The following is a 288,358-nucleotide window of genomic DNA, read 5'->3' as shown; positions in this document are numbered from 1 at the left end:
GTGGGTCAGTTCATGGTGCGGGGGGGGGGGGACACATGAGCAGCCACAGGAATGCACTCTGGGAGCTCACACACCCTCCTCTGCCTGGGGAGGAAGAGAAGGGCTCCCTCTCTCAGCTTCCACTCTCACAAGTGAGGAGACTCTCGACAGGATGCAGTTTAAGGTTGTGACTCAAATGAACCCTAAATTCATAAACCCTAATCCAGACACAGAACTCCTGACATTCACAGACTTTCTCAATGTGCACAAATTACCCTATGCAGGCACCTACTCTGTGGGTGCAAAACTCCACCCTGTGTGTAGACATAGGCCCAAGGGGAGCACAGGGACACCCTCAAGAAGGGCAGCAACTCCCTCCCCCTGTGCAGGTGCCTAACCAGCTTTCCAGGGCTCTGTAGCTTCTCTCAGCAGAAAAGCTCCTTCTGTGGTGGATATGAGCAGAGAGGACATGCAGCAAGAAGGTATGGGCCTCAAGTACTTCCCTGTGCAGGCTCAAGGGGGGCTTAGCTTAGAGACCCTGACCTCAGGCCTCTGCTCCCAGTCACGTTGCTTTCAGCTACAGTCATCTTGTAAATGGCACAACCCAGTGCTTGAAGAATCCAGCAAATTCACACAAACCTACACTTTAATGGAAAGGAGGGAAGAAAGTTGTAAAGCATTTTTCTAGTTCAACAAGAAAAGCCACATGTATTTATTACTTTCAGAAAATAATGTTAATTAACTGTTGTTTCCATGGCAAGACACTGTTTTATAAACAATTAATCATACTTAACACTTGCTGTTCAAGTGTAAGCCCTGGAATTCCAGTTGAAAACACTGCATCCCAAAGAAAAGAACAGAACTAACAATATGACTACCCACGCTCAGGGGAGGCAGAAAGGGAAACAAGAATTTTTTACACATTCAATGTAATACTAGAATCTTTTATTTTTTATGAAATTTACCTATTTCTTGCCTCTTTGGAAATATTTTATACTGCTTTTCAAGCACACTGATTACATAAACTTTAACTTTTGAAAACCTGAGGCTCAACTAAGTGAGTAAATCTTTTCAAGGTGACAAACCCAGGGAGGGACAGTGCTGACAGGCCAGAACACCCAAGAAAGTTTGCACAGAGGAACCTCCACTCCAAGACCTTCCCGTAGGATGTCTGTGCCAGGAGAGAGCCTGGGAGGGGCACAGGGAGTTCATACGACAGATTCCAGGTGGCCATTCTCTGCTCTCCTCTGGTGGAAAAGAGCCACAGACAAAATATAAATCTCACAGTCAACTCAGCCAAAACTAAACTCCCAACAGCTCCCCACCAAGCAGGACAGCCCCCAGTCTCCCCAGCTGAGTTTCTTATTTCTTAGCTCAGGCCATAAACTCAGCACTGACTTCAACTCCCCCCTCCCCAGCCCTCACCATTTCCCATCTGTACACAGTACTACTGTCTCGATCTCCAAACACACCCAGAATTCAACCTCCTCTCTCCACCCTGACCTAAGCCTCCAAGGCCTCTTGCCTGGCTTATTGGAACAGCCTCCTAACTGGTCTCCTTGCCTCTGCCCTGGCCCCTCTGTGGTATATTCTCAACAGAACAGCCAGATCAAGTCTGCTAACCTTTTGTCCAGCCATGTTACTCCTTCTCTCAAAACCTTCCAAATGGTCACCATCTCATTCAGAATAAACGCCCAAGTCCTCACTATGACCAACAAGGCCCCATGATTGGGCCCAAGTCACCACTCTGCCTTCAGCTCCTGCTGCCCTCACCGGCTGTGCCCTGGCCACACTGGCCTCCTTACTGCTCCCAGAGCAGGCCACTTGCCCTTCTTCCTACACTGCTTTTGGGCCTTGTTCAAAGCCTACCTCTGCAGTGAGACCTTTCCTGGCCCTCCTGGCTACAACTCCACCTCCCTCCAGCCTGGCACACATCACTCTCCCACAGGAGTCACACCATTGGTGTCACATCTAAAACATCACCCAGGGCATGCTTTTTGTGTTTTGTTCACTTCTCTGGGCCCAGGGTCTAGAACAATGCGTGACACAAACCTTGCACTCAAAAAGAAATGTAGCTTAACGAATGGATGACTGTAAAAACAACAAGGAACTGCTTAACACTTGGGCAAGGAAGGCCAAATCTGTAAGAACACCAGGGGCCAGGGGAGGTTGGTCCATTTATCAGCCCTAAAAGGACGCACAGCATCATGTTAGAAAGAAAACTCCCCACCACATCCTACAAATACCATACATCTTTTTAGCAGCATCAACAGAGCCCTTCAAATGTAAACACCTTTTCTACTTTGAAGCAGCCTTCAGTGTCCCATTACCGCTCATCACATGCCTACCGCTAACTTTAACATGATAACTTTCAGATCTAAGGTAATATGACTGACATTAAACTGTGTTTTCTACCTTACCCAAGTCTCTCTTGGGAATGGTCATAGGTATGCAAGCAGTAATAACCTGAGAACAGATGGAGAAGTAAATAATTCTATTCCTTCCCCCACCCTGTGCCCCCAGCAAACAGTAAAACACTGTCTGATTCTTTGTCTTTTTTAAACAAACTTCACCAGAAATACATCTGCTGAACATGCTCCTTTTGGAAGTCAGGGCTACTGTTTCCTTCAGACACCTAATGCATTTAAGTGTCCAGATGCCACAAACCATTGAAATATTGCTCATGTGTCTACCGTACAGTTCCCAAACTGAGATTTCAGTAAACTTACGTTGCAGCTGCCAGGAAAAGAAAAAGGAAGCAAAAACAATGCCATCCACGATGACAAGTGGAATTAAACCAAATGAAAGTTTTCCTTTACAGATGCAGGGATACTTGAAAGAAAATCACTCCTTACAAGGAGTGAGGGAACTAAAATTGCTGTGGGAAGAAAAATAGAGCCCGTGTACAAATGTTTTCAAGGCAACTTGCAAAATTCCAAATTATCTTGCCAGCAAAGATTAATGAACTGTCTCCTCTGGAGCAGAAACGTGCTGGTGATGGTGGTCAGGGTAGGCCACTCCAGGATGCACCACTCTGGTATGCAGATTATTTTGAGCTGAAGACAATAAAGAGTCAGGAGACTCAGGAAGAACATTTGCTTTTCCCCTCCAAAATTGCCTAAAGAATTTAACATAGAAGACCTGTTTCAGGAAGGAGCCAATATCATATGATGGCTGTAATATAATGTAAAATAGATGTTACAATAGGATTGGCACCAACAAGCCCATTTTATCAAAATTTCTGTCTCTTCCTGGTCACATTCTCTATAGCTTGCCCTCAAAAGAGTTGTCAGACAAACATTTGTATTTCTATTTCCATGTGAATTGTCTTCTTCCCTGTGAAATCCCAGACCACTACCCCTCCAGCACCTTCCACACCTTTAGCTACAGTACAATACTTAAGCAAGCAGCTTAGACAGAATGACGAGCTGCTCATTTCCGAGTTTCTCACATGTATACATGTTATTAAACTTGGTATTATTTTCTCCTGCTAACCTGTCTTTTAATCATTTAGGCAGCCATAAGATCCTTAAGGGAAAGGGCAGAGGAGGATGCTCCCTCCTGCCCAACACTAGTATTGACCAAAGCACCAATACCCCACCCCTGCTCCCCGAACACATTGTATTAGGACCCCGAGAAGTTAAGGCCCAGCGAGATGGATTGTTTCTCTTTCTCATCACAGAAAAAGAAGTTGGAATGACCTATCAGTCAACAAAAACATGCATGTGTTGTGAGCATTGGAATATGTCCCTCCCCTCCAGCCTACATCATAACTACAGAGGAGTTAGAGAGCTTCCACTTCTTAAGTCCTGGCGGGGAAGGAAAAAGCTTCCCAAGAACCATTGCCCCAGACTCACCCAGTGCCCCCCCTCCCCTCCCTGACTCCCTGCTGCCCTTCCCGCCCCAGCAGCCATGGGCTTGTCAGGCCAGCACCAGAGCACCAAGGCTGGATGGAAAGAACGTCCAGACCCACAGGGACCTGGTTGTCAGATGCACGGGTCTCACTATGGGAGCTGTCCCCACCTGCTCTGCCTGAGGAGCCACTCCTCACAACGGCCCCGCCCCAAACTGCGCCAGCCAGTCCCAGCTGCTAAGGGCCCAGGCGAGCACAGTGTTCCATGCCGACCGGTGCAGGTGCACTTACCCGCGTCCCTCTCCCCGCTGCCCAGGAGAATGAGGACAATGTGATGCTCAGCCGCTGAGGCCAATCCAGGTGAGCAACGTGGGTAGGGCCAGAAGTGCGGGTGGAAGTGCATCAGTCGCCATCTTGGCGTCCGGCGGGGCCCCTCTCGGAGGGCCGGCCACATTCTCCCACCCCCTCGGTCTGGGTCATTTGCTATGAATACCGCAGCAGTGACCCATCAGGGCAGCGGAACAGACGCGTTTTGGCAGTGTGACCCCAGGGTGGGTGCATCAGGCAGCAGTTTTCCTAGGCCCACAGACGTGGCCATCTTGCTTTACGGAGGACAGGTGGGCACACGCCGCCATCTTGCCATCCTTTGGGGCCCGGGAGCCAGCTCCCACTTGCTGCACAGTGTCGCTTTGAGCCCTACTCTTGTGGCAGTCCCACTGTGGGACAGAGAGGAGGGGGCCTGAGCCTGGCAGCATGACAGCCTGAGGCCCAGGATGGTGATCACTGCACTGCCGTGAACTGATCCCACCACTGGGCAATGAGGAGAAACAGCCATCTCCTTCCACAGGTAACCAGCTGCTGCCGCCCAGTCAGCCCCCCTGGTGTTCCAGCCCAAGCCAGGCAGCACTCTGTGCTTGGGGCCTTGGGGCCGGTCCAGCGGGTGAGTGAGCACCAGGCGCTATGTGGCCTTGGTCTGTGCCACTGTCTCTGTTCCCGGCACCTCGGGCCACTGCGGCCATCCCATGGCTACTGGCGTCCACCTTATGGCCTCCACCACACTGTCACCCCCACCCCCTGGGCACTCTGCTCTCCACTGATTCAGGCTGGGGCCAACAATGTCAAGAAACGGGGTATTCTGGAAACACGCTTTCTTAGGTCACTATCTTCTTGCATTTGCCGTGACTTTTCTGCTCTTTTGATGGCAGGGAGCCTGCCTTGATCTCTGCGATCAGGAATGTGGCTGAGCAGATGCAGCTTCTACCTCCAAAGGGACACGCCTCTCAGATGCTCTGTTGCTAGAAGGGTCCTGGCAGTGCAGGGAAAGGTGGCTCTGCACTGGAGGTGAGTCCTGGAGAGGCGTCTGACTCTGCAGACTCTGCATGTGACAGCATCCTGGGTGGAGGAGGTTGCGGCCCACTCCTCACTGGGAGGCTTACCCTGGGGACTCAGGGAAGGGGCTCCTCTCTTCACTTCTTCCTTGGGCTCCCACAGAGTGATGAGAGGTTTGCCTTCCCCTTGGCCTGGCTCCCTTCATGAGGGCTTCTGGAATTCAGCCAGTTGAGTGAGTCCTTTCCTGCGGACTCGGCAATGGAGGTCTCAGAACAGTGCACTGAAGATATTTTACTTTGAAAACCTCTTGGCAGATCCTTTTGTTTCATGTTGCAGGTTGTTATTGAATTTTTAAAGACCTGAATGCTACTTGTTGTCTTTAGTCTTATTCAAAGTTAACAGCGGTTTTTTTTAAGTCGGAAGTTGTTACAATCTATCCAAAGAACTAGTAATGTGAGCTTGTTTCAGAGGTCAGACAACATGCTTTCTTGACAGTTTCCTTCAGAGTCTGTGTCCCAAAAGATTTGTTACTGTTTTTGAGAATGAGGCAAAACACTGCAGAGAAGGTTGCTCTTGGCATATGTCATTGTTTAACGTGATCTGAGGGCAAAAGAGGTGGGGGTCCTTTGGTAACTCGTCACAAAACATTGAGAAATGTTAGAAGGTCAGGTTGCTTGGAACTCCCTGAGGACCTAGTATCCACAGCGGCCTCATGGGGGTTAGATGAACTCAAGAGGAGAAGAAAGCCGAGAGAGAGACCCCCTACGTCCCCATGTGCATAGTTTTCGCTAAATAGAGATTTTACCTTAATGAGGAGAAAAGATTATGAAGTGTCTTGGTCAGTACATTTCAGGGGCTGGTTGCTTGGTACAGGAAGCAGCTTTCCTCCTGGTAGTGGAAGGACAAGAGGAACAACGAACCACAGCTCTTGGGGCTGACCTCCTCTTGGCGGCGGTCCCGCATCCTCAGCTGCTTGAGTAGAGCTGGGGCCAGGGGCCCTGCTGAGTGCCTGGGAGGCTCTGCTGGCCGACACCTGGCCTGGCTTTGAAATAGGGGGACCAACCCTCCCCGTTTTAGCACCCAAAGTCCTGCATCCCAGGGACAGCAGGAGGGTTGGACAACCATGAGCTTCTAGGAACTATTTTTGAGGCTTCCTGAAGCCTTTCCTGTTGTCTTGGTGTCATCCTGTGCTCTCTGCCCGAGCATCTGTGGCCCTACAGGGCACTTACCAGAGCCTGGGATGAGGTCTTCACCTTCCTTCCTTCTCTGCCCTACAGATGGTCAGCTCCTTAAGGTAGACAGTGGGTCTTTCATCTTTCTATTCCAGTAATAACTTGCAAGCAGAGGTGTTCCTTACATATTTCCTAAAGGTTTAAATGGGCAAAGTTCCTAAGTGTGGGTGTTCCCAAAAACACTTGTTTTGCTTTTATAGTTGATTATTTTAGGGGGAGACATTTAATTCTTTCTTTTTAATTACTTTTTCATGTATCCTTGCAGGCTCCACATAAAGGGCTCAAAACTTCTGGTCCAGTGTCTAAAAGCTGTTCACAGGGATGACTGGACCCTACTAAGCGTTCTTTCATCTGTAGTGAACATTTCACCAAAAAAAACTCTTGGACAGGCTGGAGGATCAGTACTACGTGCTCAAGCCCACGGCCTTGCCCTCCAACTTCCACCTGACTGAGAAGGAGGAGCTGAAGGCCGTGGCCACCCAGGAGAAATGACACCAAGATAGCCGCCGGGGACCTAAGGAACATGCGAGTCAAGCAGATGGGAAAGGAGCTTCAGGTTCATCCTCATCCTTGAGGGAAAACCTGAGGGCCCAGCCAGGGTCCCGCAAGTTGAAGCGAGCCTCTCTGCAGGGCGAACCCGCACCCAGTGCCACCCAGGAAGCCACCAGTCAGGCGCGGGCACAGAGTCTCTGGAAGGAACTCCAGGAGACAATGTGGCCTCCACAGTGTGTGGCAGCCTGGGAGATGCAAACACATCTGCTGTAGATGCTGGCGATGAGACCCCCTCTGCCCAGCCAGGGCCGGCTGGGTAAGACTGGCGTTTCCGTGGGTGACTTTATCCCTCAGGATCTGTGGCATGCACATTTATTGGCTGGCTTCCTTCTTACAGTTTCTCCTCAGCACACACTCAAGAGAGGCCATCTGTCCCTTGAGAGGCTGTTGACCGAAAGAGGCTGAAGAGAGATGTGGAGCCCAGCTACAGCGGGACCAGCCCTGGGCCTGATGAGAGCTTGGCCCAGAGCCCCCACATTCATCATTCACAATGATGCCTCAGAAACCCTCCAGAGCCCCTTCACCCTCCAACAGATGTCACCCCCGAGCCAGCGGAAGAAGATGTGCAGGGCGAACACAGCGACACCGGCCCCACGTCCCTCAGCGGGGTCATCCTGTCAGCACTGGGGGCCCAAGAACAACTCGACTTGCTGTCTCCTACTACTTCTGCTCCCGGGGGAACCGGAGCACGGGTGCCACCTGCGGGAGCAGGTGGAGAAGGACAGCGAGCTGAAGAGGGGCAGCTGCCAACAGCCAGGTGCACACACTGCAGGAGGAGATGGACGAGCTGAATGAAGGGGGATCCCTAACTGAGGAGCATGCTGCCCCCCACTGAGGTCAGTCCCGGTGCTCGGGGCTCCCCCACTGCCTGCTCCTCATGAGGTGTTTCCTGCTCTGCAGCAGACGACCCCTGAGCACTTCTGTGTGCAGCATGCCTGCTGCTGTCTTGGGAGAAGGCTCTGCTGGTAGCCGCCCCTCGCAGACAGGGAGCCCAGGCTGCAGAGCTCACCCCGCTCGCTCTAGGGTGCTCGAGAGGCAGCATTAGTTGTCAGGGTTTAGCAGGTGCGAAAGGAGGCATTACAGGTCAGCTGAGAAAGCCACGCCTACCCAATGAATTGTACCTGGATCGTTGGTTTAAAACTTGAACAGGAGAAAATCAGCTTCTATTGCATCCCTCACACAAATGTAAATTCCAATGAGTTAGGATCTAAATGTGAAATAAAATCGACATAGTAAACTATTAGAAAATTTATAAGAGACTCTTAAAGTCATGGGGAGGTTCTTTCCATTTGTGTTTTAATGAATATCCTTGAACTGAAGTCATTTTGACCACTTTAATAATTTCTTTAAAATTTGAAACATCTTTTTGAGTAGAATACATTCTCTTTTGTAAAATTTAAAACACCAGAGAAATATATAAGCTAAGAAGTGGTAAAAACTCCTATTTCTCACCTACCTCCCAACTTTTATTCCTTGTTGGTAGTAAAATTTGGTGTGTAATCTCCTCGACTGTTCCCTGTGCTTTACATACATATTTCTTCACCTGTACAAATTGGTTGGATATATTTTTGGTGTGTTTCTTGGCTATGTTTCTGATTTTCCTGCTCTCTTACAGTTTAGTAGTTGTAAACATTGGTTTCTCGATATTCCTTATGTATTGAGGGTACCACCTTTTGCCTGTTATACATCCATGGAAAACATTTTCCTACCACATTGTTTATTTAATCTGGATCAGTTCTTGTCTTCCCAGATGCCAGTAACACTTCAGGAGGGAAACGGGTCTGTGTGACAGGCTATTCAGGATCTCCGGGACCCCCAGGGCAACAACCAGTAGGACAATCCAAAACAAGAAACAAAACCCATCCCTCGTGTTTCCAGATGCATCCTATGGGAAGGACAGCTCCAATTGAGGACCATTGATGTCCTGGTCAGAGTTATCCACTATGTTCTCCTATCACGTTAAAGCTGTTTCTGTAGTTTCTCGTACCTGATGGTACAATTTGGTGCCTTTGTCTGTTCCTCTTGGTGCCTTTGTCTGTTCTTCTTGGTCAGACTGACCAAGGTTTCTCACTGTTACAGGTCTTTCCAGACAACCAGCCCTTGATTCCATTGCTCAGGTCTATGTTGTTGTTCCTGCCTGGTGAATTCTCACTTCATTCTGCTGTCATTGGTTTTATTGTGGTGGTGTTCTTGCTCTTGGAGGGAAGGGCTCAGCTTCTTCGTGTACAGGTGATATTCCCTGATACCTGCCGTGGAGGCTGTGTCCCTTCCTCTGTCCCCTTGTCCCCACGCCATGGATTTGTCTCATGCTGCTCTCATTGCTGTTCATTTCTAAAGAGTTTCTCCTGTCTGTCTGGATTCCCTCTTTAACCTGAGAGATTTAGAAGGGTGTGGACAGATTTTCAAGTGGATAGGTTGGGGGAGGGGAGCCAATATTTTGTGATTACTTTTTACTTTTATTGCTTTAAGATCCAGTAATATGGTCACTTATAGATTTCTGCTTTTTGGACTCTTTAGAGATTTCATTGTGGCTTAGCACACAGTCCATTGTGGTGACTGTTTCATTGTGGTTTGAGGAGAATGTTCGCTCTCCACTAGATGCTTACGTTGTTGTCCCTGGGGCTGAGGCTAGATCTAGCTTTTTTGTGTTCGTCAGCAGATCTGTTTCCTAACTTACTGTATCACTTGACCTGTGGCTTTTTAAGAGAGGTAAGGTAGGTTTCCCTGTGGAAAGGGAAGGCACCTCCCTTGGGGTGCATGTGTCTTCTTGTTTGTCCAGTTTTGCTTTATGCTTCAAGACCATATTGTTAGGTGCATAAGTGTTCCTGACAGTTATCAACACAGAGAACCCCTTTTTGTCCCATTTAAAGTCTTATTTCTTTATCTCCTTATTTTCAACCATATTATATCCCTTTATTTTATAACAATATTTTAACTCAACTCGAGAGCCTTCATGTTTTTCTAGAGCAATTTGATCCATTTACAATTGTGATTATTGATAAATTTGAATGTGAGTCTACCATTTAATTTAATTTTTAATTTGTTAGGTTTTCTCATGATTTTTCTCTTCTTTTAGTGGGTGTCTTTCAGTTTTTAGGAACAACCATTTCTGCCTCTCTTTCTGTAAATGCTTAGAGTTGATCAGTTCCTGTGCTCTACACTCCCAACTCATCACCTTCTGGTCCCCAGCTTGAGAATATCTGATCTTAGTTCTGTGCTCTTATTTTCCCCATCAAGCAACCATGATTGGATGTAAGTATAAGTTTTATTGGTTACTTTGTACACAACAGTTTATTGTATCCAAATTTTTCCTCCTTTTGGAAAGATTTGATGTTATTTTGGAACTCATATGACAGTGAAATCTTGAGATGAATCGAGTCTGAGATACTCCTTAGGTGCTGATGCTGGGGACCTAGCACCTAAACTCTTAAAGTTGCATCAGTGTGTCAGCAGAGTCGGGATGAGGTCAGAGATGTTTAAAACCGTGGAATTGAATGAGGTTTCCTGGAGACACTGTAGCTGTAGAAGGGACCAGGGCCCAGCCTAGGAGCAGGCAGTGTTTGCAGAGGTGCAGCTGAAGAGGGTCCAGGAAAGGGGACTGAAATGGTGGAGCATGAAGTTGCAGGAACCATGAGGGGAAAGGGTATTACAGCAAGGAGGGGTGCTCTGCTGGGTGGGATACAGCTCTGATCAGAATGGAGAAAAGATGGCTGGACTCGGCCACATGGGATCACTGGTGACCTCAGTCCCCTTGAGAGGGTGGGAATGAAGCTGGGTCTAGAGTGAGTGAAGGGGGTCCATGGGAGGGCAGTATGTATAAGGCACTTTATTTAAGAGGTTTAGCCATGAAGGGGAGTTGGGAAAGTGGACAGTAGCCAAAAGGGAGCCTGGGTCCAAGGGAGAGTTTTGTTTGTAAGGTGGAGATGAGCTATCAGGTGTCTGTGCTGCAGGTAGGACCAGATGGAGAGGAAGAGTGTGCTGGGCCCTGAGGAGGTGCCGGGCTGGGCTCCTGTTATGAGCGGTTTGGGGATTCAATTGGAGACGTAAAAGAAACTTTCCACTCCAAACAAATGGGTTGAAGGTATATTGTATTATAGAGAGGATGGTAAAGGTGATAGTCCACAAACAGATCTGAATAGGTCAAATAATAAGAGGGAAAAAACACCAGCTCGACTGGAAAGGGAAAACATCCACATCGGCTGAGATAGCGGCACATTTGAATAGGTCATATAATAAGAGGGAAAAACATCAGTTCTATCGGATAGGGAAACACCAGATCGACTGAAGGGAAATGACACAAATCAACCAGAAAGAGAAACGCCAGGTTAACTGAAAAGGGAACACATCAGATCAATTACTTCACAATAAATCAATTACTCACAACATCCACGCCCCACTGCTGGGAGAGTCCTGTCAGTTGATAAGGCTGGGTGGGAATCACACGTCCTGGGCAAGGTGTCCCTTCCACAGGTGGAACTCTCACCGGGTCTCAGTCTCCAGCAGTTTATATAAGCAGTTACAGAGTTTACAGAGAAAGCATTCAGTGTTCCCATGCACAAATGGTTATCAGTGGCGTACATGCACTGAGCCCCACACTCTGGCTATCGTCCCAGCCCAGTAGTTGTGTACATGCATTGTTTACCCTGCTTATCCTCCAAGCCCAGCTCAGACAGCCAGTCTGCCCCAGGCTGCAGTGCCCGAAGGGCCTTGAATTTTTTACACATTGCAACTATCTCCATGGGAGAAGGGCCGGTTCCCACCATGCGGAAAGCAGCTTTTATATTTCTTTTTGTGCTGGTGGCTGTAGGTCAATGGAGCGGCCAAACATGGCTGTACTCATGTCAAGACAGCTTCGCTGCCTGGCGCCGTGCAGAGAGCAAGAGGACAGATGTGCTCGTGGAAAAGGCGCCCTGTGCCTCTGCTCCTGTATTCCTGGAGCGTGAGGTGGGCAGTGGCTGGGAGTGGAAGGGCGATGCAGAAGGTGTTAGGTTAACGGCAGAGGGAGGAGGGAGAGGGAGAGAGGACACCCTGGCTTGGTCTTCATGGCTCACACGGAGCTCCCCACTGGGATCGCCGATCACCAGCTGTTGACTCTCTTTGATGTTTTCATCAAAATGTCGGCTCTCTTGATGGTTCCCAAGGCTATTATGAATTCGTTCATCAATGAAGGAAACTTTGGGTCATGTTTAAGGGATTCTATGTCAAAGGGGCTCTACATGTGTTTATTCAGTCCATCATCTTTACCCAATCTCTTTGTTTTTGGACAGATTCCATACAACAGAGCAGCCGGGCCAGTGGCCTGCAGGTTCCAGGGTTTGGGAGATTTACCCTCCAGAAAGCCGGTGTTGACTGGCATTCTCACAGGACGTGGTGCTCTGTCCCTGAGCCCGCTCTAATTCTGGGTGTCATGACATTGTAAATCCTGGGCCAGTTCTGTCAGGGCCCATCGTTGGCATTTCTGTGATCAGTGAGGGCAAACATTTTTCTGTGATCATTATCTGTCACTTCCCTGACTGTGTTGTTGCCTGCCTTGCTCACTGAGTTCTGAACCTTACTGGTGGAACCAGGACGTTCACTCTTTATCCAGTGTGATTGCACGTTACCTCAGTGTGCCCCTTGAGTACTTGCTTCAAAAATATCTGTTTTCTTCACATTCTTTGATTCCTTCTACATATAATCTAGATTTAATCTGGAGCTTTAAAAATGTTTTATTGTGGAAAACCTTGAACATACACAAATTAAACAGAGAAGTGCGATAGCCCCCATGTCTCTATTATCCAGCTTCAACATTTATTAATATTCTGATATTCCTGTTTCGTCCATATTTCTACCCACTCCCTACCTTCCATTGATTATTTTTTAATTAATAGATTTTTTTTTAGGAAAGTTTTAGATGAACAGAGAAATTCAGCAGAGAGAGCAGAGCATTTCTCCCTCTTCCCCCACAGTTTCCCTTATGGTTAACATCTTGCGTGACCACCTGTGTTAGTGCAGTTCATTCCTTACAAGTGAGGAGCTGATGCTGCTACAGCGTCCGTAAGCAAGTCCGTAGTTTACATTAAGGTTCATTATCTTGCTGTCATGTACTTGGATTTTGACAAATGCATAATCTCATGTATCCACCACGACAGTATCCTACGGAAGAGTTGGGTTGCCCTAAAATCCCTGTGCTTTACCTCTTCGTCCCTTGCCCCCCAACTCCTGGCAAGACTGATCTTTATATTTAAGTCCACTATGTCTTTTTGTGACTTGATAGCTCATTTCTTTTTTTTTCTTTTTGTATATTGAATCAAAATATACATAACAAAAAAGTGTTTCATCTTAACCATTTTTAAGTGTACACTTCAATGGCGTTAAATACATTTCCACAGTTGTACAGTCATCACCACCATTCATCCCCATAACTCTTATAAATCTGAAACTCTATACCTATTAAACAATAACCCTCCCTTCTCCCCTCTCCCCAGCCCTTGGCAGCCACCATTCTACTTACTGTCTCTATGATTTGACTACTCTCAGTTCATACAGTATTCGTCTTTTTGTGACTGGCTTATTTCAGTTAGCATAATATCTCCAAGGTTAATCCATGTATAGCGTATTGGAGAATTTGCTTCATTTTTAAGGCTGAATAATATTCCATTGTATGGATATACTACATTTTGTGTATCCACTCGTGTCAATGGACACCTGGGTTGCTTCCACGTTTTAGCTGTTGTAAATAATACTGCTATGAACATGGATGTACAAATATCTCTTCAAGGCTCTGTTCTCAGATCTTTTGGGTGTATATGCAGAAGAGGAATTGCTGGATCACATGATAATTCTATGTTCAATTTTTTGGAGGAACATCAATACTGTTTTCCATAGCAGCTGCACCATTTTACATTCCTATCAACAGTGTACAAGGGTTCCCATTTCACTGCATCTTGGCCAACACTTGCTGTTTTCTGTCTTTTCAATAGCACTCATCTTACTGGGTGTGAGGTGGTGTCTCATTGTGGTTTTGATGTGCATTTCCCTAATGATTAGTGGTGTTGAGCATCTTTTCATGTGCTTATATGCCATTTCTAAGTCCTCTTTCGCAAAGGAGTCTTCAAGTCCATGCCCATTTTTGAATTGGCTTGTTTTTAGTTGTTTAATTTAGGACTTCTCTGTATATTCTGGATACCAGCCTCTTGTCAGAAATATGATTTGCGAATATTTTGTCCCACTCTGTGGATGCCTCTTGATGTACCAATTTATAAAATTTTCATGTAGTCCAATTTTTCCATTGTTTTTCTTTTGTTACCTGTGCCTTTGGTGTCATATCCAAGAAATCATTGCAAGTCTGGTGTCATGAAGATTTAATCTTATGTTTCCTCTAAGAGTTTTCTTGTTTGAGGTCTTACATTTATGTCCTTGATCCATTTTGAGTTAATTTTTGTATATAGTGTTGGATGGGGTCCAGCTTCAAGCTTTTGCATAGGGATATCTAGTTTTCCCAGCACCATTTGTTGAAAAGAAACCTTTCTCCATTCCATGGTCTTGGCACCCTTGTCAAAAATCACTTGACCATATATGTGAGGGTTTGTTTCTGGGCTTGCTATTCTACGCCATTGGTCTCTATGTCTGTCTTTATGACAATACCATACTATTGATTACTGTAGCTTTGTAGTAAGTTTTGAAATCAGGAAGTGTGAGTCCTCCAGTTTTTTCTTCTTTTGCAAGATTGTTTTGGCTATTCTGAGTCCCTTGAGATTCCATGTGAATTTTAGGACGGATTTTTCTATTTCTGCAAAAAACACCATTAAGATTTGGCTAGGGAATACATTGAATCTGTAGATTGCTTTGGGTAATACTGACACTTTAACAATAGTAAGCCTTCCAATCCATGAACATGGGATGTGTGTCCATTTATGAATGTCTTCTTTAATTTCTTTCTGAAATGTTTTGTAGTTTTTATGGTGTAAGCCTTTCACCTCCTTGGTTAAGTTAATTCCTAAGCATGTTATTCTTTCTGATACTATTATAAATGAATTGTTTTTGTAATTTCCTTTCCAGAGAGCTCATGGTTCGTGTCTAGAAGTGCTGCCGATTTTTGTGTGTTGACTTTGTATCCTGCTACTTTTCTGAATTCATTTGTTAGATCAAACGGCTTTTTTGTGGAGTCTTTTGGATTTTCTACATACGAGATGATATCATCTTCAAACAGAGACCATTTTACTTATTTCTTTCCAATTTAGATGCCTTTTATTTATTTATTTTTATTGCCTCATGGGTCTGGCTTGAACTTTCAATACTGTGTTGAATAGAAGTGGTGAAAGTGGGCATCCTTGCCTTGTTCCTGATCTTAGAGGAAAAGCTTTCAGTCTTCCATCATTGAGTATTATGTTTGCTGTGTGTTTTTCATATATGGCTTTTGTTATGTTGAGGCACTCTCCTTCTATTCCTAGTTTGTTGAGCTTTTTATCATGAAAGGGCGTTGAATTTTGTCAAATGGTTTTCTGCATCAATTGAGTTGGTCATTTTTTCCCCTTCATTTTCTTGATGTGGCTTATTACATTGATCAATTTTTGTATATTGAACTCCCCTTGTATACCAGGAATAAATTTCACTTGGTGGTAGTGTATAATTCTTTTAACATGCTGTTGAATTCAGTTTGCTAGTATTTTGTTGAGGATTTTTGCACCTATGTTCATCAGGGATAATGGTCTGTAATTTTATTTTCTTTTAGTGTCCTTGTCTAGTGTTGGTATCAGGGTAATGCTGGCCTCGTAAAGTGAGCTTGGAAGTGTTCCCTCTTTTTCAATATTTGACAGAGTGTAAGAAGTCTTGTTTTTAATACTTCTTTATATGTTTGGTAGAATTCACTAGTGCAGTCATCTGGTCCTGCGTTTTACTTTGTTGAGAGATTTTTTTTTTTAGATTTCTTTAAATATTGGTGACATATAACATAGGTAAGTTTTAGGTGTTCAAGATGATGATTTGTGAAAGGATTACCACAATACGGTGAGTTAACACCTCCATTCCCTCACATAATTAACTTGGTTTTTCTAGTGATCACTTTCAAGATCTACTCTCTTAACAACTTTCGAGTCTATAAGAATATAGTATTGTTAATTATGGTCACCATGCTGTACATTAGATCCCCAAAAGTTGTTCATTTTACAGCTAGAAATTTGTGCACTTTGACTCACATCTCCCCATTTCCCCCAACCCCGCGACCCTGGGAAACCCATTTTTGTCTCTATTCCTTTGAGTTGGGCTTTTTTAGATTTCACATATGAGTGAGAATCTATAGTATCTGTCTTTCTCCGTCTGACTTATATCACTTAGCGCAATGCCTCAAGGTCCATCCATGTTGTCGCAAAATGCAGGATTTCATTCTCCTGCATGGCTGAATAATATTCCATTACATATTACATGTATACATATATCTCACATTTTCTTTATCTATTTATCCATTGATGGACACCTGGATTGTGTCCATGTTCTCTGTGAATAATGTTGAAATGAACATGGGGGTGCAGATATCTCTTCAGAATAGTGATTTCAATTCCTTTGGGTATAGAGCCAGAAGTGGAATTGCTCATTTATATATATTTCTATTTTTATTTTTTTGAGAAAATTCCATATTTTTTCCATAGTGACTGTAGCAATTTACATTCATACCATCGGTGCACAGGGTTCTCTTTTCTACACAGCCTCGCCAACACTTGTTGTCTGTTCTCTCTTTGAGAATAACCATTCTAGCAGGTGTGAGGTGATATCTCATTGTAGTTTTGATTTCATTTCCCTGATGATGAGTGGTTACGAGCACCTTCTCATGTACCTGTTGACCATTTTTATGTCTTCTTTGGAAAAGTACTACTCAGGTCCTTTGACCATTTTCATATTGTTTTGTTGGTTTCTTTGCTGTTGAGTTGTAACAATTTCTTATATACTGTGGATATTAGCCCCTTTAGTTGGCAAATTGTTTCACTTGCTATGCAGAAGCTTTTTAGATTGAAGTCATCCCACTTGTTAAGTTTTGCATTTGTTGCTTGCACTTTTGATATTATATCCAAAAAAATCTTTGTCAAGACCAGTTTCATGGGGCTTTTTTCTCTATATTTTCTTCTAGTTGTTTTATATTTGGTGTCTTACATTTAAGTCTTTAATTCAATTTGGGATCATTTATAGAGTGGTGTAGAATAGGGGTCCAATTTCAGTTTTCTGCATGTGGTTATCCAGTTTCCCAGCACCATTTGTTGTAGAAACTATCCATTCCCCATGGAGTCTTCTTAGCTGACTTGTCAACTGTTAGCAAACTGTATGTGTGTGGTTTTATTTATGGATCCTTGATTCTGTTCCATTGGTCTAGGTGTCTCATTTTATACCTGTATCATACTGTTTTTATTACTATAGATTTGTAATAAAGTTTGAAATCAGAAATTGTGATGCTTTCAGCTTTTTCTTTCTCGGGGTTCCTTTGGTTATTGGAGGTCTTTTGTGGATCCACATGAGTATTAGGATTATTTGTCCTATTTCTCTGAAAAATGCCATGGGAATTTTAATAGGAATTGCAATGAATCTTGAGATGGCATTGAGTAGCATGAACATTTTCAAAATATTAATTCTTCTGATCCATGAGCATAAGATATCTTTTCATTTCTTTGTGTCTTTGAGTTCTTTCATCTGTGTCTTATAGTTGTCAGTTTCTAGATCTTTCACCTTCTTGGTTAAATTTATTCATGAGTATTTTACTGTTTTTGATGGTATTGTAACTAGGATTTTTTCTTTATATCATTTTTAGATAGTTCATTGTTAGTGTAGAGAAAGGCAACCGATGTCTATATGTTGATTTTGTCTCCTGCAGCTTGAGTGAATTTGTTTATTAGTCCTAACAGTTTGGGGAGAAGTCTTTAAGTATTCCTCTACATAAAATCATATCTGCAAACAGAGACCACTTTGTTCCTTCATTTCCAATTTAGATGCTTTATATTTCTTTCTCTGGCCAAATGTCTCTGGGTGAGACTTGCAGCAGTATGTTGAAGAGTGGTGTTGAGACTGGGCACCCTTGTCTTGTTCTTTGTCTTAGCAAGAAAGCTTTCAACCTTTCACTGTTCAATATGATGTTAGCCGTGGGTTTGTCATGTAAACCTTTTATTATGTTCAGGTATATTCCTTCTGTAACCCTTTCTTGAGAGTTTTTATCATGAAGGGGCGTTGAATTTTGTCAAACTGCTTTTTCTGCATTGAGAGATTATTCTAGGATTTTTATCTTTCATTCTATCAATGCTGTGTATCACATTCATTGATTTGCATCATGTTGAACTTGATCATGTTGTTTGATCCTTTTTTTGAGTTTAGATAGTTTTGTTATAATGTGTCTTGGAGAAGAAAGTTTTAGTTTGAAATTTTAGGGTGACCAATCGGCATCAGGACCTTGGATGTCTACATCTCTCCCCATATTTGGGAAGCTGTCAGCTGCTACTTTTTTAAGTCAACTTTCTTTTCCTTTCTCCCTGTCTTCTCCTCTGGTACTTTAATAATGCTTATCTATTTCTTTTCAAGGTATCCCATAATTCACACTGCCTTTCCCCAATCCTATCCGTTCCTTTTTTTTCTTTTTGCTCCTTTGACTGGATGATTTCAAGTGACACATCTTCTAGTGCACTAATTATTTCTTGTACATGGTTGAATCTGATTTAGAAGCTCTCTATTGAATTTTTCAGTTCAGTCATTGTGTTCTTCAACTCTAGGATTTCTGTTTGTTTTTCCTTAATGCTTTCTGTTTCTATGTTGAACTTCTCACTTGTTCATGCACTATTTCCTTATTTCATTTAGTAGTCTATCTTTGTTTCCTTAGAGTTTTATGAATTTCTCAAAGAGCATTGTTCTGAAGTCTTTGTCACATAGTTCCTATATCTCCATTTCTTGGTCGGTCATTGGAGTTTTATTCTTTTTCTTTGGTGGTGTCGTGGATCTTTGATTATTCATGATCCTTGTGGCCTTCCGTTGGTGTCTGCAAATTTGAGGAAGTAGGCACTTCTTCCACTCGTTACAGACTGGCTTTAGTAAACCAAAGCCTTCACATTCAGCCCATCTAGGGGTCCTGAGTGGGCCATCTGGTGGTGTCCAGGGGCAGGCTTGCTGCTGGAGTCCTTGAGCAACCTGGTACTGGGGTGAGTGGAAAGCTTGGGTCCACGGTATTGTGTCTGGCCCTGGGCAAAGCTGGGACCCTGAGTTCATGAGTAGCCCCACTGGAGCCTGTTTTGGCAGGTCCTCATTGAGAGCCTGTGACCACAGTAGTCATCCAGGGCCATGAGAGTTGGCCAGTGCTGGGATGATCTGAGAGTCTCAGCTCACGGGAGCCTGCCAGGAGCCTGTGCCATGAAAGACAGTTTGTGCTGGTGTAGGCCGGAAGTCTGTATTCCTGGGAACCTGGGGCCACAGGAGCTACCTGAGATTGCAGGAGTCAGCAGGCACTGGGTCAAGATGGAAGCCTGGGTTCATGGGAACCTGCCGGTGCCTGGTGCCATGGGAGCTGCCTGGGGCCGCCTGAGTCAGCAAGCACCTGGGTGGGCTGGGGGTTTGGTTCTGTAGAAGCCTGTCAGAAGCCTGGTTCCATGAGAGCTGTCTTCGGCTGCTGGAACTGGCAGGTGGTGTGGTGAGCCATGGGCCTGTGTTCCTAGTAGCCCCCGGGGAGCCTGGAGCCATGGAATCTACCTGGGGTTGTTGGAGCCAGTAAATGCTAGAGTGACCTGGGGTCCTGGGTTTGTGAGAGCCCACTGGGTGCCCTGTTATGGAAGCTGCCTGTGGCTGTGGGTGCTGCCTGTGGCTGCCTGGAGTAGGCAGAAACTTGGGGGAGCCAGGGTCTGAATTCATCAGAGTCCACCAGGAGCCTGGTGCCAAGGACACCACTTGTGGTCACAGGAGCCGCCTTGGGCTGCTGAAGATGGCAGCCCCTAGGCTGATATGGGGGCCTGGGTTCCCAGGAGCCTGATGGGAGCCTGGTGTCAAGGATGCTGCTTGGGGCCGCCAGAGCTGGCATGCTCCAAGGTGAGCCAGGGGCCTGGATCTGCAGAAGCCTGCAGGGAGGCACCTAGTTCTACAAGAGTCAGCCTGGTGCTGGGGCAGGCTGGCTCAGGGGTCTGTGGCGAAGTCGGGCATTCACTTACTCTCCTCTCGTTGGGAGGTTTTTGATTACTGATTCAGTCTGCTTGTTTGTTACTGGTCTGTTCAAGATTTCTGTTTCTTCATGATTCAACCTTCATAGGTTGTTTCTAGGAATTTATCTATTTTGTCTAGGTTACCCAATTTGTGAAAGTACAGTAGTTCAGAATAGTCTCTTCTGGTCTTTTTCTTTCTGAAGCATCAGTTGTAATGCCTCCTCTTTCATTTCTGATATACTTTATTTGAGTCATCTCTCTTTTTTTCCCTAGATATTGTATCTAAGGGTTTGTCAATTTTATTTTTTCAAAAAATCAACTCTTACTTTTATTGATATTTCATACTGTCTTTCATTTTTTCCCACTCTCCTCTTGGTGACTTCCATCCTTCTGCTAACTTTGGGTTTCATTTTTTCTTTTTCTAATGCTGTGTGTTGTAAGTCAGGTTGTTTCTTTGACATCCTTCGTCTCTTATAATGTACAAGTTTGTCACTACAAACTTTCCTCTTAGTACTACTTTTGCTGCATCCTATAAGATTTGGTGTTTTTATTTTTTCTTTTTGTATGTCTTGAGCTATTTTCTAATTTCCCTTTTGATTTCTTCTTTGATCTAGTGGCTGTTTAAGAGTTTGTTGTTGAACTTCCATGTATTATGAATATCCCAGTTTTCCATCTGTTAGTGACTTTTGGTTTCATGCCATTGTCTTTGGAAAAGATACTTGGTATGATTTCAGTCTTCTTAATTTAGTTAAGACTTGTTTTGTGACCTAACACGTGATCTGTTCTGGAAAATAATGTGTGCCCTTGAGAAAAGACTGCATTTTGTTGCTGTTCATTAAAATGTTCTGTGTATGTCTGATAAGTCCATTAATGTTTTCATGTCTGCTGTTTCCTAATTTTCTATCTGGATATTCTATCCATTGTTAAAAGTGAGGTACAGAAGACCCCTACTATTTGCAAGTTATATAACTGAGAATGCTCTAATAATGAGGCTATATAAAGATCTCTTAGAACTCAATTATAAAAAACAAAGAAGTTTGAAATGAAACTTCATTCAAAGAAGTTTGAAATGAAACCATTTTCATTGGTTACCCAATGAAAATGGGTAACTAGCTGCAATGGACATGTCTCCAGGAGAAACATAGATGGCCAATAAGCACTAGATAGATGTTCAGTATCATAAATTATTAGGAAAATGCAAATTCAAAGCATAGTGTAATACTATTTCACACTCAAAATGAAGGCTATACTCAACATAATGGAAAGTAACAAGTGTTAGTAAAGATATGGAGAATGAGAAACTCACATACATTACTGGTGGGAAAGTAAAATGATGCAGCCACTGCAGAAAACAGTTTGCCATTTTTTAAAATCTTAAACCTATTTAAGGTTTAATTAAGAATTAATTTAATTAAGAATTACCATGGACCAGGAGAGTCACAAGGTAGGTATGTCCAAAAGACGATTGGAAACATATGTTCAAAGAAAAACTTTTCCATGGATATTCAAAGCAACGTTATTCATAATGGTCCAAAAGTGGAACAAACCCAAATTTCTATCCAGTTATGACTGCATAAACCAAATGTGCCCTATTCATATTATAGAGCCATAAAGAGGAATAAGCTACTGCTACATGCTCGGTCATGGATGAACCTTGAAACATGTGTGCTCACTGAAGTTGCCCACAAAGGCCACAGATAGCATGATGCCATTTGAATGAACTGTCCAGAATAGGCAAACCAATAGGGAGAAAAAACAGATGAGTTGTTTTCATGGGCTTGGGTTAGGAGAAAATAGTGTGAATGAGTATGGGTTTGTTTGGGGGTGTTGAAAATGTTCTGGAATTAGATAGTGGTGATAACCACACGACATAATCATTGTACTAAATGGCACTGAACTGTATACTTTAAATGCTTACAACAGTGTATTCTGTGTTAAGCAGATTCTCCATAAAATTTTTGAATTTTTTAAATTAATCAGGGTATTGATTAATTTTAATTTAGTTAATTTAAAGTTGGTTGGGATAGTTAATAAGGGTAATTAATAGAGTTATTAGGGGTAGGGCACATTGTAGCCAAGAGAGTAAATATCCGATGATGGCTATAGTAACAGATCCTATAATTGTACAAGCAACAGTCTAAAATCCAGTCTGTTTCCATTGTCCCCAACTTGGAGAGACCAGCCATGAAAATGTGTCAGTGATCTCGGGGGCCTTGGGTATCTTTTAAAAGATTTAGGTAACATTCCGCAATATTTTAACCTCTCGGGCCATCTGGTGGAGGTAGGTTTGAACTTGTGAGTTGATGTACATTCAGCAAGTGGTTCTAAGAAAGGCAAAAACCCCTCCTTCCTTGGTTGGTATAGACAATCTAGGGCCAGGCCATTCTCTAAAACCATTTAGGCGAGAGACTCCTGAGACTGTTCCACAAGGGCTAAGATAGGGTCTTATGGAGTTGTTGTCGATGTTGGGTTAAGCTTTTTGATACTTCTTGGTTGCCTCAGTTACCTGATTTTGTGTGGGTAGGGCCACCGCACCTGTGCCCAGTCCAGTCAGTCAGTCCTAGTAGAAATCAACACCCAGTCCTATAGGACTGACAGTGTCTCTATGGGTTGGTGGTAGCCAATCAGGGCAAGAACCTCGGGGGACCTGCAACCTGAGGGAAGCAGACTGAGATAGACACAATGATGCATTGCAGAATATAGCCTGGAGAAATCTGCTCAGAGGGCTGGGGAAGAGAGAACCTCACTGGGTGAGAGCCTTGTGATATCAGCCTACAGTAACACCCAAAAGTGGATGCTCCTGGTGTGAAATATTCATTACGGCCCTTGGAAGTAAAACCAGTAATTTGCACCCATTCACTAGTTACCTATGCTATATGATTTCAGGGGGTATAGTTAAAGTGTTTGTTGGCCAAGAGCTGTTTGGGCCTGGGCACAAAATCACCAAGGTGTCCTCGAAGGCTACCCCAAAATGACCCCTCAAGGAGCAGTTGGGGCAGAAAGTGGGTAGAGCATTTTGAAGGAAGCCTGGGGCAAAGATGTTGTTGTGCGATTGAGTTGGGTACAACTGAGTGTCTCCGCAGGGTAAGCCCTTCAGCTGGGGTACAATAGGTGATTGGAGGCCAAGTGACAGACCCTGCGACTCCTGATTCCCAGTGCACGGACAGGCCTCTCAGCCCATTGGACATAAATGGTGGTGGTGTTTGTGAAGCATCTTGATGACAGTGTGGAAAGTATAGGGGATGTGTGGTGGGAGACGTCATGATAGTGTCGGGAGGAGCTGTGTGTGAGATTACGGTGTTGAAGAGAAAGGACTGGAAGCAGGTGCAGTGGGTGTGTGACCAACAATGGTCAGTGAAGGGACAGCCGGGATGTAACTGGGGAAAGCAGGGACCAGCAGAAGTCATGTGTTTAAAACAAGACACCAGGCCCAAATGGAGCTGCTTAGGCTATGCCTCACATAAACAAGTCGAGACTTAATTAGACTTTTGGCCCTCCCAGGAATAGAATCTTAAACCAGTCAATCAGGAATCACCTGATGCACAGCAGGTAGCTCATCTTCCTGATAGAGCCCTGCCATCCTCTAAAGGAAAGTAACTTTGCAGTAACCAACCCGCTTTTTTATCTAGTGTAACTTCCTTGTTCTTGCTCCCTTCTGCCTATAAAATCCTTCATTTTGTAGAACTCCTTGGAGGTCCTTTCTCTCTGCTAGACTGGATGCTGCCTGATTCATGAACTGTTGAATAAAGCCAATAAGATGTTTAAAATTTACTCAATTTTATTTTGTTTTGTACCAGTTTGGTGGCAGCAGTGGGATCCAAAGGAGACACTTGATAGCTTCGAGGATGAGAAACACAGTCATTGGCACCCTCAAAACCTTTGAGTTCTCCATCTTTTTCGCTGTTTCTGAGGGCTGTGGGTAAGTTCCTCTTGGATATGAGATCCACTCTGTTTGTCTTGAGCTCCTGATCTAACTGGCTTTCCAGTCCAGGGTCAGTGGGTCAGTCTAGACTGACAGGATGCTCTAAGAGAGCATCAGTCTTAGCACTTGGTTAGTCAGCAGTACCAGGCAAAGGCTTAGTGGTTCAGCTTGAGCTGCCAGATGGTTCTGCCAGGAACCTGAGTCCCTGGCCCTTAGTTAGTCCACAGTCCCCATTTGTTGGGGTCTGCTGGTTGAGTCTGCAGTCTCCATGTGTTAGGGTCTATTGCTTCAGTCCGTGGTTCTTGCTAATGGAGAGGAGTGGAAGAAATGTGTGCTCCATGCACACCCAGTCTTTGAAAACTTCCCACGTGCATTTTACATGCATTTTGCCCTCTGTTGACTGTAGATGGGTTCTAAGGAAATGGTGAAGGCAAAGTGAGGAGGAACTGTGGGTTTCTGCACGACTACCTCGAGGAGTGCCACCCCCTCAACCTGAACAGCCACCTGGCACTAGTAGAAATGAAAGACATCCCATCACCGTGGATAGGAAGACTCTTTATTGTGCCGGTGTCAACATTATCCAAAGAGATCAACAAATGCAGTGCAGTCCTTATCAAAATTCCAAGGGTGTTTTGTGCTGAAATAGAAAAAAACCCATCCTAAGATTCTTATGGAGTCTCAAATAAGCCCAGATACCAAAAATAATCTTGAAAGGAGATACTAAATTGGAGGACTGATTCTTCCTGATTGAAAAATTACTATAAATCTACAGTATCAAAACAGCATTGTTATGGCATAAAGACAGACATATTGGCCAATGAAAACAGAATTGAGAGCCCAGAAATTAACCCTCACCCATGTGATCAAATGATGTTTGACAAGGGTGCCAAGATTATTCAATGAGGAAAAGTCTTTTCAACAAGTTGTGCTGGAAAAAGTGGATATCGACATGCAAAAGAATCAACTTGGACATTTACCTAACACTGTATACAAAACTTGATTCCCAGTGAATCAAATACCTAAGTGTAAGAGCTAATGCTATAATACCCTTAGAAGAAAACATAAGGCAAAACTTGACAAGATAGGATTTGGTAACGATTTCATGGTTCTGACACCCAAGGAGCAGCCAATAAAATAGGAAAATACATATGCTGGACTTCATGGATATTAAAAAGTTTTGTGCCTCAAAAGTCATTATCAACAGAGTAAAAGCACAGCCCACAGGATGGGCGACCATATTTGCAAACCATGTATCTGACAAAGGCTTAATATCCAGAATAAATAGAGAACTCCTAAATTCAACAACAAAAAACAAATCAAAATTGAACAAAGTATATGGGTAGACATTTGCTCAAAGAAGAGCTGCAAATAACCAATAAGCATATGAAAAGATGCTCATCATCAGTAATCATTAGGGAAATGCAAATCAGAAACACAGTGAGAGACCATCTCACATTCATTAGGATGGCATCTATCAAAAAAAAAAAAAAAGAAGAAAAAGAAAAAGAATAGAACCACTGTTGGCCAAGATGTGGAGAAGTTGGAACCCTTGTGTACTGTGGTGGGAATATATAGTTGCTGTAGAAATCAGTATAACAATTCCTAAAAAAAATTAAAAATATAATTATATAGGACCCAGCAATTCCTCTTCTGGGTGTATACCCCACCAAGGAGTTGAAAGCATGTTCTCAAAGACATATTTCAACACCCATGTTCATGGCATCATTATTCATAATAGCTAAAACGTGGAAGCCACACAAGTATTGTAATCAAGGAAGTGCTCACAGCCCAATGCACCCCTTAGCCAAAAGGGATACGCACTCTTGTAGAAGGGAAAAAAGCTTTATTATGAGGTTGGCCAGCAAGGAGACAAAGGTTAAATAAATCTTTCTCCTCATTGGGCTGTTGAAAAGGGCTTTTCAAGGGCAAAGGAGCGGGTGCGGTAAGTTTGGGAGCAGTCCTAGGCATTTTGTGCAAGCACAGATTTTCATGTTCTGTCACACATCCCACGTTCAAAAGGTGGTGTCCTTAACATGATTGGCAGGGGAGTTCTTGGTCTCCCAGGTCATCCTCCAGTCACTTATGCAGTTGCAGTTTGAGTCTTGCAAGCCGTCTTGTTGTCTCATTGGCTCAAAGTAGTTGAAACTTGCTTAAGCAAGAGAAATGGAGTTTCTGAAAAGCAACTCACGGCCCAAGATTAGATCCTTAGTAAATATCATATGGGATATGGCTTAAGAAAGTAGTCTCCAGGGTGCTGTTGAGAAAAATCTGGCTGGGGCCCCATTTTATTTTGGGCTTGGTTGTGGGCCTTGCTATGGTATCTGTCCAGGGATGTATGGATGAGCAAAATGTGCTATATACATACAATGGCATATTATTCATCCTTGAAAAATGAAGGAAAGTCTAAGATACGGCACACCATGGATGAACCTTCAAGATATTACTCTAAATGAAATAAGCTAGTCACAAAAATACAACCTTGTGTGATTTCCCTTCTATGAGGTTCCTGAAATCACCAGATTCAGAGAGACAGAAAGTAGAATGGTGTTTGCCAGTGGGTGGGAGGAGGGGGAATGGGGGATTATTCATGAATGGATATAGAGTTTCAGTTTTGCAAGATGAGAAGTGTTCTGAATATGGATCGTGGTGATGATTGCACAGCAATATTAATGTCTTCAATACACATTAAAACATACTTAATGTATCTATGGGGCCTGATGACTTGTCCTGGCCGAGCACATGCTTGTGCTGTTGCACATCTTACCCCGCACTGTACAGTTGGGAAACTGGCCTAGAAAGAAGCAGATACTGTCCCAGACCACAGGAGGTGGTCAGAGTCCTGAAGACTACAGAGAGCTCCACCTTACTTGGCCAAGGCTCCACCCCTTCCCTCAGGTTCCTTTGGCAATGAGAGGCGTTAAGATCCTAGAGGATTGCTGCCCACCCCTTTCCGTATGGGATCATTTTCCTCTCCTCATCATCACATGTGCACAGGCACACTCACTCACACTTGAATTCTCATATGGAGAACTCGGAGGTGCAGTCAAGAAAGAGCCGACACCGGGGAAGTGACAAGAGGCATGAGGGAGAGAGGTTGGAGGCAGCTCTCCCACGGGGCAGTAGCATCCATTCTCCTAGATTCGTGTGCAGGGGCCCAGAGATGGGAAGAGGAATCCCTAAGGTTCCTAGGTGTCTACTTGTTCCAGATCCATCCCTGGCCCAGCCTGGGGAGCACAGGACTGGGGTCCTGCAGTCCACCTCTGTGGGCACCCAGAACTGTGATGATCCCATCCTCCCCTTGTGTAGGCATTGGGAACAGGAGAGAATACCTCAGTGAGGGACCTCCTGTATAAAATGGAGTGCATCCAGCGAGTGACTCCAAGTGTTCCATGCACTCACAACATGTCTGTTGGACTAGGTTCTCTGTTGATGACCTACTGTGCTCTGAAACCCTGAGAAAATGATTTCCAGCCTCTGGAGATCCTTTAGAACTGAGGAGGCTAGGGGGCTTGGGTGGATGAGAACTGAGGATAAAGAAGAAGATGCCAGAGCACTGAACACCAAGTCCAGAGTCCAGGGAGAAGACTAATCCTTGTTGGACCCTTGCGGTCCTCATCTGGAGGTAGGGGGAACCATTGTCATGGCAGCAGTTAGGATGGGTTAGGAGTGAAGAGGACACCTGGTGGGGAACAGCAAGAGGGGGGCACGGTAGGCTCCCGAGACTCCTCCCACTCCCTCGAAGCTGACAGGTCCTGCTGCTTTACCCCTTGGACTCTGGAGAGCCTCTGCCTTGAGGACACCTGAAGAAAGGTTGCTTTCTGTTTGGAGTTCCTGCCTGGGCAGCAGTGCTAGTGCTGGCCACGAGGGGGCGGGCAGCCTCTTGTGTCAGTGGTGGCCAGTGAGTTTTTGTTTTTATTTTTTTTCAGTTGTATTGAGATATACTTGATATACAACACTAAGTTAACATTGCTGTGTGGTATATTTGAAACTTGCTAAGAGAGTAGATCCTAAAACTTCTCATCATCAGGAAACAATCTTTTATTTCTGTTTGGTGATTGATGTTAACTAAACTTATTTTGGTAACCATTACATAATATATATACATCAAGTCATTCTGCTGTAAACCTGGAATTTACTCGGTGTCCACTGAACTTTTCTTGAGTTCCTGGAGCAGCGAAAAGTCAACCAGAGGTCTTTCTGGCTGTCCGCCTGCCTCAGAAACAACTTGTACCTCCTATTACTAGTGTTCATCTCCAAAATGAAAGTTGGTCAAAAGTAGGGGGCGAAGTGCAAGATCTACCCATGTACTCATTCAGCAGCTGTGCCCTGAGCACTCATCCTGTGCCAGGTGCCCTGGTGCGCTGAAGTGAAGGATGAAAATAACCAAGTGGTCCCTGCCTGCCAGGAGCTCACAGTCTAGAGGGGAAATGGACAAAAGCAAAGACATGAGAAAGAAAAGAGCAAGTGCTGTAGAGAAACACATCAGGGGGCTGTGAGGGAGGGCTGGGCATCACTGGGTAGGAGAGTCTGAAAGACCTCACTAGGGTGACAATTTCTGGGACCAGAATGACAAGAGGGAGCCTGCCCTGCACAAGTCTGGGAGCAGTGTGTCAGGGAAATGGCACCACTGCTCCTGAGCCTCACAGGCAGTAGTGAGTTTGGCCAGAGGAGGTTAGAAAGGTGGCCAGTGCAGCTGGAGGGAGGCTGGGAGGAGAGAACAGGAGCTGGGATGGAAGGTAGGACCAGGGCCTGGTAGGCTGTGTTCGTTACTTTTCCCTCTCTGACTTCATTGCCCCTAACCTTGCATTTCAAAACATCAAATGTTGACAATATCACAATTTTTGTGTATCAGCAATCAGGCATGTTTTAGCTGGGTGCCTCTGCCTCAGTGAGATTAACAGATTGGGGCTGTGGCCTCAACTGAGGCTCGACTGGGGGAGGACTGGCCCACAAGGTCACTCTCAGCCTTCAGGATTCATTTTGGATTGACAGCCTGAGTTCCTTTCTGTCTGTTGGCCCAGGCACTCCCTTGCTTCTCTCCTCAATGTGCCTCCACATTGGGCAGCCCCAATACACCGGTATTTGATTCCTCACTTCCAGGGATTTCACAGAGTGAGAGAGAGAGAGATGGCACATGAGAGAGGGAGTAAGAGGAAGTGAGAGACATTTTTAGTTAAAATTTGGACAAGACATCCCATCACTTTGGCTCTTATTATGTTCAGAAGCCAGTTACTAACCACTTTGTGGTTCCACGGGGATGTGTATAACATGGGTGGGGCTTACTGGGTACCACTGTGGAGGCTGCCCACCTCATAGGCCAAGATGAGACACTTGGGTCTCATTCTCCATAAAACAGGAAACAATTGAATGGTTTTATGCCACAGGATGGCAATATCTGAATTTCCATTAGTTGCAACCCCCTCCTGGTGCTGACCTGAAAATGAGGCCAAGTTGGAAGTGACTGTCCCAATATCACATTCTTGGAGCCCAGGCCTGTTTTGAGTGGTGTTCTGTACTACATCCTACCCCTCCTTGTTATTCTTCCATCTCTAAGATTGTGCCTTAGGTATATGTGACACCAGCCCACAGGGGTAATAGATATTATCTCATATACACCGGGTGATGTCCCTAGGAAGTAGATTCTAGCCTGATCCACATGGTGCCGGTTTAGAGACTGGGGAGGACCTGAGAGGCACAGGGACTATCCCAGGATGAAGAACTAGTAAGGAAAAGGAGGTCTGCATTCATCTCTGTCTCCTCAAAGCTAGGTCCCTAGTTAGGTTTCCAGTGAGCTGTGGGTAGGGCTGTGTAGGCTCATTGTGTACAGTTCAGGAGATGACGTGGGGTCATAGACCTCAACAGATCTTAGAACTCAGGTAACCAGGCACCCACAGCCCCCCATCCAGCTCACTTGATTGGAGACAGTCAACAGGCAAAGATGTTTTGTTGTTGTTTCCCAACTTTTGGAGGATCTGGGCTCAAAAAATCCCAGAAAGAGAATCTTTTTGGTAGTTGGCGATGTTGGCTCAGCCCTCATTCTTGACACCTCTGGGCGTCTGGCAGGAGGCAGTGAAAGGTAACACGGGACAGCCCAGGAAAGGCTAGTGCAGGCCAGGGCACAGCTGTGATCCCACCTGATCAGCCCCACACCCCTTGTCCCTCTTTGTGTGTGTGTGTGTGCATGTGTCTGTGAGGAGGGGAGAAGGCAGGACATAAGGGGCGGGTCATTCTTGAGCAGGAGCTGGTTGTTAAGTGTTGGAAACCTGGTGAGTCTGTCATGTTCATACCCCAGGCCATGCCTGGCAGCATGAGAAGGTGAGCTCCTCTAATCATATGTTACCAAGCACTAGAGGATTCATCTCCCTCTCTCCCTGACCACAGTTCTTTGCAGGGATGCCCCACTGTGCATGAACTGAGGAGCAGACTTTCTCTTGGGCATTGGCACCAGTGGCAGTGTGCATGCAACCCATGATTCCTTCTGGCCCAGCTCCCAGGCAGTCTTTTTTTTTTTTTTTTTATAATTTTATTTATTATTCCCCCAAAGCCCAAGTAGATAGTTATATGTCATAGTTGCACATCCTTCTAGTTGCTGTATGTGGGACGCGGCCTCAGCATGGCTGGAGTAGCGGTGCGTCGGTGTGCGCCCGGGGTCCGAACCCAGGCTGCCAGCAGCGGAGCACGCGCACTTAACCGCTAAGCCACGGGGCCGGCCCTCCCAGGCAGTCTTTGCAGAACTCCACTCAGGAGGTTGTCGAGTAGCTGCCCAATGGTTTCAACTCCACCAACTCACTAGACAAGGGGCAGGTACATGAGGCCATCCACACTTTCCAGTACTGCTCTGAGATGAGAGCAGGAGCAGAGGGTCTCCACACTCAGAAGCTTGAGATGACGGGGTTGGACTAGAACTAGGGCGGAACCAGACTGGGGCTGTCCCTTTTTCAAGCTAAAGGGGATGTACATGAATGTCACCTTGCCTGGTTAGGAGATGAGCTGCCGTGACCCTCTTACCCTTGTCCGGTGTGAGCTTCTGGAGGCCACTGAGGCAAAGCCAGAGGGCAAGGGGGACTGCAGGCTGGGTATTCCTGGAAGGGAGGGGGATCTTTCCTGTGTTTAGAAGGACAAATGGAAAGTCAGCTATGTGGGTGAACCTTTCTCTTTATCCCACTCCAGCGCCATCTACGGAGCTCCAGCCAGCGGCAGAAGCAGAGCAGTGGGCAGTGGTGGAGGTAGAGCTGACTTCAGCTCCGTTGACATCACCCCCTCTAGCACTGGAGCCAGTGTCCCCTCCATCAGCAGTGTTGGAGCTGGAGCAAGGGCCAACATGGGCTCCAGCAGGTGTGGGAGCTGCTGAGCTGAAGTCACCTGGACCATCATTTCTAGTGAGAAGTCCATCTCCACCTGTGGCTCTTAAGGAGCGTGAGAAGCTTAATCTCACGGCCTTCCCTCCTAAGCTGGTGGTGGAGCAGTTGACCGTGATGGATGCAGTGAGCAGCTGGGCTTTCAGGGCGGGGTGGGGCAGGCCTTCCCTCTGCCATCGTTGCCCCAGACCTGATCCAGACTCCTATGATCTGGGCCCAAATCCAGGCTCCACCTTTTACCAACCATAAGACCTGGGCAACTTTCTGAACACCCAAGCCTTTGCTGTCCACCTGCAGACCGTGGAGGTGGACATTAAGAGGACCTGTTGCAAGGAGTGGCTGTGCCAACTCCATGAGGTAGAAGAGACGGAAAGCTGGGTGGGCCCTGGCTCATCTGTGCAGGAAGGGGCTCACTGTGTACAGCCCGGTCCCTGGTGGCCCAACCGGCTGCTCAGGAGGCTCAACAGCCTCAGGACTTATTAGACATCTGATGTGTATTTCACTACAAGGGAGACAGACAAGGCCTGTGGGTGTAGCTGCCACGCGGGGATGTGCATCAGAATGTGAAGTGGGACCAGAGCGGGGATCAGGGTATTGGAAGATGCCCCGTTGGGATCAGCAGAGTTGAGCCACCTTCTGGAGCTTGGAGTTAGCCAGGACGGGCTGGGTCAAAAGCCCCTCTCCCTTCCCTGCCAGTATTGGGTCCTGGGTCCTCCTGTGCTGGGTGTCCTCGGGGGACAGAGAAGAAAAGCCAGGGACTGTCACAAGGCTCAGGCCACATCCTGAGCTTTCTGAGCTCCAGCTCTAAACTGTGACTCCTGTGTGGGACTTTGGGGGCTGTGGACACAGACCTGGGGTGTGGCAGGGCTGGGTGACACTCCTCCTGTTCTCCAGGAGCTCTTCCAGAAGGTGGTGCCCTCTCCGTGCCTGGGCTCCACCTGGGGCAAGAGGAGCAAGCCCGAAATGAACACCAGACACCCACCGTCCAGGCCACCATCGACCATGTCAGAAGGGTGGCCAGCTTCGTCATCACCCCCTGCCTCGGGGACCCGAGCATGACAGCCCAGGACAGGGTGAGAGTGGTGGAGCACTGGATCCAGCTGGCCCAGGTGTGCTGTGGGAGGCCCAGTGGAGTCCCTCTCTGAAGCCTTGGGAACTGCCTCTCCACATTTATCAGCTCCCAGGATTGCAGTGTGTGGTCTAAGCCCCTGCATAGTCCCTAGGCCCTTCCTGCTAGGGGCCTGCTGACTTTGACTCCAGGTCCCAGTGAGAGGACGCTCACTTCCTACCTGGCTCCTTCCCTGGGTTGAGCTAAAATCCTGCTCCCTGTGAGTGTTACTCTTTGGGTCCTAAATGTGCCCTTCTGGGGCTCCCTGAGCATCTGTCTCATCCAGGAGGGGAGAATTAAATAGAAGGGGACTGAAGCTAGAGCAAGCGGGGCTACAGTGCCCCACCTCACAGCTCATTCTCTTCCCTTCCCCAGGAGTTCGAGATCCTGAAGAACTTCTCCTCGCCCCGCACTGTCATCTCTGCTCTGCAGAAAACCTCCACAAGCCACCTGAAGAACACACGGGGGAAGTTTCCCGGTAGTTAGGCCTCTCTCCATAGGAGGACCAGGGTGGATGGGGGATCTCCTGTATGTCTGCCATTGGCCCCTCAGTCAGCTGGGAACTCCTGGGAGGCAGCAAATGCCGGGGACAGGGCCTGGGCCTCGGCAGGGGGTCTCTAAGCCTCCCGGGTCCTTAGTGCACCAGTTCTGCTTCAGGACTTGGCTTCCCTGAGTGTCAGGTACTCAGTTGAGCCACATTGGAGATTTTCAAGTGTTTATAGCAACAGAACTCTATGCCCAGTTGAAACTCAAAGCAGTCAAAACAGAGCTGCTCTGTAGAGCTGGGGAGTGGAGACCCCAGTGACCAACAGGAGAGCCCCCTCCCAGTACCATGAGACCTTAGCGCTCAGAGGAGCCCAGCGAGAACACTCCTTCAGGCCGTTTGAATCTCTCGGGTTTACAAAGAAAAGGGATTTGCATTTAGACCCCTCACATTATTCCTAAATTTATCCCTCGTTCTTTCCCCTCCCCTGAGAGACAACCCTGAAAATCTTAAGGAACTCAATAGTCAAGACAAGTCCTTGAGCAGAGACCTGATGATCAACGTAGAGTGGAGGCTGGGGGTCTGGAAAGAGAGGAGGGGTGCGGAGGAGGGACACTGGGCAGGCTGTGGTTTTGATAGTTTCTCCCTTGAACTTTCTCTGAAACATTCCCGTCTATCTCATCCAGATTAACAAGCAGAGGGATCTGTTCTGCCCATGGGAAGGTGGGGTGCCGTTTCTGGGCAGGAGGCCCTGGTCATGAGACACAATGGTGTTGGCTGGGCTGTTCCAGGAGAAGTTGCCGAGCTGGAGCCATCAACAGGTCTCTGGCTTCCATGTATGTCCATCCTGCAGGATGTAGCTTCTTCCATGCTGTTGGGTGGTTGGTGTGGGTTTAGCCCTCAGCCTAAAACTATCCTCAGGAAGCCAGGACCCCGCTGCTCCTTCTATCTTCACCACATCTCCAAGGGGCTGCAGCCTGCCTGCCCCAGGGATGTGCATGGCAGAGGATTCCCATGGCCCAGGTGGACAAACAGGCTGCTCATCCTTAGGTGACAGATGTGTGTGCATTCTGGGACTCCCCACTGGACCCCTAGTGCAGTCACTTGAGTGAACCACAGGAGTCTAACCTGAGTGCCTGGTTTGCAATGACGTATGCCCCCGGTGGCTTATGAGAAGCGTCTAGGCAACTGATGGATTCTTAGTGGACTCTGCTGAAAGGAAGTTAGGAGCCTCATGTAAACAGGGAATCAAAATGTCCTGTCATCCCCTTCCCTGTTGATCAGAGGTGGCACCTTGGGTGTCCAGTTCATGAGTGGATAAAGAAAGAGTTCAGGGGCCTGCCCCGTGGCGCAAGCAGTTAAGTGCGCACACTCCGCTGCGGCGGCTGAGGGTTCACCTGTTCGGGTCCCAGGCGCGCACCGACGCACCGCTTGTCGACCTATGATGTGGCAGCGTCCCATATAAAATGGAGGAAGATGGGCATGGATGTTAGCCCAGGGCCAGTCTTCCTAGCAAAAAAAGAGGAGGATTGGCAGATGTTAGCACAAGGCTGATCTCCTCACAAAAAAAAAAAAAAAAAGGATTCAGTGCAGGGGAGTGTCCTGAGGCGTTCCTTGAGGAGGAGAAGGCTTTGGCATGGCCTCTGGCCCAGCCTTTGGGCCAGACACTCCACATGACTGGGGCAGGCAGGAGCCACTCAACCAGACTCCCAAGACACCCCGTCCTCTCCATCCATGACTTGTCCCAGGACCAAGCTTTGAGAGCTCAGGGGACAGGACTGTTTTCAGTGGTGGGGCTGGGGGTTAGGAGAGGATGTTGGAACAGGGCCTCTGGCTGAGAGGGGCAAGCGGCCTCTCCTCTGTGGGCCCCTGAGCACCTCTCTGCCCATGTTTGGGCCTTTGTCTCCTCATCAGGGAAATGGAGGGATGGTGATTGTGTTGTGCAGGCCTCACAGGGTGGTGCTGAGTTAAGAGGGAGGAAAGGAATGTGGGAGCTTTCTGCCTGCTCCACCTGGAGGGGTGAGGGCCAGAACAAGGATGACAGTCTTGTGACAGTGAGTCCTCATGAGAACCTGTGTGGTAGCTGGAGTTCTCACACTTTCCAGATGAGGAAACAGGCTCAAGGAGGCCAGGCCACGAGCCCAAGCTCACACCCAGAGTGAGAGTTGGAGCTGGGCTTGTTCTGGAATCACAAGACCTTGGAGGATGGAATGACATTGGTATCAGTTGACTCAAGTCAGATGTCCAGTGTCGGAGGCCAGTGGTGCTGGAGAGAAACGGGGTGAGGGGAGTATGGCCTCACTGACACTGTCCTCGACCCTGACAGGAGGGGCCCTTCATGTTTGCCCCCCCAGAATTCAACCCCTAGAGAGTGCAGGAGAAGCAGCAGCAGCAGCAAGTGAATGTGCCTTTGGGAGAGGGGCTCTGCGCTCCCAGCTGGAGGCCTCAAATCAAGAGAGGAGGGCCCTTTCTCTTGGTGCCACAGTGCCCAAATCCCCCAGTAGAAGTGACCAAGAGGAGGGCCTGGAAGAGCTGGTGCAGGATGGGTTGTTTTGGGGAGGGCCAGGGAAGGCACACCATGTGATTTGCCAGAAGCCGGCCCTGGAAGGTGAGGAGGAGGAGTGTGGTGTTCTTGGGGTGTGAAGGGAGGAAGAATTGAGGGGAGGCTGCTGAGGATCCTAGGCTGCTCCTCGTGGGAACCCTGTGGTGGGCCAGGAGGCTGAGGGTGGGGACTTTTCAGGAGAGGATCTACATGGGGTCTACTTGAGAGCAAGGGCTCATCCCACCTGCACCCCGATGTCACAGGGTGTCTTCCCCTATCTTGGCAATCTGCTCAGTGACCTGCTGATGCCGCACCTGGCGATGGGTGACTATCTCGAGGTGGGTGAACCTGAGGACTAGGCAGGAAGGACCAGGATTCTGAGCCTTGGGATGTGGGAGCCCCCAAACTGAGCTCTGAGTTCTCAGCACTTGGCACATCTCCTCTCATGAGAGCCTTGCAGCTGCCCCTGGGAGCGGGGGCATCAGGCGCATCTTAGGGATGAGTGAAAAGAGGCTCTGCCAGAGACACCCATTCCAGTTCCCCAGGCTGGGGAAGCTCAGAGCTGCCTGATGGCACAGCTGCGTGAGGTTTTATCTGAACTGGACTCAGCCTCTAACGCCTATGTTGTCCATGAAGGGAGAGAGAAGTCGGGCCCCCCCAACTCAGGCAGCACACAAGTTGCTGAGCAGTCCCCTCTGCCTGAGGCCTCAGCCTCCAAGTCTGTCATCAGAGAGAGTTGTGCTGCCAGGTCCCTCAGCCTCTCCCCCATGTCCTCCTACTCTGGAGCCCAGAGCCCAGCCTAGGTCCAAGTCCTCTTTTCTCTGCGTGCCCGGCCCCCTCTGGGGACCTGGCAGTAGTGCAACATGAGAAGGGGTGGGCATAGGGGCTAGTCAGGCTAGGGGGCTCTGTCTGATGGACTCTGGCTGTCTACCTTCCAGGGGAATGAGATCAACTTTGAGAAGAGGACTGAGGAGCAGCTGTGGCACTCCCTGTCGGGGGGGGGGAAGAGGTGGAAATCAGAGACCTTCTGGGCAGAACAGTCCCTGGCTTCACCCCCTGTATCTTACATTGAGTGGAAGAGTTTGATAACAGAGGAGTGGGAGACCCATCCAATTGGCAGGTGGGTTGAGGGGAGGATGGCATCAAGGATATCTTCCTGGAGGAGGGGCTGATTATTCCCATTCTGAGAACTGGTAGAGCCTGGATGGAACTGGAGGGAAGGATGGTTTCCAGGACTGGTCCCCTGCCCCACTCCTCACCTCCAACAAGGCCCCTGCAGCATCCCCCACCCAGGCCCTGTCTGCATCCTCTCCTTCCCTCTGGTCCCAGGAATACCGAGTCATGAGGAAGATCCTGCTGCTCCAGGAGGCTGCCAAGAATTACAACCTAGAACACGAGGGAGCGATTTGCGGCCTGGTTCCAAGACATGGAGTTGCTCAACGAGATTGAGAGGTGAGGCTGGGCAGGAGTTGGGTGAGGGCAGGGGTGGACTCTCCCTGTTGGCCAGTCCAGAGAGCCTGTCTCCATGGTCCCCCACTCATCCCCCAGCCTTATTATATGGCGACCTCTGGGACACCCAGACTCCAGCTGCTGGGCAGGCAGTAGGGGGACACCTGAGGTGTGGTTCCTGGTAGGCTCACAGGTGCCTCTCTGTCCTGTAGCTACAACCTGTCCTGCCAGCCAGAGCCCTAGACCTAGTTGGCCTGCAAAATACGCAAGGCCAAGAAGAACCGGCCATCATCAAGGTCTGGGGTGAGGGAGTGTCTGGGCCGGGGTGACTGACTCCTGGGGGTTCAGTAAGGCTTCGGGCTAAGCGTGGGAGTCGGATAGCTGGCATTGGGATCCCAGCTACACTATTGACCAGTCCTGCGATTGGAGTGACTCTCTTCAGCTTCCTGAGACTCCGTTTCCCTCTCTGTGAAATAGGTGATACTAAATGATTGCTCACGTGGCAGGGACGAATGGGGTACTGGTGGCTGACAGCACTTAGCACAGGGTCTGAAGCACCCAGTGCAGTGGGGACAGGGTGGGGGGCCATGATTCAGAGGGAGGCCACAGAAGATAACCCGACTCTTCTACTCAGCCCCCAGGCCCCAACGCCGAACCCCGTACCAGTGGCCGAACACAGCCCCATCCTCAGCAGCGCGGACACAGTTGGGATGCTTGAGATGCACTGGGCCAGCTCCTCCCACTTGATGGGAAGGGGAGCATTGTAAGCTGATTCCTGGGGTCCCCTGAAGCCCAAGAGAGAAGGGACGACCCCATACTAGCTCCCTGACATCTCTACCTCAGCACCTACTCACCCATTGGGGAGGGTCAATGGTTATTTGTTGTAAATAATAAATGACATATTTGAATATTACATTAAAGTCCTGTTCCCTTTACAGCTTGGGAGTTGTGGTATGGTTCTGTCGCTTTCTGTAGGCATGTGAGTGAGACACAGAATCTCACATTTCTCCTTGAATCAAGAACTCTTCTGAGTCATCAACTTATTGTATGTTGGAGAAGGGAGAAAGGCCAGGCCCTTTTTTGGCTAGTGACGTCACTCCCAATTCCCCCTAACTCCGAGGACAAGTTCATTTCAGTATCATTCAGCTGCTCCAGGGGCGGACACGGCCCCCCGCCCGTTCTCTTGGGATTTAAAGGTTGCTGGTTCTTTCACAGGCAAAGCAACAACCACTGAAATGTGGGTGTCTTTAAAACAGCACTACCCAGGACCAGGTCGTGCCATAGGCAGGGGGTGCCTTTCTACATTCTGAAGGAAGAGGGAATGTTTTCTGCTTCTCTTGTTGAGGTTTCTTTTGACCAAATTTTAGGAACTTGTAGTTTTCTAGTTCAATCTCTGGAATTTCATCAGCTCTAATTGGGGAAAACAACGTAAAAAGATCAAAACATGCACATGGAGAGGACAAGGCCCGAAAAGGTGATGTGCAAATGGAGTAAAGGCAGACAGGACTTTCCCTCCTGAGACCTCTCTAGTGCCTCCATGTTCACTACTGACCTAGAATTGAATCTTGCTGCGATCCTTGTCCAGGACTCTGAATTCTGTTTCCTGCTTGTTTTGTATCCAATGGGAAAGATTTGTGATGCAGCTTTAAGGCTACCACTGGGCCTCATTCCATAAACATGACCGCTCTCTGTGAACCAGGATTTCCAGCACACCTGCCTTCCTTATGCCATTCACTTTAGGGCAGAAATTCCCTAGAAGGCTCCTCCCTGGCTTTGCCTGATGGATCCCAGGTGAGCTCTACTTTACCAGGATAAGGGACCATAGTCCTGACCAGTGAGTGACCCCACACTATCCCTTGCTGTCCAAGGTGACTTCTGAGGCCGTGTCATTCTGAGGTCCACGGTCTTGGACAGTCCTCCAGTTTACACACTCAGTGTTGATGTTGCCAACTTGTCCAAATGGGGCAATGGGGCCCGAGCCATTAAAGTGTGTCACCCCTGGGTGGTTGTGTTTTTTTCCCCAGTCTTGTGCTGTGGTTACATTACAACCACCTGATGGGGTGTGAACCCTGTTTGGAGCTTTGAAAGATGAGGCATGACAAGGGTGTGGGGTGGTCCAGCGGGAAATGCCACGGAACTGGTGATCCATGGTCATGTATGAACACAGCCTTACCAATTAAAATACTGAAATGCTTCCCATCTGGTGGTGAATAGACACTGCTCTGAGCTCACACCGAGAACCCACCCCACGACAAGGGCTTTCAAAGGGTTACCAAGTGGCATTTTGAACCTCATCCCTTGGAAACACCCTGTAAGACAAGGGCCAGATGAATCGCTTGGCACTTGTGAGTTATCGCCTCCTGTCTGATGGCTACAAGTGTCACCCAGACACACAGGCTGGACTCTGCCAGGGAAGCCTTCTTAGGACAGCTAGAAGCTGAGGATGACTCCTCGTTCCCGGCATCCCAGGCCCTTCCTGACATGGCACAGCCACCCAGGAAAGTGATTTGGTAATGAAAAGACTGGGAAGGCAATACTTCGCCTCCAAAGAGAAAGAGAAGTGCCAATAGCGAAAGCTTGATCCCTCAAATAGTCAATTAAATCTCAATAAGCAGTGAGTTCTTGTCAGATTACTGATGCCGAAATGGTCTCTTTTGATAAGAGCATGATCCCCCAGCTGCCATGTCCATCTTCATGAATCAAATTTCCAGCACATATGGATCTAAAAAACTGAGGGAAATCTGGTATTTACTTGGGTATTTCCAACTCTTAAGTAGTATGCAAAAAGGAACACAAAAATGGAGACCAAAAGTAAATATCTAATTTGAGAACATAGACATCGAAGTGCTTTTGAAATAATATTTTGGAATCTATTGAAATATTACACAAAAAGAATAATCCACTTTAAGTAGGTTTTACTGTGACTGTATGGAGCAAAACTGAATCATCCCATGACGTTGATAACTCGCTGATGACTTGAAAGTACAAATAAATAACATACATAGTAAAGGAAAATGAGAGAACAGCATGAAAAAGGAAGATCTTTCTCTCCTCACTTGAAACTCAACCTCTCACCTCAGAAAGAAACCACTGTCTATATTTTCTGTCATGCAGCAGAGTTTAATAAAAGAAACATATTGGTATATTTCAAAGTTTCAAGAGCTCAAAGCAAGGAAACATTAGGGACGCTGCCAAGAGACCTCACTGTGGTGCCTGCTCCATTTCGTCTGCTGTCAAGACGGCCTTCTTGGCCCCTCACTTTCTCTGCCTCGCTAGCAAGTCTGTTCGCCATCAGTGCTATCACCAGTCTCTCTCCTGTGCTCTTCACTGCTCTTTCCTCCTTCCTGATACCTTCCTCATTCGCCAGAAATTGTTGGCAGTGGAACTGTGGAATGCCCAGATCAGCTCCTGGAATCATCTCTGCCAAATCTGAAGACCGGCAGGAGTGGGCATGGGACCTGGAGTGCAGACCACCTGCGAGCACACCTGGCAGGGATTCACCTGTGTGACTAGGTGTAAGTTTTTCCAACGCTTTGGCAAGATTGAAAGGATTTACTAGTTGTCCTGCACTTCTGCAGGCCTTGAGTCCTTGTGGTCTCTCGGGCCAGCAGACCTGGTGGGGCTCGTCCAAGGTGTCCTCCCAGAGACCCTTCATTGCCAGGATGGGATGAAATTCTAGTAACTGGTCTCTTGAATATGTCACTAGACATCCTCAAAGGGATGGAGATGTTTAAACCAGGCTTTGGTTTGGACTGGTTCCCACAGTCACGCTGCTTCCTCTGTGAAGACGTGACTATTATCCTTCTTTTCCTCTTACCCTACAAAAACCAATCATGAAATTGGGTCAAATGATAAAGGAAGCCTGCCTTTTTAGGACAATTATCCTGGCTGTTTTGTACTTCCACCCTCCCTCTATCCTCTGGGGATAGATCTGACCTGTGTCCCGGGATGTCATCAGGCAGATTTGCATCAAGAACAGAAAGCTCAATGTCAAAACTCAAGGCTCCTCCAGATCATTTCCCCCTCCATCCTGTTAACAACCCCTCCTTGTTTGAGTGTGTTTCTATTCTCTTCTTGTCCTTGTCACTCTCAACCTCATAAGTCCTGGCACTCCCTGTCAGGACAGTCGGTCCCCAGTCCTTTACTAGTTCCCAAATCCTACCATTTCTGTGTTTTCTGACTACTCATTTGCTTAATCCATTGACCACTTGGTGTTCATAGAAGTTAAATCAATAGTGACGTTATCAACCACCCCCTGTTAACGACTTACTCCCATATCCCAGATGTTCACATAATCCAAATGGTTATGTTCAAAAGTAAATAATTCAGAAAACATATTCACCCACCACAAATTCCTGATGTCTAATATTTTTATTCAAACACTCATACAGTAGATACCTGTGCCTCATGATCAGAAGTAATGCCAGATCACCGATCCTCATCTTAATTTCCTCCTACCCCTATCAATCTTGGATTCCATGGACTATGATCTCAATAATTTCCTTGGAATAATAAAAAATTCCTTACCACTCATTTATGTTGTAAAACTCCCAACCCAGAAGATCCTGATTATCTGCCATGCCGCAGCTACTGCTGGTCTTATAACAAGCTGAATAAAAAGCATGAAACATGGTCTTTTGGTACCACTGTAAATACAAAACCATCTGCATCAACTGGGAAACATCCATAATGCCTGGAAATTTTGTTCTCTTTTTTTGTGTTGGCTCAATAAGAGGAAGACAAATCAATTTAAAAAATGGGCAAAGGACCAGAGTAGACTTTTTCTAATGAAGACATACAAGTGGCCAACAGGTGTATGAAAAGGTGTTCAGCATCACTAATCATCAGGGAATGCAAATCAAAACCACAATGAACTATCACTTCACACCTGTTAAGATGGCCATTATCAAAAAAACTAAAGATGGCAAATGTTGGTGAGGATGTGGAGAAAAGGAACCCTTGTGGGAATGTAAACTAGTACAACCATTATGGAAAACATTATGGAGCTTACTCCAAAAATGAAAACTAGCATATGATCCAGCAATCCCACTTCTGGTATATGCCCACAGGATTGAACTCAGGGTCTCAAAGAAATACCTGCACTCTAATGTTCATTGTAGCTAATTCACGATAGCCAAGATATGGAAGTAACCTAAATGTCACCGATGGATGAATGGATAAAGAAATGGAATATTAGTCAACCTTAAAAAAAGAAGGAGATCCTGCCATTTTTGACAACATGGATGGACCTAGAAGACATTATGCTAAGCGAAATAAGGCAGACAGAGAAAGGCAAATACTCACTTATATGTGGAATCTTAAATAGTCAAACTCATACAAGCAGAGGTTAGAATGGTGGTTGCCAGGGGTTGAGGGGATGGAGAAATGAGGAGCTGATGATCAAAGGATACAGAGTTTCAGTAATCAAGATAAATAAGTTCTGGAGATCAAGGATATGGCATAGTGCTTACAGCTAACAAGACTGTATTGCATACATCACATTTGCTAATAGTGTAGATATTAAGAGTTCTTACCACACAATAATAGTAATAAAGGAGGTGAGAGAAAACTTTGGGAGGTGATGGATATGTTTGTGGCCTTGATGGTGGTGACAGTCTCAAGGGTGTATACTTATGTCCAAATTCATCAAGCTGTATATGGAAAAGTATGACACCATCGTTGATTCTTCTGCACCTTGAAATACACCGTGTCCTCATCACAAGAGAAAAAAATTTGTAACTATGTATGGGGACAGATGTTAACTGGACTTATTGTGGTGATCATTTCAACATTTATACAAACATTGAATCATTTTGTTGTACTGCTGAAACTAATTTAATGTTGTATGTTAACTTTACCTCAATAAAAAAAAAAACAACAGAAAAAAACATTTTAATATTGTAAATGAGTTCAGTGAATCCCTGAAACTGCCCCATTCCCATATGAGAGTTACAGGAAGCAGAGAGGATGAAGTAAGATGGAAGAAAGTTGTACAAAACAGTATTCAAATTAAAATCATTTGAGTTGTTATCAACTCCTTGTGGCAAAGTTCTGTGAACACCGATCTTCTTTCACGTTTTTCCTGGAAAAGCATACCTTCAGATCCAACCCATAATAGTTTCCTCATTTGCTCTAATAAGAAAATTTTAACTTAATAAATAAAACCATAAGCATCCATTATGTATGAATAAAGTTAGTGAACTTTACAGAGAAAAGAGCATATTTGCACAATCTCAATAAAGGTAACAGAAGAACGGAATGATGATGAAGTCTCATTCAAGCTTATCTTTGAAAGCCAGTAAAACCAGGTTATCTTTTCAAGAACATGTGTAGAGCTGTCAACCTTGGAAGATAGAAATAATGGCCTCCTCTGGAGCAAAGGTCATGCTTGCTTACTGCCCAGTATAATAAAAATAACACCCCTCCCCAGGCCAAAGGTCAGCAGACTTCCTGCCTGTTATCAAAGATATGAGTTCCTTAAGCTCTGAGATCTTGCAACCCTCTGCATGTCTCCTGGCCCACTGTGTATCACCCTTTGGGAAGTGGGATTTAGTGAACCAATGCAAATGTTGATACTCTGGCCACTGCCATTGCTCTGTCATTAAGTCCTGTGTCTCTGACCCATGGGTCTCGTGTCTTTTGCCAGCATCTGTAAGACCATGGTAGGCTAACTTATTAGTTTGCAGGTAAGGTAAAATATCAGGCCATTCACAGTTCCTGACAAGCCCTTAAAGTAACTAGTAGTCTTAGGAACAGAGAGCTATCCAGAACAATATGCATGCATGGTCTTCATAGAAGACTTCATGCAACCAAAATTTTAATAAGTCTCTCTGACCTCTTTTATTTCTATCTCAATTAGAAGGAGAGGCACCAAGCTTTATAGACCTAGGGTTTATGTAAGCCACGTGGAGACCCAGTGACCAGAAACTTCCCATGGGAGCAAAGACAGATAGGCATATTTCCAAAATGGACCCATATGCCTCCCTATCATCCAAAAGACAGTACATTATCTTAATTTATGATGATTTGATTCATTAAAATCTTGTGACGGGCCAAAGATATACTTCTAAGAGGAATGAGGCACATGGCAGTTGTAAGCAGATTAACACATTTGGTGAATATCAAACTCTGAACTAACTTTAGTGTTCTAATCAATCTAAAGGTACAACAAATTTAATTAGGTAGATTAAATGATATTTAATGGTATGCCTGATTATTACTCTGTAATAATGAACAAGCAGCTCATGTAAATATCTATAATTGGTCTTTAAAATATGATAGGACTGTTTGAGATAAGCTGGAGAGAAGGAAGGGGAGAAATAGATAAAAGTTATCTGCTCTGACGCCACTCTCAAGACCCCTGGATCTACATGTAACCCAGGAGATCGAGGCAGATGGCTGTGTGCCTAGATCCTCCTGCACTGTGCTTCTCAGGGACGTCACGGGGCTGAAGCAGCTTCCTGAATCATGTTTACACGTCCATTTGTACAATACCCTTGACCAAGGGGATGAACCACCATTCAATCATCCCTTACACCACTCTAATTAACAATTAGATTTCAGAATCATTGTACCATTACATGATAATTTATTCCTCAAACCTGTAGGATGGCGAGCTAAAAGAAAATCAAATTTCAATGGTTTCTTTTCTTTGAAGGACCAAGATGTTCTTTCACACTTAGAATCCAGATTAGAGGATAAATCCCTCAAGTCAATGGAAACAACTTAAGAAATGGACAGAGGGATATTTCATTCATATATACACAGTTTGCACTGTGGCAAAAATAGAGTTATGTTTTAAAAAATTAGAATTTTTTGAAATTTTATAGATATTACTGACTTTGTTCTGCTTATACTCCCTTTGGTTTACCAAATCAAACTCACTCTTTAATGGGCATTTCTAGCATTGAGTGCTAATAACAGCAGCTTTTTTTAAATTCTTATTTTTCCCAGGTCAAAGACCAAGGGAAGAGGTCGTCAAGAGGTCAAGTCTAATCTACCTATGGATGTGGCAGACTTAACTATGGATGTTCAAACCAGACATTGCCAGCAGAACCACATCTCTTCACCCACAGGTGAGTTTTTACTAGTAATCACAGAGACTTGAGGATATCAAAGGAAATTCTTTATTAAGAACCAAAGTTATAGATCCCTATCTTGGGTTCATTACTTTGAATTTTTGACCCAAATCATATGCATCTATTGGACCATGTTCAAGTCTATGATCTTTAGAAGATGTAGCCTACAGCTGAAGAGAAACAGATACAACACCAATATCTTACCCTCTCTGAAGCCCAACTGAGAGCCCCTGGAGTCAGAAGTTTTCAAGACAAGAAAAAGTCATTCTTCTTCTGAACAGAGAGAGTAGAGGCTATTCAAACATTCAACTTTAAATTGTTAACATGACTCATTAGAATGTGATGGAGCAAGCCTCATACCTTCGAAGTTTCATGATTTTTCTCCAGAATACTGAGAGGGATGACCTTAAAGTCCAGTTTCCTCATAAATGTCTTTATTCAGTGATAAAATTAAATTCCCTATAAAATAATTTCCATAGGGCTGGCCCTGTCGCTTAGTGGTTAAGTGCTCTGCTACTCGTGGCCCGGGTTCAGATCCGACATGCACTAACACGCCGCTTCTCTGGCCATGTTGAGGCCACATCCCACATACAGCAACTAGAAGGATGTGCACCTATGACGTACAACTATTTACTGGGGCTTTGGGGGAAGAAAAGGGGAAGGATTGGCAACAGATGTTAACTCAGAGCCGGTCTGCCTAGGCAAAAAGAGGAGGATTGGCATGGATGTTACCTCAGGGTTGATCTTCCTCACACACAGAAAAAAATAATAATAATAACAATAATAATAATACCCATAAAATTGTTAAAAATATATCATAGTCTCTGACCAAGAGGAAACAAGGAAAATTGAGCAGTTGAATAGCAATGTAATAAACTCCATACAAGGATCTTACTGCAGCATTATGTATAATAGTGAAACTGGACATAATCCCATCTCTATCAAAGAAGAAATAAACAGAACATGGTATTCCTGTTCTTTGGAGTACCTCTAAAACTTCTAAAAAGCTAAGTTAGGGTGGCAAGCACTGATAAGGAGAGACATCTATGATATATGGTTTGGGAAACAGCAAATTGCAAAATGATGTAGTTATGTCATTTATGTTAAAAAAAACTTTATGTGTATTTATATATTCATAGGAAATGTCCAGAACAATAAGCTGCAACCTCTTAACTATAGTTCCTTCTGAGTAGGGGAGTGAGTTTGCAGGGAAAGGGATGGATGGGGTAGGTTTCACTTTACTCTAAATAGATCTGGGTAACTTGACTTTTTTTATAGTATGTAATTCTTTCATAATTAGAAAAATGAGTGATGTGACCGTTTGGTGCAGGGCAATACTATTATGTTCACCAGTCTCTGTACTGTATGTTACTGCACAGCACGGACTGTAGGAGAAAGCCCAGAGGAGCAATGAAGACAAAAAAGACATGACACCTGCAAAAAGTCAGTGGAGTATTTCTCCATAACAAACCTTCCAGGAGAGTGACGGTCAGTATCTTCCACTGCTCCAGCTCTCGCAATAAACCTAAAACCTGCCCTGGGTAAGCTGGAGGACCACGCCTGACTAGTCCACTCCCTGCATGGGGCCTGTTTGTGCAAGGTGACTGTCATCAAGCAGACAATGGACTCAGGTTGGGGCGTGTGTCTTTGGGGAGGCTGGCAGAGAGGCACAAATTGGAACGCCAGCTAAGTGCACACACCTGAGAGGCGAAGTTCCAAGTGGAGACTCAAAATGTACCAAGAAACTGTGTGAAGTGAAGGAAGCTACTCGACCTCTCTGAGCCTCAGTGTTCCCCCCTGTAAAATGGGGATCACAGGCCTACTTCACAGAGCTGTTGGGGAAGATACATAAAAGTGTCTGTGACAGTCAGTGTCACATTATTAACAAAGTCGTCTCCGACTTCAGAAAATCAATGAAAAGAATAATGTTGATGACCAAAGATGAGATGCCCAGCTTCGTAAGCAGCCCCAGCAGCATGAGAGTGAGAGGAGCTCCAAGTAAGCAGGGTTCATCACAGCTCCACTGGAGAGGATGAACATAGGCTACACCAGGATAAGTGGCTGTTGTACAGTGACTTGTGTAGTGAGAGTGGGTCCCTAAAGATACTGTGAAATAGAGTTACACACAGTGGCTCCTAGGAAACAACTACAAAGCAATGAATGCAGCAGATAGGAGTGGGAATGGGGCAAGCAGAGGAGGGTCAGAGCTACAAAATCTGACGGAAGACACTGAACCACGACGAGTGCCCAGCTCTGTCAACAGCTGCTGTGGTTGCGCCAGGAGATCAAACGTTTGAGACAGCCATTGTGGGGACTGCTGGGAGCACAGTTGTCACTGCGGCCACACCTCAACAGCAGTGCATTGGAGCACACACCCTCCGAGACTTTCCTCTCCATTAATCCTTGTTTTAAGATGATGAATATCCTCATGTTACAATGTTTCCTTCCAACACTTGTGGACGAGTGTCATCAGAACCCCCTGAAGAGGGCACAGGCCAGAGTAGGATGGAACACTGGGGGCTGGGGGGGGGGGCGCTGCACCTGACTACACGGATTATCACCTGGGCCTATTGAACACGAGAGAAGAACCCGAGGATGTGGTCTAATGAGACTTCCCTGTCTTGCCACATTCAGAGACACTACACACTTTCTCATCCTTTCTTTACAAAAATGTTAAAGAGTTCATGTGTCATTAATTCATACAGAGGCAAATTCTTGACAAAGTGACAGGGTCCAGTTTCCATGACCAGGTTTTTCAGTTGCTTTGATAATATCCCACATTCAGAAATCGGAAATGTAACCTATTGGGATGTGTAATATAAACAGGGACTTTTTTTCCTGTAGATCAACGCCCAGATTTTTAGGGACGACATAAATCATGAAAGCTGCTAACCATTCCTCCACAGGTTTCAATAAGACTTTTAAGTTAATTTACCAATCTCAGGAAAAGAGAATTTGGCAATTCAAATTTTTTGTTTCTGCATTCAAGCGTACAGTACAGCCAAGAGAATGAGCAGAAAAAAATTAACAGGAAGGTCTTGCTTGCATTTTATCTTTTGCAAATAAGCAGGATATTTTATGCTCTATTCCTTTCACCACTCTAATCAATTTTTAAAGAATATCGTACCTCTGACTATCCCTAGGCATGTTTATCTGGGAACCTTGTCAGAATTCAAAGCAGAGATGTTAAAGCTGACGGGTTTCAAATGCTGCCCAAGTGCTGTCTACCTTGAACTTCCCTCTCCCAAAGCTGGACGACTGGTCTCTTCCTGAGTGATCAGAGTCACCACCCGTGTCCCTGAGAGACTGGCCACTCAGGCCTGAGTTGAGATTAGGTGATCAATCTAAAGGGCAAAATGCTTAAGCTATTCTCATCTTAAGGTTGCTGTTTTGGAGGCCACTGCACTGGAATGCGTTGGTGAAAACGGCCTACTAGATACTTGCCTGGGAATTGGGTTGTTCTCCTCTGCTCTTAGCGGATCCTGGGGAAACCAATGATTAACCTCACAGATGCCTCAACTTCCATATCTGCAAAAAAGGCAAGCAACAGCCAATGTTAACACCCTGCAAAGCTCTTAAGTTGTACTTGCAAGAGCGGCCACAAGAGCGAATCTCTCTCAAAAGCTGATGAAAGGATGGCACTTTGGCTGGAGAAGGCAGAGGGCAGCAGGCAAAGTGGAAAGTTTCTGGGATGTCAAACCAGTTCCCATAGGCAGTTTAGAGAAGCACCTGGCCCTGGACTAGGTCGGAGGCTGTGGAAAGACCCACAGGCAGACAGGTGGGAGGAGGAATCAAGCAATGGAGGGAGGCGGTGTGGAAGAGGCACGAGTCCGACTTCAATTTTGGACAAAACCAGTTGCACGCTGCAGGCCCTCGGCTGCCCATGCAGCCGCCACATCCTCCTAACTCCCTGGTCCCACTCCTCCCGTCGCATCCCTCCGGGACTCAGCCCACGTGCAGCGGGTGCAGGACCGGAGTCCTGAGTCAAGGGCGGTTTGGCCCTCGGCCAAGCGCACACCGCCCTGCTCCGCCCCCCGGGGTTAGGCACCGCCCCATGCTCACAGCCTCCTGGGATTTGTAGTCCTGAAGTCCTGCAAGCTCCCAGCTGGGAGCGGTTAAGAGAGAAAAGCTCCCAGCATACACAGCTAGGGGCCCCAACTCCCACTTTGTCCCTCCGCCCCTGGTCCCCATCCCTCTGCTTCTCCACCCCACCCTCTACCCCGCCTCTTCTCTATACCTTGCCCACTCTTTATGACCTGCCCACCCCCCAGAGTATGCGCAGTGTGGTTGGGCTGCATCCCTTGAGGCCGGCACTCAGGTAGGGGTGGGGCTCAGCAGCCTGGCTATTGCTAAGGATGCTTGCAGCCCTCGTGGAAACTTCCTGGCCAGTATTTGAAGTGTAAATTCAATATCTAAAATGGAAATACTGGGTGCCTGGGATTCTGGAATTTGCCTTTTCAAGGCCACCTGTCCTACCATCCCCTCCATCCCTCCAGGTTGACATGATCCTCCCTCTGGCTCCCGTGGTCAAGGTCGCTGCAGAGATCCTTCCCTTGGACCTCGCCCACCTGAAGGGCCCATACCCATCATAAAAACTCAAAGCCATGACACTTGCCAAATTGAGCCAAAAATGGAAAGATCCAGGGGGCCACGCAAGGGTGAGGGCATTAATAGATACTTGGAAGTATTAAAATCCATCTGATGATGCCATGAGTGAACATGTTCCACTTTAAAACAAAACACTGCTGTTATTCTGAGATATTGAGTTAAGATCTTTGTGCAAATATGCAGGATTTAAAGTGTTTATTGATGTATAACATGAGTACAGAAATATACGCAGAAGTCATCCATGTAAACCTCAAAGAATTATTACAAAGTGAACACACTTGTGTGACCAAGAACTAGCACCAGCTTCACTCAGGCGCTGACAATCCCTTTCTCCCTCCTTCCTCCCAAAAGGTAACCGATATCTTACCAGCAAACACTGTATATCGAGTTTGTCTTCTTATACGAGTGTTTTATTACAGAACAACTTAAACAATATACAAAATAAACAAAATAGCATAGTAGGCCCGTCACGCAGCTTCAACAACTACTAATTGTCTGCCAATTTTGTTTCATCCACACTCCATCCCATTCCCACCTCACTTTATTAATCTTTTAGTTCTTTGTGTCGGGGGGGGGGTAAGATGTATGCACACAGAAAGACACAACTCTCAACTGTACAGTTTTGGCAAATAAACATGCCCATATAACCTTCACCCCTTTAAGAATAGAATAGTTCCATCACCCCCAGAAAACTCTTTCCTGTTCCTTCCCAGGCAATTTTTTCTTTCCCCCGAGGCAACCACTGTTCTGGATTTTTCACCATAGGTTCATCTTGGCTGAAATCATCCCACGTGTATTGTTTTCTGTCCAGCTTGCCTCCCTCGGCACAAGGTTGATGAGACTCACCCAGCATGTGTGTGTCAGCGTTTGCTCCTCGGCATGGCGGAGGGTGTTCTGCTCTGTGGTTGCCCTACAGTGCGCTCGTCTTTCTCCTGGGGACGTGCAGGTCATCTCCTGTGAACATTCTTGTACAAACCCTTTATTTTGCTGCTTAATTCCTTTATTAGCATTTAAGTGACACACCTTTGTATTTTATAGTGGTTGGTCCAGATTACAATATGCATCTTTAACATATCACAGCCTACCTAGACTTCATAGTGCACCAGTTTAATCAATGTAAAATATGGGAGCCTTGCTACAGAACAGTTCCATTTACCTATGTCTGTCCCTTATGCTATTGTTGTCATAAGTTTTACATCTACCCATGTTATAAATCCCACAATACAGTGTTATAATTTTTGCTTTAAATAGTCATAGGTCTTTTAAAGAAATTAAGAGAAAAAATTTAAGTATTTGGAGGGAGATGCTTTGAGGCTCTGCAAATGTACTGTTTCTTCTTTAAGTTTCACCCACAGTTTTTGCATTCATCAATCAGTCTTGCTCACAGTAATTTTTGTGTGTGTGTGTGAGGGAGATCAGCCCTGAGCTAACATTCATGCTAATCCTCCTCTTTCTGCTGAGGAAGACCGGCTCTGAGCTAACATCTATTGCCAATCCTCCTCCTTTATTTTTTGCCCCAAAGCCCCAGTAGATAGTTGTATGTCATAGTTGCACATCCTTCTAGTTGCTGTATGTGGGACGAGGTTTCAGCATGGCCAGAGAAGCGGTGCGTCGGTGGGCACCCGGGATCCAAACCCGGGCCACCAGTAGCGGAGCGCACGCACTTAACCGCTAAGCCACCAGGCCGGCCCTTGCTCACAGTAAGTATTACTGTGGTGTTTTAGTGGCGATTTTCTATTTCATGCTATCCAGCCACGTTTATTATTTGGAATTCTGTGAGGAAGATTCCCCTCCTCCCTCTCCCTGCCTTCTTCCTCTCTTTCTCTCTTTCTCTCATTCTTTTTTTTTCTCTTTCTTTCTTCCTTTCTTATTTAATCTATTTTATATCAGTATAGACTCATGGATATTTATTTTGTTCTCTGGGTAATAATCCAATGCCACCATTATTTATTTTGTTGCTCACAATTTTCCAGCTTGAGCCATTGGGAAGTCTTTCGGATTGATTCCTTTTGACACATCTCATCATTTTCTGTATTTTGTTAAAGCACTTTCCTACTTTCTGGCACTACAGGATGTTCCAGGTTCATCTTGTATTTTCCATCTTCAGTCCTAGAATTAGCCACTTCTCCAAGAAAACCTGCTTCTTTTAATTGGAGAATGATATAAACCCAGATCTGGGAACTAGGTGTGCTCATCGATACTAGAGTGTCACTGCTTCTAGACCCACTCAGCAGAGCTTGGAAATGTATGTATGAATAGAAACTCAGGTATACACATCTATCTATTGATCTATCAATCTGTCTATCAATCTAACTATCTATCTGGATAGATATATTAAAAGAGACATGGATTCATACTGATACTTCCAACTCCAATCCAGCACCACAGAGTTTATTCTAGCATTCTCCTTTTGTTTACACGTAACTTCTTTTACCAACAGTGAGAAACTTAACTCCAGTTATCTACAATATATTTACTAATGTGTCAACTAGTTTCAGAATTGCTAATCCATACCCTTATGAAAAACACATTTATCACCTAGTGTACAGTGTTTGTGTCCAGTACTTTAGTTTTACAGTATCTCATCAAAACACTGTCTTCCAAAGTTACTTAGGTCAGGACCTTTCATCCCCACCCCTTCTGTGTGGTTATGTCACATGCTTGTAATACAGTGAGATTCATTTGTCACTGCACTCCATCTGAGTTCCCCAGCATCCCGATTGATTTTTAAAATTTGCAGAGTAAAATTGACTCTTTGCAGTGTACAGTTCTATGGGTTTTGACAACTTTATGGTCATGTATCCATCTCCACAGTACCATACAGAGCTGTTTTTTCACCCCTAAAATTCTCTCATACTGTCTCTTTGTAGTCAACCGCTTCCCCCACTCCATCCCTTGGCAACCACTGATCACTTTCCATCCCTGTAATTCTGCCTTTTCTAGAAAGTCATATAAATGGAATTATATACCATATAGCCTTTTGAATCTGGCTTCCTTCACTTAGAGAAATGCATCCAAGATTCATCCATCTTGTTGTGTAAATCAAGAGTTTATCCTTTTTATTGCCAAGTACTATTCTAATGTACCAATGCACCACAGTTTCTTTCTCCATTCACCTGATGAAGGACATTTAGTTTATTTCCAGCTTTTGGCAATTATGAATAAAATGGCTATAAAGATTCACACAAAGGTTTTTGTTTAAACATGAGTTTTCAATTTGCGTCAGTAAATCTCTAGGAGTGACATATCTGAGTCATATAATAAGTGTATGTTTAACTTTATAAGAACCTGCTCAACTGTTTTCTGAATGCAACTATCATGTTGCATTCCCAGTTCTAGTTGCTCCTAGTCCTCACCAGCACTTGGTATTTGCAATTTTATTTTTTATTTTAGCCACTAATAGGCGTGTGGTATCTTATTGTGGCTTCTGCTTCCTTTACGAAAGTGAGTTCTGCTAAATATAGAATCCTGTGTTGACTTTTGAGTTTTCTTTCTGCACTTGAAAGATGTCATTTTGTTATTGATTTGTTTCTTTTGTTTTTGATAATGTATCATTCATCATTCACATTATTCCTCCTTGTATGTAATGTCTTCCCCTGTATATATCTATTTCCCTGACTGCTTTCAAGATTTCTCTTTTATCTTTGGATATTAGCAGCTTGACTATCACGTGCCTAGGTATGGTTTTAATTTGTATTTTATTTTGTGTGTTTCCTGACTTTCTTGGATCTAAAATTTAAGACTTTCCACCAAATTTTGGAAATTATGCTATTACTTATTGATTTGCCTTTCTGTCACATTAAATTTTTCTGTCTCTCCCCTCTCTGCTGGGGACTCAATCATCTCACAGGTTGTAAGGCTCTCTTCATTTTTCTTCAAAATTTTTACATTCTTTTCTTCAGACTGGATAATTTCTATTGCCCTATCTTCATGTTTATTCTACTGTTTCTAATCTAATGTTAAACTCAAAGGTATTTTTTTTATTTCATCTTCCTATTTGGTTCTCTTTTGTAATTTCCATTTCTCTGCTGAGTTTCCACATCTGTTCATTCATTATGAGAATATTTTTGTTTACCACCATGATCATCTTTATAATAGCTACTTTCTTATGCTGGTTTGCTAATTGCAACACCTTGGGGATAGCTTCTACTGCCTGCTTTTGCTCATATATGGATCACACTTTCCTATTTCTTCAAATCTCAGGATTTTTTAAATTGTGTACTGGAAACCATGGATGATAGTTAAAGAGCCTCTGGATTCTATTATATCCCTTTGAAGAGGGTTGTTGTTTTTCTAGCAGGGAGTTAACTTGGCTGGACTGAAACTCCAATCCTATCTCTTTTACAGTGAGCATAGCTGAAATCCTCATTCAGTTCTTTCATCTTCCAACTGTTTTTACACTAGGCCCTCTGGGACCTACCCTGCATGTGTGTTGTTCAAAGATCTGCCAATTTGGTGTGTGTAGGGGGGAGACATTCATACTTATTTTGAGATTTTCCTCTTTGTGGGTCCCTCTCTTCATGAATTTCTCCCCTAACTTTCCAGCTACTCTGCCAGCCCCAAAATACATCCTCTAACATTACAAGTAAGACTGTAGTTTCTCCCCTGCCTGGGCCATGTACAGATTTTGGAATGCTTTGAGGTAAAAGACTCAAGCTTGCAAATATCTCCTGGTGCAATTCCCATCATTTAAGGGAAGACTCCCTTTCAGTTCTGCTTGCTTTGGAAGAGATTTATACATACACACATATACACATTTATTATATCTGTATTACATATAGATACATGATTCTCTATAAATATATATAATATTTTATGCAGATTTTATCATTGTTATCTGTGAGAGTGTTAGTTCAACATGCTACTCCACCATTACTGGAAGCCAGATCTCGGTTTTGTTTCTTTTTTGGATTTTATATAAATGGAATTATAAAATATATACCCTTTTGAATATAATTTCTTTTATGCCACATTATGGTTTTGATATTTATCCATGCTATTGCATGTAGCTAGTGTTTGTTTATTTGTTGAAAATAATTAATTTTTTTAAATGGTCATGAAATATGCATAACATAAAATTCACCATTTTAACCATTTTTAAGTGTACAGTTCCGTGACATTCAGTACATTCACATTATTGTGTAGTTATAACCTCCAACCATCCACAGACCTATTTTCACCTTGCACTGAAACTTTGTGCCCATTAAGCAACAACTGTCTGTTGTCTCTCCCTCTTGCCCCTGGGAACCACCATTCTCCTTTCTATTCCTATGAATTTGACTACTCTAAGTACCTTATATGAGTGGAATCATACAGTAATTTTCCGTTTGTGGCTGGCTTTATTTCACTTAGCATAAAGTCCTTAAGGTTCATCCATGTCATAGCATGTGTCATAAATCCTTCCTTTTTAAGGGTGAATGGTATTCCACTGTGTGTATCCAGCACATTTTTTTTGTCAATTCATCCGTTGATGGACACTTGGCTTGCTTCCAGCTTCTGGCTATTTTGAATAACACTGTTAACAACACGGGTGTACATATATGTCTTTATGCCTCTGCATTCAGTTCTTTTGAGTGTATACCTATAAATAGTGTTCTGAGATTCATTTTCTCCCATGTGGGAGGGTTCCCCAGACCTCCAACAAGCAATTCTTGGGATGTCAGCTGGTCGTCAGATAATTCAACTCAATTTGATCCTGTCAACCCAGAGATACATCAGATTCCACAGGTTGAGGGCTCAATCCTATAAGACTGCACACCCACCCAACCTCACCTCAACTTCAGATGCCAGTTATAAGCCCAGGCTGTTACCTGTACTTCTGACTGACTGGCTATAAACCAGAGATTCCCACAACCTCCTCCTTGGGTTTGATTAATTTTCTAGAGTGGCTCACAGTACTCAGAGAAACATTTACTAGGTCAATAGTTTATTATAAAAGGATATAACTCAAGAACAGCCTGATGGAAGTGGCTCATAGGGAAAGGTATGTGAGAAAGGGCACAGAGCTTTTATGCCATCTCCAGGTGCACCACTCTCCAGGCACTCCTTGTCATTGGCAACCTGGAAGCTCCCTGAACCTCCTTCTATTGGGATTTTTATGGAGGATCCCACATGTAGGCATGATCAATTATTAACTCAGTGTCCAGCCCCTCTCCCCTCTCTGGAGGATAAGGAGTAGAGTTAAATATTCCAAGCTTCTAATCAGGGCTTGGTCTGTCTGGTGACCAACCCCCATCCAGGAGCCATCCAGGAGCCCAACCAGAGTTGCCTCAACAGAACAAAAGATTCTCCTAGTGTTCTTATCACTTAGGAAATTACAAGGGTTTTAGGAGCTCTGTGTCAGGGATGGAGTCAAAGACAAATATTAGAACAAGAGATGCTACTAGTGTTCTTATCATTTTGAAAATGACAAGGGTTTTAGGAGTTCTGTGCCAGGAACCGGAGGAAGAGATCAATAAATATATTTTCTATTATTTCAGAACCCATAAGTGGAATTGCTAGATGATATGGTAAATCTATTTTTAATTTTTGAAGGAACTACCATACTGTTTTCCACAGTTTTATATTCTCACCATCAGAGTACAAGGGTTCCAATTTCTCAACATTCTTGCCAACATGTTATTTTCTGATTTTGTGATAGTAACTATCCTAAGGGGTGTGAAGATGTATCTCATTGTGGTTTTATTTTGCATTTTCCTGATACTTAGTGACGTTGAGCATCTTTTCATGTGTGTACTGGCCATTTTTTATCTTCTTTGGAGAAATGTCTATTCAAGTCCTTTGTGCATTTTAAAATTGGGTTGTTTTTTTATTGTTGAGTTGTGGGAGTTCTTTATATATTCTAGATATTAATCCCTTATCAGATATGTGATTTGCAAATATTCTCAACCATTCTGTGGGTGGCCTTTTTACTCTGTTGATAGTATCTTGTGATACAGAAAACTTTTGCATTTTGATGAAGTCCAATTTGTTATATTTTTGTTGCTTATGTCTTTGGTATTAAAGAAATCACTGTTGGCAATGGCATTTGGACACAATGACACACAGATTTTACCCTGTGTTTCCTTCTAAGGATTTTATAGCTTCAACTCTAACATTCAAATCTTTGATCTATTTTGACTTAATTTTTGTATATGGTGTAAGGTAAGCATCCAACCTCATTCTTTTGCATGTGGGTATCCAGTTTTCCCAGCACCATTTGTTGAAAAACTTATCCTTTCTCCAATGAATGGTCTTTGCACCCTTTTCAAAAATCATTTGACCGTATATGCAAAGGTTTATTTCTGGGCTCTCTATACTATTTCATTAATATATTGTGTGTATTTATGCCAGTACTACACTGTCTTGATTACTTTGTAGTAAGTTTTGAAATCAGAAAGTATGAGTTCTCTAACTTTCTTCTTCTTTTTCTATATTGTTTTGCCTATTCAGAGTGCCTTGAGAGTCCATAGGCATCTTAGGACAGATGTTTCTATTTTTGCAAAATCATCATTGAAACTTTTATCTTTTTGAATAAGTTGATTCTTAAGTATTTTACTCTTTTTGATGATATTGTAAATAAAAATGTAAAGTTTGTAGATTTCTTTTTCAGATTACTTATTATTAATGTATAGAAGAACAACTAATTTTTGCATGTTGATTTTGTATCCCACTACTCTGCAGAATTTATTAGTTCTAACAATTTTTTTGTGGAATTTTTAGGCGTTTCAACATATAAGATAATATTTGTAAACAAATATAATATTACTTCTTCCTTTCCAATTTGGATGCTATTTCTTTCTTTTTCTTGCCTAATTGCTTTGTCTGGAACTTCTAATACCATGTTGAATAGAAGTGGTGAATGTGGGCCTTCTTGCCATGTTCCTGATCTTAGAGGAAAAGCTTTCAGTCTTTCACCCTTGAATGTGATGTTTTGTGTGAATTTCTATATATGGCTTTTATTATGTTAAAGTAGCTTCCTTTAACCCTGAAGGATTTTTAGTGTTTTAACATGAAAGCGTATTTAGTTTTGTCAAACGCTTTTTCTGCATCCATCGAGATGATCTTTTTATTTTTTCCTTCATTTTGTTAATGTGGTTTATTACATTGATTCATTTTCATATATTGAAACATCCTTGCATTCCAGGAATAAATCTCACCTAAAAATGATGTATAATCCTTTTAATAAGCTGCTGAATTTGGTTTGTTACTATTTTATTGAGGATTTTTGTATCAATATTCATCAAAGATATTGTAGTTTTCTACAATAGAAATTGTACTTTTCTCTTCTATTGTATTCTATTGTAGTTTTCCATTTCTGTAGTTTCAAAGACCTGTCATTTTATTTTCTCTTAGCGTCTTTGGCTCTGATATCAGGATAGTGCTAACCCCACAGGATGAATTTAGAAGTAGTTTCTCCTCTTCAACTTTTTGAAAGAGTTTTAAAAGAATTGGTGTTATTTAATTTAAAAAAATGCTTTGTGCCCAGGAATAAATTCAGCATAAAATAAATACAAATAAATATTTTTTTAAAATGTGAAAAAGTTGTTTTCCTAAAATAAGTTAAAAATTAAGCAAGTACATCACTTACCACTTTATTTCTTAAAATTTTTAACCTAATAATAGGCATGAACAAATTGTTAGAATTAAAATAACTCAAGTGTTAATTTTCTTCATTGCAAATTTTTTGAGAGAAGTATATGATGCCATCATGTATGACATCTTTTATGAAAAAATGGTCATTTTTTGTAGTATTTGAGAACATTATGAATTTTCCCAGTGGCCTCTGATATGCAAAGTTATCTTTTCAACATATATGTCTTATCATCATCCTTACCAAATTAACAAACTCTGTCAGGTGCTAATTAATCAACTACTTTTCATATGATTCAGGTTCTCCACCATTAATTTCCCTAACCATCAGGAAATTCTACAACTTCTCAAGATTAAGAATTTTACCTTACACTCTATTTATCTCATGTGGTTTAAAACATCCAAAAATCATTGATAAACTGACCCTGCCCAAACTAAAGCATGGTGAATTATAAAAGATCGTCTCCGTTAAGTGGGGAGGAATTTCAGGTTGAACTTAATTTTATAAGTGGTCAATTTATTACAGTGTATTGTTCTCTTATGTATTTCAAATCCTTTTTTTAAAAAAGTGATAGTTGAGGGCACTTAGATAATAAAAAGTTGAGAAAATAAGGAACTGATATACTTTGTAAGCTTCAAATGTTTTCAAGGATAAGATACAATAAGAACTAAAACTAAGAAATGGCAGAAGAAATAGAGATAAGAGGATGAAATTGCAAAACTGAATCTATAATAATATCTCAATGGATAGCATTGTGGTGCCAAGAAGGTGGTGAAGTCAAAGAATTCGTAAAGATGATAATAAACAGACTGCAAAGAAAAAAGATCGAAATTTTTATAGAGAGAATTTTTACAGCGATATTACAAATAGAGAACAGGGAAGAGAAGTTGGAGTGAGAGACTATCTGCTTGTTAAATTACTCCCACTGTAGAGAACAAAAAACCAATTTGCTGAAATCTTTGTTTCCCTCTATGACCCTATCTTTATCTGTAAAATCTCAGCTCTGAATCAAAGTCACAATCCAGCTTTTCCATCACTGGGGAACAGAGCATTTACGCTCATCTGAAACCTCATCTGCCCAGCCTGTGAAATAAGGCTGGCCATCCATTCTCACAGAGGAGCCAACTGGAGGTAGGATTTTTGGTTCTGAATTCAGCTAAACATCTTCAAAGAATTGTATCTGGCCTTCCTCATCCAAGGCTATCAGTGAAGGGCTGGCTGGCTTTCAGAGAAGACCAATTCACAGTCAGCTGAGACATTTTCTGTTGAGCTTTCTATAGAAGGCTGTGGGGCTTGTCAGTAAGAGTTGAATCTGTACGGGTTATATTTTTTAAATTTTATTCAGAGATTTATAAAGAAATTTATATGGTATTACTTATTATGAAGAAAAAATGTTGTCTATTCTCTGGTCATTTAAGCAAAATCCTCCTCTCAGGGCCCACCCATGGACAAAGGCCAGATTTAATCTCCAAGCGTCTGCCAGGCACACTGTGGTCAGTGGGAAGGCCTCAAATTGGCAGCCTGTTCTCTTGTGTCATGTGCTGGTACTTAATCTTTCATCTCTTCAGTGTACAACTAGACAGAGGCTCAAAGGACTTGACATTGGAGAAATGTACTTTTCATTGTCTTTAGACTTCCACACTTTTCAAAAAGACTCTCAGCATTTCCAGTAATTGTGCAGCAGTGTACCCAACACTAAGGTTCTCACTTTAAAAATTAAAATAAATAAACTTTGAAAAGGAAAAAAGTGATCTCTGCAATTTTGTAGAGAATCTATATAATGGGTGTATCCTTATAAATGGAGGAAAGATAACAAATTTAACTGTTTTGGTTAGTTAACACAGTATTATATTTTATATATTACCAATTTTGAGATTATTTGTATTTAAAAATACTGTTTCAAACCCCTAAATCATTGTAAGTGGTAGAGTCTGCCATCTGCTTTGGCTGAACAATTATATACAATAAGTCAGCCAAAACTCTTCCATTCCTGTATAATCCTGTATGTGGGTGGTAATGGTTGGTTCTTATAGATTGTTTGAACATGTGCATATCACAAAATACAAGTGGCCATTAAAAATTAAAATGTTCACCAAATACAAGATTATCTGATTCCTAGAAAAAGAAAACAATACTGTAACATTAAGGCTAAAACTGTTAGAAAGGAAGCCAAGATACACTCAAGTCAAGCTTTTGCTGAAAAGTTAATTGGCTCATCTTTGAAACTTTGTCATGTTTATTGTGTAAGCAAGATACTTTCAGAGCCTAGAATATAGAAAGTGCTTATTGGTAAGTTAACATTGTGATCACTTATTTTGTAAATGTTAATATGAGAGATGTAATTCATTTTCTACTATATTCAGATTTTCAAGTTCTGCTAAATCTAAGGCCACATTACTGGCAAGTTGGGATACCTCTAGACATATGAAAAATATGAGTCCTACACAGAAGCATATAAATTCTCTCTTCATCATGTTCTAAATTCTAAAACATTCTAAGGTTTTGGAACAAACCAATGGCATTCCACATTTACAGTAAGGCTACATGTGCAATACATGATCCTATAGGAAGAGAAATCCAGATTTTAAATAAAGGAGATTGTGAACAAAAAATAAAGTATATTTTCACGTCTGAAAGGGGATTTCAAGAAAGAAGGGATTCTCAGAACATGTGGTAAGTGGTAAATAAGTTACCAAAGGGTCTCTAAAAGAGAACATATTGTGGAAAAAAGAGCCTAAACACAGAGAGCTAAAATGGCATCTCTGGAATCCTTATGATGAAACAGACGCTGAACTACTTTTTCCTAAAATTTAAAATGCATCTTATCCTCTAAACAAATACCACCACGCTGCCAGGGAGCTTACCTGGGCATGGTGACGTGTTGGAATCATTTTTCTAATTCATTGGTTCTTAAACTTGATGGACACCAGAAGCACCTGGAGGCCTTGTTGAAACCCAGATTTTCGGGGCCCACCGCAGAGTTTCCAGTTCAGCAGGTCTGTGGCGGCACCTGAGAATTTGCATTTCTACCCAGTTCCCAGGTGATGCTGATGCTGCAGGTCCAGGGACCCCACTTTGAGAACCACAGCCTAAGTTCCACCCTATATATGGTAACCAAATCCATTATTTCATCCTTTGGCTGCTACTTTTCCTTTACCACATCAGCACCTTAGATCCAAATCTCCTCACCTAACAATGGGAATACTTAGAGAATTTAACAGCTGGTCCTCCTTTTCAGCTCAGTTCTCCCTCTTCCTCTCAATACTACATTCTCTTGCCAGGTAATTGTTCCTTAAACATCAGTTCATCATAGATCTTCCTTGCTCAAAATCTCATGGCTCTTATGTTGAGCACAAGACATTTTAAATTCTCTACTTGGCTCATGCAGTTTGTAATAGCCTGTAGAATGTGGACACCCTGTTCCCTACACTGCCTACTATAAAGAAGTACGTGAGGATTACATAAGATACAGTCAGTTCTCATTATGCACAGTGTGACATTCTATAAAGTCGCTGTGAACACTGAATTGGTGAATATGACCCACTGCTCCTATGGGAAATGCAGGGTTATGTTGCTGCAAGCCTTAGTCACAATTTCTTCAACTGATCAATACATAACCTTGTTCTCTGTGTGTTTCTCTTTAAAGTCACCTTATTTAATATATATTGTTGATGTATTAATATTGAACTCACACCAGCAGCACTGTACCTCGTCTGAAAGAAGATTGTCCAACACACATACTTTCTCTGTAAAGGTAGGTCACAGCCTCCTGCCCTGAGGAACACCAGGCAGCATTGCAGCACTACACATGGGGGACATATTAAACAGCAAAATCATCAACACAAGGCACAAAAAGATAAGAAATGAGGCACTAAATAGACTGCAAGAAGGACACTTGTTTACAGTGTGGGCTGAAACGAGGGCAGAGCGTCACCTGGTTCCCCCTCAGCTGGGAACGTGCACGTCCAGTGAATCAAATTTTTCACCACTTTGTGCATGTCTGCAAATGGACATGAAAGCCCTGTGGGTGTTTATTCGGAGGCTGCCAGTACATTTTAGCTAGTGGGCAAGTGTGCAAATACGGAATCCACAAATAATGAGGATCAACTATATTATGAAAGCATCTTTTCAAAACCAGAGTATTGCTCAGATATGAGAGCAATAATGATAACTTAAGGTAGCTAACATTTTAGTGCCTACTATGTCCCAGGAGCTCTTCTAAGTACTTTACATAAGTTAATGCATTTAAATCTCACTAAAACCCTATGAGACAAGAGTTATCAGTAGCCGCATTTTATAGATGAGGAAACTAAGGCTCAGAGAGTAAATAATTTGCACCTGTTCCCCATTTAAAAGTGGAATAACTGGGTTTTGTGCCCAGACAAACTGGTCCAAAGCCCACAGCCTCAACCACTATGGTAGGAATGTGAGTGGATTTTCTACCACTCCCTGAAAAGCCCCTTCTGCTCCAGTCAGTGTGGTCTCCCACATACTTATTCACTCATCAAACATTTTCCGAGTGCCCCAAAGGTGTCACGTACTGTGTTTAGATACTGGAAGGACTAATAGAATGTCGACGCAAATAATCCAACCAATATATAAATCAAAATTGGGTTGAGTTTATGATGAGCCAACCTTTGAGGGCCATAAAGCCCAGGAGAGTCCTTTCACAAAGAAATGGAGGCCCAAAGAAGTGAGGTGTACAGAGTGGTTATAGACCATCAAAGACCATGTATCACATGTGATTGCAATGTCCCTTTTACAGTAGTCATGATGTTGACCTGTCAGCACGTCGATTGATGGACACAGTGGGTATCAGGTCTGCTGTCTCCATGTGCGTGGCTGTTGTCTCGAGTTGGGTGGTCACAGGATGAACACAGCAATCAAATCCTAGCCTAGGGAGAATTGCTTATCCTTAAGGAAATGCCAATGTGGGGAAAGTTGCATTTACAACTTAAGGACATTGCTTTTGTCTTTGGGACATGTTAATTGCTTAAAGCAGATATACAATGGATGAACAGAGGCTACAGGCCCCTTTTGGGGAAAAAAAAAAAAACAAGTTCAGGCCCAATTAGTTTTACATCAAATGGCTTCCTCATGTGCTCCAATATATCCTATTGCTTGCCATTTATTCATCAAGAAGAAGGATAGTCTCAGTTTTAAGGAGCTCACTATCTATGAGACATGAATAAAACTACAGTTATGGAAAAGTAGATAAGTACAGGGTCCCAGAGTGGGGACATCAAAAGGGGTCTCTGGATGGAGACCTCTCAGGAAAAGTGTCCAAGAGGAAGGAACATTTGACATGAGTTTAGATTAAGAAATAGGAATTAAGTTGATCAAAAAAGGGAGTAGGAGGACAGAAGAAACACATATAAAAAGACAGATATAAAGGATGCTAAAGCTTTCAGAAAATGGGTGTATTTTTAAGGCTGGAACAAAGCGAACATGTAAGACACAGTGGGTGATGAGGCTAAAGATGAGGACAGCAAGAGAAAGCCTGCGTGTCCAGCTCAGGAGTCTGAATGATCTCACGGATGCTCTGAGCAGTCATTGAAAGAGTCTAAGCAGATGTCAGATTTAAGCAAATTTGGATTCCAGAAGGTAACTTTGGAGGCATTGTGGAGGAAAGATTAGAAAAAATTAAGACTGGAAGTAAAAGGAACTGTTGGGAGACTGGGCAGCGATCCAGATAAGATAGGCCTTGGCTCAGGTGGGGGGTCTGCAGGTGGAGGAGGCCAGGAGGTGGGAAGCAGTGCTGAGCTCCTGAAGGAGGAAACTGAGCTGCCTCTCAGTCACGGGAAAACTGTGCCTCTAGTGGCCTCCACACCCCCATGCCCAAATGCCATGTTCCTTTCTATGCCTGTACCTTTCCCCTCTTCCCCCATCTGAAATCCTCACTCTTTCTTCCCTCCACCTGTCCAAAAGTGGTCCCTTTGAGGACTTGATCTAGTTCACCTCTCCTAAGAGGCTGTCCTTAATTACAATTTCTCAATAACATTCTCATTTTTTTAAGTTCTGTACTACAACATACACTAAATACCTTGGCAGAATCTAAATACATCTTGCAAACCATTTCATGTATGTGGACGAGCTTGGAACCTTATAATTCTTTGTATTTCCTTCAATACCTACCACAAATACCTTGCACATATAGGTCAATGGATGTCCAGTAAAGTTCAATAAAGAAGAAGCACCTTTTATTAGCTAAGAACTTATATGAGCTCAGTTATTCCTTTAGATCAGCTGCTTGAACCATTTGTCTTTCTCCACAGGTCAACAGTGTTGCCCAGAACAAATGAATTTTACACCTTCTCAAACTCAATAGAGCAAAGATGGAACTTCATTCCCCCTGCAAGCCTTACTGCCCTAGAGAAAAGCAAAAACAACGTGTGACATCTAATTCTTTCTCCACATTCTCATCTCAAATTGCAACTGTTTTCCAGATGCTAACTGGTTTTCATTCCTAAAACTGACAGAAAAGTTTCTCATTATTTCCTTTTCTTTATTTTTTTTGTGAGGAAGATCAGCCCTGAGCTAACTTCCGATGTCAATCTTCCTCTTTTTGCTGAGGAAGATTGGCCCTGGATTAACATCTGCGCCTATCTTCCGCTACTTTATATGGGATGCTACCACAGCATGGTTTGACAAGCGGTGCATCGGTGCGCGCCAGGATCCGAAACTGTGAACCCGGGGCCGCCGCAGCGGAGCATGTGCATTTAACCGCTGTGCCACAGGGCTGGCCCCTCTCTTTATTTCTAAAGCTGAAATGTCTAAATTGTTCTCTGGGCTAGTTGGAGTTTCCACAAAATGAAAACGCACATTCCAGAAAAATCCTTATCTTTCCAGGATAATCCTTAATATGTTATGGTAAACACCTTGGCAAAATGTCACTGATTTTCAATGTCAGTGCCTCCACAAGAGTATCCTCGCATTGTCTCCCCTCCCAACCACCTCTCACTTTGCCCCTCCCCAGGCTCATGGGCTCAAAGTGTTTACTGAGCACTAAGAATGATCAGAGTCTGAGGGAGACCTCAAGGATGACTAAGCCATGTTTTCTGACTCCAACCATCTCTCTCCATCTCTCCTTTAACCTCTATTTTTTTTTTACTCTGGTTTCTACTTTAGTTGTTTACTTGTCTTGTGAATTGTTGTTTTGTGGTTTATAATTACCATGTAAATCCATATTACTTTTTGCCTTCGAGTTTTGAAAGAGCTCATATTAAACAAGGTTTTTTCCCCAGCCCTTTGATGTGTCTAATATCTTCCAAGGCAATTCAAGTGGCTTCTTGCTTTTACGTCTCCATCATTATTCCTTCAGAATTATGTTCACCCCACACTTGTGATCTGACCAATGCTGCTTCACACTTTAAACTTTTCTATGCCAAGATTCACGTGAGGAATCCCTCAAGCACCATCAGCTAGGCGACGCCACATTCCTGACGTCTATTTCCTTGATTTGTTCCTAAATAAAGATGTTACTTTTTTTGTTTTGTTTTGTGAGGAAGATCAGCCCTGAGCTAACATCCATGCTAATCCTCCTCTTTTTGCTGAGGAAGACCGGCTCTGAGCTAACATCTATTGCCAATCCTCCTGCATTTTTTTTCCCCAAAGCACCATTAGATAGTTGTGTCACAGTTGTACATCCTTCTAGGTGCTGTATGTGGGACACGGCCTCAGCATGGCCAGAGAAGCTGTGCATCAGTGCGCGCCCGGGATCTAAACCTAGGCTGCTAGTAGCGGAGTGCGCGCACTTAACTGCTAAGCCATGAGGCCAGCCCAAGGTGTTTCTGAAACTAATAATAAATTATACCGAGTGGTCATTGTATAAAAAGCACTATGACAGATACCTTAAAGAGAACAAATGGAAAAGAATCTTCAATTCCTCAGATAGGTTTGCAACCAAATGAGGCATTGAGGGGACCACGGGGCACTGATCAGAGCAGGATCCTAAGAGAAGAGTTTTAAGTCAATTTCAAATGAGGTTAAAACTGGAATAAGATAGTATTTTACCAGTTAGCTGAAATCATAAGCATTTTCCTGACCTTTGAGAGTTTATTTGCATATAAACGGTACATGTGGGGTAAGAGAAGGCTGATATTGTTTAATTTCTTGTTATTATTCAGCACTTTGTAACAGATGTGGCTATTCACAATTAATAAATATCATAATGTGGAGAGACCCAACTTTCAACTGCCTGATATTATCAATTCTTACACAAAGCTAGAGTTTTAAAGATCAAATTTCATTCTAGTTACCTGTCAACTAGTCCATTTACCAGAAAGATGCTGAGTTTTAGGAAAATACTTCAAAACACAAATTTTATATGTAATTTCAAAAGCAAAAAATGAGTTAAAAACTGGGTGGTACCCAGTTTTGCTACAATATATTAATCTTTAACATGGGAGCAAACATTTTTAGAGAATATAATTGAAATTTGCCTATTTGTATATTGTAGAATGTTAAAGGATTTACAGTTTTAATAGTATTTCAAATACCAGAGAATAAAAAACAGAATTGTTTCAGTTTTGTGAAATAGTTTTTTAGACACAGCAGATTTTCACAGCATATTACTTGAAAATAAAATAATCAGTTAGTGAGGTTTAAGCAATGTGGTTTTATTTTAAACTTGCTCATTCCATAGGAGCATCAATAAAAGCCCTCCAGGAGTGGCTGACGCCCTTTCCCTCCACATGAGCACCAGCTGCGTTTGCTTTAAGCATCAGACTCGCAGGCAACGCCATAGCCCTCAACTCCGTTTAGTTGAGAAAAGGCTTTATGAGTCATGTGTTTTTTTCTAGGGGTATGGAGCTCCCAGACTTATTAACTACAGGGAGAGAGTAAGAGTCAGAACACATTCAATAAACTCCAGTGTGCTCAGGTGAGAGGATAGGTGCCTGAACTCACATCTGAAAAAGAACTTAGAGGATGCTTTCTGACTCTGCTTCGTGCCTTTGACTAAGTAATCCTGGACATCGCCGTTACGGCCACAGAATAACACAAGCAGCCTTGATGGACCAGAAATCCTCCTATGTCCATCATTTGTACAGAGCAAACTGGCTTAAGACCTCTCATATCCTGCTACAGTGGTAATTTACAGACATACAGAACTGCCATCTAGTGACTAAGAAGAAAACAGCAAAGTGCTTTACATGGAAAATGAAATTGTAAGTTTTTTAAAAAAGAACAGTGCAGCACTAAAGTTCGTAAAGTTGACACAATGTGACACATGAAAGTTATAGTAAAACTGAAAAATGTGTAGGTGAAGTAATCAGTTGTTCTCTCTGCCTCTAAAACATGTCTTGACATCTGACTCATAAATAGTTTAAATATAATAGAATAACTTTGGAAATAAACTTCTCATCTGATCTCATCCAATGATGCTGGCAGGAACTGGTATTAAGTAGCCAGATGGTGAGTACCCATGTTGAAGCACCATTTTTATCACAGTGGAGAGAATAGAGGCATAAACCCAACAGAATGATGTTCAGATCTTCCCTCTTACCCTTGATCAATTTTGTGAACATGGTCTTATTTTGTTTGTGAGGAAGATCAGCCCTGTGCTAACATCTGCCAATCCTCATCTTTTTTTGCTGAGGAAGACTGGCCCTGGGGTAACATCCATGCCCATCTTCCTCCACTTTATACAGGACGCCACCACAGCATGCCTTGCCAAGCGGTGCATCGGCACGCGCCCAGGATCCGAACCAGTGAACTCCGGACCAGCGCAGCGGACCGCGCACACTTAACCGCTTGCACAACCAAGCAGGCCCCTAAACATGGTTTTCTTTATCAATTAAATATGAATTATAATAGTTACTTTAAAGGATTACTGTAAGAATTGCATGAGGTAATACAGTAAAGGAACCGGTGTAGAGTGATAGTTAATTCTCCTGCCCTGTCTCTCTTCTATGAAACATACACAAATCATCTAAGAAGAGAACTCGTCTATACAATAAACATATGACAAAGAGTCAATGGCTCCAGAAGTAAGGGCCACCATTGTTGAGGGCTTAACCTCAACTTCTTCCAAATACTCTTAACTCTCAATTAATTTTATGTCTTCCAGACACTTCACTGGCTAGAAGGAAAGAAGGTGTGAAATTTAAATTGATGTATTTCACCCTTGAATGGCCAAGATGTAACATCAGGTGTTTTAAATCACCTAGTTCATCAGGATTTCTGCTTATTATTATATACTTTACCATGGTTCACAGCCCGAGAAAAATAGAAAATCATTATAATTTTGCACACATGAATATATATCTTGACTATTACAGCTGGAATCTTAATGTATAGAGCAATGTTGTACATGTTTTGTCCTTGTTGATAGTACAGAATACTTTGGTCCAGGTTTTCTTTGGCATTATCATATATACTGAAGAACTCAGTAACATATGCCCTGGAGATAAGGATTTAGAAAAATCTAACATAATATCCTAGTCATGCCTCAAAAAAAAAAAAAAAAAAGCTATAAAAATAATGAGAGAATATTTTGAAGGCGTTATTTTTCTTAATTATTTCCAACTTTATGTCCATTTACCTGTTTTTAATCATTCTGCATCCTATTCGCTATTGGCTAATCATCTCAAGGTAATTAAATAACCCTTAGCTGAGTCCCCCATGCCTCTTCAAGTGCTCCAGCCTGATGTTGGTTTCAGCTCTGACAAAAAGAAGCTGGGAAAACCTGTTTTGTGGCATTATTCTTAAGGATATCTTTACTCTTACAATAATAGCTATATTTTTGAAAGGCACCAGTGGATTAGAAAATCAAGTACTCGACCAATGTTGTATCCTCATTTTCCCTCCAGGGGGAGCACAACTTTCATGTGTAATGCAGGGCTGCGGCTTTATTGTTTCCTTTCAAGATATTTTGTTACTTGTAAAACATGTCGATGTAAATAATCCATAATCAATCTATAAATCAAAATTGGGGGGCCGGCCCCGTGGCTTGGCGGTTAAGTGCGTGCGCTCTGCTACTGGCAGCCTGGGTTCGGATCCCAGGCACACACCGACGGACCGCTTCTCCAGCCATGCTGAGACCGCGTCCCACATGCAGCAACTAGAAGGATGTGCAGCTATGACATACAACTATCTACTGGGGCTTTGGGGGGAAAAAATAAATAAATAAATAAAAATTAAAAAAAAATCAAAATTGGGGCGAGTTTATTATGAACTAACTTTTGAGGACCATGGCCCTGGGCCTTCCTTCCCTAAGGAAGGAATGGCACCAAAGAAGTGGTGTGTACAGAGTGGTTATATACTGTGAAAGAGTATGTATCACATGAGATTGCAATGTCCCTTTTACAATAACCACAAGATCGCCCTGCCTGGTGGCCGTGCCAGAATAGCTATTGATGGACACAGTGAGGAGCAGGTCCACTGTCTCGATGGGCATGGCTGGTGTCAGGTCTGTTGTCTAGAGCTGGGCGGTCACAGGATGACTGCAGCAGTCAAATCCTAGCCTAGGGAGAAATGCTTATCCTTAAGGAAATGCCAAGGAGGGGGAAATTGCATCCTTATCTTAAGGCCATTTACTCTTCTCTTTGGGACATGGCAAAGCAGATACATAATGCAGGCGACAGGCCCTTCTGGAAAAACAAACCCGGGCCGAATTAGTTTTACCCCAAACGGCTTCCTCATATGCTCCAATATATCCTATTGCTTGCCATTTATTTATCATTTTCCCCTTTTTGATCTATAATATTTTTTTTAAGAATTTTATTTTATTTATTCATGTTTTTAAATTTTATTTATTCATTTTTTCCCCCAAAGCCCCAGTAGATAGTTGTATGTCATAGTTGCACAGCCTTCTAGTTGCTGTATGTGGTACTCGGCCTCAGCACGGCCGGAGAAGCAGTTCGTCGGTGCGCGCCTGGGATCCGAACCCGGGCCGCCAGCAGCAGAGCGCGCGCACTTAACCGTCAAGCCACACGGCCGGCCCGATCTATAATATTTTGATAGAAAACATTGATGATCAAAATATTGTCCGTCAGCCCCAGGGTGGTTGCTGCCTGCCCTGGGTCCATCATGTCCCTCGGTGCCAGGCTTTGATCTCATTTATTTGCCCACTTGTCCCCGTTGGGGGATTTAATTGAATATAGTGGACAAGCAAAGAGGTATACGTATATTAATAGAGGAAGCATTTCATGGGTTTTGGATTTATTTTAGGTTGTTGCACAAACATTGTGTATGTGCTTTTTATCACTCCTTGTATTTACGCTACGCACAATTATAGAACAAGTACAATAACAATGATAATAATTTAACATCTTTGAAAAGATTAGTGTAAAATGAGTTCTTAGGCCTAGTCACTATCAAAAAGGGAAGTTTGTCCAAGGTTATAAGATCAATCGATCACCTCAGCTTTCACTACTCCAGCTTACATGACAGTCTTACAGCACTGAGTATAGAAATCAGCAATTAGTTTAAATATTATGGCTAGTACAAGAATTCCAAGAAGTAATAGAAATAGGAATTGCAATCCAGATCGAAAAAGGGAACCAATACCAGAAGGGAGCCAACCGAACAACTCAAGACTGAGCGCAGGATCGCTTAAGGCATTCACCTGCTTTTTCATGGGCGTTAGCAGAGAGTACACATTGGAAGACTCGTCAGTTATGAAAACACAGCGTTCAGTTTGAATGATTGTACATGTACCACCTTGGGATGCAGTTAAAATATCTAAGGCCATTCTATTTTGAAAGACAATCTTTTTGTTAAAGACATTTTAGTATTTAATAAGGCAATTCCTGCTTGACTGTCACTAAGGGATTCTGTATGTGATGTGACATCTTTTAGTCCTAAAAAAGGAACAAATATAGCTAGCTGCTCGGTGGTCATACCAGGGGAACACTGAATGAGCCCGTCTGGCCTTAAGCAGAGGAAGGTTGGCAGCAGTTGTCACTGTGAATCCTTCCCTGCATTTAAGGGAAGATCGGGTGTAGTGTTTCAGCCATCAGGCCAGTAGTCAAGGCCAGAGATTTGTTCTATACAACCATTAAGTTATATTAGGAGCCACCCGATAAATGCCTGAACATTAGACCAGTCTGTTGCAAATCAAGAACCTTCCTTATGTATGATAGTATTCTGAAAATCTTAACTGTAACAATTATAAAATAAGTATACAGTTTAAGCATAACAAAGGTTTAAATGAGTGGATTTAAGGTTGGGAATACAGTCCTGGTCCGGAGTCTTGGGACAGCTGTCTACAACTGATGTTGTCTTCTTCTCATCCTGGTTTGGAGATATTCGTATTGGCCAGTTGAAGTCAGCTTTCAGAAATAGGAACTGTAACGCACTCAGATGCAAAAGCCTCTTTTTAAAACAAGAAATGTGACTCCATGAGTCTATGTCTTTTGATTCTGCAGCGCACGAACTGGTTAAAAGTACCTGGTATGTTCCTTTCCAATAGGGCTGTAGAGTCTTTTATTTGATGACTCTTCTGATAAATAAATTTTCTAGGTTATCATCCTTAAGGTCTGGGAGGGCTCTGTAAAAAGAATCGGCTACTGACTTCTCATATATATATATATATATTTTTTAAGTGTCTCAATGAGACCTTGGCAGTAATTAAGATATTTTCTTTACGTGAAGTTGATTCATACATTTCTTTATCTAATTGCATAGGCTGTCCAGTTATTATCTCAAAAGGACACAGCCGATGTTTAGCAAAGGGCGTAGATCTAAGATTGAGGAGCAGTAGTGGAAGAGCTTTCAGCCATGAGATGAAATATTCCTGAAAGCTTTGCCAATTGAGTTTTGATTGTGCCGTTAGTTCTTTCCACCAGTCCTGAGGATTGGGAATGTTAAGCACAGTGGAAATACTGTCTCATTGGCCCAATATTAAAATAGACTAATTATTTGTCCAGTGAAATGAGTTCCCTGGTCACTATGTAACTCAGCAGGAATTCCCCAAACAGGAATTATTCTCTCTAATAGTAATTTACCTACTATTAGAGCCATTGCTCTTCTGCAAGGAAAGGCCTCAACCCAATGTGAGAACAGGCAGTCATTACAAGATATATTTATCCTTGAGATGGTGGCATTTGGACACAGTCCGATTGCTATACCTCAAGGGGTCCCTTAGTAAAGGCAAAGTGGCCTTGTGATTCATGTAGTAGTTTCCCTAGATGATATTTTGGGCATATAACACAATCAGTATAGCTTTATGAGCTGCTGTGGGAGAAGGTTTTTAAAAGCATTGCTCTTCCCACAAAATTATCTTTTCAGGTGCCCAATGGGTTAATTGATGTATATGCCAGAGAAGTGGCAATTGTGCTCCAATAGGGACTATGGGCTTTTTTACTGGGTGCAAACCACATCTGTGAGGGGGTGTCAAAAACTCCCCCTTTTGACTGGTATATCTATTTCTCTTCTTTGGTGGCAATTTCTTTCAAGCCTGTGGAAAGAAGTCTTTTATTGGGTTAGCAGAGTTAATAGGAATAAGCAGGTGTGGGAGGTCAAGATTTGGCCACCCTGAAATATATCTCTTTACCTCGATTGTTTTCTCTGACGGACATTTGACCTCCCCCACTAACTGCCTAAAGAATTTGACATAGTAACTCTTTCCTGCAACAGATCTTCTATCTGATGGCTGTAATATAATGTAAAATAGATGTTACAATAGGAAAGACACCAACAAGCCCATCTTATCAGAAGTTCTATCTCTCTGGCCACATTGTCTGGATGGCCCTGCTGAGGAGTTGCCAGACAAACATTTACATTTATAAGGGAAATCTCCATTTGTAAAGGGATCTCTCTCTCTGTATTGGGAAGAGGAGGTATGACCTCATTTCTAGAAACTTATCAATGTGGAAGGTGAGGCCTTAAATCTGCATAATAACCTCACTCTTGTTTACAGAGCTTTAGTGGCGATCTCCTGTAACTGACACCCCCCACCCCCAACATCCTCCTCTGTCTTTACATAAAGACGGTATTTAAGATGAGAATTTCTGCTATTGTGTTGAGAAACGCAGTGTCCCTGGTTTCTCCCATGTATACATGTTATTATATTTATAATATATTATATATAATATATAATATAATATATTATATTATTTTCTCCTGCTAACCTGTCTTGTTAATTATTTGGGCAGCCATAAGAACCTTAAGGGAAAGGGCAGAGGGTGATTCTCCCTCTTCCCCCACACAGGCATTCTTGAGGCTGGACAGCATATCCAGCTTGGTAATATCTTGTTTATCACTTAAGTAAGACCCATCTGTAAACCAAATTAAATAGAGTGCAGTCGTGATCCTTCCTCTTGTAATGTTGGAAGCAAGATAGCAGGGTTAAAATAGTGAGTAATATTTACCTACGCAGTATAACCTAAGAAGTTTTATCATTTACTTGACAATGCTGCCCATGCAATTTAGCATACTTAACAAGCCTAGTTAGTTTAGTATCTCCCTGTTTATAGGAAGAGATAAAATTTTCTTGAGAATTGCCAGGGCCCTTTGAAAATTCTCAAAGAAAAACGTTATTAGACAGACTTTATTTAGGATATGAAATTTGGGGAGATTGTCAAAAATATAGAAGGGTTTTAAACACTTGGTCAGACAAGATCAAGGAGTTGCTGCTCTTGTCGCAGTGAAATCATGCTTAGTTAACAAACAGCAGTTAAACAGTCAAAAAGACTTTAATAGAGAGACCTCAGTCTTTTGAACATAGGAAATTACCTTAACAAAACAGATCTCTGTTATTTAGATAAACTTAACTCAAAGGTGAAGAAAAATCTTTTTACATAATAACCTCTATCGAGAGTAGATTAAGAGTAGAATAGGGCCAACCCCGTGGTTTAGCGGTTGAGTGAGCACGCTCCACTGCTGGCGGTCCTGGTTCGGATCCCAGGCGTGCATCAACGCACTGCTTCTCCAGCCGTGCTGAGGCCACGTCCCACATACAGCAACTAGAAGGATGTGCAACTATGATGTACAAGTATCTACTGGGGCTTTGGGGGAAGATAAAAAAGAGTAGAATAAAATTATCCTTTTAAAAGGAAGACCAAATTTGAATTTTGTACCAGCTTACTTTTGATATTAAAAATCATTTACTTAATTGGATTTAGTCTAATCTTAGCCAACTTGACCATGTATAAAACTCCTCAGGGTTTCTCTTCAACAAACCTTCTATAACTTTTTGTTTACATTCAGAATTTGTGCCATGCGCTCCTTTTTTTCCTTCTAGTACTTTTCAGGGCAAATTTATCTTTCCTAACCAAACAAAAATATTTCCATTTTTCATATCTTCTTAATGAAAACACACATCTTACTCTCCTTGAATACAAACTTAGTTTTCTTAATTTTTTAGTAGCTTAATCACATCTTAGAAATTTTTAACCCTTAGAAACCTTAATTTTTAAGTAAAAACTAAGTAAGCAATTATAAAATTTCTTTACCATAGCATTTCGTGGCTTGACAAATTTATGTGGACACTTTTTGTAATTTTGGGAAATGTTACTTTATAGTACAATCTTTTAAATAAAACACGACATGTTTACCAATAGACCCAAAACACCTTTTAGTTTTTCTGTAATAAGCCAAAAGTAGATAAACCTATATTTAGCAATCAATGTCTAATATTTTATCTTATTTGGAAATGATCTAGATACTCAATGAATTTTTTTTTTTTCTGAGGAAGATCAGCCCTGAGCTAACATCCATGCTAATCCTCCTCTTTTTGCTGAGGAAGACTGGTGTGGGCTAACATTTGTGCCCATCTTCCTCCACTTTATATGGGACACCGCCACAGCATGGCCTGACGAGTGGTGCATCTGTGCGCACCCAGGATCTGAACCCGAGTCACCAGCAGCGGAGCGCGCGCACTTAACCGCCAAGCCACGGGGCCCGCCCCTCAAAAATTATTTAGATTGCCTACAAGACTTTATGAGACATTAGATAATATTCGGCATCATTTACTATTTTTGAGACCAGTTTTGTAATAGAAATACCATCAATTTATTTGACGAATAAAGGCTGCATATCTGCATTATATCCAATGCTGAAAACTAACGAGCTTAAATAAGCTTTTATTTACCAAAGATTATTATATCACGTTAACTGGAAAAACATGTGGATTTAGAAACAACTTTTGTAAGTGCTTACTTCAAGTTAATTGAATAGACCTCTTGATTTTGACCATACCCTCCGGAGGTAAAATATCAGGCACATATAACATACATGTAGAGACACACACATAAAGAACAGACAAATGCAACAAAGATTTTATAGCTGCTGTTTTAGAAAATTTATTAGTTTCTAGCTGCAGAAAGCTTCTTAACCATTTTTTATTTCTTTCAGTCTTAGGCCCCCTGCTGTCTTAGCACTTGGGCAAGTCTCCTGGGTTCAGAAGCCAGGCCAGCCAGCCGGGAACGGTCCAGCAAACTCAATTTCCCACTTTTCTTTTCTTTTCTTTTGCTACAAAGTCTGAACAATTTCTAGGGACTGTGTAGTGGGTCAGGAGTGTACTGCTTGTGACTGTTACTCGCTAAAGAAAGGTCGTAATCACTCTCTTACATGCCTTGGTTTCTCCCGCCCGCAGTCTAGGTACTGCCGTGGGGGTTTGGAGCGCGAGTGACCAACCCTCCTGTGCACGTTCCCGGACAAACCTGTGATTAATTAACATGAATGATAGTGGAACTCCCTATAGGAAGGACCATTACACGTCATGGTGTTCGCCTCTGACAGCCCCGATGAGATACTCAGTTGCCTGAGAATGCCCGAAAGGCCGGGAGGAGCAATGTCCCTTTTCTTCAGAGCTGAACAGATTCAGTCTCTCATTTCTCTATCAAGCAGTTTTGTTCATACTTTATAAACATAATTCTTCCCAATTTTAAGCCATATTAATAAGTCACCCTGCCCCATTCACTCCAAAAATTCCCCCTAGGCTCCCCAGGCCTATGAAATTCCCTTTACATTTCTCTTTCCTAGGAATTTCTCCCTAGGTTCCTCTGACCTAGAGAATGTACCAGTACTCCCTTAAGACACCTAACCTTAAGTCTTGAAAACAGCTCGAATAAACTCTGGACCGTCGACTTAAAATAAAGAGGTCTAGGTTTCAGGAAAACTCACTGGGGTCACCTGAAGAATGCAGTGATCTGGGGGGCACAATGGGCCCCTATTGGTACCCAATGCCAGTTCAGTGTAGAGTCCAGGTGGTCTCTGGTGGGTTTCTCTGAAATCCTGCCATGACTACACCAAGAAATGTCTACGTAAATAATCTGTAACCAATGTATAAATCAAACTTGGGGTGAATTTATTATGAGCCAACTTTTGAGGACCATGGCCCTGGGCCTTCCTTCCATTAGGAAGGAAGGGCACTGAAGAAGTGGGATGTACAGAGTGGTTATATATGGTCAAAGAGCATGTATCACATAGGATTGTACTGTCCCTTTTACAATAGCCACAAGATCACCCTGCCAGGTTGCCCTGCCAGAATAGCTATTGATGAACACAGCAGGGAGCAGGTCTGCTGTCTCGATGGGCATGGCTGGTGTCAGGTCTGTTGTCTGGAGCTGGGTGGTCACAGGATGAGTGAAGCAGTAAAATCCCAGCCTAGGGAGAAATGCTTATCCTTAAGGCAATGCAAATGAGGGGGAAGCTGCATCCTTATCTTAAGGGCATTTACTCTTCTCTTGGAGACATGGCAAAGCAGATACACAATGCAGGCGACAGACCCTTTTGGAAAAACAAACTCAGGCCGAATTAGATTTACCCCAAATGGCTTCCTCATATACTCCAATATATCCTATTGCTTGCCGTTTATTATCAAACTCAGAGTGTGTCTTTCAAACAGAAATCATCGATAATAGCATGAAGTAGTCACTTACCAACAGATGTCACTGTGGCAACAGAAAATTAACAAGTGACCATCAAATATAACCATTTTCCCAAATATTGTATTTCACTGAGTTAATCAAAAAGGAATTCTTCTTTCTTATACTCACAAATCTCAACTCTGAACTTAACACTAGAGGTAGCCAATTTTGGATAAAGACATTTAACATCAAAGCCAGCCAATAGATCTTGTTAAAGCTAATCCAAACTTGGGAACACTTTGTTTTCAGTCACATGCAAATCCTCTCAAACTCAAGATAGGGTCCCGGCTTTGTGCAGATGGAGAAAAGCTTCTCTTCCTCTTTTTCTATTCAGATAGTGCAGGGAAGAGCCCAAGAGGTCTCCTGGTGGAACATGAACAGTTCTTTACATTAGAAACGCAGGCAGTGTTTCCTAGCTTCTTTTCTATAGGCCGAGCGAGACCTGCTGACCTGCCCAGAGGAACAAACTTCTGGGCTCCAACAGTAAAAAAGACTGTGTGCAGTTTACCACACCAATGAACTACAAAGATGTATCAAGAAATATTTTGAACACCCACACCTAAGTTCTCAGTTTCCCTCTGTCTAATTCCATGGCTGCCTGATCTGAATTCATTCTCCATCCCCATCCCTTTCGTGATAGTTTTTATCTCCTTGAATCACCATGTTATAACATCTAAGAGAAATTTATCTAAACACTTTCTTCAAAATAGCTAGCTGAAGTATAAGAGTTGTAGAGGGTCAAGATTTTAAGATGAACGTGATGTACAGAGTACAGCTGCACATCCTTCTAGTTGCTGTATGTGGGACGTGGTCTCAGCATGGCCGGAGAAGCTTTGTGTCTGTTCGCGCCTGGGATCTGAACCAGGGCCACCAGCAATGGAGCACGTGCACCTAACTGCTAAGCCACGGGGTCGGCCCACGATGGTTATTTTGAAAGAGTAACCCAGAAAGAGATCTCTCAAGGGTACATTTAATCCTGCCAACTCCTTCACTCACCCATCTGAAGAATTAAGACACTAAACATTTTTTTTTTAATTACTGTGAAGAAATTTAGGAGAAAATTTTTCTGGCAAAATTTTAAATGTTCCATCTTCTTTGAAGTTACCTCACAAAATTCTGAACATAATCAAAAATTCTGGGCTCCCTACAGTTCCAAACATGTTTCAGAAATGATCTCTTTATCATCACAACGTAAGCCTATGCCTTATAAAACAAAATAAACTTGGATGGGTTTTATCTTGTAGAGAGAAGGCAGCAAGAAAACGAGTAGGATGTGTCTTTCTACTATGAAGGAAAATAAATAAAATCATCAAAATATACAAAATATGCCTCTAAAACTAAATGAAACCGTCTCTAAAGAGTTTCACATTTTGAGTAAAAATGCACCTATATGAAATTATACATCAGTTTGTCTAAAATCTAGTCCACTTTATAGAAGAAGAATTCATTCAGTTTCATTTAAATAGCATGACTTATGATTAGCTGCATAATAAGTGGTAGATATTTTAATTCTGGTATACCATGTCTTTCCACTGATGAAGGTGGGCTTAAACCTGTAATTTTCCTAAAAGGGGCCAACCGGATGTTTTGCTTATTTGATTACTTAATAGTATGGATCTGCTCCTCACTGCCAAGGAAGGATGTCTACACACAGGCTTTAGCTTGCGTATGTAATGGGAAATGCAGACTGAGTTTACAAAAAGAAAAATTGAAAATGGAGCATTGTCTTTAGGAGATGTGGTCAATCTGTTCAAGAACATTTTCTCCCTTGGTCAAGTGAGAAGCTGAGAGAGAATGCTGTCAGCCTCTTCCTTGGCCCCTTATAGAATTCTCCATTACCTCAATTGAACGTGTCCTAAAGTGTTTGAACTAAACTTGGAAATTAGTTGATGATAATGTATTTGCATTATGTCACACAGAATCTCTTTCATTAGGCACCATTCAAAACACTTTTTGGGACATTAGAAGCCAGAAAAGTTTTGCTTCTCTGAGAGACTGTTGCTTTTGATCTCATGGACATGAGATGATAGAGAATTGTTCCCATTTCCCTTTCTACTTTAAACCTGAGGGATACATTTCCAACTACCTTTAAAATCTGCAGGTCTTTCTGAAACACATTTCAGTGCACTGGCTTACTTCAGCTTCATTTCATTGTTCCATCCTAAATTTCTTTCAGTTTGATCTATTTTCCTTTGTAATCCTTTTGTATTCCTAGATATTTAAAAGCTGCTCAAATCTATATTGGAGAAAAGTTGTGTTACAGTTCTTTCAGACAGCATGTAAACCCAATTTTTAGGGTTTCTACACAAAAAGTTTCTGCTGTGTTTCTACCAGCTCTCCTTCTATATTTTTTCCTGTGACAAAATTGCCTTTCTAAAAGCCAGTCCTCTGTTAATTCTCTTGGCCAGTCACATTTTCATAGAAAGATAAAGGACTGGATTTTCCAAAGATGCAACAAGAATGGTCAAGTCCTGATCCACACCTAGATATGCTGTTCCTGTTCTCCAAGAATTTTACAACTAAAGTTAATTATCTCTTTCATTTTATCTAAATCTATTGAGTAACCTTGGCACTGAGCCCCTAAACTGGTCCACAGGCTGCTTCAGGAGACACAAAATTCTCTCTCAAATGCTTGCATTCATGTGCTTAGTAGGTATTTTATTTATTTAGATCTTATTCCACAAAAGAGCTTCATTTATTCACTCAAATACTTAAGTATACACTATGTGCCCAAAGGTCTTGAAATGTTGGCAGTCTGCAAGGAAAACAGTGAGATATGAACAGATAAATTACACTACAGAAATAATTTGAATGAAAGAGATATGAATAAACTGCCGTGGGACTCCAGGAAAAGAACCACGATGGGGGGTGGACAGGGTTTGTACCATCTAAGTAAAGGAAAATGAAGATAGAGAACATAAAAAGAAAACAAGATAAACGAAAAAGTTTTCTTCTTATTAATGTTTCTGCCACCAACTTTTGGAGCACATTACTTGCTGATGTCCTTTCTAGCCAGTCTTATCTTTCAGTAGGCTTCTATAGACTTCAAAAATTCGATTGTACCAAGCTGGGCTTCTCCGTGGAGTCAATGCCAACTGTGTAGGGAGTCAGGAGGGGAGCCAAAGATTCACAAGATTCTGCAGCCCTTCTGCAGCTCACTGGTGGGGAGGGGCACCAAGGCCTCACCTTGGCCTCTGTCTCCAAGTTCACATAAAGGAGGGTCGGTTCCTTCCTTGATATATGAAGGTGGAGATAAACATCTTTCTCAGATGGGATTATAGAAAAATTAAAGTAAGAACAATGAAAAAGACAGAGGAGGTAGCACCATGAATCTGAAGAAACTGGACATGTGAATTAGTAACCAGTAGGAAGAAGAGCTGAAGACAAAAAAAAGGCAAAAAGCAAGTTCTCAATTTTCTAAGATGGAAATGTAAATCTTTCTTCTTCAAAAAGAAAAAAGTCATTGAACTATTTCCTTTAAAATAAAATTGAAAGGGGTCACATGTTGCAAATAATGGTTTTAACCATGATGTCACTACACAATAACGTGTAGCAATCAGTTGTTAGGTGCACTGCAAATAGTTCATTCCTTAACAATTATGTTATCAAAGTTTGCAATTGATATATATATTTTAGTAAATAGTAGACTGTGTGCAAAGTTGTCATTACATTATTGATAGTGTCACTCTTACAACTAAAAACATGACTAGGAGGGAAAAGATGGTGTGACCTCAGATTGCTAGAGTCACAGCAAGAAAAGTCAAGAAAGTGCCATCAGGTCATTTGGACAAAATGACACTATATAGCTGTTGGGTTTATAACAGATCAGCTTGAGAAAAATAAGTCACTACATTAAATTATTTTCTACTTACCTCCATCACCCTCTCCAAGAACACATATTTTAAAATGAGACAATATATTACATGAAAAATTACTTGCTCTCTCATTTTGAAAACTACATCAAATAATGAAGAAAAAACTAGGTTACAAACATCCTGTTATCAGTTCCAACTACCATCTTTTACCAAACTAAAACTCTAATTATCACTAATTAACTTTCAATCTAGATCTCCTCCAGTATACAAAATCAATAACTTAAAATGTTTGATAACTTTTTTCAAATTGCCCTAAAATTTTAGAGGATAATATAAATATATCTCTTGGAAAAGTTGAGAAAGATAAAGGCACTAGGAAAGGAAATGATGAAAATATTACCCCAATCAATGATGTAAAACACAAGATACGAACAACTGTTAAAAAGAATTATCTATGAAATTGATCAATTCTACTATCTCTACACCTGGCTATTTCCTATCAGTAATTTGATGCATAAACAAATAGAATAGTGTATTTAATGGGATCAATTCTTTTAGTTGTGTGCTTTTCCTTTTAAAACTTCATATGCTTTTATGTGCTTGCTTTATTTTCAGACGGTGTCACATTAGAACAACCTCATCACTGAATATCTTTGCATTATGGAACTCTACCTTGGCCCTTGATCAACTGTACTCAGAGTTATGATAAACTCAGAGACCTACATGGAGCAATGTTTTCTACGTCTTATCTCCCATGAGTTGTTCATGTCAGGGGGTATAGTCCACCAAGTAAACACTAAGCAGTGTCTGAAAAGCATCGGATACTAAAAGGAGGACATGCATGGTTGGGTGTGGGCCCCCATTCAGTGCCTCAGTGCAAAGAAGAAAGAGGTAAATGCATCTCTCCAGAGACTGGGATAAAAACAGGAGGTTATGAGCACGAGGCTCCCTCTGAAGGCCTTTAAGCAGGGACCTGGAATAAAACTGTTTACGCTGTGGAATATTGTTGGTTTTATAGGGAACTCATGAGGAAGATAGGACATGAAACAATGATAATTATAATAACAGCAGCAAACACTTCTACTGAACCAGGCACTGCATTCTGAATGTTAATTCTGTGCTTGAACATACATTAACTCTCATAACCCTCAAAATATCCCGATGTAGTAGATGTTATTCTTCTCATCATTTTATAGATGAAGAGACTGGGTACAGTGGCTAGAAAACTCACTCAAGTTACAAAGCTGATACATGGCAAAGCCCAAGCTCAGTGCTCTTATGTTATGCTCTTTTACTACAACTCCAAGTTAAGTCTCTAATGACTATCTTTCTCTCTATAATCCAATGGGGGAAAAATCAAAATTCTTAACTCTAACACCCATGCTATCATTTAGGAAAAGTTAGTGAGGAAGAGATTTATGAATAGTAACAGTGCTCTTCTATTTACTCTTCACTTATAGATCAGACATCAGTATTCCTGATCAGTCCACCAAGAAGAAACTGGGACTTTATTATGCCAAAAAGAAGAAAAAACAAGGAATAAAACAACCAAATTCCTTTATACATCATAACACAAATGTGATTCTTAATTCCATATGACAAATATAAAGTGCTTTCCTGGTTTGGGGCTCAATATAAAGCTGATGTTAATATCATGCTATCTTCCCAGCCATTAACACAAAATACTTTAAGACAACAAAAGGGAGAAAGACAAAAAACAACACAACAGAAAAATAAATATTACATCTGAACGCTGTACAATTTTTTAAAGATTACTTAAGTGTTAGATTTAGTAAAATTTGTATCTCTATCTTGCCTCTCCCAGTTATCTCTGAAGGTAAAGAAAAGGAGTAAGAAAGGCACAAGGAAGCCAGTTAGGGAAGCGAGCTGGCGGGAAGAGGTGAGGTGGCCGCCCCTCTGCAGACGACAGACAGAAATCTCCCCTGCGAGCCGTCTCAGGCCTCACAAGATGTGGAGCTTTGACCTCGGGCAGTGGCTACAGCTGGACGCCAGCAGCAGTGCTTCTCAGACTTCAGTCTACACGGTAATAACTGGACAAGTCCAGTGTCCCTTCCCCGGAATTCTAACTCAGCAACTTTGAAGTTGGGACACGAGAATTTTCCATTTAACAAGCCTACCAGTGATTTTTCTTGAGTTATCGGCAGATTATGACCAAAGGCATACCTTGAAGAGAAGCACAAACTCACTACCCAGTATGCACTGCACAGATACTTTGTGTCACACACTCTCAGAACATTCCCTGCTCCAGGGGTCCCACCTGCTTCAGCATCTTTGGGCCTGTGTTCTTCATCAGGAGGTTCCGAGGGTGGCAAAGCAGACAGGACTCACCTGGGAAACTGTCCTTCTGTGTAATTCAGTGAGTGCGTGGGCTGCCTGCAGCCCAGGTGTAAAGTGGGTCTTGCTATATTTAAAAATAAATTTCTTTTTAATTTTATTGAGGTCATATGGCTTATAACTGTGTAAATTTCAGGTGTACATTACTATATTTCAGTTCTGTATAGACTGGATCATGTTCTCTGCCAATAGTCTTGTTTTCATCTGTCACCATACATATGTGCCCCTTTACACCTTTCCCTCTTTCCCTCTGGTAACTACAATCTGTACTACTTATCTATGTGTTTATTTATTTTCCCAATATGAGGGAAATCAATCAGTATGTTTCTTTGTCTATCTGACTTGTTTCACTTAGTATAATACCGTCAATGTCCATCGATACTGTCACAAATGGCATGATGTTGTCTTCTTTATGGCTAAGTAGTATTCCATGGTATATATGTATATATATCACATCTTTATTCATTCATCCATTGATAAGTACTTGAGTTGCTTCCCAGTGTTGGCTATTGTGAATAATGCTTTGAAGAACATAGGGACACATACATTTTTTTGAATTACTGACTTCATATTCCTCGGATAAATATCCAGAGGTAGAATAGCTGGATCTTATGGTATTTTTATTTTTAATTTTTTGAGTAATCTCCATCCTTTTTTCCATAGTGGCTGCAGCAGTTTGCGTTCCCACCAGCAATGTATGAGGGTTCCCTTTTCTCCACATCCTCTCCAACACTTATTATTTTTTGTCTTTTTAATAATAGCCATTCTGATGGGTGTGAGGTGATATCTCATTGTAGTTTTGATTTGCATTGCCCTAATAATTAGTGACGTTGAACATCTTTCATATGCCTGTTGGCCATCTGTATACCTTCTTTGAAAAAATGTCTTTTCTTGTCCTCTGCTCATGTATTGATCAGGTCGTTCTTTTTTTTGTTGTGGAGTTGTATGCGTTCTATATATATTATGGAAATTAACCCCTTGTCAGATATATGATTTGCAAATACTTTCTCCCAGTGGGTAGGTTGTCTTTTCATCTTGTTTACAGTTTCCTTTGCTGTGCAGAAACTTTTTAGTCTGTGTAGTCCCACTTCCTTATTTTTTCTTTTGTTTCCCTTGCCTAACAAGAGACAAAGACAGACATTATATAATGATAAAGGGGACATTCCACCAAGAAGACATAATACATTAATATACATGCACCTAACACAGGAGCAACAAACTATGTAAAGAAACTATTAACAGACTTAAAGGGAGAAATTGACAGCAACACAATAATTGTAGGGGACTTCAACACCCCATCCACATCAATGGATTGATCATCCACACAGAAAGTCAACAAGGTAACAGTGGCCTTAAAAGAAACATCAGACCAGATGGTCCTAATAGATATATAGAGAACATTTCATCCCAAAACAACAGAATACACATTTTTCCCAAGTTCACATGGAACATTCTCAAAGATAGACATATGTTGGGAAACAAAGCAAGCCTCAATAATTCTAAGATGAAGACTGAAATCAGATCATGCAATTTTCTGACCACAATTGTATGAAACTGGAAATCAACTACAAGAAAAAATTGGAAAAGTCACAAATATGTGGACAGTAAACAACATGCTACTGAACAACTATTGGATCAATGAATAAGTCAAAGGAGAATTCAAAATATACCTAGAGACAAATGAAAATGAAAAACAACATATGAAAACTTATGCGATGCAGCAAAAGTAGTAATAAGAGTGAAATTTATAGCAATAGAAGCCTAACTCAAGGAACGAGAAAAAGCCCAAATAAACAATCTAACACTGTACCTAAAAGAACTAGAAAAAGAAGAATAAACAAAGCCTAAAGTCAGTAGAAGGACAGAAATAAAAATCAGAGCAGAAATAGATGAAAGAGAGGCTAGAAAAAGAATAGAAACGTTCAATCAAACTAAGAGCAGTTTCTTTGAGAAGATAAGTCTCTTCCTTTTGAGGTAGAGATGGCATGTGGGCAGAGATTATAAGATCAGAAAATCCAGACGCTCAGTCAGAGAACTCCCTGAACTTTAAGCATCTTTTAAGCAATTTTTTAGCATCTTTAATACATTCAAATATGCTATCCCTTTAACATCTGTTTGAATACGTGTGGCAAAGTCAAAGGACAGGCTGTACTAGGCACCAGAGGATGATAATACCTTCCCTGCCTTCAACAACAAAAGGTCCAGGAAACTGACTTATCTTAGGTCCAAGTTGGGAACTGTTTTGGAGAAATATAGTGAAAAAGTAAATAAACCAGACAAGAATAAAAGAATTGGACAGAGATCTGCTAGCAAAGAGAACTTTTCCCAGCTACAGACAAATAGAATCTGGACAGAATGAGAAGGCTCACAACCACACCTGGCACCAGGGAGTAAAGTGGAAATCTCACAAAGGAGGCCACTTTGAGGCCTATAAACACCTTGCAAAACTACTCATTAGGATTTCAGAACAACAACATGTTTAGGATGTGTGTGTTCAATATACGCGTGTCCTGGTCTCTCCCTATGATATTTTCCTAACTTATATGTATATTTCGCTAAACCTTTGTTGATTATAAAGCAAAGCGAAAAGAATAAGAGTATGGCAGAGGTAAAGAGCAAATTAAAAACAAAAAACATACTGTAGTCATCATGTTGAGACTATAAAGTAAACTGAATTAACTGATGGACAGGAGATGCTCTTTCTGTAATTTTTTTTAATAAATTAAGAAATTCATAAAATATTCTTCAGCAGTGACGGTAATATACAACGCATAGATGAGTTAGTTCAAGCTTTACCTTCAGGGACAGTCATTGACCCTAATAGAGAATTCAGATTCCAGGGGTCAGCTAGTCTTGTATCAGAAAGTGTCACATTTCAGACCTGGCTGTGCGTTTCAGCTATTCACGTCTCTTTAAGCTAGTCATATCTTGATAAGCACCACAGGCTTTGCTACTTAGCTTACTGAATATCAGAAATAGCTTTTCATTGGTGAAATGAGTGGTTCGTTTAATTAGCACGAATTTAGAAATGAGCTCTCATTGGTGAAACTGAAAGAATTCTGTATATGTGCATTGGCCAAAATATCAGAGAACATCCTCATACTTAGAGGAAGAAGGTAAGACTCGGGCAAGGAGGATGTCAGGCGTGATGTCCTGACAGTGCTGCACCAGCTGCTGGTTTAGGAAAATGTCTCCCTGCATGTTGCCAGCCATTAGGCACAGGATCCTGCCTCCTTCATATCTGTATCATGTGAACCTTTCATGGAAGGTGTAGCCGGGCATCTATCAGGGTAGCAAACTACACATCCCCTGATTAATGGACTCTTGCCTAGAGCGCTTCATCATCCTAATACAATGATTCCACTCAGTCTTGGACATCGCTGGCTCCATATAAAACAGGCGGCATCAACAGCCAAAGGGATAAATGGTTTCACTTAGGATTCCACGTTCACCCCAATACAATGTATGCTATAAGCACTCTATACAACCCCATGTAAACTATATATATATGGAAAGTTCAGTTGGTCCTCCAGGCTTTCAGCCACACCCAAGGACTCTCACACATTACAGTGCTGTGAGGTAATCTCAAAACCTCTCCTTCACCGCATGGCTCCTGTAGCAGAAAATAAGGAAAACACAATTTCTTTCATGGCTTTTTAGTGTCTGCAGATGCCATCTCTTCAACCAGACTATCACTTATATTTTTCTACATGCCTCCTGTCCACCCCCCAAATTCATCTCTCCCTGTTTCTTGAGTCAAGCTCCACTCCACTAGAAGGCCCTCCCTGGTCCTCCCCTCACAGAGTCTCATCAATCACTAAAGTCTGGTTGATGGCCCAGCTCACCTGGACCACTTCGGAATCAGCACACAAACACGGCACACCTGCACCCCTCGTTTTGACAATAATGTTGTGCTTTCTGGAAGGGTGGCGGCTTAACACTTTCCTGAGTATATCTCGTCTTCCCTCAAATGCACTGAAAGTCTCTTCAGCACTAGAAGTGTGCACACTTGTCCTGTCAATCCCCCCACTCTTGACAAATTCATGATGACTGCATAACAGCCACTTAATGTCTATTGAATGAACACGCTTGTCAGGTAGAAAAATAAAGGCGATGGCTTGTCAATATGAGCAGCAGCTGTAGCTGGTAATCTCATATTTTCATCATTTGCTTAACAAGGTACCAAAAGATACCCACAACTTTGTGGGTGTCATTTCAAAAACCAAGGTAGAAAGTTATCAGTTATATTGAAATAATGGCAATTACAGAAGATAAAGAAAAAGACTGAGTAGACAAAAATCCTAGGATATCATCAATACTGTCGCCCAGACAGATCTCCTAACTTTACAAGGCCTCAGCATTCTCATCAGGAAATCAGGAATGATACCCGCTCTGGCCCTGTTCATAGGGCTGGTGTGAGGCAGGAGCAAACACTATGCGGAAAGAGCTAAGACAATGACAGCTGTTATTCAGAAATAACACACCAGGAGTACCACTCCTTTTGACATTTTAAAAATCTACGTTTAGGGCCGGCCTCGTGGCTTAGTGGTTAGGTGTGTGGGCTCCGCTGTTGGCGGCCCGGGTTCAAATCCCGGGCGGGAACCGACGCACCGCTTCTCGGGCCATGCTGAGGCCGCGTCCCACATACAGCAACTAGAAGGATGTGCAGCTATGACATACAGCTATCTACTGGGGCTTTGGGGGAAAAAATAAATAAATAAAACAAAAAAAATCTATGTTTAGTTAGAATAATCACACATTATTTCCTGTATTTAAAAATTTCTCCTCGGAGGAATTCAAAGTCATCACCATATGTCCACATCAAGGCCTCTCCAGAACCAGTGCTGAATCTTTGCTTTATTGTGAGAAGCTATTTGAGCTAGCTTGAGACTCCAGAGCTTTCTTGGCATTTGTGCTGATTGTCACTGTTTTGCATTCACTTAATAAATTTGCTGTGGCATTTCCTCGACCATTGAGGCATGTCTTTTTCTCTGCTGTGTTTCTGTTTAGCATTTCAGAAATGTAGTTATTGGGGCCGGCCCCAATAACTGCTCGGGTTTTGGGGGGGAAAAAAAGGAGGAGGACTGGCAATAGATGTTAGCTCAGAGCCGGTCCTCCTCAGCAAAAAGAGGAGGATTAGCATGGATGTTAGCTCAGGGCTGATCTTCCTCACAAAAAAAAAAAAAAAAGAAATGTAGTTATTTTCCAAGTAGGGTAATAAGCTCCTTGTCTGCAGACACTATATCCTATAACCCCTGTTTTCCCCAGGATATTACATATTCTGTATACATAACAGACACACAATGAGTACTAAGGAACTGATAAATAAATGGCAAACAATAGGATATATTGGAGCACATGAGAAAGCCATTTGGGGTAAAACTAATTTGGCCAGAGTTTGTTTTTCCAAAAGGGCCTGTCGCCTGCATTGTGTATCTGCTTTCCCATGTCCCAAAGAGAAGAGAATATGCCCTTAAGATAAGGATGCCCTCATTGGCATTACCTTAAGCATGAGCATTTCTCCCTAAGCTAGGATTTGCTTGCTGCAGTCATCCTGTGACCACCTAGTTCGAGACAACAGACCTGACACCAACCAAGCCCATCGAGACAGCAGACCTGCTCCCTGCTGTGTCCATCAATAGCTATTTTGGCAGGGCAGTCTGACAGGGCGATCTTGTCGCTATAGTAAAAGGGACATTACAATCCTATGTGATACATGCTCTTTGACAGCATATAACTGCTCTGTACACCCCACTTCGTTGATGCCGTTCCTTCCTTAGGGAAGGAAGGCCCTGGGCCATGGTCCTCAAAAGTTGGCTCATAATAAACTCACTCCAATTTTGATTTATACATTGATTATGGATTATTGACGTAGACATTTGTTGGTGTAGTCATGGCAGGATTTCAGAGAAACCCACCAGAGACTACCTGGAATCTACACTGAACTGGCATTGGGTATCAATAGGGGCCCATTGTGCCCCCCAGATCACTGCATTCTTCAGGTGACCCCAGTGAGTTCTCCTGAAACCTGGACCTCCTTATTGTAAGTCAACAGTTCAGAATTTATTTGAGCTGTTTTCAAGGCTTAAGGCTAGGTGTCTTAAGGGTGTACCGGTACATAATCTAGGTTAGAGGAACCTAGGGGGGAATTCCTAGGAACGAGAAACCCAGGGGGAATTTCCTAGACCAGGGGAGGCTAGGGGGCACTTTTGGAGTGAAGGGGCCAGGTTGACCTTTTTAATTTGGCTTAAAATTGGAAAGAATTGTGTTTATAAGGTCTGAACAAAACTTCTTGATAGAGAAATGAGAGACTGAATCTGTTCAGCTGTGAAAAAAAGGGACATTGCTCCTCCTGGCCTTTTGTGCATTCTCAGACCTGAAGCTGTAAAACTACTAGAAGAAAACATAGGGAAGAGGCTCCTCCACATTGGTCTTGGCAATAGTTTTGTGGATATCCCACCAAAACTGCAAACAACAAAAGAAAAAATATCAACAAATGGGACTACATCAAACTTAAAATCTTCTGCCTAGCAAAACAAACAGCCAACAAAATCAAAAGGCTTGGAGAAAAGTTTTACAAACCATGTATAGATAAGGGGTTAAATATCTAAAATTTATAAAAAATTTATACAACCCATAACAAAATTTATAATGAACTCATACAACCCAATAACAAAAAAGCAATCCAATTGAAAAATGGGCAAAGGACTAAGTAGACATTTGTCCCAAGAAGACATCCAAATGGCCAACATGTACATTAGAAGGAGATCAATGTCACTAATCATCAAGGAAATGCAAACCAAAACCACAAAGATCCATCCCCTCACACCTGTAAGGATGGTGATCATCAAAGAGACAAGAGATAATAAGTGTTGGCAAGGATGTGAAGAAAAGGAAACCCTTGTGTGCTGTTCATGGGAATTTAAATTGGTGCAGCCACTATGGAAAAGACAGTGGAGGTTCCTGAAAAAATTAAAAATAGATACACTTCAGTATATTTATCCAAAGAAAATGAAAACACTAACTTGAAAAGATATATGCAACCCTGTGATTATTACAGCATTATTTATAATAGCTAAGATATGGAAACAACCTAAATGTCCATCAATAGATGAGTGGATAAAGAAAACGTGGTATGGGCCGGCCTGGTGGCATAGTGGTTAAGTGTGTGTGCTCTGCTGTGGCAGCCTGGGGTTCAGATCCCGGGTGCGCACTGCCTCACCACTTGTCAGGCCATGTAGTGATGGAGTCCCATATAAAGTTGAGGAAGGTGGGCACGGATGTTTGTCCAGGGCCAGTCTCCCTCAGGAAAAAACGGAGGGTTGGCACATGTTAGCTCAGGGCTCATCTTCCTCACAAAAAAAAAGTAAAGAAAATGGGGTATATACTTACAATGGAATATTATTCAGCCATAAAAATGAAAAAATCTTGCCATTTGCAATGTCATGGATGGACCTTGAGGTCATTATGCTAAGTGATATAACTGAGACAGAGAAAGATAAATACCATTTGATCTCAGTTATACATACAATCTGGCTCTCCAGTTTCTCACCAAACTGCCACTGGCAGGCCAAGTCAAGTACCAGTTTTCTTTAGTGAATCCAAGGGAATGCCTCTCAGAAAAGGCTTTTAATTGCAGTGTGTCTTGGAATTTATGTGTGAGACAGTCTTAATTCCTAGAGCTGAGGGAGGTTCTGCACAGTTTCAGATCCAGAAATGGAAGACAGATATAGTTTGACTCAGCTCTAGGGACAAGCCTCTAAGGGCTCTGCAGTTTCTTGCCAAACTGCCACTGGCAGGCCGAGTTGAGAACTGGCTTTCTTTAATGAATCTGCGGGAATGACTCTCAGAAAAGGCTTGTAACTGCAGTGTGTCTGGGAAGTTATGTGTGAGAGAGCCTTAATTCCTAGAGCTGAGGTAGGTTCCGCACAGACTCAGTTTCAACAATGGAAGACAGGGAGAGTTTGGCTCAGCTCTAGGAATAAGCCTGTAAGGGCTCTGCAGTCTTCTTGCCAAACTGCCACTGCCAGGCCGAGTGGAAAACAGGCGTTCTTTAATGAATCCGAGGGCACGTCTCTTGGAAAAGGCTTGTAACTGCAGTATTAGTGATGGCTGTGTGCCTTGGCAGTTCTGGTGAATGGCTGAAATTCAGTATTCAGATTATTCAATGCCATGATTTGGGATGTTCAAACAGAAACGGAGGCCCCTGTTCTGTGCCCAGATAGGAATTTATAGAGATATCATGAAGAGAGGTTCAAATTCAGTATACAAAATTCAGTTGATTTTCTATATACCAACAAATAATTGGAATATGAAACAATACCGTTAACAATACACACACATACACAAAGAAATCCCCAAGTGTAAATCCAATAAAATATTTACAGATATCTGTAGAAAAAAATATGAGACACTCTTAAAAGCAATAAAGGAAAAATTAAATCAATTGAGATATACTCCTTGCTCATGATCAAAAGTCACAATATTATTAAGATGTCAATTCTTCTTAAATTGATCTAAAGATCCTGTGCAATTCCAATAAAAATCTCACCAAGCTATTTTGTAGATATTGAAGAATTCATTTGAAACCTTGAGTGGTCTAGACAATCCTGATGAAGAACAAATTGATGAACTCACATTTCTCAATTTTAAGATTAATTACAAAGTCAAGAGACTGCGATATTTTACAATACTACAATAATCAAGAGACCGTGATTTTTTTTTTATAATTTTATTTATTTATTGTTTTCCCCCAAAGAACCAGTAGATAGTTGAATGTCATAGCTGCACATCCTTCTATTTGCTGTATGTGGGATGCTGCCTCAGCATGGCCGGAGAATCCGTGCTTCGGTGCACGCCCGGGATCTGCAACCGTGATATTTTAAAAATAGGGCCGGCCCCATGGCTTGGCAGTTGGGTGTGCGCGCTCTGCTGCAGGTGGCCAGGGTTCGGATCCCGGGCACACCCCGACGCACTGCTTTTCCGGCCATGCTGGGGCCGCATCCCACGTGCAGCAACTGGAATGATGTGCAGCTGTGACATACAACTATCTACTGGGGCTTTGGGGGAAAAATAAATTTAAAAAAATTAAAAAATAAATAAATAATAAAAAAATAAAATGAATAGACAGAGAGGTAAATGAAAAATCATGGAAAGTTCACACAAAGACCTCTGCAAATACAGACAACTTGATCTTGATCAAGACAATAAATGCACTCCAACATAAAAAATAATAGTCTTTTAGGTCTTTAGTCTTTTAGTCTCTAGTCATCATCAACCATGGTGATGATACAAAAGGAGGACCCTATGGAAATAAATGAACAAAGACACAAACTTTGCACCTTAGACATAAATTTACTCAAAATCACTCATCAAGTTAAAATAAAATGCAAAACTGTAAAAATCATTCTGGGAAACAGGAGAAAATCTTCATGATTTATAGTTTGATGATTAATTTTCATATACAACACAAAAAACACCATCCATGAAGAAAATAATTGATCATGTGGACTTGGTTGAGTTTAAACTATCCAATCTGGGACAGACGGCATTCACAGAGTGGAAATACAAACTCCTGACTAGGATAATACATTTGTAAAACACATATCTGCAGAAAGACCTGTATGCAAAATATTCAAAGAACCAATCAAATACTGCAACAAGAAAACAAACTCCCGAAATTAAAATAAATAGACCAAAATATGAATAGACAAGTTACCAAAAATATATATATACATGGCAAATAAGCAAATATAAATTTCTCAACATCAAGAAATTATTGGAAAATAAAATGCATTGTGCATTAAGGAAAAGCAAATTAAAACACCAATGAGATACTCTACTCTTCTAGTAGAATAGCTAAAACCCAAAAACTGACAATACTAATTACTGGTGAGGATGTAGGACAATAGGAAATCTCATTCACTGCTGATGGGAACACACACAGTACAACCTCTTAAGAAGACATCTTGTTAATTCTTGTGAAGCTAAATATAGTGTCACTATATGGTGCACCAATTGTGCAGCAGTGTATTTCTCCAACTACTGTGAAAATATACATCCACACACAGACCCCTAAGAACATCTAAAAAGCAGCTTTATTCACAGTGGCCAAAACCTAGAAGGAACCAATATGTCCTTTAACAAGTGAATGACACCCAAGCGTGGGACACTGAGTGAAGACACTTGAGGCACACATGGGCTACAGGCACAGGGTAAGGAAACACACGAGTTCAGACAGGGGCTAGAGGAACAGTAAATGAAAACACTGGTTGTCTAGATAGGCTGGACGCACAGAGAATGTAGACAAACACGAGCTGGCATGGGCTGAAGCACAGCGGACAGACATGCTCAGGGATGGAAAGGGATGCAGACACATGGAATGAGAGAGGCATGTGAGGTCTGGTATAAAATGTGGCCACAGGAGATAGAGACACTCGAGGAAAATATACGCGCTGCAGGTAATTGAGAGAACGACATGAGTTGTTTGACATGGGCTTTAGAGAGAGGGGATGGAGACTCATATGGGTTGGCAAGGGCTACAGGAACAAGGAATGGAGACTTTTGAGAGGTGGTATGGACAGAGGGGAGAGAAAATCTTGACAAAACAAAAGGGCAGACATGGACTGCAGTCATATGAGATGGTGACACTCGACACAAGATATGAGCTTCAGCTAGAGGGATGGAGACACACAAAGGCTGGCATGGTTGCAGATCATGGGCTGGAGACGCTATGGGGCAGACATGGCTTGCAGCACAGAATTTAGAAATACACTAGGGAAGACAAGAGATACCAGCTACATCTGTATGTAGCCTTAAATGAATGTATGAGTATGGAAGAAAGACAGGAAATCCACAATCTCAGCTTCTGTCTCAAGAATTAAAAGAGAATAACACTGGAAAAAATACAGATAGGAAACAATAATAAAGATAAGAATCAATGAAATAGAAAAATACTAAAGAAATAAATCAGGCTAAAAGTTATTTTTAAAATATTAATAATGTTAATAAACACTAGCAAAACCCATTAAGGAAAAGAAAAAGAAATGAAACACAAATGACCAGTATCAGAAATCAAATAAGAAGTATTCTCTACAGAGTGCTTAGATCTTAACGAGATACATCATTTTGTGAAATACTTAGCACTACGAATTAGACAGCAAAGGTCAAAATTCACTTTATAAAAAATCCATATACTGAAACTGACACACACAAAAAAACATAAAATAGGAAAACTCACATATCTACTAAATAAATTGAATTGTTAGATGGTTAAACCAACTAACCAACAAGAACAACAAACACTTTCCACAAGCAAAACTCTAGGTCTGGGATTATTAACTATTTCAGATAATAGAGGGAAGATGGAAGGAAAGGTTCAGATTCCAGATTAGACTGAACACAATACTAATATAGATTTTATTCACATTGAATACAGTACAAAGATGATTCTTTACCACACAGGACCGCTGAAGTCACCTTTCCACTATACTACCCAATAAATTGAACCTAGAGAAGAACTGGAGAAAAAAAGCACAACACTTATAAATATATATATATTTTTTATAATTTTATTTATTTATTTTTTCCCCCAAATCCCCAGTAGATAGTTGTATGTCACAGTTGCACATCTTTCTAGTTGCTGTATGTGGGACGAGGCCTCAGCATGGCCGGAGAAGCTGTGCGTCAGTGCGTGCCCGGGATCCGAAGCCATGGGGCCGGCCTTATTAAATATTTTTAATACAGTAAAGAAACTGAGGTTATCTAAACAGAAGAGGAAAATGCTAATAGGTGACATTTACCATCTTCAATGTATGAGGAAGTCCAGAGAAGGCTAAATTTAAAAAGTGGATATAAAGTGAAAATTATTTAAATAACACAAAGAAAAATTTTATTATATGGCAAAGTAATATAGCAGACAATCAACCAATCAATAAAAAACCAATTAATTAATGTATATCATTGATTAGAGATATCAGAACTGATTTCTGGAGTTAGTGGAGTATTTGTCCCTGGAAACTTCTCAGAAACAAACATTAAGGCATTTGTCCTGGATAGACTTTAGACCTTCTCCTGCTGGGGCTCAAGGCCCCTTCAAGTTTCTTCTGTAATTTTACTCTATTGCTAAATTAAATGAGAGAAGGCATAGTGAAGTCAAATATAAGTGTGATATGGGGGGTTCATTAGAGGAGTGGTGGAGAAACAGTAAACACACCTGGGATGCCGTAGGGTTCTAAGAAGCAGAGGAATAAAAGTATGTAAAGGGCTTGAGACATATTAGGTCCTCAGTAAATAACCATTGTTATCACTAATAATTCATTTCCAATAGTGTAGATAAAAGAAAGTGGGCTATTCTGTCAAAAAAATCTTCCTCAAAAATGTCTTAATTGACTGAAGATTAAATAATCAAAGCTGGCTTTGTTTTTAATATTCTTTCCTAGCCAGGTAGGGGTTGACAGAAGCAAGCAAAGGAATTGGGTGACACTTAGGAGAGTCACAAACCTTGAACTCAGAGTAATCTTTGCTTTAGTCTCTGAAAATTCAGGAGCCTCTAAATCCAAATGCCAACACATTCAAGTTGTTGGTGAATCTTTTTTTTTTTTTTTTTTTTTTTTTTTTACATTTTTATTGATATTTTAATGGTTTCTAACATTGTGAGATTTTGGGTTGTACATTTTTGTTTGTCCTTCACCCCATATATGACTCCCTTCACCCCTTGTGCCCACCCCCCACCCCCACTTCCCGGGTAACCACAGTCCAGTTTTCTCTGTCCATGTGTTGGTTTATATTCCACATATGAGTGAGATCATACAGTGTTTGTCTTTCTCTTTCTGGCTTATTTCACTTAACATAATACGCTCCAGGCCCATCCATGTTGTTGCAAATGGGACGATTTTGTCTTTTTTTATGGCTGAGTAGTATTCCATTGTATATATATACCACATTTTCTTAATCCAATCGTCAGTCGAGGGACACTTAGGTTGCTTCCACTTCTTGGCTATGGTGAATAATGCTGCAATGAACATAGGGGTGCATAAGCCTCTTTGGATTGTTGATTTCAGGTGCGTTGGATAGATTCCCAGTAGTGGGATGGCTGGATCATAGGGCATCTCTATTTTTAATTCTTTGAGGAATCTCCATACCGTTTTCCATAGAGGCTGCACCAATTTGCATTCCCACCAGCTGTGTATGAGGGTTCCTGTTTCTCCACATCCTCTCCAACATTTGTTGTTTTTTGTCTTGGTGATTATAGCCATTCTAACGGGCGTGAGGTGGTATCTTAGTGTTGTTTTGATTTGCATTTCCCTGATGATTAGTGATGTTGAGCATCTTTTCATGTGCCTATTGGCCATCTGTATATCTTCCTTGGAGAAGTGTCTGTTCATTTCCTCTGCCCATTTTTTGATCGGGTTGTTTGTTTTTTTGTTGTTCAATTGTGTGAGTTCTTTATATATTATGGAGATCAACCCCTTGTCAGATGTATGTTTTGCAAATATTCTCTCCCAGCTGGTTGGTTGTTTGTTCATCTTGATTCTGGTTTCATTTGTCTTATAAAAGCTCTTTAGTCTGATAAAGTCCCACTTGTTTATTTTTTCTTTAGTTTCCCTAGTCTGGGTAGGCATGTCATCCGAAAAGATTCCTTTAAACCCAATGTCAAATAGTGTGTTGCCTATATTTTCTTCTATGAGTTTTATAGTTTCAGGTCTCACCTTCAGGTCTTTGATCCATTTTGAGTTAATTTTTGTGTATGGCGATAGCACATGGTCCACTTTCATTCTTTTGCATGTGGCTGTCCAGTTTTCCCAACACCATTTATTGAAGAGACTTTCCTTTCTCCATTGCATGTCCTTAGCACCTTTGTCGAAAATTAGCTGTCCGTATATGTGTGGTTTTATTTCTGGGCTTTCAATTCTGTTCCATTGATCTGTGTGTCTGTTTTTGTACCAGTACCATGCTGTTTTGATTACTATTGCTTTGTAGTATGTTTTGAAGTCAGGAATTGTGATGCCTCCTGCTTTGTTCTTTTTCTTTAGGATTTCTTTAGCTATTCGGGGTCTTTTGTTGCCCCATATAAATTTTAGTATTCTTTTTTCTATTTCTGTGAAGAATGTCATTGGGATTCTGATTGGGATTGCATTGAATCTGTAGATTGCTTTAGGTAATATAGACATTTTAACTATGTTTATTCTTCCAATCCACGTGCATGGGATATCTTTCCATTTCTTTATGTCATCGTAGATTTCCCTCAATAATGTCTTGTAGTTCTCATTGTATAGGTCCTTCACCTCCTTGGTAAGATTTATTCCTAGGTATTTTATTCTTTTTGATGCAATTGTAAATGGTATTATCTTTTTGAGCTCTCTTTCTGTTAGTTCATTATTAGCATATAGAAATGCAACTGATTTTTGTAGATTGATTTTGTACCCTGCAACTTTGCTGTAGTTGTTGATTGTTTCTAACAGTTTTCCAACAGATTCTTTAGGGTTTTCTATATATACAATCATGTGATCTGCAAATAGTGAGAGTTTCACTTCTTCGTTACCTATTTGGATTCCTTTTATTCCTTTTTCTTGCCTAATTGCTCTGGCCAAAACCTCCAGTACTATGTTGAACAGGAGTGGTGAGAGTGGGCAGCCCTGCCTCGTTCCTGTTCTCAGAGGAATGGCTTTCAGTCTTTCCCCGTTGAGTATGATGTTAGCTGTGGGTTTGTCATATATGGCCTTTATTATGTTGAGGTACTTTCCTTCTATTCCCAATTTATTGAGAGTTTTTATCATAAATGGATGTTGTATCTTGTCAAATGCCTTCTCTGCGTCTATTGAGATGATCATGTGGTTTTTATTCTTTGTTTTGTTGATGTGATGTATCACGTTGATTGATTTGCGGATGTTGAACCATCCCTGTGTCTCTGGTATAAATCCCACTTGATCATGGTGTATGATCTTTTTAATATATTGTTGTATTCGGTTTGCCAATATTTTGTTGAGGATTTTTGCATCAATGTTCATCAGCGATATTGGCCTGTAATTTTCTTTCTTTGTATTGTCTTTGTCTGGTTTCGGTATCAGGGTGATGTTGGCCTCGTAGAATGATTCAGGAAGTGTTCCATCTTCCTCTATTTTTTGGAATAGTTTGAGGAGGATGGGTATTAAATCTTCTTTGAATGTTTGGTAAAATTCACTGGAGAAGCCATCTGGTCCTGGACTTTTATTTTTTGGGAGGTTTTTGATTACTATTTCAATCTCTTTACTTGTGATTGGTCTATTCAGATTCTCCATTTCTTCTTGGTTCAATTTTGGGAGGTTGTATAAGTCTAAGAATTTATCCATTTCTTCTAGATTGTCCAATTTGTTGGCATATAATTTCTCATAGTATTCTCTTATAATCCTCTGTATTTCCATGGTATCCGTTGTAATTTCTCCTCTTTCATTTCTAATTTTATTTACTTGAGCCTTTTCTCTTTTTTTCTTAGTTAGCCTGGCTAAGGGTTTGTCTATTTTATTTATCTTCTCGAAGAACCAACTCTTTGTTTCATTAATCCTTTCTACTGTTTTTTTGGTCTCAATATCATTTATTTCTGCTCTGATTTTTATTATTTCTCTCCTTCTGCTGGCTTTGGGCTTTGTTTGTTCTTCTTTTTCTAGTTCTGTTAGGTGTAATTTAAGGTTGCCTATTAGGGCTTTTTCTTGTTTGTTAAGGTGGGCTTGTATCGCTATGAGTTTCCCTCTCAGGACCGCTTTTGCTGCGTCCCATATGGTTTGATATGGCATGTTATCATTTTCGTTTGTTTCCAGATAGTTTTTGATTTCTCCTTTAATTTCATCAATGATCCATTGGTTGTTCAGTAGCATGTTGTTTAATCTCCACATTTTTGTCACTTTCCCAGTTTTTTTTTCCTGGTTCATTTCCAGTTTCATAGCCTTATGGTCTGAAAAGATGCTTGTTATGATTTCAATCCTCTTAAATTTATTGAGGCTTGCTTTGTTTCCCAACATATGGTCTATCCTAGAGAATGTTCCATGCGCGCTTGAGAAGAATGTGTAGTCAGCTGTTTTTGGGTGGAGTGCTCTGTATATGTCTACTAGGTCCATCTCGTCCAGTTTTTCATTTAAGTCTAATATTTCTTTATTAACTTTTTGTCTGGATGATCTATCCATTGCTGTAAGTGGGGTGTTAAGATCCCCTACTATTATTGTGTTGTTGTTGATTTCTCCTTTTAGGTTTGTTAATAGTTGTTTTATGTACATTGGTGCTCCTATGTTGGGTGCATATATATTTATAAGTGATATGTCTTCTTGATGGAGTGTCCCTTTTATCATTATATATTTCCCTTCTTTGTCTTTCTTAACCTGTTTTATCTTGAAGTCTACTTTGTCTGATATGAGTATGGCAACACCTGCTTTCTTTTGTTTGCCATTAGCTTGGAGTATTGTCTTCCATCCTTTCACTCTGAGCCTGTGCTTGTCTTTAGTGCTAAGATGTGTTTCCTGAAGGCAGCATATTGTTGGGTCTTGCTTTTTAATCCATCCTGCCACTCTGTGTCTTTTGATTGGAGAGTTCAATCCATTTACATTTAGGGTAATTATTGAAATATGAGGGTTGAATGTTGCTGTTTTGTCACTTATTTTCCGGTTCTTTTGCATTTCCTTTGTTTCTTGTCCCATTTGTTTTGGACTGCCAATTCAGTTTGGTTGTTCTGTCTTATGATTCTTCTAGTTTTCTCTTTGTTTATCATACGTGGTTTTAATTTGATTATTTGTTTAGTGGTTACCTTGAGGTTTGGGCGAAAAATCTTCTGTATGAGATAGTCCATTATCTGATAGCCTCCTATTTCCTTATACTAAGTCAATTCAGTCACTTTCCTCTTCCCCTTCTAAGTTGCTCTTGTTATACCTTATTCTATCTTGTGTTGTGGCTGTGTGTTTACAGTGATGAGGTTAAATTTATTTTTGGTGAATTTCTTCCTTTGATCTTTGAGTTTAGTATTTAAGTGGTTGCTAACCTATTCCGGTAAAGATCTACTATTTCTCTGATTTTGTCTACCTACTTTTCTCCTTACTCCAAGCTTTGTGTTCCCTTTCTCTTCTTGTTTTCAGGCCTGAGGGTCTTCTTGAGTATTTCTTGTAGTGGCGGTCTCGTGGCCATGAACTCCCTTAGCTTTTGTTTATCTGGGAGAGTTACTATTTCTCCATCATATTTGAAGGCTATTTTTGCTGGATAGAGTATTCTTGGCTGAAAGTTTTTGTCTTTTAGTATTTTGAATATATCATTCCAGTCTCTTCTAGCCTGAAAAGTTTCTGTTGAGAAATCCGCTGAGAGCCTGATGGGAGTTCCTTTGTACGTTATTTTTTGTTTTTGTCTAGCTGCCCTTAATATTGTTTCTTTGTCGTTGACCCTGGCTAGCCTTACCACTAGGTGTCGTGGTGAAGGCCTTTGTCTGTTAATATATATAGGAGTCCTGTTGGCTTCGCTTACTGGTATTTCCTGCTCCTTCCCCAGATTTGGGAAATTTTCAGCTATTATTTCCTTGAATAGGCTCTCTGTTCCTCTTTCCCTCTCCTCTCCCTCAGGAATACCTATAATTCTTATGTTACATTTTCTAATAGAGTCCGATATTTCTCGGAGTCTTTCTTCATTTCTTTTTAGTCTTAGTTCTCTCTCTTCTTCCATCTGGAGTATATCTGTATTCCTATCCTCTAAAGTACTAATTCTTTCCTCCATATTGTCAGCTCTGTTCTTTAAAGATTCCAGATTCTCCTTTATCTCCTCCATTGTGTTCTTCATCTCCATCAGCCCTGATAGGTTTTTCTTTATGATTTCAATCTCTTTTGTGAAGAAACTCCTAATCTCATTGAATTGTTTGTCTGTGTTGTCTCGTATTTCGTTGAGTGTTTTTATGATAGCTATTTTGAAATCTCTGTCATTTAGTTTATGGATTTCTGTGTCTTCGGGGTTGATTTCTGGTTGCTTGTCATTTTGTTTCTGGTCTGGTGATTTCATATATTTTTGCATTGTGGTTCCTGTGTTGGTTTTGATTTTCCTCATCCTGGAAGTCTCTGGTTGCACTTTCCACCTGCCGCCACTGTGTGGTGGTGAAGGGCTGTGTAGTCTAAGCCCCCTGCGCTCTGCCCCAGTTTTTCTGCTGCGATCCGCAGTTTTGTTTTGTTTTGTTTTGTTTCTTTTCCCCACTGCGATCCACGGGTCCAGTCCAATTTATTCAGGTCTGTCTCGGACCGCTAGATCTGGTCGAGCTGCAGACTCCGGGTTGTGGGGAGGGGGGAGCTCTCTCTTTTGCCCTCTGGGTCCCTGACGTGGGAGGCTTCTCGTTTGCCCCTCTTTATCCGCTCTCTGGGTTGCTCAGATGTTGATGGTAGCCCTGTGGCTCCTCTGAGCCCTCTGTGCGGGAGTTTCCCACTGGCTGAGAGCGCCCGAAGAGCTACAGTTTCCCGCCGAGGGCCGCCCCTCCCCCCTCTCTGGGAGCCGCGCGGACCGGATCGCTGATCTGATGGGGAGGGAGCGGAGTTCTCCTTACCTCTCCCCACTTCCTCCGGGGGCCCAGCACGTTCCGCTCTCAGATGTGCGGCAGTGTGGATCCCTCCGCTCCAGCTTTTGACTGTCTGGGATTCCGTTGTTTGTCTGTGGCTGTTACTTTTGTTGTATTTTGTGGGGGAAGAATTCACGGGAAAGCTCACTCCGCCATGATGCTGACGTCACCTCCGTGTCTGTTGGTGAATCTTGATGAAGATTTTGATAGTTTTGGCTGTCTGCTCAAGCAAAGCATCCTTTGAAACCTGAGGTTTCTAAGCCGGTGGTTCTCAATGTGTAGCTGGTCAGCAGCATCACCTGGGAAATGGTCAGAGACGTAAATTCTCAGGTCCGCCATCCTACTGGGTCACAAATTCTGGGATGGGCTCAGCATTCTGTGTTGTAGGGGACCTCCACACAGTTCTAATGCACACTGGAGTTCGAGAACCACTGTCTTAGGAGAAGCCAGTCCTAGGTACAACATAGGGTTAGCATGGATTCCTCTCTCACGAGGGCTTCTCCTGAGGCCCCATGGCCAAAATAAGGATTCTTTTTTATGGCCATAGGAAGAAGTATCGGCTCAACTCCAGGTAGCCTTCTTCAGCAATTTTTCCAATATGACCAGGAGCTCTGAAATTTGGATTCAAAAAAATATATATATATAAAAAATTGGCTCAACGTTCAAGAAATTTTCCTGCTTTAGATTGAGGGTGGAGAAGTAGCTGAAATAGAGAAAATTTTCACAGAACACTGATCTATCATTTCTTGATGGAAACCACTGAGTTCCTTCAGTGGAACTAAACAATGACCAGGAAGGTTATGGTTAGTCTGATGTGTTAGAGGAGAAAGAAACACAAAGATAAAGCAAAAAAAAAAAAAAAAAAATAGGAGAGAGGAAGAGTAAGGAAGGGAGATAGAAACAGAGACCATCAGTCAGAGGTGGTGAGAGGAGGGGGAAGGAATAGAAGATGCAGAGGGAGAGAAGCAGCTGCCGCTAGGTAGGAAACATACCTGTTGACACTGTGCACGTGTGGCTTTCACAGAAAGGTGTAAGGTTTCTAAAAAGCAAAGAAAATAAAAACAAATCCATCCAATATAGTAACTTGTCCTAAATATTAATTGATCAGCTCTGATCACGCTGATGTCTTCCTTCTCCTTTATTTCATTCCTGTCTCAAATTCTATGTCCTGCCCTTGTCTAAGGCTTCAGAAACACACCACAATTCAAACTGTCACAAGGTGAACTTTTTAAATCATTTCAACTTCTTCTTCCTTGACCTTCTGCACAAAATAGATGCCCTACAGTGTTAGCTCGCCTTTCGGTGCCTTTCAAAAAATCTTTAAACACTTTATTCTTAACAATACTGCTTTAGATTCGCAGAGAATTGAACAGATAGTATGTCGGGAGAGGGAGAGAGTCTCCCTCTGCCCTTTCCCTTAAGGTTCTTATGGCTGGCCAAATAATTAACAAGACAGGTTAGCAGGAGAAAATAATACCAAGTTTAATCACGTGTATACATGGGAGAAACTCAGAAATGAGCAACTCGTCCCTCTGTCTAAGCTGCTTGCTTAAGTATCGCAGCTAAAGGCGAGGAGAGTGTTGGGGGCGGGTAGTGGTTTGGGACTTCAGAGGGCAGGAAAACAATTCTTTTCAGGGTCATCTATAGATAATGTGGTCAGGAGACACAGAGTTTTTGATAAAAGAAGCTCGGTGCCTTTCCTATTGTAACCTCTATCCTACATTATTTTTACAGCCATCATGATAGAAGATCTGTTCCAGGAAGGAGCCACCATGTATAAATTCTTTAGGCAGTTAGTGGGGGAGGTCAAATGTCCCTCAGAGAAAACAATCAAGGTAAAGAGATATATTTCAGGGTGGCCAAATCTTGATCTCCCACAGTACATAGAGCTCCATACACCCACCGTACTGCCTCTCCCCTCTCTCCCAAGTGCCATCTCCCCTGTTATTAACACCTTGCATTAGTGTGATACGTTTGTTATAATGAATGAACAATATTGAAACGTTGTTATTGTTGGGGAAGTGAGAGAGAATCTCCCTCTGCCCTTTTCCTTAAGATTCTTATGGCTGCCCAAATAATTAACAAGACAGGTTAGCAGGAGAAAATAATATCAAGTTTAATAACATGTATACATGGGAGAAAGCAGGGACATTGCGTTTCTCAACACAATAGCAGAAATTCTCGTCTTAAATACCATGTTCAGCTAATGATAAAGGAGGATGTTGGGGGTGGGGAGAGTCAGTTACAGGAGATTATCACTAAAGCACAGTAAACAAGAGTAAGGTTATTATGCAGATTTAAGACCTCCTTTTTCACATTGATAAGTTTCTAGGAATGAGGTCATCCCTCCTCTTCCCAAATACAGAGAGGGAGATACCTTTACAAATGGAGATTTCCCGTGTGAATGTAAATGTCTGTCTGGCAACTCCTTGCAGGGCCATCCAAAGAATGTGGCCAGAGACAGAACTTCTGAGAAGATGGGCTTGTTGGTGCCTTTTCTATTGTAACATCTATTACACATTATATTACAGCCATCAGACAGAAGATCTGTTCCAGGAAGAAGTTACTATGTCAAATTCTTTAGGCAGTTAGTGGGGGAGGTCAAATGTCCTCAGAGAAAACAACCAAGGTAAAGAGATAGATTTCAGGTGGCCAAATCTTGATCTCCCACATTATGAACTACAGTCCCTAGATTAAGGGTCACTCTTTGTGTTGTACAGTTACATGAGTTTTGACACACATATAGTGACATGTAGCCACCATTATGTACAGAACAATCTCACCACCCTAATAATCCTCTGAGCATCAGGTTATCTCTTAGTGGCTTTTTAAAATATTAACAGTTGTCAGAATGACATAAATTTTTACCACAAAAAATGTTCCACAGGTGTTAAGTTTTGTTAGTCTCACTATTATGATCATTATGAGAAATAATGAAAAAAATGAACTCCTATATAAACAGCAAAAATCACAGAATTTTAAAGATAAAAAAGATCTGGAAGATTAGGAAATCCTACATTCTTCAAGACCCTGCCCTCCAGTCTCTCAGCTTTCTGTGTCATTTATCTGTCGACTCCACTGAGGAGAAAGAAAGAAATCGATAAAGAAAAACAAAGCAAAAAACAAATTTTGGTTCTAAGTAGTCCTCTTGAGCCCGAGGTAATCAAGCATGGATTCTTTTTTACTGCTTATTTACATCAGGAACATAATTACTAGCTAGAGCCTAATTTGAGAATATTCATTAGAAATGAAAGATGTCATATCTAAGAACAGAATGGAATTCACTGAGGCTTTATTCTTGGGATATTTGTAGGATTAAGTCAGGACATGCTGTGAGAGTGATAAATAAGTTCTATATATTTTTCTTCTCCAAGACCATGGATTTCAGCCACACTTTATACCCATGTACTTTGCAACAATGAAAAACAATTAAACACTGACCTTGAATATTTTGCCCTCAGATACACTAGTCTTTAAAATATAAATTGAGCAATTTTAATCTAGATGAGTGAAAGACTATGGACATTTCTAGAATGTCACGTTAGGTCCTTTAGAAGTGAAGAATTGACTTTATAAAGCATTTCTATTCCTTCTCATACCTTGACAATACTGCTACTGTGACTCTGTTTTAAAGAGGATAATGGCAGGCTTTACTTTGATTTGCACCTTTTTGTTTTAAGTACATTTACTTAATATTTCTCAGTCTTCTTGAAAACTTTTATCATTAAGCTCAACCTTCATTTAAATCACTAGACCTATTTGATGAAGGCGACGTGAATATTTACTAGCAAACTCCTCAGAAAATTACTAATTTAACCTTACTTCAGATGATCCATTGTAGAACTCAAACTGGATATCCCAGGCCCCTCAGAACGGCTCATAACTGTGTGTTTGTCCATTTATCTGGGAAGATATTATCTAAGGGTAATTGTTCTTCTCAAATGCTTTCTTTACCTCAAACAGCAATACTTCCAAAGTTTTAATGAAAATGTGGCCAATTTGGTGAAAACCAAGTGACTTGTTTGTTTTAGCATGCCAATGAGATTAAGAAAATAAGTATTTTAACTATTGTTATTGATTATAAAAATCAGAACTTAAGAAAACAAACTTCTTTGTCCAAAGACATTTCTGCAAGTGAAATCATGAGAAAAACTGACAGCTAGCCTCCCATTTTAACCACTCAACCATAAGAAATGTAATATGGTGTGCAAACATGTGAGCGTTGTCACCTGCAGAGTCCCCAACGCTGTGGCCCCATCACGGCCACAACTCAGAGGAAGGAGCCAGCAGAGGGGAGACAGCTGTGCCCTCAGCGTCCTTCCTTCCTAGGTCAGAACTCAGTCCCAGCTGCTCACTGTCTAGTCTTCTGGGGAAGCAGATAATTCTTCTGGGGACACGACACATCAGGTGTTAAGGATGTCATTCTTCTTTTTTAAACAAATGTTAGATCATGTAACGTGCTTCTCAGGACAGGAGGAGCCGCCTCAAGGGAAGGCAGATCTTCTCCAGGAACTGATGGTCATCCAGGGAGAGCAGAGTCAAGGACTGCAGAGTGCCAGCCAGCTCCCGCTCTCCCTCTCAGGTACACCTTGGTCCCCGCACCCCCATCCCCCTCCCGGTGCCCCCCAGCGGCTCCCATTGTTCTTGGAGGCCCGCGCATGCACAAGACTGGCTCTCAGAGTGGCAGAGGGGCTGGGGAGCTGGAGAGCCCCGAGGCGTGTGCACTGGAGGTGGCGCCCCAGGTGCGCAGGTGGCTGTCTCGGAGGTTTGTGTAGGGGGATTGGCGGTTTCTGGATCCTTCCTCCATGATTTTCAGCACAGGGGAGCTCTCCTGTCTGCAGTGTGGAGGAGCGCTGGGCAGGAGGCGGCGCTGAGGTAGGCGGTGGGCGGCGGGCTCGGCGTGGAGATCGCCGCCGCAGATGGCGGGACCGCGGTGGGGGGGTCGGCGGATGGGGTCGGGGGCCGGGGCTGCTGGCGGGCTGCCCCAGGCGGGGGAGCCCAACTCTGTCCCTTTGAGGAGCAGAGGAGCGCCGCCTGGCCGGCGGGTCCCTCTGCTTTGGCGGTGCCCCACCCTGGCGGGGCCTCCTGCCCACCTAGCGGAGGTGCAGGGGGCGGCAGGGAGTCGCCTGCCCTCTGCTCGAGCCCTTGAGTTCGTGCTCCCCGGGGCCCGTCTAGGCCAGGTCTCGACATCCCGGGGTGAACACTTTCCTTCAGAAGATGGACTGTGGTCAGCGCTCCTCTGCCTGACTCCGCGCAGGCTATTGGGCTCCTCACTGCGTTCTTTAAACAAATAAGTGTTCCTACTTCCTTGGGACCACCTTTATAGAAAAGCCTAATCCCATTAATGGTTTCTGATAATTGACTCTATATTTGCAAGGTGAACTTTGAAGCCTGTGAATTGTTGTAAACTGCATTTAATGAAAGGAGCTTTAAACAGTCTTTGGTGCAAATTATGTAGCTTCCTAATAATAACTCACCTTCTGTTAACATAGACGGATGACTGATCAATTGATGATTGACATAATGTGTACGGAATTTTGGTTTCAGTGGAAAGGATTTTCTTGGCAGTTGGTGCTAAAATTAAAATCGGATAAGGAGGTTTTTAGAAGTAGTATGTAGTGTGTGTTTTGTCTCCATACTCATTTAGAATTGTAAGAATTTAGATTTGGAAAGCTCGTAGAGCAAGAATTTTCAAATTTTGATTTGATTGTGTTGGGGGAAGAGGTGGAATCTCCCTCTGCCCTTTTCTTTAAGGTTCTTATGGCTGGCCAAATAATTAACAAGACAGGTTAGCAGGAGAAAATAATACCAAGTTTAATAACATGTATACATGGGAGAAAGCAGGGACACTGCGTTTCTCAACACAATAGCAGAAATTCTTGTCTTAAGTACCATGTTCAGCCAAAGACAAAGGAGGGTGTTGGGGATGGGGGGAGTCAGTTACAGGAGATTACCACTAAAGCACAGTAAACAAGAGTAAGGTTATTATGCAGATTTAAGGCCTCACGTTTCACATTCATAAGCCTCTAGAAATGAGGCCATTCCCCCCTCTTCCCAAAACAGACAGGGAGATACCTTTACAAATGGAGATTTTCCTTATAAATGTAAATGATTGTCTGGCAACTTCTCACAGGGCCATCCAGAGAAGGTGGCCAGAGAGACAGAACTTCGGATAAGATGGGCTTGTTGGTGTCTTTCCTATTGTAACATTTATCCTACATTATCTTTACAGCCATCATGATAGATCTGTTCCAGGAAGGAGTTACTATGTCAAATTCTTTAGTTAGTGGGGGAGGTCAAATGTCCCTAGAGAAAACAACCAAGGTAAAGATATGGATTTCAGGGTGGCCAAATCTTGACCTCCCACAACTGAAAGGGTGAAAGGTACAAAGGCCAAATACGGTAGGATTTCATTTATATGATATTCTAGAAAAGATAAACCATAGGGAAAGACAACAGATCGTTAGTTGCCATTAGTTTTAATATTTAGTTAATCATTTAGTTTAATAGTTTAATCATTAGTTTTAATATTTCTGATAAAAAAATACATTTTATTGATAGCATCCTAATTATACTTTTGGATGATACCAGAATTTAACAACCTATGAAATTCTGCAGGAGGAACAAATGACATGTTGGTTATTGGTGTCTTTGAAGTGTAAGGATTGTTGGTAATGAATCTAAATAAGCATTGTTGGATTGTGAACTACTGATTTTTTTACTGGATTCTGTTGGACATGGCATATTACAAGTTTCAAAATGCTCTTTAAATTACTGTAGCAGTCTGAAGCTATTAAATTGTAATGTAAGATCTTTATAGATGAAACAGGCAAAAATATAAAAAGCCATTTATCTTTTTATCTTTGTTAAAAAATGAAGTAAATCTTACTATATACATGAATGACTTCTGGCTAGACAGACCTGAACTTGACAAGACGGACTCACTAGTATGGTGAATTTGTTTTGGAATGTTAAAGTGGGAGAGGACATATGTTTTTCCTGAGGGTGACCCAAGTCAATATGGTAGGTTTTGCTGTTTATACGCTCTTTCTGAGTTACCATCTTGATTAAACAGCTTGTCATAGACGTACCAAGAAATTTGGGCCATTTTATGTATCAATATTTTTTTTAATAATTTTATTTATTTATTTTTTCCCCCAAAGCCCCAGTAGATAGTTGTATGTCATAGCTGCACATCCTTCTATTTGCTGTATGTGGGACACGGCCTCAGTATGGCCAGAGAAGCGGTGCGTCAGTGCGTGCCTGGGATCCGAACCCAGGCCGCAGGCAGCAGAGTGCGTGCACTTAACCGCTAAGCCACGGGGCCAGCCCTATGTATCAATATTTTAAGATATCCTATTTCCCTGATAGTTTCTAATTTCAGGGTGTCTGGGAAAAACAGTTTCTGAACATAGGTACTTTGGAATATAATTTTTGATTGTTGACTTATTGAAGTATAGAATTATGGAGTTGTTGGAAATAATTTTAGTGGTTGTAGAGCCTAACCTCTTCATTTTCCAGTAAATGAAAAGTGAGGTTTCTCAAGTTAAGTCATCCATAGTCTGACTGCTACTTAGTGGCAGAGTTGGAACTATATGCTCAGATGCTTGTCTCCAGATTCTTAGTACAGTGCTCTCTGTGCTATGTACTATTAAGTAGACAAACCAGTGAGTTACCTTCCCAGATCATATATGTAGCCAGCAGGGTTGATTTTTTCCCATATGCATTTTTTGCTTTCTTTTTTAAATAACTACTAACCACAATTAATTCATTCCCATACCATGTTTAATAACTATACTTGTGTGTGTCTCCTCGAGCACACGTGGATTCCCTAGAATGGACGCCTGCCTGTGAGTGGATTGCTGGTCCAGAGGCTGATGTTCATCTGCAACTTGACGAGCTGCAGCCAAATCATCCTCTGAAGTTTTAGTAATTTCCATTCTCGCCAACAGTGTCTGAGTCATCCTTTCCCTGGGAATTGTCAGATCGGCATTGTCAGATTTTTAAAGGTTTGCCAATCTGATGACTGAGAAATGATGTATTTGTTTCCCTCTTTGTACAACTGTTTTGACAAATGCATAGAGCTGTGCCACTACCACATTCAATATACAGAACAGTTCCAGCACCCAGAGCTCCCTTCAGCTGTTCTTTTGTAGTCAACTCTTCCCCCACCCTTAACCCCTGGCAACTAATGATTTGTTGTCTTTCCCTATGGTTTGTCTTTTCTAGAATATCATATAAATGGAATCCTACAGTATTTGGCCTTTTGAGTCTGGATTCTTTCATGTAGCAAAATACATTCAGTTTAGTGTTCATCCATGTTGTTGCCTGTATCAGCAGTTCCTTCTGTTTTATTGCTGAATGTAGTATCTATTGTATGAATGTACCACAGTTTATCCATCCACCAGTTGAAGGACATTTGAGTTATTTTCAGTTTTGTCTTTTTTGACTATGAATAAAGCTGCTATAAATCTTTGCAAACAAGTTTTTGTGTGAACGTTAGTCTTCTCTTAGGTAAGCACCTAGAAGTGGAATTGCTGGGTCACATGATATGTGTATGTTTAACTTTATTTTAAAAACTGTTTGTGTAGCAAAGTCATGGCCCAGAAAGATGTCCTAATCCCTGGAACCTGGGAATACATTAGGTTACTTGGCAAAGGTGAATTAAGTTTGCAGATGGAATTAAGGTTGCTAATCAACTGACTTTAAAATATGGAGATTATCCTGGATTATCCAGGTGGGCCCAGTGCATCACAAAGGCCCTTAAAAGGGAAAGAACAGCAGGCGAGTAGAAAAAAGATGCAACAAGGGAAGCAGGGCCAGAGAGATGCCGAGTTCTTGGTCTTGAGGGTGGAGGAGGGGGGCCATAGGCTAAGGAATGTGGTTGTCTCTAGAAGCTTGAAAAGGCTAGGAAATGGATTAACCTTTAGAGTCCCCCCAAAAGAACCTAGCTCTGCCAACACCTTGATTTTAGCCCAAGGAGACCCGTGTCAGACTGTTAACCTACAGAACTGTAAAACAAATCTGAGCTGTTTTAAGCCATGAAATTTGTGCTAATTTGTTACAGCAGCCTAACAAACTCCACTTGAAAGCTGTTTTCCAAAGAGGCTGAACCACTTTGTGTTCCTACCAGCAATGTAGTAGTGTTCCAGTGACTTTCCATCCTCATTAACACTTGGTATGGTCAACATCTTTAATTTTAGACATTCTAATATGTACATAGCAGTATCTCAATGTGGTTTTCATGTGCATTTTTCTCATGATTAATGACGTTGAGCATCTTTTCATGAGCTTATTTGCCATCTGTTTATCTTCTTTTGTGAAGTGTCCAATTCTGTGCCCATTTTAAACTTGGATTTTTTTATTGCTGAGTTTTGACAGTTCTTTATAGTCCTGTCAGATATGTGATTTGCAAAGGTATTCTCCCAATCTGTGGCGTGCCTTTTCCATCTTCTCACCAGTGTCTTTGGAAGGTCTGTGTAACGTAACTCGAGAGGCTCCACGTGACCTTGTCTTCCTTCATTGGGAAACAGTGAAGTTGGAGCACCTGAGTCCAATCAGATGTTGATCAGACTTGGGGCTGGGTCTCACTTTTAGTAAACCCAGCCCTTCCGCTTTCCCCCTGTTCCTGTTTGCTCTGCTCCCCTCCCCCGCACAGGCGTCTGGTTCTAAGTCTCGTAGATCTCTGTCTCCTCAGGTTTGGGAGCCCACAGAATATTCAGCTACGCCCTTCAGACATTTCAGCGCAGCTCTCCAGCCTCCTACCTTACATCGCTTCACAATATGGCAAATTCCCTGAAGGTCAGACTAGCAGTATGTTGGACTTAGGCCATTTCCACCACTTCTGGAGGTTTCACTTTGCTTTATGGAAGCTTTGGCCTAGTTCCCCGGATTCCTGTGTGGCACCAAAACTTAGCACAGGTGCTGTGAGGAAGAGCAGTTGTGTGTGTGAAAGCACTCAGGTTTCCTCTGCCACACCAATCCTGCAGAATCACTACAAGTTTGCCTAGTTTCTCTTTTCTCTAGCCGAGGCTCAGACTGAGCAAGCCAGATCCTCAACAGGCACTCAGAATCAGAAAATGCTTCTGGGGGAAAGAAAGGTAAAAATTCTTGCTCACATAAAAGAGTTTTTCTTCTTTCTGGAATTTTAGTTGGTTGGTTCTGAAGTTCTCTGATGCTCTAAAAATATATCTATAATTTATCTGGCTTTGTCCGGTTTTGCAGCAAGTGTGCTTTCCTGTCTTAGTCTACTCTAAAACAGAAGTTCCCTTGTCATTAATTTTTAACTCCATCTGTTATACATTGTCAATATTATTATTGTTTGGTAAAGTCATGCTTTCAATGATTTATTCAGATGTTTACCCTTTTTTATCCTCACAATCCATTTTTACATCTTAGCATTTCTTCTATCAATTTTTTGTTAAAGTACATTCATTTTACTTTTTAATTTTTTTCCTTGAGTAATATTAGCTCTGGGCTAACCTCTGTGCCAGTCTTCCTCTATTTTGTATATGGGTCACCACCATGGCATGGCTGATGTGTGGTGTAGGTCCACTCCTAGGATCTGAACCCATGAACCCAGGCCTTGGAAGCAGAGCGTGCTGAACTTAAACCTCTACACTGGGTAGCTGGCCCCCTTAAAGTACATTCTTTAGAAGTTCCTTAATGAGCATTTGTTGGTGGTAATACTCTTAGTAAATGTTTGCATAAAAATATCTGTAATTCACCCCAGTTCTTGAGATATGGTTTGATTGGGTATACACTGAAAGTCATTTTCTCTCTGTATCTTTAAGATTTAATCCAACTCTCTCTTGCCTTCCATTGTTAAGAAATGTATCATAGGTCTAAATGTAAGTCTCTGTAAGTGTTCTGTCCCTCTGTGGGGCTTTGAATATCTTCTTTTGTATTTGGTGTTCTTTGGTTTCCCTGGATGGATCTAACTCTAGATTTTTTTTTTTTAATTATGCTTGAGATGTGTTCACCTGCCTGAATCTAGAATAGAAGTCTTTTATTAATTCTGGAAATTTCTTTTTTTTTTTTGTGAGGAAGATTAGCCCTGAGCTAACATCCATGCTAATCCTCCTCTTTTTGCTGAGGAAGACTGGCTCTGAGCTAACACCTATTGCCAATCTTCCTCCTTTTTTTTTCCCCCAAAGCCCCAGCAGATAGTTGTATGTCATAGTTGCACATCCTTCTAGTTGCTGTATGTGGGACGCCGCCTCAGCATGGCCGGAGAAGCAGTGCATTGGTGCGCACCTGAGATCCGAACCCGGGCCATCAGCAGTGGAGTGCGCGCACCTAACTGCTAAGCCCCGGAGCTGGCCCTGGAAATTTCTATTATGTCTGAATATTCCTTGAAATCATATATATATTTATATTATTTGTGAATAGCTTCTGTTGGACTATGAATGTCCTTTTTGTTGTGTCTTAGAGGAGGAGAGTTCAATAGGGGAAGCTCACTCTGCCATGATGTTGATGTCACTCTCTTCTATATATTTATATTATTGAATTCAAATATATGTACACATACTTATGTTATTTATACACATTCAATATATATTCATTATATATATTATTTAATTCAATATATTATATTATTCAATATAATGATTTATATTATCCAAAAAATGTACATATCTTATTTCTATATATGATCCTGTACTTGACCAAACTCAAGCCAGGCTCCATTGAGCCCTCTTCTTGACTAGGCCTCAATCTTATCCTATAATAACTACAGCCTCTCAGCACAAATGGTTTCACACCTCCACACGCATTATAAGACTTAAACACTGACACAGTTTCTAACAGCTCAAATCCACATCCCTAGGATGACCCCTGCCCCCTTAAAGAGTGTCGGCCTGAGAAAGCTCAAAGCAGCCAAAAGAACTGACTGTTTGTTCTGGCCAACACTCAATCATTTGCCTCTGACATCCCTTTCTTAGAACATTTACCCAAAAGTGCTTACAACTGTGAATATTTCCTCTGTCCTTTTGATTTTTATATATATATATAAAAAATATATATAAATATATATTTAGAGACACTTATATATATAAGTGTCTCTAATAACCAACGAATGCATTTCTCAAGGTCCTGAGAGCCATTCATTGAGATGAGGATAGGGTGTCTGTCTCCCAGACTCTGTGAGAGGAGAAAAGTGAAACTTTGATCATTTCCAACCAGCAGACACAACTGGCCAGATTACATTGCACTGACCAACACTCTGTAACTTTTCCCTCCCTGACTCTACTGAGCCCCTGCTCACCCCTCTGCCTGCTCCCTCATTCTCCCTTTCAAATGTCCAGTCACCTCTGTACAAATCAAATTGAGTTCAGTTCACCCTGTTCCCTCTTCCCTATTGCAGTGGTATATTACTGATTAAAATCTGTCCTGACCACTTTCACTAGAGCCTGATTTGCATATATTCTACATTTAACACACATATAGATAATCTCAGGCATATGCGTATATATGCATATACCAACATAACCATGGGCCCTCCAGGACCAGTTCAACTGACCCCATCTTATCAACAGAGTAGTTAAGAGTTTTCTTTCAGGAACTGAGACCCCTAGTCCAGTTCAGGCCAGTTGACACCACCAACCCATCAACTACACCTGCGCAAATGCTCGATAAATGATATTTTTGACATCAAGCATCTAAAAGCTCCATCCTCAGATCATCGTAACACTGCCAGTTTCTGAACACACATCCGATGAAGAGCCACAAAGCTTGACTTTGCTTGTGAAGATCATCCATTACCTCACTTCTCCTTACTTTCAATCATCTACTTCCACATGTCAGACCGCCCTGCCCTTCATCCCATAAATTGTGCCCCAAGCCCTGGATCGGGGAGACAGATCTGAGACAGACACATGGCCCCTGTCTCCTTGCAGATAAATCTCACAAAAATAAAGCTACAATTCTTTTCCCAAAAGCTGATGCCAAAATAACTGGCTTTTTTAATGTGCATTGGGCAAGAGAACCCCAATATTGTGCAGTAACATCAATACATATATATATATATATACACTTAATGGATGTTTTATCTTCTTTTTTTTTTCCTTTGCTAATGAGGATTCACCCTGAGCTAACATCTGTGCCACTCTTCCTCTATTTTGTATGTGGGTTGCCACCACAGCCTGGCCGCTGATGAGTGGTGTAGGTCCATGCCGAGGAATGGAGCCTGGGCTGCTGAAGTAGAGTTCTCTGAACTTAACCACTAGGCCATAGGACCGGCCCATGTCTAATTGTTTTGAAGATGTTACTAGATATGCAATTGAAGTTTCACTATGATCTCTGGATTTCCTTGCTACTCCTTTAGTCCTTCACTTCAGTGTATGTGTTTCTTGCTCCATTTTTCATGCTAGAGGATTTTCTCAAATATCAAGTGGTCCTTGGCTACCTGTTCATATTTCTGTGATGGGAACAAAACAGCTGAGTAGGATCTCTGTGGGCCTGATGGGGCCTGTGAATGTCTGGACTCAATGTTTCTTCAGGGGTGTTGAGTGTTGAACTAGTAACAGGCAAACAGTGTTGGTGCCCATGCTGATCTGTAACAACATACTTATTCCACACATTCCCACAATGACAGACATCCTCTGAACATATGGAAATGCTGACAACACACCCACACCCACATACACACTATTTGTAAATGACCATCAGCATTCAGTCTGTAAACTACACCTGATAATGCACACTGATACTCAGAACATACACACAAACTCACACACATACAGACCACTCACTGTCTCAGAGCCCACGGTGACTTGAACTCTCTAAACACACACAGACATCAACAAAACACACCTTCACATAGATGCCATAATAGCCGTGCACCCTGTGACCATACAGAATTGCTGAACACACACACATCCATACAACAAGGAGCATGGCCGTGCATGTGTGGGCTTGATCAGGAAGTTTTTCACACCTCAGCATCAACATGGACACCCCGGGGCAAGAGGGAGAGGCAGAGGGCACAGGGACAAAATGTGAGGAGCAGTCAGGAGGCACTTGCATAAAACAAATATGATACCTGCAAAGCTGGTTGCTAAATGACATACGACTCAAGGATAGGAGGACCCAAGGGGATCTGAAATGGTACAAAAGAGGTGACTGATACAAACCCATCACAAGATATTTAAATGTAAGGAACAGTGATATTTTAAAAGGCACTGAGGAGAGTCCATCAAAGCTTAGATATAATTTCAAACAATGAATGACATGGAATTCTGGCCAAAGAACAGCCATTATTGCTGTTAAAATTCCTATTTAAATGTTCTTATAAAATTATAGAAATACTCATTGAAAAATGACAAATGCTCATTGGTTTAAAACATTTCAGGGTAAAATTAATGCAGCTTCCACTTTTATTGAGTAGCTTTCCTGGGGCAGCTAGAAAACCTGTACAATGCACACAGAACAGCTGTTTGAAGGGTCTTAGAACATCCCGTGCAGACAGGACTTGGGGGTCTACAATCTCTGAGATGAGGGAAGCAGAAGATTGTGAGCACCAGCTCCACGTGGCTTCTCCCCTAAGGCATTTGCTATTTCAACAGTGAGAGAAGAGAGTCTGAGCAGAAAGAGGAGGAAAAATGAACTGAAATTTCATTTCAGCCAAGTCCAGTAACTTCTGCTTCCAGTCAGTTGTGGTGAAGGCAGAGCAACAATTAAACGTTGATTTAATAAATACTGTAAGATTGAAAACACCAAAGGGATGTGGAAGCAAACAGGACTAGATGAAATCAAATTTCAAAAAGGAAAGAGCCTTTTTAGGTGAGATAGCCACACATGCCCTCACCCAGGGGAATTTGCTTAATCTGGACTCTGATAATCAGACCTGTCTTACCAGAAAACAATTGTAAATACAACCTGTCATAATTGATCTATGTTAGCTTTTTAATATCACAAGCTTTGTTTGGCTGTTAATTTTTATTGCCTCCACTAGAAGACTCTGTAAAGGGAAAGACATTGTATCATTTGCCACATGATCTCCAGAACATTCTTCAGTTGGGGCTGTATGACTTCTATAAATATGTGTTAATTGTTGGTTTCATGAATGCTATGGACTGAATGTCTACGTAATCCAATTTTATAAGTTAAAATCCTAATCCCCGAAGTGATTGTATTTGGAAGTGGGGCCTTTGGGAGTTAATTAGCTTAGATGAGGCCATGAGTGTGAAGCCCCCATGATGGGATTAGTGCCCTTATAGGGAGATGGAGGGCCAGAGCTCTCTCTGCTAGATGAGGGTAGAGCAAGAAGCTATCCTTCTGCAAAACAGGAAGAGAGCTCTCACCAAAAACAAATCAGCTTGAACCTAGATCTTGAGCATCCCAGTCTTCAGAACTGTGAGGAATGCACTTCTGTTGTTAAAAGTGCCCAGTCTACAGATGGCCTGGCGGTGCAGTGGCTAAGTGTGGGTCCTCCCCTATGGTGGCCCAAGGGTTTGCAGGTTCAGATCCTGGGCACACACCGATGCACAGCTTGTCAAGCCATGCTCTGTCTGCATCCCATAAAAAAGTAGAGGAAGATGGGCACAGATGTTAGCCCAGGGCCAATCTTCCTCAGCAAAAAAGAGGAGGATTGGCATCAGATGTTAGCTCAGGGCTGATCTTCCTCACACACACAAAAGGAACCCCAAAAGTGCCTGGCCTAGGGGCCTGCCCCACAGCCTACTGGTTAAGTTCAGTGAGCTCCTCTTCGGTAGCATGGGTTCAGTTCCTGGACACAGACCTACACCACTCATCAGCAGCCATGCTGTGGGTGTGACCCACACACAAAATAAAGGAAGACAGGCATGGATGTTAGCTCATGGTGAATCTTCCTCAGCAAAAAAAATAAAGTACCCAGTCTATGGTATTTTTGTTACGACATCCCATACAGACTAGGACACTGAGTGTGTGAATAAGTTCGTTTAGATTGACGATCCTTCTTCTACATGACACATTATTGCCAATGATCCCTAAATTGGTGTGAGTCAAATTCCCCTTAAGGATCATAAAGATGTTAGGGCCCTTCTCCCTAGTTGTGCACATATTGCTACACATGAAAACATGTTGCATCATGTGTTTTATCGACACCTTAGTCTTACACCTCATCCCATTGGCCTTCAGCGAACTTCAGTGTTACAGCCAGTGCTTTGGGCAATAAAAGAAAGTCCCTGGACTGAAGTGGGGTCGGTATCCATCGTGCAGCTCCTGTCCTCTGCCCAGCCAGCTCCAGCACAGGGTCAATTTACAAGATGGGCTTTCCTCCAGGCAGCTCTGTGTTTCTCCCAGCCTGTTCTCATTTAGGATGATCTCACTAGGAGCAATGAGTGTAAATTTGGAGGGAAGAGCTACAGAAGGCATCTGCCAGGGGAAATTCTTTGTGGTTACATGGTCTAGAATATGGACACCTGGCTGCTCTAAGGTGTCCTGAAAATGGAAACCTTCTCACGTCTGTAATATCCTTCCATGTCCTCTTTCCCCTCCATCTCTCTGTTCTTGGTGGAAAAATTCCCTTGGCAACGACAATAAAAAAATGAAAGTAGGGAATGGCCCATTTCCAGTCTCAGAATTCTGTGAAATTTTACTGCCTATCCCCAGTCTCCCAGGACTGACACCCTTTTTACTCTTTTAAGATTAGATTACATTTTAATCTCCTTTAATCAAAGTTTTCTCTCATCCTTGTTATGTATATACATGTTCTAATACATAACATTGAAAACATTATTTTTGGCCCTACAATTTCCAGATTCACTCATAGTTGTTTTCTGATGGATGCATGACTTTGTAATTATGTTTATAACTCCATTAACTATAGAAATTGACTAAATTATGAGTAGTAATGTACTAATACAGGAAAATGGCCCATTTTTATTCAACATAAAGTTTCATGTTTTGATCAAGACAAATACACGAATACTTAATTGTTCAGCAAAAACTCTTCCTGTGTACATGTAAGCAATTATAAATCTATTGAAGTTGGTTTACCTTGTCGATTATTCCTTATTTCTGAGTTGTGCATTCAGCATTTCCATGAACACTTTAGAGTCCTGCATCTTTATCCTACCATTTTAAATACTAGGTCATCGACAAAAGTCCACATGACTTGTTCAGTTGTTTGTTAGTGGGTCCTTTGTAGGGTGTCTTCCCAGGTATGTTTTCACAGGGTCATCGACAAAAGTCCACATTACTTGTTCTGTTGTGTGCTAATGGGTCCTTTGTAGGCTGTCTTCCTGGGTACGTTTTCCAGTGTGAACTCCAGCTGATGGCCTTGTGACACTGATGTAAATACTGTTGTCTCCACAGATCATGGGGCCAATGATGTGTGGTCCTTTACGAAGTCATATATAACCTAATACTTTTCATTCAATTAGTGTAAGGCATGCTATGGAAAGTAGATTGGGGACAATTAATAAAAGATGATTGATTATGAACATGCTATTAGGGAGAAAAATTGAACCTCTGGCTATACAGGTTTACGTTTCATTCAATTAATCAGCCAGCCTAACAAACCCCGTTCATAGGCAGGGCTATATACATATATATATTAGATTAAGATTATATCATCTATTAGTTTGAATGTGCTTTTGTAAAGTACGCCTTGTTTCTCTTGCCCTTTCTTACTGGGAGAAATATGGAATAGATAGAAAATGCCTGGATTACTCTGGTCTGAACTCAGATCACATAGGACTTGAATCATTCAACAAATGAGCCATTAATAGTGGCTACACCACTGGGATTTCCTGATCCAACATCGCAGTCATACACCCTATTGTGGATATGGACTCTAGAATAGGATTGTGCTGTTATCCCGAGGGTAACTTGTTCTGTTGATCAATATTTTGGATCAATAAGTGATGAAATATTTTGACTAGTTGGTCTAATCACTCAGAGGTTATTTTCTTCTCTGAGGTCACCCTAACCAAAATTGTTAGTCCATTTAAGATTTGTTATCCCTTGATTTGGCTTACTTTTTTTTTTTTTTAATTAATTGAAGCTCCACAGGGTCTTCTTGTCTTATTTTGTCATTCCCACCTCTTCAGGGAAAGGTCAATTTCACTGATTAAAAGTAAGAGAGAGTAAAACCCTCGAGTGGCTGTTCATACAAGTCCTCATTTAGACAACAAATGATGATGCTGCCTTTGCAGGGTCCAGTCACTGCGGCCTTTACACCGTGTCACTGGGCAAGCAGTGCCTGTAACACCAGAAATGCCAGAGGAGATGCTTTTGGTAAACAGGTGGGGGCTGTGTTTGCAGAGTTTACTTTTTTAAATCTTTCCTTGAATGCCTACCTGTGTTGGGTTAACAATTAATGTAAAAAATAATTATTGGGTTGAATTTATTTTATTGTTAACTTTTGGTGATTATCTGTTCTAAGATTATGCAAGGAGAAATAATTCTTGTTGCTTATAGTAACAGTACTACTTCTATGAATTAATAGATTAATGCAGTATTAGATTAGGAGTTAGTTTCTGTGATTGAAATTAAGATAAGTGTATTGTTGAACCCGAAGGCTTTCTTAACTGGTGGCTGAATTTAGGCCAACTAGGGTATTGTTTGTACTCCCTCTCTAAGGAAGGTTGTATCCTGTATCTAAAAGGCTGTACCTCTTTAGGGCTGGGTCTGGAGGAGGCAGGAGGCTGGACAAGTGTGGAGCTGGCTCTGACCCAGAGGGATGAGCAAGAGACACAGGGCACCTGCTGCCACACACAGCCGCAGCAGACATCACCCATCAGTCATGATATGCTGGGCTGCAGAGCCCAGAGAGCCCCCCAGTTCTCAACAAGGTGCACTCGGAAGCCACTCCCGGGCAGAGCAGGGGACTGTGATGAACACATTTGCCATCCCCGCTCCCCTAAGACGTGCTCCAGGCCTCCTCTCCCCACTTACTCCGCCAGCTCCTCACTGTCCTCGGGACTCAGGCTTTCAAGGCCCGCCAGCAGGCTGCTCCAGCACTTCTCCTTCTTTACCACCGCCTCCCCTCTCTGCTCCCACTCTAGTTCCAGGGCAAGTTACCTGTGGCTCCTGAGTGCTGCTCCTTGGCCTGGAAGGAGCCCCATCCTTCACCCTTCCACCCTGTGCACTCCTACTTACCCTTCAAGACTCGACTCCAGTGATGCCTCCTCGGGAAGCCCTCCCTGACGCTCCATCTCCCCAGGCCTGCTCTGGACCACCACTCTGCCTCCTGCCCACATCCATCACTGCCGGGAACCTTGCTGGGCCCCCTTGTCTGGTCTTCAAGTCCAAGCCCCTCAGGAGGGGAGGAAATGCTTGGGCTCAGGGCAATGGAGCAGATTCCTGGACTGTGGTGACACTGCCCACCCCAGGAGAGGTCATTCTTTGGGGCACTTCCAACTTGGACCCAGTGCAGCTCAGGGGGAGCCAGGACACAGGGAGGCTGGCTCTGGGCCCAGCAGGTCACAGGGTCAGCCTAGGGAAAAGGCACAGGGGCCACACAGAGGGGCTCAGGACAGAACTCCAAGTCAACAATACCCTTGCTAAGGGCAGCAGGGGCCAAAGGCAGCTGCACAGGGCGCACGAGGGTCTGGCGAGCTTTTCATCTGCTCAGAGAGTCCCAGGGCTGGATAGAAGGATCTCAGGAGGCCCATCTGAGGTGGAGGTCACCTCGGGGGCATGTAAGCAGAAGCTGAGGGTCCCACAGCAAGTGGAATCTGAAGAGGTGACTCTCAAAGTCCTAGTGGCTCTAACGTCTCCGAGTTGGAAGTCAGTCCCCTCAGTCACAGCCTCTAGCTGCCCCCTCACAGGGCTGTGCCTCTCAAACACAGCTCCCAAGGAGAGTGGAGGCTGAGGGTGAAGGCAACCTCCTACCCGTGAGAAGTGCTATGATCACGGCCTCCCGCAAGGGGCAAAGGATGATGAGCAAGGGACAGAGGGACTGACCCACACGACTTCCACTCGGATGCTGAACATGCTTGTGATTCACGGGGCCAATCAGTATCTGTCTTCATCCTCCACTCCTCTCTCCCCAAAAGGACATGTCAGTGTTTACTATGACATCCACAGACACATCAAGGGCATCTGGGAAGAATCATGTGTACATCTGGAGAGAAGGGAACTGTGAAAACCAGTAATATCTGCATCCATGTGTGCAGATACCGACATCTACATACAGCTGTCACATTCCTCCAGCAGCCCTGGAATACTCCGCAATCATGTTGGCAGGTTTTTGGCACAAGGTAGCCAAACCAACTGGTGGTGTCCCCGAATGCCACCACTGCTGGGGCCTACCTTGAGGTTGGGGGGAGGCAGGGTGCCATGCCCTGTCTCACAAAAGTCTGGCTGGTGTCCAGGTGGGTCTCATAGCCTTTGATGATCATGCACTCCATGGCTATGTTTTCCTGGATGATCTCTGTCTCGTTTACTTCATTGTGCATTATCCTGTGGGGACAGAAAATAAGTCAGAGACAGGCTGCCCCCACCTCTCAGGAAGAAGGGAATGCCGGGCCTCTGGCTAGACCTAGGAAGAAGGCTTGGCACCCAAGATGCTCAGGTGGAGACTGTGGTCACGGAGGGGGAAAGAGCATGCATATTGAATACCTGCTGTGCTGGGCACTCTATGGGCATGAGCTCACATCATCCTTCTGACAGCCCAAGGAGACAGGTGTTCTTATTTCAGAGAGAAGGAAATGGAGATTAATAGCTAGAAAGCAGGTCTGATCTGAAACTCTGAACCACGTGGAAAAGAGACGGCAAAACTGAGAGGAGGACGGGAGTACAGGAAACAACATTTCTTCATTACTCTGTGCCCCACACCACTACTGGTCTTGTCTCCATCCATCGAACTCCACCCACCCATCCTGCCTCAGGGCCTTTGCACTTACTCTTTCCACCCCTCCTCCAATGCACTTTATACAGTTGCTTCCTTAATGTTCTGCCCTGGAATGGCTTAGTTTTTGAGCACCTGGCAATCGCACTGGCTCATGGAAAGACTGACTCCCGTAGGCTCCAGCACTTCTGGGGGAAAGCAGAACACACCTTTCCCCTTAGTCTGAGAATAAGGACAACTCTCCTATTTGTCCTGTTCTGACTGCCGCAACACTCCTCCTCCAGCAGGTGGCGCCATTTAACTGCTTTTTAAAAATGGCATTGGTGGGAAAAGAGGCCTGTGAGTTGCCAACTTTGCTAAGAGCCTTGGTGGGTTTTCAGGAATCTTAGGATGTTAGTAATTTTGTGGGGAGGAGCGTCTGGAAAAAGTACCCCACCTACTCCAAGAAAAGCACAAAACCTCTTATTTGTCTGCTGATGCCTCAAATTCTGCAAGCACGACCAGATCACCAAGAGGGCTGGTTAATGTGTGTGGTAGTAGACACCGACCAATTTAACCCTCCGAGCAATGAGAGATGACACTGGTTGAGCTGGATCCGTGATTAATGAACTCAGCGTGATGAGCAATTACTGGTCCCTTCTGACTCTCAGTTTGCTCACCTGTAGAAGGTCAGAGTGAGGATGGAAGAGAACGCTGATGGTGCTCAGGGCAAGCTACCCCAGGAAGCACCACTCTGGTATGTGGATTATTTCGAGCTGAAGACAATAAGGACTCAGGAAGAATATTTGAGTTTCCCCTCCCAAACTGCCTAAAGAATTTAAAACAAAAGATCTGTTTCAGGAAGGAGTTATTATCATGACTGCTATAAAGATAATGTAGGATAGAGGTTACAATAGAAAAGGCACCAACAAGCCCATCTTATCGGAAGTTCTGTCTCTCTGGCCACATTCTCTGGATGGCCTTGTGAGGAGTTGCCAGACAATCATTTACAAGGGAAGTCTCCATTTGTAAAGGTATCTCCCTCTCTGTATTGGGAAGAGGGGGGATGACCTCATTTCTAGAAACTTATCAATGTGGAAGGTGAGGCCTTAAAACTGCATAATAAACCTTACTCTTGTTTACAGTGCTTTAGTGATAATCTCCTGTAACTGACACCCCCACCCCCAACATCCTCCTTTGTCATTGGCTGAACATGATATTTAAGACGAGAATTTCTGCTATTGTGGAGAAACGCAGTGTCCCTGCTTTCTCCCATGTATACATGTTATTAAACTTGGTATTATTTTCTCCTGCTAACCTGTCTTGTTAATTATTTGGTCAGCCTTAAGAACCCTAAGGAAAAGGGCAGAGGGAGATTCTCTCTTCCCCCGACAACGCATTTCACGTGCTGACCTCAGGCCCAGCCTACACGGCAGGTGCTTGAATAAAGGGCAGTGATCACTGTTGCTATTATCACTGGTTTCAAAGTTGTTATTATAAAACTATTATCATCCGTTGTTTTCTGGTTATCAGATTGGGGTATGGAGATGGGGTTTCTTCCTTAGGAGCCTCAGTCCGTCCCTCCCAGCAATGCTCTCAGCAACCCAGGCCCTAGCCCTCTTCTAGGGAGGCACCTTTCAAAGATATGCTAGTTCGCTGGAGATGGACTCATATTTGGAGGTGAGCAAAAGTAAGCAGAACCATTTCTTTTGAAGAGGGTGGGGATTTTGCTGAGGAGGGCCATATTTGCTTCAAACAAGGGGGCGATCCCAGAGTAGCAACACTAATTTGACTGTTAGACAAGTGCCAGCTGCAGCTGCTCAGGATTCCTGCCAGCACCGGCTGGGTTTTGTGCTGAGAGCCACACTGTCCACGCAGCTGGGGAGGAGTTCCCAGGGCCGCAGGCTCCCGGGGGAACTGGAACTGATGACCTGGGTTACATTGAGCCTAAGAGATGAGGTTCAGGAGAAAAAGCAGGACAAAGGCCAGAGGTAGGAGAGAGTCAGCCCCAGGGGAGGAGTGTTTCTGAGCACAGCCAGGGAGGGTTTGTTATCTGATGGCTTCCTGCCGGGCTGGGAGCTTTCCTCAGTCCCCGGAGGGAGAGAGGAGGATGAAAGGGCTGCTGTCAGGCTGATAGGAAAACCCTCTTCTGTGCCAGTAGGGCTGTGTTCAGGCCAGGTACAGGTGATCAGGTGGGACAAAGGACGAGTAGGCTGTGGGAAAGGGGATCAGGATCTTAGAATAAATGCCTTGGCACCCATGTGCCTTCCTCACCGCTGCCCGCACCAGGACAGGGCATCCTGCAGGGATGAGGAGCCTCGCTGGTGTCCCAAGTCTTCTCCTTGGGGAAGTGTGCAGGATTTGGCTACTTGTGGCACGAGAGCACTGGGGTCTCCACCCCACAATGGTTTCTGTCTACAATCACGCTCTGATTACATCTGCTCCCTGAATGAACCTCCACTCCGGGGCCTGTGCCCTGCCCTGGTCCAGCCTGGTCCTCCCTCTGCCCAGCTGGGATCCGTGGCCCTACTGGCTGCCTCTTGCTGGATTCGGGAAGCCATTTAGGGCACTGAGTGGTTGGCAGAGCTGGGGACAGCACCTCACACGCTGCAGACCGACCCTCCTTTGCAGCTTCTGGCAGCCCATCACTGAGTACAAGGCTGCTCATCATATCTTGGTCTCCATAAGGTGCAGAGCCCAGGGCCTAGCTCCTGGTGCACATCTCGTTCCTGCCTAAACTCACTCCCCTGGTGATCTCACCAGTCTTGTGACTATAATACCATCTCCGAGCTGATGGCTCCCGAATGGCTAGCTCCCTTACACTCCAGACTCAAATGCCCTGCTCTCTTCTTGTCCTCTCCACAATGTTATCCATCTCAAGTTCAACATGCCCCCAGTTAAGCTCCAATGAAACAAGAAAGATTCCCCCTCCACACATGCCCCTCCTGCACCTTTCTCTATCCCCGTTAGCAGCAACTCTAACCTTCTGCTTTCTCAGCCAAAAACTCTGGAATCGCCCTTGACTCCCATCTTGTCTCTCCCCACATCTAATGCATCAAAAACTCCTGTTGGTTCCATCTTCAAAACACACCCTGAATCTGAACCTCCTCCTCACCTCCACTGCCACCACCTGGTGCAGGCCACCGTCAACTGCTGCCTGGGCTGTTGTAGGCGCCTCCTCCCTGGTCCCCCTGCTTCTGCCCTGGCAGAGGAAGGTTCCCCCTGGGCTTTGGAGACTGAAAGAGGGGCAGCGGTGGTGCCTTGACCAGAGGGCTGGGGCCTCTGACACTGGACAAGTCATCGGCTTGTCCACTTGTGACACTGCCTGCTGTTGACTGCAGTCTTGGGCTCATGAAGGCCTACCACCCAGGCTCCCCTCTGGGGCTCCTATACCACAAGTTGTGAGACACTGACACTGGAGAACAGAGGAAGTTGGCAGAGTGCCTGTGAGTCCCTGGGCTGATCCCCATCCTGGCAGATGGGCCCACGTGAGTGCCCAGGGCCCTTCCTCAAACCACAACTGTGCCAGGGACAGCACACCACCCACACCATCCCACCAACTGCCCCCTGGGCTTCAGCTGTGAACTCAGATTGTTCCGGGGACCCTGCTTCCAGGTGGGGCAGGCTGGGGTTCCCCCAAACACCACCTCCTGGGATCCTAACCTGAATATGAGATTTACCATCTGGGGCTCAGCAAACTCCCGCTGGGGAGCATCCTCAGCCCTGGCCTGTCCACTGGCGGGGCCACCCGGGAGGCGAGCTCACCCAGACAACCCCCCCAGTTTAGCCCTGGCGTCGTCCAGGCTGTTGGCTGGATGTGCATGTGAAAAGTGGACCAGGAGCTCGTGCAGTGTCAGAATGTGCCTGGGAACCTGCAGGAGGGAGAGGCAGGGGGAGAGGGACAGAGACAAGGATGAGGAAGGAGAGAGACTGTGATGAAGCAAGTCAGAGAAAGCAGCAATGTTGAGAGGGAGAGAGAAAGCAGATGAAGGATGGTTCTCTGAACTCCCAGCACTCCCATGAGCAGGGCTGAGGATGGACACCCACAGCACTTCTGATCTCAGACTCTAATGTGGAGACTTTTCCAGGGTCTTGTCTAGGGCAAGAGCCCAGAGCTTGAGGCTCTAAGCCAGCAAGAGGAAGGGCCTGGAGGTGGGCTCAGGACCAGGAGCTCCCCCTCGCCTTCCCACACTGCCTGCTCTGTGGAGCTGGACAGGCCTGCGGTCCACTACGTCAGGGGCTGGCTCTAACCCCATTCTCCAGGCAGCCCAGAGCTGGGGCCTGTTAGGGCTTGGGCTCTCCCGGCCATGGCCCCCTGGTGCCCCCAGGTGTGGCTTCCTCCCGGATGTGGCCCTCACTGTCATGGCCCCCAGTGGGCTCCCCATGCATTTGCCCTCAAGGACAGGGCTAAATGCCAGCTGGAACATGGGGTCAGTAAGGAAGGTCTCCAAAACTCTCTCCTTGCAGTCAGTTTGGCCTCATAGTGCTTCAGCAGCTTGTCAGTCAATGTTCTGCTTGCAGGTGGCCAGGGTCTGCAGGCTGTACTGCTGGCTGGATACTAGCTCCTGATAGAAATTGAACACGGGCAGCAGGATGGCCAACATGTCTGCTCGGTGACATGCCCCACAAACCCTCGGTCACCCAGCCCCACCCACGGAGGTCAAGGCCAGGCTCAGACCTCCCACCCAGAGACACCCTTGTCTTTGGGGATGACTCTGGCACCACTGCCCTATCCAGGGCCAGATAGGTGGCCCCAGGCATTGGGACCACATCAGAGTCACAGATCTTTATAGAGATGGGGCTCTGTCTACTCTGACACCTGTGTATTGGAAGGTCGGAGAGGGCTGTTGTGGGTGCTGTGGTGTGCCCCACTGCCTGAAGGGTCTGAAGGGCCACCCAGCTCCGGAGTTTTGGGGGTTAAGCTGAGGCCTCTGTGGTAACTGAATTGCAGCTCCACATCCCCCTCAGCCCTGGCTCCCCCAAGAGGCCTCCCAGAGTGCCCCACCAGTGACAGAAGTGACCCATCCATGGTCATAAGGTGAATCAGTAGCTGGCCTGGAACCAGCTCTCTTGAGTCCCCCATTCCAGGGCTTCTCCGCACATGACATGCCCTCCCGGGTCATGTCCCCTCAGCTCTCTGTCCCTTTATGTGTGTGTCCCTGTCCTTCCATGCCTCCCCAGGTTCAGCAAGGTGGGTCTGTTGCTGGCCCGCTCTGTCCCAACCTCCTGGATACACAATACCCTGCCTTCCAGCCCCTGAAAGCCCAGCCAATCTCCCCAAACCTGCCCTTCAATACTTGATTGGCAGGGATGAACCCACTGAAACCTCTGCTTATAAACTCCATTAAAAAAGAAAAACGTGCTTCCTTTGCGATAAACTCTTAAGTGGGAGCTCTTACACTACCCAAGGGACAGCACCTTCAATGACGCAACTACAGGAAGTGCAGACCTTTTCCTTCTAGGTAGTCTTCTCATTGTGACCTTGGGGAAAAGCGGGGCTCTCTGACTTAGGAAAGTGAACAATAAAAGGGTCACACTCAGTGTGGGAGAGGCGCGATGCAGGGGTCCTGCTGTGCAGCCCTCGGGGCCATCAGGACGGTGCAGCCAGCTCGGAGACCAGTGACGCAGGGTGGACGGAGTGGGAGCCTTGACCGTGCTTCTACCTTTTCTTTGTCATTCTACTTTTGGAAACCTGTCCCAAGGAGACGCTCTCTCATACGAACATTTCAGATGCAGAGATGAGTGTTTCTAGTAGTTGCGACAACTGTAAGAGCCAATGATGGGAGATGGCTGCATGGATGAGGGCATGCTCACAGGTACTGGAGCATCATACAGCCATCAAAAAGCATGTGCTAATCTTAAGTAAAAAAAAAACACATCAATATTCAAATTCAATATTCATATGTGTGACATTATGTAAATCAAATGGGGGGGAATCCCAAGATCTATGTATAGAAAAAAGTTTGAGGAAAACACATCAATGTGTTTACAGTGGTTATCTTTGAGAAGGAGAACTATGGTTGATATAGCTTTTAACATTTTCTGCTTTTCTAGATAGTCAAATTTTCTCAAATGTGTTCATATATATTATTTTTAAAAGAGAAAATAGATAAGAAACTAAAAATATCTCTTCTTCCTAGAAAAACAGCTTTTGCCAACTTGTCTTTCCTCTTCTGCTCCCTCTGAGGGATTATGTGAGTTTTTAAGGGGCTACTGTTACACTCGGGGAGAATGGAAGTGCCGCCAGCCTGGAGGAGTGGGCCTTGGAGAGGGACTTCTCAGGTGGTGGCTGGGGACCTCTGCCAGGGCTGGCTGCTCACCCAGGCCCCAGTGGGCCAGCTGGAGATGCAGGTCTTCGGGCCTTGGTAAAGATGTGGTGCAAACACACGATGGCCTCACTGACAGAGGAAGCACAGTATAAGCTCCGGCCATGGAGTTCCTGCCCCTCAAAAGGCCTCTGCCCTCAAGTCCCAGCAGAGCTGAGGGGCCCAGGGAGAGGGCAGGGGCTGCCACCGTCCGTGGGACTCTAGCAGCAAACACCTTTCTCAAGTGACAACTTATGTGAAAACCTCATCAGCGGGATAGACTATGTAACTTGTGGGGCCCAGTGCAGAGCAAATATGCAGGATCCCTTCTTTAAAAAATGACAAAATTTCAAGATGGTGACAGCAGAGCTCTACACCAAACACAGGCTTTTCTAAACATGGGTCACACTCCCCAGAAGCCGGCAGAGGATGGGAGCTGCTCTAGCTGCCAGCCTTCCTGGCACCCTCAGTGCCCACCTGCTGGGGTGACCCTAAAGGATCTTAGAGGAACTCAGGGCTCTAGAGAATTCAGAGGAAATGCCACTGATGGTGTGAAAAGAGCTAAGGCTTGAGACCCACTCAGAGCAGGCTCAAATCCGCCTTATGCTGCTTCTCAGCTGTGTGACCTCCAGCAAGATGCCTAACATATCTTAACTTCAGGTCTTTCCTGGAAAATCTGAAGGTGAAATGAGGTCACCCCTGCAAGTAATGGGACAATTTGAGGGCCTGATGCAGAGAAGGTGCTCAGTAAATGCTAGCTCTCCACAACCCCATTTTGAGGGGAAACAGAAAAGCAAAAACACCCAGATTCTCCCATGCAAGTGCCCTGTCACCACCTAAAGAGCACTGGGAAACGTGCCTTCTCACTAGCAGCTTAGCACCAGGCTGGGTAATGGCCCTCTGAGCGCCCCTGGCAGCCACATTTGCTGTGGATCCCCTCCCAGCATCCTCCTCCCCACCCATGCTCCCCAGCCAGCCAGCTCCAGAACACAGCCTGAGTCTCCTCTCCAGGGTGAGCTGTAAGGATGCCAGAGAGACTTCTGCTACTTCCTGCAGCCCCCTCCCCTCCCAACTGTTCCTCCTCTGCCTCTGCTCATAACCCCCATCTCCTACCACCCTGGAGAACTGGGAACTTCCCCAGTGTGTCTGGGGTTTGAGCTGAACGACATAGGGAATGCCATAGGGACTCTGTCGTACACCCCATTTGTGGACAGGAAAACAGGCCCAGAGAGAAAGTGTGAACCCCCCCGGGAGTCAGGGCAGCCCCAGCCTAGGAGCCTGTCCTCATCTCCCTGCCGTGGTCTCTGTCTTTCTCTGCCACATCAGATGTCCCTCCCTGGTCCCATTGTCCACGTGTGCTCTCTGCTCCCTCCTCTGTGATGACCCAGCACTTTGGCTGTTGGAGGCCCCTGGTGTTGTCCTCCTTGGGGATGTGTCACAGGGGGCTGTCCCCTCTCCCAGCAGTGTGTTGCCTGAGGGCAAACCCCCACCCTGGGGTCTCACTCCCTCAGTACAACAAGAGCAGGAGTGGAAGGTGCTCAATGGGTGGAGACATCCCTGAGCTGTGTGGCAGACGTCCAAAGATAGTAGCTTAGGAAATCACAAACGCCACAGAGCCAGCTCTGCTCCCTTTTCAGGGCACGTGGCTTTGTCCCCTCAAGGCCACTTGCTGAACCGCAGGATGAATGGGCTCTGACAATTGAGCGAATGGAGCACTTTGAAAGCAAAATGGGACAGTTACCCGCTCTCCACTTCTGGGTTACTAAAACTGCCCTGGCCTGTACTTGAAGAGTGGCTGAAAATATCTAATGGAGAAATATGTATTGCTGATGCAGGCTTTTCTATTTTTTCGATTCTCTGAGACCCTTGACACATGAAAAACTGGCTGTTCTTGGATCTGAACTCTAAAGAGCTAAGGGACTCACACACAGGCTCGTGGAGAGCTCAGAGACACGTGAATGCCCAGTCAGCACCCTTACTGTCCTGATGTCATCACCCTCATGCCAGTCTGCTGTCTTTGCCAGTTCTGGTATCTGCACGTGGTATCCTTTTCTCTTTAGGCTGGAGGGATGTGTGTGTGTGTGTGTGTGTGTAAGACTAGTCTGTATGTAAAACTGATGGCGCTCTTCTCAGATACGTCTACAAGACATCTCCTCCCCAGGGACAAGAGCAAAAACCAGATGCCGTCAGGTCAGGCACTCTGCTCCCTGCATAGGCAACACTGGCACTCTGGGAATCTGATTTAAGGATCGGGCCAGGTTGGCAAAGCTCTGGAAAGCTGTGAGCCTGGGGACCCTGCAGAAGCCTTGGACCATGGCCCAACCCTGCTACAAACCAGTGTCAGGATGGCGGCAGGAGCCCCAGTCCCACTGAGATCGCAGAGGCCTCCTTTCCCTTATCCTGCAGGTCCCTTCTGGGGATGCATTTGCTTTGGATCTGGGTTTGCTTGGCTGACATCAGGGCCTGCTCAGCTGACCCTTGTCAACGATGTCCATGGAGAGTTTGGAATTTGGCTTACACCCCAACTCGCCAGCTAGAGTCCAGCTCTGCCTGCCCAACTGGGTCAATGCCTGGTGTCTCAGCTGAGCCCTGCCCACTTTCCACCCCACAGTCTGACCTTCTTGGCCCATCAGAGGCAAACCCTCATTTGTCACACTCCTTAGCAGCACTGCTCATCGGCTCCTGCCACACCCCAGTCCCCTCTCTGGAGACAGTGTCTTTAATCCAGAATGCATTTAGTCAGTGCAGTCATTGGTGGAGGAATTAGTCCTGGGTTTTCTCTCTTTTGTTAGCAAAGTTTTGCTAAAGATCTCTGTACTTCTTGCTTTTCCAACATCTGCCACATAACTCAGTTCTCTCTCCTTCATTCTCCATTCCCTCTGGCCTCTTCCAAGCCTAAGAGATGCCCATCTCTGTCTCCCTTTGTGCCAATCCTGTCAGCATGTCCTGATGGAGTCTCTGTGGTGGGCACCATGCTGGGCATGGGTGAGACACAGCCAGAGGTGGATAAGTCAGATGCCTTCCCTGGAGGAGCTTCCAGCCTAAGAAGAGGGTCAGATACCCACAGGGGTAACTTATACTCCAACAAGGTGCACACCTCCTGCAGTGGGAGGGTCTCACCATGGAAGCCACAAGCGCTACCCAGAGGTTTTGCAGGACAAATAGGAGCCCAACTGCGCTGGCCCCGTGGTGTAGCAGTTAAGTGCACAAGCTCCGCTGCTGGTGGCCCGGGTTCAGATCCCGGGCCTGCACCGATGCACCTCATGTCAGGCCATGTTGTGGTGTCATCCCATATAAAAGTGGAGGAACATGGGCACAGATGTTAACCCAGGGCCAGTCTTCCTCAGCAAAAAGAGGAGGATTGGCATGGATTTTAGCTCAGGGCTTATCTTCCTCACAAAGAAAAAAAGGAGCCCAGCAAGTGTGTTATAGAATGGAAGGAATTGGAGCAGAGGGGATGGTGTGAAGAAAGATGCAGAGTACGACAGGGTGTTGAGTGCAGGACAGCAGGGTTGGGGATGGCAGGAGGAACGTGGGAAACAGGACTCAAGGCACAGAGTGGGCCCTGCAGAGGGGCTGACTGGGGAGGGGTCAAGGCGGCCCTCTCCATGTCAAAGTTGGTTTGCAAACCTGATTCCATGGCTACAGTTTTACCTTAAACCCTGAACTAAAGATCTCTGCAGTTTCTTGCAGAGTCCGGCTTGCAGGATTCTGAGTGCTACCAAGTCAGGAAAATATCACCACCATCTCTAAACTCCTACCCTGCCCTTTAGAGCTGCCTGAGCCATCCCAACTTACTTCCAATCATAAATGGGAGAAAAATAGCTATTAAAACAATGAAATGGTGCCAAACTGAAGATTCTAGAGAAGGGGAGGATTCTTCTCAGAGGAGGATGCTCCCTTTGTTTTAGATGGTCCTTGGAGCTTTTTGGTTACAAAAGATAAGGCCCAAGAGGGCTGTTTAGATGGAAAAGAAAAGACTAAACAGAGCTGGATAGTTTTGCTTAATAAATTTTGTGCAGACTTTTGTTTGGGTATGCTCTCCCGTTACCTCTAGGGAGACATGGCTGTGGGTGGGGGCTCCAGGGATGGAGAGTATACATGGAGTAGAGACAGGGCCAATGTCCTTGATGTGTGACCTGTCCACAGCCCGCTTAGAAGGGCCTAATGCCTGGTTTCAGGCTCTGTTGTTGTTGCCTTGAAATTCTTAAGAGCCTTGCATTTTCATTTTGCACTGGACCCAGCAAAGTATTTAGCTGGTCCTGAAGAAAGTGTATACAAGGGTATATTGGTAAAGGATTAATGACCAGCTCTCTGAAAAATAAACTCTGACTGGTAGCACTGGCTGATTTCCACGGTGTAAACATTCCAACCTTGGCCCATTTTATGCTACCAAAGGGCGAATAACAAGCTTGAAAGAGTCTTGAAAATTTCACAACAAACTTGCAAATTGGTATAAGCCAGCTCCAACACATCACTGGACGGTGGCGAGGGTCTTGGCAGATAAAAAGATTATGAACACCCCCACCACCAACAAAACGGTGTTGGAAGCATGTGGAGAGAGGCCAGTGTGAGGAGAGGAGGTCAGCAAGAAATCCGTGTAGCAGGAAAGGCTGAGTGACAGAAGGGCAAGGATGTCTTCTATTCACCTTTAAGCCATTTTCTGTTTCAGTACTGCAAAACCCTTCTACTGTATCTAACCCTTTCAGAAAGTCTGGTCTATACTTGGCTGGTGTCAGGGGCTTGGGGACTGAAAGAGGAGCCAGTTGGGTGTCATTAGGTCTTTCCTGGATACTCTGGTTGTCCTCCTGGGACAGGGCAGGACTGTACTTCCCAAGCCCCTGAAGTTGAGTGTGTTCAAGTGACTCACTTTGTCCAATGAAATGTGAGCAGTACTGTCAGGCACCATTTGCCACATTGCTTCTCCTGCCATGGGACTGGTGAATTTCCCGATTGTGGGAGACCCATCAGCCTGTGACCCTGACTCTGAGTGAGAATGTTGTGGAGCGGAACCCACAATGGACACACAGTGTGAGAGAAAAAGCAATCTTTGTTGTTTTAAGCCACTGAGACTTGGGAGCTGTTTGTAATTACAGCAGAATCTAGCTCCACCTGATGGACACAAGGAGTGCCCATACGGGGGTAAGGAGCAGTTAAGACTGAGTGAGGACAGCCACTGTGGGAAGTGATACAAGAAGACAGGAGAGCAGAATTGGAAGCCAGACGTGGCCATGAAAATGGAAGACCCTGAAAATCCTCAGGAATAAGTGGGATGGGGCTTGAGGAGTTTTTCTGGCTATCAGGTGGACCATGAGAGCTTGAGGCCATCCAGGTGACACAGTGGTTCCCGAACATGCACCTTTTATCTGGCCCGTCTCCCCAGCAAGGAAGGAATAAGTTGTGGGGCAGGCACAGGTCAAGGATCTGCAGCCAGGAGACCCAAGGTTAAGCCTGGATTCTAGCACTGGAAGTGACCTTGGAGTAACCTTGGATAAGTCCTCCCTCTTCTGTGGACCTCTGAGTTCTCAGATCCCTCCCAGCTCTGACTTTCTAAGACACTCTATCTTTGTCACGGGCGTCACTCATCACTTACTTGGCTTCTCAGTGCCTCCTGCCTACCTGATGGCCTACTTCCTGGGAAATGGGCTCTGTTTCACCCTCCTAAAGCCCCTCCAGAGCACACAAGTGCCCTCTGCCCTGCAGGATGTGGATGTGTGTGTGTGAGTGAGAGTGAGTGAGAGTGAGAGAGAGTGAGAGACAGTGAGAGAGAGAGACTACAGCCAGAAGGCTTTACCAAGCTGATCTTTCAGTCTTCTTAAAGAAATCCTTTGCCCTGGAGAGTAATGCACTCAGTTGAAAACGTTGCTCCAAATTCCCACCAAACAGGCCTCTGCTGTCACACTGACAAACACACACACACACACACACACACACACACACACACACACACACTTTCACTCAAAACTGACCAGTTTTGTGCTCCCCAGCACCAGAGAGGGCCCTGCCTTTTGCACCCACCCCTTCTCTGGCCTACCAACCCCTGAAACCTTTCAAGGCCATATGCGACATGAACCCACACCTTCTTTGGCCATAAAATGACTCATTTTCTAGCTGGGTTCACACTACAAACTCTATTATGGCACCAATCACACTCTACCTCAATCAGACCTTAAGGGTAGAATCTTCCATCTCTTTACTGCCTGCCACAAAGCCTGATGCCCATTCATTCATCAAGCCCTTACAGAGTACCTACTATGTGTGAGGCAGAAGGGACAGAGTGATAAAGGACACCCCTGCTTTCAAGGAGGTCTCACCAGGCCGGGTTGGGGACAGACACCCAAGGACCTGGTTCTGACATGGCATGCTGAGGGTGGGAAAGCCGTGGGAGCAGGGGGCAAGGAGAACATTCTGGGATGAGAGTCCCCAGGAGGAGGCATTCGAGCTTGGTAGGATCCCACCAGGCAGGGAAGCGTGGGGGTGGCAGGGGCACTCCAAACAGAAGCCCCAGCATGTGCAAAGGCCAAGATGTGCACAGCTCATGACCAGGGAGCACTGGCTGGATCCCCAAGTGATGGGGGAAGAGGAGCCTGGGGAAGAGGATGAGGCAGTGGTCAGCTGATCTTAGGCAGTTAGTGAATGAGTGAGTGAGTGAATGAATGACACCCGACACCCTCGATCATGAAGCCACTAACCTGGTGCTGGTCCCTAGACCTATTCCCTGGTCCCTAACAACGACTCAGCTTGGTTTCAGGGATATGTGTAGGGCTAGGATAGATCTCAGAATGAACCAGATGGTTTAGACTCGGGACAAGCCCCCATCCCAGGAGCGACATGGGAAGAGGCTATGAGTAGAGTGGCAAGACTAGCAAGTAGACAAGGAGACGTGGGTTCTAGTCCTGGCTGTGCCACCTCCCAGCTGTGTGAGCTTGGGCAGGTGACTTGAGTTCTCTTAGCCCCCTTCCTCGTTCAATCCTATGATTATAGCTATGGGGACTGACTAAGGAAGCATGTCTGACAGTGCCTGGTGCAGGGTAGAGGAGGTGTGTGGAATCTGAAACTTTTGTTCAACCTCAAGTTCCGAGCTGACATGACCATCAGTTCAGAGCTTGGCAGCAGCACGATAAGGTGGAATTGGCAACTTCAGGTCTTTGAACATTCCAGGCAGAGCTGGCTTCAAGGTCATGTGATGGGGTCCTACGCTCAGAGGGCCCCGTGCTTGGGGCTTCAAGTTCCGCAGTTGTAACCTTGTAGTTCTTAACCATTTCTCTTTTATTTGTTTTCATGAGTAACATCTGATGGAACAATGGAGCACACCCCAGGGGCTTGGAGCCTCAGCCCCCATGTGTTCCTGCCTCCTGCTGCCTCACTGGGATGGTCTCTCAGCTGCTTGCTCCACACACGTTGGCACCCCAGAACCCATGACCTCCTCTACCCTCTCTCTGGGAGAAAATGGGTCTAGTCAGCAAGGAAAACTCACATCCCTCCGTGAGTCACCCTCAACCCTCTTCAGGAGCCTCGGTGTAGGTGCAGTAAGAGTGGGTGCAGTGCAATCCCGAAGGTGTCTCAGGGCAGGGTGAGGGACAATGCCTGGGCACTAGGTGGGTGACTCAGCAGGGACATCTTGCCCACCCCTCATCTAGGTACCAAGTGTATCATGGCACAGAGGTTAGAGGAGGTTGGAGGTTGAAATTGGGGGATCGCCTGTCTGCCATGGGTGGGTTGGTGGGCTGTGAGAAGGGGAGGTCGACTTCCCCGACTCCACCCAAGGCCTTGCATTTTTCCCTTGCCTCAGGCCCTACAAATCATGCATCCGACCCTCGTTAGAATCTATGTTTCCATTTTCCCATCCTCAGCTCAGAGTCCACGGTCCTCGTGTGACGTGGCCAAATGGCTCTGAGCATCTGGTGCGCACTGGTGAGATGAGGGGGGAGAGGCAATCAGATCATTCGGCGCTGGGGTAGACAGCTGGTGAGGGGCGTCTAAGGGACAGAGAGCCAGCGCCTCCCAAGCTTTAATGTAAATGGCAATCGACTGGGCTGTTGTGAAAGTGCAGATTCTGATTCCGGAGGTCTGGGCAGGGCCTGAGATTCTGCATTTCTAACATGCTCTTGCTTCATGGACCACATTTTGAGTAGTGAAGTTCTAGAAGGCTTAACTTAGCAACAGCATGGCCTCCAGACCGATGAGCCTGGAGCCAGTGAGCCCCTGTAGGAGCTCTTATGACAGGCAGAGAGAACGACTGCTTGGAACTGACCCAGCAGCCCACACTATGATGACTTACCAGGGACTCTGTGTCCCCGAACTCTTCAGCTTATAATGTGGGGATGCTTACTCAATGTGGTCATCAGCGGAGTAAATAAAAACTCGCCCATAAATAACCTCACTCAATCCTCACAACCTTGTCAGGCAAGTATAAAAAGGCTGTTTTATAGATGAAGGAATGGTCGCATAGAGGATGGGGGGGCGCACTCCAAGTTGCAATTGTCAAGTGGCAGATCTGAACTCAGATCTGACTAAGGCCCTTCCGACTCTGCCAGCATCACTAAATTTACTTTTGGAGACTGGCTTAGTTGTGGCTGGAAGCTGGTCCCCGCTGCCGGTCATGTGCCCCCCCGATCCTGCTGAAGCCTGGAGTGTGAGGTGTTGGGCCTGTGCCCTGGGCACCCCGGCCACCCTCCTCTGCACCCCTAGCCAGCAGTCACCTCTGCCTTCAGCCACTCGATATTGATCTCCCCATTCTCGATCTGCTGCCGTAGCTGCTTGGCCACCGTCTTCTCTTCTCCACGATCTGCAGCAGATGCAAGTACTTCTGCATCAGTGCTTCGTGCTCCCTGGCCAGGGTCTGGGAGCTGTGGACAGACAGACGTGGTAAGACACTGCCTTCTTGTCCCCCAGAGATCCAAGCAGAAATGTGGCTCCCACACTGACTGCAATTAGAAGATCCTGACTCCCAAACATGGTGCACAGGGCCTTGACCTGGCTGCTGTGCTGTTACCGACTGCTCTGGCCCCTTCTCCAACTCCTGTCTCACACTCTGACCTCTGGTTCCTCTAACTGATCCTGTTCTCTCCCCTCCCCCTCCAATCCAGCCCCCCCCCCGGGCCTTTGTACAGTCTCGCTCTCTTGTTAGGGGTAATGCATCCGGTGACTTTAACTTAGAGTCAATGCTCAAATGGAACAATAAAGCCTGGATGACAGCACATCTGTTTAGTACATCGTTCACTGAATATTTTGAACTCATTGTTGAGACCTACCGCCCAGAGAAAGAGATTCCTTTCAAAATATGACTGCTCACTGGTAAGTGCTATGGTTGCCATGGAGAGACTGATGCTGGTGTGTGTCCCCCTTCACACACACACAGAAGTTAGCGAAAGTCTTATGACTCACATAATAGACGTCTCTGCGGAGAGCAGGGCCAAAATCACAAGCAGCTCTGAAATGGCTTGAGGGAGCAAGGAAAGAAGCCAGGCCTGGGTTTTTATCGTGGTTGGAGGTTTTAAAGAAAAAATATTCAATGACACTTGTAAAAAATGGTAAGGCATATTTTATTCAGAACCACTGCAATATGTAGAGACCACTGTGATGGGATTCACAGCTGGGGAGAAATGAGATTGGGCTCGACTTTGAATGCAGCATGGGCAAGTGAGCATTCACGGCCAGGCAGCATTGTGGGGGTCAGGAGATGGAAAATTACTAAGAGAAACAACAAGTGTTGGGGTTTCTAGCTAACCTGACCTAACAAGATTATTACCGAAGCCAGGCCAGAGTTATCAGACACCACCTGAGGGATGGTGGGGGACGTGGAGGAGCCCAAGCAGATCTCGAGGGTGATCAGATCTACGGGTGTGGGTTCTGCTTAAACTGATTTAGCAAGGTTCTTACTAAAACTGGATTTTACAAGGAAGTGCACACACAAACCTAGGAAATGGTTCAGGATCCTGACTAAAGTTTGGTCAAAGCAAGAAATCTTTGCCAGGGTTTAGACCAGGGCGAGAGTTCTGCACACATACAGGGGCTTGTGTGGTTGGATCCGAAGCCAATGCCAGAGAAGGGAGACTCTGGACTTGCTCTTCAGCTTGTCCAGGTGTGGACATGAGGGGAAGAGGGAGAGGAGAGGCGTAAGTTGTCAGCACACATCAAAAAGTGCGGAGTCTGACTGCTCATTACAAGGACAAACATGCAAAGAAAAGCATGCATTCGCAATGGCTTGTTTTTATATAAAGAAACACTAACAGAAGCTCAAGAACGATCAGAACTGTGCACTGGGGGTGGCTGGAGTAAGTGCTGCCATCTTGCTGTCCTGTAGGCCACGGGGACCAGTTCCACATCCCATAGAGTGTTGCCCAGAGCTCTACCCTCGTGGTGGTCCCACTCAGGGGTGGTGAGGAGGGCGACGGAGTCTGGGGGTGCAACAGCCTGAGGCCTGAGATGGTGTTCGCTGTGCGGCCACGATCTGCTCCCATTGGCCAGGCAACAAGGAGAAACCACCGTCTCCTTCCACAGGTAACTGGCCGCCACTGCCCAGTCAGTCCCCCATGAGGTCCAGCCCGAGGTGGGCAGCACTTTGTGCTCGGGGCCTGTCCAGCAGGTGAGTCAGCGCTGGGTGCTGTGTAGCTGTGGTCTGCGCCACCGTCTCTGCTCGGGGCACCTCGGGCCACCATGGCCACCCCACAGCCACCAGCACCCACCTTATGGCCTCCACCACCCTCTCACCCCCACACTGCAGCCACCCTGCTCTCCACTGATTTGGGCTAGGGCTAACAATGTCAAGTAACAGGATAGTCTGGAAACGCTCTTCCTTAGGTCACTATCTTCTTGGATTTGCTGTGACTTTTCTGCTCTTTTGATGGCAGGGAACCTGCCTTGATCTCTGCAATCAGGAATGTGGCTGAGCAAATGCAGCTTGTACCTGCTGGATGGATACACCTCCCAGATGCTCTGTTGCTAGAAGGTTCCTGGCAGTGCAGGGAAAGGTGGCTCTGCAGGTGGAGGTGAGTGCTGGAGAGGTGTCTGACAGCATCCTGGGCAGAGCAGGTCAAGGCCCACTCCTCATGGGAAGGCTGACCCTGTGGACTTGGACTCAGACAGCATCCTGGGAGGAGCAGGGTTCAGCCCACTCCTCAAGGGGAGACTTACGCTTGGGACTCTGCATCTGACAGCATCCTGGGTGGAGCAGGGCGAGGCCCACTCCTCACGGGGAGGCTGACCCTGCAGACTGGGCATCTGACAGCATCCTGGGGGAGCAGGGCACGGTCCACTCCTCATAGGGAGGCTGACCATGTGGACTTGGATTCTGCATCTGACAGCATCCTGGGTGGAGGAGGGCACGGCCCACTCCTCACCGGGAGGCTTACCTCGGGCACTCGGTGAAGGGGCTCCTCTCTACACATCGTCCTTGGGCTCCTACAGCAGGGTGAGGGGTTTGCTTTCCCCCTGGCCTGGCTCCCTTCATGAGGGCTTCTGGAATTCAGCTAGTTCAATGAGTCCTTTCCTGCGGACTCCACACTGGAGGTCCCAGAACAGTGCGCTGAAGACATTCTACTTTGAAAACCTCCTGGCAGATCATTTTGTTTCATGTTGCAGGTTGTTATTGAATTTTGAAAGACCTGAATGCCACTTGTTGTCTGTAGTCTTATTGAAGGTTTACAGTGGTTTGTTCTAATTCGGAAGTTGTTACAATCTATCCAAAGAACTAGTAACATGAGCTTGTTTCAGAGGTCAGCCACCCTGCTTTCTTGACGGTTTCCTTCAGAGCCTGTGTCCCAAAAGTTTTGTTACTGTTTTGAGAATGAGGCAAAGCCCTGCAGAGAAGGTGGCTCTTGGCATGTGTCATGGTCTAATGTGGTCTGGGGGCAAATGAAGTAGGAGTCCTTTGGTAACTAGTCACAAAGCATTGAGAAAGGTTAGAAAGTCATGTTGCTTGGAAATCCCTGAGGACCTAGTATCCACCTGGTCTGGTCCACAGTGGTCTCAGGGGGGTTAGATGACCTCAAGTGGAACAGAAAGCCCTCGGGACAGACCCCCCCAACCCCCGACGTGCACAGTTTGGTCTAAATAGAGATTTTACCTTAATGAGGAGAAGAGATTATGAAGTGTCTTGGTCAGTACCTTGCAGGGGCTGGTTGCTTTGTACAGGAAGCAGCTTTCCTCCTGGTAGTGGGAGGACAGGAGTAATACTGATCCACAGCTCTTGGGGCTGACCTCCCCTTGGCGGTGGTCTCGCATCCTCAGCTGCTTGAGCAGAGCTGGGGCCAGGCGCCCTGCTGGGTGCCTGGGAGGCTCTGCTGGCCAACACCTGGCCTGGCTTTGAAATAGGGGGACCAACCGTCCCCGTTTTAGCACCCAAAGTCTTGCATCCTAGGGACAGCAGGAGGATTGGGCAGCCATGAGCTTCTAAGAACTATTTCTGAGGCTTTTTGAAGCCTTTCCTGTTGTCTTGATGCCATCCTGTGTTATCTGCCAGAACGTCTGTGTCCCTACAGGGCACTTACCACAGCCTGGGAGGAGGTCCTCACCTTCCTTCCTTCTCTGCCCTACAGACGGTCACCTCCTTAAGTTAGACAGTGGGTCTTTCATGTTTCTATTCCAGTAATAAGTTGCAAGCAGGTGTTCCTTAAATCTTTACTAAAGGTTTAAATGGGCAAAGTGGCTACAGGTGTGGGTGCTCCCAAAAACACTTGTTTTGCTTTTATAGCTGATTATTTTAGGGGGAAACATTTAATTCTTTCTTTCTAATTACTTTTTCATTTATCCTTGCAGGCTCCACATACTGGGCTCAAAACGTCTGGTCCAGTGGTTAAAAGCTGTTCACAGGGGTGACTGGACCCCACTAAGCATTCTTTCGTCTGTACTGAATATTTCACCAAAAACAGCTCTAGGAAAGGCTGGAGGATCAGTACTATGTGCTCAAGCCATGGCCACGCCCTCCATCTTCCACCTGACTGAGACGTGGGGGCTGAAGGCCACAGCCACCCCAGGAGAAAGGACATCAGGAAGGCCACCGGGGGCCTGAGGAACATGCGCGTGAAGCAGATGGGAAAGGAGCTGCAGGTTCATTGTGGTCCTTGAGGGAAAAGCTGAGGGCCCAGCCGTGGTCCCGCAAGTGGAAGTAACCGGCTCTGCAGGGTGAACACGCACCCAGTGCCGCCCAGGAAGCTGCCAGTCAGGATTGGGCGCAGTCTCTGGAAGGAACTCCAGGAGACAGTGTGGCCTCCACAGTATTAGGCAGCCAAGGAGATGCAAACACGTCTGCTGTAGATGCTGGCGATGAGACCCCCTCTTCCCAGCCAGGGCCTGCTGGGTAAGAGTGGCATTTCCGTGAATGACTTTATCCCTCAGGATCGGGGCATGCAGATTTACTGGCTGGCTTCCTTCTTACAGTTTCTTCTCAGAGCACACTCAAGAGAGGCCATCTGTCCCTTGAGAGGCTGTTGACCAAAAGAGGCTGAAGAAGGATGTGGAGCCCAGCTGCAGCGGGACCAGCCTGGGGCCTGATGAGAGCTTGGCCCAGAACCCCCAAGTTCATCATTCACAATGATGCCTCAGAAACCCTCCCAGAGCCCCTCCACCCTCCGACGGATGTCACCCTGAAGCCAGCCGCAGAAGCTGTGCGGGGCGAGCACAGCGACACCAGCCCTCTGTCCCTCAGCTGAGTCATCCTGTCAGCACTGGGGGCCCAAGATCTCCTCGACTGCTGCACTTCTACTGCTTCTGCTCCCTGGGGAACAGGAGCACGGGTGCCGCCTGCGGGAGCAGGTGGAGAAGAACGGCCAGCTGAAGAGGGGCAGCCGCCGACAGCCAGGTGCACAAGCTGCAGGAGGAGCTGGACGAGCTGAAGGGAGGGGCTCCCTGCTTTAGCAGCCTGCTGCCCCCCGCCGAGGTCAGTCCCGGTGCTCAGGGCTCCCCCACTGCCTGCTCATCATGAGGGGTTTCCTGCTCCGCAGCAGACGGCCCCTGAGCACTTCTGTGTGCAGCATGCCTGCTGCTGTCTTGGGAGAAGGCTCTGCTGGTAGCCGCCCCTCGCAGACAGGGAGCCCAGGCTGCAGGGCTCACCCCGCTCGCTCTAGGGTGCTCGAGAGGCACCGGTAGTTGTCAGGGTTTAGCATATAGGGAAGGAGGCATTGCAGGTCTGCTGGGAAAGCCAGACCTACGCAATGAATGGTTCCTGGACGATTGGTTTTCCGCTTGAACAGGAGAAAATCAGCTTCTGTTGCATCCCTCAAACAAATGTAAATTCCAATGAGTTAGGATGTAAATGTGAAATAAAATCGACATAGTAACTATTAGAATAGTTACAGGGGGGGCTGGCACCGTGGCTTAGGGGTTAAGTGCGCACGCTCCGCTGCTGGCAGCCTGGGTTCGGATCCTGGGTGGGCACTGACGCACCGCTTCTCCGGCCATGCTGAGGCCGCGTCCCACATACAGCAACTAGAAGGATGTGCAACTATGACATACAACTATCTACTGGGGCTTTGGGGATAAAAATATAAATAAATAAAATTAAAAAAAAAAAAGAATAGTTACAGGAGACTCTTAAAGTCATGGGGGGGTTCTTTCCCTTCATGTTTTAATGAATATCCTTGAACTGAAGTCATTTTGAACATTTTAATAATTTCTTTAAAATTTGAAACATCTTTTTGAGTAGAATACATTCTCTTTTGTAAAAATTAAAACACTCCAGAAATATACAAGCTAACAAGTGGTAAAAACTCCTATTTCTCACATACCTCCCAACTTTTATTCCTTGTTGGTAGTAAAATTTGGTGTGTAATCTCCTAGACTATTTCCTGTGTTTTACATACATATTTCTCTACCTGTACAAATAGGTTGGAATATTGTTGGTGTGTTTATTGGCTACATTTCTGATTTTCCTGCTCTTTTACACTTTAGTCCTTGTAAACATTGGTTTCTCGATATTCCTTATGTATTGAGGGTACCATCTTTTGCCTGTTATACACCCATGGAGAACATTTCCCTACCACATTGTTCATTTAATCTGGATCAGTGCTTGTCTTCCCAGATGTCAGTAACACTTCAGGAGGGAAACGGCTCTATGTGACAGGCTGTTCAGGACCTCCCGGACCCCCAAGGCAACAACCATTAAGAAAACACAAAGCAAGAAACAAAACCCATACTGCGTGTTTCCAGATGCATCCCGGGGGAAGGACATCTCCAGTTGAGGACCGCTGATGTCCTGGTCAGAGTTATCCCCTATGTTCTCCTATCACGTTAAAGCTGTTTCTGTAGTTTCTTGTGCCTGATGGTACAGTTTCGTGCCTTTGTCTGTTCCTCTTGGTCAGATTGCTCAAGGTTTCTCACTGGTACAGGTCTTTCCAGACAGTCAGCCCTTGACTCCATTGCTCAGGTCTACATTGTTGTTCCTGTCTTGTGAATCCTCACTTCATTCTGCTGATGTTGGTTTTATTGTGGTGTTGTTCTGGCTCCTGGAGGGAAGTGCTCAGCTTCTTCGTGTACAGTTGATATTCCCTGATACCTGCAGTGGAGGCTGTGTCCCTTCTTCTGTTCCTTTGTCCCTACGCCATAGATTTGTCTCATGCTCCTCTCATTGCTATTCATTTCTAAAGAGGTTGTCCTGTCTGTCTGGATTCCCTCTTTAACCTGAGAGATTTAGAAGGGTTTGGATAGATTTTCAAGTGGATAGGTTGGGGGAGGGGAGCCAATATTTTGTGATTATTTTTTACTTTTATTGCTTTAAGGTCTGGTAATATGGTCACATAGATTTCTGCTTTTTGGACTCTTTAGAGATTTCACTGTGGCTTAGCACACAGTCCATTGTGGTGACTGTTTCATTGTGGTTTGAGAAGAATGTTTCCTCTCCACTAGTTGCATATGTTGTTGTCCCTTGGGCTGAGTCTAGATCTAGCTTTTTTGTGTCCATCATCAGATCTGTTTCCTAACTTACTGTATCACTTGACATGTGGATTTCTAAGAGAGGTAAGGTAGGTTTCCCTGTGATTCTTGAGGTGCCTGTGTCTTCTTGTTTGTCCAGTTTTGCTTTATGTTTCAAGACCATATTGTTAGGTGTATAAGTGTTCCTGACAGTTATCAACACAGAGAACCCCTTTTTGTCCCATTTAAAGTCTTATTTATCTCCTTATTTTCAACCATATTATATCTCTTTATTTTATAACTATATTTTAACTTAACTTGAGAGCCTTCATCTTTTTCTAGAGCAATTTGATCCATTTACAATTGTGATTATTGATAAATTGGAATGTGAGTCTACCATTTAATTTAATTTTTAATTTGTTAGGCTTTCTCATGATTTTTCTATTCTTCTAGTGGGTGTCTTTCAGCTTTTAGGAACAACCATTTCTGCCTCTCTTTCTGTAAATGCTTAGAGTTGATCAGTTCCTGTGTTCTACACTCCCAACTCATCACCTTCCACTCCCCAGCTCGAGACTGTCTGATCTTACTTAATTCTATGTTCTTATTTTCCCCATCAAGCAACTATGGTTATATGCAAGTAGACATTTTATTGGTTACTTTGTTCACTACTATTTATTGTTGCCAAATTTTTCCTCCTTTTTGGAAATATTTGATGCTATTTTGGAACTCATATGACAGTAAAATTTTGAAAGGAATCGAGTCTGAAATACTTCTTAGGTGCTGACACTGGGGAGCCAGCGCCTAACCTCTTAAAGTTGCATCAGTGTGTCTGCAGAGTCAGGATGAGGTCAGAGATGTTTAAAACCATGGAAGTGAATGAGATCTCCTGGAGACACTGCAGCTGTAGAAGGGACCAGGGCCCAGCCTAGGAGCAGGCAGTGTTTACAGAGGTGCAGCTGAAGAGGGTCCAGGAAAGGAGACTGAAACGGTGCAGCATGGAGTCGCAGGAGACACGAGGGGAAAAGGGTATTGCAGAAAGGAGGGGTGCTCTGCTGGGTTGGATACAGCTCTGATCAGAATGGAGAAAAGATGGCTGGACTTGGCCACAGGGGATCACTGGTGACTTCAGTCTCCTTGAGAGGGTGGGAATGAAGTTGGGTCTAGAGTGGGTGAAGGGGAGCCACGGGAGGGCAGTAGGGATGAGACACTTTACTTAAGAGGTTTAGCCATGAAGGGGAGTCAGGAAAGTGGACAATAGCCAAAAAGGAGCATGCGTCCAAGGAAGAGTTTTGTTTGTAAGGTGGAGATGAGCTAACAGTTGCTGCAGGTAGGACCGGATGGAGAGGAGGAGCCTGAGGGTCAGGGAGGAGCATGCTGGGCCCTGAGGAGGTGCAGGGCTGGGCTTCACCGCCTTGGGAGGTGCAGAGAACAAGAGGACAGATGTGCTGGTGGAAAGGGCACCCTGTGCCTCTGTTCCTGTGTTCCTGGAGAGTGATGTGGGCAGCGGCTGGGAGTGGAGGGGCGATGCAGGAGGTGTTAGGTGAGCGGCAGGGGGAGGAGGGGGAGAGGGAGAGGGCGCTCTGACTTGGTTTCCATGGCCCACCAGGAGCTCCCCACTGGGGTCACCGGTCACCAGCTGCTGTCTCTCTCTGATGTCTTCCTCAAAATGTCGGCTCTCTTGATGGTTCTCAGGGTTATTATGAATTTGTTCAACAATCAAGGAATCTTTGGGTCATTTTTTAAGGACTTTATGTCAAGGGGCTCTACATGTGTTTATTCAGTCTATCATCTTTACCCAATACCTTTGTTTTTGGACAGATTCTGTACAACAGAACAGCCGGGCCAGTGGCCAGCAAGTTCCAGAGTTTGAGAGGTTTGCCCTCCAGAAAGCCGGTGGTGATTGGCCTTCTCACAGGACGTGGTACACTGTCCCTGAGCCCGCTCTAACTGTGAGTGTCACAACGTTGTAAATCCTCTGGCAGTTCTGTCAGGGCCCATCGTTGACATTTCTGTGACCAGTGAGGGCGAACATTTTTCCGTGTTCATTATCTGTCACTTCCCTGACTGTGCTGTCGCCTGCCTTGCTCACTGAGCTCTGAACCTTCCTGGTGGAACCAGGACGTTCACTCTCTATCCAGTGTGATTGCACGTTCCCTCAGTGTACCCCTTGAGTACTTGCTTCAAAAATGTGTTTTCTTCACATTCTTTGATTCTTTGTACATATAATCTAGATTTAACCTGGAGCTTTAAAAATGTTTTATTGTGGAAAACCTTGAACATACACAAATTAAACAGAAAAGTGTGATAGCTCCCCATGTCCCTATTACCCAGCTTCAACACTTATTAATATTCTGTTATTCTTGTTTCCTCCATATTTCTACCCACTCCCTACCTTCCACTGATTAATTTTTAATTAATAGATTGTTTTTAGGAAAGTTTTAGATGGACAGAGAAATTCAGCAGACAGTCCAGAGCGTTTCTCCCTCCTCCCCCAAAGTTTGCCCTACTGTTAACATCTTGCATGACCACCTGTGTTAGTGCGATTCATTCCTTACAAGTGAGGAGCTGATGCTGCTACAGTGTTCGTAACCAAGTCAGTGGTTTACATTAGGGTTCACTGTCTCACTGTCACGTACTTGGATTTTGACGAATGCATAATCTCATGTATCCACCATGACAGAGCCTACAGAAGAATTGGATTGCCCTAAATTCCCTGTGCTCTGCCTCTTCATCCCTTGCCTTCCAACTCCTGGCAACACTGATCTTTATACTGTTTCTACGGTTTTGCCTTGTCTAGAATGCCGCGTGATTGGAATATATGAAAACTATGGAACAGAGTATATAACCTTCTCCAGTTGGGTTCTTTCACTTAGCAATATGTATTTAAAAGTCCACTATGTCTTTTTGTGCCTTGATAGCTAATTTCTTTTTTTTTCTTTTTGTATATTGAGTTAAAATATACATAACAAAAAGCGTGACATCTTAACCATTTTTAAGTGTATACTTCAGTGGCGTTAAATACATTTACGCTGTTGCACAGTCATCACCACCATTCATCCCCATAACTCTTATGATTCTGAAACTCTATACCTATTAAAGAGTAAGTCTCCCTTCTCCCCTCCCCCCAGCCGTTGACAGCCACCATTCCACTTTCCATCTCTGTGATTTTGACTAATCTCAGTTCCTCATGTTAGTGGAATCATACAGTATTTTTCTCTTTGTGACTGGCTTATTTCTGTTAGCATAATGTCCCCAAGGTTAATACACATGTAGCATATTGCAGAATTTGCTTCCTTTGTAATGCTGAATAATATTCTGTTGTATGGATATACTACATTTTGTGTATCCATTCATGTGTCAGTGGACACTGGGGTTGTTTCCACGTTTTAGCTATTGTGAATAATACTGCTATAAACATGGGTGTACAAATATCTCTTCAAGGCTCTGCTTTCAGATCTTTTGGGTGTATATCCACAAGTGGAATTGCTGGATCATGTGATAATTCTATGTTCAATTTTTTGAGGAACATTCATACTGTTTTCCATAGCGGCTGCACCATTTTACATTCCTATCAACAGTGTACACGGATTCCCATTTCACCTCATCCTGTCCAACACATGTTGTTTTCTGTCTTTCCTGTAGCACTCATCTTAGTGGGTGTGAGGTGGTGTCTCATTGTGGTTTTGATTTGCATTTCCCTAATGATTAGTGGTGTTGAGCGTCTTTTCATGTGCTTATATGCCATTCATAAGTCTTTGGAGAACTGTCTCTTCAAGTCCTTTGCCCATATTTGAATTGGCTTGTTTTTTAGTTGTTCAGTTTTAAGACATCTCTGTATATTCCGGATACCAGTCTCTTGTCAGAAATATGATTTGCAAATTTTTTCTCCCACTCTGTGGGTTGCCTTTTTACTCTATGCACAGTGCCTCTTGATGTACCAACTTATAAAATTTTCGTGGAGTCCAATTTGTCCGTTGTTTTTCTTTCGTTACCTGTGCCTTTGGTTTCATATCCAAGAAATCATTTGCAAGTCCGGTGTCATAAAGATTTTGTCCTGTTTTCTTCTAAGAGTTTTCTTATTTTAGGTCTTACATTTATATCCTTGAGTTAATTTTTGTATATAGTGTTGGATGAGGGTCCAAGTTCATTTTTTTGCATGCAGATATCCAGTTTTCCCAGTACTATTTGTTGACAAGAAACCTTTCTCCATTGCACTATCTTGGCACCCTTGTCAAAAATCACTTGACCATATATGTGAGGGTTTGTTTCTGGGCTAGCTATTCTATGCCATTGGTCTCTATGTCTGCCTTTATGCCAATACCATACTGTTGATTACTGTGGCTTTGTAGTAAGTTTTGAAATCAGGAAGTGTGAGTCCTCCAGTTTTGTTCTTCTTTTTCAGGATTGTTTATGTTATTCTGAGTCCCTTGAGATTCCATGTGAATTTTAGGACAGGTTTTTCTATTTCTGCAAAAAACATCATTAGGATTTGGATAGGAATTACATTGAATCTGTAGACTGCTTTGGGTAATATTGACACTTTAACAATACTAAACCTTCCAATCCATGAATATGGGATATCTGTCCATTTATGTATGTCTTCTTTAATTTCTTTCTGAGATGTTTCGTAGTTTTTATGGTGCAAGCCTTTCACCTCCTTGGTTAAGTTAATTCCTAAGCATGTTATTCTTTCTGATATAAATGCATTGTTTTTGTAATTTCCTTTTCAGAGAGCTCATGGTTCATGTATAGAAATGCAACTGATTTTTGTGTATTGACTTTGTATCCTGATACTTTCCTGAATTCTCTGTTAGATCAAATGGCTTTTTGTGGAGTCTTTCCGATTTTCTACATATGAGATGATATCATCGTCAAACAGAGACCGTTTTACTTCTTTCTTTCCAATTTGGATGACTTTTATTTATTTATTTTTATTGCCTCATGGTTCTGGCTTGAACTTTCAGTACTGTGTTGAATAGAAGTGGTGAAAGTGGGCATCCTTGCCTTGTTCCTGATCTTAGAGCTTTCAGGAAAAGCTTTCAGTCTTCCATCACTGAGTTTTGTGTTTGCTGTGTGTTTTTTCTCCTATTCCTTGTTTCTCGAGTGTTTTATCATGAAAGGGTGTTAAATTTTGTCAACTGGTTTTTGTCCATCAATCGCGATGGTCACGTTTTTTCCCCTTCATTTTCTTGATGTTGCATATTACATTGATCGATTTTTGTGTGTTAATCTACCCTTGTATATCAGGAATAAATTTCACTTGGTGATAGTGTATAATTCTTTTAATACGCTATTGAATTCAATTTGTTAGTATTTTGTTGAGGATTTTTGTATCTATGTTCATCAGAGGTAATGGTCTGTAATTTTATTTTCTTTTAGTGTCCTTGTCTAGTGTTGGTATCAGGGTAATTCTGGCGTCGTAAAATGAGTTTGGAAGTATTCTCTCTTTTTCAATATTTGACAGAGTGTAAGAAGGCTTGTTTTTAAAACTTCTTTATATGTATGGTAGAATTCACCACTGCAGTCATATGGTCCTGGGTTTTAATTTGTTGAGAGATATTTTTTTTTTTATATTTCTTGAAATATTAGTGACATATAACACATGTAAGTTTTAGGTGTTCAAGATGATGATTTGTGAAAGAATTACCACAATACAGTGAGTTAGCACCTCCATTCCCTCACATAATTAACTTGTTTTTTCTAGCGATCACTTTTAAGATCTACTCTCTTAACAACTTTCAAGTCTATAATATATTATTGTTAATTATGGTCACCATGTTGTACATTAGATCCCCAAAACTTATTCATTTTACAGCTAGAAATTTGTGCACTTTGACTTACCTCTCCCAGTTTCCCCCACGCCCAAGGTCCTGGCAAACACCATTCTAGCCTCTATTCCTTTGAGTTGGGCTTTTTTAGATTTCACATATGGGTGAGAATATATAGTATTTGTCTTTGTCTGTCTGACTTATATCACTTAGCGTAATGCCTCAAGTTCCATCTGTGTTGTTACAAAATGCAGGATTTCATTCTCTTGCATGGCTAAATAATATTCCATTATATATTTCATGTATATATACATGTGTCTGACATTTTCTTTATCTATTTATCCATTGATGGACACATGGATTGTGTCCACGTCCTCAGTTTGTGATTAATGCTGAAATGAACATAGGGGTGCAGATATCTCTTCAGAATAGTGACTTCATTTCCTTTGCATATACAACCAAAAGGGGAATTGCTCATTTATATAGTATTTCTATTTTTATTTTTTTGAGAAAATTCCAAATATTTTCCATAGTGACTGTAGGAATTTACATTCATACCAACAGTGCACAGTGTTCTCTTTTCTACACAGCCTCGTCAACACTTGTTGTCTGTTGTCTCTTTGAAAATAACCATTCTAGCAGATGTGAGGTGATATCTCATTGTAGTTTTGATTTTATTTCCCTGATGATGAGTGATTACGAGCATCTTCTCATGTACCTGTTAACCATTTTTATGTCTTCTTTGGAAAAGTATCTATTCAGGTCCTTTGACCATTTTCATATTGTTTTGTTATTTTCTTTGCTGTTGAGTTGTAAGAGTTTCTTATATACTGTGGATATTAACCCCTTAATTTGCCAATAATTTTATTTGCTGTACAGAAGATTTTTAGATTGATGTCATCCCACTTGTTAAGTTTTACATTTGTTGTTTGCACTTTTGATGTTATATCCAAAAAAATCATTGTCAAGATGAGTTTCTTGGGCCTGTTTTCTCTATATTTCCTTCTAGTTGTTTTATATTTGGTGTCTTGCATTTAAGTCTTTAATTCAATTTGGGATTACTTTTAGAGTGTTGTAAAATAGGGGTCCAATTTCAGTTTTCTGCATGTGGTTATCCAGTTTTCCCAACACCATTTATTGTAGAAACTATCTGTTCCCCATGGAGTCTTCTTAGCTGACTCATCAACTTTTAGCAAAGTGTATGTGTGTGGTTTTATTTCTGGGCCTTTGATTCTGTTCTATTGGTCTATGTGTCTCTTTTTACACCTGTATCATTACCGTTTTTATTACTATAGATTTGTAATAAAATTTGAAATCAGGAATGTGATGCCTTCAGCTTTTTCTTTCTCAGGGTTGTTTTGGTTATTGGAGGTCTTTTGTGGATCCATATGAATATTAGGATTGCTTGTCCTATTTCTGTGAAAAATGTGATGGGAATTTTAATAAGAATTGCATTGAATCTTGAGATGGCATTGGGTAGCATGGACATTTTAACAATATTAATTCTTCTGATCCATGAATATAAGATATCTTTTCATTTCTCTGTGTCTTTGATTTCTTTCATCAATGTCTTATAGTTGTCAGTGTCTAGATATTTCACCTTCTTGGTTAAATTTATTTATGAGTATTTTACTGTTTTTGATGCTATTGTAAATAGAATTTTTTTCTTTATATCTTTTTTAGATAGTTCATTGTGAGTGTACAGAAAGGCAACAGATTGCTACATGTTGATTTTGTCTCCTGCAGCTTGAGTGAATTCGTTTATTAGTCCTAAAAGTTTGGGGGGGAGTCCTTACGTATTTCTCTATATAAAATCATATCATCTGCAAACAGAGACCACTTTGATTCTTCATTTCCAATTTAGATGTATTTTATTTCTTTTCGTTGCCAAATGTCTCTGGTTGAGACTTACAGCAGTATGTTGAAGAGTGGTGTTGAGACTGGGCACCCTTGTCTTGTTCTTTGTCTTCGCAAGAAAGCTTTCAAACTTTCACTGTTCAATACGATGTTAGCTGTGGGTTTTGTCATGTAAATCTTTTATTATGTTCAAGTATGTTCTTTCTGTAACCCTTTATTTAGAATTTTTATCATGAATGGCTGTTGAATTTTGTCAAACTGCTTTTTCTGCATCGATTGAGATTATTTTGTGATTTTTATCTTTCATTCTATTAATGTGGTGTATCACATTCATTGATTTGCATCATGTTGAACTTGATCATGTTGTTTGATCCTTTTTTTGAGTTCAGATAGTTTTGTTATAATGTGTCTTGGAGAAGAAAGTTTTAGTTTGAAATTTTAGGTTGACAGATTGGCTTCAGGACCTTGGATGTGTAAATCTCTCTCCAGATTTGGGAAGGTGTCAGCTGCTATTTTTTTTAAGTAAACACTCTTTTCCTTTATCCCTGTCTTCTCCTCTGGTACTTTAATAATGCTTATCTATTTCTTTTCATGGTATCCCATAATTCACACTGCCTTTCCCCATTCCTATCCATTCCCATTTTTCTTTTTGCTTCTTTGACTGGAGGATTACAAATGACACATCTCCTAGTTCACTAATTATTTCTTGTTACAGTTGAATCTGATTTAGAAGCTCTCTATTGAATTCTTCAGTTCAGACATTGTGTTCTTCAACTCTAGGATTTCTGTTTGTTTTTCCTTAATGATTTCTGTTTCTATAGTGAACTTCTCATTTGTTCATGCACTGTTTTCTTATTTCATTTAGTAGTCTGTCTATGTTTCCTTAGAGTTTTATGAATTTCTCGAAGAGGGTTGTTCTGAAGTCTTTGTCACATAGTTCCTATATCTCCATAGCTTGGTCAGTCATTGGAGTTTTATTCTTTTTCTTTGGGGGTGTGATGGGTTTTTGATTATTCATGATCCTTGTGGCCTCCATTGGTGTCTGCAAATTTGAGGAAGTAGGCACCTCTTCCACCCTTTACAGACTGGCTTTAGCAAACCAAAGCCTTCACAGTCATCCCATCTAGGGGTCCTGTGTAGGCCATCTGGTAGTGTCCAGGGGCAGGCTTGCTGCTGGAGTCCTTGGACAGCCTGGTACTGGGGTGAGTGGAAAGCTTGGGTCTATGGTATTGTGTCTGGCCCTGGGCACAGCTGGGACCCTGAGTTCATGAGTAGCCCCACTGGAGCCTGGTTTGGCAGGTCCTCATTGAGAGCCTGCAGCCACAGGAGTCATCCAGGGCCATGAGAGTTAGCCAGTGCTGGGATGAGCTGAGAGCCTTGGTTCATGGGAGACTGCCAGGAGCCTGGCACCACGAGAGACAGCTTGTGCTGTGGTAGGCCAGAAGTCTGGATTCCTGGGAGCCTGCTGGGATCCTGGGGCCACAGGAGCTGCCTGAGGCTGCAGGAGCCAGCAGGGACTGGGTCAAGATGGAAGCCTGGGTTCATGGGATCCTGCCGGTGCCTGGTGCCATGGGAGCTGCCTGGGGCCGCCTGAGTCAGCAAGCACCTGGGTAAACTGGGGGCCTGGTTTTGTGGGAGCCTGCAAGGAGCCTCGTTCCGTAAGAGCTGTCTACAGCTGCTGGAACTGGCAGGTGGTGTGATGATCCATGGGCCTGAGTTCCCAGCAGCCCCCTGGGAGCCTGGTGTCATGGAATCTACCTGGGTTGCTGGAAGCAGCAAGTGCTGGAGTGACCTGGGGTCTTGGGTTTGCCCTGTTACAGAAGCTGCCTGTGGCTGTGGGTGCTGCCTGTGGCTGCCTGGCATACGCAGGACCTTGGGTGAGCCAGGGTCTGGATTCACCAAAGCCCACCAGGAGCCTGGTGCCAAGGACACCACTTGTGGTCACAAGAGCCACCTTGGGCTGTTTAAGATGGCAGCTCCTAGGCTGAGATGGGGCCCTGGGTTCCCAGGAGCCTGGTGGGAGCCTGGTGTCAAGGATGCTGCTTGGGGCCACCAGAGCTGGCATGCTCCAGGGTGAGCCAGGGGCCTGGATTTGCAGAAGCCTGCAGGGAGCCAGCTAGGTCCACGGGAGTCAGCCTGGCACTGGGGCAGGCTGGCTAAGGTCAGGCAGAGTGGAGAAGTCCCTTCTCATTGGGAGGTGTTTGATTACTGATTCAGTCTGCTTATTTGTTACTGGTCTGTTCAAGATTTCTATTTCTTCATGATTCAGCTTTCATAGGTTGTTTCTAGGAATTTATCTATTTTTTCTAGGTTACCCCAATTTATGAGTGTACACTAGTTCAGAATAGTCTCTTCTGATCTTTTTCTTTCTGAAGCATCCGTTGTAATGCCTCCTTTTTCATTTGTGATTTAGTTTGAGTCATCTTTCTTTGTTTTCCTAGATATTTTATCTAAGGGTTTCTCAATTTTATTTTTTCCAAAACTCTGCTTTTACTTTTATTGATCTTCCATACTGTCTTTCAATTTTTTTCCACTTGCCTCTTGGTGACTTCCGTCCTTCTGCTAACTTTGGGTTTCATTTTTTCTTTTTTTAATGCTGTGTGCTGTAAGTCAGGTTCTTTCTTTGACATCTTTCTTCTCTTATAATGTACAAATTTATCACTATAAACTGTCCTCTTACTACTACTTTCTCTGCATCCTAGAAGTTTTGGTGTGTTTATTGTTTCTTTCTTTCTTTCTTTCTTTCTTTTTTTTTTTTGCTGAGGAAGATTGGCCCTGTGCTCACATCTGCCAATCCTCTTTTATTTTATTTTATTTTTTTTTGCTGAGGAAGACTGGCCCTGGGCTAACATCCGTGCCCATCTTCCTCCACTTTATATGGGACGCCTCCACAGCATAGCTTGCCAAGCGGTGCGTCGGTGCACACCCGGGATCTGAGCCGGCGAACCACGGGCCGCCACAGTGGAGCACACACACTTAACCACTTGCGCCACCGGACCGGCCCCTATTGTTTCTTTTTGTATGTTTTGAGCTATTTTCTAATTTCCCTTTTGATTTCTTCTTTAATCTACCTTTTTTGTGTGTGAGGAAGATCAGCCCTCAGCTAACATCCATGCCAATCCTCCTCTTTTTGCTGAGGAAGACCAGCCCAGAGCTATCATCCTTGCCCATCTTCCTCCACTTTATGTGAGATGCCACTACAACATGGCCTGACAAGCATGCATCGGTGCGTGACCAGGATCCTAACCCGGGCCACCAGCAGTGAAGCACACGCACTTAACCGCTACAGCACCTGTCAGCCCCCGATCTACTTTTAAGTTGAAGAGTTTTTGTTGAACTTCCACGTATTATGAATGTTCCAGTTTTCCTTCTGTTATTGACTTCTGGTTTCATGCCATTGTGTTTAGAAAAGTTACCTGGTATTATTTCAGTCTTCTTAATCTTGTTAAGACTTGTTTTGTGACCTAACACGTGATCTGTTCTGGAAAATAGTCTGTGTGCCCATGAGAAGAGTGTGCATTGTGTTGCTGTCCAGTAAAATGTTCTGTGTGTGTCTGATAGCTCCATTTAGTATTTAATGTTTTCATGTCTGCTATTTCCTGTTTTCTGTCTGGATATTCTATCCATTGTTAAAAGTGGGTCTTTGATGTCTCCTACTATTTGCAACGTATATAAGTGAGAAGGCTCTTATTTTGAGAATATATAAAGATCTCTTAGAACTCAATTATAAAAGACAAGTCAATGAAATGGGGTAACCAACTGGAATAGACATGTCTCTAGGAAATACATAGATGGCCAATAAGCACAAGATAGTTGCTCAGTATCATTAATTATTAGGAAAATGCAAATTCAAAGCACAATGTGATACTATTTCATGCTCAAAATGAAGGCTATATTCAACATAATGGAAAATAACACATGTTGGTAAAGATGTGGAGAAAGAGAAACCCACATACATTACTGGTGGGAAAGTAAAATGATGCAGCCACTGCAGAAAACAGCTTGGCATTTTCTAAAATCTTAAACCTAGAATTACCATTGACCTGGAGAGGCCCATGGTAGATATGTCCAAAAGAGCAAACTTGCCCATAGACATTCAAAGTAACAGTGTTCACAATGGTCCAAAAGTGGAACAAACCCAAATTACTATCCAGTTATGACTGTATAAACCAAATGTGGCCTATTCATAATATAGGATATTATAAGCCATAAAAAAGAATTAAGTACTGCTACATACTAGGCCATGGGTGAACCTTGAAACATGTGTGCTCACTGAAGCCATCCACAAAGGCAATAGATAACATGATGCCATTTGAATGAAATGTCCAGAATAGGGAAATCCATAGAGGGAGAAAACAGATGAGTTGTTTCCATGGGCTTGGGTTAGCAGAAAATAGAGTGTGAATGAGTATGGGTTTGTTTGGGGGTGTTGAAAATGTTCTGGAATTAGATAGTGGTGATAGCCACACGACATAATCATTGTGTTAAAAGCCACACAAATGTATACGTTGAAATGCTTAAAACGGTGTATTCTACGTTAAGCAGATTTTCCACATAAAAATTTTGAATTTTTTAAGTTAATCAGGGTATTGGTTAATTTTAAGTTGGTTAGTATATTTAATAAGTGTAATTAATGGAGTTATTAGGAGTATGGCAGGTTGTAGCCAAGAGAGTAAACATCCGACGAGGGCTATAGTAAAAAATCCTATGATTATACAAGCAACAATCTAAAATCCAGTCCATTTCCATTGTCCCCAACTTGGAGAGACCAGCCATGAAAATAGGTCAGTGATCTCGGGGGCCTTTGGTATCTATTCAAAGATTTGGGTAATATTATGCAATATTTTAACCTCTTGGGCCATTTGGTGGAGGTAGGTTTGAACTTCTCTGTTGATGTGCACTCAGCAAGTGGTTCTAGGAAAGGCACCAACCCCTCCTTCCTTGGCCGGTATAGACAGTCTAGGGCCAGGCCATTTTCTAAAACCATTTAGGCGAGAGACTCATGAGACTGTTGTTCAAGGGCTAGGATATGTTCTTATGGAGTTGTTGTCCATGTTGTGTTAAGGTTGTTGATACCTCTTAGTTGCCTCAGTTTCCTTATTTTGTGTGGGTAGGGCCACCACTCCTGTGCCCAGTCCAGTCAGTCAATCCTAGTAGAACTGAACACCCAGTGCTATAGGACTGACATTGTTTCTATGGGTTGGTGGTAGCTAGTCAGGGCAGGAAACTCAAGGGACCTGCGACCTGAGAGAAGCAGGCTGAGAGAGAGACAATAATGCATTGCACAATATAGCCTGGAGAAAGCTGTTCACGGGATTGGGGAAGAGAGAAGCTCACTGGATGAGAGCCTTGTGATATCAGCCCACAGTAAAACCCAAAAGTGGATACTCCTGGTGTGAAATATTCCTTAGGTGTCTTGAGGTAAAACCAGTAATTTGCACCCATTCACTGGCTACCTGTGCTATATGATTTCAGAGGTTATGGTTAAAGTGTTTGTGGGCCAGGAGCTGTCTGGGCCTGGGCACAAAATCACCAAGGTGGCCTCAAAGGCTGCCCCAAAATGACCCCTAAAGGAGCAGTTGGGGCAGAAAGTGGGGGGATAATTTTGAAGGAAGCCTGGGTCAAAGATGTTGTTGTTCGATGGAGTTGGCTACTAGTGAGTGTCTCCGCAGGGTAAGCCTTTCATCTGGGGTACAGTATGTGATTGGAGGCCAAGTGACAGACCCTGTGACTCCTGATTCCCAGTGCACGGGCAGCCCTCTCAGCCCACTGGACATAAATGGTGATGGTGTTTGTGAAGCCTCTTGATGGCTGTATGGAAGATATAGGGGACGTGTGGTGGGAGATGCCATGATAGTGTCGGGAGGAACTCTGTGTGAGATTACGGTGTTGAAGGGGAAGGATTGGAGGCAGGTGCAGTGGGTGTGTGACCAACAATGGTCAGTGAAAGGACAGCTGGGGTGTAACTGGGGAAATCAAGGACCAACAGAAGTCATGTGTTTAAAACAAGACACCAGGGCCTGCCCAGTGGCTTAGCGGTTAAGTGCATATGCTCCGCTACTGGGGGCCCGGGTTCAGACCCTGGGTGCGCACCGACTGGCACACCCAGTCCTTGCAAATTTCCCACATGCATTTTACATGTATTTTCTCTTCTGTTGATGGTTGATGAGTTCTAAGGAAATGGTGAAGGCACAGTGAGGAGGAATTGTGGGTTTCTGCACGACTGCCTCTAGGAGTGCCGCCCCCTCAACCTGAACAACCACCCGGCACTACTAGAAATGAAAGACATCCCATCACCATGGATTGGAAGACTCCTTATTGTGACGATGTCAACATTATCCAAAGAGATCAACAAATCCAGTGCAGTCCTTACCAAAATCCCAAGGACGTTTTGTGCTGAAATAGAAAAAAACCCATCCCAAAATTCTTATGGAATCTCAAGTAAGCCCAGATACCAAAAATAATCTTGAAAGAAGGTACTAAGTTGGAGGACTGATTCTTCCTGATTGAAAACTTACTACAAATCTACAGTATCAAAACTGCATTGTCATAGCATAAAGACAGACATATTGACAAATGGAAACAGAATTGAGAGCCCAGAAATTAACCCTCACCCATGTGATCAAATGATGTTTGACAAGGGTGCCAAGATTATTCAAAGAGGAAAAGCCCTTTCAACATGTTGTGCTGGAAAATGTGGATATCTACATGCAAAAGAATCAACTTGGACCCTTACCTAACACCATATACAAAGCTTAATTCCCAATAGATCAAAGACCTAAATGTAAGAGCTAAAACTATAATACTCTTAGAAGAAAACATAAGACAAAACTTTACAAGATAGGATTTGGTAATGATTTCGAGGATATGACCCCCAAGGAGCAGCCAATAAAATAAGAAAATACACATGCTGGACTTCATGGATATTAAAAAGTTTTGTATCTCAAAAGACATTATCAACAGTAAAAGCACAACTCACAGGATGGGCGACCATATTTGCAAACCATGTGTCTGACAAGGGCTTAATATCCAGAATAGATAGAGAACTCCTAAACTCAACAACAAAAATCAAACAACCCAAATCAAATTTGAACAAAGCACATGAGTAGACATTTGCTCAAAGAAGATCTGCAAATAACCACTAAGCATATGAAAAGATGCTCATCATCAGTAATCATTAGGGAAATGCAAATGAGAAACACAGTGAGAGACCACCTCACATTCATCGATCAAAAAAAAAAAAAAAGTTGGCATCCAAAAAAAAAAAAAAAAGAAGAAGAAGAAAAAGAATAGAACCAGTGTTGGTCAAGATGTGGAGAAGTTGGAACCCTTGTGCACTGTCTTGGGAAGATAAAATATATAGTTACTGTAGAAATCAGTATAGCAATTCCTAAAAAAAATTAAAAATATAATTATATAGGACCCAGCAATTTCAATTCTGGGTATATACGCCCCCAAAGAGTTGAAAGCATATTCTTCAAAACATATTTCAACAGCCATATTCATAGCATCAGTATTCATAATAGGTAAAACATAGAAGCCACCCAAGTATCATAACCGAGGAAGGGCTCGCTGCCCAATGCACCCCTTAAGCCAACCATGAGATACCGCTCTTGTAGAAGGGAAAAAGCTTTATTACGAGGTTGGCCAGCAGGGAGACAGGAGCCAAAGGTTAAATCCTTCTCCCCAATGGGCCGTTGAAAGGGCTTTTTAAGGGCAAAGGAGTGGGTGCGGGAGGTTGGGGGCAGTCCTACGCATTTTGCGCAAGTAGATTTTCATGTTCTGTCATACATCCCACGTTCAAAAGGCAGTGTCCTTAACATGATTGGCAGCTGAGTTCTTGGTCCCCTACGTCATCCTCCAGTCACTTGACTCAAACAGCAGTGATGCTTTAAGTCTTGCCAGCCGTCTTGTGGTCTCACTGGTTCAAACCAGTTGAAACTTGCCCAAGGAGGAAAAACGGAGTTTCTGAAAAAGAACTCATGGCCCAAAACTAGATCCTTAGTAAATATGTGGAACGTGGCTTAAGAAAGTAGTCTCCAGGGGACCGTTGATAAAAGTCTGGTTGGGGCCCCATTTTATTTTGGGCTTGGTTTTGGGCCCGGCTAGGCTATCTGTCCAGGGATGTATGGATATGCAAAATGTGGTATATACATAAAATGGCATATTATTCATCCTTAACAAAGGAAGGAAAGTCTAAGATATGGCACACCGTGGATGAACCTTCAGGATATTACTCTAAATGAAATAAGCCAGTCACAAAAATACAACCTTGTGTGATTTCCCTTCTATGAGGTTGCTGAAATCGCTAGATTCAGAGAGACAGAAAGTAGAATGGTGTTTGCCAGGGGCTGGGAGGAGGAGAAATGGGGGATTATTCATGAATGGGTATAGAGTTTCAGTTTTGTAGGATGAAAAGACTTCTAAAGATGGATCGTGGTGATGATTGCACAGCAATATTAATGTCTTCAATACACTTAAAACATACTTAATGTATCTATGGGGCCTGATGACTTGTCCTGGCTGAGCACACGCTTGTGCTGTTGCACATCTTACCCCTCACTGTGCAGTTGGGAAACTAGCCCAGAAAGAGGCAAGTACTGGCCCAGACCACAGGAGGTAGTCCGGGTCCCAAAGACTAGACAGAGCTCCAGCTTCCTTGGCCAAGGCTCCGCCCCTTCCCTCAGGTCTCCTTTGGCAATGAGAGGCATTAAGATCTTAGAGGATTGCTGCCCACCCCTCTCCATATGAGGTCATTTTCCTCTCCTCAACATAGCATGTGCATAGGCACCCCCACTCACACTGAATTCTCATGTGGGGGCCATGGAAGTGCAGTCAAGAAAGAGCTGACCCAGAGGAAGTGACAAGAGGCAGGAGGGAGAGAGATGGGAGGCAGCTCTCCCAGGGGACCATGACATTCGTTCTCCTAGATACATGCCCAGAGATGGGCAGAGGAATCCCTAAGGTTCCTAGGTTTCTGCCTATCTGTCTGTTCCAGACCCATCCTTGGCCCAGCCTGGCGAGCACAGGACTGGGATCCTGCAGTCCACCTCTGTGGGCACCCAGAACTGTGATGAGTCCATCCTCCCCTTGTGTAGGCATTGGGAACAGGAGAGAATACCTCAGTGAGGGTCCTCCTGTATAAAATGGAGTGCATCCAGCAGGTGACTCCAAGTGTTCCATGCACTTGCAATGTGTCTGTTGGACTAGGTTCTCTGTTGATGACCTACTGTGCTCTGAAATGTTGAGAAAATGCTTTCCACCCACTTGAGATCATTTAGAACTGAGGAGACATGGGGGCATGGGTGGATGAGAACTGGGGATAAGGAAGAAGATGCCAGAGCACTGGACCCCAAGTCTAGAGATGAGGGAGAAAACCAGTTCTTGTTGGATCCTCGGGGTCCTCATCTGGAGGCAGGGGGGAGTCATTGTCCTGGTTGAGGTTGGATGCCTCAGGAATGAAGAAGACACCTGGTGGGGGACAGCAAGATGGGGGGATATGTAGGCTCCCAAGATTCACCCCACTCTCTCGAAGCCGACAGGTCCTGCTCCTTTACCTCTGGGACCCTGGAGAGCCTCTGCCTTGAGGACATCTGAAGAATGATTCCTTTCTGTTTGGTGGAGTTTTGGTGAGGGCTGCAGTGCTAGTGCTGGCCACCAGGGGGCGGAAAGCCTCTTGTGTCAGTGGTGGCAAGTTAGATTTTGTTTTTATTTTTTTCAGTTGTATTGAGATATACTTGATATACAGCACTATGCGAGTTAACATTGCTGTGTGGTACATTTGAAAGTTGCTAAGAAAGTAGATCCTAAAACTTCTCATCACCAGGAAAAAATCTTTTATGTTTGCTTGGTGATTGATGTTAACTAAACTTATTTTGGTAACCATTACATAATATACATATACATCAAGGCCTTTCCTTCTCCTGTAAACCTGGAACTTACACGGTGTCCACTGAACTTTTCTTGACCTCCTGGAGCAGAGAAGAGTCAAGCAGAGGTCTTTCTGGCTGTCCCTCTGCCTCAGAAACAACTTGTACCTCCTATTTCTAGTGTTCATCTCCACAATCACAGTTGGTCAGAAGCAGGGGGCGGGGTGTAAGATCTTCCCATGTACTCATTCAGCAGCTGTGAACTCAGCACTCACCCTGTGCCAGGTGCCCTGGTGGGCCAAAGTGCAGGATGAAAATGACCAAGTGGTCCCTGCCTGCCAGGAGCTCACAGCCTAGAGGGGAAATGGACAAAAGCAAAAACAGGAGCAAGAAAACAGCAAGTGCTGTAGAGAAACACAGCAGGGGGCCGTGAGGGAGGGCTGGGCATCACTGGGTAGGAGGGTCTGAAAGGCCTCACTGGGGTGACGTTTTCTGGGACCAGAATGACAAGAGGGGGCCAGCCCTTCACGGGTCTGGGAGCAGTGTGTCACGGGGATGACACCACTGGTCCTGAGTCTCACAGGTAGAAGTGAGTTTGGCCAGAGGAGGTTAGAAATGTGGCCAGTGCAGCTGGAGGGAGGCTGGGAGGAGAGAACAGGAGCTGGGGTGGAAGGTAGGGCCAGGGCCTGGTAGGCTGTGTCAGTTACCTTTCCCTCTCTAACTTCATTGCCCCTAACCTTGCATTTCAAAACTACAAATGTTGACTATCTCACAATTTGTGTGGATCAGCAATCAGGCACGTTTCAGCTTGGTGCCTCTGCCTCAGTGAGTTGAACAGGTTGGTGCTGTGGCCTCAACTGAGGCTCAACTGGGGGAGGACTAGCCCCAAAGGTCACTCTCAGCCTTCAGGGTTCAGTTTGGACTGAGAGTCTAAGTTTCTTTCTGTCTGTTGGCCTGGGCACTCCCGTGCTTCTCTCCTCTATAGGCCTCCACATTGGGCAGTCCCAAAACACTGGTATTTGATTCCTCAGCTACAGGGATTCGACAGAGAGAGAGAGAGAGAGATGGAACATGAAAGACGGAGTAAGAGGAAGTGAGAGACTTGTGTTGTTAAAATTTAGACAAGACATCAGATCACTTTGGCTGTTATTATGTTCAGAAGCCAGTTACTAACTAGTTAGTGGTTCCACGGGGATGGCTATACCATGGGTGGGGCTTACTGGGTACCACTGTGGAGGCTGCCCACCTCATAGGCCAAGATGAGGCACTTGGGTCTCATTCTCCATAAAACAGGAAACAATTGAATGGTTTAATGCCACAGGGTGGCAGTATCTAAATTTCCATTAGTTTCAACCCCCTCATGATGCTGACCTGAAAATGAGGCCAAGTTGGAAGTGACTGTTCCAATATAAAATTGCTAGAACACAGGCCTGTTTTGAGTGGTGTTCTGTGCTACCTGTCACCCCTTCTTGTTATTCTTCCATCTCTAAGTTTGTGCCTTAGGTACATGTGACACCAGCCCACAGGGATAATAGATATTATCTCATATACACCAGCTGAGGTCCCTAGGAAGTAGATTCTAGCCTGATCCCCCTGGTGTAGGTTTGGAGACTGGGGAGGACCTGAGAGGCACAGGGACTATCCCAGGATGAAGAACTGGTAAGTTAAAGGAAATCTGCATTCATCTCTGTCTCCTCAAAGCAAGGACCTGAGTTAGGTTTCTAGGGAACTGGGGCTAGGGCTGTGTAGGCTCCTTGTGTACAGTTCAGGAAGTGACATGAGAGAAGAGGGTGAGCAGCCCGGGCTCAGGGGGCAGCTCTGGAGAAATCTGATTGAGGTAAGGGGTCCAGGTATAGGAATCTTGAAAAATGACCCCATCTCCTTGGTCCTAGGCCTCAACAGATCTTTGAACTCTGGTAACAAGGCACCCACAGTCCCCCATCCAGCTCACTTGACGGGAGACAGTCAAGAGGCAAAAATGTTTTGTTGTTGTATCCCAACTTTTGCAGGATCTGGGCTCAAAAAAGCCCAGAAATAGAATCTTTTTGATTGTTGCCTACATTGGCTCAGCCCTCATCCCTGACACCTCTGGGTGTCTGACAGGAGGCAGTGAAGGGTAACATGGGCAGCCCAGGAAAGGTTAGTGCAGATCAGGACACAACGGTGATCCCACCTGATCAACCCCAAAATCCAGGCCCCTCATCGTGTGTTTGTGTGTGTTTGTGTGTCTGTGTGGTGTGGGGAAGGCAGGGTATGTGGGGCAGGCCATTCCTGGGCAGGAGCTGGTTCTTAGGTGTCGGAAGCCTGTGGGTCTGTGACGTTCGTACCCAGGTCATGGCTGGCAGCATGAGAAGGTGAGCTGCTCAACTCGTATGTTATTGAGCCCTAGAGGTTTCATCTCCTTCCCTTCCTGACCAGAGTTCTTTGCCAGGATGCCCTCTGTGCCTGAACTGAGGAGCAGACTTTCTCTTGGGGGCCGGCCCCAGTGGCAGAGTGCAGGCAGCCCCTGATTCCCTCTGGCCCAGCTCCCAGGCAGTCTTTGCAGAACTCCACTCAGGAGGTCATCGAGTAGCTGCCCAATGGTTTCAACTCCATCAACTCACTAGACAAGGGGCAGGTGCATGAGGCCACCCACACCATCCAGTGCTGCTCTGAGATGAGAGCAGGAGCAGAGGGCCTCCACACTCAGGACCTTGAGATGATGGGGTTGGACCAGAACTAGGGTGGGACCAGTCAGGGGCTGTCTCTTTTTCAAGCTAAAGGGGATGTACATGCAGGTAACCTTGCCTGGTTCAGAGCTGAGCTGCTGTGACCCTCTTTCCTTTGACTGGTGTGAGCTTCTGGAGGCCAATGAGGCAGAGCCAGAGGGTAAGGGGGACTGCAGGCTGGCTATTCCTGGAAAGGAAGTGGGATCTTTCCTGTATTTAGAAGGACACATGGAAAGTCAGCTATGTGAGTGAACCTTTCTCTTTATCCCGCTCCAGCGCCAGTTGCAGAGCTCCAGCCAGCAGCAGAAGCAGAGCAGTGGGCAGTGGTGGAGGTAGAGCTGGCTCCAGCTTCCTTGACACCACCCTCTCTAGCACTGGAGCCAGTGTCCCCTCCACCAGCAGTGTTGGAGCTGGAGCAAGGGCCGACATCGGCTGCAGCAGGAGTGGGAGCTGCTGAGCTGGAGTCACCTGGACCATCATTTCTAGTGGGAAGTCCATCTCCACCTGTGGCTAAGAAGCATGAGAAGAAGCCCAACCTACGGCCTTCCCTCCTAAGCTGGTGGTGGAGCAGTTGACCGTGATGGATGCGGTGAGCAGCTGGGCTTTCAGGGCGGGTGGGGTAGGCCTTCCCTCTGCCATCATTGCCCCAGACCTCATCCAGTCTCCTATGATCTGGGCCCGAATCCTGGCTCCACCCCTTACCAACCATACGACCTGGGCAACTTTCTGAACCCCCAAACATTTGCTGTCCACCTACAGACCGTAGAGGTGGACACTAACAGGACCTGCTGCACAGAGTGGCTGTGCCGGCTCCATGAGGTAGAAGAGACGGAAGGGTGAGCAGGGCCTGGCACATCAGTGGGGGAGGGGAACTCACTGTGTGCAGCCAGGTCCCTGGTGGCCCAACCTTCTGCTCAGGAGGCCCAACAGCCTCAGGACTTATTAGACACCTGATGTGTACTTCACTATGAGGGAGACAGACAAAGCCCGTGGTTGTAGCTACCACAGGGGAATGTGCATCAGAATGGGGAGTGGGACCAGAGGGGGGATCAGGTTGTTGGAAGATGCTCCCTTGGGATGAGCCAAGCTGAGCCACCATCTGGAGCTTGGAGTTAGCCAGGACGGGCTGGATGCAAATGCCCCTCTCCCTTCCCTGCCAGTATTGGGTCCTGGGTCATCCTCTGCTGGGTGCCTGCAGTGACAGAGAAGAAAAGCCAGGGACTCTAACAAGGCTCAGGCCACATCATGAGCTTCCTGAGCTCCAGCTCTAAATTGTGACCCCTGTGTGGGACTTTGTGGGCTGTGGACACAGAGCTAGGGTGTGGCAATGTTGGGTGACACTCCCCCTGTTCCCCAGGAGCCCTTCCAGAAGGTGGTGCCCTCTCAGTGCCTGGGCTCCACCTGGGGCAAGAGGAACAAGCCCGGCAGTGAGCACCTGGCACACACCGTCCAGGCCAATATCGACCACTTCAGAAGGGTGGCCAACCTCGTCATCACCACCTGCCTTGGGGTCCCGAGCATGATGGCCCAGGACAGGGTGAGGGTGGTGGAGCGCTGGATCCAGGTGGCCCAGGTGTGCTGTGGGAGGCCCAGTGGAGCCCCTCTCTGGAGCCTTAGGAACTGCCTCCATCTTTATCAGCTCCCAGGATTGCAGTGTGTGGTCTAAGCCCCTGCAAGTCCCTAGATCCTTCCTGCCAGGAGCACGTTGACCTTGACTCCAGGTCCCAGTGTGGGGATGCTCACTTCCTACCTGGCTCCCTCCTTGGGTTGAGCTAAAATCCTCCTCCTTGTGAGTGTTACTCTTTGGGTCCTAAATGTGCCCTTCTGGGGCTCCCTGTACATCTGTCTAATCCAGGAGGGGAGATTTAAATAGAAGGGGACTGAAGCTAGAGCAAGCAGGGCTCCAGTGCCCCACCTCACAGCTTATTCTCTTCCCTTCCCCAGGAGTGCGAGATCCTGAAGAACTTCTCCTCGCCCCGCACTGTCATCTCTTCTCTGCAGAAAACATCCATATGCCACCTGAAGAACACATGGAGGAAGTTTCCTGGTGGGTAGTGCCCCTCTCCATAGGAGAACCAGGGTGGATGGGGGATCTCCTGAATGTCTGCCATTGGCCCCTCAGTCAGCTGGGAACTCCTGGGAGGCAGCAAATGATGGGGACAGGGCCTGGGCCTCAGTGGTGGGTCTCTAAGTCTCCCGGTGTCCTTAGTGCACCAATTCTGCTTCAGGACTCGGTTTCCCTAAATGCCAGGTACTGGGTTGAGCCACATTGGAGATTTTCAAGTGTTTATAGCAACAGAACTCTATGCCCAGTTGAAACTCAAAGTGGTCAAAAGAGAGCTGCTTTGTATAGCAGGCGAATGGAGACCCCAGTGACCAACAGGAGAGCCCCCTCCCAGTCCCACGAGACCTTAGCGCTCAGAGGAGCCCAGTGAGAGCACTCCTCCAGGCAGTTTGAATCTCTCAGGTTGTCAAAGAAAAGGATATGCACTTAGACCCCTCACATTATCCCTAAATTTATCCTTCCCTCTTTCCCTTCCTCTCAGGGAGAGCTCTGAAAAATTTAAAGAGAGCTATAGCCAAGACGAGTCCTTGAACAGAGAACTGATGACCAAGGTAGAGTGGAGGCTGGGGGTCTGGAAAGAAAGCAGGGGCCAGGGGGGGAGGGGGACTGAGCAAGCTGTGGTTTTGATAATTTCTCACTTGAACTTTCTCTGAAACATTCCTGTCTATCTTGTCCAGGTTAACAAGCAGAGGGATCTGTTCTGCCCATGGGCAGGTGGGGTGCCATTTTTGGGCAGGAGGCCTTGGTCATGGGACACAGTGGTGTTGGCTGGGCTGTTCCAGGACGAGTTGCCGAGCTGGCGCCATCAGCAGGTCTCTGGCTTCCACTCACGTCCATCCTGCTGGATGTAGCTTCTTCCAGGCTGTTGGGTGGTTGGGTGGGTTTATCCCTCAGCCTAAACCTGTCCTCAGGAAGCCAGGCCCCTGCTGCTCCTTCTATCTTCACCATGTCTCCAAGGGGAGGGCACACTGCCTACCCCAGGGACGGGCACAACAGGGGATTCCCCTGGCACAGGTGGACAAACAGGCTGCTCATCCTTGGATCTGAACAACTGACCAGAGACAGATGTGTGTGCATTATGGGACTCCCCACTGGACCCCTAGAGCAGTCACTTGAGTCAACCACAGGAGTCTCACCTGAGTGCCTGGTTGGCAATGATATAGGCCCCAGGTGGCTTATGAGTAGCGTCTAGGCAACTGATGGATTCTTAGTGGATCCTGCTGAAAGGACGTTAAGAGCTTCATGTAAACGGAGAAGCAAAGCATCCTGTCACCCCCTTCCCTGTTGATCAGAGGTGGCACCTTGTGGGTCCAGTTCCTGAGTGGATAAAGAAAGAGTTCAGTGCAGGCGAATATCCTGAGTTGTTCTTTGGGGAGGAGAAGGGTTTGGCATTGCCTCTGTCCGGCATGGGGGAGAGACACTCCAGGGGACTGGGGCAGGAAGGAGCCACTCAACAACCAGACTCCCAAGACACCCCATCCTCTCGATCCACGGCTCGGCCCAGGGCCAAGCTTTGAGAGCTCAGGGGACAAGACTGTTGTCAGTGGTGGGGCTGGGGGTTAGGCAAGGATGTTGGAACAGGGCCTCTGGCTGAGAGGGGCAAGCGGCCTCTCCTCTGTTGGCCCCTCAGCAACTCACTGCCCCTGTTTGGTCCTCTGTCTCCCCATCAGGGAAATGGAGGTATGGTGATTGTGTGGTGATTGTGTGGTGCAGGCCTCACAGGGTGGTAATGAGGTAAGAGGGAGGAAAGGAATGTGGGAGCTTTCTGCCTGCTCCACCTGGAGGGGTGAGGGCCAGAACAATGATGACAGTCATGCGACAGTGAGTCCTCAGGAGAACCTGTGAGGTAGCTGGAGTTCTCACACTTTCCAGATGAGGAAACAGGCTCGGGGAGGCCAGGCCAAAAGCCCGAGCTCACACCCAGAGTGAGAGTTGGAGCTGGGCTTGTTCTGGAATCACAAGACCTTGCAGGGTGGAGTGGCATTGGTGCCAGTTCACTCGAGTCAGATGTTCAGGGTCAGAGGCCAGTGGTGCTCAAGAGAAATGGGGTGAGGGGAGTATGGTCTCGCTGACACTGTCCTCGACTCTGGCAGGAGGGGCCCTCCACGTTTGCCCCCCGGAGGGCAACCCCCAGAGAGTGCAGGAGAAGCAGCAGCAGCAGCAGGTGAGTGTGCCTGTGGAGGAGGGGCTCTGCCCTCCCAGCCGGAGGCCTCAAATCAAGAGAGGAGGTCCCTTCCTCCTGGTGCCACAGTGTCTGAATCCCCCAGTAGAAGTGACCAGGAGGGGGGCCTGGAAGAGCTGGTGTAGGATGGATTTGTTGTGGTGAGGGCCAGGGACCACATACCCTGTGATTTGCCAGAAGCCGGCCCTGGGAGGTGAGGAGGAGGAGTGTGGTGTTCTTGGGGTGTGAAGGGAGGAAGAATTGAGGGGAGGCTGCTAAGGGTCCTAGGCTGCTCCCCATGGGAACCCTGGGGTGGGCCAGGAGGCTGAGGGTGAGGACTTTTCAGGGGAGGGTCTGCAGGGGTCCGACTTGAGAGCAAGGGCTCATCCCACCCGCACCCCGATGTCACAGGGTGTTGTCCCCTATCTTGGCACTTTCCTCGGTGAACTGCTGATGCTGCACCTGGCGATGGGTGATTATCTCGAAGTGGATAAATCTGAGGACCAAGCAGGAAGGACCAGGATCCTGAGCCTGGGGATGCGTGAGCCCCCGCACTGAGCTCTGAGCTCTCAGCACTTGGCACATCTCCTTTCGTGAGAGCCTCACAGCCGCCCCTGGGAGCTGGGGCATCAGGCCCATCTTAGGGATGAGTGAACAGAGGCTCCGCCTGAGACATCCATTCTCGTTCCTCAGGCTGGGGAAGCTCAGAGCTGCCTGATGGCACAGCTGCGTGAGGTTTTATCTGAGCTGGACCCTGCCTGTCCCTCCCATGCTGCCCGTGGAGGTAGAGAGCAGTCGCCCTCCCCCAAGTCAGGCAGCACATAAGTGGCTGAGCAGTCCCCTCTGTCTGAGGCCTCAGCCTCCAAGTCTGTCATCAGAGAGGGTTGTGCTGCCAGGTCCCTCAGCCTCCCCCCATGTCCTACTAGTCTGGAGCCCAGAGCCCATCCTAGGTCCAAGTCCTGTTTTCTCTGCATGCCCCGCCCCCTCTGGGGACCTGGCAGTAGTGCCACATGAGAAGGGCAGGGCATAGGGGGCTAGTCAGGCTAGGGGGCTCTGTCTGATGGACTCTGGCTGTCTGCCTTCCAGGGGAATGAGATCAACCTTGAGAAGAGGACTGAGGAGCAGCTGTGGCACTCCCTGCAGGGGAGGGGAAGGAGGTGGAAATCAGAGACCCTTTGGGGAGAACAGTTTCTGGCTCCACCCCTTGTATCTTACATTGAGTGGAAGATTTTGGTAGAAGTCGAGACCCATCCAGTTGGCGCGTGGGTTGAAGGGAGGATGGCATCAAGGAAAACTTCTTGGAGGAGGGGCTGATTATTCCCATTCTGAGAACAGGTAGATCCTGGATGGAACTGGAGGGAAGGAGCGTTCCCAGGACTGGTCCCCTGCCCCACTCCTCACCCCCCACAAGGCCCCTGCAACATCCCCCAACCAGGCCCTGTCTGCATCCTCTCCTTCCCTCTGGTCCCAAGAACACCGAGTCATGAGGGAGATCCTGCTGCTCCAGGTCGCTGCAAAGAATTATAAAAAGACCCCAAGGAGTGATTTGGGTCCTGGTTCCAGGACATGGAGCTGCTCAACGAGAATGAGTGAGGCCGGGCAGGAGTTGGGTGAGGGCAGGGGTGGATTCTCCCTGTTGGCCAGTCCAGAGAGCCTGTCTCCGTGGCCCCCTGGTCAGCCCCAGGCCTTATGGCATGGCAACCTCTGGGACACCCAGACTCCAGCTGCTGAGGTTTCTTTTGACCAAATTTTAGGAGCTTTTAGTTTTCCAGTTGAATCTCTGGAATTGCATCAGCTCTAAGTGGGGAAACCAATGTAAAAAGATCAAAACGTGCATGTGGAGAGGACAAGGCCCGAGGAAGATCATTTGAAAATGGACTAAAGGCAGGCAGGACTTTCCCTCCTGAGACCCCTCTAGGGGCTCCATGTTCACCCCTGACCTAGATTTGAATTCTGCTGGGATCCTTGTACAGGCCTCTGAATTCCTTTTCCTGCTTGATTTGTATCCAGGAGGAACGATTTCTGATGCAGCTTTTAAGGCTACTGCTGGGCCTTGTTACATAAACATGACTGCTCCCTGTGAACTAGGATTTTCAGCACCCCTGCCTTCCTTATGCAATTCCCTTTAGGACAGAATTTCCCTAGAAGGCCCCCAGCCTCCTCCCTGGCTTGGCCTGATGGATCCCAAATGAGCTCTGCTTTGCCAGGATGAGGGACCATAATCCTGGCCAGTAATTGACCCCACATTGTCCCTTGCTGTCCAAGGTGAATTCTGAGCTCGTGTCCTTCTGAGGTCCAATGTCTTGGGCACTCCTCCAGTTTACACACTCAGTGTTGGTGTTCTGAACTCGTCCAAATGGCATAATTGGGCCCAAGTCATTAAAGTGTGTCACCCCTGGGTGGCTGTGTTTTTTTCCCCAGTCTTGTGCTGTGGTTACATTACAACCAGCTGCTTGGGTGTGAACCCTGTTTGGAGCTTTGAAATATGAGGCATGACAGGGGTGTTGGGAGGTCCAGCGGGGAATGCCACGGAACTGATGATCCATGGTCGTGCATGAACACAGCCTTACCAATTAAAATACTGAAATGTTCCCATCTGGTGGTGAATAGACACTGCTCTGAGCTCACACCAAGAACCCGACCCATGACTAACAGCTTTCAAAGGGTTACCAAGTGGCATTTTGAACCTCTTCCCTTGGGAACACCCTGTAAGACAAGGGCCAGATGAATCGCTTGGCACTTGTGTGTTATCGCCTCCTGTCTGATGGCTGCAAGTGTCACCCAGACACACAGGCTGGACTCTGCCAGGGAAGCCTTCTCAGGACAGCCAGAAGCTGATGATGAATACTGGTTCCCGGCATCCCAGGCCCTTCCTGACACAGCACAGCCACCCAGGAAAGTGATTTGGTAATGGAAAGACTGGGAAGGCCGTACTTTCCCTCCAAAGAGAAAGAGAAGTGCCAACAGTGAAAGCTTGATCCCTCAAATAGACAATTAAATCCCAACAAGCAGTGGGTTCTTGTCAGATTACTGATGCTGAAAAGGCCTCTTTTGATAATAGCACGATCCCCCAGCTGCCATGTCCATCTTCATGAATCAAATTTCCAACACATATGGATCTAAAAAACTGAGGGAAATCTGGTATTTCCTTAGATGCAACACTGCATTAGCATGCAACAAAGAACATAAAAATGGAGACCTAGAAGTAAATACCTAATTTGAGTACATAGGCATCAAAGTGCTTTTGAAACAATATTTTGGAATCTATTGGAATATTACACAAAAAGAATAATCCACTTTTAGTACGTTTTACTGTGACTGTGAGGGGAAAAACTGAATCATCCCCTTGACGTTGGTAACTCGCTGCTGACTTGAAAGTAAAAATAAATGATGTACATAGTAAAAGAAAATGAGAGAACAGCATGAAAAAAGAAGATCTTTCTCTCCTCACCTTAAACTCAACCTCTCACCTCAGAAAGAAACCGCTGTCTATATTTTCTATGTCACACAGCAGAGTTTAATAAAAGAAACGTATTGGTATGTTTTAAAGTTTCAAGAGCTCAAAGCAAGGAAACATTAGGGACGCAACCATGAGACCTCACTGAGGTGCCTGCTCCATTTCATCTGCTGTCAGGACGTCCTTCTTGGCTCCTCGTTTTCTCTGCCTCGCTAGCAAGTCTGTCCGCCATCAGTGCTACCACCAGTCTCTCTCCTGTGCTCTTCACTGCCTTTTCCTCTTTCCTCATACCTTCCACAGTCACCAGAAATTGTTGGCAGTGGAACTGTGGAATGCCCAGATCAGCTCCTGGAATCATCTCTGCCAAATCTGAAGACCCGCAGGAGTGGGCATGGGACCTGGAGTGCAGACCACCTGCGAGCACACCTGGCAGGGATTCACCTGTGTGACTAGGTGCAAGTTTTTGCAACGCTTTGGCAAGATTGAAAGGACTTACCAGTTGTCCTGCACTGCTGCAGGCCTGGAGTCCTCGCGGTCTCTCGGGCCAGCAGACCTGGTGGGGCTGGTCCAAGGTGTCCTCCCAGAGACCCGTCACTGCTAGGATGGGATGGGATTCTAGTAACCAGCCCCTTGACTATGTCACTGGACATCCTAAAAGGGATGGAGATGCTTAAACCAGGCTTTGGTTTGGACTGGTTCCCACAGTCACGCTGCTTCCTCTGTGAAGACATGACTATCCTTCTTTTCCTCTTACCCTACAAAAATAAATCATGATATTGGGTCAAATGACAAAGGATGCCTGCCATTTTAGGACAATTATCCTGGCTGTTTTGTACTTCCACCCTGCCTCTATCGTCTGGGGATCTGACCTGTGTCCTGGGATGTCATCAGGCAGATTTGCATCTAGAACAGAAAGCTCCAGGTCAAAACTCAAGGCTACTCCAGATCATTTCTCTCCCTCCATCCTGTTAACACCCCCTCCTTGTTTGAGTGTGTTTCTATTCCTTTCTTGTCCTTGTCACTCTCAACTGTACAAGTCCTGGCACTCCATCTCAGGACAGTGGGTCCCCAATCTTTTACTAAATCCCAAATCCCACCATTTCTGTGTTTTCTGACTACTCATTTGCTTAATCCATTGACCACTCGGTGTTCATAGAAGTGAAATCAATAATGACATTGTCAACCAGCCCTTGTTAGCGACTTACTCCCACATCCCAGATGTTCACATAATCCAAATGGTTATGTTCAAAGTAAATAATTCAGAAAACATATTCACTTACCACAAATTCCTGATATCTAATACTTTTATTCAAACACTCATACAGTGGATACCTGTGCCTCAAGATAAGAAGTAATGCCAGATCACCGATCCTCACCTTAATTTCCTCCTACCCCTATCAATCCTGGATTCCATGGACTATGATCTCAATAATTTCCTTGGAATAATAAAAAATTCCTTACCACTTAGTTATGTTGTAAACCTCCAAACCCAGAAGATCCCGATTATCTGCCATGCCGCAGCTACTGCTGGTCTTATAACAAGCTGAAGAAAAAGCATGAAACATGATCTTTTGGTACCACTGTAAATACAAAACCATCTGCATCAACTGGGAAGCACTCATAATGCCTGAAAATTTTGTTCTCTTTTTTTGTGTTGGGTCAATAACAAAAAGAAAAATCAATTAAAAAGTGGACACGGGGGCTGGCCCCATGGCTTAGCGGTTAAGTGCGCACGCTCTGCTACTGGTGGCCCGGGTTCGGATGCCGGGCGCGCACCAACGCACCGCTTCTCTGGCCATGCTGAGGCCGCGTCCCACATACAGCAACTAGAAGGATGTGCAGCTATGACATACAACTATCTACTGGGGCTTTGGGGGAAAAATAAATAAATAAATAAAATTAAAGGCAAAAAAAAAAAATTGGCAAAGGACCAGAATAGACTTTTTCCAATGAAGACATACTAGTGGCCAATAGGTGTATGAAAAGGTGTTTGGCATCACTAATCAGGGAATGCAAATCAAAACCACAATGAGCTATCACTTCACACCTGTTAAGATGGCGATTATCAAAACAACTAAAGGTGGCAAATGTTGGTGAGGATGTGGAGAAAAGAAACCCTTGTGGGAATGTAAACTAGTACAGCCATTATGGAAAACAGTATGGAGATTCCTCCAAAAATGAAAACTAGCACATGATCCAACAATCCCACTTCTAGTATATACCCACAGGAATTGAAATCAGGGTCTCAGCGAGATACCTGCACTCTAATGTTCATTGCAGCTAATTTACAATAGCTAAGACACGGAAGTAACCTAAATGTCACTGATGGATGAAAGGATAAAAAAATGGAATATTAGTCAACCTTGAAAAAAGAAGCAACTCCTGCCATTTTTGACAACATGGATGGACCTGGAAGACATTAGGCTAAGTGAAATAAGGCAGACAGAGAAAGGCAAATACTCACTTATATGTGGAATCTAAAATAGTTAAACTCATACAAGCAGAGGTTAGAATAGTGGTTGCCAGGGGTTGGGAGGATGGAGAATTTGGGAGCTGATGGTCAAAGGATACAAAGTTTTAGTTATCAAGATAAATAAGTTCTGGAGATGTAGGCTACGACATAGTGCCTACAGGTAACAAGACTGTATTGCATACATCACATTTGCTAATAGAGTAGATATTAAGAGATCTTACCACAGAATAATAGTAATAAAGGAGGTGAGAGAAAACTTTGGGAGGTGATGGATATGTTTGTGGCCTTGATGGTGGTGACAGTCTCAAGGGTGTATACTTATGTCCTAATTCATCAAGCTGTGTATGGAAAAGTATGACATCATCGTTGATTCTTCTGCATCTTGAAATACGCCGTGTCCTCATCACATGAGAAAATTTTGTAACTATATATGGGGACAGATGTTAACTGGGCTTATTGTGCTGATCATTTCTACATATACTCAAACATTGAATCATTAAGTTGTACCCCTGAAACTAATATAATGTTGTATGTCAACTTTACCTCAATTAAAAAAACACAACAGACAAAATGATTTGAATATTGTAAAGGAGTTCAGTGAATCCTTGAAACTGCCCCACTCCTATATGGGAGTTACAGGAAGCAGAGAGGATGAAGGAAGATGGAAGAAAGTTGTACAAAAGAGTATTCAAATTAAAATCATTTGAGTTGCTATCAGCTCCTTGTGGCAGAGTTGTGTGAGCCCTGATCTTCTTTCACATTTATCCTGGAAAAGCATACTTTCAGATCCAACCCATAATAGTTCATCATTTGCTCTAATACGAAAATCTCAACTTAATAAATAAAACCAAAACCATCCCTTATGTATGAATAAAGTTAGTGAACTTTACAGAGAAAAGAGCATATTTGCACAATCTCAATAAAGGAAACAGAAGAACTGAATGATGATCGAGTCTCAGTCAAGCTTATCTTTGAAAGCCAGTGAAGCCAGGATATCTTTTCAAGGATGTGTGTAGAGCTGTCAGCCTTGGAAGATAGAAATAGTGGCCTCCTCTAGAGCAAAGGACAGGCTTGCTTACTGCCCAATATAATAGAAATAACACCCCTCCCTGGGGCAAAGGTCAGTAGACTTCCTGCCCATTATCAAAGATTTGAGTTCCTTAAGCTCTGAGTTCTTGCAACCCTCTGCATGTCACCTGGCCCACTGTGTATCACCCTGTAGGAAGTGGGATTTAGTGAACTGGTGCAAATGTTGATACTCTGGCCACTAGTATTGTTGTGTCATTAAGTCCTTTGTCTCTGACCCATGGGTCTAGTTTCTTTTGCCAGCATCTATAAGACCATGGTAAGCTGACTTATTAGCTTGCAGATAAGGTAAAATATCATACCTTTCACGGTTCCTGACAAGCCCTTAATGTAACTAGTACTCTTAGGAACAGAGAGCTATCCAGAACAATATGTATGAATATTCTTCATCGAAGACTTCATGCAACCAAAACTTTAATAAGTCTCTCTGATCTCTTTTATTTCTACCCCAAGTAGAAGGAGAGGCACCAAACTATTACAGACCTAGGGCTTGTGCAAGCCACCTGGAGACCTAGTGATCAGAAACTTCCCATGGGGAGCAAAGACAGATGGGCATATTTCCAAAATGGACACATATGCCTCCTTATCATCCAAAAGACAGTACATTATCTTAATTTATGATGATTTCATTCACTAAAATCTTGTGATGGGCCAAAGATGCACATCTAAGAAGAGTGAGACACATGGCAGTTGTAAGCAGATTAACACATTTGGTGAATATCAAACACTGAACTAAACAGTGTTCTAATCTATTATAAGGTACAACAAATTTAATTAGGTCAATTAAATGATCTTTAATGGTATGCCTGATTATTACTCTGCAATAATAAACAAGAAACTCATGTAAATAACTATAATTGGTCTTACTTTAAAATATAATAGTCAAGACTGTTTGAGATAAGCTGGAGAGAAGGAAGGGGAGAAATAGATAAAAGTTAGCTGCTTTGAAGCCACTCTCAAGACCCCTGGATCTACATGTAACCCAGGAGATCGAGGCAGATGGCTGTGTGCCTAGATCCTCCTGCACTGTGCTTCTCAGGGATGTCACGGAGTTGAAGCAGCTTCCTAAATCATGTTTACACGTCCATGTGTACAATACCCCTGACCATGGGGAAGAAACACCATTCAATCATCCTTTACACCCCTCTAATTAACAATTAGATTTCAGAATCGTTGTATCATTACATGATAATTTATTCTTCAAACCTGTAGGATGCCAAGCTAAAAGAAAATCAAATTTCAATGGCTTCTTTTCTTTGAAGGACCAAGATGTTCTTTCACACTTGGAATCCGGATTAGAGGATAAATCCATCAAATCAATGGAAACAAGTTATAAAATGGACAGAGGGATATTTCATTCATATATACACAGTTTGTACTGTGGCAAAAATAGAGTTATATTTTAAAAAATTAGAATTTCTTGAAATTTTAGAGATTTTAAAGACTTTGTTCTGCTTATACTCCCTTTGGTTTACCAAATCAAACTCACTCTTTAATGGGCATTTCTAGCATTGAGTGCTAATAACAGCAGCTTTTTTAAATTCTTATTTTTCCCAGGTCAAACACCAAGGGTAGAGGTCATCAAAAGATCAAGTCTAATCTACCTACGGGTGTGGCAGCCTTAACTATGGATGTTCAAGCCAGACATTGCCAGAAGAACTACATCTCTTCACCCATAGGTGAGTTTTTACTAGTAATCACAGAAACTTAGGGATATCAAAGGAAATTTTTTATTAAGAACCCAAGTTATAGATTCCTCTCTTAGGTTCATTACTTTGAATTTTTGACTCAAATCATATATATCGATTGGACCATGTTCAATTCTATGATCTTTAGAAGATGCAACCTACAGCTGAAGAGAAACAGATACAACACCAATATCTTATCCTCTCTGAAGCCAAACTGAGAGCCCCTGGAGTCAGAAGTTTCCAAGAAAAGAAAAAGTCATCCATCTTCGGAAGAGAGACAGTAGAGGTTAGCCAAACATTCAACTTTAAATTGTTAACATGACTTGTTAGAATGTGATGGAGCACACCTTCTAAGTTTCATGATTTTTCTCCAGAATATTGAGATGGATGACCTTGAAGTCCAGTTTCCCCATAAATGTATTTATTCCATGATAAAATTAATTTCCCTATAATTACCATGAAAATGTTACGTCATAGTCTCTGACTAAAAGGAAACAAAGCAAATTGAGCAGTTGAATAACAGTGTAATTAATTCCATACAAGGATCTTTACTGCAGCTTTATGTATAATAGTGAAACTGGATGTAATCCCATTTCTATCAAAGAAGAAGTAAACAGATTATGGTATTCCTGTTCTTTGGAATACCTCTAAAACATCTAAAATGGTAAGTTAGAATGATGTGCACTGATAAGGGGAGACGTCTATGATATATGATTTGGGAAACAGCAAATTGCAAAACGATGTAGTTATATAATTTATGTTAAAATACTTTATGTGTATTTATAAATTCATAGGAAATTTCCAGAAGAATAAACCCCACCCTGTTAACAATAGTGGCTTCTGAGTAGGGGAGTGAGTTTCAGGGAAGGGGATGAAAGGGGTGGGTTTCACTTTATATAGATCTGTGTACTTTGACTTTTTTTACAATATGTATTTCTTTCATAATTAGAAAAATGAGTGATGTAACCATTTGGTGCAGGGCAACAGTATTATGTTCACCAGTCTCTGTACTGTATGTTACTGCACAGCACGGACTGTAGGAGAAAGCCCAGAGGAGCAATGAAGACAGAGAAGACATGACACCTGCAAAAAGTCAGTGGAGTATTTCTACGTAACAAACCTTCCAGGTGAGTGACGGTCAGTATCTTCCACTGATCCAGCTCTCACAATAAACCTAGAACATGCCCAAGGTAAGCTGGAGGACTACGCCCCACTAGTCCATTCCCTGCCCAGGGCCTGTTTGTGCAGGGTGACTGCCATCAAGCAGACAATGGACTCAGGATGGAGCATGTGCCTTTGGGGAGGCTGGTAGAGAGGGACAAAGTGGAACACCAGCTAAGTGCACACACCTGAGAGGTGGAGTTCCAGGAGGAGACTCAAAATGTACCAAGAAACTGCGTGAAGGGAGCTACTCGACCTCTCTGAGCCTCAGTGTCCCCCCCTGTAAAATGGGGATCACAGGCCTACTTCACAGACCTGTTGGGGAAGATACATAAAAGTGCCTGTGACAGCCAGTGTCCATATTATTAACAAAGCCGTCTCCGACTTCAGAATAATCAATGAAAAGAATAATGTTGATGAGACCAAAGACGAGATGCTCAGCTTCATAACAGCCCCAGCAGCATGAGAGTGAGAGGAGCTCCGAGTAAGCAAGGTTCTTCACAGCTCCACTAGAGAGGATGAACATGGGCTACACCAGGATAAGTGGCTGTTGTACAGTGACTCGTGTAGTGAGGGTGGGTCCCTAAAGACACTGAAATCCAGTTACACACAGTGGCTCCTAGGAAACAACTAAAAGCAATCAACGCAGCAGATAGGAATAGGAAGGGGGCGAGCAGAGGAGGGTCAGAGCCACAAAATCTGAAGGAAGACACTGAACCACGATGAGTTCCCAGCTCTGTCAACAGCTGCTGTGGTGGCACCAGGAGATCAAACGTCTGAGACAGCCATTGTGGGGACTGCTGGGAGCAGAGTGTTCACTGTGGCCACACCCCAACAGCAGTACATCGGAGCACACACACCCTGAGACTTTCCTCTCCATTAATCCTTGTTTAAAGATGATGAGGGCCGGCCCCGTGGCTTAGCAGTTAAGTGCATGCGCTCTGCTGCTGGCGGCCTGGGTTCAGATCCTGGGCGCACACCAATATGCTGCTTCTCCGGCCATGCTGAGGCCGCGTCCCACGTACAACAACTAGAAGGATATGCAGCTATGACATACAACTATCCACTGGGGCTTTGGGGGGAAAAAATAAATAAATAAAATCTAAAAAAAAAAAAAAAAGACTTAAAAAAAAATAAGATGATCAATATCCTCATGTTACAATGTCTCTTTCCAACCCTTGTGGACGAGTGTAATCAGAACCCCCTGAAGAAGGCACAGGCCAGAATAGGATGGAACACTGGGGCCTGGGGGAGTCACACTGCACCTGACCACACAGACTATCACCCGGGCCTATTGAACACAAGAGAAGAACCCAAGGATGTGGTCTAATGAGAATTCCCCATCTTGCCACATTCAGAGACACTACAGAGTTTCTCTTCCATTCTTTACAAAAATGTTAAAGAATTCATGTGTCATTAATTCATAAAGGGGCAAATTCTTGACAAAGTGACAGGGTCTAGATTCCATGACCAGGTTTTTCAGATGTTTTGATAATATCCCACATTCTGGAATCAGAAATGTAACCTATTGGGATGTGTAATATAAACAAGGACTTTTTTTCATGTAGATCAACGCCCAGATTTTTAGAGATGACATAAATCATGAAAGCTGCTAACCATTCTTCCACAAGTTTCAATAAGACTTTTAAGTTAATTTACCAATCTCAGGAAAAAAGAATTTGGCAATTCAAGTTTTTTGTTTCTGCATTCAAGCGTACAGTACAGGCAAGAGAATGAGCAGAAAAAAATTAACAAGAAGGTCTTGTGCCTGCCCGGTGGCTTAGCGGTTAAGTGTGCGTGCTCTGCTATTGGTGGCCCAGGTTCGGATCCCAGGCACACACTGATGCACTGCTTGTCCGGCCATGCTGAGGCCACGTCCCACATACAGCAACTAGAAGGATGTGCAACTATGACATACAACTATCTACTGAGGCTTTGGGGAAAAAAAAGGAGGAGGATTGGCAATAGATGTTAGCTCAGAGCCGGTCTTCCTCAGCAAAAAGAGGAGGATTAGCATGGATGTTAACTCAGGGCTGATCTTCCTCACAAAACAAAAGAAAAAAACAAGGTCTTGGTTGCATTTCATCTTTTGCAAATAAGCAGGATATTTTATGCTCTGTTCCTTTCAATACTCTAAACAATTTTTATAGAATATGGTACATCTGACTATCCCTAGGCGTGTTTATCCTGGAAACTTGCCAGAATCCAAAGCAGAGATGTTAAAGCTGATGGGTTTCAAATGTTGCCCAAGTACTGTCTACCTTGAACATCCCTCTCCCAAAGATGGACCACCAGTCTCTTCCTGAGGGATCAGAGTCATCACCCGTGTCCCTGAGAGACTGGCCACTCAGGCCTGAGCTGAGATTAGGCTATCAATCTAAATGGCAAAATGCTTAAGCTATTCTCATCTTAAGGATGCTGTTTCAGAGGCCCCTGCACTGGAATGGGTTGGTGAAAATGTTCTACTAGATACTTGCCTGGGAATTGGGTTGTTCTCCTCTGCCCTTGGCGGATCCTGGGGAAACCAATGATTAACCTCACGGATGCCTCAACTTCCACTTCTGTGAAAAAGGCAAGCAACAGCCACTGTTACCACCCTGCAAAGCTCTCAAGTTGTGCTTGCAAGAGGGGACACAGGGCGAATTTCTCCAAAAAGCTAATGAAATGATGGCACTTTGGCTGGAGAAGGCAGATGGCAGCAGGCAGAGGAAAGTTTCTGGGATGTCAAACCAGTTCCCATAAGCACTTTAGAGAAGCACCTGGCACTGGACTAGGTAGGAGGCTGTGGAAAGACCCACAGATATGCAGGTGGGAGGAGGAATCAAGCAACGGACGGAGGCGATGTGGAATAAACATGAGTCCGGCTTCAATTTTGGACAAAAGCAGTTGCATGATGCAGGCCCGCGGCTGCCAATGCAGCCGCTACACCCTCCTAACTCCTTGGTCCCTCTCATCCTGTCACATCCCTCTGAGACTCAGTCCCCGTGGAGCAGGTGCAGGACCACAGGGCAGAGCACACCTCCTTGCTCTTCCCCTCAGAGCTAGGCACCGCCCCGTGCCCAGAGCATCCAGGGAGTTGTAGTCCTGTAGTCCTGCAAGCTCCCAGCCTGGAGCGGTTGAGAGACAAAAGCTCCCAGCATTCAGAGCTAGGGGCCCCAACTCCCTCCTTGTCCCTCCACCCCTGGGCCCCACTCCTCTCCTTGTCCACCCCACCCTCTATCATGCCTCTTCTCTCTACCACGCCCACCCTCCATGCCCTGCCCAACGCCTGGAGTATGCGCAGTGTGGTTGGGCTGCATCCCTTGAGGCCGGGACTCAGGTAGGGGTGGGGCTCACCAGCCTGGCTGTTGCTGAGGATGCTTGCAGCCCTCGTGGAAGCTCCCTGGCCAGTACTTGAAATGTAAATTCAATATCTAAAATGGAAATACCGGGTGACTGGGATCCTGGAATTTGCCTTTTCAAGGCCACTTGTCCTACTATCCCCTCCATCCCTCCAGGCTGCCATGATCCTCCCTTTGGACTCCATGGTCAGGGTCATTGAAGAGATCCTCCCTTTGGACCCCGCCTGCCTGAAGGGCCTATACCTTGGTCAGGCATCTTAGAAGGACTGCTGTGAGCCATGTCATAAAAAGGAGAAAACATCACAGTGGACAGCCCCAATTCCTGCATATACAGATGGGAAAATTAGGTGCACTGGTAAGTGACTCCTAAGCCGCTTCAGGGGACCACACGCAAGCCCCTTCTCCGACGCTGCACACAGGCCTTGTTCACTGGACTTCCTTGGCCTCATTAACACAGGCAACAGCACTGAAACTTCCCGTTGTTCCTTCCCACAATGTCAGGGAAGTTTGTGTAGGAAGGTAATATGCAATTTCTGCTCTACTATAGGGCTGGCTCCTTGGGAACCAGTTTTAATATCTCTTTTTAAATATATCCACAGAATCACAAAATAATTAAACAAAATAATTTGTTGCTCTTGGGGGTTATAGCGATAATTCTCTTGAGTCGTTTTTCCATTTAGCTTCTCTGATTGACTCCAAATACTACAGCACCACACCCTTCTAGACTGGTGGATGTGCAGCTCCACTTCTTTGCAAGGAGGACACGCAATAGCAGAATATCCATGGCCCAACTTTCTGGAGCATCAGTATTACTACAAGATTTGGAAGAAGCTAAGTTAGGTCATTTCCAGGGTAAGGAATTAAAAACTTAAAACTAAGATGAGGTGGGAAAGTCATATACCGTTAATAGTTGTCAGTAATCTGTGCCTGAAATGTCAGACTTTCTCTGAGAAAGAACTCTGAGACTCTACTTCCCATTGTTTTAAATAGGAAAAATTAGAAGACATAGCAAATCTATCGAAAAATCCTACCAATTTCCTAAGTCACGTTATGGCACCTACACATAAGTTATGAACATCATTGCTCCTCGTTTTCTTCCTCATTCAACCCAGTCCCACAGGTCTTGAGTGCATGCTGTGATCACTGCACTGTGCTAGATGTCAAGGCCTTGGTGAGCATCATTGTGGGGGTGGACGTCGATGGAAAAAGATTGCATCATAAAAATTCAAAGCCATGCCACTTGCCAAATTGAGGCAAAAATGGAAAGATCTAGGATGCCAAGGAAGGGTGAGGGCATTAACAGATACTTGGGAGTATTAAAATCCATCTGATGATGTCATGAGTGAACGTGTTCCACTTTAAAACAAAACACTGCTGTTGTTCTCAGATATTGAGTTAGTATCTTTGTGCAAATATGCAGGATTTAAAGTGTTTATTGATGTATAACATGCATACAGAAATATATGCAGAGGTCATCCGTGTAAACCTTAAAGAATTATTACAAAGTGAACACACTTGTGTGACCAAGAACTAGCACCAGCTTCATTCAGGCCCCGACAATCCCTTTCTCCCCCCTTCCTCCCCAAAGGTAACCAATATCTTACCAGCAAACACTGTATATCGAGTTTGTCTTCTTATACAAGTGTTTTATTACAGGAAAATTTAAACAATATACAAAATAAACAAAATAGCATAGTAGGCCCGTCACCCAGCTTCAACAACTACTAATCATCTGCCTTTTATGTTTTATCCAGACTCCATCCCATTCTCACCTCACTGTATTATTCTTTTAGTCCTTTTTGTATGTGTTGGGGGGTAAGATGTACACACACTGAAAGGCACAAATCTCAATCGTACAGTTTTGGCAAATAAACATGCCCATATAACCTTCACTCCTTTAAGAATAAAGTATTTCCATCACTCCCAGAAAACTCTTTCCTGTTCCTTCCCAGGCAATTTTTTCCTTCCCCCGAGGCAACCACTGTTCTGGTTTTTTCACCATAGGTTCATCTTGGCAGAAATCAGCCCACGTGTATTGTTTTCTGTCCAGCTTGCCTCCCTCGGCACGAGGTAGATGAGACTCACCCAGCACGTGTGTGTCAGCATTTGCTCCTCAGCACGGCTGAGGGCGTTCTGCTCTGTGGATGCCCCAAAGTGGGCTCGTCTTCCTCCTGGGGACGTGCAGGTCATCTCCTGTGAACATTCTTGTACAAACACTTTTTGTATGCTGTTTAATTCCTTTATTAACATTTAAGTGACACACCTTTGCAGTTTTTAGTGGTTGATCCAGATTACAATATGCATCTTTAACATATCACAGCTGTCCTAGACTTAATAGTGCACCAGTTTAAGCAACGTAAAATATGGAAGCCTTGCTACAGAACAGTTCCATTTACCTCTGTCTGTCCTTTGTGCTATGTTGTGATAAATTTTACATCTACCCATGTTATAAATCCCACAATACAGTGTTATGATTTTTCTTTAAATAGTCATAGGTCTTTTAAAGAAGTTAAGAGAAAAATGTTTAGTATTGGGAGGGAAATGTTTTGAGGATCTGCAAATGTACTGTTTCTTCTCTAAGTTTCACTCACAGTTTTTGCATTCATCAGTCAGTCTTGCCTACAGTAATTATTACTGTGGTGTTCTAGTGACGATTTGCTATTTCATGCTATCCAGCAGCGTTTATTATTTGGAATTATGTGAGGAATATTCCCCCCTCCCTCTCCCTGCCTTCTACCTGTCTTTCTCTCTTTCTCTCATTCTTCTCCCCCCTTTTTTTCTTTCTTCCTTTCTTATTTAATCTTCCTTATATCAGTACAGACTCATGGATATTTATTTTATTCTCTGGGTAATAATCCAATGCTACCATTATTTATTTTGTTGCTCCCAGTTTTCCAGCTTGAGCCATTGGGAAGTCTTTAAGATTGATTCCTTTTGACACATCTCATCATTTTCTGTGTTTTTTTGAAAGCACTTTCCTACTTTCTGGCAATACAAGAAGCTCCAGGCTCATATTGTATTTCCCCTCCCCAGATCTAGAATTAGCCATTTCTCCAAGAAAACCTGGTTCTTTTTATTGGAGAATGATATTTAGAAACCAAAATCTGGGAGCTAGGTGTGCCCATTGATACTAGGGTGTCACTGCTTCTAGACCCTCTCAGCAGAGCTTGGAAATGTATGAATGAATATAAACTCAGGTATACACATCTACCTATCGATATATCAATCAATCTATCTATCTATCTGGATAGATATATTAAAAGAGTCATGGATTCATATTGATACTTCCAACTCCAATCCAGCACCACAGAGTTTATTCCAGCATTCTCCTTTTGTTTATTTGTAACTTCTTTCACCAACAGTGAGAAACTTAACTCCAGTTATCTACAATATATTTACTAATGTGTCAAGTAGTTTCAGAATCGCTAATCCATACTCTTATGAAAAACAAATTTACCACCTAGAGTACAGTGTTTCTGTACAGTACTTTAGTTTTACAGTATCCCATCAAAACACTGTCTTCCAAAGTTATTTAGGTCAGGACCTTTCATCCCCACCCCTTCTGTGTGGTTATGTCACATGCTTGTAATACAGTGAGGTTCATTTGTCACTGCATTCCATCTGAGTTCCCTAGCATCCTGATTGATTTTTAAAATTTGCAGAGTAAAATTCACTCTATGTGGTGTACAGTTCTATGGGTTTTGACAACTTTATGGTCATGTATCCACGTCCACGGTACCACACAGAGCTGTTTCTTTCACTCTCAAAATTCTCTCATACTGTCTCTTTGTAGTCAACCCCTTCCCCCATTCCATCCCTTGGCAACCACTGATCATTTTCCATCTCTGTAATGCTGTCTTTTCTAGAAAGTCATATAAATGGAATCATATACTATATAGCCTTTTGAATCTGGCTCCCTTCACTTAGAGATATGCATCCAAGATTCATCCATGTTGTAGTGTGAATCAAGAGTTTATCCTTTTTATTGCCCAGTAGTATTCTAAGGTACTGATGCACCACAGTATCTTTTCCATTCACCTGACGAAGGACATTTAGTTTGTTGCTGGCTTTTCACAATTATGAATAAAATGGCTATGAAGATTCACGCAAAGATTTTTGTTTAAACATTAGTTTTCAATTTGCTTCAGTAAATCTCTAGGAGTGGGATATCTGAGTCATATAATAAGTGTATGTTTAACTTTATAAGAACCTGCTAAACTGTTTTCCGAATACAACTATCATGCTGCATTCCCAGTTCTAGTTGCTCCTAGTCCTCACCAGCACTTGGTATTTGCAATTTTATTTTTTATTTTAGCCACCTAATAGGTGTGTGGTATCTTATTGTGGCTTCTGCTTCCTTTTTGAAAGTGAGTTCTGCTAAATACAGATCCTGTGTTGACTTTTGGGTTTTCTTTCTGCACTTGAGAGATGTCATTTTGTTGTTGATTTGTCTCTTTTGCTTTTGATAATATATCATCCATCATTCATATTATTTCTCCCTGTATGTAATGTCTTCCCCTGTATATGTGTATTTCCCTGACTGCTTTCAAGATTTTCTTTTTATCTTTGGATTTTAGCAGCTTGACTATCATGTGCCTAGGTATGGTTTTATTTTGTATTTTATTTTGTGGGTTTCCTGACTTTCTTGGATCTAAAATTTTAGATTTTTCATGAAATTTTGGAAGTTTTATGCTATTACTCATTGATTTGCCTTTCTGCTTCATTTAATTTTTTGTCTCTCCCCTCTCTGATGGGGACTCACTCATCTCACAGGTCTTAAGGCACTCTTCATTTTTCTCAAAACTTTTATGTTCTTTTCTTCAGACTGGGTAATTTCTATTGCTCTATCTTCATGTTTCTCCTAATGTTTCTAATCTACCGGTAAACTCAAAAATATTTTCTGTATTTCACCTTCCTATTTGGTTCTTTTTTGTAATTTCCATTTCTCTGCTGAGTTTCTATATCTGTTCATTCATTATGAGAATATTTTTCTTTACCACCATGATCATCTATATAAAAGCTGCTTTCTCATCCTTGTCTGCTAATTGCAACACCTTGGGAATAGTTTCTACTGCCCACTTTTGGTCGTATATGGATTATATTTTCCTATTTCTTCAAATCTCATGATTTTTTAAATTATGTACTGGAAACCATGGATGATAGTTATAGAGACTCTGGATTCTATTGTATCCCTTTGAAGAGTGTTGTTATTTTTCTAGCAGGGAGTTAACTTGGCTGGACTGAAACTCCAATCCTATCTCCTTTACAACAGGCATAGCTGAAATCCTCATTCAGTTCTTTCATCTTCCAACTGCTGTTTTTACACTAGGCCCTCTGGGGCCTACCCTGCATGTGTGTTGTTCAAAGATCTGCCAATTTGGTGTGTGTGGGGGGCAGACTTTCATACATATTTTAAGATTTTCCTCTTTGTGGTTCCCTCCCTTCCAGAAATTTCTCCCCCAACTTTCCAGCTACTCTGCCAGCCCCAAAATACATCCTCTAACATTACAAGTAATACTATAGTTTTTCCCCTGTGTGGGCCATGTACAGATTTTGGAATGCTTTGAGGTAAAACACTCCAGCTTGCAAACATATCCTGGTAAAATTCCCATGATTCAAGGGAAGACTCCCCCTCGGTTCTGCTTGCCTTTGGAAGAGATTTATGCATACATACATATACACATTTATTGTATGTGTATTACATATAGATACATGATTCTATATAAATATATATACTATTTCGTGCAGATTTTATCATTGTTATCTGTGACAGTGTTAGTTCAACAAGCTACTCCACTATTACTGGAAGCTAGACCTCGGTTTTTTTTCTTTTTTGCATTTTATATAAATGGAATTATAAAATATATAGCCTTTTGAATATAATTTCTTTTATGCAGCGTTATGGTTGTGATATTCATCCATGTTATTGCATGTAGCTAGTGTTTGTTCATTTGTTGAAAATAATTAATGTTGTTAAATGGTCATAAAATATGCATAACATGAAATTAACCACTTTATCCATTTTTAAGTGTACAGTTCAGTGACATTCAGTACATTCACATAACTGTGTAGTGATAACCTCCAACCATCCACAGATCTATTTTCACCTTCTGCTGAAACTCTGTGCCCATTAAGCAACAACTCCCTGTTGTCCCTCCCTCTTGCCCCTGGGAACCACCATTCTCCTTTCTATTCCTATGAATTTGACTACTCTAAGTACCTTATATGAGTGGAATCATACAGTATTTTTCCTTTTGTGTCTGGCTTTACTTCACTTAGCGTAAAGTCCTCAAGGTTCATCCACGTCATAACATGTGTCAGAATTCCATCCTTTTTAAGGGTGAATGGTATTCCACTGTGTTTTACACCACAATTTTTGTCAACTCATCCGTTTATGGACACCTGGCCTACTTCCAGCTTCTGCTTATTTTGAATAATGCTGTTAAGAACACGGGTGTATGTATATGTCTTTATATATGTGTTCAGTTCTTTTGGGTTTATACCCATATATGGTGTTCTGAGATACATTTTTTCACATGTGAGAGGGTTCCCCACACCTCCAACAAGCAATTCTTGGAATGCCAGCTGGTTGTCAGATAATTCAACTCAATTTGATGCTGTCAACCCAGAGATACATCAGATTCCACAGTTTAAGGGCTCAGTCCTATAAGACTGCACACCCACCCAACCTCACCTCAACTTCAGATGCCAGTTACAAGCCCAGGCTGTTACCTGTACTTCTGACTGAGTGACTGTAAACCAGAGATTCCCACAACCTCCCCCTTGGGTTTGATTAATTTGCTAGAGTGGCTCACAAAACTCAGAGAAACATTTACTAGATCACCAGTTTATTATAAAAAGATATAACTCAAGAGCAGCCTGATGGAAGTGGTTCAGAGGGAAAGGTATGTGAGAAGGGGCACAGAGCTTTCATGCCATCTCCAGGTGCACCACTCTCCAAGCACTCCTTGTCATTGCCAATCTGGAAGCTCTCTGAAACTCATTCTATTGGGATTTTTATGGAGGCTCCCTCACGTAGGCATGATCAATTATTAACTCAGTTTCTAGCCTCTCTCCCCTCTCTGGAGGATAAGGGATAGGACTAAAAATTCCAAGCTTCTAATCGGGGCTTGGTCTTTCTGGTGACCAGCCCCCATCCAGGAGCCCACCCAGAGTTGCCTCAATAGAACAAATGATTCTCCTAGTGTTCTTATCACTTAGGAAATTACAAGGGTTTTAGGAGCTCTGTGTCAGGGATGGGGTCAAAGACAAATATTAGAACAAGAGATGCTCCTAGTGTTCTTATCATTTAGGAAATTACAAGGATTTTAGGAGCTCTGTGCCAGGAACTGGAGACAGAGATCCATAAATATATTTTCTGTTATTTCAGAACCCATAGGTAGAATTTCTAGATCATATGGTAATTCTATTTTTCATTTTTGAAGGAACTGCCATACTGTTTTCCACAGTTTTATATTCTCACCATCCAAGCACAAGGGTTCCAATTTTTCAAAATCCTTGCCAACACTTGTTATTTTCTGATTTTGTGAGAGTAAAACTATTCTAATGTGTGTGAAGAGGTATCTCAATGTGGTTTTATTTTGCATTTTCCTGATACTTAGTGATGTTGAGCATCTTTTCACGTGTTTACTGACCATTTTATGTCTTTGGAGAAATGTCTATTCAAGTCCTTTGTGCATTTTTAAATTGGGTTGTTTTTTTATTGTTGAGTTGTGGGAGTTCTTTATATATTCTAGATATTAATCCCTTATCAGATATGTGATTTGCAAATATTTTCAACCATTCTGTGGGTTGCCTTTTTACTTTGTTAATAGTATCTTGTGATACAGAAAACTTTTGCATTTTGATGAAGTCCAATTTGTTGTTTTTTTTTTGTTGCTTATGTCTTTGGTGTCAGATGAAAGAAATCATTGTTGGCAATGGCATTTGGACCCAATGACATGCAGCTTTTACCCTGTGTTTTCTTCTAAGGATTTTATAGCTTCAGCTCTAATATTAGATCTTTGATCCATTTTGAGTTAATTTTTGTATATGGTGTAAGGTAAGGGTCCAATCTCATTCTTTTGCATGTGGTCATCTAGTTTTCCCATCACTATTTGTTGAAAAACTTATCCTTTCTCCAATGAATGGTCTTTGCACCCTTGTCAAAAATCATTTGACCATATATGCAAAGGTTTATTTCTGGGCTCTCTATACTATTTCATTAGTATATTGTGTGTATTTATGCCAGTACCACACTGTTTTGATTACTTTGTAGTAAGTTTTGAAATCAGGAAGTGTGACTTCTCTAAATTGTTCTTCTTTTTCTACATTCTTTTTGCTATTTATGGTCCCTTGAGAGTCCATTTGAATTTTAGGATAGATTTTTCTATTTGTGCAAAAAACATCACTGGAATTTTTACCTCCTTGAGTAAGTTGATTCTTAAGTATTTTTCTCTTTTTGATGATATTGTAAATAAAAATGTAAAGTTTTTAAATTTCTTTTTCAGATTACTTATTATTAATGTATAGAAGAACAACTAATTTTTTCATGTTGATTTTGTGTTCCACTACTCTGCAGAATTTATCAGTTCTAAAAATTTTTTTGTGGGATTTTTAGGGGTTTCAACATATAAGATATTATTTGTAAACAAATATAATATTACTTCTTCCTTTCCAATTTGGATGCTATTGCTTTCTTTTTCTTGCCTAATTGCTTTGGCTAGAACATCTAATACCATGTTGAATAGAAATTGTGACAGTGGGCATTCTTGCCTTTTTCCTGATCTTAGAAGAAAAGCTTTCAGTCTTTCTCCCTTGAATACGATGTTCTCTGTGTATTTCTATATGTGGCTTTTATTATGTTGAAGTAGCTTCCTTTTACTCTGAGAGTTTTCTAGTGTTTTTAACATGAAAACATGTTTAGTTTTGTCAAGTCTTTTTCTGCATCCATTGAGATGATCCTGTGTTTTTTTCCCTCATTCTGTTAATGTGCTTTATTACATTGATTCATTTTCATATATTGAAACAACCTTGTATTCCAGAAATAAATCCCACTTAAAAATGATATATAATCCTTTTAATATGCTGCTGAATCTGGTTAGTTATTACTTTATTGAGGATTTTTGTATCAATATTCATCAAAGATACTGACTTGTAGTTTTCTTTTCTCTTAGTGTCTTTGGCTTTCATATCAGGGTAGTGCTAACTCCATAGGATGACTTTAGAAGTATTCTCTCCTCTTCAACTTTTTGAAAGAGTTTGAAAAGAATTGGTGGTAGTTAATTAAAAAAAGGCTTTGGGCACACAAATAAATTCAGCATAAAATAAATACAAATAAATATTTTTTTAAAATGTGAAAAAGACTTTCTCTTAAAAAAAAATAAAAATTAAGCAAGTACATCCCTTATCACTTTATTTCTAAAAGGGTTTTTTAACCTAATAGTAAGCAGAAACAAATCGTTAAAATTAAAATGACTCAAGTCTTAATTTCCTTCATTGCAAATTTTCTGACAGAAGTATATGGTGTCATCATGTATGACATCTTTTATGAAAAAGTGGTCATTTTTTGTGGTATTTGAGAATATTATGAATTTCCCCAGTGGCCTTTGACAATACTCTGATATGCAAAGTTATCGTTTCAACATTTATGTCTTATTATTGTCCTTACCAAATTAACAAATTCTGTCAGGTGCTAATTAATCAACTACTTTTCATATGATTCAGGTTCTCCGCCACCAACTTCCATAACCATCAGAATATTCTGCAACTTCTGCAAGAGTAACAATTTTACCTTACACTGTATTTGTCTCATGTGGTTTAAAACATCCAGAAATCATTGATAAACTGACCCTGCCCAAACTAAAGCATGGTGAGTTATAAAATATGGTCGCTGTTAAGTGGGGAGGGATTGCAGGTTGAACTTAATTTTATAAGTGGTCAATTTATTACAATATATTGTTCTATTATCTATTTCACTTCTTTTTTAAAAAAAGTGGTATTTGAGAGCACTTAGATAATAAAAAGTTGAGAAGATAACGAACTGATATACTCTGTAAGCTTGAAATGTTTTCAAGCATAAGATACAATAAGAACTAAACTAAGAAATGGCAGAGGAAATAGAGATAAGAGGATGAAATTGCAAAACTGAATCTATAATAATATCTCAATGGCTAGCGCTGTGGTGCCAAGAAGGTGGTTAAGTCAAAGAATTCGTAAAGATGATAATAGACTGCAAAGAAAAAAGACTGAAATTTTTGTAGAGAGAATTTTTACAGCGATATTACAGATCGAGAAGAGGGAAGAGAAGTTGGAGTGAGAGACTATCTTCTTAAATTACTTCCACTGTAGAGAACAAAAAACCAATTTGCTGAAATCTTTATTCCCTTCTATGACCCTGTGGAAGATCAAGATTTGGCCACCCTGAAATCTATCTCTTTACCTTGGTTGTTTTCTCTGAGGGCATTTGACCTCCCCCACTAACTGCCTAAAGAATTTAAAACAAAACATCTGTTTCAGGAAGGAGTTATTATCATGATGGCTGTAAATATAATGTACAATAGATGTTACAATAGAAAAGACACCAACAAGCCCATCTTATCAGAAGTTCTGTCTCTGACCATATTCTTTGGATGGCCCTGCAAGGAGTTGCCAGACAGACATTTACATTTATAAGGGAAATCTCCATTTGTAAAGGTATCTGCCTCTCTGAATTGGGAAGAGGGGGAATGACCTCATTTCTAGAAACTTATCAATGTAAAAGGTGAGGCCTTAAATCTGCATAATAACCTCACTCTTGTTTACTGTGCTTTAGTGGTAATCTCCTGTAACTGACTCCCCCCACCCCCAACATCTTCCTTTGTCATTGGCTGAACATGATATTTAAGATGAGAATTCTGCTATTGTGTTGAGAAACGCAGTGTCCTTGCTTTCTCCCGTGCATACATGTTATTAAACTTGGTATTATTTTCTCCTTCTAACCTGTCTTGTTAATTATTTGGCCAGCCATAAGAACCTTAAGGAAAAGGGCAGAGGGAGATTCTCCCTCTATCCCGACAACCCTATCTTTACGTGCAAAATCTCAGCCCTGAATGAATGTCACATTCCTCCTTTTGCATCCCCGGGGAACAGGGCAAATAAGCTCATCTGAAACCTCAGCTGCCCAGCCTGTGAAATAAGGCTGGCCATCCATTCTCACAGAGGAGCCAACTGGAGGTAGGATTTTTGCTTCTGAATTCAGCTAAACATCTTCAAAGAATTTTGTCTGCCCTTCCTTATCCAGGGCTATCAGTGAAGGGCTGGCTGGCTTTTAGAGAAGACCAATTCACAGTCAGCTGAGACATTTTTTGTTGGGCTCTCTAGAGAAGGCTGTGGGGTTTGTCAGTAAGAGTTTATATCTATATGGGTTATATATTTTTATTTTATTCAGAGATTTATGAAGAAATTTACATGGTAAGTATTACTTATTATCAAGAAAAATGGTTGTGTATTCTCTGGTCATTTAAGCAAAATCCTCCTTTCAGGGTCCACCCATAGACAAAGCCCAGATTTAATCTCTGTGGGAGATCAAGATTTGGCCACCCTGAAATCTCTCTCTTTACCTTGGTTGTTTTCTCTAGGGACATTTGACCTCCTCCACTAACTGCCTAAAGAATTTGACATGGTGGCTCCTTCCTAGAACAGATCTATCATGACTGCTATAAAGATAATGTAGGATAGAGGTTACAATAGAAAAGGCACTAACAAGCCCATCTTATCGGGAGTTCTGTCTCTCTGGCCACATTCTTTGGATGGCCCTGCGAGGAGTTGCCAGACAATCATTTACAAGGGAAGTCTCCATTTGTAAAGGTATCTCCCTCTCTGTATTGGGAAGAGAGGGGGATGAGCTCATTTCTAGTGACTTATCAATGTGGAAGGTGAGGCCTTGAGCTACATAATAAACCTTACTCTTGTTTACTGTGCTTTAGTGGTAATTTCCTGTAACTGACTCCCCCCACCCCCAAAATCCTCCTTTGTCATTGGCTGAAAATTGTATTTAAGACGAGAATTTCTGCTATTGTGTTGAGAAACGCAGTGTCCCTGCTTTCTCCCATGTATACATGTTATTAAACTTGGTATTATTTTCTCCTGCTAACCTGTCTTGTTGATTATTTGGCCAGCCAGAAGAACCTTAAGGGAAAGGGCAGAGGGAGATTCTCCCTCTTCCCCCGACAGTTTTGGCGTAGTCGCCAGGAGCCACACTGGCTGACAAGTTGCCTTCTCTGTCTGGAAGACCTGCCTTCTCCCTGGACTACTGCAGATGATGAGATACGGGAACGCCTGACGAAAGCCGGCAAAAGGTAAGACTTCTTACCACGTCAGCCTCCCAGAATCTCTATCTGCGGAGTCCGGCGGAAGGAAATGGTGAGAATTTTTTCTCTTTCTAAATTTAGATTGGCAGGAGAAAATATTTGGGAAACTAGTTTCTTGGGCTTTTAGTGACTCTTGGTTTAAATTTGGTAGAGTACTCTTGGTTTTGATCTTGATCCCTTTTCCTCCCAGAGTAATCTCTGTCTTGTTCTGTGTCCTGAGAAAACTTGGCTTTGTGACCAGTGAGAATCTTCTCCTTGGTCTCCACCATACGGAAGGTGCATTTACCGGGGTGCACCTCGGTGGCCAGTCGAGTAGACTGGGGTTCCGAACTGTCTCTTTGTCTGGCTGTGCCAAGCTCTCAGGGGAATTTGTTATAAAGGGCCCAGTCCATAAGGGCTTTTGTCGTCTTTACCTTCGTTGCTTGTTAGTGCTCGAAAAATCCCATTCCAGTATCGCCTGCCCGGTGTCACAGATTAGCGGGTCTGTGACTGGAGGCGTCCCACACTATTGAGGGAGACCGGAGACACCATCCTTACCGCCTGTGCAATGAAGGTCTTTACTTTCTCTGAATATCTTTGGGAGTGAATTCTGTGGATCACGGGGGCTACATCATCTGCGCCCTCACCAGGGACGCCTCTTTGCGTCCATGGTAGATTTATTCTAAGCGTGGAAAGTTACCTCCGGGTCTTTCCTTAAAAAGGCTTATTGGTTCGAGTCACTATTGAAATAAATATACAAATGAAGATCCTACTCGTCAATGGCCAGACGACGGATCCTTTGAATTGGAAAAACTTCTAAATTGGGGGAAAAAAAATGTTTTGAGAGCTCTCACATAATTAGTTATTTGGTACCTAAGAAAAGGCCAAAAAAAAAGGAAGGGAAAAATTTGACTAGCCTTAAGACCTTGACTCAGGTTACAATTGAATTGAGAACATGTAAAAGTGTAAGTGTTGATAAGATTATAAAGGTTGGAATGTTTGAGCTAATTTTACATAGAGGTTACATCAACTTTGCCTGAGTATGTTTTAAAATGTCTGACTGGGAATGCTTCCATTGTCCAAAATTAGAAGACCAAGACCTATTGATAAAAATCTTAATGATAACTATGTTTAAAGGTATAAGAGGTGATAAAATTTACATGAAATTTTGTAGGAAAAAACTGATGTTATTTCTATTACAGAACTGGTTAACAAAAATAGTAATTTAAATGATGGCTAATTTTATCTGAAGTCTTATGAAGTCTTATAGGCAATCTAAATAATTATTGGGAACAAGTAAATAGTTGTGAAAAAGATAAATGTTGGATGAACTATAACAATAATTATGTGTTATGGTGGTTACAGCTTCCAAACTCTTTTTGGTGACTTTTAGAGTTTTGCTAAAATTTATGATAAAAAATTCTCTGAGTATCATCATTTCCAAATAAGATAAGATATTAGACATTGATTGCTAAATGTACGTTTGTCTACTTTTGGCTTTTCATTACAGGAAAACTAAAAGGTGTTTTGGGTCTATTGGTAAACATGTGTTTTATTAAAAGATTGTACTATAAAGTAACATGTTTCTAGAAGTTATGAAGTGTTGATAAATTTTCCAAGCCACAAGATACTAATGTAAAAAAAAGTTTATAATTGTTTAGTTTTTACTTACAAATTAAGGTTTCTAAAGGTTAAAATTTCTAATTAATATATGTGATTGAAGCTACTAAATATTAAGAAAAATATGTCTGTGTACAAGGAAAGTAAGATGTATAAAGAAGGTGCAAAGAATGGAAATATTTTGTTTGGTTAAGAAAGATAAATTTGTCCTCAGGTACTAGAAGGGAAAAGAAAGACATGGGACAAATTCTAGCTGTAAAAAGAAAGTTATAGAAGGTTTGTGGAAGAGGAATTCTGGAAAAGGAGTTTTTGTGTGGTCAAGTTGGCTAAGATTGAAATGAATTTAATTAAGTAAATGAGTTTTAATAGCAGAAGTAAGCTGGTGCAAAATTGAAATTTCTCGTAAAAAGATAATTTGCTTAAACTTGATAAAGAGGTTATAAAAGATTTTTCTTTACCTTTGAGTAAGTCTACCTAAAAAAAAAAAAAAATACCTGTTAAAATAATTTCCTACGTTCAAAAGACTGAGGTCTCGCTATTAAGGCTTTTTGGACTGTTAATGTTCTGTTTGCTTTGATTGTTTATATTTTTGACAAGCTCCACCAAAATTCATATCTTAAAATAAGTCTTTTTTTCTTTGAGAATTTTCAAAGGGCCCTGAAACTTCTCAAAGAAATTTGCCCTCTTCCTATAAGGAGGAAGATACTAAACTTATTAGGCTTATTCAGTATGTTAAATTACATAGAAAACATTGTCAGACAAGTGAAGATAAAACCTTCTTAGGTGGTATTATGTGGGCAACTGTTATTGATATAGGTGTTTTAAAATTGTATAACATTACTGAAATTCTGATCTGTCCTGATTATCAGTCATAATTCTGGTTATTATTATTTTAAAGTGTTGTATGTCACAAAATTAACCAAATTTCTTTGTCAGTTGCCATTTTGAGGTCTTGTTGTTTACAGACTCATTTCTTTGCTCTAATGTTTTTGCAAAATATGTTTCAACTTCAGAAAAATTCTTGGAAAGGACTCTGACATTTACACTGAAGTACAGGCTTCTGATAAACTTTCTGATCATAAAACTAAACTTGGTAAGAAATTACAGAAATCTGATGGAGAGACTGATAACTTCATGAAGCTGCTAACAAAAAGATTGAGATCAAGAATGGATTACACGGGACTGAATAAACTGATAAGGATGCTTATAATTTTTATGATTTTTCATTTGAAGTATTGCTGAATTTTTAATGTTTTGTTTTTTCAGATTTAAGGAAAACTTTTTCTTGTTTCTCCTGAGCTAGCTATGACTTATAACAATTTGGTAAATGATATTTTTGTAAGTAAAATGGAAATATTTATCTTTTTCTCTCTACCTGATCCCTCCAGGATTTGGAAACTCTTAGTAAGTGAGTATTGTTGTTTTCATGGCAATATGGTTATTTGCATAAATTCAATAAGAATCTGTTCTCCTTATAACAGGACACAATTGGAAACACTTGTTATATTACCAAGGTTGTGACTGGAACATCACATTTGCGATATAACCATATAGCTTTTGAGGAATGAAGATTGGACTTTATGGAATAAAGACACGTGGAAATATTGGCCTGGTACCTTATGTTCCAAGCAGCACTTACCAGGATAAGTAAAGAATGTCACTTGTGTGGCAGGTACAAGGAACCTTGAAATATTTGGGGGGAACCTTGGAAGAGAAGAATTCACCCAAATCTGTAGGTATTGCAGGCAAAGTCTGATGACAAAATCCTTGGCTTGGCTTTCCTGGCCTCGAGAAGCTTTTGAAGTTCAATGTGAGATTCCTTACAAAAAGTTCCAGCAAAGCAGATTTAAAAGAGCCTATGTGATCAATTGCTATTCTTGCTGTACTTATGTAAATAATTGGTCCAACTCTATTGAAACTAGACTTATTTTGCAAACTAGTTAGTTTTAATTTGGCTATCTTTGATAAAAATGAGGGTGATTTTAGAGAAAAAAAGTTATGTTTCAGTAAAAACTGTAGTATACATTTGCGGATATTAGATCCTAGTTTTGTTAATTGTCTTTTGAGGTTTTTGTTTTATATCTATTGACTGGACTGGATCCTGATTTCTTCTAGTCTCCTGAAATATCTGGCTACAGATGTCCAAACTAACGTTTTTGATTTTTTCCATCATTTTCATTTGAAATCACTAAAAACTGAACCTGCCCTTTTTCCTGAAGCCTTACAAACTAAAGCTGATGGACTTGATACAAACTTAAGAGATTACTTGATGACATCATCAGAGACAATTTAAACTGCAAAAGATGCTTTGACGCTGACATCTAAAATTCTTCTTCACTGGCTGTCCTCTGAACTCAAAAACTGCTTTACAACTTATTCTAGCCATTAACCTTGTTTTTCTTTTGTTTACATGGAAATGCTTCTATTAAATACTTGATTGCTTGCTTCCATAATATAGGCGTAACCTTGAGAGCCCACCTGCATCACCACCTTCCAAAATGAACTTAATTGAACTGATCTATTATCAGGACTAAGAAATGTGTTAAGTGAGATGAAACAATCTACCAACACAGCTTCTGGACTATGAAACTTCTTTAAGTTTCAAAAGGACTGTGAAACTTTTAGTTTCAAAGGCGGGACTGTGGGAGATCAAGATTTGGCCACCCTGAAATCTCTCTCTTTACCTTGGTTGTTTTCTCTAGAGACATTTGACCTCCCCCACTAACTGCCTAAAGAATTTGACATGGTGGCTCCTTCCTAGAACAGATCTATCATGACTGCTATAAAGATAATGTAGGATAGAGGTTACAATAGAAAAGGCACTAACAAGCTCATCTTATCGGGAGTTCTGTCTCTCTGGCCACATTCTTTGGATGGCCCTGCGAGGAGTTGCCAGACAATCATTTACAAGGGAAGTCTCCATTTGTAAAGGTATCTCCCTCTCTGTATTGGGAAGAGAGGGGGATGAGCTCATTTCTAGTGACTTATCAATGTGGAAGGTGAGGCCTTGAGCTACATAATAAACCTTACTCTTGTTTACTGTGCTTTAGTGGTAATTTCCTGTAACTGACTCCCCCCACCCCCAAAATCCTCCTTTGTCATTGGCTGAAAATGGTATTTAAGACGAGAATTTCTGCTATTGTGTTGAGAAACGCAGTGTCCCTGCTTTCTCCCATGTATACATGTTATTAAACTTGGTATTATTTTCTCCTGCTAACCTGTCTTGTTGATTATTTGGCCAGCCAGAAGAACCTTAAGGGAAAGGGCAGAGAGAGATTCTCCCTCTTCCCCCGACATCTCCAAGCATCTGCCAGGCATTCTGTGGTCAGTGTGAAACTCTCAAGTTGGCAGCCTATCCTCTTGTGTCCTTTGCTGGTACTTAATCTTCCATCTCTTCAAGGTACAACTAGACAGAGGCTCAAAGGACTTGACATTGGAGAAATGTACTTTACATTCTCTTTCGACTTCTACACTTTTCCAAAAGACTCTCAACATTTCCAGTAATTGTGCAGCAGTTTACCCAACACTAAGATTCTCACTATAAAAATTAAAATAAATTTTGAAAAGGAAAAAAGTGATCTTTGCAATTTGTACAGAATCTGTATAATGGGTGCATCCTTATAAATGGAGGAAAAATAACAAATTTAACTATTTTGATTAGTTAACACAGTAAGTAATATACTTTATATATTACTGATTTTGAGATTATTTGTAATTAAAAATACTGCTTCAAATCCCTAAATTATTGTAAGTGGTAGAGTCTGCCATTATATACAACAAGTCAGCCAAAACTCCTCCATTCCTGTATAATCCTATATGTGGGTAGTAATGGTTAGTTCTTATAGATTGTTTGAACACCTGCATATCACGAAATACAAGTGGCCATTAAAAATTAAAATGTTCACCAAATACAAGATTATCTGATTCCCAGAAAAAGAAAACAATATTGTAACATTAAGGCTAAAACTATCAAAAAGGAAGCCAAGATACACTCAAGTAAAGCTTTTGCTGAAAAGTTAATTGGCTCATCTTTGAAACTTGATCATGTTTATTATGTAAGCAAGATACTTTCAGAGCCTAAAATATAGAGAGTGCTTATTGGTAAGTTAACATTGTGATCATTTATTTTGTAAATGTTAATATGAGAGACGTAATTCATTTTCTACTATATTCAGATTTTCAAGTTCTGCTAAATCTAAGGCCACATTACTGGCAAGTTGGGATACCTCTAGACATCTGAAAAATATGAGTCCTACACAGAAGCTTATACATTCTCTATTCATCAGGTTCTAAATTCTAAAACATTCTAAGGTTTTGGATCAAACCAATGGCATTCCAAATTTACAGTAAGATTGCACGTGCAATACATGATCCTATAGGAAGAGACATCCAGATTTTAAATAAAGGAGATTGTGCACAAAAATAAAATATATTTTCACGTCTGAAACGGGATTACAAGAAAGAAGGGACTCTCAGAATATGTGATAAGTGGTAAATAAGTTACCAAAGGGTCTCTAAAAGAGAACATATTGTGGAAAAAAGAGCTTAAACGCAGAGAGCTAAAATGGCATCTCTGGAATCCTTATGGTGAAACAGACACTGAACTACTTTTGCCTAAAATTTAAAATGCATCTTATCCTCTAAACAAATACCACGTCCCTGCCATGCAGCTTACCTGGGCACGGTGACGTGTTTGAATCATTTTCTAATTCATTGGCTCTTAAACTTGATGGGCACCAGAAGCACCTGGAGGCCTTGTTGAAACCCAGATTGCCAGGCCCCACCCCAGAGTTTCCAGTTCTGCGGATCTGCAGCAGCACCTGAGAATTTGCATTTATACCCAGTTCCCAGGTGATCCTGATGCTGCTGGTCCACGGACCCCACTTTGAGAACCACAGCCTAACTTACACCCTATATATTGTTACCAAATCCATTATTTCATCCTTTGGCTGCTACTTTTCCTTTATCACATCAGCACCTTAGCTCCGAATCTCCTCACCTAACAATGGGAATACTTGGAGAGTTTAACAGCTGGTCCTCCTTTCCGGCTCAGTTCTCCCTCTTCCTCTCAAAACTACATTCTCTTGCCAGGTAACTGTTCCTTAAACATCAGTTCATCATAGATCTTCCTTGCTCAAAATCTCATGGCTCTTATGCTGAGCACAAGACATTTTAAATTCTCTACTTTGCTCATAAGGTCTGTAATAGCCTGTAGAATGTGGACACCCTGATCCTTACCCTGCCTACTATAAAGGAGTATGTGAAGATTACATAAGATACAGTCAGTTCTCTTTATGCACAGTGTGACATTCTATAAAGTCACCGTGAACACTGAATTGGTGAATATGACCCACTGCTACTACAGGAAATGCAGGGTTAGGTTGCTGCAAGCCTTAGTTACATTTTCTTCAACTGATCAATACATAACCTTATTTTCTGTGTGTTTCTCTTTAAAGTCACCTTATTTAAGATATATTGGTGATATATTAACATTGAACTCACACCAACAGCACTGTACCTCGTGTCTGAAAGAAGCTTGCTGAACACACATACTTTCTCTGTAAAGGCTAAGCCTCTTGCCCTGAGGAACACCAGGCAACATTGCAGCACTACACATGGGGGACACATTAAATAGCAAAGTCACCAACACAAAGCACAAAAGATAAGAAATGAGTCACTAAATAGACTGCAAGAAGGACACTTGTTTACAGTATGAGCTGAAACGAGGGTAGAGCGTCACCTGGTTCCCCTCAGCTGGGAACGTGCTCATCCAGTGAATAAATTTTTCACCACTTTGTGCATATCTGCAAATGGACATTAAAGCCCTGTGAGTGTTTATTCGGAGGCTGCCAGTACATTTTAGCTAGTGGACAAGTGTGCAAACACGGAATCCACAAATAATGAGGATCAACTATACTATGAAAGCATCTTTTCAAAACCAGAGTATTGCTCAGATATAAGAGCAATAATGATAACATAACAGCTAACATTTTAGTGCCTACTATGTGCCAGCAGCTCTTCTAAGCACTTTACATAAGTTAATGCATTTCAATCTCACTAAAACCCTATGAGACAGGAGTAATCATTAGCTGCATTTTATAGATGAGGAAACTAAGGCTCAGAGAGTAAATACTTTGCACAGGTTCCCCAGTTAAAAGTGGAATAACTGGGATTGGTACCCAGACAAACTGGTCCAAAGCCCACAGCCTCAACCACTATGGTAGGAATGTGAGCGGATTTTCTACCACTCCCTGAAAAGCCCCTTCTGCTCCAGCCAGTGTTGTCTCCCACATATTCACTCATCAAACATTTTCTGAGTGACCCAAAGGTGTCAGGTACTGTGTTTAGATACTGGAGGGACAAATAGAATGTCAATGCATATAATCCATTACCAATCTATAAATCAAAATTGGGTTGAGTTTATGATGAGCCAAACTTTGAGGGTCATATAGCCCAGGAGAGTCCTTTCACAAAGAAATGGAGCACTCCAAAGAAGTGGGGTGTACAGAGTGGTTATATACCATCAAAGAGCACGTATCACATGTGATTGCAATGTCCCTTTTACAGTAGTCATGACGTTGACCTCTCGGCATGTCGATTGATGGACACAGTGGGTATCAAGTCTGCTGTCTCCATGGGCGTGGCTGTTGTCTCGAGTTGGGTCATCACAGGATGAGCACAGCAATCAAATCCTAGCCTAGGGAGAAATGCTTATCCTTAAGGAAATACCAATGTGGGGAAACTTGCATTTACATCTTAAGGGCTTTGCTTTTGTCTTTGGGACATGTTAATTGTTTAAAGCAGATATACAATGGATGAACAGAGGCTACAGGCCCCTTTTGGGGAAAAAAAAAAAAACAAGGTCAGGCCCAATTAGTTTTACACTAAGTGGTTTCCTCATGTGCTCCAATATATCCTATTGCTCGCCATTTATTCATCAAGAAGTAGGATAGTCTCCCGCTTGAAGAAGCTCACTGTCTATGAGACATGAATAAAACAACCGTTATGGAAAAGTAGATAAGTACAGGAGCCCAGAGTGGGGACATCAAAAGGGGTCTCTAGACGGAGACCTCTCAGGAAAAGTGTCCAAGAGGAAGGAACATTTGACATGAGTTTAGGTTAAGAAATAGGAATTAAGTTGATCAAAAAAGTGGGTAGGAGGACAGAAGAAACACATATAAAAATACAGATATAAAGGATGCTAAAGCTTTCACAAAATTGGGGTATTTTTAAGGCTGGAACAAAGCAAACATGTAGGAAACAGCGTGTGATGAGGCTAAAGATGAGGACAGCAAGAGAAAGCCTGCGTGTCCAGCTCAGGAATCTGAATGATCTCTCAGATGCTCTGAGCAGTCATTGAAAGAGTATAAGCAGATGTCACATTTAAACAAATTTGGATTCTTGAAGGTAACTCTGGAGGCATTGTGGAGGAAAGATTAGAAGAAATTAAGACTGGAAGTAAAGGGTCCTGTTGGGAGATTAGGCAGCGATCCAGATAAGATAGGCCTTGGCTTAGGCGTGGGGTCTGCAGGTGGAGGAGGCCAGGAGGTGTGAAGCAGTGCTGGGCTCCTGGAGGAGGAAACTGAGCTGCCTCTCAGTCACGGGAAGACTGTGCCTGTCATGGCCTCCACACCCCCATGCCCAAATGCCATGTTCCTTTCTACGTCTGTACCTTTCCTCTCTTCCCCCATCTGAAATCCTCACTCTTTCTTCCCTCCACCTGCCCAACAGTGGTCCCTTTGAGGACTGATCTAGTTCACCTCTCCTAAGAAGCTGTCCTTAATTACAATTTCTGGATAACATTCCCATTTTTTTAAGTTCTATAATACAACATACACTAATACCTTGGTAGAATCTAATTACATCTTGCAAACAATTTCATGTACGTGGAGGAGCTTGGAACCTTATAATTCTTTGTACTTCTCTCAATACCTACCACAAATACTTTGCATATATAGGTCAATAGATGTCCAGTAAAGTTCAATAAAGAAGCACCCTTTATTAGCTAAAAACTTTTATGAGCTCAGTTATTCCTTTAGATCAGCTGCTTGAACCATCTGTCTTTCTCCACAGGTCAACAGTGTTGCCCAGAACAAATGAATTTTACACCTTCTCAAACTCAATAGAGCAAAGATGGAACTTCATTCCCCCTGCAAGCCTTACTGCCCTAGAGAAAAGCAAAAACAACGTGTGACATCTAATTTTTTCTCCACATTCTCATCTCAAATTGCAACTGTTTTCCAGATGCTAACTGGTTTTCATTCTTAAAACTGACAGAAAAGTTTCTCATTATTTCCGTTTCTTTTTTTTGTGTGTGAGGAAGATCAGCCCTGAGCTAACTTCCGATGCCAATCTTCCTCTTTTTGCTGAGGAAGATTGGCCCTGGGTTAACATCTGTGCCCATCTTCCTCTACTTTATATTGGATGTTACCACAGCATGGCTTGACAAGCAGTGCATCAACGCGCGCCAGGATCTGATCATGTGAACCTGGGATCGCTGCAGCAGAGCGCGTGCACTTACCCGCTGTGCCACAGGGCTGGCCCCTCTCTTTATTTCTAAAGCTGAAATGTTTAAATCATTCTCTGGGCTAGTTGGAGTTTCCATAAAATGAAAATATACATTCCAGAAAAATCCTTAACTTTCCAGAATAATCCTTAATATATTATGGTAAACACCTTGGCAGAATGTCACTGATTTTCAATGTCAGTGCCTCCACAAGGGTATCCTTGCATTGTCTCCCCTCCCAACCACCTCTCACTTTGCCCCTCCCCAGGCTCATGGGCTCAAAGTGTTTACTGAGCACTAAGAATGATCAGAGTGTGAGGGAGACTTCAAGGATGACTCAGCCATGTTTTCTGACCCCAACCATCTCTCTCCATCTCTCCTTTAACCTCTATTTTTCTTATTCTGGTTTCTACTTTAGTTGTTTACTTGTCTTGTGAATTGATGTTTTGTGGTTTATAATTACCATGTAAATTCATATTACTTTTTGCCTTAGAGTTTAGAAAGAACTTACATTAAACAATGTTTTTTCCCAGCCCTTTGATGTGTCTAATATCTTCCAATGCAATTCAAGTGGCTTCTTGTTTTTATGTCTCCATCATTATTCCTTCAGAATTATGTTCACCCCACACTTTTGATCTGACCAATGCTGCTTTACTCTTTAAACTTTTCTATGCCGAGACTCACGTGAGGAATCCCTCAAGCACCATCAACTAGGCGAACCCACATTCCTCACATCTGTTTCCTTGATTTGTTCCTAAATAAAGAGTTTCTTTTTTGTGTGTGTGAGCAAGATCAGCTCTCAGCTAACATCCATGCTAATCCTCCTCTTTTTCTTTTGCTGAGGAATACCGTCTCTGAGCTAACATCTATTGCCAATCCTCCTCCTTTTTTTTCTCCCCAAAGCTCCAGTAGATAGTTGTATGTCATAGTTGCACATCCTTCTAGGTGCTGTATGTGGGACTTGGCCTCAGCATGGCCAGAGAAGCGGTACGTCAGTGCGCGCCCGGGATCCGAACCCGGGCTGCCAGTAGCTGAGCTTGCGCACTTTAGCGCTAAGCCACGAGGCTGGCCCAAGATGTTTCTGAAAATAATAATAAATTTTATAAAAAGCACTATCACAGATACCTTCAAGAGAACAAATGGAAAAGAATATTCAATTCCTCAGATAGATTTGCAGTCAAATGAGACATTGAGGGGACCGGGGTGCACTGATCAGAGCAGGATCCTAAGAGAAGAGTTTTTTAAATCAATTTCAAATGAAGTTAAAACTGGAATGAGATAGTATTTTACCAGTTAGCTCAAATCATACGCATTTTTCTGACCTTTGAGAGTTTATTTGCGTATAAACTGTACATGTGGGGTAAGAGAAGGCTGATATTGTTTAATTTCTTTTTATTATTCAGCACTTTGTAATAGATGTGGCTATTCACAATTAATAAATATCATAAAGTGGAGAGACCCAACTTTCAACTGCCTGATATTATCAATTCTTACACAAAGCTAGAGTTTTAAAGATCAAATTTCATTCTAGTTACCTGTCAACTAGTCCATTTATATCAGAAAGATGCTGAGTTTTAGGAAAATACTTCAAAACACAAATTTTATATGCAATTTCAAAAGCAAAAACTTAGTTAAAAACTGGGTGGTAACCCGTTTTGCTACCATATATTAATCTTTAGCATGGGAGCAAACATTTTTTGAGAATATAATTCATATTTGCCTGTTGTATATTGTAGAATGTTAAAGGATTTACAGTTTTAATCGTATTTCAAATACCAGACAATAAAAAACAGAATTGTTTCAGTTTTATGAAATAGTTTTTTAGACATAGCAGATTTTCACAGCATATTACTTGAAAATAAAATAATCAGTTAGTGAGGTTTAAGCAATGTGGTTTTATTTTAAACTTGTTCCTTCCATAGGAGCATCAATAAAAGCCCTCCAGGAGTAGTTGTCGCTCTTTCCCTCCACATGAGCACCAGGTGCGTTTGCTTTAAGCATCAGACTCTCGGGCAACACCATAGCCCTCAACTCCGTTTAGTTGAGAAAAGGCTTTATGAGTCGTGTGTTTTTTCTAGGGGTATGGATCTCCCAGACTTATTAACTACAGAGAGAGAGTAAGAGTCAGAACACATTCAATAAACTCCAGTGTGCTCAGGTGAGAGGATAGGTGCCTGAACTCACATCTGAAGAAGAACTTAGAGGATGCTTTCTCACTCTGCTTCATGCCTCTGAGTAAGCAGTCCTGGACATCCCCGTTACGGCCACGGAATAACACAGGCAGCCTTGATGGACCAGAAATCCTCCTATGTCCATCATTTGTACAGAGCAAACTGGCTTAAGACCTCTCGTTTCCTGCTGTAGTGGTAATTTACAGACATACAGAACTGCCATCTAGTGACTAAGAAGAAAACAGCAAGGTGCTTTACATGGAAAATGAAATTGTGAGTTTTTTAAAAAAGAACAGTGAAGCACTAAAGTTGGTAAAGTTGACACAAAGTTGACACAATGTGACACACGAAAGTTATAGTAAAACTGAAAAATGTGTAGGTGAAGTAATCAGTTGTTCTCTATGCCTCTAAAACATGTCTTGACATCTGACTCATAAATAGTATAGTTTAAATATAATAGAATAACTTTGGAAATAAACTTCTCATCTCATCTCATCCAGTGATGCTGGCAAGAACTGGTATTAAATAGCCAGATGGGGAGTACCCATGTTGAAGCACCATTTTTATCACAGTGGAGAGAATAGAGGCATAAAACCCAACAGACTGATGTTCAGATCTTCCCTCTCACCCTTGATCAATTTTGTGAACATGGTCTTATTTTGTTTGTGAGGAAGATCAGCCCTGTGCTAACATCTGCAAATCCTCATCTTTTTTTTGCTGAGGAAGACTGGCCCTGGGCTAACATCCATGCCCATCTTCCTCCACTTTATACGGGTTGCCACCACAGCATGTCTTGCCAAGCGGTGCGTTGGCGCACGCCCAGGATCCGAACCGGTGAACTCCAGGCCGGTGCATCGGAGCGAGCACACTTAACCGCTTGCGCCACCGGGCAGGCCGCTAAACATGGTTTTCTTTATCAGTTAAATATGAATTATAATAGTTACTTTAAAGGATTACTGTAAGAATTGCATGAGGTAATACAGTAAAGGGACGGGTGTAGAGTAATAGTTAATTCTCCTGCCCTGTCTCTCTTCTATGAAACATGCACAAATCATCTAAGAAGAGAACTTGTCTATACAATAAACTTATGACAAAGATTCAATGGTTCCAGAAGTAAGGGCCACCATTGTTGAGGGCTTAACCTCAACTGCTTCCAAATACTGTTAACTCTCAATTAATTAATCTGTATGTCTGTAAATTTTGTGTCTTCCAGACACTTCACTGGCTAGAAGGAAATGAGAAGGTGTGAAATTTAAATTGATGTATTTCACCCTTGAATGTCCAAGCTGTAAAATCAGGTGTTTTAAATCACCTAGTTCATCAGGTTTTCTGCTTATTATTATATATTTTACCATGGTTCACAGCCCGAGAGAAATAGAAAATCATTATAATTTTACACACCTGAATATATATCTTGACTATTACAGCTGGAATCTTAATATATAGAACAATGTTCTACATGTTTTGTCCTTGTTGATAGTACAGAATACTTTTGTCCAGGTTTTCTTTGGCATTATCATATACAATGAAGAACTCAGTAATATATGCCCTGGAGATAAGGATTTAGAAAAATCTAACATACTATCCTAGTCATGCCACAAAATATGCTATAAAAATAATGAGAGGATATTTTGAAGGCATTATTTTTCTTAATTATTTCCAACTTTATGTCCCTTTACCTGTTTTTAATCATTCTGCATCTTATTCACTATTGGCTAATCATCTCACAGTAATTAAGTAACCCTCAGCTGAGTCCACCATGCCTCTTCAAGTGCCTCAGCCTGATGTCAGTCTCAGCTCTGATAAAAGAAGCTGGGAAAACCTGTTTTGTGGCACTATTCTTAAGGCTATCTTTACTCTTACAATAATAGCTATATTTTTGAAAGGCACCAGTGGATTATAAAATCAAGTACTCGACCCATGTTGTATCCTCATTTTCACTCCAGGGGGAGCACAACTTTCATGTGTAATGCAGGGCTGCTGCTTTATTGTTTCCTTTCAAGATATTTTATTACTTGTAAAACATGTCGATGTAAATAATCCATAATCAATCTATAAATCAAAATTAGGGTGAGTTTATTATGAACTAACTTTTGAGGACCATGGCCCTGGGCCTTCCTTCCCTAAAGAAGGAAGGGCACCAAAGAAGTGGAGAGTACAGAGTGGTTATATACCATCAAAGAGCATGTATCACATAGGATTGTAATGTACCTTTTACAATAACCACAAGATCGCCCTGCCAGGTTGCCCTGCTAGAATAGCTATTGATGGACACAGCAGGGAGCAGGTCTGCTGTCTCGATGGATGTGGCTGGTGTCAGGTCTGTTGTCTGGAGCTGGGCGGTCACAGGATGAATGCAGCAGTAAAATCACAGCCTAGGGAGAAATGCTTATCCTTAAGGCAATGCCAATGAGGGGGAAGCTGCATTCTTATCTTAAGGGCATTTATTCTTCTCTTGGAGACATGGCAAAGCAGATACAGAATGCAGGCGACAAGACCTTTTGGAAAAACAAACTCAGGCCGAGTTAGATTTACTCCAAATCGCTTCCTCATATGCTCCAATATATCTTATTGCTTGCCATTTATTTATCAAGCTCAGGGCGTGTCTTTCAAACAGAAATCATCGAGAATAGCATGAAGTAGTCACTTACCTTCAGATGTCACTGTGGTAACAGAATATTAACAAGTAGCTTTCAAATATAACCATTTTCCCAAATATTGTATTTCACTGAGTTAATCAAAAAGACATTCTTCTGTCTTATACTCAGAAATCTCAACTCTGAACTTAACACTAGATGTAGCCAATTTTGAATAAAGACCTTTAACATCAAAGCCGGCCAATAGATCTTGTTAAAGCAAATCCAAACTTGGGAACACTTTTGTTTTCAGTCACATGTAAATCCTCTCAAACTCAAAATAGGGTCCCGGCTTTGTGCAGATGGAGAAAAGCTTCTGTTCCTCTTTTTCTATTCAGATAGTGCAGGGAAGAGCCCAAAAGATCTCCTGGTGGAACACGAACAGTTCTTTACATTAGAAATGCAGGCAGTGTTTCCTAGCTTCTTTTCTATAGGCCGAGACATGCTGACCTGCCCAGAGGAGCAAACTTCTGGGCTCCAACAGTAAATAAGACCATGTGCAGTTTACCACAACAATGAACTACAAAGATGTATCAGGAAATATTTTGAACATCAACACCTAAGCTTTCAGTTTCCCTCTGTCTAATTCCATGGCTACCTCAACTGAATTCATTCTCCATCCCCATCCCTTTCATGATAGTTTTTATCTCCTTGAATCAGCATGTTATAACATCTAAGAGAAATTTATCAAAACACTTTCTTCAAAATAGCTAACTGAAATATAAGAGTTGTAGAGGGTTAAGATTTTAAGATGAACTTGATGTACAGAGTAACTGTGCTACAAAATAAAAAGAAAATAAATGAGAACAATAAGGAAGAAAAAAATGATAAGGAGAAGGAATATAACAGAGAGTAAAAGTAAGAAAGAGAGAAAAAAGAAGAAAGAAGGTGTAGGAAAGAGAAAGAGTCAGGAGAAGCATGAGAAATGGCAAAAAGGGGCACGAGCAGAGGGAAGACACCATGTTCAGAGGGAATGACAAGTGAACTGGTTTCTGACCAGGGCTCATGTCTAGAGTCACTGGCCTGCATTTCAGAACTCCACTCAGTTCTAACATCCACAGAATGACCACTCCTCATGCAAACTCTGATGACACTGATTACCAGCACTGTCTTCTCCCGGGACCTGCTGGAGCTTTGGGAACTGCCTCTGTCAGCAGCTCTGGGACTGACAGAATCTCCATTAAATACTCATAAACTAGGATGGTGGTGTTTTTTTTAATTACTTTTTTTTTAAATTTTATTTATTTTTTTCCCCCAAAGCCCCAGTAGATAGTTGTATGTGATAGCTGCACATCCTTCTAGTTGCTGTATGTGGGACGTGGCCTCAGCATGGCTGGAGAAGCAGTGCGTCGGTTCGCGCCTGGGATCTGAACCAGGGCCGCCAGCAGCAGAGTGCGTGCACCTAACTGTTAAGCCACGGAGTCAGCCCACAATGGTTGTTTTGAAAGAGTAACCCAGTAAGAGCTCTCTCAAGGGTACATTTAATCCTGCCAACTCCTGCACTCACCCATCTGAAGAATTAAGACACTAAACTTTTTTTTTTTTAATTACTGTGAAGAAAAGTAAGAGAAAACTTTTCCGGCAAAATTTTAAATGTTCCATCTGCTTTGAAGTTACCTCACAAAATTCTGAGCATAATCTAAAATTCTGGGCTCCCTACAGTTCCAAACATGTTTCAGAAATGATCTCTTTATCATCACAACGTAAGCCTATGCCTTATAAAACAAAATAAACTTGGATGAGTTTTATCTTGTAGAGAGAAGGCAGCAAGAAAAAGAGTAGGATGTGCCTTTCTACTATGAAGGAAAATAAATAAAATCATCAAAATATACAAAATATGCCTCTAAAACTGAATGAAACGGTCTCTAAAGAGTTTTACATTTTAAGTAAAAATGCACCTATATGAAATTATACATCAGTTTGTCTAAAATCTATTCCACTTAATAGAAGAAGAATTCATTCAGTTTCATTTAAATAGCATGACTTATGATTAGCTGCATAATAAGTGGTAGATATTTTATTTTTATTTTTTTTTTTTTTGTGAGGAGATCAGCCCTGAGCTAACATCCGCCAATCCTCCTCCTTTTTTGCTGAGGAAGACGGCCCTGGGCTAACATCGGTGCCTATCTTCCTCCACTTTATATGGGACGCCGCCACAGCATGGCTTACCAAGCAGTGCATCGGTGCGCGCCCGGGATCCGAACCAGCGAACCCTGGGCCGCCGCAGCGGAACGCGCGCATTTAACCGCTTGCGCCACCGGGCCGGCCCCAAAGTGGTAGATATTTTAATTCTGATATACCATGTACTTCCACCAATGAAGGTGGACTTAAACTTGTAATTTTCCTAAAAGGGGCCAACCAGATGTTTTGCTTATTTGATTATTTAATAGTATGGATCTGCTCCTCATTGCCAACGAAGGATGTCTACACACAGGCTTTAGCTTGCGTATGTAATGGGAAATGCAGACTGAGTTTACAAAAAGAAAAATTGAAAATGCAGCATTGTCTTTAGGAGATGTGGTCGAACTGTTCAAGAACATTTTCTCCCTTGGTCAAGTGAGAAGCTGAGAGAGAATGCTGTCGGCCTCTTCCTTGGCCCCTTATAGAATTCTGCATTACCTCAATTGAACGTGTCCTAAAGTGTTTGAACTAAACTTGGAAATGAGTCGATGATACTGTATTTGCATTACGTACACAGAATCTCTTTCATTAGGCACCATTCAAAACACTTTTTGGGACATTAGAGGCCAGAAAAGTATTGCTTCTCTGAGAGACTGTTGCTTTTAATCTCATGGACATGAGATGATACAGAATTGTTCCCATTTCCCTTTCTACTTGAAACCTGAGGGATACATTTCCAACTACCTTTAAAAACTGCCGGTCCTTCTGAAACACATTTCAGTGCACTGGCTTACTTCAGCTTCATTTCATTGTTCCATCCTAAATTCCTTTCAGTTTGATCTATTTTCCTTTCTAATCCTTTTGTATACCTAGATATTTAAAAGCTGCTCAAATCTATATTGGAGAAAAGTTGGGTTACAGTTCTTTCAGACAACATGTAAACCCAATTTTTAGGGTTTCTACACAAAAAGTTTCTGCCGTGTTTCTACCAGCTCTCCTTCTATATTTTTTCCTCCAGGATTTCCTCTGACAAAATTGCCTTTCTAAAAGCCAGTCCTCTGTTCATTCTCTTGGCAGTCACATTTTCATAGAAAGATAAAGGACTGGATTTTCCAAAGATGCAACAAGAATGATCAAGTCCTGATCCACACCTAGATATGCTGTTCCTGTTCTCCAAGAATTTTAAAACTAAAGTTAATTATCTCTTTCATTTTATCTAAATCTATTAAGTAACCTTGGCACTGAGCCCCTAAACAGGTCCACAGGCTGCTTCAGGAGACACAAAACTCTCTCTCAAATGCTTGCATTCATGTGCTTAGTAGGTATTTTATTTATTTAGATCTTAATCCACAAAAGAGCTTCATTTATTCACTCAAATACTTAAGTATACACTATGTGCCCAAAGGTCTTGAAATGTTGGCAGTCTGCAAGGAAAACCGATATATATGACCAGATAAATTACACTACAGAAATAATTTGAATGAAAGAGATATGAATAAACTGCCGTGGGACTCCAGGAAAAGAACCACGATGGGGGGTGGACAGGGTTTGTACCATCTAAGTAAAGGAAAATGAAGATAGAGAACATAAAAAGAAAACAAGATAAACGAAAAGATTTTCTTCTTCTTAATGTTTCTGCCACCAACTTTTGGAGCACACTGCTTGCTGATGTCCTTTCTAGCCAATCTTATCCTTCAGCAGGCTTCTATAGAATTCAAAAATTCGATTGTACCAAGCTGGGTTTCTCCGTGGAGTCAATGCCAACTGTGTAGGGAGCCAGGAGGGGAGCAAAAGATTCACAGGAGTCTGCAGGCCTTCTGCAGCTCACTGGTGGGGAGGGGCACCGAGGCTTCACCTTGGCCTCTGTCTCCAAGTTCACATAAAGGAGGGTCTGTTCCTTCCTTGATATATGAAGGTGGAGATAAGCATCTTTCTCAGACGGGATTATAGAAAAATTAAAGTGAGAACCATGAAAAAGCAGAAGAGGTAGCACCATGAATCTGAAGAAACTGGACATGTGAATTAGTAACCAGTAGGAAGAAGAGCTGAAGACAAAAAAAAGGCAAAAAGCAAGTTCTCAATTTTCAAAGATGGAAATGCAAATCTTTCTTCTTCAAAAAGAAAAAAGTCATTGAACTCTTTCCTTTAAAATAAAATTGAAAGGGGTCACATGTTGCAAATAATGGTTTTAACCATGATGTCACTACACAATAATGTGTAGCCATCAGTTGTTAAGTGCACTGCAAATAGTTCATTACTTAATAATTATGTTATCAAAGTTTGCAATTGATATATATATTTTAGTAAATAGTAGACTGTGTGCAAAGTTGTCACTATATTATTGACAGTGTCACTCTTACAACTAAAAACATGACTAGGAGGGAAAAGATGGTGTGACCTCAGATTGCTAGAGTCACAGCAAGAAAAGTCAAGAACGTGCCATCAGGTCATTTGGACAAAATGATGCTATATGGCTGTTGGGTTTATAACAGATCTACTGGAGAAAAACAAGTCACTACATTAAATTATTTTCTACTTACCTCCATCACCCTCTCCAAGAACACATATTTTAAAATGAGACAATATATTACATGAAAAATTACTGGCTCTCTCATTTTGAAAACTACATCAAATAACGAAGAAAAAACTAGGTTACAAACATCCTGTTATCAATTCCAACTACCATCTTTTACCAAACTACAACTCTAATTATCACTAATTAACTCTCAATCTAGATCTCCTCCAGTATACAAAATCAATAACTTAAAATGTTTGATAACTTTTTTTAAATTGCCCTAAAATTTTAGAGGATAGTATAAATATATCTCTTGGAAAAGTTGAGAAAGATAAAGACACTAGGAAAGGAAATGATGAAAATATTACCCTAATCAATGATGTAAAACACAAGATATGAACAACTGTTAAAAAGAATTCTCTATGAAATTGATCAATTCTACTATCTCTACATCTGGCTATTTCCTATCAGTAATTTGATGCATAAACAAATAGAATAGTGTATGTAATGGGATCAATTCTTCTAATTGTGTGCTTTTCCTTTTAAAACTTCATATGCTTTTATGTTCTTGCTTTATTTTCAGGTGGTGTCACATTAGAACACCCTCATCTCTGAAGATCTTTGCATTAAGGGACTCTACCTTTGCCCTTGATCAACTGTACTCAGAGTTATGATAAACTCAGAGACCTACATGGAACAATGTTTCCTACGTCTTATCTCCCATGAGTTGTTCATGTCAGGGAGTATAGTCCACCAAGTAAACACTAAACAGTGTCTGAAAAGCATCGGATACTAAAAGGAGGACATGCAGGGCTGGGTGTGGGCCCCCATTCAGTGCCTCAGTGCAAAGAAGAAAGAGATAAATGCATCCCTCCGGAGACTGGGATAAAAACAGGAGATTATGAGCACGAGGCTCCCTCTGAAGGCCTTTAAGCAGGGACCTGGAATAAAACTGTTTACACTGTGGAATATTGTTGGTTTTACAGGGAACTCATGAGGAAGATAGGACATGAAATAATGATAATTAAAATAACAGCAGCAAACACTTCTACTGAACCAGGCACTGCACTCTGAATGTTGATTCTGTGCTTGAACATACATGAACTCCCATAACCCTCAAAATATCCTGACGTAGTCGATGTTGTGCTTCTCATCATTTTATAGATGAAGAGACTGGGTACAGTGGCTGGAAAACTCACCCAGGTTACAAAGCTGATACATGGCCGAGCCCAAGCTCAGTGCTCTTATGTTATGCTCTTTGACTACAACTCCAAGTGAAGTCTCTAATGACTATCTTTCTCTCTATAATCCAATGGGGGAAAAATCAAAATTCTTAACTCTAACACCCATGTTATCATTTAGGAAATGTTAGTGAGGAAGAGATTTATGAATAGTAATAATGCCCTTCTATTTACTCTTCACTTATAGATCAGACATCAATATTCCTGATCAGTCCACCAAGAAGAAACTGGGACTTTATTATGCCAAAAAGAAGAAAAAACAAGGAATAAAACAACCAAATTCCTTTAAACATCATTACACAAATGTGATTCTTAATTCTATATGACAAATATAAAGTGCTTTCCTGGTTTGGGGCTCAATATAAAGCTGATGTTAATATCATCTTATCTTCCCAGCCAATAACACAAAATACTTTAAGACAACAAAAGGGAGAAAGACAAAAAACAACCCAACAGAAAAATAAACATTACATCTGAACGCTGTACAATTTTTTAAAGATTACTTAAGTGTTAGATTTAGTAAAATTTGTATCTCTATCTTGCCTTTCCCAGTTATCTCTGAAGGTAAAGAAAAGGACTAAGAAAAGCACAACGAAGCCAGTTAGGGAAGCGAGTCAGCGGGAAGAGGTGAGGTGGCCGCCCCTCTGCAGACGACAGACAGAAATCTCCCCTGGGAGCCGTCTCAAGCCTCACAAGATGTGGAGCTTTGACCTCGGGCAGTGGCTACAGCTGGACGCCAGCAGCAGTGCTTCTCACACTTCAGTCTACACGATAATAACTGGACAAGTCCAGTGTCCCTTCCCCGGAATTCTAACTCAGCAGCTTTGAAGTTGGGACACGAGAATTTTCCATTTAAGAAGCCTAAGAGTGATTTTCCTTGAGTTATTGGCAGATTATGACCAAAGGCATACCTTGAAGAGAAGCACAAACTCACTACCCAGTATGCACTGCACAGATACTTTGTGTCACACACTCTCAGAACATTCCCTGCCCCAGGGGTCCCACCTGCTTCAGCATCCTAGAGCCTGTGTTCTTCATCAGGAGGTTCCGAGGGTGGCAAAACAGACAGGACTCACCTGGGAAACTGCCCTTCTGTGTAATTCAGTGAGTGCGTGGGCTGCCTGCAGCCCAGGTGTAAAGTGGGTCTTGCTATATTTAAAAATAAATTTCTTTTTAATTTTATTGAGGTCATATGGCTTATAACTGTGTAAATTTCAGGTGTACATTACTATATTTCAGTTCTGTATAGACTGGATCATGTTCCCCACCAATAGTCTTGTTTTCATCTGTCACCATACATATGTGCCCCTTTACACCTTTCCCTCTTTCCCTCTGGTAACTACAATCTGTACTCCTTATCTATGTGTTTGTTTATTTTCCAAATATGAGTGAAATCAATCAGTATTTTTCTTTGTCTATCTGACTCGTTTCACTTAGTATAATACCGTGAATGTCCATCCATACTGTCACAAATGGCATGATGTTGTCTTCTTTATGGCTGAGTAGTATTCCATGGTATATATGTATATATATCACATCTTTATTCATTCATCCATTGATAAGTACTTGAGTTGCTTCCCAGCGTTGGCTATTATGAATAATGCTGTGAAGAACATAGGGGCGCATACATTTTTTGAATTACTGACTTCATATTCTTCAGATAAATATCCAGAGGTAGAATAGCTGGATCTTATGGTATTTTTATTTTTAATTTTTTGAGTAATCTCCATCCTTTTTTCCATTGTGGCTGCAGCAGTTTGTATTCCCACCAGCAATGTATGAGGGTTCCCTTTTCTCCACATCCTTTTCAACACTTATTATTTCTTGCCTTTTTAATTATAGCCATTCTGATGGGTGTGACGTGATATCTCATTGTAGTTTTGATTTGCATTGCCCTAATAATTAGTGATGTTGAACATCTTTCATGTGCCTGTTGGCCATCTGTATAACTTCTTTGGAAAAATGTCTTTTCATATCCTCTGCTCATGTTTTGATCAGGTCGTTCATTTTTTTGTTGTGGAGTTGTTTGTGTTCATTATATATTTTGGAAATTAACCCCTTGTCAGATATATGATTTGCAAATATTTTCTCCCAGTTGGTAGGTTGTCTTTTCATTTTGTTGACAGTTTCCTTTGCTGTGCAGAAACTTTTTAGTCTGATGTAGTTTCACTTCCTTATTTTTTCTTTTGTTTCCCTTGCCTGACAAGAGACAAAGACAGACATTACATAAGGATAAAAGGGACATTTCACCAAGAAGACATAATACATTAATATACATGCACCTAACACAGGAGCAACAAACTATATAAAGCAACTATTATCAGACTTAAAGGGAAAAATTGACAGCAACACAATAATTGTAGGGGACTTCAACACCCCACCCACATCAATGGATTGATCATCCACACAGAAAGTCAACAAGGAAACAGTGGCCTTATATGAAACATCAGACCAGATGGTCTTAATAGATATATATAGAACATTTCATCCTAAAACAGCAGAATACACATTCTTCTCAAGTTCACATGGAACATTATCAAAGATAGAAATACGTTGGGAAACAAAGCAAGCCTCAATATTTCTAAGAAGACTGAAATCATATCACGCATTTTTCTGAGCACAAGTGTATGAAACTAGAAATCAACTAGAAGAAAAAATTGGAAAAGTCACAAATATTTGGACAGTAAACCACATGCTACTGAACAACTATTGGATCAATGAATAAGTCAAAGGAGAATTCAAAATATCCCTAGAGACAAATGAAAATGAAAAACAACATATGAAAACATATGGGATGCAGCAAAAGTAGTACTAAGAGTGAAATTTATAGCAACACAAGCCTACCTCAAGGAATGAGAAAAAGCCCAAATAAACAATCTAACACAGTATCTAAAAGAACTAGAAAAAGAAGAATAAACAAAGCCTAAAGTCAGTAGAAGGACAGAAATAAAAATCAGAGCAGAAATAGATGAAAGAGAGGCTAGAAAAAGAACAGAAACGTTCAATGAAACTAAGAGCTGATTCTTTGAGACGATAAGTCTCTTTCTTTAGAGGTAGAGATGGCATGTGGGCAGAGATTATAAGATCACAAAATCCAGACACTCAATCGGAGATCTCCCTGAACTTTAAGCATCTTTTAAGCAATTTCTTAGCATCTTTAATACATTCAAATATGCTGTCCCTTTAACATCTGTTTGAATACGTGTGGCAAAGTCAAAGGACAGCGTATACTAGGCACCACAGGATGATAATAGCTTCCCTGCCTTCAACAAGAAAAGGTCCAGGAAACCGAGTTATCTTGGGTCCAAGTTGGGAAGTGTTTTGGAGAAATATAGTGAAAAAGTAAATAAACCAGACAAGAATAAAAGAATTGGACAGGGATCTGCTGGCAAAGAAAACTTTTCCCAGCTACAGGCCAATAGAATGTGGACAGAATGAGAAGGCTCACAACTACACCTGGCACCAGGGAGTAAAGTGGAAATCTCACAAAGGAGGCCACTTTGAGGCCTATAAACACCTTGCAAAGCTACTCATTAGGATTTCAGAACAACAACATGTTTAGGGTGTGTGTTCAATATCCGCGTGTCCCGGGTTCTCCTCATGACATTTGCCTTACCTATATGTAGATTCCGCTAAACCTTTGTTGATTATAAAGCAAAGTGAAGAGAGTAAGAGTGTGGCAGAGGTAAAGAGCAAATTAAAAGCAAAAAACATACTGTAGTCATCATGTTGAGACTATAAAGTAAACTGAATTAACTGATGGACAGGAGATGCTCTTTCTGTAATTTTTTTTAATAAATTAAGAAATTCATAAAATATTCTTCAGCATTGACGGTAATATACAACGCATAGATGAGTTAGTTCAAGCTTTACCTTCAGGGACAGTCATTGACCCTAATAGAGAATTCAGATTCCAGGGGTCAGCTAGTCTTGTATCAGAAAGTGTCACATTTCAGAACTGACTGTGCGTTTCAGCTATTCACGTCTCTTTAAGCTGTTTAGTCATATCTAGGGCCGGCCCAATGGCTTAGTGGTTGGGTGCACGCGCTCCGCTGCTGGCGGCCCGGGTTCGGATCCCGGGCGCGCACCGACGCGCCACTTCTCTGGCCATGCTGAGGCCGTGTCCCACATGCAGCAGCTGGAAGGATGTGCAACTATGACATACAGCTATCTACTGGGGTTTTGGAGGGGAAAAAATAAATAAATAAAATCTTTAAGCTAGTCATATCTTGATAAGCACCACAGGCTTTGCTACTTAGCTTGCTGAATATCAGAAATAGCTTTTCATTGGTGAAATGAGTGGTTCGTTTAATTAGCATGAATTTAGAAATGAGCTCTCATTGGTGAAACTGAAGGGATTCTGTATATGTGGATTGGCCAAAACATCAGAGAATATCCTCATACTTAGAGGAAGAAGGTAAGAGTCGGGCAAGCGAGGATGTCAGGTGTGATGTCCTGACAGTGCTGCGCCAGCTGCTGGTTTAGGAAAATGTCTCCCTGCCTGTTGCCAGCCATTAGGCACAAGATCTTGCCTCCTTCATATCTGTATCATGTGAACCTTTCATGGAAGGTGTAGCCGGGCCTCTATCTGGGTAGCAAGCTGCACATCACCTGATGAATGGACTCTTGCCTAGAGCGCTTCATCATCCTAATACAATGCCACTCAGTCTTGGATATCTCTGCCTGCATGTAAAACAGGCAACACCAACAGCCAAAGGGATAAATGGTTTCACTTAGGATTCCACGTTCACACCAATACAATGTATGCTATACGCACTCTATACAACCCCATGTAAACTATATATATATGGAAAGTTCAGTTGGTCCTCCAGGCTTTCAGCCACACCCCAGGGCTCTCACACATTACAGTGCTGTGAGGTGATCTCAAAACCTCTCCTTCACCTCATGGCTCCAGTAGCAGAAAATAAGGAAAACACAATTTCTTTCATGGCTTTTTAGTGTCTACAGATGCCATCTCTTCAACCAGACTATCACTTATATTTTTCTACATGCCTCCCATCCACCCCCCAAATTCGTCTCTCCCTGTTTCCTGAGTCAAGCTCCACTCCACTAGAAGGCCCTCCCTGGTCCTCCCCTCACAGAGTCTCATCAATCAGTAAAGTCAGGTTGAAGCCCCAGCTCACCTGGACCCCTCTGGAATCAACACACAGACACGGCACACCTGCATCCCTCGTTTTGACAATAATGTTGTGCTGTCTGGAAGGGAAGCGGCTTAACACTTTCATGAGTGTATCTTATCTTCCCTCAAATGCACTGAAAGTCTCTTCAGCATGAGAAGTGTGCACACTTGTCCTGTCAATCCCCCCACTCTTGACAATTTCATGATGACTGCATAACAGCCACTTAATGTCTATTGCATGAACACGCTTGTCAGGTAGAAAAATAAATGAAATGTTTTGTCAATATGAGCAACAGCTGTAGCTGGTAATCTCATTTTCCTCCTTTGCTTAATAAGGTACCAAAAGATACCCACAAACTTTGTGGGTTTCATTTGAAAAACCAAGGTAGCAAGTTACCAATTATATCGAAATCTAATGGCAATTACAGAAGATAAAGAAAAATACATGGTAGATAAAAATCCTAGGATATCATCAATACCGGCGCCCAGACAGATCTCCTAACTTTACAAGGCCTCAGCGTTCTCATCAGGAAATCATGAATGATACCCGCCCTGGCCCTGTTCATAGGGCTGGTGTGAGGCAGGAGCAAACACTATGCGGAAAGAGCTAAGACAATGACAGCTGTTATTCAGAAACAACACACCAGGAGTACCACTCATTTTGACATTTTAAAAATCTATGTTTAGGGCCAGCCCCGTGGCTTAGCGGTTAGGTGTGCGAGCTCCACTGTTGGTGGCCTGGGTTCGGATCCCGGGCGCGAACCGACGCACCGCTTCTCTGGCCATGCTGAGGCCGTGTCCCACATACAGCAACTAGAAGGATGTGCAACTATGATATACAACTATCTGTTGGGGTTTTGGGGGGGGGGAGGAGGAGGATTGGCAATAGATGTTAGCTCAGAGCCAGTGTTCCTCAGCAAAAAGAGGAGGATTACCATGGATGTTAGCTCAGGGCTGATCTTCCTCCCAAAAAAACAGAAAGAAATGTAGTTATTTTCCAAGTAGGGTAATAAGCTTCTTGTCTACAGACACTATACCCTATAACCCCTGTTTCTCCCGGGATATTACATATTCTGTATACATAACAGACACACAATGAGTACTAAGGAACTGATAAATAAATGGCAAGCAATAGGATATATTGGAGTACATGAGGAAGCCATTTGGGGTAAAACTAATATGGCCGGAGTTTGTTTTTACAAAGGGGCCTGTCGCCTGCATTGTGTATCTGCTTTCCCATGTCCCAAAGAGAAGAGAATATGCCCTTAAGATAAAGATGCCCTCATTGGCAGAACCTTAAGGATGAGCATTTCTCCCTAAGCTAGGACTTGGTTGCTGCAGTCATCCTGTGACCACCCAGTTTGAGACAACAGACCTGACACCAGCCAAACCCATCAAGACAGCAGACCTGCTCCCTGCTGTGTCCATCAATTACTATTCTTGCAGGGCAACCTGACAGGGCGATCTTGTCACTATAGTAAAAGGGACATTACAATCCTATGTGATACATGCTCTTTGACAGCATATAACCGCTCTGTACACCCCACTTTGTTGATGCCCTTCCTTCCTTAGGGAAGGAAGGCCCTGGGCCATGGTCCTCAAAAGGTGACTCATAATAAACTCACTCTAATTTTGATTTATACATTGATTATGGATTATTTACGTAGACATTTGTTGGTGTAGTCATGGCAGGATTTCAGAGAAACCCACCAGAGACCACCTGGAATCTACACTGAACTGGCATTGGGTACCAATAGGGGCCCATTGTGCCCTCCAGATCACTGCATTCTTCAGGTGACCCCAGTGAGTTCTCCTGAAACCTGGACCTCCTTATTGTAAGTCAACAGTTCAGAGTTTATTTGAGCTGTTTTCAAGGCTTAAGGTTAGGTGTCTTAAGGCGGTACTGGTACATTCCCTAGGTCAGAGGAACCTAGGGCGGAATTCCTAGGAACGAGAAATCCAGGGGGAATTTCCTTGACCAGGGGAGCCTAGGGGGCACTTTTGGAGTGAATGGGGGAGGCTGACCTTTTTAATTTGGCTTAAAATTGGAAAGAATTGTGTTTATAAGGTCTGAACAAACTGCTTGATAGAGAAATGAGAGACTGAATCTGTTCAGCTCCGAAAAAAAGGGACATTGCTCCTCCTGGCCTTTTGGGCATTCTCAGACCTGAAGCTGTAAAACTGCTAGAAGAAAACATAGGGAAGAGGCTCCTCCACATTGGTCTTGGCAATGATTTTGTGGATATCCCACTAAAACTGCAAACAACAAAAGAAAAAATCAACAAATGGGACTACATCAAACTTAAAAGCTTCTGCCCAGCAAAAGAAACAACCAACAAAATCAAAAGGCTGGGAGAAAAGTTTTACAAACCATGTATCAGATAAAGAGTTAAATATCTAAAATTTATAAAAAATTTATACAACCCATAACAAAATTTATAAAGAACTCATACAACCCAATAACAAAAAAGCAATCCAATTGAAAAATGGGCAAAGGACTAAGTAGACATTTATCCCAAGAAGACATCCAAATGGCCAACACGTACATTAGAAGGAGCTCAATGTCACTAATCATCAGGGAAATGCAAACCCAAAGCACAAAGAGCTATCACCTCACACCTGTAAGGGTGGTGATCATCAAAGTGACAAGAGATAATAAGTGTTGGCAAGGATGTGAAGAAAAGGAAACCCTTGTGTGCTGTTTATGGGGATTTAAACTGGTGCAGCCACTATGAAAAAGACAGTGGAGGTTCCATAAAAATTAAAAATAGATACACTTCAGTGTATTTATCCGAAGAAAATGAAAACACTAACTTGAAAAGATATATGCACCCCTGTGATTATTACAGAATTATTTATAATAGCTAAGATATGGAAACAACCTAAATGTCCATCAATAGATGAATGGATAAAGAAAACGTGGTATGGGCCGCCCTGGTGGCATAGTGGTTAAGTGTGTGTGCTCTGCTGTGGCAGCCCGGGGTTCAGATCCCTGGCGCGCACTGCCTTACCGCTTCTCAGGCCATGTTGTGATGCAGTCCCATATAAAGTGGAGGAAGGTGGGCACGGGTGTTAGCACAGGGCCAGTCTTCCTCAGCAAAAAGAGGAGGATTGGCACATGTTAGCTCAGGGCTGATCTTCCTCACAAAAAAAAAGGAAAGAAAATGGGGTATATATTTACAATGGAATATTATTCAGCCATAAAAATGAAAAAATCTTGCCATTTGCAATGTCATGGATGGACCTTGAGGTCATTATGCTAAGTGATATAACTGAGACAGAGAAAGACAAATACCATTTGATCTCAGTTATACATACAATCTGGCTCTGCAGTTTCTCACCAAATTGCCACTGGCAGGCCGAGTCAAGTACCGATTTTCTTTAGTGAATCCAAGGGAATGCCTCTCAGAAAAGGCTTTTAACTGCAGTGTGTCTTGGAATTTATGTGTGAGACAGTCTTAATTCCTAAAGCTGAGAGAGGTTCTGCACGGTCTCAGATCCAGAAATGGAAGACAGAGATAGTTTGACTCAGCTCTAGGGACAAGGCTCTAAGGGCTCTGCAGTTTCTTGCCAAACTGCCACTGGCGGGCCGAGTTGAGAACTGGCTTTCTTTAGTGAGTCCGAGGGAATGACTCTCAGAAAAGGCTTGTAACTGCAGTGTGTCTGGGAAGTTATGTGTGAGAGAGCCTTAATTCCTAGAGCCGAGGGAGGTTCAGGTCAGTCTCCATTTTAGGAATGGAAGACAGGGATAGTTTGTCTCAGCTCTAGGACCAAGCCTGTAAGGGCTCTGCAGTCTTCCTGCCAAACTGCCACTGCCAGGCTGAGTGGAAAATGAGCGTTCTTTAATGAATCCGAGGGCGTGCCTCTCAGAAAAGGCTTGTAACTGCAGTGTTAGTGGTGGCTGTGTGCCTTGGCAGTTCTGGTGAATGGCTGAAATTCAGTGTTCAGATTATTTAATGCTATGATTTGGGATGTTCAAACAGAAATGGAGCCCCCTGTACTGTGCCCAGATGGGAATTTATAGAGATATCATGAAGAGAAGTTCAAATTCAGATACAAAATTCAGTTGATTTTCTATATACCAACAAATAATTGGAATATGAAACAATACCGTTAACAACACACACACATACACAAAGAAATCCTCAAATGTAAATCCAATAAAATATTTACAGATATCTGTGGAAAAAAATATGAGACACTCTTAAAAACAATAAAGGAAAAATAAATCGATTAAGATATATTCCTTGCTCATGATCAAAAGTCACAATATTATTAAGATGTCAATTCATCTTAAATTGATCTAAAGATCCAGTGCAATTCCAATAAAAATCTCACCAAGCTATTTTGTAGATATTGAAGAACTCATTTGAAACCTTGAGTGGTCTAGACAATCCTGATGAAGAACAAATTGATGAACTCACACTTCTCAATGTCAAGATTAATTACAAAGTCAAGAGACTGTGATATTTTACAATACTACAATAATCAAGAGACTATGATTTTTTTTTTATAATTTTATTTATTTATTGTTTTCCCCCAAAGGCTATGTCATAGCTGCACATCCTTCTAGTTGCTGTATGAGGGATTCAGCCTCAGCATGGCCGGAGAAGCCATGCATTGGTGCACGCCTGGGATCCAAACTGTGATATTTTAAAATGAATGGGGCTGGCCCCATTGCTTGGCGGTTGGGTGCGCGCGCTCCGCTGCTGGCGGCCCGGGTTCGGATCCCGGGCGTGCACCGACGCACTGCTTCTCTGGCCATGCTGGGGCGGCGTCCCACGTGCAGCAGCTGGAAGGATGTACAGCTGTGACATACAACTATCTACTGGGGCTTTGGGGGAAAAATAAACAAATAAAAATTAAAAAACAAATAAAAAATAAAATGAATAGACATAGAGGTAAATGAAAAAGCACGGAATGTCCACACACAGACCTCTGCAAATACAGACAACTTGATCTTGGTCAAGACAATAAATGCACTCCAACATAAATAATAATAGTCTTTTAGGTCTTTAGTCATCATCAACCATGGTGATGATAAAAAAGGACGACCCTATGGAAATAAATGAACCAAGACACCAACTTTGCACCTTAGACATATATTTTCTCAAAATCACTCATCAACTTAAATATAAAATGTAAAACTGTAAAAATCATACTGGGAAACAGGAGAAAATCTTCATGATATACAGTTTGATGATTAGTTTTCATATACAACACAAAAAGCACAATCCATGAGGAAAATAATTGATCATGTGGACTTGGTTAAATTTAAACTGTCCAATCTGGGAAAGACGGCATTCACAGAGTGGAAATACAAACTCCTGACTAGGATAATACATTTGTAAAACACATATCTGCAGAAAGACCTGTATGCAAAATATTCAAATAACCAATCAAATGCTGCAACAAGAAAACAAACTCCCGAAATTAAAATAAATAGACCAAAATGTGAATAGACAAGTTACCAAAAATATATATATACATGGCAAATAAGCAAATAAAAATTGCTCAACAACAAGGAATTATTGGAAAATAAAATCCATTGTGCATTAAGAAAAAGCAAATTAAAACACCAATGAGATACTCTACTCTTCTAGTAGAATAGCTAAAAAACAAAAACTGACAATACCAATTACTGGTGAAGGGTTAGGACAATAAGAAATCTCATTCACTGCTGATGGGAATACACACAGTACAACCTCTTAAGAAGACATCTTGCTAATTCTTGTGAAGCTAAATATAGTGTCACTATATGGTGCACCAATTGTGCACCAGTGTATTTCTCCAACTAGTGTGAAAATATACATCCACACACAGACCCCTAAGAACATCTAAAAAGCAGCTTTATTCACAGTGGCCAAAACCTAGAAGGAACCAATATGTCCTTTAACAAGTGAATGACACCCAAGCGTGGGACACTGAGTGAAGACACTTGAGGCACACATGGGCTACAGGCACAGGGTAAGGAAACACACGAGTTCAGACAGGGGCTAGAGGAACAGTAAATGAAAACACTGGTTGTCTAGATAGGCTGGAGGCACAGAGAATGTAGACAAACACGAGCTGGCATGGGCTGAAGCACAGCGGACAGGCACACTCAGGGGTGGAAAGGGATGCAGACACATGGAGTGAGAGAGACATGTGAGGTCTGGTATAAAATGTGGGCACAGGAGATAGAAACACTCGAGGAAATGTATGCGCTGCAGGTACATGAGAGAATTACATTAGTTGTCTGACATGGGTTTTAGAGAGAGGGGATGGAAACTCATATGGGTTGGCAAGGGCTACAGGAACAAGGAATGGAGAATTTTGAGAGGTGGTATGGACAGAGGGGAGAGAAAATCTTGACAAAACAAAAGGGCAGACATGGGCTGCAGTCATATGAGATGGTGACACTCGACACAAGATATGAGCTTCAGGTAGAGGGACGGAGACACACAAAGGCTGGCATGGTTGCAGATCATGGGCTGGAGACGTTATGGGGCAGACAAGGCTTGCAGCACAGAGTTTAGTAATACACTAGGGAAGACAAAAGATACCAGCTACATCTGTGTGTAGCCTTAAATGAATGTATGAGTATGGAAGAAAGACAGGAAATCCACAATCTCAGCTTCTGTCCCAAGAATTAAAAGAGAATAACACTGGAAAAAATACAGATAGGAAAAAATAATAAAGATAAGAATCAATGAAATAGAAAAATACTAAAGAAATAAATCAGGCTAAAAGTAGTTATTTTTAAAATATTAATAATGTTAACAAACCACTATCAAAACTGATTAAGGAAAAGAAAAAGAAGTGCAACACAAATGACCAGTATCAGAAATCAAATAAGAAGTATTGTCTACAGAGTGCTTAGATCTTAACGAGATACACCATTTTGTGAAATACTTAGCACTACGAATTAGACAGCAAAGGTCAAAATTCACTTTATAAAAAACCCATATACTGAAACTGACACACAAAAAAACATAAAATAGGAAAACTGACATATCTACTAAATAAATTGAATTGTTACAACGTCAAGCCAACTAACCAACAAGAACAACAAACACTTTCCACAAGCAAAACTCTAGGTCTGGGATCATTAACTATTCCAGACAGTAGAGGGAGGGAGGAAGGAAAGGTTCAGATTCCAGATTAGACTGAACACAAAAGTAGTATAGATTTTATTCACATTGAATACAGTACAAAGATGATTCTTTACCACACAGGACCTCTGAAGTCACCTTTCCACTATACTACCCAATAAATTGAACCTAGAGAAGAACTGGAGAAAAAAAGCACAATACCTAATAAATATTTTTAATACAGTAAAGAAACTGAGGTTATCTAAACAGAAGAGGAAAAGGTTAATAGGTGACAATTACCATCTTCAATGTATGAGGAAGTCCAGAGAAGGCTAACTTTAAAAAGTGGATATAAAGTGAAAATTATTTAAATAACACGAAGAAAAATTTTATCATATGGCAAAGTAATATAGCAGACAATCAACCAATCAATAAAAAACCAATTAATTAATGTATATCATTGATTAGAGATATTAATATTCAACAGAACTAGTTTCTGGAGGTTGTGGAGTTTTTGTCCCTGGAAACTTCTCAGAAACAAACATTAAGCCATTTGTCCTGGATAGACTTTAGACCTTCTCCTGCTGGGGTTCACAACCCCTTCAAGTTTCTTCTGTAATTTTAATCTACTGCTAAATTAAATGAGAGAAGGCATGGTGAAGTCAAATATGAGTGTGGTCTGGGGGGTTCATTAGAGGAGTGGTGGAGAAACAGTGAACACACATGGGATGCCATAGGGTTCTGAGAAGCAGAGGAATAAAAGTATGTAAAGGGCTTGAGACATATTAGGTCCTCAGTAAATAACCATTGTTATCACTAATAATTTGTTTCCAATAGTGTAGATAAAAGAAAGTTGGCTATTCTGTCAAAAAAAATCTTACTCAAAAATGTCTTAATTGACTGAAGATTAAATAATCAAAGATGGCTTTGTTTTTAATATTCTTTTCTAGCCAGGTAGGGGTCAAGGGAAGCAAGCAAAGGAATTGGGCGACACTTAGGAGAGTCACAAACCTTGAACTTAGCGTAATCTTTGCTTTAGTCTCTTACAATTCAGGAGCCTCTAGATCCAAATGCCAACACATTGAAGTTGTTGGTGAATCTTGATTAAGATTTTGATAGTTTTGGCTGTCTGCTCAAGGAAAGCATCCTTTGAAACCTAAGGTTTCTAAGCCGGTGGTTCTCAATGTGTAGCTGGTTCAGGAGCATCACCTAGGAAATGGTCAGAGACGTAAATTCTCGGGTCCGCCATCCTACTGGATCACAAACTCTGGGATGGGCTCAGCATTCTGTGTTGTAGGGGACCTCCACACAGTTCTAATGCACACTGGAGTTCGAGAACCACTGTCTTAGGAGAAGCCAGTCCTAGGTACAACATAGGGTTAGCAAGGATTCCTCTCTCACGAGGGCTTCTCCTGAGGCCCCATGGACAAAATAAGGATTCTTTTTTATGGTTCTTTTTATAGGAAGAACTATCGGCTCAACTCCAGGCAGCCTTCTTCAGGAATTTTTCCAGTACAACCAGGAGCTCTGAAATTTGGATTCAAAAAAGAAAAAAATATAAAAAATTGGTTCAACGTTCAAGAAATTTTCCTGCTTCAGATTGAGGGTGGAGAAGTAGCTGAAATAGAGAAAATTTTCCCAGAACACTGATCTATCATTTCTTGATGGAAACCACTGACTTCTTTCAGTGGAACTAAACAATGACCAGGAAGGTTATGGTTAGTCTGATGTGTTAGAGGAGAAAGCACAAAGAAGAAAAAAAAAAAAAAAAAAAGGAGAGAGGGAGAGTGAGGAAGGAAGATAGAAACAGCGACCATCAGTCAGAGGTAGTGAGAGGCGGGGTAAAGGAATAGAAGATGCAGAGGGAGAGAAGCAGGTGCCGCTCGGTAGGAAACACACCTGTTGATACTGTGCACGTGTGGCTTTCATAGAAAGGTGTAAGGTTTCTAAAAAGCAAAGAAAATAAAAACAAATCCACCCAATATAGTAATTTGTCCTAAATATTAATTGATCAGGTCTGATCACGCTGATGTCTTCCTTCTCCTTTATTTCATTCCTGTCTCAAATTCTATGTCCTGCCCTTGTCTAAGGCTTCAGAAACACACCACAATTCAAACTTTCACAAGGTGAACTGTTTAAATCATTTCACCTTCTTCTTTCCTTGCCCTTCTGCACAAAATAGATGCCTTACACTGTTAAATTACCTTTCAGTGCCTTTCAAAAAAACTTTAAAAAATTTGATTCTTAAAAGTACAGTTTTAGATTTACAGATAATTGAACAGAGAGTACATAGCGTTCCATACACCCACCGCACTGCCCCTCTCCTCTCCTCCAAGCCCCATCTCCCCTATTATTAACACCTTGCATTAGTGTGATACATTTGTTATAATGAATGAACAATATTGATACATTGTTATGAACTACAGAGCCTAGTTTGAGGGTCACTCTTTGTGTTGTACAGTTCCATGGGTTTTGACACACATATAGTGACATGTAGCCACCATTATGTACAGAACAGTCTCACTACCCTAAAAATCCTCTGAGCATCAGATTAGCTGTTAATGGCTTTTTAAAATATTAAGTTGTCAGAATAACGTAAATTTTTACAATGAAAAATGTTCCACAGGTTTTGTTAGTTTCACTATTATGATCACTATTAGAAATAACGGAAAAAAAATGAATCCCTATATAAATAGCAAAAATCATAGAATTTGAAAGATAAAAAGATCTTGAAGATGAGGAAACCCCATATTCTTCAAGACCCTGCCCTCCAGTCTCTCAGCTTTCTGTGTCATTTATCTGCCAAATCCACTGAGGAGAAAGAAAGACATCGATAAAGAAAAACAAAGCAAAAAACAAATTTTCGTTCTAAGTGGTCCTCTTGAGCCCAATTTAATCAAACACGGATTCTTTTTTATTGCCTATTTGCATCAGGAATATAATTACTAGCTGGAGCCTAATTTGAGAATATTCATTATGAATGAAATTTCATATCTAAGAACAGAATGGAATTCACTGAGGCTTTATTCTTGGAACATTTGTAGGATTAAGTCAGGACACACTGTGAGAGTGATAAATAAGGTCTGTATATTTTTCTTCTCCAAGACCATGGATTTCAGCCACACTTTACACCCATGTACTTTGCAACAATGAAAAACAATTAAACACTGACCTTGAATATTTAGCCCTCAGATTCATTAGTCTTTAAAATATAAATTGAGCAATTTAAATGTAGATGACTGAAAGACTATGGAGATTTCTAGAATGTCACATTAGGTCCTTTAGAAGTGAAGAATTGACTCTATAAAACATTTCTATTCCTTGTCATACCTTGACAATAGTGCTACTGTGACTCTGTTTTAAAGAGGATAATGGCAGGCTTTACTTTAATTTACACGTTTTTAAGTACGTGTACTTAGTATTTCTCAGTCTCTTGAAAACTTTTATCATTAAACTCAAACTTCATTTAAATCACCAGACCTATTTGATGAAGTCAACATGATCATTTACTTGCAAACTCCTCAGAAAATTACTAATTTAACCTTACTTTGGATGATCCATTCTAGAACTCAAACTGGATTTGCCAGGCCCGTCAAAACGGCTCATAGCTCTGTGTTTGTACATTTATCTGGGAAGATGTCAACTAAGGGTAATTGTTTTTCCCAGATGCTTTCTTTACCTCAAACAGCAATACTTCCAAAGTTTTAATGAAAATGTGGCCAATTTGGTGAAAACCAAGTGACTTGTTTGTTTTAGCATGCCAATGAGATTAAGAAAATAAGTATTTTAATTATTGTTGTTGATTATAAAAATCAGAAGAAAACAAACTTCTTTGTCCAAAGACATTTCTGCAAGTGAAATTGTCTAAAAAACTGACAGCTTGCCTCCTCTTTTAACCACTAAACCATAAGAAATGTAATACGGTGGGCAAACACTTGAGCACTGTCACCTGCACAAGTCCCCAGCGCTGTCACCCCATCAAGGCCACAGATCAGGGTGAGGAGTTGGTGGAGGGAGATGGCTTCGCACTCAGCATCTTTCCTTCCTGGGTCAGAACTCGGTCCCAGCTGCTCGCTGTCTAGTCTTCTGGGGAAGCAGAGAATTCTTCTGGGGACACGACACACTTCAGGTGTTAAGAATGTCATCATTCTTTTTTAAACAAATGTTAGATCATGTGACGCACTTCTCAGGACAGGAGAAGCCGCCTCAAGGGAAGGCAGATCTTCTCCAGGAGCTGACGGTCATCCAGGGAGAGCAGAGTCAAGGGCTGCAAAGCGCCAGCCAGCTCCTGCTCTCGTCTCATGGACACCTGGGTCACCACGCGCCCATGCCCAGGCCGTGCCCCCCGCAGCCGTTCCCATTGCATCCTCAGAGGCCCGCGCATGCGCAGAACCGGCGCTCAGAGCGGCAGAGGGGCCGGCGAGCTGGAGAGCTGCGTGACGCGTGCACCGGAGGCAGGGTCCCTGGTGCGGAGGTGGCGGCTGCGCTGGTTTGTGTGTGGGGATTGGCAGTTTCTGGATCCTTCCTCCAGGATTTTCAGCGCTGTGGAGCTCTCCTTTCTGCAGTGTGGAGGAGCGCTGGGCAGGAGGCGGCGCCAAGGTAGGCGGTGGGCAGTGGGCGGCGGGCTCCGCGAGGAGATCTCCGCCGCTGATGGCGGGAGCGCGGTGGGGGAGGGGGGTCGGCGGATGGGGACGGGGCTGCTGGCGGGCTGCCTCAGGTGGGGGAGCCAAACCTCTGTCCCTTGGAGGAGCAGAGGAGCGTCGCCTGGCCGGCGGGCCCCTTTGCCTTGGCGGGGCCCCACCTCGGCAGGGCCTCCTGCCCACCCAGCAGAGGTGCAGGGGGCGGCAGGGAGTCGCCTGCCCTCTGTGTGCGCCCTTGAGTTCGCGCTCCCCCAGGACCCCGTCTAGGCCAGGTCGCGACATCCCGGGGTGAACACTTTCCTTCAGAAGACAGCCAGTGGTCAGAGCTCCTCTGCCTGACTCCGCGCAGGCTATTGGGCTCCTCACTGCGTTCTTTAAACAAATAAGCGTTCCTACTTCCTTGGGACCACCTTTATAGAAAAGCCTAATCCCATTAATAGTTTCTGATAATTGACTCTATATTTGCAAGGGGAACTTTGAAGCCTGTGAATTGTTGTAAACTGCATTTAATGAAAGGAGCTTCAAACAATCCTTGGTGAAAATTATGTAACTTCCTAATAATAACTCACCTTTGGTTAAGATAGATTGATGACTGATCAATTGATGATTGACATAATGTGTATGGAATTTAGGTTTCAGTGGAAAGGTTTTTCTTGGCAGTTGGTGCTAAAATTAAAATCGGATAAGGAGGAGGTTTTTAGAAGTAGTATGTAGTGTGTGTTTTGTCTCCGTACTCATTTAGAATCGTAAGAATTTAGATTTGGAAAGCCCATAGAACAAGAATTTTGAAATTTTGATTTGACTGACATGGTGAAAGGTCAAAAGGCCAAATACGGTAGGATTTCATTTATATGATATTCTAGAAAAGATAAACCATAAAGAAAGACAACAGATCGTTAGTTGCCATTAGTTTTAATATTTAGTTAATTATTTAATTTAATAGTTTAATCATTAGTTTTAATATTTCTGATTAAAAAATACATTTTAATGATAACATCCTAATTATGCTTTTGGATGATTACAGAAGTTAATAACCTATTAAATTCTGCAGTAGGAACAAATGACTTGTTATTGGTGTCTTTGAAGTGGAAGTATTGGTGGTACTGAAATTTTTAACTAAGCTTTTTGGATTCTGAACTACTGGTTTTTTTACTAGATCATGTTGGACGTGGCATATTACAAGTTTCAAAAGGCTCTTTAAATTATTGTAGCAGGCTGAAGCTATTAAATTGTAATGTAAGAGCTTTATAGATGAAACAGGCAAAACACAAAAAGCCATTCATCATTTTATCTTTGTTAAAAAATCAAGTAAATCTTATCATATACATGAATGACTTTTGGCTAGACAGACCTGAACTTGACAAGATGGACTCATTAGTATGGGGAACTTGTTTTGGAATGTTAAAATGGGAGAAGATATATTAGTTTTACCTGAGGGTGACCCGAGTCAATATGGTGGGTTTAGCTGCTTATACGCTCTTTCTGAGTTACGATCTTGATTAAAAAGCTGGTCATAGACATACCAAGAAATTTGGACCATTTTATGTATCAACATATTAAGAAGTCCTATTTCTCTGATAGTTTCTGATTTCAGGGTATCTGGGAAGAACAGTTTCTGAACATAGGTACTTTGGAATATAATTTTTGATAGTTGGCTTATTGAATCATAGAATCGTGGAGATGGAAATAATTTTAGTGGTTGTAGAGCCTAAACTTTTCATTTTCCAGGAAATGGAAAGTGAGGTTTCTTGAGTTAAGTCATCCATAGTCTGACTGCTACTTAGTGACAGAGTTGGAAGTAAATGCTCGGATGCTTGTCTCCAGATTCTTAGTACAGTGCTCTCTGTGCTGTATACATACTATTAAGGAGACAAACTAATGAGTTGCCTTCTCAGATCATATATGTAGCCAGCAGGGTTGATTCTTTCCCATATGCATTTTTTCCTTTCTTTTTAAAATAACTACTAACTACAATTAATTCATTCTCCTACCATGTCTAATGACTATCCTTATGTGTGTCTCCTCGATCACACATGGATTCCCTAGAATGGACACCTACCTGTGAGTGGATTGCTGGGCCAAAGGCTGATGTGCATCGGCAACTTGACGAGCTGCAGCCAAATCATCCTCTGAAGTTTTAACAATTTCCATTCCCACCAACAGTGTATGGGTCATCCTTGCCCTGGGAATTGTCAGATTGGCATTGTCAGATTTTTAAAGGTTTGCCAATCTGATGGGTGAGCAATGATGTATTTGTTTTCCTCTTGTTACAACTGTTTTGACAAATGCAGAGAGCTGTGCCACTACCACATTCAATATACAGAACAGTTCCAGCACCCAGAACTCCCTTCAGCTGCTCTTTTGTAGTCAACTCTTCCCCCACCCTTAACCCCTGGAGACTAACGATCTGCTGTCTTTCCCTATGGTTTGTCCTTTCTAGAATATCATATAAATGGAATTCTACAGCATTTGGCCTTTTGAGTCTGGATTCTTTCATTTAGCACAATACATTCATTTTAGTGTTCATCCATGTTGTTGCCTGTATCAGCACTTCCTTCTGTTTTATTGCTGAATGTAGTATCCATTGTATGAATGTACCACAGTTTATCCATCCACCAGTTGAAGGACATTTGAGTTATTTTCAGTTTTGTCTTTTTTGACTATGAATAAAGCTGCTATAAATCTTTGCAAACAAGTTTTTGTGTGAACATAAGTCTTCTTCTCTTGGGTAAGCACTTAAAAGTGGAATTGCTGGGTCACATGGTATGTGTATGTTTAACTTTATTTTAAAAACTGTTTGTGTAGCAAAGTCATGGCCCACGAATGTGTCTTAATCCCTGGAACATAGGAATATATTAGTTTACTTGCCAAAGTTGAATTAAATTTGCAGATGTAATTAAGGTTGCTAATCAACTGACTTCAAAATAGGGCGATTATCCTGGATTATCTAGGTGGGCCCAGTGCATCACAAAGGCCCTTAAAAGGGAAAGAGAAGCAGCAGAGTAGAAAAAGATGCAACAAGGGAAGCAGGGCCAGAGAGATGCAGAGTTTCTGGTTTTGAGGGTGGAGGAGGGGGGCCACAGCCTAAGGAATGTGGTTGTCTCTAGAAGCTTGAAAAGGCTAGGAAATGGATTAACCTTTAGAGTCCCCCAAAAAGAACACCTTGATTTTAGCCCAAGGAGACCCGTGTCAGACTGTTAACCTACAGAACTGTAAAACAATAAATCTGAGTTGTTTTTAAGCCATGAAATTTGTGCTAATTGGTTACAGCAGCATAACAAACTCCACTTTAAAACTGTTTTCCAAAGAGGCTGAACCACTTTGTGTTCCCACCAGCAATGTAGGAGTGTTCCAGTTACTTTCCATCCTCATTAACACTTGGTATGGTCAACCTCTTTAATTCTAGTCATTCTAATAGGTACGTAGCAGTATGTCAATGTGGTTTTTATGTGCATTTTTCTCATGATTAATGACATTGAGCATCTTTTCATGTGCTTATTTGCCATCTGTGTATCGTCTTTAGTGAAGTCTCCAAATCTGTGCCCATTTTAAACTTGGATTTTCTTATTGCCGAGTTTTGAGAGTTCTTTATAGTCCTGTCAGATATGTGATTGGCAAAAGTCTTCTTCCAGTCTGTGGCTTGCCTTCTCCATCCTCTCACCAGTGTCTTTGGAAGGTCTGTGTAATGTAACTCGAGAGGCTCTACATGAACTTGTCTTCCTTCCTTGGGAAACAGAGTGAGGTTGGAGCACCTGAGTCCAATCAGACGTTGATCAGAGTTGGGGCCGGGTCTCACTTTTAGTAAACCCAGCCCTTCCGCTTTCCCTGTTCCTGTTTGCTGTGCTCCTCTCCCTCTGGTTCTAAGTCTGGTAGATCTCTGTCTCCTCTGGTTTGGGAGCCCACAGAAAATTCAGCTATGCCCTTCAGACATCTCAGCGCAGTTCTCCAGCCTCCTACCTTACATCGCTTCACAATATGGCACATTCCCTGAAGGTCAGACTAATAGTATGTTTGGCTTCGGCCACTTCCACCACTGCTGGAGGTTTCACTTTGCTTCGTGGAAGCTTTTGGCCTAGTTCCCCAGATTCCTGTGTTGTACCAAAACTTAGCACAGGTGCTGTGAGGAAGAGCAGTTGTGTGTCTGAAAGCCCTCAGGTTTCCTCTGCCACACCAGTCCTGCAGAATCACTACAAGTTTGGCTAGTTTCTCTTTTCCCTAGCCGAGACTCGGGCTGAGCAAGCCAGATCCTCGGCAAGCACCCTGAATCTGAAAACGCCTGCAGGAGAAAGAAAGATAAAAATCCTTGCTCACATAAAAGTGTTTTTCTTCTTTCTGGAATTTTAGTTGGTTGGTTCTGAAGCTCTCTGATGCTCTAAAAATATATCTATAATTTATCTGGCTGTGTCCAGTTTTGCAGCAAGTATGCTTTCCTGTCTTAGTCTACTCTAAAACAGAAGTTCCCTTGTCATTAGTTTTTAACTCCATCAGTTATACATTGTCAATATTATTATTGTTTGGTAAAGTCATACTTTCAATGATTTATTCAGATGTTTACCCTTTTTTATCCTGATGATCCATTTTTACATCTTAGCATTTCTTCTATCAATTTTTTGTTAAAGTACATTCATTTTACTTTTTATTTTTTTTCCTTGAGTAATATTAGCTCTGTGCTAACATCTGTGCGAATCTTCCTCTATTTTGATGTGTGTCACCACCGTGGCATGGCTGATGTGTGGTGTAGGTCCACGCCTAGGCTCTGAACCCATGAACCCAGGCCTTGGAAGCAGAGCGTGCTGAACTTAAACCTCTACACTGGGTGGCTGGCCCCCTTAAAGTACATTCATTAGAAGTTCCTTAATGAGCATTTGTTGGTGGTAATACTCTTAGTAAATGTTTGCATAAAAATATCTTTAGGGGCCGGCCCGGTGGCGCAAGCGGTTAAGTGCGCGCGCTCCACTGCGGCGGCCCGGGGTTCGCTGGTTCGGATCCCGGGCGCGCACCGACGCACTGCTTGGTAAGCCATGCTGTGGCGGCGTCCCATATAAAGTGGAGGAAGATAGGCACCGATGTTAGCCCAGGGCCGTCTTCCTCAGCAAAAAAGGAGGAGGATTGGCGGATGTTAGCTCAGGGCTGATCTCCTCACAAAAAAAAAAAAAAAAAATCTTTAATTCACCCCAGTTCTTGAGATATGGTTTGATTGGGTATACACTGAAAGTTATTTTCTCTCTGTACCTTGAAGATTTAATCCAACTCTCTCTTGCCTTCCATTGTTAAGAAATGTATCATAGGTCTAAATGTAAGTCTCTGTAAGTGTTCTGTCCCTCTGTGGGGCTTTGAATATCTTCTTTTGTATTTGGTGTTCTTTGGTTTCCCTGGATGGATCTGACTCTAGATTTTTTTGTTTTAATTGTGCTTGAGATGTGTTCAGCTGCCTGAATCTAGAATAGAAGTCTTTTATCAATTCTGGAAATTTCTTTTTCTGTGTGTGTGAGGAAAATCAGCCCTGAGCTAACATCCATGCTAATCTTCCTCTTTTTGCTGAGGAAGACTGACTCTGAGCTAACATCTATTGCCAATCCTCCTCCTTTTTTTGTTTCCCCCAAAGCTCCAGTAGATAGTTGTATTTCATAGTTGCACATCCTTCTAGTTGCTGTATGTGGGACGCTGCCTCAGCATGGCCAGAGAAGGGGTGCATTGGTGCGTGCCCAGGATCCAAACCTGGCCCATCAGCAGCAGAGCGCGTGCACCTGACCGCTAAGCCATGGGTCTGGCCCTGGAATCTTCTGTTATTATGTCTGAATATTCCTTTAAATCATATATATATTTATATTATTTGTGAATAGCTTCTGTTGGAATATGAATGTCCTTTTTCTTGTGTCTTAGAGGAGGAGAGTTCAATAGGGGAAGCTCACTCTGCCATGATGCTGATGTCACTCTCTTCTATGTATTTATATGATTTAATTCAAATATATATACACATACTTATTTATACACATTCAATATATATTCATTAAATATATATTATTTAATTCAACATATTGTTCAATATAATGATTTATATTATTCAAAAAATGTACATATCTTATTTCTATATATGATCCTGTACTTGACCAAACTCAAGCCAGGCTCCATTGAGCCCTCTTCTTGACTAGGTCTCAATCTTGGCCAATTATAAGTATGGCCTCTCAGCACAAATCATTTCACCCCCCTACACACGTTATAAGACTTAAACGCTGACATAGTTTCTAACAGCTCAAATCCACTTCCTTAGGATGACCCCTGCCCCCTTAAAGTGCCTGCCAGAGAAAGCTCAAGGCAGCCAAAAGAATTGACTGTTCTGGCCAACACTCGATCATTGGCCCCTGACATCCTTTTCTTAGAGCATTTACCCAAAAGTGCTTACAACTGTGAATATTTCCTTTGTCCTTTTCAGTTCTATATGTGTCTCCAATAACCCAGGAGTGCATTTCTCAAGGTCCTGAGAGCCATTCCTTGAGCTGAGGACAGGGTGTCTGTCCCAGACTCTGTGAGAGGAGAGAAGTGAAACTTTGATCATTTCCAACCAGCAGACACAACTGGCCAGATCACACTGCACTGACCAACACTGTAACTTTCCCCTCCCTGACTCGACTGAGCCCCTGCTCACCCCTCTGCCTGCTCCCTCATTCTCCCTTTCAAATGGCCAGTCACTTCTGTACAAATCAAATTGAGTTCAGTTCATCCTGTTCCCTCTTCCCTATTGCAGTGGTATATTACTGATTAAAATCTGTCCTGACCACTTTAACTAGAGTCTGGCTTTGTGTATACTCTATATTTAACACACATACAGATAATCTCATGCATATGCATATATATGCATATACCAACATAACCATGGGCCCTCCAGGACCAGTTCAACTGACTCCTTATCAACAGAGTAGTTAAGAGTTTTCTTTCAGGAACTGAGACCCCTAGTCCAGTTAAGGCCAGTTGAGACCACCAACCCATCAACTAGGCCTGCGCAAATGCTCAATAAATGCCATTTTTTATATCAAGGAGCTAAAAGCTCCATCCTCAGATCATCATAACACTGCCAATTTCTGAACACACATCCGATGAAGAGCCACAAAGCTTGACTTTGTTTGTGAAGATCATCAATTACCTCATTTCTCCTTACTTCCAATCATCTACCTCCACATGTCAGACCACCCTGCCCTTCATCCCATAAATTGTGCCCCAAGCCTTGCATCGGGGAGACAGATCTGAGACAGACACATGAGCCCTGTCTCCTTGTAGATAAATCTCACAAAATAAAGCTACAATTCTTTTCCCAAAAGTTGATGCCAGAATAATTGGCTTTTTTAATGTGCATTGGGAAAGAGAACCCCAATATTGTGCGGTAACATCAATACATACATATACACTTAATGGATGTTTTATCTTTTCTTTTTTTCTTTGCTGAGGATTCACCCTGAGCTAACATATGTGCCAGTCTTCCTCTATTTTGCATGTGAGTTGCCACTACAGCCTGGCCACTGATGAGTGGTGTAGGTCTACTCCCAGGAACGGAGCGTGGGCTGCTGAAGTGGAGTTCTCTGAACTTAACCACTAGGCCATGGGACCGGCCCATGTCTAATTGTTTTGAAGATGTTACTAGATATGCAATTGAAGTTTCACTATGATCTCTGGATTTCCTTGCTGCTCCTGTAGTCCCTCACTTCAGTGTATGTGTTTCTTGCTCCATTTTTCATGCTAGAGGAATTCTTCAAATATCAAGTGGTCCTTGGCTACCTGTTCATATTTCTGTGATGGGAAGAAAACAGCTGAGTAGGATCTCTGTGGGCCTGATGGGGCCTGTGAATGTCTGGACTCAATGTTTCTTCAGGGATGTTGAGTGTTGAACTAGTAACAGGCAAACAGTGTTGGTGCCCATGCTAGTCTGTAACAACATATTTATTCCACACATTCCTACAATGACAGACATCATCTGAACACATGGAAATGCTGACACCATCCCACACACACACTATTTGCAAATGACCATCAGCATTCAGACTGTAAACTACACCTGATAATGCACACTGATACTCAGAACATACACACAAACTCAGACACACATACAGACCACTCAGAGCCCACAGTGACTTGAATTCTCTAAACACACACAGACATCAACAAAACACACCTTCTGAGTAGTTTTAAGCCATGAAATTTGTGCTAGTTTGTTACAGCAGCATAACAAACTCCACTTTAAAACTGTTGTCCAGTTGCCGGCCCCATGGCTTAGCGGTTAAGTGCGTCCGCTCTGCTACTGGCGAGCCGGGTTCGGATCCCAGGCCTGCACCGATGCACCGCTTCTCTGGCCATGCTGAGGCCGCGTCCCACATACAGCAACTATAAAGATGTGCAACTATGACATACAACTATCTACTGGGGCTTTGGGGAAGAAAAAAAGTAGGAGGATTGGCATGGATGTTAGCTCAGGGTTGATCTTCCTCACAAAAATATAAATAAATAAATAAATAAATAATGGACTGTTTTCCAACCACTTTGTGTTCCCACCAGCAATGTAAGAGTGTTCCAGTTACTTTCCATCCTCATTAACACTTCTTATGGTCATCCTCTTTAATTCTAGTCATTCCAATAGGTACGTAGCGGTATGTCAATGTGGTTTTTATGTGCATTTTTCTCACGATTAATGACATTGAGCATCTTTTCATGTGCTTATTTGCCATCTGTTTATCTTCTTTAGTGAAGTGTCCAAATCTGTGCCCATTTTAAACTTGGATTTTCTTATTGCCGAGTTTTGAGAGTTATTTATTGTCCTGTCAGATATGTGATTTGCAAAGGTCTTCTCCCAGTCTGTGGCTTGCCTTCTCCATCCTCTCACCAGTGTCTTTGGAAGGTCTGTGTAACGTAACTCGAGAGGCTCCACATGAACTTATTTTCCTTTGATGAGAAACAGAGTGAGGTTGGATCACCTGAGTCCAATCAGATGTTGATCAGAGTTGGGGCTGGGTCTCACTTTTAGTAAACCCAGCCCTTCTGCTTTCCCCGTTCCTGTTTGCTGTGCTCCTCTCCCCCGCACAGGGGTCTGGTTCTAAGTCTGGTAGATCTCTCTCTCTTCAGGTTTGGGAGCCCACAGAAAATTCAGCTACTCCCTTCAGATATCTCAGCGCAGCTCTCCAGCCTCCTACCTTACATCGCTTCACAATATGGCACATTCCCTGAAGGTCAGACTAGCAGTATGTTGGACTTAGGCCACTTCCACCACTTCTCGACGTTTCACTTTGTTTTGTGGAAGCTTTTGGCCTAGTTCCTCAGATTCCTGTGCGGAACCAAAACTTAGCACATGTGCTGTGAGAAAGAGTAGTTGTGTGTTTGCAAGCCCTCAGGTTTCCTCTGCCACATCAGTCCTGCAGAATCACTACAAGTTTGGCTAGTTTCTCTTTTCCCTAGCCGAAGCTCTGACTGAGCAAGCCAGATCCTCGGCAACCAGCTAGAATCAGAAAACGCCTCCAGGGGAAAGAAAGATAAATATCCTTGCTCACATAAAAGACTTTTTCTTCTTTCTGGAATTTTAGTTGGTTGATTCTGAAGTTGTCTGATGCTCTGAAAATATATTTATAATTTATCTGCCTGTGTCCAGTTTTGCAGCAAGTGTGCTTTCCTGTCCTAGTCTCCTCTAAAACAGAAGTTCTCTTGTCATTAGTTTTTAACTCCATCTGTTATACATTGTCAATATTATTATTGTTTGGTAAAGTCATGCGTTCAATGATTTATTCAGATGTTACCCTTTTTTATCCTCACGATCCATTTTTACCTCTTAGCAGTTCTTCTATCAGTTTCTTTCTTCTTAAAGAAGAAAGTTTTTACTTTTTAAGTTTTTTTCCTTGAGGAAGATTAGCCCTGGGCTAACATCTGTGCCAGTCTTCCTCTATTTTGTGTGTGGGTCACCACCATGGCATGGCTGATGAGTGTTGTAGATCCACTCTTGGGATCCAAACCCACGAACCCAGGCCTTGGAAACGGAGCGTGCTGAACTTAAACAACTACACCAGGTGGCTGGCCCCCTTAAAGTATATTCTTTAGAAGATCCTTAATGAGCATTTGTTGGTGGTAATACCCTTAGTAAATGTTTGCATAAAAATATATTTAAGTCACCCTAGTTCTTGAGGTATGGTTTGATTGGATATACACTGAAAGTTCTTTTCTCTCTGTACCTGGAAGATTTATTCCAACTCTCTTTTGCCTTCCATTGTTAAGAAATGTATCATAGGTATAAATGTAAGTCTCTGTAAGTGTTCTGTTCCTCTGTGGAGCTTCGAATATCTTCTTTTGTATTTAGTGTTCTTTGGTTTCCCTGGATGGATCTGGCTCTAGATTTTTTTTTTTTTTTTAGTTGTGCTTGAGATGTATTCAGCTGCCTGAATCTAGAGTAGGAGTCTTTTATCAATTCTGTAAAATACTGTTATTATGTCTGAATATTCCTTTAAATCATATATATATTTATATTATTTAATTCAAATATATATAAACATACTTATACATATTCATTATATATTCATTAAATATATATTTATATTATTTAACTCAATATATTATTCAGTCTAGTGATTTGTATTATTCAAAAAATATACATATATTATTTATATATGTAGATTTCTGTACTTACTGTTTGTACTGGGAGAAACACAGAAGAGATAGAAACAGACTGGATTAGTCTTGTCTGAACTCCTATCATGTAGGACTTGAATCATTCAACAAATGAGCCATTAATGGCGGCTATACCACTGGGATCACTTCTCCTTCCTTATCATCGCCTCCCCTCTCTGCTCCCACTCTAGTTCCAGGGCAAGTTACCTGTGGCTCCTGAGTGCTGCTCCTTGGCCTGGAAGGGCCATCCTTCACCCCATCCACCCTGTGAGCTCACCTTACCCTTCAAGACTCGACTCCAGTGATGCCTCCTTGGGAAGCCCTCCCTGACGTTCTATCTCCCCAGACCTGCTCTAGGCCACCACCCTGCCTCCTGCCCATGTCCATCACTGCCTGGCACCTTGCTGGGTCCCCTTGTCTGGACTTCATGTCCAGCCCAGCCCCTCAGGAGGGGAGGAAATGCTTAGGCTCAGGGCAATGGAGCAGATTCCTGGACTGTGGTGACACTGCCCACCCCAGGAGAGGTCATTCTTTGGGCCTCTTCCAGCTTGGGCCCAATGCAGCTCAGGGGGAGCCAGGACACAGGGAGGCTGGCTCTGGGCTCAGCAGATCACAGGGTGGGCCTAGGGAAAAGGCACAGGGGGCCACACAGAGGGGCTTGGGGCAAAACTCCAAGTCGACGATACCCTTGCTAAGGGCAGCAGGGGCCAAAGGCAGCTGCGCAGGCCGCAGGACGTCCTGGCGAGCCTTTCATCTGCTCAGAGAGTCCCAGGGCTGGATAGAAGGAACTCAGGAGGCCCATCTGAGGTGGAGGTCACCTCGGGGGCATGCAAGCAGAAGCTGAGGGTCCCACAGCAAGTGGAATCTGAAGAGGTGACCCTCAAACTCCTTGCGGCTCTAACGTCTCCGAGTTGGAAGTCAGTCCCCTCAGTCACAGCCTCTAGCTGCCCCCTCACAAGGCTGTGCCTCTCAAACACCGCTCCCAAGGAGAGTGGAGGCTGAGGGTGAAGGCAACCTCCTACCCCTGAGAACCATTGTGATCACAGCCTCCCGCAAGGGGCCAAGGATGATGAGAAAGGGACAGAGGGACTGACCCACACGACTTCCCCTCGGATGCTGAACATGCTTGTGATTCACCAGACCAATCAGTATCTGTCCCCATCCTCCACTCCTCTCTCCCCAAAAGAACATATCAGTGTTTACTATGACATCCACAGACACATCAAGGGCACCTGGGAAGAATCATGTGTACATCTGGAGAGAAGGGCACTGTGAAAACCAGTAATATCTGCATCCATGTGTGCAGATACCGACATCCACATACAGCTGTCACATTCCTCCAGCAGCCCTGGAATACTCTGCAATCACGCTGGCAGATTTTGGCACATGGTAGCCAAACCAACTTGTGGTGTCCCCAAGTGCCACCACTGCTGGGGCCTACCATGAGGGTGGGAGGAGGCAGGGTGCCATGTCCCATCTCACAAAAGTCTGGCTGGTGTCCAGGAGGGTCTCACAGCCTTCGACAATCATGCCCCCCATGGCTATGTTTTCCTGGATGCTCTGTGTTTCATTTACTTCATTGTGCATTATCCTGTGGAGAGAGAAAATGTCAGAGACAGGCTGCCCCCACCTCTCAGCGAGAAGGTAATGCCAGGCCTCTGGCCAGACCTAAGAAGAAAGCCTAGGATTCTCAGGTGGATCCTGTGTTCACAAAGGGGGAGAGAGCATGCATATTGAATGCCCGCTCTGCAGGGCACTCTAGGGGCATGATCTCCCATCATCCTTTTGATAGCCCAAGGAGACAGGTGTTGGAAATGTAAATGGAGATTAACAGCTAGAAAGCAGGTCTGATTTAAAAGTTTGAACCACGTGGAACTGAGACGGCAAAACTGGGAGGACAGGAGTATAGGAAACAACCTTTCTTCTTTACTCTGCCCCCCACACCACTACTGGCCTTATCTCCATCCATAGAACTCCACCCACCCATCCTTCCTCAGGGCCTTTGCATTTACTGTCTCCACCCCTCCCCCATTGCATGTTATATAGCTGCTTCCTTAATGTTTGGGCCCTGGAATGACTTAGTTTTGGAGCACCTGGCAATCCAGCTGCCTCACGGAAAGACTGACTCCATTAGGCTCCAGCACGTCTTGGTGGGAGCAAGACACACCTTGCTCCTTAATCTAGAAAGAAGGACAACTCTCTTATTTGTCCTGTTCTGACTGCCGCAACACCCCTCCTCCAGGAGGTGGCGCCATTTAACTGCTTTTTAAAAATAGCATTGGTGGTGGGGCCGGCCCCGTGGCTTAGCGGTTAAGTATGGAAGCTCCGCTACCGGTGGCCCGGGTTCGGATCCCCGGTGCTCACCAACGCACCGCTTCTCCAGCCATGCTGGGGACGCGTCCCACATACAGCAACTAGAAGGATGTGCAACTATGACACACAACTATCTACTGGGGCTTTGGGGAAAAAAAGGAGGAGGATTGTCAATAGATGATAGCTCAGAGCCGGTCTTCCTCAGCAAAAGAAAAAAAGGAGGATTACCATGGATGTTAGCTCAGGGCTGATCTTCCTTACCAAAAAAAAAAAAAAATAGCAGTGGTGGGAAAAGAAGCCTGTGAGTTACCAACTTTGCTAAGAGCCTTGGTGGGTTTTCAGGAGTCTTAGGAGGTTAGTAATCATGTGGGGAGGAGCTTCTGGAGAAATTACCCCACCTACTCCAAGAAAAGCACAAAACCTCTTATTTGTCTGCTGATGCCTCAAATTCTACAACCACGACCAGATCACCAAGAGGGCTGGTTAATGTGTGTGGTAGTAGACACTGTCCAGTTTAACCCTCCCAGCAATGAGAGATGACACTGGTCGAGCTGCATCTCTAATTAATGAACTCAGCGTGATGAGCAAATTACTGAGCCCCTCCGACCCTCAGTTTGCTCACCTGTAGAAGGTCGGAGTGAGGATGGAAGAGAATGCATTTCACTTGCTGACCTCAGGCCCAGCACATGGCAGGCGCTTGAGTAAAGGGCCGTGATCGCTGTTGCTAGTATCACTGGTTGCAAAGGTGTTATTATAAAACTATTATTATCCGTTGTTTTCTGGTTATCAGACTGGGGCATGGAGATGGGGTCTCTTACTTAGGAGCCTCAGTCTGTCTCTCCCAGCAATGCTCTTCTCAGCAGCCCAGGCCCTAGCCCTCTTCTGGAAGGGACGGGGCACAGGGAGGCACCTTTCAAGGATATGCTACTTCCCTGGATAGGGATTCATATTTGGAGGTGAGCAAAAGTAAGCAGAACCATTTCTTTTGACGAGGGTGGGGATTTTGCTGAGGAGGGCTGTATTTGCTACAAACAAGGGGGCGATCCCAGAGTAACAACACTAGTTTCACTGTTAGACAAGTGCCAGCTGCAGCTGCTCAGGACTCCTGCCAGCCCCAACTGGAGTTTGTGCTGAGAGCCACACCGTCCAGGCAGCTGGGGAGGAGTTCCCAGGGCCACAGGCTCCCGGGGGAACTGGAAGTGACGACCTGGGTTACAGTGAGCCCAACAGATGAGATTCAGGAGAAAAAGCGGGACAAAGGCCAGAGGTAGGAGAGACCCAGCCCCAGGCGAGGAGTGTTTCTGAGCACAGCCAGAGAGGGTTGGTTATCTGATGGCTTCATGCCTGGCTGGGAGCTTTCCTCAGTCCCCCAAGGGGAGAGAGGAGCATGAAAGAGCTGCTGTCAGGGCGATGGGAAAACTCACTTCTGTGCCATTAAGGTTGTGTTCAGGTCAGATGCAGGTGATCAGGTGGAACAAAGGATGAGTAGGCTTTGGGAAAGGGGATCAGAATCTTAGGATAAATGCCTTGGCACCCATGTGCCTTCCTCGCAACTGCCCGCACCGGGACAGGGCATCCCACAGGGATGAGGAGCCTCGCTGGAGCCCCAAGTCTTCTCCTTGGGGAAGTGTGCAGGATTTGGCTCCTTGGGGTATGAGAGGACTGGGGTCCCCACCCCACAATGGTTTCTGTTAGTCTACAATCACGCTCTGATTACATCTGCTCCCTGAATGAATCTCCACTCCGGGGCCTGTGCTCTGCCCTAGTCCAGCCTGGTCCTCCCACTGCCAGGCTGGGAGACATGGCCCTACTGGCTGCCTTTTGCTGGACACGGGAAGACATTTAGGGCACTGAGTGGTTGGCAGGGCTGGGGACTGTACCCCACATGCTGCAGAACCACACTCCCTTGCAGCTTCTGGCAGCCCATCACTGCGTATGAGGCTGCTCATCATCTCTTGGCCTCCATAAGGTGCAGACCCCAGGGCTCAGCTCTTGGTATGCACCTCGTTCCTGCCTAAACTCAGTCCCTTGGTGATCGCACCACTCATGTGACTTTAAATACCACCTCTGACCTGATGGCTCCTGAATGGCTCACTCCCTTACACTCCAGACCCAAACGTCCTCCTCCCTTCTTGTCCTCTCCACCACTGTTGTCCATCTCAAGTTCAACACGCCCCCAGTAAAGCTCCAATGAAGCAAGAAAGACTTCCCCTCCACACCTGCCCCTCCTGCACCTTTCCCCATCTTGGTTAGCAGCAACTCCAACCTTCTGCTTGCTCAACCAAAAACTCTCGAATCACTCTTGACTCCCATCTTCTCTCTCCCCACATCTAATGCATCAGAAAATCCTGTTGTTTCCATCTTCAAAACACACCCAGAATCTGAACCTCCTGCTCACCTTCATACCACCACCTGGTGCAGGCCACCGTCAACTGCTGCCTGTGCTGTTGTAGGCGCCTCCTCCCTGATCCCTCTGCTTCTGACCCGGCAGAGGAAGTTTCCCCCTGGGCTTTGGGGACTGAAAGAGGGGCAGCAGAGGGGCCTTGACTAGAGGGCTGGGGCCTCTGACACTGGCCAAGTCATGGGCTTGTCCACCCATGTCACTGCCTGCTGTTGACTGCAGCCTTTGGCACTTGAAGGCCCATCACCCAGGACCCCCTCTGGGGCTCCTATACCACAGGTTGTGACACACTGGCACTGGAGAACAGAGGAAGTTGGCAGAGTGCCTGTGAGTCCCTTGGCGGATCCCCACCTTGGCAGGCGGGCCCACGTGAGTGCTCATGGCCCTTCCTCGAACCCCATCTGTGCCAGGGACAGCACACCACCCACACAATCCCACCAAGTGCCCCCTGGGCTTGAGCTATGAACTCCTCAGATTGCTCCGTGTCCCTGCTTTCAGGTGGGACAGGCTGGGGGTCCCCCAACACCCACCCCTTGGGATCCTAACCTGAACTTGACATTTTACCATCTGGGGCTCAGCAAACTCCCACTGGGGAGCATCCTCAGCCCTGGCCTGTCCACCAGGGGGGGCACCTGGGAGCTGAGTTCACCCAGACAGCACCCCCAGTTTAGCCCTGGCGTTCTCCAAGCTGTTGGCTCGATGTGCTCGTGAAAAGTGGGCCAGGATCTCGTGCAGTGTCAGAATATGCCTGGGAATCTGCAGCAGGGAGAGGCAGGGGGACAGGGACAGAGGCAAGGATGGGGAAGGACAGAGGGACAGGGAGACAAAGGCAAGGAGAGAGACAGTGATGAAACAAGTCAGAGGTATAGCAACAATGGAGAGAGGGAGAGAGAGACACCAAGTGGACGGAGAATGGTACTCGCAGCTCCCAGCACTCCCATGAGCAAGGCTGAGGACGGACACCCACAGCACTTCTGATCTCAGACTCTAACGTGGAGGCTCTTCCAGGGTCTTGTCTGGGCCAAGAGCCCAGAGCTTGAGGCTCTAAGCCGGCAAGCAGAAGGGCCTGGAGGTGGGCTCAGGACCAGGAGCTCCCCCTCACCTTCCCACACTGCCTGCTCTGTGAGGCTGGACAGGCCTGCGGTCCACTGGGTCAGGGGCTGGCTGTAACTTCATTCTCCAGGCAGCCCAGACCTGAGGACTGTTAGGGCCTGGGGCCTCCTGGCCATGGCCCCCTGGTGCCCCCAGTTGTGGCTTCCTCCCAGCTGGGGCCCTCACTGCCATGGCCCCCCAGCAGGCTCCCTAGCCATGCGCCCTCAAGGACAGGGCTAGGTGCCAGCTGGAGCATGGGGTCAGTGAGGAAGATCTCCAGAACTATCTCCTTGCAGTCAGTTTGGCCTCATAGTGCTTCAGCAGCTTGTCAAAGTCACTGTTCTGCTTGCAGTGGGCCAGGGTCTGCAGGCTGTACTGGTGGCTGGAGACCAACTCCTGATAGAAATTGACCATGGGCAGCAGGATGGCCAACAGGTCTGCTCGGTGAGATGTCCCACAAGCCCTTGGTCACCCAGCCCCACCCACGGAGGTCAGGGCCAGGCTCAGACCTCCCACCCAGAGACACCCTTGCCTTTGGGGATGACTCTGGCACCACTGCCCTATCCAGGGCCAGATAGGTGGCCTCAGGCAACAGGACAACATCAGAGTCACAGATCTTTATAGAGATGGGGCCCCGACTAGTCTGACTCCTGTGTATTGGAAGGTCGGAGGGGGCTGTTGTGGGTGCTGTGGTGTGCCTCGCCGCCTGAAGGGTCTGAAGGGCCACCCAGCTCTGGAGCTTTGGGGGGGTTGGCTGAGGTCTCTGTGGTAAGTGAATTGCAGCTCCACATCCCCCTTGGCCCTTTCCCCCCCATGAGGCCTCCCTCCCAGAGTGCTCCGCCAGTGACAGAAGTGACCCATCCGAGGTCATAAGGTGAGTCAGTAGCTGGCTTTGAACCAGGTCTCCTGAGTCCCCCATTCCAGTGCATCCCCCACATGACATGCCCTCCCGAGTCTCGTCCCCTCAGCTGCCTGTCCACTTATCCACGTGTCCCTGTCCTTCCATGCCTCCCAAGGTTCAGCAACTTGGGTCTGCTGCTGGCCTGCTCTGTCCCAACCTCTTGGAAACACAGTCCCCTGCCTTCCAGCCCCCGAAAGCCCAGCCAATCTCCCCAAACCTGCCCTTCAGTACTTGATTGGCAGGGATGGGTCCACTGAAACCTCTGCTTATAAACTCCATTGAAAAAGAGAAGCATGCCTCCTTTGCGATAAACTCTAAGTGGGAGCTTACACAGGACATTCCACTACCCAAGGGACGGCACCTTCAACCACGTAGCTACAGGAAGTGCAGACCTCTTCTTTCTAGGGCCGCTTCCCATTGTGACCTTGGGGAAAAGTGGAGCTCTCTGACTTAGGGAAAGTGAACAATAAAATGTCACACTCAGTGTGGGAGAGGCGCAATGCAGGGGTCCTGCTGTGCAGCCCTCGGGGCCGTCAGGGCGGTTCACCCCGCTCGGAGAGCAGTGACGCAGGGTGGACGGAGTGGGAGCCTTGACCGTGCTTCTACCTTTTGTTTCAGTCATTCTACTTTTGGAAACCTGTCCCAAGGAGACGCTCTCTCATATGAACATTTCAGATGCAGAGATGAGTGTTTCTAGTAACAAAAATTTGCAACAACTTTAAGAGCCAAGGATGGGAGATGGCTGCATGGATGATGGCATGCTCACAGGTACTGGGGCATCATACAGCCATCAAAAAGCATACTTTCAGCATGAGAAAACAATTGTGCTACAATCTTAAGTAAAAAAAAAAAAACACATTACGATTCAAATTCAATATTCATATGTGTGACATTATGTAAATAAAACGGGGAAAAATCCCAAGATCTGTGCATAGAAAAAATTTGAAGAAAACACAACAAAGTGTTTACAGTGGTTATCTTTGAGAAACAGAACTATGGTTGATACAGCTTTTAATATTTTCTGCTTCTCTAGATTGTCAGATTTTCTCAAATGGGTTCATATATATTATTTTTAAAAGGGAAATGTAGATAAGAAACTAAAAATATATCTCTTCCTCCTAGAAAAACAGCTTTTGCCAACTTGTCTTTCCTCTTCTGCTCCTTCTGAGGGATTCTGTGTTTTTAAGGGGCCACTGTTACACTCGGGGAGGATGGAAGTGCCGCCAGCCTGGAGGAGTGGGCCCTGGAGAGGGACTTCTCAGGTGGAGGCCGGAGCAGGAGGCCTGGGGACCTCTGCCAGGGCTGCCTGCTCATCCACGCCCCAGTGGGCCAGCTGGAGACGCAGGCCTTCAGCCCTTGGTAGAGATCTGGTGCAAACACACGATGGCCTCACTGACAGAGGAGGCACAGGGTAAGCTCTGGCCACGGAGTTCCTGCCCCTCCAAGGGGCCCTCACCCCCAAGTCCAGCAGAGCTGAGGGGACCAGGGAGAGGGCAGGGGCTGCCACCACCGGTGGGACTCTAGCAGCAAACACCTTTCTCAAGTGACACCTTATGTGAAAACCCCATCAGCGGGATGGACTATGTAACTTGTGAGGCCCAGTGCAAAGAAAATATGCAGGACCCCTTCTTTAAAAAATGACAAAATTTCAAGATGGTGACAGCAGACCACTAAACCAAACACAGACTTTTGTAAACATGGGTCACACGCCCCAGAAGCTGGCAGAGGGTGGGAGCTGCTCTCACTGCCAGCCCTCCTGGCACCCTCAGTGCCCACCTGCTGGGGTAACCCTAAGGGATCTTAGAGGAACTCAGGGCTCTGGAGAATTCAGAGGAAATGTCACTGATGATGTGAAAAGAGCTAGGGCTTGAGACCCACGCAGAGCAGGCTCAAATCCTCCTTATGCTGCTTCTCAGCTGTGTGACCTCCAGCAAGATGCCTAACATCTCTGAACCTCAGGCCTTTCCCGTAAAATATGAAGGTGAAATGAGGTCACCCCTGTATGTAATGGGAAAATTTGAGGGCTTGGTGCAGAGAAGGTGCTTAGTAAATGCTAGCTCTCCACCACCCCCTTTTGGGGGAAAACTTAGAAAAGCAAAAACACCCAGATTCTCCCAAGCACATGCCCTGTCACCACCTAAAGAGCCCTGGGGATCATGCCTCCTCACTGGCAGCTTAGCACCAAGCTGGGTAATGGGTCTCTGAGCACCCTCCAGCCACATTGCTGTGGCTCCCCTCCCAGCACCCTTTTCCCCGCCCATGCTACCCGGCCAGCCAGCTCCAGAACACAGCCCGAGTCTCCTCTCCTAGGATGAGCTGTAAGGATGCCAGAGAGACTTTTGCTACTTCCTGCAGCCCCCTCCCCTCCCAAATGTTCCTCCTCTGCCCCTGCTCAACACCCTCAGCTCCTACCACCCTGGAGACCTGGGAACCTCCCCAATGTGTCTGGGATTTGAGCTGAACGACAGAATGGAAGCCAAAGGGACTCTGTCATACACCCCATTGGTGGACAGGCAAACAGGCTCAGAGAGAAAGAGTGAAACCCCTGGGAGTCAGGGCAGCCCCAGCCTAGAAGCCTGTCCCCCTCTTCCTGCAGTGGTCTCTGTCTTTCTCTGCCACATCAGATGCCCCTCCCTGGTCCCTTTCTCCACGTGTGTTCTCTGCTCCATCTCTCTGTGATGACCCAGCACTTTGGCTGTTGGAGGTCCCTGGTGTTGTCCTCCTTGGGGAGCTGTCACAGGGGACTGTGCCCTCTCCCAGCAGTTTGTGCACTGAGGGCAAACCCCCACCCTGGGGTCTCACTGAGTACAATAAGAGCAGGGGGTGGAAGGTGCTGAGTGGGCGCAGAGACAACCCTGAGCTGTGTGGCAGACGTCCAAAGATAGTAGCTCAGGAAATCACAAACATGCCACAGAGCCAACTCGCCTCCCTTTTCAGGGCATGTGGCTTTGTCCCCTCAAGACCACTTGCTGAACTGCAGGATGAATGGGCTCTGACCATTGAGCCTATGGAGCACTTTGAGAGCAAAATGGGACAGTTAACCAATCTCCACTTTCGGGTTGCTAAAACTACCCCGGCCTGTGCTTGAAGAGCTGCTGAAAATATCTAATGGAGAAATATTCAGGGCTGATGCAGGCTTTTCTGTTTTTTCAATTCTCTGAGAACCTTGGCACATGAAATAATGGCTGTTCTTGGATCTGAACTCTAAAGAGCTAAGGGACTCACACACACACGCTTGTGGAGAGCTCAGAGACTCGTGGATGCCCAGTCAGCACCCTCACTGCCCTCATGTCAGCACCCCCATCCCAGTCTGCTCTCTTGGCCAGTTCTGGGATTTGCACGCGGTATTCTTTTCTCTTTAGGATGGCAGGGTGTGTGTGTGTGTGTGTAAATGTAGTCTGTATGTTAAACTGATGGCGCTCTTCTCAGAGACATCTACAGGACACCTACTCCCCAGGGACCAGAGCAAAAACCAGATGCAGTCAGGTCAGGCTCTCTGCTCCCTGCAAAAGCAGCACTGGCAGTCTGGGAGCCTAATTTAAGGATCGGGCCGGGTAGGCAAAGCTCTGGAAAGCTGTGACCTTCGGACCCTGCAGAAGCCTTGGGACATGGCCCACCCCTGCTACGAGCCAGTATCAGGTTGGCGGGAGGAGCCCCAGCCCCACTGACATCACAGAGGCTGCCTTTCCCTTATCCTGCAGGTCCTTTCTGGGGATGCATTTGCTTTGGATCTGGGTTGGCTTGGCTAACATCCAAGCCTGCTCAGTTGACCTTTGTCAACGATGGTCATGGAGAGTTGGGACTTTGGCTTATACCCCAACTCTCTGGCTACAGTCTAGCTCTGGCTGCCCAACCTGGCCCAATGCCTGGCATCTCAGCTGAACCCTGCCCACTTGCCACCACACAGTCTGGCCTTCTTGGCCCATCACAGTCGAACCCTCGTTTGCCACACCCCTTAGGTGCACTGCTCGTTGGCTCCTGCCCCACCCCACTCCCCTCTCTAGAGACAGTGTCTTTAATCCAGAATTCATTTAGTCAGTGCAGTCATTCATGGAGGAATTAGTCCATGGTTTTCTCTCTTTTGTTAGCAGTCAAGGTTTTGCTAAAGATCTCTGTACTTCTTTCTTTTTAAACAGCTGCCACACAACTCAGTTCTCTCTCCTTCATTCTCGATTCCCTCTGACCTGTTCCAAGCCTAAGAGATGCCCATCTCTGTCTCCCTTTGTGCCAATCCTGTCAGCATGTCCTGATGGAGTCTCTGTGGTGGGCACCATGCTGGGCACGGGTGAAACACAGCCAGAGGTGGATAAGTCAGATCCCTTCCCTGGAGGAGCTTCCAGCCTAAGAAGCGGGTCAGATACCCACAGAGGTAACTTACACTCCAACAAGGTGAGGCCAGACCAGAGGTGCACACCTCCTGCAGTGGGAGGGTCTCACCATGGAAGCCACAAGCGCTACTCAGAGGTTTAGCAGGACAAAAAAGGAGCCCAATTGGGCTGGCCTTGTGGTGTAGTGGTCAAGTGCACACGCTCTGCTGCTGGCGGCCTGGGGTTCTCATCCCGGGCCTGCACCCATGCACCGCTCGTCAGGCTATGCTGTGGTGGCATCCCATATAAAAGTGGAGGAAAATGGGCACAGATGTTAGCCCAGGGCCAGTCTTCCTCAGCATCAAGAGGAGGATTGGCGTGGATATTTGTTGAAGGCTGATCTTGCTCACACACACAAAAAGGAGCCCAGCAGGTGTGTTATAGAATGGAAGGAATTGGAGCAGAGGGGATAGTGTGAACAAAGATGCAGAGTACGACAGGGTGTTGAGTGCAGGGCAGCAGGGGTGAGGATGGCAGGAGGAACATGGGAAACAGGACTCAAGGCACAGAGTGGGCCCTGCAGAGGGGCTGACTGGGGAGGGGTCAAGGCGGCCCTCTCCATGTCAAAGTTGGTTTGCAAACCTGATTCCTTGGCTACAGTTTTACCTTAAACCCTGAATTAAGATCTCTGCAGTTTCTTGCAGAGTCAGGCTTCCAGGATTCTGAGTGCTTCCAAGCCAGGAAAATACCACGACCATCTCTAAACTCCTACCCTGCCTTCTAGGGTTGCTTGAGCAGTCCCAACTTACTTCCAATCATAAATGGGAGAAAAATAGCTATTAAAACAATGAAATGGTGCCAAACTGAAGATTCTAGAGGAGGGGAGGATTCTTCTCAGAGGAGGATGCTCCCTTTGTTTTAGATGGTCCTTGGAGCTTTCTGGTTACAAAAGATGAGGTCCAAGAGGCCTGTTAGGTGGGAGAGAAGAGACTGAGCAAAGCTGGATAGTTTTGCTTAATAAATTTTGTGCAGACTTTTGTTTATGTGTCATCTCCCATTACCTCTAGGAAGAGATGGCTATGGGTGGAGGCTCCAGGGCTGGAGAATATAGAGGGAGTAGAGACAGGGCCGATGTCCTCGAAGTGTGACCTGTGAACAGCCCACTTAGAAGGGCCTAATACCTGGTTTAAAGCTTCGCTGTTGCTGCCCTGAAATTCTTAAGAGCACTGCATTTCATTTTGCACTGGGCCCAGCAAAGTATTTAGCTGGTCCTGAAAAAATGTATAGAGAATCGTATATTGTTAAATGATTAACCACCAGCTCTCTCAAATAAAAACTCTGACTGGTAGCACCGGCCGATTTCCATGGTGTAAACATTCCTACCTTGGCCCATTTTAAGCTACTGAAGGGTGAATAACAAGCTTACAAGATTCTTGAAAATTTCACAAGTGACTTGCAAGTTGGTATGAGCCAGCTCCAGCACATCACTGGACGGGGACGAGGGTCTTGGGAGATAGAGGGATTATGAACACCCCCACCACCAACAAAATGGCAGTTGGGAGCGTGTGGAGAGAGGCCAGTGTGAGGAGAGGAGGTCAGCAAGAGATTCCTGTAGCAGGAAAGGCTGAGTGACAGGAGGGCAGGTATGTCTTCTATTCACATTTAAGCTGTTTTCTGTTTCAGTACTGGAAAACCCCTTGACTGTATCTAAACCATTCAGAAAGTCTGGTCCATACTTGGCTGGTGTCAGGGGCTTGGGGACTGAAGGAGGAGCCAGTTGGGTGTCATTAGGGCTTTCCTGGATACTCTGGTTCTCCTCCTGGTACAAGGCAGGACTGTACAGCCCAGGACCCTGAAGTCCGGGTGTGGTCATGTGACTCACTTTGTCCAGTGAAACATGAGCAGAGCTGTCAGGCATGATTTGTCATGATCCTTCCCCTGCCATGGGACTGGTGAATTTCCTGATGGTGGAGCCCCATCAGACTGAGTCCCTGTCTCTGAGTGAGAATGTTGTGGAGCAGAACACACAATGGACACACAATGTGAGAGAGAAAGCAATCTTTGTTGTTTATGCCACTGAGATTCGGAGGCTGTTAATAATTGCAGCAGAATCTAGCTCCACCTGATGGGCACGTGGAGTGACCACACGGGGGCAAGGAGCAGTCAAGACTGAGTGAAGACAGCCACTGTGAGAAGTGATATTAGAAGTCAGGAGAGCAGAATTGGAAACCAGACATGGCTAGGAAAATGGAAGACCCTGAAAATCCTCAGGAATATGTGGGATGGGGTTTGAGGAAGTTTTCTGGCTATCAGGTGGACCATGAGAGCTTGACGCCATCCAGGTGACACAGTGGTTCCTGAACATGCACGTTTTAGATGGCCCATCTCCCCAGCAAGGAAGGAATCAGTTGTGGGGCAGGTACAGGTCAAGGATCTAAAGCCAGGAGACCCAAGGTTAAGCCTGGATTCCAGCGCTGGAAGTGACCTTGGAGTGACCTTGGATAAGTCCCTTCCTCTTCTGTGGACATCAGAGTTCTCAGATCCCTCCCAGCTCTGATGTTCTAAGACACTCTGTCTTTGTCATGGGCGTCACTCATCACTTACTTGTCTCCTTGGCACCTCCTGCCTACCTGATGGCCTACTTCCTGGGAAATGTGCTCTGTTTCACCTTCCTGGAGCCCCTCCAGAGCACACAGCTGCCCTCTGCCCTGCAGGATGTTTATGTGTGTATGTGTGTGTGTGTGTGTGTGTGTGTGTGTGTGTGTGTTAGAGAGAGAGAGAGAGAGAGAGAGAGACTATAGCCAGAAAGCTTTACCAAGCTGATCTTTTAAAGTCTTGTTTAAAGAAATCGTTTGCCCTGGAGAGTAATGTACTCAGTTGGAAACGTTGTTCCAAATTCCCACCAAAAAGGCCTCTGCTGCCACACTGACACACACACACACACACACACACACACACACACACACACACTTTCACTCAAAACTGACCAGTTTGGTTCTCTCCAGCACCAGAGAGGGCCCTGCCCTTTGCACCCACCCCTTCTCTGGCCTATCAACCCCCGAAACCTTTCAAGGTCATATGTGACATGAACCCGCACCCTCTTTGGCCATAAAGTGACTCATTTTCTACCTGGGTTCACACCGAAAGCTCTATTATGGTGCCAGTCACACTTTACCACAATCAGACCTTAAGTGCAGAAACTTCCATCTCTTACTGCCTACCACAGAGCCTGATGTCCATTCATTCATCAGGCCCCTACAGAGTACCTACTATGTGCGAGGCAGAAGGGACACAGTGATAAAGGACACTCCTGCCTTCAAGGAGGTCCCACCAGGCTGCATGGGGGACAGACACCCAAGGACCTGGCTCTGACGTGGCATGCTGAGGGTGGGAAAGCCGTGGGAGCAGGGGACGTGGAGCACATTCTGTGATGAGAGTCCCCAGGAGGAGGCATTCGAGCTTGGTAGGATTCCACCAGGCAAGAAAGCGTGGGGGTGGCAGGAGCACTCCAAACAGAAGCCCCAGCATGTGCCAAGGCCAAGAGGTGCACAGCTCATGACCAGGGACACTGGCTGGAGCCCAAAGTGATGGGGAAAGAGGAGCCTGGGGCAGAGGATGAGGCAGTGGTCAGCTGATCTTAGGCAGTTAGTGAACGAGTGATTGAGTGAATGAATGACACGCTTGATCATGAAGCCACTAATCTGGTGCTGGTCCCTAGACCTATTCCCTGGTCCCTAACAAGGACTCAACTTGGCTTCAGGGATATGTGTAGGGCTAGGATAGATCTCAGAATGAACCAGATGGTTTAGACATGGGACAAGCCCTCATCCCAGGAGCCATGTGAGAAGAGGCTACGAGTGGCAAGACTGGCAAGTAGACACTCAGACCTGGGTTCTAGTCCTGGCTCTGCAACCTCCCAGCTGTGTGAGCTTGGGCAGGTGACTTGAGTTCTCTGAACCTGCTTCATCTTTTGATCCTATGAAGATGGCTATGGGGACTGACTAAGGAAGCTTGTCTGACAGTGCCTGGTGCAGGGTAGAGGAGGTGTGTGGAATCTTAAACTTTTGTTCAAGCTCAAGTTCCAAGCTGATGTGACCATTAGTTCAGAGCTTGGCAGCGGTACCATAAGGTGGAATTGGAAACTTTGGATCTTTGAACATTCCAGGCAGAGCTGGCTTCAAGGGCGTGTGATGGGGTCCTATGCTCAGAAGGCCCCATGCTTGGGGCTTCAAGTTCTGCAGTTACCACCCTGAAGTTCTTAATCATTTCTCTTTGAATTTGTTTTCACGAGTAACATCTGATGGAACAATGGAGCACTCCCCAGGGGCGTGGAGCCTCAGCCCTCATGTGTTACTGCCTCCTGCTGCCTCCCTGGGATGGTTTCTCAGCTGCTCGCTCCCCAAACGCTGGCACCCCAGAACCCATGACCTCGTCTACCCTCTGTCTGGGAGGAAATGGGTTGAGTCAGCCAGGAAGACACACCTCCCACTGTGAGTCACCCTCCACCCTCTGCAGGGGCCTCGGGGTAAGTGCAGAAAGGGTGAGTGCAGTGCACACCCGATGGTGTCTCAGGGCAGAGTGAGAAGACAGTGTCTGGCACTAGGTGGGTGACTCAGCACGGGCATCTTACCCACCCCTCATCTAGGTACCAATTGTATCATGGCACAGAGGTTAGAGGAGGTTGGAGGTTGAAATTGGGGGGTCACCTGTCTGCCATGGGTGGGTTGGTGGGCTGTGAGAAGGGGAGGTCGACTTCCCCGACTCCACCCAGGGCCTTGCATTTTTCCCTTGCATCAGGCCCTACAAATCATGCATCCGACCCTCGTTAGAATCTATGTTTCCATTTTCCCATCCTCAGCTCAGAGTCCACGGTCCTCGTGTGATGTGGCCAAATGGCTCTGAGCATCTGGTGAGCATGGTGAGATGAGGGGGGAGAGGCAATCAGATCATTCGGTGCTGGGGTAGACAGCTGGTGAGGGGCGTCTAAGGGACAGAGAGCCAGCGCCTCCCAAGCTTTAATGTAAATGGCAATCGACTGGGATGTTGTGAAAGTGCAGATTCTGATTCTGGAGGTCTGGGCAGGGCCTGAGATTCTGCATTTCCAACATGCTCTTGCTTCATGGACCACAGTTTGAGTAGTGAATTTCTACAAGGCTTAACCTAGGAGCAGCGTGGCCTCCAGACTCATGCGCGGTAAGCCCCTGTAGGAGCTCTTACAACAGGCAGAAGGAACGACTGCTTGGAACTGAGCCAGGATCCCACACTATGACGACCTACCCGGGACTCTGTGTCCCTGGACTCCAGCTGATAATGTGGGAATGCTTAGTCAATGTGGTCATCAGAAAAGTAACTAAAAACTCGTCCATAAATAACCTCACTCAATCCTCACAACCTGGCCAGGCAAGTATAAAAAGGCTGTTGTATAGATGAAGGAATGGAGGCACAGAGGTTGGGGGGATGTACTCCAGGTTGCAACTGTCAAGTGGCAGAGGTAGGATCTGAACTCAGATCTAACTAAAGCCCTTCCCACTCTGCCAGCATCACTAAATTTAAGTTTCGAGGCTGGCATAGCTGTGACTGGAAGCTGCTCCCCGTGCTCGTCATGTGCCCCCTGGTCCTGCAGGAGCCTGGAGTGTGAGGTGTTGGGCCTGTGCCCTGTGTCCCCTGGCCAGCCTCCTCTGCACCCCTAGCCAGCAGTCACCTCTGCCTTCAGCCGCTCGATATTGATCTCCCCATCCTCGATCTGCTGCCGTAGCTGCTTGGCCACTGTTTTCTCGCCTCCACAATCTGCAGCAGGTGCAGGTACTCCTGCATCAGCGCTTCATGCTCCCTGGCCAGGGTCTGGTAGCTGTGGACAGTCAGACGTGGTGAGACACTGTCTTCTTGTCCCCCAGAGATCCAAGCAAAAGTGGGGCTCCCCCACTGACTGCTATTAGAAGATCCTGACTCCCAGACATGGTGCACAGGGCATTGACCTGGCTGCTGTGTTGTTACCGACTGCTCTGGCCCCTTCTCCAACTCCTCTCTCACACTCTGACCTCTGGTCCCTCTAACTGATCCTGTTCTCTCTCCTCCCCATCCAATCCACCCCCAGGCCTTTGTACAGGCTCACTCTCTTGTTAAGGGTAATGCATCTGGTAACTTTAAGTTAAAGTCAACTCTCAAATGGAAGAACAAAGCCCAGAGGACAGCACATCTGTTTACAACACGGTTCACTGAGTATTTTGAGCCCACTGTTGAGACCTACTACTCAGAGAAAGAGATTCCTTTCAAAATATGACTGCTCACTGGCAAGTGCTGTGATTCCCATGGAGAGACTGATGCTGGTGTGTGCCCCCCTCCACACACACACAGAAGTTAGGAAAAGTCTTATGACTCACATAATAGAGGTCTCTGAGGAGAGCAGGGCCAGAATCACATGCAGCTCTGAAATGGCTTGAGGGAGCAAAGAAAGGAGCCTGGCCTGGGTTCTTATTGTGGTTTGGGGTTTTAAACAAAAAATCTTCAATGAAATTTGTCAAAGATGGTAACGCATATTTTATTCAGAACCACTGTGATACGCAGAGACCCCTGTGATGTGATTCACAGCGGGGGAGAAATGAGGTTTGGCTCGACTCTAAATGCAGCATGGGCAAGTGGGTTTTCACAGCCAGGCAGCATGGTGGGGGTCAGGGGATGGAAAATTACTAAGAGAAAGTCAAGTGTTGGGGTTTCTGGCTAGCCTGACCTAATAGGATTCTTACCAGAGACAGGCCAGAGTGATCAGACACCACCTGAGGGATGGTGGAGGAGGAGGAGGAGCCTGAGCAGATCTCAAGTGTGATCAGACATTCGTGTGTGGGTTCTGGTTAAACTGATTTTGCAAGGTTGTTGCTAAAACTGGATTTTACAGGGAAGTGCACAGACAGGCATACAAGAAGGTTCAGGGGCCTGACTAAAGTTTGGTCAAAGTGAAAAATCTTTGCCAGGGCTGAGACAAGGCCAAGACTTCTGCACACAGACAGGGATTGTGTGGTTGGATCCAAAGCCAATGTCAGAGAACAGAGCCTCCGGACTTGTTCCTCAGCTTGTCCAGGTGTGGACACGAGAGGAAGAGGGAGAGGAGAGGCGTAAGTTGTCAGCATACATCAAAAAGTGCGGAGTCTGACCGCTCATTACAAGGACAAACATGCGTACAAAAATATGCATTCACAATGGCTTGTTTTTATAGAAAGAAACACCAACAGGAAGCTCAAGAATGATCAGAACTGTGCACTGGGGGTGGCTGGAGGGGACCCAGAAGTGTTGGCAGTGACTCTTCTGAGGTTAGACTTTTCTATCTTACAGATTTATCTAATATAAATAGAGAAATTTACACATACCATGTTTTCCCATTTCATAGCTTTTCTTTAATTTAAACTTCTGTACATAGGAAACCATTCTAAGATTTAATTCCTTTAGCACACTAACGGTTACAAAAGAGTAACCATACGAAATGACATTTTCATATCTCTCGCTAAGTAAAAGGACAAGCTGCATCCTAGTTTGTCCTCCACTGCGTCTCACACAGGCAGGATTTTCAAGAGTCAGTGGCACATTATAATGCAAGAGGGGTTTGGGATTAGCTCCTTAAACATAGTGGGATTAGTTTGATTAATTTTCTTCACATCAGTTAAAATAGAAATTCCATTGTTTTAGCTTTTTAAATCTCAATGTTCTCTAGGGACAAGCACATGCAAACACTGATGTAAAAATGAAAATGCACCTGAAAACTTCAACACATTCATTTCACATCTTGAGATTCTTTTGCCTAAAAACAAAAACTCTATTTAGTTCTACAATTTTCTTGCCTTACTGACATTATCTCTCTCCATCAATTCACATTTTTAATCCCAAGAAACTCAAAATGTTATTTCTCATACAGGAAATAAAATTACAAAGAGCTAAGGGAAACCAGAAATATAGGGCTGCACTGCTCAATCGATACAGGAATCCAAAGCAAAGCAACACAAATATTGGGATCAGCACAGATAAGCTGCCTGCTTCCCACAGGACAGAAGGAAAGCAACATGCAGAAAGTTAAACACATTCTAAACTCTCCTGGTAGAGACAGAAGCCCTGGAGTGGGTCAGTCCCTGGTGCAGAAGGGTGGCGATACCTGAGCAGCCACAGGAATGGACTCTGGGAGCTCATACACCCTCCCCTACCTGGGAAGGAAAAGAAGGGCTCCCTCTCTCAGCTTCCACTCTCACAAGTGAGGAGACTCTCGACAGGATGCAGTTTAATGTTGTAACTCAAATGAACCCTAAATTCATAAACTCTAATCCAGGCACAGAACTCCTGACATTCACAGACTTTCTCAATGTGAACAAATTACACTCTGCGGGGCCCCTACACTATGGGTGCAAAACTCCACCCTACGTGTAGACACAGGCTCAAGGGAAGCAAAGGGACAACCTCAGGAAGGGCAAAAACTCCCTCCCCCTGTGCAGGTGCCTTCCCAGCTTTCCAGGGCTCTGTAGCTTCTCTCAGCAGAAAGGCTCCTTCTGCAGTGAGTATGAGCAGGGAGGACACCCAGGAAGAACGTGTGGGCCTCAAGTACTTCTCAGTGCAGGCTCAAGGGGGGCTTATCTTAGAGGCCCTGACCCCAGGCCTCTGCTCCCAGTCACGTTGCTTTGGACCACAGTGACCTTGTAAATGGCAAACCCAGTGTTTGAAGAATCCAGCAAATTCACACAAACCTACACTTTAATGGAAAGGAGAGAAGAAAGTTGTAAAGCATTTTTCTAGTTCAACAAGAAAAGCCACATGTATTTATTACTTTCAGAAAATAATGTTAATTAACTATTTCCGTGGAAAGACATTGTTTTATAAACAATCATATTACAACTTGCTGTGCAATTGTAAGCCCTGGAATTCCATTTGAAAATACTGCATCACAAGGAAAAGAACAGAACTAACAATATGACTACACACGCTCAGGGGAGGCAGAAAGGGAAACAAGAATTTTTAACACATACAATGTAATACTAGAATCTTTTTTTTCTTAAATTTACCTATTTCTTGCGTCTTTGGAAATATTTTATACTGCTTTTCAAGCCCACTGATTACATAAACTTTAACTTTTGAAAACCTGAGGCTCCACTAAGTGAGTAAATCTTTTCAAGGTGACAAACCCAGGGAGGGGCAGTGCAAACAGGCCAGAACACCCAAGAAAGTTGGCACAGAGGAACCTCCACTCCAAGGCCTTCCCATAGGATGTCTGTGCCAGGAGGGAGCCTGGGAGGGGCACAGGGAGTTCATACGACAGATTCCAGGTGGCCATTCTCTGCTCTCCTCTCGTGGAAAAGAGCCACAGACAAACTATAAATCTCACAGTCAACTCAGCCAAAACCAAACTCCCACAGCTCCCCACCAAGCAGGACCTCTCCAAGTCTCCTCAGCTAAGTTTCTTGACTCAGGCCATAAACTCAGCACCGACTTCAAGTCCTCCCTCCCCAGCCCCACCCCTCACCACTTCCCATCTGTACACAGTCCTACTGTCTCGATCTCCAAACACACCCAGAATTCAACCTCCTCTCCCCACCCTGACCTACATCTCCAAGGCCTCTTGCCTGGCTTATTGCAACAGCACCCTAACTGGTCTCCTTGCCTCTGCCCCGGCCCCTCTGTGATATGTTCTCAACAGAGCAGCCAGATCAAGTCCACTAAACCTATGTCCAGCCATGTTACTCCTGCTCTCAAAACCTTCCAAAGGGTCACCATCTCATTCAGAATAAATCAATGCCCGAGTCCTCGTTATGACCAACAAGGGCCGACGATTGGGCCAAAATCACAACTCTGCTTTCAGCTCCTGCTGCTGTCACCGGCTGTGCCCTGGCTACACTGGCCTCCTTGCTGCTCCCAGAGCAGGCCACTTGCTCTTCCTCCTGCACTGCTTTTGGAGCTTGTTCAAAATGTACCTCTGCAGTGAGACCTTTCCTGGCCCTCCTGGCTACAACTCCACCCCCCTCCAGCCTGGCACACATCACTCTCCCACATGAGCCACACCATTGGTGTCACATCTAGAACATCACCCAGGGCATGCTTTTTGTGTTTTGCTCACTTCTCTGGCACCAGGGTCTAGGACAATGCATGAACCAAACCTTGCGCTCAATAAGAAATGTAGCTTAATGAATGGATAACTATAAAAACTACCAGGAACTGCCTAACCCTTGGGCAAGGGAGGCCGAATCTGTAAGAACACCAGGGGCCAGGAGAGGCTGATCCATTAATCAGCCCTAAAAGGACGCACAGCATCATGTTAGAAAGAAAACTCCCCACCCCATTCTACAAATACCGTACATGTTCTTATCAGCATCAACAGAGGCCTTCAAACACAAACACCTTTTCTACTTTGAAGCAGCCTTCCGTGTCTCATTACCACTCATCGTATGTCTTTTCCTGACTTTACCATGATGACTTTCATATCTAAGGTAATATGACTGATATTAAACTGTGTTTTCTACCTTAACCAAGTCTCTCCTGGGAATGGTCGTAGGTATGTAAGCGGTAATAACCTGAGAACAGATGGAGAAGTAAATAATTCTATTCCTTCCCCCACCGTGTGCCCCCAGCAAACAGTGCATCACTGTCTGATTCTTTATCTTTTTTAAACAAACGTCACCAGAAATACATCTGCTGAACATGCTCCTTTGGAAGTCAGCCACCTCACGTTTAAGTGGCCAGATGCCACAAACCATTGAAATATTGCCTACTAGTCTACTGTACCGTTCCCAAACTGAGATTTCAGTAAACTTACGTTGCAGCTGCCAGGAAAAGAAAAAGGAGTTAAAAACAATGCCATCCTGCCGCCTGGTCAGCCTGCTTCGAGGTTCAGCCTGAGGCAGGCGGCACTCTGTGCTCAGGCCCTCCGGGCCGGTCCAGCAGGTGAGTCAGCACCGGGCACTGTGTGGCCTTGGTCTGTGCCACCATCTCTGCTCTGGGTGCCTCGGGCCACTACGGCCTCCCCATGGCCACCAGCACCCACCTTATGGCCTCCACCACCCTCTCAGTCCCACCCCATGACCACCGTGCTCTCCATTGATTTGGGCTGAGGCCTACAATGTCGGGAAACAGGGTATTCTGGAAACGCTCTTCCTTAGGTCACTATCTTCTGGCATTTGCTGTGACTTTTCTGCTCTTTTGATGGCAGTGAGCCTGCCTTGATCTCTGTGATCAGGAATGTGGCTGAGCAAAAGCCGCTTGTACCTCCGGGATGGACGCACCTCCCAGATGCTCTTGCTAGACGGGTCCTGGCAGTGCAGGGAAAGGTGGCTCTGCACTGGAGGTGAGTCCTGGAGAGGCATCTGACAGTGGACTCTGCATTTGACAGCATCCTGTGTGGTGGAGGGCGTGGCCCACTCCTCACCCGGGGGTTTACCCTGGGGACTCGGGGAAGGGGCTCTCTCTTCACTTCTTCCTTGGGCTCCGACAGCATGGTGAGGAGTTTGCCTGTCCCCTGGCTTGGCTCCCTTCATGAGGGCTTCTGGAATTCAGCCAGTTCAGTGAGTCCTTTCCTGCGGACTCCGCACTGGAGGTCCCAAAACAGTGCACTGAACACATTTTACTTTGAAAATCTCCTGGCAGATCCTTTTGTTTTGCATTGCAGGTTCTTGTTGTATTTTGAAAGAGCTGAATGCCACTTGTCTGTAGAATTATTGAAGGTTTACAGTGGTTTGTTCTAAGTCGGAAGTTGTTACAATCTATCCAAAGAACTAGTAATGTGAGCTTGTTTCATAGGTCAGCCACCCTGCTTTCTTGACAGTTCCTTCAGAGCCTGTGTCCCATAAGTTTTGTTACTGTTTTTGAGAATGAGGCAAAGCACTGCAGTGAAGGTTGCTCTTGGCATGTGTCATTGTTTAACATGGTCTGGGGGCAAAGGAGGTGGTGGTCCTTTGGTAACTAGTCACAAAGCATTGAGAAAGGTTAGAAGGTCATGTTGCTTGGAACTCCCTGAGGACCTAGTATCCACCTGGTCTGGTCCACAGCGGACTCAGGGGGGCTAGATGACCTCAGGTGGAGCAGAAAGCCCTTGAGAGAGACCCCCCAAACCCCCATGTGCAGAGTTTGGTCTAAATAGAGAATTTACCTTAATGAGGAGAAGAGATGATGAAGTGTCTTGGTCAGTACCTTGCAGGGGCTTGTTGCTTTGTACAGAGAACAGCTTTCCTCCTGGTAAGGGGAGGACAGGAGGAACACGCAACCACAACCCTTGGGGCTGACCTTCTCCTGGCGGCAGTCCTGCATACCTCAGCTACTTGAGCAGAGCTGTGGCCAGACGCCCCGCTGAGTGCCTGGGAGGCTCTGCTGTCCGACACCTGGCCTGGCTTTGAAATAGGGGGACCAACCCTCGCCGTTTTAGCACTACGTCCCATGGACAGCAGGAGGGTTGGGTAGCCATGAGCTTCTAGGAACTATTTCTGAGGCTTCCTGAAGCCTTTCCTGTTGTCTTGATGCCATCCTGTGCTATCTGCCAGAGTGTCTGTGTCCCTACAGGGCACTTACCACAGCCTGGGAGGAGGTATTCACCTTTCTTCCTCCTCTGCCTTAGATGGTCAGTTTCTTAAGGTAGACAGTGGGTCTTTCATCTTTCTATTCCAGTAATAACTTGCAAGCAGAAGGTGCTTCTTAAATCTTTACTAAAGGTTTAAATGGGTAAATTGGCTACAGGTGTCGGTGTTCCCAAAAACACTTGTTTTGTTTCTATACTTGATTATTTTAGGGGTAGACATTTAATCCTTTCTTTCTAGTTACTTTTTCATTTATCCTTGCAGGCTCCACATAAAGGGCTCAATGTCTGGTTCAGTGGTTAAAAGCTGTTCACAGGGATGACTAGACCCCACTAAGCATTCTTTCGTCTGTAGTGAACGTTTCACCAAAAAAAAGCTCTCGGAAAGGCTGGATGGTCAGTATTACATGCTCAAGCCATGGCCGTGCCCTCCATCTACCACCTGACTGAGAAGGGGGGGCTGAAGTCCGTGGCTGCCCCAGGAGAAAGGACACCAGGAAGGCCACCGGGGACCTAAGGAACATGCGAGTGAAGCAGATGGGAAAGGAGCTGCAGGTTCATCGTTGTCCTTGAGGGAAAACCTGAGGGCCTAGCAGGGCTCCCGCAAGTTGAAGCGAGCCACTGTGCAGGGTGAACCTGCACCCAGGGCTACCCAAGAAGCCGCCAGTCAGGAGCAGGTGCAGAGTCTCTGGAAGGAACTCCAGGATACAGTGTGGCCTCCACAGCATCAGGCAGCCAGGGAGATGCAAACATGTCTGCTATGGATGCTGACAATGAGACCCCCCCTCTTCCCTGCCAGGGTCTCTTAGGTAAGAGTGGCATTTCCGTGGATGACTTTATCCCTCAGGATCTGGGGTGTGCAGATTTATTGGCTGGCAACTTTCTTACACTTTCTTCTCAGAGCACACTCGAGAAAGGTCATCTGTCCCCCACGAGGCTGTTGACCGAAAGAGGTTGAAGAGAGATGTGGAGCCCAGCTGCAGAGGGACCAGCCTTGTGCCTGACTAGGGCTTGGCCCAGAACCCTCAAGTTCATCATTCACAATGATGCCTCAGAAAGCCTCCCAGAGCCCCTCCACCCTCCAACAGATGTCACCTTAAAGCCAGACACAGAAGCTGTGCAGAGCAAGCACAGCAACACCGGCCCCACGTCTCTCAGAAAGGTCATCCTGTCAGCACTGGGGGCCCAAGAACTCCTCAACTCGCTGCACTCCTACTGCTTCTGCTCCCAGGGGAACAGGAGCACGGGTGCCACCTGTGGGAGCAGGTGGAGAAGAATGGCGAGCTGAAGAGGGGCAGCTGCCGACAGCCAGGTGCACACGCTGCAGGAGGAGCTGGACGAGCTGAAGGGAGGGGGCTCCCTGCCTTAGCAGCCTGGTGCCCCCCGCCGAGGTCAGTGCCTGTGCTCGGGGCTCCCCCACTGCCTGCTCATCATGAGGGGTTTCCTGCTATGCAGCAGAATGCCACTGACCACTTCTTTGTGCAGCATGCCTGCTGCTGTCTTGGGAGAAGGCTCTGCTGGTAGCTGCCCCTTGCAGACAGGGAGCCCAGGCTGCAGAGCTCACCCCGCCAGTTCTAGGGTGCTCGAGAGGCAGCGGTAGTTGTCAAGGTTTAGCCGCTGGGAAAGGAGGCATTGCAGGTCTGCTGGGAAAACCAGACCTACACAATGAACGGTGCCTGGATCCTTGTTTTTCCACTTGAACAGGAGAAAATCAGCTTCTGTTGCATCCCTCACACAAATGTAAATTCCAATGAGTTAGGATCTAAATGTGAAATAAAATCGACATAGTAACTATTAGAAAAGTTATAGGAGACTCTTAAAGTCATGGGGAGGTTCTTTCCATTTGTGTTTTAATGAATATCCATGAACTGAAGTCATTTTGAACATTTTAATAATTTCTTTAAAATTTTAAACATCTTTTTGAGTAGAGTACATTCTCTTTTGTAAGTATTAAAGCACTACAGAAATATATAAGGTAAGAAGTGGTAAAAACTCCTATTTCTCACCTACCTCCCAACTTTTATTCCTTGTTGGTAGTAAAATTTGGTGTGTAATCTCCTCAACTCTTCCCTGTGCTTTACATGCATATTTCTCCACCTGTACGAATAAGTTGGATATATTTTTGGTGTGTTTATTGGCTATGTTTCTGATTTTCCCGCTCTCTTACAGTTTAGTAGTTGTAAACATTGGTTTCTCAATATTCCTTATGTATTGAGGGTACCATCTTTTGCCTGTTATACATCCATGGAAAACATTTCCCTACCACATAGTTCATTTAATCTGGATCAGTGCTCGTCTTCCCAGATGTCAGTAACACTTCAGGAGGGAAACGGCTCTATGTGACTGGCTGTTCAGGATCTCCGGGACCCCCCAGGGCAACAACCATTAGGACAACACAAAACAAGAAACAAAACCCATCCTGCGTGTTTCCAGATGCATTCTGGTGGAAGGACAGCTCCAGATGAGGACCGCTGATGTCTTGGTCAGAGTTATCCACTATGTTCTCCTATCACGTTAAAGCAGTTTCGGTAGTTTCTTGTACCTGATGGTACAGTTTGGTGCCTTTGTCTGTTCCTCTTGCTCAGACTGCGCAAGGTTTCTCACTGGTACAAGTCTTTCCAGAGAGCCAGCCCTTAACTCCATTGCTTAGGTCTGCATTGTTTTTCCTGCCTCGTGAATCCTCACTTCATTCTGCTGTTGTTGGTTTTATTGTGGTGTTATTCTGGCTCCTGGAGGGAAGTGCTCAGCTTCTTCATGTAGAGTTGATATTCCCTGATACCTGCAGTGGAGGCTGTGTCTCTTCTGTCCCTTAGTCTCCACGCCATGGATTTGGCTCATGTTGCTCTCAGTGCTGCTCATTTCTAAAGAGTTTGTCCTGTCTGTCTGGATCCTCTCTGTAACCTGAGAGATTTAGAAGGGTGTGGACAGATTTTCAAGTGTATAGGTTGGGGGAGGGGAGCCAATATTTTGTGATTATTTTTTATTTTTATTGCTTTAAGGTCCCGTAATATGGTTACTTATAGATTTCTGATTTTTGGACTCTTTAGAGATTTCACTGTGGCTTAGCACACAATCCATTGTGGTGACTGTTTCATTGTGGTTTGAGAAGAATGTTTCCTCTCCACTAGTTTCTTATGTTGTTGTCCCTCAGGCTGAGGCTAGATCTAGCTTTTTTGTGTTTGTCAACAGATCTGTTTCCTAACTTATTGTATCACTTAAGGGGAAGAGGAAAGTGACTGAATTGACTTAGTATAAGGAAATAGGAGGCTATCAGATAATGGACTATCTCATACACAAGATTTTTTGCCCAAACCTCAAGGTAAACACTAAACAAATAATCAAAGCAAAACCACATATGATAAACAAAGAGAAAACTAGAAGAATGATAAGACAGAACAACCAAACTGAATTGGCAGTCCAAAACAAATGGGACAAGAAACAAAGGAAATGCAAAAGAACCAGAAAATAAGTGACAAAACAGCAACATTAAGCCCTCATATATCAATAATTACCCTAAATGTAAATGGATTGAACTCTCCAATCAAAAGATACAGAGTGGCAGGATGGATTAAAAAGCAAGACCCAACAATATGCTGCCTTCAGGAAACACATCTTAGCACTAAAGACAAGCACAGGCTCAGAGTGAAAGGATGGAAGACAATACTCCAAGCTAATGGCAAACAAAAGAAAGCAGGTGTTGCCATACTCATATCAGACAAAGTAGACTTCAAGATAAAACAGGTTAAGAAAGACAAAGAAGGGAAATATATAATGATAAAAGGGACACTACATCAAGAAGACATATCACTTATAAATATATATGCACCCAACATAGGAGCACCAATGTACATAAAGCAACTATTAACAAACCTAAAAGGAGAAATCAACAACAACACAATAATAGTAGGGGATCTTAACACCCCACTTACAGCAATGGATAGATCATCCAGACAAAAAGTTAATAAAGAAATATTAGACTTAAATGAAAAACTGGACGAGATGGACCTAGTAGACATATACAGAGCACTCCATCCAAAAACAGCTGACTACACATTCTTCTCAAGCGCGCATGGAACATTCTCTAGGGTAGACCATATGTTGGGAAACAAAGCAAGCCTCAATAAATTTAAGAAGATTGAAATCATAACAAGCATCTTTTCAGACCATAAGGCTATGAAACTGGAAATGAACCATGAAAAAAAAACTGGGAAAGTGACAAAAATGTGGAGATTAAACAACATGCTACTGAACAACCAATGGATCATTGATGAAATTAAAGGAGAAATCAAAAACTATCTGGAAACAAACGAAAATGATAACATGCCATATCAAACCATATGGGATGCAGCAAAAGCAGTCCTGAGAGGGAAACTCATAGTGATACAAGCTGCTATTTTTTTTTTAAGTAAACGCTCTTTTCCTTTATCCCTGTCTTCTCTGGTACTTTAATAATGCTTATCTATTTCTTTTCATGGTATCCCATAATTCACACTGCCTTTCCCCATTCCTATGCAGTACCATTTTTCTTTTTGTTTCTTTGACTGGATGATTTCAAATGACACATCTTCTAGTTCACTAATTATTTCTTGTACATGGTTGAATCTGATTTAGAACCTCTCTATTAAATTCTTCAGTTCAGTCGTTGTGTTCTTCAATTCTAGGATTTCTGTTTGTTTTTCCTTAATGATTTCTGTTTCTATAATGAACTTCTCACTTGTTCATGCACTGTTTCCTTATTTCATTTAGTAGTCTATCAATGTTTCCTTAGAGTTTTATGAATTTCTCAAAGAGGGTTGTTCTGAAACCTTTGTGTCATAGTTCCTATATCTCCATTGCTTGGTCGGTCATTGGAGTTTTATTCTTTTTCTTTGGTGGTGTCATGAGTCTTTGATTATTCATGATCCTTGTGGCCTTCCATTGGTGTCTGCAAATTTGAGGAAGTAGGCACCTCTTCCACCCTTTACAGACTGGCTTTAGCAAACCAAAGCCTTCATAGTCATCCCATCTAGGGGTCCTGGGTAGGCCATCTGGTGGTGTCCAGGGGCAAGCTTGCTGCTGGAGTCCTTGGACAGCCTGGTACTGGGGTGAGTGGAAAGCTTGGGTCTATGGTATTGTGTCTGGCCCTGGGCACAGCTGGGACCCTGAGATCATGAGTAGCCCCACTGGAGCCTGTTTTGGCAGGTCCTCTTTGAGAGCCTGCAGCCACAGGAGTCATCCAGGGCCATGAGAGTTCGCCAGTGCTGGGATGAGCTGAGAGCCTTGGTTCATGGGAGACTGCCAGGAGCCTGGCACCACGAGAGACAGCTTGTGCTGTGGTAGGCCAGAAGTCTGGATTCCTGGGAGCCTGCTGGGATCCTGGGGCCACAGGAGCTGCCTGAGGCTGCAGAAGCCAGCAGGCACTGGATCAAGATGGAAGCCTGGGTTCATGGGAACCTGCCGGTGCCTGGTGCCATGGGAGCTGCCTGGGGCCGCCTGAGTCAGCAAGCACCTGGGTAAACTGGGGGCCTGGTTTTGTGGGAGCCTGCAAGGAGCCTCGTTCCATAAGAGCTGTCTACAGCTGCTGGAACTGGCAGGTGGTGTGGTGATCCATGGGCCTGAGTTCCCAGCAGCCCCCTGGGAGCCTGGTGTCATGGAATCTACCTGGGTTGCTGGAGCCAGCAAGTGCTGGAGTGACCTGGGGTCTTGGGTTTGTGGGAGCCCACTGGGGTCTTGGGTTTGCCCTGTTACAGAAGCTGCCTGTGGCTGTGAATGCTGCCTGTGGCTGCCTGACATACGCAGGACCTTGGGTGAGCCAGGGTCTGGATTCACCAAAGCCCACCAGGAGCCTGGTGCCAAGGATACCACTTGTGGTCACAAGAGCCACCTTGGGCTGTTTAAGATGGCAGCTCCTAGGCTGAGATGGGGCCCTGGGTTCCCAGGAGCCTGGTGGGAGCCTGGTGTCAGGGATGCTGCTTGGGGCCGCCAGAGCTGGCATGCTCCAGGGTGAGCCAGGGGCCTGGATTTGCAGAAGCCTGCAGGGAGCCAGCTAGGTTCACAGGAGTCAGCCTGGCACTGGGGCAGGCTGGCTAAGGTCAGGCAGAGTGGAGAAGTCCCTTCTCATTGGGAGGTGTTTGATTACTGATTCAGTCTGCTTATTTGTTACTGGTCTGTTCAAGATTTCTATTTCTTCATGATTCAGCTTTTGTAGGTTGTTTCTAGGAATTTATCTATTTTGTCTAGGTTATGCAATTTATGAGTGTACACTAGTTCAGAATAGTCTCTTCTGATCTCTTTCTTCTGAAGCATCCGTTGCAATGCCTCCTCTTTCATTTCTGATTTAGTTTGAGTCATCTTTCTTTGTTTTCCTAGATATTTTATCTAAGGGTTTCTCAATTTTATTTTTTACAAAACTCAACTTTTACTTTTATTAATCGTCCATACTGTCTTTCATTTTTTTTCCACTCTCCTCTTGGTGACTTCCATCCTTCTGCTAACTTTGGGTTTCATTTTTTCTTTTTTTAATGCTGTGTGTTGTAAGTCAGGTTGTTTCTTTGACATCTTTCTTCTCTTGTAATGTACAAGTTTATCACTATAAATTTTCCTCTTAGTACTATTTTTGCTGCAGCCTATAAGTTTTGGTGTGTTTATTGTTTCTTTTTTTTTTAAAGATTTATTTATTTATTTTCGCCCCAAAGCCCCAGTAGATAGTTGTATGCCATAGTTGCACAGCTTTCTAGTTGCCGTATGTGGGACGCGGCCTCAGCATGGCCGGAGAAGCGGTGCGTCGGTGTGTGCCCGGGATCCAAACCCGGGCCACCAGCATCAGAGAGCACGCACTTAACCGCTAAACCACAGGGCCGGCCCATATTGTTTCTTTTTGTGTGTGTGTGATGAAGATTGGCCCTGTGCTAACATCTGCCAATCCTCTTTTATTTTATTTTATTTTATTTTTTGCTGAGGAAGACTGGCCCTGGGCTAACATCCGTGCCCATCTTCCTGCACTTTATATGGGATGCTGCCACAGCATAGCTTGCCAAGCGGTGCGTTGGTGTGCACCCGGGAACTGAGCCGGCGAACTACGGGCCGCCGCAGTGGAGCACACGCACTTAACCGCTTGTGCCACCCGGCCGGTCCCTATTGTTTCTTTTTGTATGTTTTGAGCTGTTTTCTAATTTCCCTTTTGATTTCTTCTTTGATCTACATTTTTTGTGTGTGAAGAAGATCAGCCCTGAGCTAACATCCATGCCAATCCTCCTCTTTTTGCTCAGGAAGACCGGCCCTGAGCTATCATCCTTGCCCATATTCCTCCACTTTATATGGGATGCCACTACAGCATGGCCTGACAAGCATGGGTTGGTGCGTGCCCAGGATCCGAATCCAGGCCGCCAGCAGCGGAACACATGCACTTAACCACTACAGCACCTGTCTGCACCCTGATCTACTTTTAAGTTTAAGAGTTTTTGTTGAACTTCCACATATTATGAATGTTCCAGTTTTCCTTCTGTTATTGACTTCTAGTTTCATGCCATTGTGTTTAGAAAAGTTACTTGGTATTATTTCAGTCTTCTTTAATCTTGTTAAGACTTGTTTTGTGACCTAACATGTGATCTGTTCTGGAAAATAGTCTGTGTGCTCTTGAGAAGAGTGTACATTTTGTTGCTGTCCAGTAAAATATTCTGTGTGTGTCTGATAGGTCCATTTAGTATTTAATGTTTTCATGTCTGCTATTTCCTGATTTTCTGTATGGATAGTCTATCCGTTAAAAGTGGTCTTTGAAGTCTCCTACTATTTGCAACTTATATACGTGAGAAGGCTCTTATATTGGGTATATATAAAGATCTCTTAGAACTCAATTATAAAAGACAAGTCAATGAAACAGGGTAAGCAACTGGAATAGACATGTCTCCAGGAAATACATAGATGGCCAATAAGCACAAGATAGTTGCTCAGTATCATTAATTATTAGGAAAATACAAATTCAAAGCACAATGTGATACTATTTCACACTCAAAATGAAGGCTATATTCAACATAATGGAAAATAACAAGTGTTGGTAAAGATGTGTAGAAAGGGAAACCCACATACATTGCTGGTGGGAAAGTAAAATGATGCAGCCACTGCAGAAAACAGCTTGGCATTTTCTAAAATCTTAAACTTAGAATTACCATTGACCTGGAGAGGCCCATGGTAGATATGTCCAAAAGAGCAAACTTGCCCATAGACATTCAAAGCAACAGTGTTCACAATGGTCCAAAAGTGAAACAAACCCAAATTTCTATCCAGTTATCACTGCATAAACCAAATGTGGCCTATTCATAATATAGGATATTATAAGCCATAAAAAAGAATTAAGTACTGCTACATGCTTGGCCATGGGTGAATCTTGAAACATGTGTGCTCACTGAAGCCATCCACAAAGGCAATAGATAACAGGATGCCATTTGAATGAAATGTCCAGAATAGGAAAATCCATAGGGGGAGAAAACAGATGAGTTGTTTCCATGGGTTTGGGTTAGCAGAAAATAGATTGTGAATGAGTATGGGTTTGTTTGGGGGTGTTGAAAATGTTCTGGAATTAGATAGTGGTGATAGCCACACGACATAATCATTGTGCTAAAAGCCACAGAAATGTATACTTTGAAATACTTAAAACGGTGTATTCTATGTTAAGCAGATTTTCCACATAAAAATTTTGAATTTTTTAAGTTAATCAGGGTATTGGTTAATTTTAAGTTGCCTGGTATATTTAATAAGTGTAATTAATGGAGTTATTAGGGGTAGGGCAAGTTGTAGCCAAGAGAGTAAACATCCGACGAGGGCTATAGTAACAAATCCTATGACTATACAAGCAACAGTCTAAAATCCAGTCCATTTCCATTGTCCCCAACTTGGAGAGACCAGCCATGAAAATAGGTCAGTGACCTCGGGGGCCTTTGGTATCTATTCAAAGATTTGGGTAATATTATGCAATATTTTAACCTCTTGGGCCATTTGGTGAAGGTAGGTTTGAACTTCTCTGTTGATGTACACTCAGCAAGTGTGGTTCTAGGAAAGGCACCAACCCCTCCTTCCTTGGCCGGTGTAGACAGTCTAGGTCCAGGCCATTTTCTAAAACCATTTAGGCGAGAGACTCATGAGAGTGTTGTTCAGGGGTTAGGATATGTTCCTATGGAGTTGTTGTCCATGTTCTGTTAAGGTTGTTGATACTTCTTAGTTGCCTCAGTTTCCTGATTTTGTGTGGGTAGGGCCACCGCATCTGTGCCCAGTCCAGTCAGTCAATCCTAGTAGAACTGAACACCCAGTGCTATAGGACTGACATTGTTTCTATGGGTTGGTGGTAGCCTGTCAGGGCAGGAAACTCAGGGGACCTGCGACCTGAGGGAAGCAGGCTGAGAGAGAAACAATAGTGCGTTGCACAATATAGCCTGGAGAAAGCTGCTCAGAGAGCTGGGGAAGAGAGACGCTCACTGGGTGAGAGCCTTGTGATATCAGCCCACAGTGAAACCCAAAAGTGGATGCTCCTGGTGTGAAATATTCCTTAGGTGTCTTGAGGTAAAATAATTTGCACCCATTCACTGGTTACCTGTGCTATATGATTTCAGGGGGTATGGTTAAAGTGTTTGTCGGCCAAGAGCCGTTTGTGCCTGGGCACAAAATCACCAAGGTGGCCTCGAAGGCTACCCCAAAATGACCCCTCAAGGAGCAGTTGGGGCAGAAAGTGGGTGGAGCATTTTGAAGGAAGCCTGGGGCAAAGATGTTGTTCGATGGAGTTGGCTACAACTGAGTCTCTCTGCAGGGTAAGCCCTTCAGCTGGGGTACAGTAGGTGATTGGAGGCCAAGTGACAGACCCTGTGACTCCTGATTCCCAGTGCACGGTTAGACCTCTAAGCCCATTGGACATAAATGGTTGTGGTGTTTGTGAAGCATCTTGCTGGCAGTGTGGAAAGTATAGGGGACGTGTGGTGGGAGACGTCATGATAGTGTCGGGAGGAGCTGTGTGTGAGATTACGGTGTTGAGGGGGAAGGACTGGAGGCAGGTGCAGTGGGTGTGTGACTAACAATGGTCAATGAAGGGACAGCTGGGGTGTAACTGGGGAAATCAGGGACCAGCAGAAGTAATGTGTTTAAAACAAGACACCAGGGCAGGCCCAGCTGTTAAGTGCGCAGGCTCCACTACTGGCGGCCTGGGTTCGGATCCCGGGCGTGACCGACGCACCTCTTCCCCAGCCATGCTGAGACTACATCCCACATACAGAAACTAGAAGGATGTGTAACTATGACATACAACTATCTACCTGGGCTTTGGGGAAGGAAAAAAGGAGGAGGATTGGCAATAGATGTTAGCTCAGAGCTGGTCTGCCTCAGGAAAAAGGAAGAGGAGGATCAGCATGGATGTTAGCTCAGGGCTGATCTCCCTCACAAAAAAAATAAATAAATAAAATAATAAAACAAGACACCAGGCCCTAATAGAGCCACTTAGCCTAAGTCTCACATCAACAAGCCGAGATTTAATTAGACTTTTTGCCCTCCCAGGAATAGAATCATAAACCAGTCAATTGGGAATCGCCTGATGAGCAGCAGGTAGGTCACCTTCCTAATAGAGCCCTGCCATCCCCTAAAGGAAGGTAACCTTGCAGTAACCAGCCCTCTTTTTGGTGTAGTGTAATTTCCTTGTTCCTGCTCCCTTCTGCCTATAAAAGTCTTTCATTTTGTACAGCTCCTTGGAGCTCCTTTCTCTCTGCTAGACTGGATGCTGCCTGATTCATGAACTGTTGAATAAAGCCGATAAGATGTTTAAAATTTACTCAGTTTTGTTTTGTACCAGTTTGGTGGCAGCAGTGGGATCCAAAGGAGACATCTGATGGCTTAGGGGATGAGAAACACAGGCATTGGTACCTGCAAAACCTTTGAGTTCTCCATCTTTGTCACTGATTCTGAGAGCCGTGGGTAAGTTCCTCTCAGCAAGTGTGTAGAGAAACACAGCAGGAGGCTGTAAGGGAGGGTTGGGCGTCACTTGGTAGGAGGGTCTGAAAGGCCTCAATAGGGTGACATTTGCTGGGACCAGAATGACAAGAGGGAGCCAGCCCTTCAGGGGTCTGGGAGCAGTGTGTCAGGGAGATGGCACCACCGGTCCTGAGTCTCACAGGCAGAAGTGAGTTTGGCCAGAGGAGGTCAGAAATATGGCCAGTGCAGCTGGAGGGAGGCTGGGAGGAGAGAACAGGAGCTGGGGTGGAAGGTAGGGCCAGGGCCTGGTAGGCTGTGTCAGTTACCTTTCCCTCTCTGACTTCATTGCCCCTAACCTTGCTTTTCAAAACTACAAATGTTGACTATCTCACAATTTGTGTGTATCAGCAATGAGGCACGTTTTAGCTGGGTGCCTCTGCCTCACTGAGTTGAACAGGTTGGGGCTGTGGCCTCAACTGAGGCTCAACTGGGGGAGGACAAGCCCCCAAGGTCACTCTCAGCCTTCAGGGTTCAGTTTGGACTGAGAGCCTGAGTTCCTTTCTGTCTGTTGGCCTGGGCACACCCGTGCTTGTCTCCTCTATAGGCCTCCACATTGGGCAGTCCCAAAACACTGGTATTTGATTCCTCAGTTACAGGGATTCGACAGAGTGAGAGAGAGAGATGGAACATGAGAGAGGGAGTAAGAGGAAGTGAGAGACTTGTGTAGTTAAAATTTAGACAAGACATCCCATCACATTGGCTCTTATTATGTTCATAAGCCAGTTACTAACCACTTAGTGGTTCCACGGGGATGGCTATGCCATGAGTGGGGTTTACTGGGTACCATTGTGGAGGCTTCTCACCTCATAGGCCAAGATGAGGCCCTTGGGTCTCATTCTCCATAAAACAGGAAACAGTTGAATGGTTTTATGCCACAGAAGGCAGTATCTAAATTTCCGTTAGTTTCAAACCCCTCATGATGCTGACCTGAAAATGAGGCCAAGTTGGAAGTGACTGTTCCAATATCACATTGCTAGAATCCAGGCCTGTTTTGAGTGGTGTTCTGTGCTACCTGTCACCCCTTCTTGTTATTCTTCCATCTCTAAGTTTGTGCCTTAGGTACATGTGACACCAGCCCACAGGGGTAATAGATATTATCTCATATACACAGGGTGAGGTCCCTAGGAAGTAGATTCTAGCCTGATCCCCATGGTGCAGGTTTGGAGACTAGGGAGGACCTGAGAGGCACAGGGACTTTCCCAGGATGCAGAACTGGTAAGAAAGAGGAGGTCTGCATTCATCTCTGTCTCCTCAAAGCTAGGACCTGAGTTAGGTTTCCAGGGAACTGTGGCTAGGGCTGTGTAGGCTCCTTGTGTACAGTTCAGGAAGTGACATGAGAGAGGAGGGTGAGCAGCCCGGGCTCAATGGGCAGCTCTGGAGAAATCTGATTGAGGTAAGGGTCCCAGGTAAAGGAATCTTGAAAAATGACCCCATCTCCTTGGTCCTAGGCCTCAACAGATCTTAGAACTCTGGTAACCAGGCACCCACAGCCCCCCATCCACCTCACTTGAATGGAGACAGCCAAGAAGCAAAAATATTTTGTTGTTGTATCCAAACTTTTGCAGGATCTGGCCTCAAAAAAACCCAGAAAGAGAATCTTTTTGATTGTTGCCGATGTTGGCTCAGCCCTCATCCCTGACGCCTCTGGGTGTCTGACAGGAGGCAGTGAAGGGTAACATGGGGGAGCCCAGGAAAGGCTAGTGCAGGCCAGGACACAACGGTGATCCCACCTGATCAACCCCACACTCCAGGCCCCTCATAGTGTGTGTGTGTGTGTTTGTGTGTCTGTGTGGAGTGGGGAAGGCAGGGTATGTGGGACAGGCCATTCCTAAGCAGGAGCTTGTTGTTAGGTGTCGGAAACCTGGTGGGTCTGTCACGTTCATACCCCAGATCATGGCTGACAGCATGAGAAGGTGAGCTCCTCTACTCGTATATTATTGAGCCCTAGAGGTTTCATTTCCTTCCCTCCCTGACCAAAGATCTTTGCCAGGATGCCCTCTGTGCCTGAACTGAGGAGCAGACTTTCTCTTGGGGGTTGGCCTCAGTGGCAGTGTGCAGGCCACCCCTGATTCCCTCTGGCCCAGCTCCCAGGCAGTCTTTGCAGAACTCCACTCAGGAGGTCGTCGAGTAGCTGCCCAATGGTTTCAACTCCACCAACTCACTAGACAAGGAGCAGGTACATGAGGCCACCCACACCATCCAGTGTTGCTCTGAGATGAGAGCAGGAGCAGAGGGCCTCCACACTCAAGACCTTGAGATGATGGGGTTGGACCAGAACTAGGGTGGGACCAGTCAGGGGCTGTCTCTTTTTCAAGCTAAAGGGGACGTACATGCAGGTAACCTTGTCTGGTTCAGAGCTGTGCTCCCTTGACCCTATTTTCCTTGTCTGTTGTGAGTTTAGGAGGCCACTGAGGCAGAGCCAGAGGCTAAAGGGGACTGCAGGCTGGCTATTCCTGGAAGAGAAGTGGGATCTTTCCTGTATTTAGAAGGACACATGGAAAGTCAGCTATGTGAGTGAACCTTTCTCTTTATCCCGCTCCAGAGTCAGCTCCAGAGTTTCAGCCAGCAGCAGAAGCAGAGCTGTGGGCAGTGGTGGAGGTAGAGCTGGCTCCAGCTCCGTTGACACCACACCCTCTAGCACTGGAGCCAGTGTCCCCTCTACCAGCAGTGTTGGAGGTGGAGCAAGGGCCAACATGGGCTCCTGTAGGAGTGGGAGCTGCTGAGTTGGAGTCACCTGGACCATCATTTCTAGTGGGAAGTCCATCTCCACCTGTGGCTAAGAAGTGTGAGAAGAAGCCCAACCTACGGCCTTCCCTCCTAAGCTGGTGGTGGAGCAGTTGATCGTGATGGATGCAGTGAGCAGCTGGGCTCTGAGGGCGGGGTGGGGTAGGCCTTCCCTCTGCCATCGTTGCCCCAGACCTCATCCAGTCTCCTATGATCTGGGCCTGAATCCTGGCTCCACCCCTTACCAACCATACGACCTGGGCAACTTTCTGAACCCCTAAGCCTTTGCTTTCCACCTGCAGAGCGTAGAGGTGGACACTAACAGGACCTGCTGCACAGAGTGGCTGTGCCGGCTCCTTGAAGAGAAGGAAGGGTGAGCAGGGCCTGGCACATCAGTAGTGGAGGGGAACTCACTGTATGCAGCCAGGTCCCTGGTGGCCCAACCGTCTGCTCAGGAAGCCCAACAGCCTCAGGACTTATTAGACACCTGATGTGTACTCCACTACAAGGGAGACAGACAAGGCCCGTGGTTGTAGCTGCCAGGGGAGAATGTGCATCAGAATGGGGAGTGTGACCAGAGGGGGATCAGTGTGTTGGAAGATGCCCCCTTGGGATGAGCCGAGGTGAGCCACCATCTGGAGCTTGGAGTTAGACAGGAAGGGCTGGATGCAAATGTCCCTCTCCCTTCCCTGCCAGTATTGGGTCCTGGGTCATCCTCTGGGTACGCTCAGTGGACAGAGAAGAAAAGCCAGGGACTCTCACAAGGCTCAGGCCACATCATGAGCTTCCTGAGCTCCAGCTCTAAACTGTGACCCCTGTGTGGGACTTTTGGGGATGTGGACACAGAGCTGGGGTGTGGCAATGTTGGGTGACACTCCCCCTGTTCCCCAGGAGCTCTTCCGGAAGGTGGTGCCCTCTCAGTGCCTGGGCTCCACCTGGGGCAAGAGGAACAAGCCCAGCAATGAGCACCTGGCACACACCGTCCGGGCCACCATCGACCACTTCAGAAGGGTGGCCAGCCTCGTCGTCACCACCTGCCTCGGGGACCCGAGCATGATGGCCCAGGACAGGGTGAGGGTGGTGGAGTGCTGGATCCAGGTGGCCCAGGTGTGCTGTGGGAGGCCCAGTGGAGCCCCTCTCTGGAGCCTTGGGAACTGCCTCCACCTTTATCAGCTCCCAGGATTGCAGTGTGTGGTCTAAGCCCCTGCAAGTCCCTAGGCCCTTCTTGCCAGGGGAATGCTGACCTTGACTTCAGGTCCCACTGCGGGGATGCTCACTTCCTACCTGGCTCCCTCCCTGGGTTGAGCTAAAATCCTCCTCCTTGTGAGTGTTACTCTTTGGGTCCTAAATGTGCCCTTCTGGGGCTCCCTGAGCATCTGTCTCATCCAGGAGAGGAGATTTAAATAGAAGGGGACTGAAGCTAGAGCAAGCAGGGCTCCAGCGCCCCACCTCACAGCTCATTCTCTTCCCTTCCCCAGGAGTGCAAGATCCTGAAGAACTTCTCCTCGCCCTGCACTGTCATCTCTGTTCTGCAGAAAACATCCATATGCCACCTGAAGAACACATGGGGGAAGTTTCCTGGTGGGTAGGCCTCTCTCCATAGGAGGACCAGGGTGGATGGGGGATCTCCCGTATGTCTGCCATTGGCCCCTCAGTCAGCTGGGAACTCCTGGGTGGCAGCAAATGCTTGGAACAGGGCCTGGGCCTCAGCGGTGGGTCTCTAAGTCTCCTGGTGTCCTTAGTGCACCAATTCTGCTTCAGGATTCGGTTTCTCTAAATGCCAGGTACTGGGTTGAGCCACATTGGAGATTTTCAAGTGTTTATAGCAACAGAACTCTATACCCAGTTGAAACTGAAAGTGGTCAAAAGAGAGCTGCTCTGTATAGCGGGGGAATGGAGACCCCAGTGACCAACAGGAGAGCCCCCTCCCAGTCTCACAAGACCTTAGCCCTCAGAGGAGCCCAGTGAGAGCACTCCTCCAGGCAGTTTGAATCTCTCAGGTTGTCAAAGAAAAAGATTTGCACTCAGACCCCTCACATTATCCCTAAATTTATCCTTCCTTCTTTCCCCTCTCCTCAGGGAGAGCTCTGAAAAACTTAAGGAGCACTATAGCCAAGACGAGTCCTTGAGCAGAGAACTGCTGACCAAGGTAGAGTGGAGGCTGGGGGTCTGGAAAGAGAGGAAGGGCCACGGGGGGAGGGGGACTGGGCAAGCTGTGGTTTTGATAGTTTCTCACTTGAACTTTCTCTGAAACGTTCCCATCTATCTTGTCCAGGTTAACAAGCTTAGGGATCTGTTTGGCCCATGGGCAGGTGGGGTGCCGTTTGTGGGCAGGAGGCCCTGGTCATGGGACACAGTGGTGTTGGCTGTGCTGTTCCAGGGCGAGTTGCCGAGCTGGCGCCATCAGCAGATTTCTGGCTTCCATGCACTTCCGTCCTGCTGAATGTAGCTTCTCCCAGACTGTTGGGTGGTTGGGTGGGTTTATCCCTCAGCCTAAACCTGTCCTCAGGAAGCCAGGCCCCTGCTGCTCCTTCTATCTTCACCATGTCTCCAAGGGGAGAGCACACTGCCTACCCCAGGGACGGGCACAGCAGGGAATTCCCCTGGCCCAGGTGGACAAACAAGATGCTCATCCTTGGATCTGAACAGCTGGACCAGAGACAGATGTGTGTGCGTTCTGGGACCCCCCCTGGACGCCTAGAACAGTCATTCAAGTCAACAACGGAGTCTCACCTGAATGCCTGGTTGGCAATGACATATACCCCAGGTGGCTTATGAGTAGCGCCTAGGCAACTGATAGATTCTTAGTGGATCCTGCTGAAAGGAAGTTAGGAGCTTCATGTAAACAGGGAAGCAAAATGTCCTCTCACCCCTTCCCTGTTGATCAGAGGTGGCACCTTGGGGGTCCAGTTTCTGAGTGGATAAAGAAAGAGTTCAGTGCAGGGGAATATCCTGAGTGGTTCCTTGGGGAGGAGAAGGGTTTGGCATTGCCTCTGTCCCAGCCTGGGGGCCAGACACTCCATGAGACTGGGGCAGGCAGGAGCCATTCAACCAGACTCCCAAGACACCACATCCTCTCCATCCACGCCTCGGCCCACGACCAAGCTTCGAGAGCTCGGGGGTCAGGACTGTTGTCAGTGGTGGGGCTGGGGGTTAGGTGAGGATGTTGGAACAGGGTCTCTGGCTGGGAGGGCCAAGTGGCCTCTCCTCTGTGGCCCCTGAGCAACTCACTGCCCCTGTTTGGGCCTCTGTCTCCCCATCAGGGAAATGGAAGGATGGTGATCGTGTGGTGCAGGCCTCACATGGGGGTGATGAGGTAAGAGGGAGGAAAGGAATGTGGGAGCTTTCTGCCTGCTCCCTGGAGGGGTGAGGGCAAGAACAGTGATGACAGTCGTGCGACAGTGAGTCCTCAGGAGAACCTGTGAAGTAGCTGGAGTTCTCACACTTTCCAGATGAGGAAACAGGCTCAGGGAGTCCAGGACGCAAGCCCAAGCTTACACTTGTGTAAGCACTTGAGTGGCATTGGTACCAGTTGACTCGAGTCAGATGTCCAGTGTCGGAGGCGAGTGGTGCTGGAGAGAAATGCGGTGAGGGGACTATGGCCTCACTGACACTGTCCTCGACCCTGACAGGAGGGGCCTTCCACGTTTGCCCCCCGGAAATCAACCCCCAGATGGTGCAGGAGAAGGAGCAGCAGCAGCAGCAGGTGAGTGTGCCTGTGGGGCAGAGGCTCTGCGTTCCCAGCTGGAGGCCTCAAATCAAGAGAGGAGGGCCCTTTCTCTTGGTGCCACAGTGTCCGAATCCCCCAGTAGAAGTGACCGGGATGGCCTGGAAGAGCTGGTGCAGGATGGGTTTGTTGTGGGGAGGGACAGGGACCGCATACCCTGTGATTTGCTAGAAGCCTGCCCTGGGAGAGGAGGAGGAGGAGTGTGGTGTTCTTGGGGTGTGAAGCAAGGAGGAATTGAGGGGAGGCTAGTAAGGGTCCTAGGCTGTTCCCCGTGGGAACCCTGGGGTGGGCCAGGAGGCTGTGGCTGTGGACTTTTCAGGGGAGGGTCTGCAGGGGGTCGACTTGAGAGCAAGGGCTCATCCCACCCGCACCCCAATGTCACAAGGTGTCATCCCCTATCTTGGCACTTTCCTTGGTGACCTGCTTATGCTGTGTCTGGCGATGGGTGATTATCTCGAGGTGGGTGAACCTGAGGCCAGGCAGGAAGGACCACGATCCTGAACCTTGGGATGCGGGAGCCCCCGAAATGTGCTCCGAGCTCTCAGCACTTGACACATCTCTCCTGGGAGCCTCGCAGTGGCCCCTGGGAGCTGGGGCATCAGGCCCATCTTAGAGATGAGTGAACAGAGGCTCCACCTGAGACACCCATTCCGGTTCCCCAGGCTGGGGAAACTCAGAGCTGCCTGATGGCACAGCCGCGTAAGGTTTTATCTGAGCTGGACTCAGCCTCTAACTCCCATGCTCCCCATGGAGGGAGAGAGGGGTCGGCCCCCCCCAAGTCAGGCAGCACATAAGTTGCTGAGCAGTCCCCTCTGCCTGAGGCCTCAGCCTCCAAGTCTGTCATCAGAGAGGGTTGTGCTGCCAGGTCCCTCAGCCTCCCCCCATGTCCTCCTTCTCTGGAGCCCAGAGCCCGGCCTAGGTCCAAGTCCTGTTTTCTCTGCATGCTCCGCCCCCTCTGGGGACCTGGCAGTCGTGCACCATGAGAAGGGGTGGACATAAGGGGCTAGTCAGTCTATGGCATTCTGTCTGATGGACTCTGGCTCTCCACCTTCCAGGGGAATGAGATCAACCTTAAGAAAGGACTGAGATGAGCAGCTGTGGCACTCCCTGCAGGGGAGGGAAAGGAGGTGGAAATCAGAGACCCTCTGGGCAGAACAGTCCCTGGTTCCACCCCCTGTATCTTACATTGAGTGGAAGATTTCGATAACAGAGAAGTGGGAGACCCATCCAATTGGCGGGTTGGTTGAGGGGAGGATGGCATCAAGGATAACTTCTTGGAGGAGGGGCTGATTATTCCCATTCTGAGAACAGGTAGAACCTGGATAGAACTGGTGGGAAGGAGCGTTGCCAGGACTGGTCCCCTGCCCCACCCCTCACCCCCCACAAGGCCCCTGCAGCATCCCCCACCCAGGCCCTGTGTGCATCCTCTCCTTCCCTCTGGTCCCAGGAATACTGAGTCATGAGGGAGATGCTGCTGCTCCCAGTGGTTGCAAAGAATTACAACCAGAGCTGGAGGAGTGATTTGGGGCCTGGTTCCAGGACATGGAGCTGCTCAACGAGAATGATAGTTGAGGCTGTGCAGGAGTTGAGTGAGGGCAGGGGTGGACTCTCCATGTTGGCCAGTCCAGAGAGCCTGTCTCCATGGCCCCCTGCTCAGCCCCAGGCCTTATTGCTTGGCGAACTCTGGGACACCCAGACTCCAGCTGCTGGGAAGGCAGTGGGGGGGACACCTGAGGTGTGGCTCCTGGTAGGCTCAGAGGTGCCTCTCTGTACTGTAGCTACAGCCTGTCCTGCCTGCTGGATCCCCAGATCTAGTTGGCCAGCAGAATATTCAAGGCCAAGAAGAGCCGGCCATCATCAAGTTCAGGGGTGAGTGAGTGTCTGGGCTGGGGTGACTGACTCCTAGGAGTTCAGTAAAGCTTTGAGCTAAGCGTGTCCTTGGGGAGTCCGATAGCTGGCACTGGGATCCCACCTCCACTACTGAGCAGTCCTGTGACTGGGGTGACTCTCTTCAGCTTCCTGAGACTCTGTTTCCTCCTCTGTGAAATAGGTGATAGTAAACGATTTCTCCCGTGGCAGGGACAAGTGGGGTACTGGTGGCTAACAGCACTGAGCACAAGGTCTGCAGCACCCAGTGCAGTGGGGACAGGGTGGGTGGCCATGATTCTGAGGGAGGCCCCCCAAGATAACCCGACACTTCTACTCAGCCCCCAGGCCCCAATACCGAGCCCCATACCAGTGGCCGATCACAGCCTCATCCTCAGTAGCCGGGACACAGCTGGGAAGCTTGCGATGCACCGGGTCAGCTCCTCCCACCTGACAGGAAGGGGAGCATTGTAAGCTGATTCCTGGAGTCCCCTGAAGCCCAAGAGAGAGAGGACGACCCCATCTCAGCTCCCTGACATCCCCCAGCATCTATGAACCCATTGGGGAGGGACAGTAGTTATTTGTTGTAAATAATAAATGCCATGTTTGAATATTATATTAAAGTCCTGTTCCTTTTACAGCCTGGAACTTGTGGTGTGGTTCTGTCACTTTCTGTAGGCATGTGAGGGAGACACAGAATCTCACATTTCTCCTTGAATCAAGAACTCTTCCGGGTCATCAGCTTATTGTATGTGGGAGAAGGGAGAAGGGCCAGCCCCTTCTCTGGCTAGTGGGGACAACCCCAAGTCCCCCTAACACCGAGGACCAGTTCATTTCAGTATCATTCAGCTCCTCCAGGTGCAGACACAGCCCACCACCCCTTCTCCTGAGATTTAAAGGTTGAAGGTACTTTCACAGGCAGAGAAAAAAACCACTGAAATGTGGGTGACTTTAAAACAGCACTACGCAGGACCATGTCATGCCACAGGCAGGGGCTGCCTTCCTAATTCTGGAGGAAGAGGGAATGTTTTCTGCTTCTCTTCTTGAGGTTTCTTTTGACCAAATTTTAGGAACTTGTTGTTTTCTAGTGCAATCTCTGGGAATATATCAGCTCTAAGTGGAGAAAACAATGGAAAAAGATCAAAATGTGCACGTTGAGAGGACAAGACCCGCGGAAGTTCATTTGCAGATGGACTAAAGGCAGGCAGAACTTTCCCTCCTGAGGGCCCTCTAGGGGCTCCATGTTCACCTCTGACCTAGATTTGAATCCTGCTGGAATCCTTGTCCAGGACCCTGAATTCCTTTTCCTGCTTGATTTGTATCCAGGAGGAAAGATTTGTGATGCAGCTTTTAAGGCTACAGCTGGGCCTTGTTACATAAACATTACTGCTCCCTGTGAACTAGGATTTTCAGCACCCCTGCCTTCCTTATGCAATTCCCTTTAGGACAGAATTTCCCTAGAAAGCCCCAAACCTCCTCCCTGACTTGGCCTGATGGATCCCGAGTGAGCTCTACTTTGCCAGGATAAGGGACCATAATCCTGGCCAGTCAGTGACCCCACATTGTCCCTTGCTGTCCAAGGTGACTTCTGAGCCCGTGTTCTTCTGAGGTCCATGGTCTTGGACAATCCTCAAGTTTACACACTCAGTGTTGGTGTTCCAAACTCGTCCAAATGGGGCAACTGGGCCCAAGCCCTTAAAGTGTGTCAACCCTGGGTGTCTGTGATTTTTTCCCCAGTCTTGTGTTGTGGTTACATTACAACCACCTGCTGGGGTGTGAACCCTGTTTGGAGCTTTGAAAGATCAGGTATGACGGGAGTGTGGGGGGCTCCAGCAGGGAAAGCCACGGAACTGATGATCCATGGACGTACATGAACACAGACTTACCAATTAAAATACTGAAATGCTCCCCATCTGGTGGTGAATAGACACTGCTCTGAGCTCACACCGAGAACCCACCACATGACTAGAAGCTTTCAAAGGGTTATTAAGTGGCATTTTGAAGCTCTTCCCTTGGGAACACCCTGTAAGACGAGGGCCAGATGAATCGCTTGGCACTTGTGAGTTTTCACCTCCTTTCTGATGGCTGCAAGTGTCGCCCAGACACACAGGCTGGACTCTGTCAGGGAAGCCTTCTCAGGACAGCCAGAAGCTGAGGATGAATTCTGGTTCCCGGCATCCCAGGCCCTTCCTGACACAGCATAACCATCCAGGAAAGTGGTTTGGTAATGAAAAAACTGGGAAGGCCATACTTTCCCTCCAAAGAGAAAGAGAAGTGCCAACAGTGAAAGATTGATCCCCCAAATAGACAATTGAATCCCAACAAGCAGTGGGTTCTTGTCAGATTACTGATGCTGAAAAGGCCTCTTTTGATAATAGCACGATCCCCCAACTGCCGTGTCCATCTACATGAATCAAATTTCCAACACATATGGATCTAAAAAACTGAGGGAAATCTGGTATTTCCTTGGATGCAACTCTGAAGTAGCATGCAACAAAGAACATAAAAATGGAGACTTAGAAGTAAATATCTAATTTGAGAACATAGACATCGAAGTGCTTTTGAAATAATATTTTGGAATCTATTGGAATATTACACAAAAAGAATAATCCAC

The 288,358-nt window shown here is 44.1% G+C and overlaps 1 protein-coding gene and 1 long non-coding RNA gene across 32 annotated transcripts; both read left to right on the top strand.

The window, feature by feature from the left end:
* The first annotated feature begins 3,947 nt into the window (after positions 1–3,947).
* On the top strand, positions 3,948–7,602 carry LOC131396461 (uncharacterized). The gene is made up of 4 exons (XR_009216563.1): positions 3,948–4,192; positions 5,038–5,173; positions 6,659–7,201; positions 7,283–7,602. It is a non-coding gene; the product is annotated as an uncharacterized LOC131396461 (long non-coding RNA).
* A 51,025-nt stretch (positions 7,603–58,627) lies between these two features.
* LOC131396453 (ral guanine nucleotide dissociation stimulator-like) lies at positions 58,628–283,798 on the top strand. 31 transcript variants are annotated; one of them, XR_009216536.1, is made up of 11 exons: positions 106,053–106,310; positions 141,551–142,670; positions 146,459–146,589; positions 165,119–165,431; positions 166,787–166,889; positions 167,389–167,458; positions 167,585–167,719; positions 177,642–177,763; positions 177,921–178,058; positions 178,801–178,899; positions 182,431–183,146. XR_009216536.1 is itself a non-coding variant. In XM_058528668.1 (8 exons), exons 4-8 carry the CDS (start codon positions 165,423–165,425, stop codon positions 169,624–169,626), a joined length of 546 nt encoding a protein of 181 aa, XP_058384651.1. In that variant the 5' UTR covers positions 106,039–106,310; positions 141,551–142,670; positions 146,459–146,589; positions 165,119–165,422; the 3' UTR covers positions 169,627–169,814. The 31 variants fall into 31 exon arrangements, 10 of the variants coding, with proteins under 10 accessions (XP_058384646.1, XP_058384651.1, XP_058384647.1 ...); XR_009216534.1 differs by lacking the exons at positions 167,389–167,458; positions 167,585–167,719; positions 178,801–178,899; positions 182,431–183,146 and adding exons at positions 166,200–166,415; positions 169,001–169,071; positions 170,541–170,657 and having other exon boundaries at positions 106,041–106,310; XR_009216538.1 differs by lacking the exon at positions 165,119–165,431 and having other exon boundaries at positions 106,055–106,310.
* The last annotated feature ends 4,560 nt before the right edge of the window (positions 283,799–288,358 follow it).

This window comes from Diceros bicornis, chromosome 33, assembly GCF_020826845.1.
Source record: "Diceros bicornis minor isolate mBicDic1 chromosome 33, mDicBic1.mat.cur, whole genome shotgun sequence".
In the NCBI taxonomy this organism is placed as follows: Eukaryota; Metazoa; Chordata; class Mammalia; order Perissodactyla; family Rhinocerotidae; genus Diceros; species Diceros bicornis.
This window is presented reverse-complemented; position numbering and strand designations above follow the sequence as displayed.

Coding starts and splice junctions, on each gene's coding strand:
- LOC131396453 (XM_058528659.1), top strand. CDS start 231,928: ATGGACACCTGGGTCACCACGCGCCCATGCCCAGGCCGTGCCCCCCGC. Junction 232,226..279,969: donor GGGCAGGAGGCGGCGCCAAG/GTAGGCGGTGGG, acceptor ATCCCGCTCCAG/AGTCAGCTCCAGAGTTTCAG.